Source organism: Anabrus simplex, chromosome 3 (genome assembly GCF_040414725.1).
Source record: "Anabrus simplex isolate iqAnaSimp1 chromosome 3, ASM4041472v1, whole genome shotgun sequence".
In the NCBI taxonomy this organism is placed as follows: Eukaryota; Metazoa; Arthropoda; class Insecta; order Orthoptera; family Tettigoniidae; genus Anabrus; species Anabrus simplex.
The window spans coordinates 243,363,136-243,636,276 of NC_090267.1; the positions used below are offsets into that span (position 1 = coordinate 243,363,136).

A 273,141-nucleotide genomic window follows, 5' to 3' on the forward strand; every position below is an offset into this window, starting at 1 on the left:
GGAATTAGAAGGAAGTGGCCGTGGCCTTAATTAAGGTACAGCCCCGGCATTTGCCTGGTGTGAAAATGGGAAACTACGGAAAACCATCTTCAGGGCTGCCGACAGTGGGGTTCGAACCCACTATCTCCCGAATACTGGATACTGGCCGCACTTAAGCGACTGCAGCTATCGAGCTCGGTATTTTCGACTTTCGTATACGGTACTGTGCCTAATTCGAGATATAAACTAAGTATGAGACAAAAAGCTGAAGTGTACATTAACATCTTCTTTATGCAGCTCAGCGATCGGCAGTCACCACAGTTGTGACGCATGAGTACAGTATGTCTATACCAACGAGCAATGTAGAGCGAGCTGCGGAGTCGAGTAACAGCAAACGCGTTGCGCAGTGAGGCCAGTGCTGTGCAAAGGGACTGAATAAGTTTTGAAATGGCAATGAGTGTATTGAAGTGTATAATGGAGACATTTAGTCTGTGCTCAAGTTTCAACGCACAAAATATTATGATAATGCTGCTTAAAGTACAATTAGTAGTAATAGTTGAGACTCTTTACGTGAGAGAACTATTGTACAGTTATGAACATTATGATATACTCCATAATAGTCCCAGAAAATTAAGCTTAATTATAGAACGAAATGTTTTAATGCATTGATTAACGGAAATAGTATTTTAATTTTCTGTTCGGAGAAATCATCAAATGAAATGTACGTACCCCACGTACAACATATGCGGCAGTGATCGTCAAATGAAGGGGGAGCATGGTGGAAGACCTGGAACTGGAACAACTCGACGGATAACAGTGTGAGAGGATCGATGAATATTTCCGACATCCCAAACAGACCCCCGAGCAATAACACTGAAAGTTCAGGCTGCAGTCGTGCCACACGTAACACGACGAACAACTGATAATTATCGATTCAAATTTCTAGCCATGTTGAAATTAATTCAGAATACTACCAGTACTACCGTGGAAGTATGAACCGCACCTGATTCGATGTATAGGCGCCGTGCTGCCACTGTTCAGTGGAAGCTGACCAGCCCTTCACTGTCTATGTTCTCAGTATTACATTCTCTTCCAGCACTCAGATTTCTCTGAAGCCTCGTCACATCGTCGTCCTGCCACTAACTACGGTGCATAAAGTAGTCAAATTTCGCTCTACATTGTGGTAATTCATAGTCGGATAAGATTTTTCATTACGTAATTTGGTGTCATACTTTAGCGAATCACATACTATCACCTACTGTATTCCTAAAACACAATGTATTAATCTTTTCACCGATACGATCATTGCCATTTAAGATTTAGCAAAGGAGAGCACTCACCTTACATCAGTCTATTAAGAAAATCACCCTACAGTCTGTGGAAAATGGACATTGGTACTCCACGAAGAGATGTGCCTAAAACGCTCCAAGTGTACATAGTGAACGGATGTGAGACAGTGATACGATGATAGCACGTTCAGGTTCCTCTGTGCACATGTAAGTACAAGTCATTAAGAGGGAGGGTCATATAGGTATACAATCTGACTGGCCTAAAACCGGCATCCATACTTCATTAATAACACTGAGACCCATTCGTTCGTGGTGCTGCAATTTTAATTTTCTCTTGCGTATTTCTAATTATTTCATGAGTTTTATCGATAGACTCTTGTCTATTCTCTGTTATGATTAGCGAGGAAGTTATTATTCCCTAGAGCAAGCAACGATAGCCAGTGTGTGACCAGTGCAGATGGGTTATTAGGTTATAAATATTTTGCTATTTTCTTTACGTCGCACCGACACAGATATGTCTTATGGCGACGATCTGATAGGAAAGGCCTGGGAAGTGGAAGGAAGCGGCCGTGGCCTTAATTAAGGTACAGCCCCGGCATTTGCCTGGTGTGAAAATGGGAAACCACGGAAAAACATCTTCAGGCTGTCGACAGTGGGGCTCAAACCCACTATCTCCCGATTACTGGATACTGGCCGCACTTAAGCGACTGCAGCTATCGAGCTCGGTGGTTATTAGGTTCGAGCGTGCCCGTTCAGTCCTAATGAGTTAATACACTTAGGTGCGTTTAGATGACGTCTTAGGACGGTATTAAATATTTTAGTAGAACATCAGCTGGTGAATTACTTTACTGTTATCTGTCTATATCAAATAACTGGTAGGCCTATATGGTCCGGCTCCATGGCTAGATGGTTAGCATGCTGGCCTTTGGTCACAGGGGTCCCGGGTTCGATTCCCGGCAGGGTCGGGAATTTTAACCATCATTGGTTAATTTCTCTGGCATGGGGGGCTGGGCGTATGTGTTATGTGTCGTCTTCATCATAATTTCATCCTCATCATGACGCGCAGGTCGCCTAAGGCAGTCAAATCGAAAGACCTACACCTGGCGAGCCGAACATGTCCTCGGACAGTCCCGCCACTAAAAGCCATACGCCATTTCATTTCAACTGGTATATGATTGCGATAGTCATCGAAGTTATTACTATACCTTGATTCCATCCGTTAGAATGAATTAACCACCTGCAAAGCGTAGCTGGTTAGATGGTCACCTTATATGCTTATGGTTACGGGATCGACCCCCAACACAGACATTCAAGAGTGCTTAAGTGATAGTTCCTCGTCAACAGATTTATTCACACGTTAAAGAATTCCTTTCCAGAGCCAAATTTTTGACCTCTGGTGTCTCTTCAAGTTTATAGTTGTTTAGAGGACGTTAAAAGCACCGCATTATTATTATTATTATTATTATTATTATTATTATTATTATTATTATTATTATTATTTTAATGGTGTGTGAAGAAGATCGTATGGCCTAAAATACTGAGAATCCACTTCGATGACGGACAAGTGCGCTGTCTTAGCTTATGTAAGAAACTGAAACACTTTCCGTAGTCAGGGTTTGAAACAAATAGCAGCTTGTACTCAGGAGACGGCCAACTCTTGTGCCTTTAAGTTTATGTGTGACGTTTTTGTCTGTCAGTTGCACAGCGCACAGTTGCCCCTAATTGCCATTTATACATCGATAAGGTAAAGTGATATTTTCCACTTAAGAGGCTGAACTATGGCAGGGCAGATTACAAAAATACGAATGTTGCAATAACTACTGTACTTATGTAAGAAGTACTGAAAAGTGTATTACCCAATTAACGTGCTGCCTGTCTCGCCTTCGGTTTGATGGACAGTCATCATGTCGCGTAAAACACTCCCAGTTTTGGGCGCGTTCCATACAAGATATATTTTTAGACAGTCGAATTATAATCGTTGTATCAGCAATGATCAAGTATATCTCGTTTTGTTCAGACGTTACTACAAGAGTAACCTCTTTAACGAGAATTGCTTACTATGGACTTTTATTGAGTCGACTGTTGTTTTCGACGCCGATGCTGTTAAACATATTATTTAAACTTAAGTTTGTAACAAAAAAAAAAAGTATCCAGATTCTGTCGAAAAGTGAGTCGATCCGAATATCCCGATGTACAAGAAGATGCTACATAAGCTGCAATGTAGAGATGGGCACTATCGACTGATAACTATCGAACTAGTCGATAGTTTAAACTATCGTAACAGTCGACTACTTTAAAAAACAAGTCGACTGAATTCAGTCACATTCCCGCCACGCATCTCTCCACGTTTCACTGTCCAGTCAGCACAAAACAAGTCGACTGAATTCAGTCGCACTCAAGTCACAGCGACATGGAAGCGAATGGAACTATCGGTTTGTGGTCACTTCGGATATGTAATATATAATTATGCTAACTTCATATGTACCTACGATATATGGCGATTTTCTCTTGTCGTTTATATGCTCTTTATTTCGTTGCATATTTGTTTATGTTAATTACGTTAAGTCCTATTCATACATAAGGTATAACCATAGCGTATCGCTATGGTATAACAATAATAATAATAATAATAATAATAATAATAATAATAATAATAATAATAATAATCTGAATAACTATAATAATCTAGAAAGTACGGTAGCATTGTGTTTGGCTGTTCTCATCTACAGTATATCTTGATTGTGTACTACAGCAACGCGTTTTACATATTATTGTTAACATTGTTCGGGAATAGAGCCTCATTGTCGTCTTTCTACGTTTCACTGTCCATTTAGCACCAAGAAAGGCCATTCGTATGATGTTGGTTCGTATCAAGGGCATCTCTCAATCTATTAGCCCCGTGTACGAACGAGTGCGTAAATCGGATTTTAATGCGTGTCTACACAAGTGATTTCTAATTATTGGTAAATTGCGTTAAAATGAGCCGAATTCGTAAAAGTACGACACTCCACTTTTGATACGGAGAGTTTCGACTGGAAACATTCGAATGTTTTTCATGGACTGACTAGTTGTAGTTGCGTTATATGAATACTTTCATACGACTGAAATCATTCGACTGTTCAGTCTTCTCGACAGGAAGTAATGAATACTTTTGTTCGACTGAAAACATTCGACTATTTAGTCGATAGTTCGAAGGGACTAACGCCCGACTAGTCGATAGCGGTTTTCAGTCGATAGTGCCCATCTCTACTGCAATGTCTTCCGCCATACCACAGAAGTATTAAATGTACGAGAAATCGCACTGGAGGTTTGTAAGTTGGTATGAGAAGAAGGTACAATAATTGTTCTGATATATTTCTCCGAGATCTTGCATGTTTACGCCTTCACCTTAATAGAGTACCTGTCGGAAACAAACATGGTTCTGGAGAAGAAAGAAAATACGACCGAGAAATTTAAACAGTCAACAAGGAACCATGAAATTCAGGTGCAGGGAAGTTCATCGAGAGGTGAAAAGTGGTATGTTACATTTACAAATGTTCTGCTTTGTAGTTTGAATTGTGCTGTGAATATTTATAATAAATGAAGAGATAATTTTGATTATTTTCACTTCTAAACAAACACATCTTTCACTCAGTAGTGCATAAATGTAGGTAATATCGAAACTAAAATGAACATTGAAAAGCCACTATTAAACGTTTATAGACCTACTATTTGCTTTGCGTCGCAGCGACACAAATAGTAACGATTGGACAGGAAAGAGCTAGGAGTGGGAAGGAATTTACCATGGCCTTGTTTAAGGTAACTCTAGCTACAAAGATTCATTATAACATTGTATGTAGAGTTGAAAATAGGATAAATCAACGTAATATGTAGACTGCTGTAAATACTAACTTCTCATCACTCTTGGCTTGGTCTACACAATGCACGTGAACATGTATTCTCCGAAATGTCTGAAGATAGAATGGAATGATTACCTCGATAGGAATTATTATTTTGGTGTTTCAGTAACTGTTGACAATTTCTTAATAATATTTTCCTGGTGTGAAAATAGAAAACCACAGAAAACTATCTTCAGGGCTGCCAGCAGTGGGGTTCGAACCCACTACCTTCAGAACGCAAGCTGACAGCTACGTCAGCAGCCATTCGTTGGTAGTCACGATTATAATTCGGCTGTCGAAAAATATCTCTATACTCTAGTTAGAGAGAAATTATAATATTGTATTTAGAGCTGAAAATAAGATAAATCAACGTTATATGTACTGTAAATACTAACTTCTCATCACCCTTGCCTTGGTCTGTACAATGTACGTGAATATGTACTCTCCGAAATGTCTGAAGATAGAATGGAATGATTACCTCGATAGGAATTATTCTTTTGGTGTTTCAGTAACTGTTGGCAATTTCTTAATTATATTGTGTGAGAACGTTAACGTGTTTCAGAAAATTCTTCCAAAATACTGTAAGTCTATCATAAAACATTTTAAGATTTTTCACCAAAACGTTCAGGGTTTAAATATATTCATATGAATCGAATATTTGATGGGTAATACAACCAGATTAAGCTAGTATTATATGCATCAACATAGTTAAATAATGTTATCATAGAGGCCTTCTGCAGCCAATTTTATGTACGCATTTCTGCATGTTAAATTATGATAAATGATTTACTTCATTTTGATTTATATATCATCCTAAAATATACTGATATCATTTCATTTGTATGTAGAAACTGACTTAGTACTATGGAACTATTCATAGCCTTTTTTCACATAATTTATGTTATTTGGAACTCAATAAAAAGAAATGTTTCCTATGTACATTCATAAAAATAGCTACAGAGAAAGTCCATATCTTCTTGACAGGAACAACGTTCATTTTCACCAGAGATTACGTCGTCTTTTGCGGGTAAGTTACCTTCTGGATGCATGAATAAATTATCATTGCTTCATCTTCCTCCGAGTTCTATCCCCCGACATTCTCAGGCAATTTGATTTTTTCCTTTCGAGATAGAGCAATTGAAAGCCGTTACACTGTACTCTCAATATTTCTCCTTTCTTCAACAATACTGAGTTGTCTGAATGATCTACAGTAGTCTACATTATTTCTGCAGCATTTATAACATTGCACTGTGACCTTAGAGTGACAAATCAAAACAGCTTTCAAGATCTGTATTTTAGTGGTGCAAAATAATTTCAATTAGCTTAATGCACTCTGAGTATCATTACACTCACACAAAGGACTTAACTCCCTTCGTATGAAAGCCGGCGCATTCTGGACAGAAAACATGTGTTGGGCTCCAGGACACTGCCCTTGAGGCGGTAGAGGTGGGATCCCTCGCTAAGTCCGAAGGAAAAACCGAACCTGGAGGGTAAACAGATGATGATGATGATGAAACATGTGTTGGAATTACTACTATTTGAAATGTAACCTTGTTTCGGAATCATCATCATCATCATCTGTTTACCCTCCAGGGTCGGCTTTTCCCTCGGACACAGCGAGGGATCCCACCTCTACCGCATCAAGGGCAGTGTCCTGGAGCTTCAGACTCTTGGTCGGGGATACAACTGGTGAGAATGACCAGTACCTCGCCCAGGCGGCCTCACCTGCTATGCTGAACAGGGGCCTTGTGGAGGGATGGGAAGATTGGAAGGGATAGGCAAGGAAGAGGGAAGGAAGCGGCCGTGGCCTTATGTTAGGTACCATCCCGGCATTCGCCTGGAGAAGAAGTGGAAAACCACGGAAAACCACTTCCAGGATGGCTGAGGTGGGAATCGAACCCACCTCTACTCAGTTGACCTCCCGAGGCTGAGTGGACCCCGTTCCAGCCCTCATACCACTTTTCAAATTTCGTGGCAGAGCCGGGAATCGAACCCGGGCCTCCGGGGGTGGCAGCTAATCACGCTAACCACTACACCACAGAGGCGGACTTGTTTCGGAATCGCTGTATGAAATAAACTTTCTTTTAATGATCAAATATTACCTGGTATTACGAAATATGTGCTGCCATCTTTAACTCCTCCTCCGAAGTCGATGAACATATGACGTTTTGAAAGAAAACTCCTTAATTACATTCGATTGGTTTATGGAGTACAAATCAATGGACAAAGTTTGTTGTTAGTTCTGAGGTAAATTCACAATTGTCATATTATACTCTAGTCTGTGTATATTTACATAATTTAAGCGTGTGAAATCGCCTTTTAGTAATAAGTGTAGTCCGACTCGTTGGCTGAACGGTCAGCGTACTGGCGTTCGGTGCAGAGGGTCCCGGGTTCGATTCCCTGTCGGGTCGGGGATTTTAACCTTAATTGGTTAATTCCAATGGCACGCGGGCTGGGTGTACGTGTTGTCTTCATCATCATTTCATCCTCATTACGACGCGCAGGTCACCAACAGGCGTCAAATAGAAAGACCTGTACCTGGCGAGCCGAACCCGTCCTGGGATATCCCGGCACTAAAAAAGCCATACGACATTTCATTTCAGTAGTTTTTTTTTTGCTAGGGGCTTTACGTCGCACCGACACAGATAGGTCTTATGGCGACGATGGGATAGGAAAGGCCTAGGAGTTGGAAGGAAGCGGCCGTGGCCTTAATTAAGGTACAGCCCCAGCATTTGCCTGGTGTAAAAATGGGAAACCACGGAAAACCATCTTCAGGGCTGCCGATAGTGGGATTCGAACCTACTATCTCACGGATGCAAGCTCACAGCCGCGTTCCTCTACGTGCACGGCCAACTCGCGCGGTCATTTCAGTAGTAAGTGAAGTACTGCATTGTTTTTACTAAAATAAATGTCGCATATGACTTACCTTTTTCCCCACGAGAGCAACAATAATGTAATGATGTATCAATGAGCTGCCTCTGTGGATCCGTGGTAGAGTGTCGGCCTCCGGATCCCAAGATAGCGGGTTCAAACCCGGCAAAGGTAGTCGGATTTTTGAAGGGCGGAAAAAAGTCCATTCGACACACGATGTCGGCGTGTAAAAAATCTCTGGTGATACATTCGGTATTTACCCGACAAAATTAATTGAATCTCAGACATAGACACCCAAGAGAGATCCGGTTTACTCTGTCTGCCATCTAGTGGGCCTAGAGTAAAACGGAACGTCGAAATTGACGAGCAGACAGCCAGATGGCGTCAAATTGAAGTGTCTGCACACGGTAGCTGAGGCCATACGATTATTATTATTATTATTATTATTATTATTATTATGTATCAATGTATAAATATAAAAATAATTTGGAAGCTTCTGTTGCTGTGCGGAAAAAATTATTTCCCGAAAGCTCTTATACAGTATTAATTTTAAATGCTCCCTTGAATTAAAGGCTGCCTCTCGACAAAGCTTATCAATACAAAACTAATGGCACGTACAATGAGCCGGATACATTAGTATAAAATCGGCAATGGATATAAACAAAAGATGGTAAGGAATGGTAAAGACCCGCTATATTAAAACGGAAAAGTATAAGAGACTAAGAAGGAGGTGCAGGTTGGAAAGAAATAGAAATGACTGTGGAATTGAGGGAAAATTGAAGAAACATACTAGAAAATGGAATCTGACAAAGAAGTGAGCTAAGGATACCATGATGACAAGCATAACTGGCTGTCATACAAATTTTAATGAAAAATGAAAGGGTATGTAGAGGTACTTTAAGGCAGAAACAGGTTTTAAGAAGAAAATTCCAAGGAATCTTAAACAAGGGGACTGTGTAAGCGAGGAACTTCAGAAGGCAGAAGTATTCAGTCAGCAGTATGTAAAGATTGTTGGTATAGGGGGTAATAAAGTAATGAAATTTACCTATGATAACAATGATACTTACAATAAGATACAAAAGTTGAAAACTAGAAAAGCAGCTGGAATTGATAAGATTTCCGGGAATATACTATAGACAAAGGGTTGGGATATAGTACCATATCTAAAGTATATTTGACTATTGTTTGCTTGAAAGAGTTATACCAAATGAATGGAGAGTTACCATAGTTCCCTTGTGTATAAATGATAGGGTGATACATATAAAGATGAAAATTACAGGTCAGAACGTTTGACATGCGTTGCATGTAAGCTTCGGGAAAGTGTTATTTCTGCTTATATTAGACATGTTTGCGAAATGAATAACTGGTTCCATAGAAGGCTGTTCGGTATGGGAAAGTTTATCACACAGAAGCTCAACTTGTAGGATTCCAGCAAGATATAGCAGATATCTTGGCTTCACGAGTTCAGATGAACTGTGATTGACCTATGTAAGGCATTCGATAGGGTAGACCATGGGAGACTACTGTCGAAAATGAGGGCTATTAGACTAAACAAAGGAGGAGTATCAGAATAAGGCTTTTTGAGGATGGTGTTATTCTGTATAGAATAATAAATAAGTTAACAAGATTGAGAGAAACTGCAAAATGACTCGATAATGTTGTGAGATGGACAGTAGGCAATGGTATGATGACAAACAGGGTTAAAAGTCAGGTTGTGAGTTTCACAAATAGGGAAAGTCCTCATAGTTTTAATTGCTGTGTTGATGGGGCGAATGGTCCTTATGAGGATCAGTGTAAGTAGCTGGGTGTTAATATATGGAAAGATCTTCATTGGGGTAATCACATAAATGAGATTGTTAATGAAGGATACAGATCTCTGCACAGCATTATGGAGGTATGTAGGGATTGTAGTAAGAATGTAAAGGAGGGGTCATATAAGTCTCTGGTAAGACCCCAACTAGAGTATGGTTCCAGTATATGGGACCCTCGCCAGAATTACTTGATTCGAAAACTGGAAAAAATCCGAAGAAAATCAGCTCGATTTGTTCTGGGTGATTTCCGACAAAAGAGTAGCGTTGCAAAAATGTTGCAAAGTTTGGGCTGGGAAGACTTGGGAGAAAGGAGACGAGCTGCCGGACTAAGTGATATGTTCCGAGCTGTCAGTGGAGAGATGGCATGGAATGACTTAGTAGACGAATATGTTTGAGTGGTGTTTTTAAAAGTAGGAAATATCACAATATGAAGACAAAGTTGGAATTCAAGAGAACAAGTTGGGGCAAATATTCGTAGGGGTCCTTCAAGGGGATCCTCTGAGTCCACTTCTTTTTAATGTATTAACACGTGATGTTACAGAAGTAATTGCTACGATTCGTGCAAAAATTTATCCATACGCTGATGACATGGTAATTGTATCGCCATTTCGAGATGAACTTCAAAAAGCAGTCGCCAATCTGACAAATTGGCCAAAAGAAAACAATTTAGAAATTAATGATCAGAAGACAGTAGTCATGGTTTTAGAAGGGGAGGAAGAAGAATAGCAGCTTCAGACATAATACGCTACGATATCTCTCACTCTTGATTGGACAGACGGAACGGAACAAGCTTGAAGATTTCGAGATGAAGTGGGGAGGAGGAAGTCTACTTACACAGTGGGAAGACGCAAGCCAAGATTACAATTTACGGAGGACCATTACTGTGAACCTTAATGAGTGTACGGTTGATTGTTAACTTGTTAATAAGTTACTTATACAACACTTATGCTGATGTACTGATCTCGTACATGTAGGGCCTACTTGGTTTTCTATATCTCATGGCAACGTTTGGTAGTCTATGGCCCGGTTTTAAGGAATAGACAAACAGCGTGTGTTGGTGCAAACGAAAATGTCCCTGAAACCAAGTTTTAGTATCAGTGCTTAAAGAGGTACATTATCAGAGTGATTGCTTGTGAGAGCCGGCAATTTGTGATGATGCACAGAAACAGTGAAGAGCTATTATCTATGTGCCATGAATTTGATTTCCCCTCTCAATTTATCCTATTTATTATGTGTATTTTAACGTTTACTGATTATTTTATGCATAACTATGGTATTTTGTCCCCTTGTGTAATGCCCTCGGGCAAAATGAAATTATGTTCCTAAACTATGGCCCTAGGGTAAAGGAGCTTTCCGCCCTAGTAGCGATCTGCCCTATGCTTTCTCTCCTTGCTTCCCTCCCTTTCCCTGCGGATGTGCCGTGCTCTCTTCACGCCGCCTGCGCGAGTCGCCTTGCGCGATTGCCTCGCTTGGCGAGGTCCGGCGGACTCGCTGTGAGCAGCTGTTCACTACGTGACTGGCTCTCTTTCTATCTCCGTCGAACCCAGGACCGCTTGGGGTAGGGATGGGCATGAGCGCAGCTCGAGCGGCTCGAGCTGATGACGTCACTGCTCGATCTAGGTCGAACAGTACTCGAGCAGGAGTATGGCCTGCCATCTATGAGTGATTACCTTGTACTAAGATGAGTGGCAATCTTCTTTGCTCTTTTAATACTAATGAAATGAAACCAGTGTGTGTACAGGAATACAACTGAACAAACTATATCCTCACCCGGCAATTTCAGAAATAGCTTGTTACATTTCGTACCATGAAAATAATATTTACAATGATAACGCCTTAACGTTATTAACGGAATACATTGAATCCCTTACACAACATAGGAGTATATGGATTATATGGTTGTTATCCTAGAGTAATATTATCGCCTGAGAAATGATACGGCGTAATATGTAAGTAAGTCCGTCTCTGTGGTGTAGTGGTTAGCGTGATTAGCCGCCACCCGGAGGTCCGGGTTCGATTCCCGGCTCTGCCACGCAATTTGAAAAGTGGTACTAGGGATGGAACGGGGTCCACTCAGCCTCTGGAGGTCAACTGAGTAGAGGAGGGTTCGATTCCCACCTCAGCTATCCTCGAAGTGGTTTTCCGTGGTTTCCCATTTTCACACCAGGCAAATGCTGGAGCTGTAGCTTAATTAAGGCTACGGCCGCTTCCTTCCCACTCCTAACACCTTTCCTATCCCATCGTTGCCATAACACCTATCTGTGTCGGTGCGACGTAAAACCAATAGCGAAAAACCCAGTTATATTATATCGGACGCAGGACTTCAGGTCTGTTCACATTTTTTTATTATGTAGGATAAATATTAAATATAGCATTATAATAAAACTGAACAGAATATATTATTAAAATGATACGTACAATGTTCAGAAGAACCAAAAATGGAAGTAGCGACCAAGTAACGAAAGGAAAACCACACAAATACTATCACCATGCAGAGCTCATCGCCATGTCGAGCAGTCACTTCCATTTGATAAAGAAAAGTAATTCTGGGCATATATGGATTGAATAAACTGATGCGTCCACTATGACTTACGGTACGTATGAATTTCTGTAGAATGGACGCTATCGCTAATGACTCTACTTCTACTCTACGCGTAGTGCCGGAAGGGGAATATCAACGCGAATGAGTGCAGACGGAATTGTGGCTCGAGCCCTATAACACACACTCCTGCTTAGCGCGCATGCAAGCCTACGTCACGAGGGAATTCCGTGTTGCTCGATCTGGCTCGACCACGCTCGACACACCAGTTCGTGACGTCAGCACTCGAGCCTGCTCGAGCAGGCGATCGAGTGGCCCATCCCTAGCTTGGGGTATGGGAGGTAAGTGTCTGACTCTTCATTGAACTTGTGGATGATGGGAGGACATTTCTTTTCTTCTAAGCCCCTTGATGGGCGCTAAAGATTGGTTTGAGGCATATTTAAGGCCAAGTTGTTTAAAACCTAGCAAGTGTATATTAGCAAGTTCTCGGTGAACCATGCGTTCTGATTCCTGCAGTTTAGAGCATGTTTTCGAAAGTTTGTACCTCCTTGGTAGGTGTAATAAATGATGTGGGGCAGAGCATTTGCTCTTTTAAGAAACGTTTGAAACCATTGAATGGTCGCTAGGGGTACCTTGTGCTCTCCCTTCTTGAGTCACTTGAAGTGGCGTATTATTGATGATATATGTAAACAGAGTTATTTATTGTTTTCGAGTCTACTGTATGTTAAATAGTGAACTGGGCTGGACCCCTGTGAATTGTACGAGACACGTGTCAATGTAAACCTCAGGGATGTTAGTTTTTGAAACATTTAACATTTTTCCTATTCTCTTCGATGTTTGTTTTCCTTGCTTAATAAACTTTGTTATACTGTTTTCCTGCCGGAATCACTGTTTTGTCCTCTGGGTAGGTTCCATCCTTACTTAGTCCAGATCCTATGAGGGCCGCACCTTCTTATGGTTAACCAGAGATAAATTACGGAACAATCTACATCTATACTTTGTAACTACTGGTCATCGGGCGCACTATAACTGGTAGTACAGTCGTCGCTGCCATTTCTAACAGTTTTTGTTCCATGATTACTCAATGTATAAAGGGTGTAACAAAAATGTACGGCATAAAATGCAGGACACATTCCTTACACATAGACGAAGAAATTATTTTATAGGGAATATGGTTCGAGAAACTCTTTGTTTCCCTGTTACATCCCATTGTCTCCAAGTCATTAATCATTGGGAACACACAAGAACAGAACGTACCAGCATACCACATAGAACTCTTTCTCATGGCAGATGTTGAATATGCCCTCCGAGCACTGATACATGCTTCAAGCTCCGTCGTAGTGAATCTCGGATGCGCTGATGTATCCCTGGAGTGTAGCGTATGGTTTCGCAACGTTCCATTATACGGATATGGACTCTGGAGGTCTTGTACTGGGGTTCGATACACGAGAGCTTTCAAATGCCCCAGAAATAAAATTCCGGTGTGTTTAGGTCCGGAGAGCATGGAGGCCAGGTAATTGATTCACCTCTACCTATTCATCTGTCACCGAATCTATTATTTAGAAGCCGACGGTGTGGCGTTATAATTAATAAATAAACTTGAATTCTGACGGCGTACGTATTCGTATATCTGCATAATATATTTGGACTTTTCATATGTGTTTTTGGACCATATGCACGGCACATTTTTATACTGCATTCAACTGCCTGAAATGTGTACGTTGACGGCATCTGTGCGTGCGCAGTGGAACTTGTGGTGAGTTTGAACGCTGATAGACAGATAGCGCGTGACTCGCTAAACTGCTGTTGTGTGCTGGGCGCTTTAGGAATGGCAGTCTGCTATGTGAACTCGTTGGAGAATGAGGCTGAGAACGGGCTCTCTGATGCCAGCTTGCGTAATAAACATGTCTAGTTCAGGAATAGGGTGAAAGGTGTTCGGTATCTCTTTCAGGGATTAAGGATTGTAATGATAGAATTGTAGTAATATTAATATTATATTAAATATGTGTATGTATGTTCAGTCTTCAGCCCTAAGGCTGGCTGGATCCTCAACAGCTCCGCCATCAGCTGTCATAGATGGCCTAGGCATTACTGAAGAGGCGTACTAGGGAAATGAGGAGTGAGGTAGTTTCCCGTTGCTTTCCTCACCGAGCCAGAGTTGCTATTACATATCAGTCTGCCAAGCCCACTGAAATGCTTGCACCAACCGACCCTACGAGCAACATTTTCACACCATTCATAGCAGGGACTGGCTGCAGAAGGAATGGCATTACTAGCATCGCTCATACCTTAGTCACTTTCATATTGTCAAAGCCAAGTATAAGACAGAGACAGATCAATGAAAGTAACAAAATTACTCTAGCCCATACCAGAAGACATAGTGCTCTGTAAACACTAGGTCATGTCAGCAAAGGCACTATATATTAAATATATATAATATTAATACAAAAACATTAACTTTAAAAATATTTGTAAATATCTGTAGGTTCGTTGGTATAACACTTACAAAGGCAGATTATCATAAGGAATAGTACCGTAACTTCTACCGCAAATTCTCCGGTATTTCGTATAGATATCCGTTCAAACTATCGCGAAGTTAATAAGTTACTACATTAAAAAACACGATACGCCTGTAAACTTCCATTTAAAAAGAAGTTAAAGAGATTACACGGTAATAGTTAACAGACGTTGTATTGTTATTGATTATTGTCGTTCTTCATATTCAAATATTGCATTGTTGGCTACAGCCGTGAACAAAGGGTGTAGTTTAGTCAAGTAAATATAAATAAAAATCAGATGATCTTGTATTCCAATCATTTGTAGTTCTGAGTAGGTAGTTAAAGTATCCGTAATTTATATTGCGCTCCCTCGATCTTTCAGTATTTATGAGCGGTTAGATAATAATAATAATAATAATAAAGTTCATATATTCCAGTAATTGCAATTCAAGTCCCTGGAGTAGTATGAGTAGTTTTGACAGAAATATTTTTGAGAAATTATTGTAGACAACCTTGTATTTTTCAGTAGGCCTAATTAAGGAAACTTTTATTCTCCGTCCCGTGGAGTAAGGAAAATAATAGTTACCCACCAGCTGTAATAATCACACAACCACGTTTCAATTGTAGTGAAGATAAGGTATATTAGATAGTATCTTGCCTGTTATATTCGTGTTTTTCTTTGTGTACGGCAATCCTTTCGATACTTAAGCATTTAACCAAACGCAAGGTTTCATTTCTATTAGAGCATAGTAGGATAAAGTTATACCCTAAAGAAATAACCTTCTGTCTACGCGTTTAACTTTGTTGGTAATCCTTGAGTATGGTAGTTCTTGCGAATTTCAAACTTTAGGCCTGATTGCAATTTTCATTTCTATTTGTGCTTATTAATAACCTATTGTAATTAGGATACGTCTGAACGTAGTTTAAAAACTGTTGTAGTGTATTGTAGTGACTTATTAGGATTTAGAGTGCTTATTCTACACTGACTGACAGAGCAAATGCAACACCAAGAAGGAGTGGTTCGAAAGGGATGAAAGTTGGGGAAAAAACAGAGACGGCACGGACGAATAATTGATGTTTATTTCAAACCGATATGCAGGTTACACAATGCGCACGGCATCGACTCAGTAGGATGTAGGACCACCGCGAGCGGCGATGCACGCAGAAACACGTCGAGGTACAGAGTCAATAAGAGTGCGGATGGTGTCCTGAGGGATGGTTCTCCATTCTCTGTCAACCATTTGCCACAGTTGGTCCTCCGTACGAGGCTGGGGCAGAGTTTGCAAACGGCGTCCAATGAGATCCCACACGTGTTCGATTGGTGAGAGATCCGGAGAGTACGCTGGCCACGTAAGCATCTGTACACCTCGTAGAGCCTGTTGGGAGATGCGAACAGTGTGTGGGCGGGCATTATCCTGCTGAAACAGAGCATTGGGCAGCCCCTGAAGGTAAGGGAGTGCCACCGGCCGCAGCACATGCTGCACGTAGCGGTGGGCATTTAACGTGCCTTGAATACGCACTAGAGGTGACGTGGAATCATATGCAATAGCGCCCCAAACCATGATGCCGCGTTGTCTAGCGGTAGGGCGCTCCACAGTTACTGCCGGATTTGACCTTTCTCCACGCCGACGCCACACCCGTCTGCGGTGACTATCACTGACAGAACAGAAGCGTGACTCATCGGAGAATACGACGTTCCGCCATTCCCTCATCCAAGTCGCTCTAGCCCGGCACCATTCCAGGCGTGCACGTCTATGCTGTGGAGTCAATGGTAGTCTTCTGAGCGGTCGCCGGGAGTGCAGGCCTCCTTCAACCAATCGACGGGAAATTGTTCTGGTCGATATTGGAACAGCCAGGGTGTCTTGCACATGCTGAAGAATGGCGGTTGACGTGGCGTGCGGGGCTGCCACCGCTTGGCGGCGGATGCGCCGATCCTCGCGTGCTGACGTCACTCGGGCTGCGCCTGGACCCCTCGCACGTGCCACATGTCCCTGCGCCAACCATCTTCGCCACAGGCGCTGCACCGTGGACACATCCCTATGGGTATCGGCTGCGATTTGACGAAGCGACCAACCTGCCCTTCTCAGCCCGATCACCATACCCCTCGTAAAGTCGTCTGTCTGCTGGAAATGCCTCCGTTGACGGCGGCCTGGCATTCTTAGCTATACACGTGTTCTGTGGCACACGACAACACGTTCTACAATGAGTGTCGGCTGAGAAATCACGGTACGAAGTGGGCCATTCGCCAACGCCGTGTCCCATTTATCGTTCGCTACGTGCGCAGCACAGCGGCGCATTTCACATCATGAGCATACCTCAGTGACGTCAGTCTACCCTGCAATTGGCATAAAGTTCTGACCACTCCTTCTTGGTGTTGCATTTGCTCTGTCAGTCAGTGTATTATTTTGAGTAGTCTTGCGAATTTCAAACTTTAATTGTAATTTCCATTTCAGATTGTGCTTAGTAATAACCTGTTGTATTATAATTAGATTACGTCTGAACGTAGTTTAAAATCATTGTAGTGTATTATAGTAGGTATTTTATCATAAATTAGTGAGTTTATTCTATTACTGTGAAATATTTGTGTAGTATAGTATCTGTAGTATCTGTGGTATCTGTATTAACACTCTTACTAGAATTCTGTTACAGTAATTAGGGCAGACTTAACTGCAGTTTAGAATTGTGTAGAACTAATTCTTGTGTATTACTTTCGGTTTTCAGTAATTAACAGCAATTTTCATTCTGTTAGGGTGTTGTAGAAAAAGGTTCGTACAACTAAGTACCGGTAGTATTGTAGTGTAGTAGTAGCATATGTTAATTACCATGTTGTTGTGTGATTTTTGTGAACTATCTTAGACAATATTTCCTTCCTTTCATTCTTATAGGCAATATTTCTTTCCTTTCATTTTATAGGCAATATTTCTTTCCTTTCATATTTATTTGCACAGAATAAGTTATTTTATTTTTTCTTTCCTTTCCATTATTCCGTAAATAATGGCTAAACAGTGCAACTGTAGGAACTGTGGGTGTGGCCAGGCATTAAGGTGTATGGGGGAGGAGTTAGAGAGTTTGAGGGAGATAATTAGGATTCTCTCAGAGGACAGGAAGGAAAGTAGGCCTCCCTCAAATAATGTACAGGAGACAGTAGGTGAAAAGGAGGAAGGAGAAGGAAATGGGGGAATTGTAGAAGACAGGTGGTCTAATGTTTTAAGGGGAAGGTGATTGCAGGCTAAGGGCTCTGTTCAGGATCAGAATTCAGGACAGGTGTCTGTTAGAAATCGGTACGAGTCACTGCAGGTAGAACAACCGAGGGAAGATGAGGAACAGGGAACTGTTGCTGAGACGTGTGGAAGTAGGAGGAAGGGAAAAGGTAGGAAAGGGAAATGTAGTGTAGTGGAAAGGAAAAGACAGGTGGGACAGGGTCATGGGAGGGAGAAAATGGAGGAGGAAGTAGCTTCCGCAGCAGTGAAAAAAGATAGGGCTGACCAGGAGGGGAGGGGATCAAATGAGGAGGGTAGGGTTGAGGCTCTGGTCATGGGGGATTCCATCTTTAGACATATGGGGAAAGTGTGTGGAGGAAAGGGTACCTGGGTAGAGTGTTATCCAGGAATTAGGTTGAGGCAGATGTTGAGGAAAGTAGAGGAGAAAGAAGAGGGAAAGGAGAAGGTGGTAGTGTTTCACGTTGGTACTAACAACGTAAGGCAAGCAGGTATAAGTACCAACATAGTTGGGGAGGTGTGGAATCTGGTAAATGCAGCACGGATGAAATTTAAGGAAGCTATCAGTGCAATGCACTGTAGGAGAGATACTGACTGGAAGGTGATTGGGGATTTAAATGAGACTATGGAGTGGGTATGTGGGAAACTGGGAGTGAGATGTCTAGATCCTAATGGGTGGGTAGGAGACAGTGATCTGCGCCCAGATGGCCTTCACTTAAACCGCAGTAGTACATATAAGTTAGGAAACTTCTTTAGAAGGGTTATAGGCAGGTACATTCAGGGAAACGGGGTGGCATAGGGAGCGGTGTGAAGCGAACAGGGAACTGGAAATCAAGTAGGGATGACATAAAAATGTTAGTGCTCAACTGAAGAAGCATTGTAAACAAAGGAATCGAATTAATTAATTTAATAGATATATATATATACTTATCAGATATTGTAATAGGAGTTGAATCATGGCTGAGAAATGATAGAATGGATGCAGATATATTCTTACGGAACTGGAGTGTGTATCGTAGAGATAGGATAGGAATGGTAGGAGGGGGAGTATTCATTCTGGTGAAAGAAGAATTTGTAAGCTACGAAAAAGTTAAGGATGAAAAATATAAAATTCTGGGTGTAAGGCTCTTCTCTAAAGATAATAGGCAATTTGATGTTTTTGGAGTGTAGAGACCGGGAAAAGGTAGCGCTGACGCTGATTCAGAATTATTTGATAATCAGCTATGTTGGAAATGATATGGAAAGGAATGTGATAGTAACAGGTGATCTCAATTTACCAAATGTCAATTGGGAAGGTAATGCGAACGACAGGAAGCATGACCAACAAATAGAAAATAAGTTAATATGGGAAGGGCATCTGATTCAGAAAGTGATGGAACCAACTAGAGGAAAGTATATTTTGGATGTGGTGCTGATAAAACCAGATGAGCTCTATAGAGAAACCGAAGTAATAGATGGTATTAGTGCTCACGAAGCTGTTTTTGTCGTAGTTAAAAATAAATGTGAAAGAAAGGAAGGTATTAAAATTAGGGCTATTAGGCAGTACCATGTAGCTGATGAAACAGGCATGAGGGAGTTAAAAAAAGTAACTATGATCGATGGAAAATGGTAAATAAAAATATAAACAGACTCTGGGATGGGTTTAAAGCAATTGTTGAGGAATGTGAAAATAGGTTTGTTCCTTAAAGGTGGTAAGGAATGGTAAGGATCCACTATATTATAACAGAGAATAAAGAGACTAAGAAGGAGGTACAGGCTGGAAAGAAATAGAGTTAGAAATGGTTATGGAAGTAAGGAGAAATTAAAGGAACTTACTAGGAAATTGCATCTAGCAAAGAAGTCAGCTAAGGATAACATGATGGCAAGCATAATTGGTGGTCATACAAATTTTTAGTGAAAATTGGAAGAGTATGTATAGGTACTTTAAGCCAGAAACCGGTTCAAAGAAGGACATTCCAGGAATCATTAATGAACAGGGGGAGTGTGTATGCGAGGATCTTCGAAAGGCAGAAGTATTCAGTCAGCAGTATGTAAAGATTGTTGGTTACAAAGATAATGTCCAGATAGGGGATGTGGGTAACACTAAAGAAGTATAAAAATTTACCTATGATAACAATGACATTTACAGTAAGTTACAAAAGTTGAAAACTAGAAAAGCAGCTGGAATTGATAAGATTTCTGGGGATATACTAAAGGCAATGGGTTGGGATATAGTACCATATATGAAATACTTATTTGATTATTGTTTCGTTGAAGGAGCTATACCAAATGAATGGAGAGTTGCTATAGTAGCCCCTGTGTATAAAGGAAAGGTTGATAGACATAAAGCTGAAAATTACAGGCCAGTCAGTTTGACATGCATTTATGTAAGCTTTGGGAAAGCATTCTTTCTGATTATATTAGAAATGTTTGTGAAATTAATAACTGATTTGACGGAAGGCATTTCGGGTTTAGGAACAGTTATTCGACTGAAGCTCAGCGTGTAGGATTTCAGCAAGATACAGCATATATCCTGGATTCAGGAGGCCAAAAGTACTGTATTGCGATTGACCTATCTAAGGCATTTGATAGGGTAAATAATGGAAGACCACTGGCAAAAGTGAGTGCAATTGGACTAGAAAAAAGAGTGACTGAATGGGTGGCTATATTTCTGGAAAATAGAACTCAGAGAATTAGAGTAGGCGAAGCTTTATCTGACCCTGTAATAATTAAGAGGGTAATTCCTCAAGGCAGTATTATTGGACCTTTATGTTCTCTTATATATATATCAATGATACGTGTAAAGAAGTGGAATCAGAGATAAGGCTGTTTGCAGATGATGTTATTCTGTACAGAGTAATAAATAAGTTACAAGATTGTGAGCGGCTGCAGGGTGACCTCGATAGTGTTGTGAGATAGACGGTGGACAATGGTATGATGATAAACGGGGTTAAAAGTCCGGTTTGAGTTTGACAAATAGGAAAAGTCCTCTCAGTATAAATTACTGCGTTGATGGGGTGAAAGTTCCTTTTGGGGATTATTGTAAGTACCTAGGTGTTAATATAAGAAAAGACCTTCATTGGGGTAATCACATAAATATGATTGTTAATAAAGGGTACAGATCTCTGCACATGGTTATGAGGGTATTTAGGGGTTGTAGTAAGGATGTAAAGGAGAGGGCATGTAAGTCTCTGGTAAGACCCCAACTAGAGTATCGTTCCAGTGTATAGGACCCTCACCAGGATTACTTGATTCAAGAAGTGGAAAAAATCCAAGGAAAAGCAGCTCGATTTGTTCTGGGTGATTTACGACAAAAGAGTAGCGTTACAAAAATGTTGCAAAGTTTGGGCTGGAAAGATTTGGGAGAAAGGAGACGAGCTGCTCGATTAAATGGTATGTTCCGAGCTGTCAGAGGAGAGATGGCGTGGGAGGACATCAGTAGACGAATATGTTTGGGTGGTGTCTTTAAAAGTAGGAAAGATCACAATATGAAGATAACGTTGGAATTCAAGGGGACAAATTGGGGCAAATATTCGTTTATACGAAGGGTAGTTAGAGATTGGAATAACTTACCAAGGGAAATCACAGTTCAGCTTAAGCCACGGTCGAGCGCGGACGTATTGCGTGGAGGGTCCCGGGAGTGGGAGTAGGGAGACAGAGTGCTTGTGTGGAGTTTATCGACAATGATTGGTGTGGAACAATACAGAGCAACTATAGGAAGATGACAGGGGAGACAGAAGAAAGAAGAAGTGATATCAGGTGGGTGTAAAGTTGAAATGGAGATTAAAGGAGAATTATTGCTATCAGTGGCAGTGGTTATAATATTGTTATGGGTTGGGGGGGTTGAGCTGAACCCAGGTCCGACATCTAGTGGAGATGAGACCTGGGAAGACATGGAAGAATTCAGAAAAATTATAAAAGAGGTGGTTGGGGAAGTCTGCCCCTTTGAGCAGCTTAAAAATATGATTCAAAAACAAACCAGGGAGTTTGACAAAATGAAGGTATGGTCACGAGAAATGGCTGACGATACAACAGCACAAGTGAGGAAAAAACGCTGAAGAAGTTGCAACATTAAGGGAAAAATAGGACGACTAGAGGAGGAGACGTTGAAACTGAAAGCAGAAGTGGAAGCCAACACTTTAAATCGCAGGAAGAAGTGCCTATTTATATATGGTGTGCCGGAGGAGTTGAGAGAAGATAAAGTGCTTACAACCAACAAAGTATTGGACTTAATACAGGGGAAATTGAAAGTAAATTTTAGTGAAGTGGACATAGATGATGTGCAGAGAGCTGGGAGAATTAGAGGCAACAGGCCTATCAAAGTTCAACTGTTTTCTACGCTGATGGCGGATGCTGTGTTAGGCAATGCGAGAAATGTGCAGAGGGAAAAATATGGATCAAGAGAGAAGTGGGAATGGGGGCGATTAGGAAAAAAAAATACTGAGAAAACACAAGACACGAGGTATAAAGCAGGGGCTGAGAGCAACGATCAAAGGACAGGAACTAGTGGTGACAGGTAGCAACTGGAAGAGAACCTGGTCTGTGAATAGATTGATGGACTTAGAAATGAAGATAGAACAAGACGAAGAAAAAGAGGGAAGAGCAGCGATCAGTAGCGATGATAGGCAAAACACCAAAAGTATCAGTAGTCTATGTGAAGTGAGGCAGGGAGAGGGGCCAAGTGAATTTGGGACCATAATCAGTGAAGAGGATAGGCAGGAAAATGAAAGCAGTGAAGTAAGAGAAGCGAAGGGTAGAAAGGTAAGGTCAGGGGCGACCTGGGAGAGTCTGGATCTGAGTAGGAGCAGAGGGAGGAGCAGAAGTTTAAGGGACCTGAGTGGAGCTGAAGTTGGAGGCAAAGGAAACCAACAGAGTGAAGATAGTGATGAAATGGCGGCCAAGAGAGGTGGTAGAGAAGCAGGAAGGCACAGAAAGTTGACAGACATGTGGGGTACAGGTGGAAATGAGAGGGGTGTTGTTACTCGAAGCAAAAAACATTAGTGTATTGAAGAGCGAAGTTAAAGATGGTTTGACGACAGAATGTAGAGTTGAGAAGTGATGTTCGCTGGTATGGTTCGATGACAGAATAAGTGAAGACGGTTGAGTTTATTGAAATGTGGTGTTGGAGAAGTATTGAGAAGGGGTGGTGTATTTATTGTTGTGGTATGAGTTATTGATGTGTTGGTGTTGAATTAGGAGTAATTTGTTAGTAAGGGATGAAGTCGTAAGTGATAGATGGTAGAGTGATGGTAGATGTGTTGGTATGGAATTTAGGAGTAAGTGGTGGTGTATGTATTGTTGTAGTATGATTTATTGATGAATGAATGTTGAAAGGTGGGGGTTGGAGAAGTAGGGAGAAATGGTGGTGTATTTATTGTTGTAATGTGAAGATGGTAAAAGCTGTGAGTAAGAGATGAAGTGGTAAGTGAAAGTGGCTTGGTATGTGGAAATGTAGTGTTAGAGAAGTATAGGGAAGTGGCGGCGTATCTATTGTTGTAGTATCATATATTGATGAATATGTGTGGTATTGGATTGATGGAGCGAGGAAGTGGTAAGTGAAGTTGGCTTGATGTTGAAATGTGGTGTTGGAGAAGTATAGAGAAGTGGTGGTGTATTTATTGTTGTAAAATTATTTAGGGATGGGTGCATTTATTCTTGTAGTGGGAGGCTGGTAAAGTGATGGTAGTTGCGTTGGTATTGAATTATGAGTAATTTGTGAGTAAGGGTTGAAGGTGTAAGTGATGGCGGTTTGGTATGTTGAAAGGTGGTGTGGGAGACGTAGAGAGAAGTGGTGGTGTATCTACTGCTGCAGTATTATTTATTGAGGTATAATTTATTAAGTCTTGGAGAAGTATGGAGAAGTTGTTAAGTTAAAGAAGGATTGATGGTATATTTTCATTGAAACCTGATGGCAAATTTATGTAATGGTATTGAATTGATGGAGCGAGTAAGTGGTAAGTGATGTTGGCTTGATGTTGAAATGTGGTGCTGGAGAAGTATAGAGAAATGATGGTGTATTTATTGTTGTAGAATTATTTATTGATGGGCTATTTATTCTTGTAGTGGGAAGATGGTAAAGTGATGGTAGTTGTGTTGGTATTGAATTACGAGTAACTTGTGAGTAAGGGATGAAGGTGAAGGGATGGCGGTTTGGTATGATGAAATGTGGTGTTGGAGAAGTATAGAGAAGTGGTGGTGTATTTACTGTTGTAGTATTATTTATGGAAGTATTAGTGATTAAGTCTTGAAGAAGTATGGAGAAGTTGTTAAGTTATAGAAGGACTGATGGTATATTTTCATGGAAACGGGATGGCAAATTTAATGTGGAGTGTGGCTGGGTTTTGGAATTAGATTTGGTAGGGTTAAATATGAAGTGCAGAAACAGAGAAGTAGCACAAGGATAAAGTTGCAACATGAACAGATGAATGTAAACAAAGTCCAGACTGGTGATGTAAGAGAGTGTAGACGCAGCAATCCGGAGTGGATCAAGCAGAAGTACAATAGCGATGAAGGAATGTGCCGTGACGGCAAGGATGAATGTGACGAAAGTGCTGAGTGCATAAGGACACGAGTAGAGTATGCTAGAACCTTGAGGCAGTGACGGTGCTTTTTTCTCACTATCCAAGTATAGTAGGAGATGGTAAGGCAAGAGGGGCAAGGGTGAGCAGGACACACCCTTAAGAAGGCGGGGTGGGACGGGCCCAATACAAATAAGCATAAGAAGGTGAAAGGCGGGATAAGAGAGGAGAGCGGCTCCAGTTTCATGGGGATGGCCGCAATGGATTGGTGAGAGAAATGCATTGTCATCTGGTAAGATTGTTGGGGCCTTCCTTGGGACCCCACGGATAGGGCCGGTCGTGGCATCATCGGGAGGGCGGCCTTCTTCTCACCAGGGGTGATGACACGGCCGGACAGTAGCAGTAGTTATAATTTGTCTTTTATATTTTATTTAAAGAACATAATTTGGAGTGGCAATAGATATATTTAGGGGAGACGATGGACGTGGCAAGAAGGTACGGAGGATGACTACTGTGTTGACCCAAACTTTGTGGGTCAAGTTTCCGGAGTATCCAACGGACTTCATGGCATGTCCAAGGAGTACGTTTGGGGTTTATTACTATTATTATTATTTCCGTTTGTATTATTAATTTTATTAGGAATTTGTGTTGTCAATTTCTGTTGGTGGAATTTGGTGGCTTAGGATGAACATTGTTATTTTTCTCATTCAATGGATCGAATGGGTATTTGGCTACTGTGATCTGGATAATAATAATAATAAGAATAAGAATAAGAATAAGAATAAGAATAATAAAGAACATACCAAGGGAAATTTTCAATAATTTTCCAATTTCTTTGCGATCATTTAAGAAAAGGCTAGGGAAACAACAGATAGGGAATCTGCCACCTGGGCGACTGCCCTAAATGCAGATCAGTAGTGATTGATTGATTGATTGATTGATTGATTGATTGATTGATTGATTGATTGATTGATTGATTGATTGAAAATTCTAAGGATCCATTAAGGTGAACTCTGGCACCCAAATTCTGGACATTTTTGTTATCTATTCAGTAAATAATATTTCAGCTCTTAGTGTACACAAGCCCAAATTAAGAGCCGTTGCTGTCAAATCATGACTTGGAATTTTGCCTTAAATTTATGGATGTAGCCTATATTCGGAAGATTGACCATTTTCCTTTAGACAAATTATGTAGTTGTGGAACACTTTGACATGTCATTATCGCTCCTGCAGTCTTTTATCCTGAAGGCCTACTGTCTAATTGTATTATAACGAAAGATGTTCATTAATATACGTTAATTATCAGTTTTTCAAGGTTGACCTCTCGCGTGCTGTTTCATTTAGGAGGAGTATTGTCCGTTTTTCCCAAATAAACTATGACCGAATACGCGGCAGTGCATTTCAAATTATAATTGACATCATTCTGAACTGAAACTGTCCTAATTATCTGTATATTTCTCGTTGATTTATATCCTGACAACTAGAAACAATTAATTTTCACTTGTAAAGTAATGCTTCTTGTCACTCAGCCTGATGAATGATTATTATTTATGTAACTACGCCGCCAGTGATGAATATATTGTCAAGTTTAATAAGAAAACCTTTAAAATCTACACATTGCAATTTTCTCAACGCTATAACCATTACGTTTATAGTAGTACTTCACTAGTCTGATAGTTTTTCAGTTATATTTGAAAGATTAATACAGGAGAACAATAACAATGATATTTCGATAAGTTGTTCTCAAGATCAGCTACTCTCGAAATGCATTTAGTAGCCTAAACACATCTATGCATGAATGTAAGTATTATGTTTTTAATACTGGCTGTTCTCATAAACAGTTTTTATAGGGTTCCAGTAAACGTTTGAAATTATATATCAAGAATGCAGTGGTGAATAAGGTATTTTCAAGATCAGCTCCTCGAAATGCTTTTAGTACATAGGCTACGTGAATGTAGTATTCGATTTCTATATCTCGCCCTTCTCGTGACTAGTCTGGTAGGGCTTCAGTAACTTTTGAATATCCGCCTGTCACTCGGCGGCCCCGGGTTCGATTCCCGGCCTTGTCAGGATTTTTTAATTGTAATGATTAATGTCCCTTGCCTGGGGACTGGGTGTTTGTGACGTCCTTAATATTCCTTTCCTCACACACAACATTCCACACTACCGCGATTCCAATTACACGCAGGTTCATGCAATATGGTGCCAGTGGAGGCAAAAGATCCACATGGGTCGACGCCCCGAACAAATAGCATTGAAAAAAACCTTTTAAATATTACGAGATGCATGAAAATGATTGCGTTCCAGTTAATACTGAGATCAGTTAACACAAGCATTTTGTAAATATATCTAATAAATCTTCAGTTTTACTAATTCGGTTTACGTTGCAGCGACTTTGACAGGTGTTACAGAATTAATTTAAATGAAAGTGAGAAACCGCGGAAAAACGGTCATCAAGCCTGCCGACAGTCGGGCTCGAAACCTCCATCTCCCAAATGCATCCTCACAGGTACGTGATCCGAATCTTGCTGTACCTTACTTACGGCTACGATCGCGTCCTACCCCATCGTCGCCAGAAGACTTGTCTGAGTCGGTGCGACAATACAGACTGTACCTGCTGCACTGTTATGTTTCATCCCTACTCGCTGAACCTACTGTCATTTCGTCAACTGCAATGAACCTTGCTTGCCATAACTGACGTATAGCTGTTGTGCACGAGCTTTTGTTTTGCATCTTTCTGAGCAATACTCTTCAATATTACAGTCATGTTTAATAAGATTTTTGTATAGAATGTGTAATGTCTAAAAACTCCCTGTGGATATTGCTTCCACTCACTTGTGACAAGTCCTTCTTCGTCATCCTTCCTATATACCTCCCTAAATCATTTCTTGAGGCCGTTCTCTTTTATTTCCCCATCCTTGTTTCTACAACTCAAAACTGTTAACTTAATCCTTTATGAACTATTATTTATCAATATAATTATTACTAGAAAATGCTTCACTACGGTATTCTACATTGTATACGGATTTATACGTCAAATACTGTACACGCAGTGAGTAAAATGTAATTATAGTTTTACAGTCTGATTTACGTCGCTCAGGCACAGGTAGGTCTTACGGCGACGGTGGGATGGGGCAGGGCTAGTAGTAGGAAAGAAGTGAACGTGGCATTAATTAAGGTACAGCTCCAGCATCTGTCTGATGTGAGAATTTAAAATCACGGAAAAACACCATCAGGGCTGCTGACGATGGGTTTTCGAACTCACTATCTCTCGAAAGCATGCCAACTGCTACGTGACCCAAACCACGCGGTACTTTCTCGTTATTTTATTAAATACTATGTCTCATAGCGTTAACCGAGAAACAGCACAGGGAGGTCCCCGAACGTTGTTTACCAAGTAAAATGCGAGTTGGGGAGTTTTGATTATAGTGCTAGGACCCCTTGCCTACTGCCATTCACAATCGAGTTCGGGAGTTTGTACTAAAACGGCAGACTCATTTGCCTACTGCCATTCACAATCGAGTTGGGGAGTTTTCATTATGATAACAGACCTCCTTGCCCATTGCCACTCACAATCAGTTTGAGGAGTTTTCATTACAATGACAAGCCCCCATCCCTACTTCCAGACCCATTCCAGTCGATTATTCATTATAATGGCAGGTATCTTCCCTACTGCTAGTCAAAACAGAGTTGTGGTGTTATCATTATAATGACAGGCACCTTTTCCTAATACCAGTCACAATAGACATAGGGAGTTTTGATTATAATGGCAGGCAAACTTGCCTACTGCCAGTCATAATCGAGATGGGAAGTTCTGATTAAAATGGCAAGTCTCCTTGCCTACTGCCAGTCACAATCGTTGATTTGCTGTCCGCTTTGTGATTAAAATTACCGTTGAAAGATTAATTACCTCTAAACGAAGGTCGGCACCGTCGTTAAAATTGCCTCCATATTTCGATTTTTTGGGGGTAAAACGTACCGTCGGTTACACGCTAAAAGCTGTAATGTTAAATTTCAACGTTTTAGCTCGGCTGACAGATTGTGTCCGCCATCTTGACTTATTGGTGGGGGTGGGGTGTAATTAGGACTTTTAGGAAACTTTTAAGCCCATTAAATCTATAGGCCATTGCTTTGGAAAAATATATTCCACTGGGTCAAAGAAATGTTTGCACTTGCGTTCGTTATGCTGAGCCCCAAATTTGAAACCCCCCAGCCCGAACCCTCGGAGATGCTCTGGAATTATCGATTTTTGTAGGGGATTCTGAGGTCATTAGCTACTCTGGTAGCGAGTTTTTTCTAAGCTTCCTTGAACTGCCACATTAATTCAAGTCTATTTTCATTTTTTTTACATTTATAAATAGCTCCAAACCGATTTTCATTTACATAAATTTAAAATAAGTCCAATTTTAAGATGAAAACTCTTTATGTACTGCACTTATGATATAGCATAAAATATTACATAGTTCTGCCTCGAAACGTTATCATGAATAGTATTCACACTAGTATAAAAGAACAGCAGTGGAAAGATCAAATTTTACAACGTCACCTGTTAGCACAATTCTCAGTTTGTACAATGGTTCAACTTTTACTGATTTGTTACATTATAAACATTGTAGACATGCCATGCACTCTACAGACCTAAATACTCTTAGTCATGGGAAACCACGGAAAACTATCTTCAGGGCTGCCAACAGTGGGGTTCGAACCCACTATATCTCGAATACTGGGTACTGTCCGCGCTTAAGCGACTGCAGCTATTGCCTGCTATTTCTTACACCGAGCTCGATAGGTCCATGTTCACACGAGGCAAATGCTGGGGCTGTACCTTAATTAAGGCCATGGCCGCTTCTTTCCCATACCTAGGTCTTTCCTGTCCCATCGTCGCCATAAGACCTACATGTGTCGGTGCGACGTAATCCAATTCCAAAAATATACATAAATACTTATTTTCCTCTACAGCCTATGTCATTTCGAAACTACTTTGTGATTTTCGTACATTTATTTTTATGTCACCATGCAATGAGGAACAGTATAATAATACAGACGTAACGCAGCAATATTATATTTAAAAATGAATGTTTCTTTGTTTGTCTCGCCGATTTCGTAAAAAATTTCACAATTTGTTCTTATTACTCCTGAAAGGGTTTAAGAAAAGGTTTGAACGAATTCTGTTAGGTAGACTTTTATAATGAGTATTTTTATGTAATTAATTTGAAATTAAAAATCCGCACCAAAATTCGGATCGACCTCGATGGACAGATGTCGCTAGGCCACAGCGACTTACTCTGTATCATGATAGTCCGGTAAGAAATGCTGTGTATAGGAGGAAGGGGACACGCCGCAATGTTTTATAAGGTACGTAAAGTGGTTTACATCGCACTGACACAGATAGGTCTTATGGCGACGATGGGACAGGAAATGCCTAGGTATGGGAACGAAGCGGCCATGGTGTTAATTAAGGTACAGCACCAGAGTTTGCCTCATGTGAAAATGGAGCTATCGAGGATGGAAACACGTCGCCATATTTTTGAAGTACACGTATCATTCCACATCTCCTAAACTACTGGAGCAATTTCAACCAAACTTGGTACCCTTATGACTTACTATCTGGAGACAAACAATATGGGAATAAGCCACTTCTAGCACCCCTAGGGGTGAGTGTGGAAAGGGGGTGGCATGAAAAAAATAATCGAATTTAGTGTTGAGTCCATAGTTTTCGGGGTCGTTGAGATGAACAGTGACACACTGGATGCTGTGTAAGTTAAACTTTAGCCCCCATCAGTATAGTGGGTGAGAAGAAAAATATCCAAAACTTACCTAGATTACGGATGTGTGTGTGTCCTAGCACAACTCTTAACTAAACTTGGTACATGTATGACTTACATGGAAAAATTACTGTGGAGGTAGGCACCCCTAGGGGCGGGGGTGGAAAGGGGTGAAATAAAAATAATAGGAAACGATCAATATTAATGTAGAATTCATAGTTATCAGGATCGCTGAAATGAATAGTGACACTCTGAGTTTCGTTTAAGTCAACGTTCAGCCCCAATCGGCATGGGGATTGAGAAGGGGTGAACAAGACAATGTCTAAAAAGATCGATATTTGTGTTGAGTGCACAGTTTTCGGGGTTCCTAGCCTGATTGGTGACAGACCCAGAGACAGTTGGAATCGTGTACATCATATCTATATCGCGAAGCGTAAATACATAAGCTATTATTATTATTATTTACAAGTTGCTTTACGTCACACCGATACAGATATGCCTTACGGCAACGATGGGACAGGAAAGGGCTAGGAGTGGGAAGGAAGTGGCCTTGGCCTTAATTAAAGTAAAGCCCCAGCATTTGCCTCGTGTAAAAATGGAAAAGCACGGAAAACCATCTTCAGGGCTGCCGACAGTAGGGTTCGAACTCCCTATCTCCCGAATACAGGGTACTGGCCGCACTTTAGCTACTGCAGCTATCGAGCTCGGTACATAACTAACAGTTATAACTTACTTGTGTTATTTATTTGAAAGGATCACTTGCTTACCCGACAATCTGGGCTGCTACAAGGAAATAGTTTAATGCGAAATTGTAATCTCAATCTAAAACTTAAAATTAAACGCATAACAATTACCCTTAAACTTACAAAAGAGTTCGTAAACTACCAAAAAGAAAAAAAATTCAAACAGTTAATACAGAGCCGGCACTACAACTAGTATGGTGTAACAATTTTTAAAATCGTTCCGAAATAAAATTTATCTAGTTAGCTATCAGTCAGAACTCAGGGTGAGGAATGTGGTACAACACTGTTAAAAATGGAGAGGTTGCAAAACCTCGTAGGCCTATTTCTCAGACATGTTCATCTTGACTATTTATTTGATATGTTAAAGTTTAATCACAATTCTAGGTGGGAAATTCATGCACTTTCCTTGATAGACAGTTTAGTATGTACCTCCATCACTAAATACCGTAAAATAGCGAAGCTAACAATGAGACCTAGATTTGAACCCCAGTCTACTGCGTAATGCACGGACCACATTATCAGTTCCTTTGCCTTCGAATAACTCCTGCTTTAGGATAAAGTTTCCTTTAAAATGTCATTAATATTCTCCAATTCTATGTTTCCCAATAAGTGTTTGTTGGTAGCAGGGTGAAATAACTGAAAATAAAAGACAACTAAAATTTTGATTTTGAATCTCGTTTCCAGGTCTTCACTGTTTTAAACGGAAGGAGGAACATCAAAGAACCAAGGTAATGGATATTCTGACAGCGTATTTGCCTTTACGAATGGTCTCGGCCGCAGTAGGTCTTGCTCCATTCAAGTACAGCACTTCCGAAGGATTTCAGAAGTCACACTGGGGTTTGGCCTACTCTGGAATGGTGTTGCTTACAATGCTCATTCTTTTCATCCTTTCACTTTGGCAGAGAGTACTAATATTTTATCCTCTGGTAAACATACACAGCATCTCAGTTGATTTAGCGTACGTGCTTTCGAAGCATTGTTTGGTAACTCTTGCAATAATACTGCATGGAACTGTCAATGTACCTCTATTTTCTCTTCTTTACCAGGAATTGAAGTATGTTGACTTCATCCTGCTACATAACTCGGATGAACTGCACCGAACTAGTAGACGATTTATGATGATACAGTTAGTAGTTGCATCATTTCATTATGCACTAAACTGCGCTGGCACTTATATCATACCACCTGCAGGAACTCCGATGATAATAAGAATCTGTGAATATTTGAACAACTTGATAGCAACTATATTGTTGGTGCAATACATCAGTCTGGTGTATGCTATAAGGCAGCGCTTCCTTATTCTTAATCAACATTTGATGGCAAGGGTACGCATAATGTCTGAGATGTACCGTAATTCTGTTCATAGCCCTTTAACTTTCAACCTGGGAAAAAAACACAATTGCTTAATCTTACGGAAAGTGGACATAAACTCCCTACGTAAAGCCCATTTACTGTTATGTTCTGCAATTGAAAATGTGAATTCCTCCTTCGGTTTGTTGATTCTTGTCCATATGGCTGTGGGATTTATTTCCACTTTGGCCGGTTTGAACATGATGCTACGCGTCTCTTTTCCGACCCCTAAAATGGTCATGTATATCGTCCTCATACTGATGTATGTTGTACATGTCTTGATAATCACAATCTCTTGCCATATTACTGTTTCTCAGACGGAAGTATCTAAAAAGGCAGTGAATCAGCTGTTGGTGACAGAGCCTTTGGGAAGCTACGTATCTAAAGAACTCAAGCTGTTTTCTCTCCAGCTTAGCACTTCCAGAATTAACTTTTCCGCTTGTGGGCTCTATAATATGAACCTTGGATTCCTTTTCAACTTTGTAGGTACGCTCATAGGATATGCAGTCATTATCTCCCAGATACAAGTATAGGAAAAATATCCAATTTTATTGATATTGTCTGCACCAATGGCAGTTCGAGAGAATCTACAGATAATCTAACCCACCGTTCAGGCACCTGTCCCAAACTCCAAGTTTCTTTACAACCTCCGTAATGGAGAACGTAGATTGCTGGTTGAACCACTCTTCCAAGCATTACGAACCACTTCAATGATGATGGAACGCTTTCTCTGTAGGACCTTCTTTCCTCAACGGATGAAATACGTGATAATCGCAAGTAAAGCGATCTGAACTCTATAACGGGTAATGCAAAAGACCTCAGCGAAATCAGCGTCCGACTGCCGGTTGTTGCGTTGGCAGTGTGTTGGCGTCAGTGTTGCCAACTCATGTTTCATAATGTCCCTAAAGACCTCTCAGAATGTCCCTATAGTCAGCATGAAAGTTCGTCTTGAATTGAAATAATAATAATAATAATAATAATAATAATAATAATAATAATAATAATAATAATAATAATAATAATAATAATAATAATAGTCTAATAATAATAATAATAATAATAATAATAATAATAATAATGGAAAAGCATCCATTGAAAGTTGGTATGAAAACAAGAGCCCTTCTCGATGTCGAGGAAAGTCTTGTTGTCGGAAAGTACGATAAAATGCAGGTAAATTTCTTTCTGCGTACGATAAGCCCCGTGGCCCAGTAATACACTGCAAATCCAGCAGTTCTAATTGAAAATGTTCTGGCACGTCTGCTGCTTTTAGAGAAAATGGCTTTGCAAATATATCCAACACGGGACGCAGACTGGCGATGTCCTGGAAGAAGAGTTCTCTGTTTAGAAGTACAAATTAATAAGTTAGACATTCGATAAACAAGGGAAATTAAACGCACTCTCTTCCCCTGCGGCAGCCCCTACCACAATTCTTCTCCTTTCCCACGCCCGGGCTTCGAAGTAAGCATCGCGATTCCAATCTGCAGTGCACTCCGGTACTGCGGACTCCACATGTGCAATGTTTACCATGCAGGCGGCCCTGTTATAACATACTTTAATTCACCTTACATTTGTATTTTTTTAAAAGGACATTACTCTGCACATTTTAAACCACGCATCAGAGGTATTACAAGATCAATAATCAATATGGTAAAAATAGTATTATATAATAAAAATATTATAGCAATATATTTCACTAGTAAACACTTCTGGAATAAAATACTTTCTTCTCTTTCTCACTTCTTGTGCTTCATGCCTGTTTTATCAACTCACGATCCATTTGCATATGCTGCGTACTAAGGTTTGTTAAATTTGTATATGTTATTCTGTATTTTGTAACTTGCCTGTATAATTCAAAGTCCAAATAAATATCACTTGTAAGAGTGGTGGTGGTGGTGGTATTATTTATTGTTTTACGAGGAAGTACAATTAGGCAACTATACTCTAGCCCAGGGCCTCTCAGGGTGCATGCGCGTGGTGCATGCACTGTGCACGGTGCAAAAGACGACTTCGCTTGGTTGACCAGAGTGCAGATCCCCCACTCCTCTCTCCCTACACCTGTCACCCCGTTCGGCCTGTCTCCGCGTTCCTCACCTTCACTGCTGTTTCTCCCCCACTGCGAAATGTTTACGTGTGGTGAGCGGAGACGCACAGTTGTATGGGACAAGGTTACCAGTGTTATTACAAAAATTAAAAAAGTGAATTAGAAATACACATACATGTTTGAGAGGAATGTAAACATAATTTTAAAAAAATGCAAAACCCGTAACCAAAATGAAAATGCTACAGTACTGGAACAAAACTCATTTGTGGATATAGAATGCTCTTCTTCAAGCTGTTTCAACTTCCTTAATTCTTTGTCTCTGACGTCTCCTATGATTTCACAATAATTTTCCGAATGTAGTCTGCTGTAGTGTCTTTCAATAGATTTTCTTACGCACGTAATTATCGTCCCACAGATTAAGCATTTGGCGTTATCGTCACGACAAACAAACAAAAAAAAATACGAAAGTTCCCAGTTCGATTGAAATGGACTTTCGGAAGTCTTTGCTTTCTTCGAAACAGGTTGCTCCATTATTATGTTGTTGTCGTGCGCTTGTCTATTTCACTGATAAACACGTCGTCTACCACCAAACGCTTCGTCGCTCTCAGCACACTACACCATCCGAGTCAAGCCGAGTTGAGGCGAAGCGTACCGATGCACAGTGCACAGAGCCTATGCACCTCGCTCTGCACGCGTGAGAGTTTGGGCGTTTGAGAGGCCCTGCTCTATCCACTAATCCACTAATCAGAGAGAAAAATGGAAGGGACCGGACATTTCGAGAAATGAAGATATCGGCCAAAGAAAGAGAAGGGCCACAAAAGGTGTGAAAATGAAAGACTCCCTAGCTCTCGAGTGCTCTAATAGCGTCGGGGTCGGAAAAGAACCAAAATTGACCGAGGGAGGACAGATAGAATAGATAAAAGTGAGGAGCCTAGCCAGGACTCAGCTAATGGCTCTGTGGACACCAAGTCACACTCCAAAGTTAAGAGCCACTGGAGCCCCTTTTAGTCGCCTCTTACGACAGGCAGGGGATACCGTGGGTTTTATTCTACCACCCCCACCCGCAGGGGATATCAATTGTAAGAAGTTCAGCTTATGTCGATGGTTTGTTGTAATGAAAGAAGGTGTCAAAAGTTGGCAATCTAATATCTTGTAAGTTCAAATAAACATTTTAACATATATTGTGCTTTCCTTCTCATTATATTCCTATATGTTGTCCTAGAGTGTGTGTACATAGCAATATTCAAATAAGTAATCAGTTTTGAGCAATTTTACTCAACTCAATGACTTGGTTGTAATAACCAACGACTTGGATGTAATGACACTTTCTACAATCTCGGATCTGAAAAGTTTTGAGAGTTTGGTAAGAATACTTTATTAGTTTAGAAATGGTTCAAGCTTATCCAACTCCACCGTTGTCTGGTCCCAAGCCCGGAATGACAACGAAGGAGGGTGAGTTGGCTAATGCCGAAAATCGAGCAATGGTTACATAACCCGCTCTCTGCGATACAGATTACAACACTGTCAGCGGATGAAATGTCTGGTATACCGTTCGGAAGAAAATGTCTAATGAAATATCGGCTTGGAGTTTGGCAGTGAAAACTGTAGGTATAGTGACTTCGACCAAATGTTGCTTGGCTGAATTATCAGCGTAGCGGCCTTCGGTTCAGAGGCTCCCGGATTCGATTCCCGGCAGGCCCGGTGATTTCAGCCGGTCTGGTAAATTTTTCTTCTCGGCAACTGCAGGTTTGTGTTTGTCCTAATACGCAGCTCTTTATTCATACCCTGCTTATCCCACTACCAACCACCAAATAAACGTCCTGTTGTGAATATAGCCCTACCGATAAGATTGGTGTCAGGAAGGGCAGCCAGCCGTAAAATTAGGTCAAGTTCCGATGTGCTGCACAGTTTATATTTGAGACCTAAGCAGCGTATGGGAAAAGCGACATAAGAAGACGAAGAAGTGAATTCGACTGAAGATTGTGAGAATAAGTATGGAGACACACTGTGACAACATATAGGAATATAACGAGAAGGAAACGAATGTATATAAAAATTCATTTGAACTTACGAGATATTAGGTTGCCAGCTTTTGATACCGTCTTTCATTTACATACTTATACGCTTAGTTCTCTTTATAAATCTAACAGTTGCAGTACTACATTTCAGAAGGACACAGAAATCCACTGACATATATCCTATGCATACGGTCATAATGACGACAATATTAAAGAACGGAAATTTTCATGATAATATTTACAAATCCGAGGATGAATAGTTGGCGACTGACCATGGTCATATGGAGCCATAGAATAGTCACGTAGCCTAAATTGAACTATTGAGTAAGACGTATTGAAAGGAGGTAAAGATGTACATATCCTGAGTTTCTGCACTCATGTTCTTTAATGTGTAAAAACCTATCATATACTTAGTTTCTGAACTTTTCATTACTAAGGTTACCATCATTGTGTGAAATGCTGATATGCCATATGTCAACATTATGTTAGCATTACCAGGGTCGTTCATTGGGTTAACATAATTGTTTCGGTTGTAGTCGGGTTGAGTGGCTCAGACGGTTAAGGCGATGGCCTTCTGACCCCAAGTTGTAGTCCAGTGTTATTTGAAGGTACTCAAATACGTCAGCTTCGTGTCGGTAGATTTACTAGCACGTAAAAGAACTACTGCAGTACTAAATTCCGGCACTTCGACGACTCCAAAGATCCTTAAAAAAGTAGTTAGTGGGACGTAAGGCCAATAACATTACCGTATTATTTCGGGTGCACTTCCCTTTCATTGGGTGCTGAATATAAGAAATTGTCCACCACTTCAAAACGAAGGCAACAAATTATGTCTCATCGTTCTCATGAGTGTGAATTAGTTGAGGAATTTCGCACCTTAATTTATTTTGAGTCCGCCTCTGTGGTGTAGTGGTTAGCGTGATTAGCTGCCACCCCCTGAGGCCCGGGTTCGATTCCCGGCTCTGCCACGAAATTTGAAAAGTGGTACGAGGGCTGGAACGGGGTCCACTCAGCCTCGGGAGGTCAACTGAGTAGAGGTGGGTTCGATTCCCACCTCAGCTATCCTGGAAGTGGTTTTCTGTGGTTTCCCACTTCTCATCCAGGCAAATGCCGGGATGGTACCTAACTTAAGGCCACGGCCGCTTCCTTCCCTCTTCCTTGCCTGTCCCATCCAATCTTCCCATCCCTTCACAAGGCCCCTGTTCAGCATAGCAGGTGAGGCCGCCTGGGCGAGGTACTGGTCATCCTCCCCAGTTGTATCCCCCGACCCAGAGTCTGAAGCTCCAGGACACTGCCCTTGAGGCGGTAGAGATGGGGTCCCTCGCTGAGTCCGAGGGAAAAACCGACCCTGGAGGGAAAAACAGATTAAAAAGAAGAATAATTTATTTTGAAAGGTTCAAAATAACGTTATAAATATCATTTTAACAATGAATATTGAATTTTCACGACCGCATTGTAATCGAAACCGACTTTCAACCTATTAGGTCGTGTTACGTATATTTAGTACGTGTTGAAGAGATGTTAAGTACAGAACAAAAATGGCCAACTAGATCCTTTCCAACAGAACAAAGATGGCCTAGGCCACCATAGCTCAATTGGTAGAGCAACTGACGCAAAATCGGGAGGTTGTGGGTTCGGATCCCACTGCCGTCTGGATGGCCATTTTCGTTCTGTACTTAACATCTCTTCAACACGTACTAGATGTACGTAACACGACCTGGGGCTATCCCGGGAAGTACGAAATCGATTGCTGGAAATAAAGAATGAAAAATGGGAGGAACTTTGCCGGCAGAAAGCGAATTTTTCTGGATTATATATAAAATGTAAGCATTCAATTATAAATTTCAGTATAATACCGTAGCAAAGCACGGGTATCTTGCCAGTGGAATATACTGTATATACGATATTTCGCTATTTTTCGCTAAGCTTTTGACATTCAAAGACCGATCATTACTGCCTACTGGCCATGGGTACGTATTACAAGGTGCAAGTATACTTGCACGACCGTAGGTCGGTAATGTCTTTGAGGTTGAGTCAGAGGTACTCCTGAAACCTGTGGTAACGTGATGGGGATGGCCCTCGTAAAATAAACGGTGGTTGGTACGTGTGGATGTTGATGGAGCTGGAGCACTGCTCATTGAACCGAATTGTGCCAACCTCGGCTCTAGATTATTATTATTATTATTATTATTATTATTATTTTACGAATTGCTTTACGTCGCACCGACACAGATAGGTCTTATGGCGACGATGGGAGAGGAAAGGCCTAGGAGTGGGAAGGAATCGGCCGTGGCCTTAATTAAGGAACAGCCCCAGCATATGCCTGGTGTCAAAATGGGAAACCGCGCAAACCATCTTCAGGGCTGCCGATAGTGGGGCTCGAACCCACTATCTCCCGGATGCAAGCTCACAGCTGCGCGCCCCTAACCGCACGGCCAACTTGCCCGGTGTTCTAGATCTTGAAAAGCACCGCAACCACAGGCATCATTTCGTGAACAGACCCATTTTTCAGCTGGTCCTAGTCCTTGCCATACAATTCCCTACACTATTAAGTGAAATGAAATGCCGAGTAGGTTTTAGAGCCGTGAGTGTCGGGGGACACCACCAGGTGCAGGTCTTTTGATTTGACTCCCATAGGCGACCTGCGCGTCGTGATGAGGATGAAGACGGCACATATACCCAGCCCCCCGTGCCAGCGAAATTAGCCAATGATGCTTAAAATTCCCGTCCCTGCTGGGAATCGAACCCGGGGCCCCTGTGACCAAAGGCCAGAACGCTAGCCATTTTGCCATTGAACCGGACACCCTATTACATGTTCTGGCCACAGAGTCAGCGATAGTGTCTTTTACCGGAGAGTTTTGATGTTCCTTGTTAATCCCTAGTTCACTGAGGACACTACCGACAAATCGATACAACGTGTTTTATAATATACTGTAGGCTACATAAATGATTTTTGAGTAAAGGACTGGAATCACAGATCAGGCTATTTGGGGATGATGCTATACTGTAGAGCAAGGCCTCTCAGGGTGCATGCGGCTGTGCATGCACTCTGCACGGTGCAAAAGACGATTTCGCTTTGTCTCGCCTGTCTCGCTCGCTCCCCCTGTCTCCCTCTTCCTCACTTGCTCCGTAACGCTCCAAATCCGAGTCGAGTTGAGCCGAGTTGAGCCGAGCTTAGCCGAGTAGCCCAGGGACGAAGCGTTGGTCCGAGCCGAGCGGAGTGGAACCGATGCACAGTGCACGGATCTCTTGAGCCTCGATTTGCACACGTGAGATTTTGGGCGTTTGAGAGACCCTGCTGTAGAGAGTAGTAAATAAGTTACAGGATTATGAGCGATTACAAAAATACCTAGACAATGTTGTGGGATGGACAGCAGATAATATTATGATGGTGAACGGAATGGGAAGTCAGATTGTATGTTTCACCAAGAATAAAAGTCCTCTGAGTTTTAATTAGTGTTGATGGAGTGATAGCACGTCACGGGGATCACTGTAAGTATTTAGGTTTAATATAAGAAATGATCTGCATTGGAGTAATCACATTAATGAGGTTGTAAAGAAAGGTCGCTTCACACTGTTATGAGGGTATTTAGCGTTTGTAACAAGGATGTAAAGGAGAGGGCATATAAATCTCTGGTAGGACCCCAACTAGAGTATGGTTTCAGTGCACGGGGCCCACATCAGGACTACTTGATACGAGGACAGGGAAAGATCGACAGAAAAGTAGCACGATTTGTTCTGAAAGATTTAGACAAAGGAGTGGCGTTACGAAAATGTTGCGATCTTTGGGCTGGAAAGACTAGGGAGTGAGGAAACGAGCTGCTCGACTAAGTAGTATGTTCCAAGCTGTAAGTGGATGTAGATGTAGGTGCTCGCTAAGAGAGGATTTTTGGATATTCCGTCGCTAAGGGGGTGAAAAGGGGGGCGAAATTTTAAAATTAGTGTGTTTATATCTCAAAACTTTAAAAGTTTACAGATGTGAAAATTGGTATTTAGAATCTTCTTTAAAAATAAGGAAACACGTACTTTTTTGTTTTCAGACAATCCCAATAGGAGGGGTGAAAAAGGGTGAAAAAGGGGTTGAATGCCTAATCAGGATACCGGTGCTTATATCTCAGAAACTGAAGATATTACAGACCTGAAAATTGGTACTTTTGATCTCTCTTAAAAATAAAGAAACATGTATTTTTTTGTTTTTGGAAAATCCAATTAATGGGAGGGTGAAAAGGGGGTGAATTTTTAAAATGAGTGAATCTATATCTCCAAACTTTTAAAGTTTGCAGATGAAAAAATTGGTATTTAGAATCTTCATTAAAAATAAAGAAACACACATTTTTTTGTTTTCAGAAAATCACAATAGGAATCGTGAAAAGGGGTGAAAAATTGGTTGAATGCCTTTAATGAGGCTACTTATATCTCAGAACCTGAAGATATTACAGACCTGAAAATTGGCGTTTGGGATCTCTTTTAAAAATAAAGAAACATGTATTTTTTTGTTTTTGGAAAATACAATTAATGGGGGGGTGAAAAGGGGGTGATTTTTTAAAATGAGTGTATCTATATCTCAAAACTTTTAAAGTGTATGGATATAAAAATTGGTATTTAGAATCTCCTTTAAAAATAAAGAAACACGTATTCTTTTGTTTTCGGAAAATCCCAATAGGAAGGGTGTAAAAGGGTGAATAATGGGTTGAATGCCTTTAATGAGGCTACTTATATATCAGAACCTGAAGATATTACAGACCTGAAAATTGGTATTTGGGATCTACTTTAAAAGTAAAGAAACACGTATTCTTTCGTTTTTGGAAAATCCAAATATTGGGGGGTGAAAAGGGGGGTGAATTTTTTAAAATGAGTGTGTCTACATCTTAAAACTTTAAAATTTACAGATGTAAAAATTGGTAGTTAGAATCTCCTCTAAAAATAAAGGAACACGTATTTTTTGTTTCCTGTAAATCCCAATAGGAGGGGTGTAAAAGGGTGAAAAATGGGTTGAATGCTTTTAATGAGGATACTTATATTTCAGAACCTGAAGATATTACAGAACTAAAAATTTGTATATGGGACCTCCTTTAAAAATAAAGAAACACGTATTTTTTAGTTTTTGGAAAATCCAATTAATGGCGGTTAAACAGGAGTGACAAATTGGGGTGAATTTTTTGAAAGACTATATCTACAGAATATCTTGGAAACGTAAAATGTTACAGACGTAAAAAGTGGGTGTTTGGAATCTCCTGTAAATGTAAAGAAACATAGGTGATTTGTTTTTGGAAACTCCACTTAAGGGGAACTCAAAAGGGGTGAAATTTTAAAATGAGAATTTTTACAGTATATCTAAAAAAACTTAACATATTGCAGAAGTGAAAAATGGTTTTTTTTATCTCTATTAAACATAACGAATCGTGTATTTTTAGTTTTCAGAAATACCACTTGGCTGGTGGGGGGTGGGTAAAAGTGACTGAAAATGGTGTTGACTTCTTTGAATTAGGCTACTGATATCTCAAAAATGAAGATGTTACAGACGTGAAATTTGATATTTGCAATCTGCTTTAAAAGTAAAGAAAGACGTTTTCTCGGAAAATCCAATGAAGGGAGGGGGGGTGCAAGAATTGAAAATTTAATTGACTTGATTGTATGAGAATGCATACATCTAATAAAAACTAAAGTTGTTACAGACGTGAAAATTCGTATTTAGATCTCCTTTAAAAACAGAGAAAAACGCGTTTTGGTGGGGAAACCATCTTGGAGGGTGGGAGTGTAAAGGAGTTGAATTGCTTTCATGGGGACACATAAATAAAAACTGAAGAAGTTAGAGTCATGATAATATTGGTATTTAGAAGATCTTTTACTATTAAAGAAACAAGTATTTTTTGCGGGAAAATTCACTTAGGGGGGGGGGGGGGAAGAGTAGTGTGAAATGAAGTGAAAAATGTAAATAATTTTTATGGGGATACTTATATCTCAAAACTGAAGGCAATAGACGTGAACATTGGTGTTTGGAATCTCCTTTAAACATAAAGAAATAAGCCTTCTTTTAATTTTTTTGGGGGGGGAGGTGCGGGGGTGGCGGTAAATAAACTTAACGGCGGTGGGGTGTAGAAGGAGGTGAGACCAATTGATTTTACTGTTCTTAATGTACTTATAAGTATCCTCCGTTGCTCAGGCGGCAGCGCGCCGGCCTCTCACAGCTGGGTTCCGTGGTTCAAATCCCGGTCACTCCATGTGACATTCGTGCTGGAAAAACCGGAGGCGGGACCGGTTTTTCTCCGGATACTCCGGTTTTCCCTGTCATCAGCCACTCCAGCAACACATAATAGTAATAATAATAATAATAATAATAATAATAATAATAATAATAATAATAATGTTCCGGACCGTCGTCAAATGTGCGGACCGCGCTGGCAACGGCTCCTGGACGAGTAATGACTAAGAATGCAGTCCGGCCGCGGGTTCAGTGCCGCCAAAGCACCCAATATGACACCGCGCCGGATCTCCTGAAGGATTTTATTCATATTACAATTATTATAGGAAAAGATGGCAAAGATTTACGGACTCAACTGACCGTCAGGAATACCTGAGCCTAGCCCGGGAAGTACGAAATCGATTGCTGGAAAGGAAGATTGAAAAATGGGAGGAAACGTGACGTAATCTAATAGAAAACGAGTCAGATCGGGAATTTTGGTGGATTCTCGCAAAAACGAGGCAGATCGCGAATTTCGGTGGATTATATATCTAAAACAATAAGCATTCAATTATAAATTTCAGTATAATACCGTAGCGAAGCACGGGTATCTTGCTAGTTTTTTCCATATTTGTCAAATTACTCGTATCGTATCGTAGTCCGCTTACCCCCCAGGGTTGGCTTTTCCCTCGGACTCAGCGAGGGATCCCACCTCTACCGCCTCAAGGGCAGTGTCCTGGAGCTTGAGACTTTTGGTCGGGGGACACAACTGGGGAGGTGGACCAGTACCTCGCCCAGGCGGCCGCACCTGCTATGCTGAACAGGGGCCTTGTGAGGGGATGGGAAGACTGGAAGGGATAGACAAGGAAGAGGGAAGGAAGCGGCCGTGGCCTTACGTTAAGTACCATCCCGGCATTTGCCTGGAGGAGAAGTGGGAAACCACGGAAAACCACTTCCAGGATGGCTGAGGAGGGAATTGAACCCCCCTTTACACAGATGACCTCCCGAGGCTGAGTGGACCCCGTTCCAGCCCTCGTACCACTTTTCAAATTTCGAGGCAGAGCCCCGGGCCTCCGGGGGTGGCAGCTAATCACACTAATCACTACACCACAGAGGCGGACGTCAAATTACTCTTTCTTTCTTTCTTAATCTGTTTATTGTCCAGGGTTGGTTTTTCCCTCGGACTTAGCGAGGGATCCCACCTCTACCGCCTCAAGGGCAGTGTCCTGAAGCTTCAAACATTGGATCGGGGGATACAACTGGGGAGAATGATCAGTACCTCGCCCAGGCGGCCTCACCTGCTATACTGAACAGGGGCCTTGCTGGGGGATGGGAAGATTGGAAGGGATAGACAAGGTAGAGGGAAGGAAGCGGCCGTGGCCTTAAGTTAGGTACCATCCCGGCATTTGCCTGGAGGAGAAGTGGGAAACCACGGAAAACCACTTCCAGGATGGCTGAGGTGGGAATCGAACCCACCTCTACTCAGTTGACCTCCCGAGGCTGAGTGGACCCCGTTCCAGCCCTCGTACCACTTTTCAAATTTCGTGGCAGAGCCGGGAATCGAACCCGGGCCTCCGGGGGTGGCAGCTAATCACACTAACCACTACACCACAGAGGCGGACCGTCAAATTACTCACTCCATGAAAACATGGCTCATTCGAAAGTTGTACCGTTGCCAATATGGTATAGTAGTACAAAACAAAACGTACGGTTTCCCTTTAAAAACACCTAAAAGTGACCATGACAACGACCTGAAAATACAATATAGGCCTACATAATGCTCTTGTGTTTCCTCGCTGTCCAATGACATTACGTTATATTTACAACTGATCAGCATTTAGGATGTCGTTCGGGTTGCAAATTCTGTATCAATTGTTTACTAGTATTTTCTTTATTTGGAAAACATGGACATTTAGACTACCAAATATCTCTATTGGTAAATTATTCCACTCCCTAATTCCTCTTCCTACGAACGAAAACTTTCCCCTTTTGTCGTATTGAATTCCAACTTTATTTTTTCCTACATTTGAAAACTCCACTCAAACTGATTCGTCTGCTAATGTCATTCCACGCCATATCTCCGCTGACAGTCTGGAACATACCGTTTAGCCGAACAGCTCGTCTTCTTGCTCCCAAATATCCCAGTCCAAAGACTGTAACATTTTCGTAACGCTACCGATTCGTCTGAAATCGTCCAAAAGAAATCGTACTGCTTTCTTTCGAAGTTTTCTAGTTCTTGAATCAAGTAATCCTGGTGAGAGTTCCATAAGTTATTTTTTTTTACAATTATTTTACGTCGCAGCGACCACAGGGTCTTATGGCGACAATGGGACAGGAAAGACCTAGGAGTGGGAAAGAAGTGACCGTGGCCTTAATTAAGGTGCAGCCTCAGCATTCGCCTGGTGTGAAAACGGGAAATGGGCGCTTAAGTGCGGCCAGTATCCAGTAATCGGGAGATAGTGGGTTCGAGCCCCACTGTTGGCAGCCCTGAAGATGGTTTTCCGTGGTTTCCCATTTTCCCACCAGACAAATGCCGGGGCTGTACATTAATTAAGGCCACGGCTGCTTCCTTTCACTTCCTAGGCCCTTCCTATCCTATCGTCGCTATAAGACATATCTGTGTCGGTGCGACGTAAAACAAATAGCGTAACGTAAAATGGGAAACCACAGAAAACCATCTTTTTTTTTGCTAGGGGCTTTACGTCGCACCGACACAGGTAGGTCTTATGGTGACGATGGGATAGGAAAGGCATAGGAGTTGGAAGGAAGCGACCGTGGCCTTAATTAAGGTACAGCCCCAGCATTTGCCTGGTTTGAAAATGGGAAACCACGGAAAACCCTCTTCAGGGCTGCCGATAGTGGAATTCGAACCTACTATCTCCCGGATGCAAGCTCACAGCCGCGCGCCTCTACGCGCACGGCCAACTCGCCCGGTGAAAACCATCTTTAGGGCTGTCGAAAGTGGACTTCAAACCCACTATATCCCGGATGCATGCTCACAGTTACGCGCCCCTGACCGCACGGTCATTTCGCCCGGTTTCCATAAGTTACAGTGGAAGTATACTCTGATTGACTTCTGTCGAAACCACTTTTTCCACAAACGCGTCATCTTTGAGATACCGTATTTAGCATGATAAAATAAAATGTTCCCTCCTGTATAGTGTATACGCGCACATATAATGTAATCAGCTGTTAACAATATAAGTTGTCTGCTGGGGCCTTGACTGAAGGATATTTGATGCGGCCTTCTGTTCAGAAGATCCCGTGTTCGATTCTCGGCCATGTTGGGGATGTTAGGTGCGTCTGGTTAATTGCCTTGGCTCGAGGACTAGGTGTTTGTTTTTATACATACACCTTCATATGCACAAAATACACACAATACAAACCAGTACAGAAATGCTCAATAATGAATACATCCTTGTGCATAGAGTTGTCTTCAGGAAGGGCATCTACTAATAAAACAGGGCCAGCCCCTCCAGGATGTGGGAGAAAACGGGCGAAGGAGATGATAAGTAGTCTATAAACCAGGGTAGATGTAAGAAAAATCCATCTGGCCAGGTTAAATAAATAAAATCAGTCATCTGTACCCAGAAAGTTGGCCGTGCTGTTGGGATCGCGCAGCTTTGAGGTTGCATTTCGGGAAATGGTGGGTTCGAACCCCACTGTCGGCAGCCCTGAAGATGGTTTTCCATGGTTTCCCATTTTAACACCAGGCAATTGCTGGGGCTGTACCTTAATTAAGACAATGTCACTTCGTTCCCACTCCTAGCCCTTTTCTATCCCATTGTCGCCATAAAACCTATTTGTGTCGGTGCGACGTAAAGCAAATTGTAAAAACCAGGCGAGTTGGCCGTGAGGTTAGGGCCGCGCAGCTGTGAGCTTGCATCGGAGAGATAGTGGGTTCGAACCCTACTGTCGTCAGCCCTGAAGGGGGTTTTCCGTGGTTTCCCATTTTCACACCAGGCAAATGCTGGGACTGTGCCTTAATTAAGGCCACGGACGCTTCCTTCCCACTCCTAGCTCTTTCCTATCCCATCGTCGCCATAAGACCTATCTGTGTCGGTGCGACGTAAAACAAATTGTTCAAATTGTAAAATCAATCAATCTATATTCAAGGGGTCGGAGATTTTGTTCTTTCTCCTACGATTATTGATAAACGTAGTGGAGAGTCCTTTCAAACGATAATCACCTATATGATATATGAATGAAATACTGCACAGGTAAGAATTTAAATCTGAAACATTTCGAGGAGAGAATAAAATGCTATACCTTCTCGAATATAAGATGACAATGTCACTCCAGCGATTCTCCATGTCACTCAGATTCTATTCGCATGTGCCGTGGTGACATACAGTTTCTTAACAACACTCTCTCGCTTTTCACGGAACATTTTCGGTGACAACACAAGGGAGTCATAAATTTGTAACGATAATATTCTAACGCAGCATGAATCACAAAGCAAGACACATTTGTCTTCACAGGTGTTACCTAGTGATTAATGACAATGTATTATGTGACATTTAGCAGTTCAGAAAACTATATAACCACTGCTTGCTCAACAGAAGATGCACCTTGCACCATGATGAAGTCGGCCATCCTAGTGCTTCTCGTTGCAGTTTTTGTTGCAGTGGACAGCGCCGGTAAGTTTATCTTTTATTACTAGAAGTAGCGGCGATTGCACAAAGAAAAAAAATGCATTTTAGAAGAGTAGTCTCTTGAAAGCGGTAGACTAATACCAATTATCATTGTTGTGCCGCCATACTGGATTCATATATTTGTGTTCCGACAAATATGTCCAACTTGGTGTTAGATGTTCTAAATTATTGCATACACCATCCTAATTTATCTCCTTCCCCATCCCAGTAATATGTTTCTGCTAAAAGAAGCTTATATACAATATTTCCAGTGTATTTCACCTAACCCTATTCTGTGTATGCATGCCACTATCAGCTTGTACATTGATAGAGAACTGAAGTGAAGTAGTGGTAATTGCTTACCGTTGTAGAGCTATTCCAGGAATTCTTGAAGGATTTAAAAAGTATTATTTGGTTTAACTTGGAAATTCGTCCTCTCTGTGATACTATTCTATATCTTGGGGCATGTATCATTTCCAATGTGGTTATGTTGTTATTCTCCTTGCCCTAAGACAAGGAATCTGTCGTAAGTGTTTCTCGTTCTGAAATTGCCACATGCCCCTAGTTCTAGTTCGACGTTTCTTCACCAGATGTTCTAGAAATACCCTTACATAACCATGCCATTCGCTCTACGTTAGAAATATGCTGGCAACATGACCTAATCTCAGTTTGAATTAATCCGTATTACAGAATATTTAACTAAATATTATATTTCAATTCATCTAATCCTCTTCCAGGTTTCATCTGCGAGTACTTGTTTGTAGAGTGCGTACAGTCGATTTTTCCTTTTCATTACAAGCCGTTTATATGTCATGATGGATTTTATACGAAACCAAACCAAACGCCATGGAGCTACATCCCTGAAGGGCCATGGCCTACCAAGCGACCGCTGCTGACCCCGAGGGCCTGCACATTACGAGGTGTCTTGTGGTCAGCACGATGAATCCTCTCAGGCGTTTTTCTTGGTTTTCTAGAGCGGGACCGTTATCTCACCGTCAGTTGTAACCATGGAGGCTGAGTGGACCTCGAACTAGCCCTCAGATCCAGACCTGGTCAGGAATCGAACCCGGGGCCTCCAGGTAAGAGGCAGGCACGCTATCCATACACCGCGGGTCTGTCTGGATTTTGTAGAACGTATATTAATATATAACACCGATACTGTACACAATGGGACAATGAGGAAGGTTATATGTGGCACGGATTTTAAGGCGCTGAACATCGAAATTCATAGAAGAAAGATAAAATTTTTGTCATGCCAAAAATATTTCCTTGTAGGATGGTCAAGGTCGAACGCGAATCCATTTCTCTTCTCAGTGGATGTCTTAAGAGTGATAAGGAAAGTGTATGACGTTCCCGATTACGAACGTGGTGAAACGTTCACATGCGAAAGAAATAGGCAAGATGAGCATTTTTGAGAAATACTACATTTCACAACCTCTTCAAACGTAAACAAGGTTGTACGAAACTCCTGAACCTGAGGCCCGACTGATACACAGATCTTGTTTCTGAATAGCTAACTAGGTAAAATTTGTTTCGGAAGACAAATTCGATTGAAGTTTATACCATACTAGCAGTTACCCACGGCTTCGCTCGCGAGGATTGGTAAAAGTAATCGTTCCTTGGTACTGTACTAAGACTACTTCTTTTCTGAAAATCCCTGAAGTATAAAAACTAACCGAAAAATTAAGTTTCATTTGCTCCAGAAACTCTTTTTAAACCACGTCCGTGGTATTGCCTTTTGGGGCTAAGATAACGGCGTGTGGCCTCCGAAGAGGCCGAGTGCAGGTCTTTCGAGTTGACGCCGCATAGGCGACCTGCGCGTCTATGAGAATGGGGCCCTACCTATGATGAATTCTAATGCTGAAGACGACACACACACACCCAGCCCCCGAGCCATTGGAATTAATCAATGAAGGTTAAAATCCCCGACCCGGCCGGGAATTGAACCCGGGACCCTCTGGACCAAAGGCCAGCACGCTAACCATTTAGCCATGGAGCCGGACGGGGCTAAGATGACAATGTGACATAGAACTGTACATGGGAGAAACTGTCTACTCTCAAGTCGAAAAAAAAAAAGAAAGTATATTTTAATTTTAAAGGAGATTTCAAATACCTGTTTCCATGTCTGTAACATCTTCAGTTTTTAGATATAAGTATCACCGTAAAACGAATTTAACCCCTTTATCAGTCATTCACCCAGCCCCACCCCACCTCATTGGATTTACCGAAAAAAATATATGCATATTTCCTTTAATTTTAAAAGAGACTCCAAATACAAATGTTCACGTCTGTAACATCTTCAGTTTTGAGATATAAGTATCCTCATAAAACATAATTCAACTCTTTTTTTCACTTCATTTCATCCAACCCCCCGATAAGTGCCTTTTACGAAAGAAAAAAACATGTTCCTGTATTTTTAAAGGACTTTCCAAATACCAAGTTTCTTGTATGTAACATGTTTAAGTTTTCTGCATATAGGCTACTGTAGATATACCGGTACGCATTTTAAACATTCATCCGCATTTTCAATTCAATTCTAATACTACTATTTCAACAAAATACAATTGTACTTTCAAGAAACAGACTTTCATTTCTGCTGATGTGTTCTACAAAAGAAGACTTTTTTTTGGTCTTTCGTAAAACGTGTGCTATTAGCACACACTCAAATAAAACATTTCACAACAAATTATTGTACATGTAATCGGTCAAAGAGTCCCTTTGTTGGACTGGTGGCCCGCTCCCCTCACGGGGAGAATGAAATAACTATTTGAATAAAAAATAACAATTGTATTAAATAGACAACCTTAACTAAGGTTAAGCAGTGATGTAAACAAAAATAGTAATTCTAAGAGTTTCATAATATTTAGCAGCAGTATGAAATGTTATTCTTCTTCTTCCTTTTCTATCACTTTTCCCACACCTGTGAGATCGCGGGTGCGAACTGTATCGAACATGTGGATTTGGCCCAGTTGCTACACGCAGTGTCGAAATGTGTAATTTGATTTTCAGACTACCAGGTTAAATTGTTATTTCATTATTGAAATGGAAAAATGAAAACCTACAACTTGTTTTCCAGTCATTGACCGGGTCAGGGATGTAATGAATGAATCAGATATAGGCTGTTAGTACGATGGGGTTGCCACTCCCAAAGTGATTTATTAATGACTGATAGATGCTATGAAATGAGAATGGAGAGTATTGCTGGAATGAAAGATGACAGAGAAAACCGGAGTACCCGGAGAAAAACCTGTCTCGCCTCCGCTTTGTCCAGCACAAATCTCACATGGAGTGACCGGGATCTGAACCATGGTATCCGGCGGTGAGAGGCCCACGCGCTGCCGTCTGAGCCACGGAGGCTTATTTCATTATTATGTGGCATAATTCATTCATGGCAACCATTAAGGTCCACCTCTGTGGTGTAGTGGTTAGTGTGATTAGATGCCACCCCCGGAGGCTCGGGTTCGATTCCCGGCTCTGCCACGAAATTTGAAAAGTGATACGAGGGTTGAACGGGGTCCACTCAGCCTCGGGAGGTCAACAGAGTAGAGGTGGGTTCAATTCCCACCTCAGCCATCCTGGAAGTGGTTTTCCGTGGTTTCCCACTTCTCCTCCCGGCAAATACCGGGATGGCACCTAACTTAAGGCCACGGCCGCTTCCTCCCTCTTCCTTGTCTATCCCATCCAATCTTTCCATCCCCCCGTAAGGCCCCTGTTCAGCATAGCAGGTGATGCCGCCGTACTGGTCATCCTCCTCAGTTGTATCCCCGACCCAGAGTCTGAAGCTCCAGAACATTGCCCTTGAGGCGGAAAAGGTGGAAACCCTCGCTGAGTCCGAGGGAGAAACGGACCCTGGAGAGTAAACATATGAAGAAGAAGACAACCATTAAGATGTGTAATTAAAATGGGTGTTATACTGTACTGTATACAAAAGAAATAGTACATATTGCACGTTCGAATTTGCCCCACTTATATATGGACGACTCGCTCTAGTGAGTGCGCCCAGCACTCTGGTGACGTCATCGGGCGATTCCTCGCATGCGACCTCGGAGTCGTAGGAACCGATTCTCGCGATTCCAGGCGACATTCGCGCACAGCATTAATGACCACAGTCCTGAAATAGTGCTTGGTGACAACGGTCTTAGCATCGGCAGTCTAGATAAGTACAGAAGTTTTTTCATTATGTTGAAAAAATTAAATGGTGTATGGCTTTTAATGCCGGGGGGGGGGGGGTCCGAGGATATGTTCGGCTCGTCAGGTGCAGGTCTTTTGAATTGACTCCCGTGGGCGACCTGTGTGTCGTGATGAGGGTGAAATGATGATCAAGATGACACCCACACAAATCCCCCGTCCCAGCGAAATTAAGCAGTGATGGTTAAAATTCCCGAGCCGGGAATCGAACCCGAGACCCCTGTGACCAAAGGCCAGCACGCGAACCATTTATCCATGGAGCCGGACTTCATTATGTTAATACATGTAAATTCATTATTCGTCCGGTTCCCATCTGTAGTTGCCCGCAAAGGTATATGATAGACAGTTGATAAAATGACAATGGCGCAAGGTATCTAATTATTATATTTTTCCATCAGTATCAGTATGACCCACCCTCTAACGTTCATATACCCAGTTCATGTTGTTCCCGGTCACTCTATATATTGCAACAAGCACGAGTCTCGTCTAGCCGGCACCACAAGCCGCGCCGAGACCCTTTGAGATTCCTTGGAAAAGCATCTCCGGAGCGATGCAGAGTGACTGATTGCCCGGAGTACGATAATCTTTCGGTGAAAGATTTTAGGGTGGTGTATATAACGTACAATACATTTATGTTCCAAATAGCACAAGTATAATATTTCAAGGTTCTAAGAGCAAAGCAAAGCAAAGTCATCCCCGTACAGGCCATGAAGGGCCTTGGAGGAGTGGAAGGTAAAGGCTTCCACCATTGTTACCCTCGGTACGTGATGGGGTAGAATGGTTAGCTCTACGCCCGGCCACCTTTGCCTCCAGGAATTAACCTGGTACTCATTTTTGGTGTAGACTGAGTGAACCTCAGGGCCATATGCACCTCCGGAAGTGGAAATCTCGTTTCTTAAATTTTACGACTACCTGACGGGGATTCGAACCCACGTCCTTCCGGGCGAACCGAGTACGCCTTTACCGCCTCGGCCAGGCAGCCCCTTTGGAAAGTAGGAACTTGCCCTAATACACATAAACAGTGGAGTGGAGACGGTAGGAAATGCTGTTCGTATTTCACATTTGCGTATACCTCACAGTATTTCTTGTAATGACTATAAATAAAACAGACACACTTTTTAAAATTTCTTAGTGAGAATTTCGTATTGCCAGATAACAAAGAAAGCATACTGCTACGAAAAGTTTAGAACTTGTATTTTATACTAACGATTATAACCTATTATTATTGTTTAGTGAATGAACACGTGTCCGCCTCTGTGGTGTAGTGGTTAGCGTGATTAGCTGCCACCCCCGGAGGCCCGGGTTCGATTCCCGGCTCTGCCACGAAATTTGAAAAGTGGTATGAGGGCTGAAACGGGGTCCACTCAGCCTCGGGAGGTCAAATGAGTGGAGGTGGGTTCGATTCCCACCTCAGCCATCCTGGAAGTGGTTTTCCGTGGTTTCCCACTTCTCCTCCAGGCGAATGCCGGGATGGTACCTAACATATGGCCACGGCCGCTTCCTTCCCTCTTCCTTGCCTATCCCTTCCAATCTTCCCATCCCTCCACAAGGCCCCTGTTCAGCATAGCAGGTGAGGCCGCCTGGACGAGGTACTGGTCATTCTCCCCAGTTGTATCCCCGACCAAGAGTCTGAAGCTCCAGGACACTGCCCTTGAGGCGGTAGAGGTGGGATCCCTCGCTGTGTCCGAGGGAAAAGCCAACCCTGGAGGGTAAACAGATGATGATGATGATGATGATGATGATGATGATGAATGAACACGTGATAACGATAACTGCCAACATTATTATGAAGTTCTATTAAAAATTCTCAGTTCTAGTCCTTCAGGAAAGCAACTAAATTTTGTAAACATCCTAGGGATATGAGCTACAAATTTTAGGTAAATGAAATATAATAAATTACGGGAATATATTCTTTATGTATTCCTAAAATTAACATTCCTTTTCTTAATCATCATTATCCGGTCGATTAGATTCGCAGTTTGTGTCCGGGAGATAGTGGGTTCGAACCCCACTGTCGGCAGCCCTGAAGATGGTTTTCTGTGGTTTCCCATTTTCACATCAGGCAAATGCTGGGACTGTACCTTAATTAAGGACCTAGGCCTTTCCTGTCCCAACGTCGCCATAAGACCTATCTGTACCGGTGCGACGTAAAAGCAACTAGCACAAAAAAAAAAAAAATGTTTGTCTTTTTTCTACCACTACGAGCGCTAATGTCAGTCAATCCATTGTTTGACTTAAGCACCCCTACGAACGTTAATATAAGCCAATGCGGAGTTTTACTTAAGTCCTTATAACTACATTCATTGTGGATATTTTTCTAAAAATCAAAACATTGCTGAAGGTATTGAACAAAGGAACACATTACAGAAAGAATTATGTACATGTGTTAATTTAGCTAGGATTTGAATAAAAAAGAAAACGAATAAAGAAACAAGCAATTTTAGGCTGTTTTTCTAGAACTGCATTCAGGTCTGAAGTGATTTCAGAAATTTGTTTATTAGTTTGATAGAACTATCCAAGACTCATAATTTGAAACCTTTTCGGGTGCTTTAGAACTTCAACTTTGGGTACAATTGAGGAAATTGCTTAATTTTTCGTAGTATGGGGACCTACTTTGTCTGCTAAGACGTGTTTTCAACATTAAAAGCATACTGCTACGAAAAGGTTAGAACTTATATTTTAAACTAACAATTACAACTTATTTTTATTGATTGATGAATGAACACGCGATAGCGATGACTGCCGAAATTATTATGAAGTTCTATTGAAAAGTAGAAAGAAAACTTAATCGTCCGTTTTTGATAAGCAATTTACTTTGGTCACTGTCGAAATGGAAGTTTCGTCCATATGAAGTTCTGTTCAGAAATATAAAAAGGAGTAATGATTGACAGAAAAGTTACACAACCCATGGAGATACTGGAAATAATGTTGAAAATGAGTTCCATCTACTGCTTCACACTTGTGCATCCTTCTGATCATGTTCGTGAACACGTCCCGTAGTGTTTCACGTGAAATGTTGTCCACAGTGCGTATAGTGTTGGTATTTAGGTCTTTCAAATTCTGAGAATAGGTTATGTACTCTGTTGACTTGAGATACCCCTATTAAAAAACGTCTGCCGGCCTGAGTGGCACAGGCGGGTGAGACCCTGGCCTTTTGGTCCCAACTTGGCAGGTTCGATCCTCGCTCAGTCCGGTGGTATTTAAAGGTTCTCACATACGTCAGCCTCGTGTCGGTAGATTTACTGGCACGTAAAAGAACTCCTGCGTGACAAAATTCCGGCACCTCGGCGTCTCTGAAAACCGTGAAAGTAGTTAGTGGGACGTAAAGCAAATAACATTATTGTTAGAAAAGTCTGGGAGGGAGAGAACTGGAGATCGAGCTGGCCACAGTGACAAAGATATGATGCGTTATGGTAACACCGATTCCAAGTACTGCATGGTAACATGAGCAGTATGGGAGGTTGCATTGTCCTATTGAAACCATGTCCTTACCGTTTCCTCCTCAATCAGGATAGCAAAATATTACCTGACCTGCGCACTGTTAGGTTGACTGCTGATAATCGTGTCGAAGAAGAGAATGCAAATTCTATATCGCGACAAGGCACATGATGAGCCGATCTTTCAAGAATGAAGGGAGACTCATGCAGCACATGAGGATTTTCAGTCGACCACCTAACTCTATACTTTGCATTTAACATACCTGCCGAGGTGAAACCAAGCCTCGCCTGGCACATCTTTCATTTTGTACGGAAACATGTGTAACGATCTCCTCACAGCGATGCCCACTGTACCATTTGTAATATCTGAAGCCATGCTGAAACTAACTTTGAGCATAATTTATGAACCATCTGAAGGAGAAAACATATGGAAACAGAATCACACCTGGAAAAGAAACAACTTAAATGGTGGAGTAGAGACAAAGGAGGACGTCATTATGATAAGTTCCAGATTTCAAGTTCCTAAGTATTTAAACAGAAATAAACATAAATATTTGAGCGTGATGTGGTAGAATCTGATCAACATGGGGGTGAAGGTGAGATACGACAAAAGTACAACAGGCCGTATTTCAGCTCCAGACCACTTGGAAGCGCTGCAGGGTGTAGAGTCGCGTCTTGATTGGCTGACTTGCCTCGTGGCCTATGCTCGTAAAATGAAAAATGGCGATTCAGTTCTGTACTGTTTAATACTGTTTAATTGTGTATGGTTATGAGAAGTTGCGACGAAGAAGGAACAAGTTTTTAGATACGGTACGCTTAATGTCCAAGTGTTGCTGTATGTTTGCGTTCTGTAGTTTTGCAATTTCATTGTAAGCTACATGTAACCAGAACAAAAACATTGTTATTTTCTGCCCGAAGATGCTAAGTACAGCGAAGGTAAGCTATGGAAATATAATTGTAAATAGTGTATTAAAGTACCGGTATACTTTTTCATTCCTTCCATTTCTTTGTTTTCGGTAGTGAAACTTTGTTTATAAACGTCATGTTCTTTATTTCAGGGAGGTAACACCTTGAGGTTAAAGTACTCCTGCAAGTTTTCAGCATGTACAAGTGGCTATTATGTCGATATGACTGGCAATCTCAACATCAAGAATAAGCATTTTTATAAATAAGGATTATCTGAAGCAGTGGAAGCATGTGTGTCGTCGTGTGAGTGATGGTGCAAATTGTTCTAGTTTTTATGTTTGTGAAGTTCATTTTCTTGAGAGGGACCTTATTAACTACGGCACACTAGGCACCAATTAAATTATAATGTTATTCAATCAATCAATCAATGATCTGCATTTAGGGTGGTTGCCCAGGTGGCAGATTACCTATGAATTGTTTACCTGGCTTTTTCTTTGATATTTTCAGGACATTTATTTAACATTTCCCTTGATAATTTATTCCAATCCCTTACTCCTTGTGCTATAAATTAATATTTTCCCCAATCTGTCCTCTTGAATTCCAACTTTATCTTCATATTAAACATCTGGAAAGTATCCCCTATAATCCCTGTAACTTGGACATGCCTGTGTCAAGTATTAGCATGGCATAAAATAGAAAAGTAGGCCTAAATGAAATTTCAGTAATTTCACAAACAGGATTTGTAATCTAGATCTGTCAGTATTAAGTGATGTTGAAGTGGTTGAGATTGGAGAAAACACACAAACTATTATGGATGAAGGTGAGTAGGCCTATCATTTTTTGTCAGTAAATCATTTATATCTGTGCTCAGTTACAGAATGCTAACAAAGCTCTGTCTGGTATGTGGTGGAATGAGGATAAGGTTATGGCACTTTCTATTTATAAATGTGGGCCTTGCATATATCAATATTTGGTTACTCGATAATCTTCCCTCTGTCAGGCCTTTGAACTCTTTACCATCTCAAATACCTTATGACACTGGTCTGAATCCATCCATAGTTGAAGTGCTGAAAGTAGAGGTTCCAAAATGTCTGATATTGATAAATAATGTGCCCTCCTATTTGATGAAATGTCATTAGAAAAGGGGTTATATTATGGGGCTAATAAACAAGGTATATGTGGGTATGAAGATCTTGGTCCTTTAGGAAGGCCATCTGCTCTAGCAAATCATGCATTAGTTTTCATGTTAAGAGGTATTCACAGAACTTGGAAACACATACCGGTAGTGTAACTGCCTATTATTTTACCACAAATTCAGTACCAGCATGTAATGTAGCCTTACAACAGCTGATTGAATTTGTTATAAGTAAGGGTTGAAAGTTGTTTGCACAATTTGTGACCATGGCTCGAGAAATCAGAAAGCATTGTCAAGGTAATTTAGATAGACCCAGTCCATTCCATTTTCTTGTGAATAGTGAACCAATTGTTATCATGTATCATGTTCCCCTTCTGAAGAATACCACAAGTGCCTTAATTGAAAATAAGATTCAGGTTAATGATCACAGGGTGGTAACATTTAAATACATTCAATATTCAATATAGACCAAGGGAAAAGATTTAAATCAATCAATCAATCAATACTGATCTGCATTTAGGGCAGTCGCCCATGTGGCAGATTCCCTATCTGTTGTTTTCCTAGCCTTTTCCTAAATGATTTCAAAGAAATTGGAAATTTATTGAACATTTCCCTTGGTAAGTTATTGCAATCCCTAACACCCCTTCCTATAAATGTGTCCTTTTTGCCCAAACTGAGAAAACAACATTTCAACTTCCAGGATAGCTATGTGAATGACAGTTAAAGTTGCTGCTGCACAGTTAAGCCATACTGTGGCAGCTGTAATTGAAACATTTGTAGCTACTCAAAGTGTTGCCCTCAGAAGCTACATATACACAACAGAATTTGTAGAAGCAAGTGACAACCTTCTGGATTCTTTGAACAGTTGTAACCAGAATGCCCATGAAAGTAAGATGTATAGATGTGCCCTTTCAGGAAATTCTCCACACATTGAGTTTTGGAACACTATTCTAAAAGGGATAGGTACCTGGAAAATAAGAGACCTTAAAACTGGTAGAAATAAGACATGCACATTCAGTTTCATTGATGGGTGGCAGATTACTATAAGATCTATTAATTTTTTTTGGAATAGGTAGAAGAAAGTAGGATTCAGGTATTTTAGGTAATATGAAAGCTCTCAATCAGGAGCCCTTAGAGAATGCATTATATTGCATATGACAGCATGGCATTTCCAACACAAATCCACATGTTTTCAGTTTGTAATGCTTTTAAAAACTTGTATTGGAAATAATATGGCTTTGCCCTTCAAGAATATGGGTAAGTGTGAGAGTGATAATTGTTTTCCCCTTAGCAATTTATATCAGTTTTTAAAAGTGTTGATGATGACAATCCAGGAGTATGTAAGTGGCACTGGCTCTGTTGATTGTGAAGGTATAAATTACTGTCTCAAGTCAGACCAGTGAATCCCAGTCTGAACTATTAGAAGACAATCAAGCTGTGACATATGTAGAAGGATATATTTTGAAAGTTTTAGGTATAAATAATGAGTGTGATGTGTGCAAGGGAAATCTATATTTACCTAACTTGACTGAAGGCCATTTATTTACATATTTCAAAGAAAACAGTTCACATCACCTAACTTGCAGTATGCCAGTAAACAACTGAAAGATTTTCTGCTTCATATTCATGAACCATTGTATATATTTTTGGACAAATATGGTCATACAGAAGCATTAGATAATAGCTTTAAAGGTTTATTCTCCAGGCAGCTTACTCCTTTTGTAGGAAACATTGTCTTGAAAATGTAAATTTGCAGGCAACTCTTCCATTTCTCATTTAAAAGAGTGTAAACATTTGGTTGAAGAAAAGTATTCAGCTGGACATGACAAAAACGTCTAAAAAATTTCAAATGCCAGTAACAATTGTGTATGTAAACAGTGTTAATTTTGCTAGAATTTATTATCAGGTTAGCTATACGCAGGCTTAGGTAGTTTTAAGACTTGTGCAGTTGTATAGACTGTATGATTGCTTGTCGTATTTGCTGGCACCAATATATTTTCTTCATTGGTTGATTGTATGCCATGTGTTGGCCTAAGTATTTTGGTTTGAAGACTTGTGTGGTTGTAAGCATTACAGTATATATGTATAGCCTATTGTATACTGCTTCTCCTTCATTGATTAGGTTACACATTGTCATATGTAGGCTGAGGAATTTTAAGACTTGTGTGGTTGTAAATATTATCTGTATATACTGTATGGTTCATGGTGTGGGTTTCTGTAGTCACATCCTAGTTCGTGAACCACGGGCAAAGGTTGAGTGGCCTAGCAATTGGTCCTGGGATCCGACACTTCGAAAAATGAAGGAACCTGTCAAAGAAAGAAAAGGGTCATAAGGGGCAGGAAAATGAAATACTCCCTAGACCTCCATATGTAATACCATCTGAGTTAGAAAAGAACAAGAGTTGACCAAGGGAAGTTGGATAGGATAGACTGTGAGGAGCCTGGCACAAGTAAGTGGAAGCAATGCTAGGACTCAGCTAAGGGCCTCGTGGTCGACAACCCACGCTCCCAATTCCAGGGCCCCTTTTAGTCGCCTCTTATGACAGGGGATATTGTGGGTTTTGTTCTATTGCTCCCACCCACAGGAGGAACTAATGGATGAAGATGATTCCTAGGAGAATAATGGACTTAGTTATGGAGGGTAAGAGAGGTAGGATGAGATCAGAACAATGATTAGACAGAGTTCTCGGGGATTTTAGGTCAGGTTCACCTTTGGAGGGGGGTAGAATAACACCCACAGTATCTCCTGCCTGTCATAAGAGGCGACTAAAAGTGGCTCTAGTGGCTCCAAGCGTGGGTTGGTGACCACGGGGCCTTTAGCTGAGTACTGGCATTGCGTCCAATTACTTGTCAGGCACCTTGCTTTCATCTATTTTATCAGACCTCCCTTGGTCAGCTTTTGTTCTTTTCGACCCTGACGGTACTTGGTTGCGAATCCTAGGAAGTCTTTCATTTTCATGGCCTTTATCTTCCTTTGGCCGATATCTTCACTTTTCAAAGTGTTGCGTCCCTTCCATTTCTTCCCTCTGATCAGTGTTATATAGAGGATGGTTGCCTAGTTGTACTTCCTCTTAAAACAATAATCACCACCACCAACACTTAAAATTCAGAGGTGTAGAACTAAAGGAAACCACAGAGCTAGTTGCAAAAAGAGGGCTTTGAAGAGACATGGTTAATTCACAGAGGATTGTAGGGTGAACGGTGAAGGGCATAACCGTCTATAGTGAAGATATATGTATTTTACTGATGCTTGTACTTTTGCTGAAACCATGGTACTGCAGTCTTCATTAACTGATGATGGCCTAGGCAATTTGAAGACTTGTATTGGTGGTAAACATTGTAATGGAGCTACCACCTCAGCGACAACTCTAAACGCAGATCGCTGATGACTGATTGTCTTCTTTCATGTACCTATCATTTCTCTGCTTTTCCTCTTGTCATTTAAAATGTTTGTAGTGTTTTCATTGTATTAATGAAGTTGTAATTCAATAAACTTCAAATGTCATCATGATTTTGTTTTTATTGTTTGATAAGGTTATGTTAGTGTTTCTCCCACAGAATTCAATCCACTCAAAGTTCCTCATTCCAAACTGAACACACAATGTCATTGTATGCGACGTTGTGGTCCTGTTCCCAATGACAAAGTTTATTTTTCAGCTTGTGGTTTCCGAATTTAGTGAGCTGGCCAAGGTGATAAGTATGAGAATCTTAGCTTGCAGAGTACTTCCTGGCATGAAAACTTTCGTTTTGTTATTTAGAATATCCTGCGTCCCCATACGTTTCTCAGTATTTTAACATACTGAATTTCGTTTCATTATGTATACGAAAGTCTGAAAATACAAAGTAATTTATGAACCAGTAGTAAAACATATTGCTCAGTCACGCCATATTCATTATGAGATAAAAAATGTAGACTATTACGTGTTATTCAACATGTTAAGATATTGAGAAACGTGTGGGGAGGCGGAATATCCTGTATTAAAAAAAAACGAAAGTTCTCATACCAGGAGGTACTATGCAAGCTAAGATTCTCATACCTATAACCACGGCCAACTTGATGCGTAGCTCTCGCTAGCGCAGCAAGGGATCCATCCGGCCGTGCTATCACTTAGGTTCCAGACCACTAGGAGCGCTTCGGTCATCTTTGTTTCCAAGCTCTAACATGGACTGTGCACTTCTGTTTTATATTGGTGTTCTGTGCTGATCAAGACCAACTACAATATCTCAGACCTTAACCGACCTATCGAAACTGTCCACAATGGCGGCAGCTGGAGTGCTAGCATGCGTTTGTTTTGATTTGTGTATGCCGTGTTGTTACCAAATATTTACGGAAATTTGAATATTATTAATCGTAAATTACATTATATTCATTTATAGTCTTAAGAAGGTTACAGATCATCTTTCAGTGCCGTAAGAAGCTATTTGTTCTCAAAGAGCTTATTTATTCCAACAATATCGGTGGTGATAAGGTTAATGTTGATTCTCGTGTTCTTCTCTGAAAGTTTTTTCTTTGTTTTTAGTTACCTATGCAATATGTTTATAGTTTAATGTGCTGTGTGCCTGGATGAGTAAGAGCATCAGTGTTCCCATTTCCAAAAGACCTAGTATTAAGACAAAATTGGGTTGAGAGCATTCATAAGGAAAACTTCGAACCGAATCATAGGACTAATAATGTTGTGTGGATTGATCATTTTATCATTTTTGAAATCAAATGTATTGTCAGGGAAGACATTATATACCCATAGAAGTGGTGATCTAATTCGAGTGCCGCGCAAACTTCCGAAGTTTAAACTAATGATGCCTATTCTAGCATTTGCCTTATCAGTCAACGTACCTTACTACAAAGAACATTAAATCAGTCCCAGAAATCATGACTAAAATTTATGATTTAGAGACTAAATTATTCTTAAACGGTGGTGCAAGAATGATGTAATTAATTTTCAACGTTATACAATGAACATGCGTAAACTAAACCTAACCTCATTTCCCGTGGAGTGAACATGAGAATTATACAATTATAAAATACAATTATACCATCAATTCTGGTGAGTACTAAGCTGACGAGTGCTTTAGATGATCAAGTGTATCATACAAATATCGCTTGTACCTACTCAACAATACAGGTGGATTTTGGAGGGTTGAAATTTTGTTGGAGAAATTTGTTTGCGTGTTTTACATAATGGGCTGTGGTTAATGGTGGTGTTATATAGTATTTCATGTAAGGTTAATAATGTTCTTTGTTGACATCTATATGTCGTATTTGCTGACCGGAAATAATTTTATACTCTGTGTCTGTTTCAACCTGACGTTGATACAATAATTCTCCCTTCGTTATTTTCCCCTCTGAAATTTCATTTAGACGTACAATACGCTATAACGCTACTTTTTGTCTTTAATTATTTATATTTTGAGTTAGTGAGTTGCATTTCATGACGTTCGACTTGTGATATTTTCTTTAGGTGACTCGAAATGAACATGCATAACCTTTCATAACCTTTCCCTCAACCTCTCAACCTCAACCTCAACCGATGTCCGCCATGTTTATTCTGGATTAGGTCTGATGTAATTGTAGTTCGTCTTAATCTGATGATGTTGTAGGCACGGTACGGGGTTTTGGGCTAATGCTTCTTCTACCACATTCACCCCTGATTCGTCTGGTGGCCTCTCTGTTACTCCTCACGCACACACGGTGTGATTAGGGTTGCCATAAGGTTCAGGATGAAATTCAGGACACCAACATCGACAAGTTACAAACATAGGCGCCGACTCCACGCGAGCACTTTCCCCCATGCATATAATGGTACGGGAATGCAATCGTGTTCTTGCTCCCGTAAAAATATTTGATAGATTCATCCTTGCAACCATGCTCAAGACCAAAAGTTGGCGCCTGTGGTTCCAACGAGTGTATTTGGGTAATTCCATGTGAACTGTACCAACCATTACAAAACGACACACACTTGTTGTATGATGTTAATGTTAAAAATAAAATAAGAAAGAATAAGGAATCATACTTTAGGTAAAATACCTACTTTACAGACTACTCCAAAATTATACAATATTCAATGTTATTTGCATAGATTTTTACGTAACAGATAAGACATTCCCTTTCAAAAGCATTTGAGCAACATTTTTAATAATTTGGTCTTATTTTTAAAATTCAGAACATTTAGGGATTTTTAAAAACTCAGTCAGGACGTCGGGAAACATGCTCAAATTCAGGACAGCCCCGCTTTTTCAAGACGTTTGGCAACCCTAGGTGTGATGAACATCAAACATAAAGTTTCACCTCGTTTTCTGTCCGACTCGTTGGCTGAATGGTCAGCGTACTGGCCTTCGGTTCAGAGTGTCCCGGGTTCGATTCCCGGCCGGGTCGGGGATTTTAACCTTAATTGGTTAATTCCAGTGGCTCGGGGGCTGGGTGTTTGTGCTGTCCCCAACATCCCTGCAAGTCTCACACCACACATAATACTATCCTCCACTACAATAACACGCAGTTACCTACACATGGCAGATTGCCGCCCACCCTCATCGGAGGGTCTGCCTTACAAGGGCTGCACTCGGCTAGAAATAGCCACACGAAATTAAAAAATTAACCTCGTTTTCTTGACACGGCATAAGCCCAAAAGCCCATATATCATGTCTACAAACACGGACCGTGAAAGCATCAATGTTAACATCTGATGATATTCATTCAAGAACGAAACAAGCCATTCTATTTTAATCAAGTTGTTTCTTTTCCAGGTGTAATTATGTTGCCATATGGTTCCTCTTTCAGGCAGTTTATAAGTTTTACTCAAAGTTAGTTTCGTCAGGCTGAAGAGCATAATGCCTGTTGCTCACGGTAAAATGTTTCGTAAAATTTGTTGTACAATTAATTTTATAAAAATTTGGTGAAAGCAAGTTGTGTTGCTCACGGTGAAATTATTTTATAAAATCCGTGGAAGTGGTGGAAGCATCAGGATGGCAATCTATGAACTCACTTGTAAATTGAGACGTGTATGTGTTGCCATCTATCGATAAACTTTCAAACCAAGAATCAGCTGTTCAACTTACAGTGTGTTTGAGAGTATGGCTCCAACAAACAAAGCAAAACTCGCTGCTTTACCTGCAATTATATGTTGTAGGCCTACAGTGGTAAAAAGGAAGAAAAGAAATGCCAGGAAATGCTGTACTCGGGATTGAATCAAAAGAAGAGAAGAAGGTAGAGGATTGCTGTCCTTGGTTGAAAATTAGTTGAGGTTAGATGACCAGCATTCATATAAAAATTAGGCGATTGTTTTTCTGCCTCTCTTCTTGCATTTCTGTTGTGGCAAAGTGACGTTTTAACTTCGTACAAACAAGGATATTTCTGGTATTCGTCCAGTGAAACACTAACAGCTTCCTTAGTCCACCCGGATCCTACCATTCTGTTTGTTTACAATCGAGCTTCACAATCTTCTCACAATCTTCTCATCATCGTGATGTCAGCTTCGCTGATTGGTTCGTTTCGTACAATTAATTTTACGGAATAGAACATGTCCTATTTTATAAAAATTTGATCAAAGGTTTTATAAAACTTGAATTTGACCGTTAGCAACAGAAATTTTATACAATTAAATTATTGTACAATAAATTTGACAGAAAATTTTAGCGTGAGCAACAGGCATAACATTTATAAAATGAGATACACCAGTCTGACTAGACAAGCTGCGCAAAGATTTCTTTGGACTCTTCAGTAATGCGGCTTGGATATCCGTCAATTTGTCCTCGGTGAGAACCGTTAGTCTGCCACTTCGAAGAACAACTTCCATGTTCTGCAGTTTTCTTGGATTTATCGTAAGGACGTGTAATGATTTATTTATTTAATTTATTTATTCATTCGGTGGTGCATTTACGGGATGAGCATCTGCAAAGCGTTCGCGGGTGGTTGCGTAACTCAAACTCCGTGTGTACACCGTGCTTCTGTTGTACTCAACACTCAATTATGAACGATCATCGACAAGAAATAGCATAAGCTTGACTTTGCCATGGGTTGTGTAACTTTTCCATCACCCTGTATAATACTTCTCTTTTATTTGGTGGATTACGGTGATCATTGCCAAAGTAAATAAGGAGTTATATTCCAAGAAACGAAAAGAGTTTCTATATAGGTAAAAAAATGTAAAAGTTAGCTTTCCGAGCAAGTGGTTATGTGGGTTGGGTCATGTGGCTATTAGCTTGCATTCGGGAGATAGCGGGTTCGAACCCCACTGTTGGCAGCGCTGAAGAAGATTTTCTGTAGTTTTCCATTTTCATACCAGGCAAATGCTGGGGATATATCTTAACTGAGGCCACGGTCGCTTCCTTTCTACTACTAGCCCATTCCTATCCCATCGTCGCCTAAGAACTGTCTGTGTCGGTGCGACATAGAGCAGATTAAAAAAAATAATCAGAAAAGTTAACTTTTAGACAGTAATAGAGGTATGATTTAAATCCAAGTAATGGTATGTTCCTCAGCTCAGACGTACGCTCGCCGAGGCAGAGAGGGGAGGGAGAAGAGGATCGATAATTTCATGTTCAACGACCAGAAGTGAGTTTTACTTCGTCCATGATTGTACATTGCATATTTTTACATGCCTTTTTCGAGTTTCATTTGTAACAGGAACCGTCGAAGTTACTGCGTATCCAATTTAGGTAACTGCATCATTTTATGACGCCACGCGCGTACAAGCCAGTGCACACGTCTATACAATTAACTGCAATGTGTGATAATATTTCTTTTCAGGTTTGGATAAGAACTGCTGGTTCTCCAAATGGAGTACTACACCAAACACCAATGGACCTACAAGAAGCCAAAAAAAGAGTCCCCTTCGGATGGCCCGTGAGATTAACCCTAACTCCAATCTCCAGTTAACCCATGGTACGTAACCCAGCGGTCATGCATTCGTTAGTACTTACTTGGTACAGGATGCTCTGGAGAAAATGTTCCAACATTTAGAGGGGAAGTAGGGTGAATCAAAATAAGAAATAAAAGCGTTACAAACATTACTCATGCAAAACCGAAAGATCGTCAGTTCGCATATCTCTAGCATATTTTAAGCTTTAATTTACGTCAAGGTGTAGGCTTCTAAATATCCCCGTGTACCTCGGGGAAAGAATTCCTTTACCTTACTACGATCGTTGTATCTTATTCTCACTTGCATTGAACATACTGGAAGAGAAATACAATGGGTAAAATGTGCAATAATGATAAATTTACATTGAACAATGTGTCTAAAATACCCATGCACACCAGATTTTGGCCGGCCTTGGACTCTTGCTGGAATTTTTAAAACGTGCCCGCGTATTAGAAAGGCAGAATTTAAGTCATACTCTGCTTCCAGTTTTATTTTTCCTAACAGAAATCGTAAAATAAAAAGCCAGATCCACATAAGAAGGTAGTTAAGAACGGAAACAATTTCTTTAATAAGTTTATCTTTCTTGAAAATCGCCTGAAAGTCGTTTCACATCACTCAGTGTTCGTAAAGAAAGACAGCCTCGACGTATTGTGGTATTCCGATAATACCAGAAAGCACTATAGTCACGTTCTTTAACAACCAAGACATGAAATTCTCATCATGACATTTTTCAACATACCACAACATGCTGAGGTACGGTTGACTCTAGTAAAAGGTCGGAAGCCTGAGACTTGGCAACATGTTCATCAGTCATACGCTTGCCACTGTACCAGACGAGAACACGAAGTGAATTTTCAGCCTCCAAGTGTTCGCTTTTATTTCACAGAATTATTCACCTTCTGTTGTGCTTTTTATGCTTGGCACGTTTAAACATAGTCAATTGTAGCGTTTATATTACCCTTACAAGGGGGTGAGTTGAAATTGTAAAAGACTAAAAATAGGAACGTATTCCATATACTAGGACACATATCGACGAATGTTCTTTAGTGTAGGTTAAATATGATTTTTTCCATGGAATCTTCACATGTCGTTTTACTTTTATTATATATGCATTCTATGAGTGATGATTTCGAGTGTTTTTAGGCCTACACTGTAACGATGTAACGGAAATATGGCCTACAATTCTGCATCACATAGACCTCGATGATTGGACATTGTCACATCATGTTATTAATATATTAATATACTGCCTATGTTTATTACTCAACGGTACTAATATATAAAACAGAAACAATACAGGTTACTTACTGCGGTATGTTAAATATATATATATATATATATATATGTGTGTGTGTGTGTGAAATATTAATTCCTCGATATCACCGTTCCTTGTTCATTTTACATTTTATATTTATTTAACCACCAATCTTTATTTCTTGAGAGTAGGAAAGTGTGAAAAATCACAAATTTTTCGTTATTTTGCTTAACCCTTTTATGTTGGCCAAATATTAATTGAGAGTTCCACATTCCTTATCACATGATCTTCTCACGATCATATGCGCTTTGTTTTCACAGACTGCGGATTGTGATAACTTGACATACTGTATGCACGAATTGAGACAGAAACGACGATTTTCCCCATATTTTGTGACGGATGTATATAACTTATTCCATTATTCATTCCGCAGTATTATTATTTGTCCCTTTTCTTGCAAACACTTGTTCAGCTCTCGCGGTGAAATATGACGGACAGAAGCAAAAGCTACAGTGTTGTCAAGTCTAACTTTCGGAACTTCTTCTAGAGCCGACCGCTGTCGAGGTTATTTAAAAGCAGCTGGTATCGGCCATTTTGTGTTGTGGCTGTTTCTCAAGAGTCTAGCATGTAGTCCTATTCCAATGTCATTGTAGTGACCAAAATGGTTTCTCCTTTGAAAATTACTGTAATATGTTTCTCCGTTCAATTATGTGTTGATGCTTATTGCTAGGTTTTATAAAGCAACGCTGGGGCTGTAAATGGTGTCCTACATCGCAGCCCACGTCTACTACACCGCCGTCCATTGACGAGGGAAGAAGATCTCAAAGAAAGTCTCCACTGAGAATGACACGTGAAATTCACCACGAAGCCGTAAATGGTACGTAATATAGCACACGCAGGTACAATAACTGAATATTTATTATTTGTGTATACACAGTGGTTTAGTTGGACCGGAACGCCGTTCCGAAAAATATTTTCCCGCTTTAGAATGACGTAAAGTTTTTACATTCAGTAAGATAATCTTAGTCCGCCTCTGTGGTGTAGTGGTTAGCGTGATTAGCTGCCATCCCTGGAGGTCCGGGTTCGATTCCCGGCTCTGCCACGAAATTTGAAAAGTGGTACGAGGGCTGGAACGGGGTCCACTCAGCCTCGGGAGGTCAACTGAGTAGAGGTGGGTTCGATTCCCACCTCAGCCATCCTGGAAGTGGTTTTCCGTGGTTTCCCACTTCTCCTCCAGGCGAATGCCGGGATGGTACCTAACTTAAGGCCACGGCCACTTCCTTCCCTCTTCCTTGCCTATCCCTTCCAATCTTCCCATCCTTCCACAAGGCCCCTGTTCAGCATAGCAGGTGAGGCCGCCTGGGCGAGGTACTGGTCATACTCCCCAGTTGTATCCCCCGACCAAGTGTCTGAAGCTCCAGGACACTGCCCTTGAGGCGGTAGAGGTGGGATCCCTCGCTAAGTCCGAGGGAAAAACCGAACCTGGAGGGTGAACAGATGATGATGATGATGATAATCTTATAATCTATACATAGCGCTGAAACGTCATGGGTGTACACTAGCGGACTAATATCGAAACTTACGGCTTTATGTTCATAATAAGTTAGGTCCCTTTTACACTCCTGGGCGGTTTTCTGGTTCTCTAAGGTTGGCTACACTGCTATTGGATTTAGAGAGCGGGAAGTGAGCACAACAACATTCTTCCACTCGTTATGTTTGTGTGAATCCAAGTTTTATTTTACGTTTTTCTCAATGTGTTGTTGTAAAGCAGATATTATGGAATCTCTCAGCAGTTAATAAACATCAGTAGCCCCGTAGTACCTTCCAAGTTTTCCAGTGGCTGTGAAAGTGAATTGTGAGTGTGACCATGAGTTTACTGAAGTGGCTGGGTTCAAGAAAACGCGCTGGGGATGAAGATGAAGAATCAAAAGGTGTGTGATGGCTAAGTAAAAACGAAAATGAATGGAGTTCCGAGAACATTAGTTTCATTAAAGACGTCAGTATAAAGACAGAGCCTGGGTTAAATGTTGCTGAAACGTGTGATGTAGATTCAAGGGAGAATCTAGGTTATGCTTCTACACCTTCTACCATCGACTGTGAAATTCAAGGACTCAGCTACCGAAAACAAGATTTTCCAGACTGTTGGAACGAGTCTCAGTACTGTTATTTTCTTTTTTCAGAGAACAAGTGGTTATTTTCAGAAAATAAAAATTTAGGCTGCAATATATGTAAAGAGGAAAGTAAATTAGGATTAGGAGTTTCTAAAGGGGCAGAACTTAAGCTAATGAAAGTATGGGTAGAATGCAAGGTTCATCCCAACGGAAATAATATTAATCAACAACAAACAAGCCTTCGGAAAAAATATTTGAGCACAAAAATTCAGAATCTCACAAAAGAAGCTATGTTACAAAAATCAGAATCTAATCAAAAGATATTTGAAAGTTGCTTGGACACTATAAATGTCAATCACCTAGAAACCACCGTTCGAGTATTTCGAACAGCATACTCAATTGCGAAAAGAAATAGACTCTTCGTAGTCCTACAGGCTTATGTTGAACTTCAACAATTAAATGGTTTAGATATGGGACGAGTTCTTAATACAAATTTTAGTTGTACTAATATTATTGAATACATTTCACAGGAAATGAGAAATAAAATAGCAAAATATATAACAGAAAATCAGAGGAGAATCAGTATTATGATTGACGAATCAACAACAGTTTGTGTAAAATCTGTTTTAGTATTATGTTTGAGATGTGCTCTTTCAGATACTTCTGAAGTTGTTTCTTTTTCTGGGACTTGATAGAACTTGAATCAACTACAGCAGATGTTATTACTCGAGAGATACGGTATTGAAAAATCTTTCTTCATATGGGATGAATGAAAACTTTCTGGCAGAACATTTAGTTGGTCTAGCATTTGATGGGGCCCCTGTAATGTTAGGTAGAAAAAATTGAATTGGAGCACAGTTTTTAAAGTTATTTCCAGATATAGTAATCTGGCACTGTTTAAACCATCGCTTGGAATTGGCCGTTTCCGATACAAGAAATGAAGTTACAGGTGTTAACCATTTCCATTCTTTCTTTGACAAATTGTATTCTTTATACAGCATTTCCCCCCAAAACCAAAGGGAACTCAACGTTTGTGCTGCTTCACTGGAACAAAGAGTTAAGAAATTTGGTAAAATATTTACAGTAAGATGGGAGCATCAAGCCAGAGAACTGTAAACGCTGTCTGGGAAAACTATAGTGCACTATTAGAACATTTTAGTGAGGCCAAAAATGACCACCAGAGAGACTCCAAACAAAGGGCAAAATTCCAAGGGCTAGAAAATTTGTTAACATGTGTAGAATTTCTAGAAAATGTTGCAATTAATTATGATACTCTTGTTTAGTTAGCTGATTTGTCATTAGAGTTGCAGAAAAGAGAGACAAGTCTGACAGAGGCTCAAAATGCAATCAAGCGCACTATAAAATTGTTAGAATCTATGTGTAACTCAGCTTCTGGAGAATACTACAGAACAGTCCTTAAAGCAGCAGAAAACAAAAAGTTTAGAAACATAGAGTTGCATGATTCTAAAAAAGTTGTAAAAATTGACATAAAGCAGTTTTTCAAAATTCTTGTGAACAGTTTAAATAACAGGCTTATGGAAAACGTGTCCACATCATCTCATCTTGGTTCCAGCTCTAGTCAGCAGAGACATGAGAGAATGACAAAAGTTATCAGTGATTCAAAGGTACTATACAAAAATAATTGGCCCTCCACTTACTTTGGATATCTGCTATGGTGATGAGAGTGATGGCAACCTTTGTGACTTTTTCCACATGTCAGACAAGAGGAGGTACATTAATGCTTTTAGAAAGTATGTCGAGGCCAAGGAAATTCCAGTGGAGCTGATGCCTTTAATCAAGACAGTACAGACCATTCCCATCTCTTCAGCAGAAGCTGAAAGAGCTTTCAGTACCATGAATGAGATCCACACCGAAAAGAGAAGTAGGCTGTTGGTTGCAAGATCAAGCGGACTTATTTTCATAAGCAGCGTTGGACCTCCTGTGCATATTTTTAACCCACAACCATATGTCAAGTCATGGCTACGAAAGTGGAGACGTTCAGCTGATGAAACAACTTGTTGGAAACATTGAGGCCGCTGATTTTGACACTCAGTATGAGTCCATTTGGAAATTGCTGAATTAATAAGGTGAGTTCCTGTAAATATTTTGTTCCAACTAAATCACTGTGTATACAACATATTCAAAGATAGTCTACACAAAACCTGGAACTGTCGGCGTACCATACTTGTTTAAGTAGCCTATGCTACTGTACTCTAGGGGTAAATACATATGACCATCCGTACGTACTGTAAAATAAACAAACAAAAGAACATAATTTCCTCTTAACTAAGCGTTTGAATGGAGCAGACAACTGTCGGTATTTACAATTTTCAAACTACGATAGCTTGTGAACTACATGTACTGGAAACCTGGAGAAAACACCATTGATATTCCAATTTAGGCACTATAGTTACATTCTGTTAATGTAAATATTGATTGTTCCATTTGAAAAATACAACTTTCTAAAATAAATATTCATTTAAATAATAATTGAAGTCTGTGTATGGGAAACAATATTATCAGCACTTGGTTATACTGTATTTCAATAGCACATCAATAGCAACTTCCATTTCAGAAATATTTGGGGCGCAAATTTTATGTGATTCACCATACATATAAGAGACATAAAAGTCCAATAATACTGCCTTGAGGGATTCCCTCTTTATCATTATAGAATCAGATAATGCTTCACCTACTCTAATTTTCTGAGTTCTAGTTTCTGCAAAGTTATTCACCAATTCAGCCACCTTGTCTAGCCCAATAGCTGTCACTTTTATCATCCATGATCTACCCCGTAAAAGGTCTTGGATAAGTCAGTAGCGATGCAGGCCATTTAACCTCCTGAATCTAAAACATCTACCATATCTCCTGGAATCCTACAAGTTGAGCCTCACTCGAATAACCTTTCCTAAACCCGAACTACCTTCTATCAAACCAGTTGGTAATTTCGTAAACGTGTCTAATATAATCAGGTTTGCTTTCCCAGAGCTTACATGCAACACATGGCAAGCTGACTGGTCTTTAATTATCCGCTTTCATTTTAGCACCCTTTCCTTTGTACACATGGACTACTGAAGCATTTCTCCATTCATTTGGTATATCTCCTTCATGCAAACAATGATCTGATAAGTATTTTAGGTATGGTGCAATATCCGGGGGATAGTGGGTTTGAACCTCACTGTTGGCAGCCCTGAAGATGGTTTTCCGTGTAATCCCATTTTCACCCCTGGCGGATGCTGGGGCTGTACCTTAATCAAGTCCACAGCCGCTTCCTTCCCATTCCTAGGTCTTTCCTATACCATCGTTGCCATAAGACCTATCTGTGTCGGTGCGACGTAAAGCAAATGGCGTACCAATATGTAAAACAGAAACAATACAGGTTACTTACTGCGGTATGTTAAACATGTGTGTGTGTGTGTGTGTGTGTGTGTGTGTGTATGTGTGCGTGTGCGTGTGTAAAATATTAATTCCTTGATATCAAAGTTCCTTTTCACTTTATATTCGGGTGTGTATATATGATTACGTGGATCGGCATATTATTTATTTAGCCACCAATCTCTATTTCTTGAGAGTAGGAAAGTGTGAATAACCGACGAATTTAGTGTTATTTTCCTTAACCCTTTTATGTTGGTCAAATATTATTTGCGAGTCCACATTCATTATCAGATGATCTTCTCACGATCATGAAAATGAAAACCTACAACCTGTTTTCCAGCCTTTGACCGGGTCAGGGATGTAATGAATGAACCATATATAGGCTATTATTACAATGGGGTCGCCACTCCCAAGGTGATTTATTAATGACTGATAACTGGTTTGAAGTGATAATGGAGTGTTGCTGGAATAAAGGATGACAGGGAAAACCGGAGTACCCGGAGGAAAACCTGTCCCGCCTCCGCCTTGTCCATCACAAATCCCACTTGGAGTGACCGGGATTTGAACTACGGTATCCAGTGGTGAGAGGCCAGCGCGCTGCTGCCTGAGCCACAGAGGATCCTCTCACGATCATATAAGATTTTTTTCACAGATTGCCGATTGTGACAGCTTGACATACACTGTGTGATCAAAAGTATCCGAACACCTGGTTGAACGTGACGTGCAAGTTCATGGCGCCCTCCATCGGTAATGCTGGAATTCAATATGTGTTGGCCAACTCTTAGCCTTGATGACAGCTTCCACTCTCGAAGGCATACGTTCAATTAGGTGCTGGAAGGTTCCTTGGGGAATGGCAGCCCATTCTTCATGGAGCGCTACACTAAGGAGACGTAGCAATGTCGGTCGGTGAGGCCCGGCACGAAGTCGGCGTTCCAAAACATCAGGATTCAGGTCAGGACTCTGTGCAGGCCAGTCCATGACAGGAATATTATTGTAGTGTAACTACTCCGCCACAGACCGTGCATTATGAACAAGTGCTCGATTGTGTTGAAAGATGCAATCGCCATCCCCGGAGTGCTCTTCATCAGTGGGAAGCTAGAAGGTGCTTAAAACATCAATTTAGGCCTGTGCTGTGATAGTGCCACGCAAAACAACAAGGGGCACAAGCCACCACCATGAAAAGCACGACCACACCATGCACCACCGCCTCCGAATTTTACTGTTGGCACTACACACGCTGGCAGATGACGTTCACCTAGCATTCGCCATACCCACACCTTGCCATCGGATCGCCACATTGTGTACCGTGATTCGTCACTCCATACAACATTTTTCCACTGTTCAATCGTCCAATGTTTAAGCTCTTTACACCAAGCGAGGCGTCGTTTGGCATTGACCTGCGTGATGTGTGGCTTATGGGCAGCCGCTCGACCATGAAATCCAAGTTTTCTCACCTCCCGCCGAACTGTCATAGTACTTGGAGTGGATCCTGATGCAGTCTGGAATTCCTGTGTGTTGGTCTGGATAGATGCCTGCTTATTACACTTGACGACCCTCTTCAACTGTCGGCGGTCTCTGTCAGTCAACAGACGAGCCTGTACGCTTTCGTGCTGTACGTGTCCCTTCATGTTTCCACTTCACTCTCACATCAGAAACAGTGGACCTAGGGATATTTAGGAGTGTGAAAATCTCGCGTACAGATTTCTGACACGAGTGACACCCAATCACCTGACCACGTTCGAGGACCGCGAGTTCCGCGGAGCGCCCCATTCTGCTCTCTCACGATGTCTAATGACTACTGAGGTCGCTGCTATGGTGCACCTGGCAGTAGGTGGCAGCACAATGTACCTAAGATGGAAAACGTATGTTTTGGGGGTGTCAGATACTTTTGATCACATAGTGTACAGTATGTACGAATTGAGACAGAAACGACGATTTTCTCCCTATTTTGTTACGCATGTATATAACTTTGTCCATTATTCATTCCGTAGTATTATTATTTGTCCCTTTTCTTGCAAACACTTGTTCAGATCTCGCGGTGAAGTATGACGGACAGAAGCAAAAACTACAGTGCTGTCAAGTCTAACCTTCGGACCCTCTTCTAGAGCGGACGTGGTCGAGGCTAGTTAAAAGCAGCTGGTATCGGCCATTTTGTGTTGTGGCTGTTTCTCAAGAGTCTAGCCTGTAGTCCTATTCCAGTGTCATTGTAGTGACCAAAATGGTTTCTCCTTTGAAAATTACTGTAATATGTTTCTCCGTTCAATTATGTGTTGATTATTATTGCTAGGTTTTATAAAGCAACGCTGGGGCTGCAAAAGGTGTCCTACATCGCAGCCCACGTCTACTACACCGCCGTCCATTGACGAGGGAAGAAGATCTCAAAGAAAGTCTCCACTGAGAATTACACGTGAAATTCACCACGAAGGCGTAAATGGTACGTAATATAGCACACGCAGGTACAATAACTGAATAATTATTTGTGTATACAACATTTTCAAAGCTAGTCTACAAAAAACCTGGAACTGTCTTCGTACCATACTTGTTTAGGTAGTCTATGCTACTGTACTCTAGGAGTAAATACATATGACCATCCGTATTTACTATAAAATAAACAAGCAAAAGAACATACTTTCTTCTTAACTAAGCATTTGAATGGAGCAGACAACTGTCAGTATTCACAATTTTCAAACTTCGATAGCTCGTGAACTATTTGTACTGGAAACCTGGAAAAACATCACTGATATTCTAATTTGGGCACTCTAGTTATATTCTGTTAATGGCAATATTCAATGTTCCATTTGAAATATGGAACTTTTAAAAATAAATACTCATTTAAATAATAATCGAAGTTTGTGTATTGGAAACAATATTATGAGTCCTTGGTTATACTGCATTTCAATAGCACATCAATAGCATCTTCCATTCAAGAAATATTTGGAGCGCAAAATTTTATTTTATCATATGCGCTTTTTTGTTTTACAAATTGACGACTTTGACAGATTGTCATACACTATGTGGTCAAAAGTATCCGGACACCTGGCTGAATGTGACGGGCAAGTTCGTGGTGCCCTCCATCGGTAATGCTGGAATTCAATATGTGTTGGCCAACTCTTAGCCTTGATGACAGCTTCCACTCTCGAAGGCATACGTTCAATCAGGTGCTGGAAGGATGCTTGGGGAATGGCAACCCGTTCTTCACGGAACGCTGATGTCGGTCGGTGGGGCCTGGCACGAAGTCGGTATTCCAAAACAACAGAATTCTGGTCGGGACTCTGTGCAGGCCAGTCCATGACAGGGATGTTATTGTCATGTAACCACTCCGCCACAGACCGTGCATTATGATCAGGTGCTCGATCTTGAAAGATGCAATCGCCATCCCCGTAGTGCTCTTCATCAGTGGGAAGCTAGAAGGTGCTTAAAACATCAATTTAGGCCTGTGCTGTGATAGTGCCACGCAAAACAACAAGGGGCACAAGCCACCACCATGAAAAGCACGACCACAACATGCACCACCGCCTCCGAATATTACTGTTGGCACTACATACGCTGGCAGATGATGTTCATCTAGCATTCGCCATACCCACACCTTGCCATCGGATCGCCACATTGTGTACCGTGATTCGTCACTCCATACAACTTTTTTCCACTGTTCAATCGTCCAATGTTTAAGCTCTTTACACCAAGCGAGGCGTCGTTTGGCATTGACCTGCGTGATGTGTGGCTTATGGGCAGCCGCTCGACCATGAAATCCAAGTTTTCTCACCTCCCGCCGAACTGTCATAGTACTTGGAGTGGATCCTGATGCAGTCTGGAATTCCTGTGTGATGGTCGGGATAGATGCCTGCCTATTACACTTGATGACCGTCTTCAACAGTCGGCGCTCTCTGTCAGTCAACATACGAGGTCGGTCTGTACACTTTTGTGCTGTACGTGTCCCCCGATGTTTCCACTTCACTCTCACATCAGAAACAGTGGACCTAGGGATATTTAGGAGTGTGAAAATCTCGCGTACAGATTTCTGACACGAGTGACACCCAATCACCTGACCACGTTCGAGGACCGCGAGTTCCGCGGAGCGCCCCATTCTGGTCTCTCACGATGTCTAATGACTACTGAGGTCGCTGCTATGGTGTACCTGGCAGTAGGTGGCAGCACAATGTACCTAAGATGGAAAACGTATGTCTTGGGGGTGTCCAGATACTTTTGATCACATAGTGTACAGTATGTACGAATTGAGACAGAAACGACGATTTTCTCCCTATTTTGTTACCTATGTATATAACTTTGTCCATTATTCATTCCGCAGTATTATTATTTGTCCCTTTTCTTGCAAACACTTGTTCAGCTCTCGCGGTGAAATATGACGGACAGAAGCAAAAACTACAGTGCTGGCAAGTCTAACCTTCGGACCTTCTTTTAGAGCCGACGCGGTCGAGGCTACTTAAAAGCAGCTGGTATCGGCCATTTTGTGTTGTGGCTGTTTCTCAAGAGTCTAGCATGTAGTCCTATTCCAATGTCATTGTAGTGACCAAAATGGTTTCTCCTTTGAAAATTACTGTAACATGTTTCTCCGTTCAATTATGTGTTGATGCTTATTGCTAGGTTTTATAAAGCAACGCTGGGGCTGCAAAAGGTGTCCTACATCGCAGCCCACGTCTACTACACCGCCGTCCATTGACGAGGGAAGAAGATCTCAAAGAAAGTCTCCACTGAGAATGACACGTGAAATTCACCACGGAGGCGTAAATGGTACGTAATATAGTACACGCAGGTACAATAACTGAATATTTAACTAATATTTAAGTAATATTTAACTAAGCATTTGAATGGAGCAGACAACTGTCGGTATTTACAATTTTCAAACTTCGATAGCTCGTGAACTACTTGTACTGGAAACCTGGAGAAAATACCATTGATATTTTAATTTACTGTAGTTATTTTCTGATAATGTCAATATTCATTGCTGCGTTTGAAAAATGCAACTTTCTACAATAAATACTCATTTTAACAATAATTGAAGTTTGTGTATGGGAAACAATATTATGAGCCCCTGGTTACACTGCATTTCAATAGCACATCAATAGCAACTTCCATTTCAGAAATATTTGGAGTGCACACTTTTATGTAATTCACCATACATATAAGATCACCTAGTCTAATTTTACGAGTTCTAGTTTCAGCAAAGTTAGTCACCAATTCAGCCACCTTTTGTCCAGCCCAGTAGCTGTCATTTTTATCATCCATGATCTACCCCGTAGAAGGTCTTGGATAAGTCAGTAGCGATGCAGGCCATTCAACCTCCTGAATCTAAAACATCTACCATATCTCCTGGAATCCTACAAGTTGAGCCTCACTCGAATAACATTTCCTAAACCCGAACTACCTTCTATCAAACCAGTCGGTAATTTCGCAAACGTGTCTAATATAATCATAAAGATTGCTTTCCCATAGCTTACATGCAACACATGGCAAGCTGACTGGTCTTTAATTATCCGCTTTAATTTTACCACCCTTTCCTTTCTACACGTGGACTACTAAAGCATTTCTCCATTCATTTGGTATATCTCCGTCATACAAACAGTGATCTGGCAAGTATTTTAGGTATTGTGATATATCCAACCCACACGGTCGGTAGATGCAGAATGGGTCGCGGCCCTTAAGTACCACTGCCGGTCCGTGGTCCAGCATCTCTGCAATCTGACGGGCCAACCGAGCAGAGGAAGGGTGGTCACGGCACTAAAGTTGCTCTATGCCTCTGCATTCGGGAGACGGGACAGGGCTGGACCACCTGGCTGGCCCCAACCGTCGGCTGTGCTGAGCAGTAGCGGCGACTAAAGGGGGCGAGGCGGGGTGGTCGCCCCCCCCCACTTTGTAGAGAAAACATTACATTTTAATTCCATTTTACCGGCTGACACTAGGAATTATAGAAATTATTAAAAACAATAAGTGCAAATTTTTAATTATTAACAAAATTATTATCGAAAATACGAACTAAATGTCGTTCGTCGAGGCTAATCGATTTGTACAGCGCCACAGCAAGTAGTGGAGACTTCACAAATGCTATGATGAGGCGAAACTGGGGTATATTTTTCGCCAATATCGTAGACACTATGGTATGATTCACCTGCTTGCCGCGTCCATTCGTCAATCTGGTAGTCTCTTTAATATTGTCTGTTAGTTTCTCAGTGAGTAGTCAAACACTAAATGGTTTTTTAATTGTATAATCACGCCGTAGTTCTATTTAATTGTAGTACGTGTATAATATTGTTTCTTTGGTGAACGTTTTATTGTATAGTATTGATTCAAAATTTCAAAAAAAAAAAAAAAAAAGAGAGAGAGAAAAAGAAAAAACTATTACTGCCGCACTTAAGTTACTAAACTGTCAACCTTTACCTTTTTGTCGAAATTCGCTCAAAGAGCATCAAATACTTACCTTTTTGTAGCTTTTTTGTTCAGTTTTGATGTTTATACCCCCCTCCCCGTCCGCTATATCATATCCCTCAAGCAGGCTACTTTCTGTTGTCTGTTGCTTTAGTGCAGGCTAAATATGTTTTTTTTTTTTTTAATGGAACCTTCACATGTCGTTATACTTTTACTTTTATTATATATGTAACCTCTATGTGATGCTTTTGAGTTTTTTTAGGCCTACACTGTAACGATGTTATGTAAATATGGCATACAATTCTGCATCACATAAACTTCGATAATTGCATATCGTCACATCACGTTATTGATATATTTTCCGACTCCATGGATAAATGGTTAACGTGCTGGCCTTTGGTCACAGGGATCTCGGGTTCGATTCTCGGCAGGTTCGGGAATTTTAACCATCATTGGTTAATTTAGCAAGCACGGGGGCTGGGTGTATGTGTCGTCTTCATCATCATGTCATCCTCATCATGACGCGCAGGTCGCCTACGGGAGTCAAATAAAAAGACCTGCACCTGGCGAGCCGAACTCGTCCTCGGACACTCTCGCCACTAAAAGCCATACGCCATTTCATTTCATTAATGTATTAACTGTCTATGTTTATTACTCAACAGTACTAATATATAAAACAGAAACTATATAGGTTACTTATTGCGGCATGTTAAACATGTGTTTGTGTGCGTAAAATATTAATACCTTGATATCACCGTTCCATGTTCACTTTATATTCGGATGTGTATATATGATTACGTGTATCGGCATATTATTTATTTAACCACCAATCTCTATTTCTCCAGTGTAGAGAAGTATGAAAAGAAACCTACGAATTTTTCGTTATTTCATCAAATATTGTTTCCGAGTTCCACATTCCTTCTCACATGATCTTCTCGCGATAAAATGCGCTTTTTTTCACAGATTGTGACAGTCGGACATATGTACGATATGAAACAGTTACGACGATTTTCTATTTATTTTGCTACGCATGTATATAACATAGTCCATTATTCACTCCATAGTATTATTTGTCCCTTTCCTTGCAAACACCTGTTCTGCTCTCGCGGTGAAGTATGACGGACAGGAGCAATAGCTACAGTGTTATCAAGTCTAACTTTCGGACATTCTTCTAGAGCCAACCGTAGTCGAGGCTATTTAAAAGCAGCTGGTACCAGCCATTATGTGTTGTGTCTGTTTCTTAAGAGTCTAGTATGTTCTCCTATTCCAAAGTCACTGTATGTCCCCAAAATGGTTTCTCCTTTGAAAATTACTGTAATATGTTTCTCCGTTCAATTATGTGTTAATGCTTATTGGTAGGTTTTATAAAGCCACCCTGGGGCTGTAAATGGTGTGCTACCTCGCAGCCCACGTCTACTACACCGCAGCCCAGTTCTGATGCAACGCAGCCCATTGATGAGGGAAGAAGATGTCAAAGAAAGTCTCCACCGAGGATGACACGTGAAATTTACCACGAAGCCGTAAATGGTACGTAATATAGCACACGCAGGTACAATAACTGAATATTTATTATTTGTGTATACAACATATTCAAAGATAGTCTACACAAAACCTGGAATTGCCTGCGTACCATACTTGTTTAGGTAGCTTATGTTGCTGTACTCTAGGAGTAAATGCATATGACCATCCGTACGTACTGTAAAAGAAACAAACAAAAGAACATCATTTCCTCTTAACTAAGCGTTTGAATGGAGCAGACAACTGTCGGTATCTACAATTTTCAAACTACGATAGCTCGTGAACTACTTGTACTGGAAACCTGGAAAAAACACAATTGATATTCTAATATACTATAGTTATACTTTGTTTATGTCAATATTTATTGTTCCATTTGAAAAATGCAACTATCTAAAATAAATAGTCATTTTAAGAACAATTGAAGTCTGTGTATGGGGAACAATATTATGAGCCATTATGAGCACATCAATAGCAACTTCCATTTCAGAAATACTTGGGGTGCAAATATTATGTGATTCACCATACATATAAGAAAATATAAGTCCAATAATACTGCCTTGAGGGACTCCCTCTTTATCATTATAGGGTCACCTAGTCTAATTTTCCGAGTTCTAGTTTCTGAAAAGCTAGTCACCAATTCAGCCACCTTTTGTCTAGCCCAATAGCTGTCATTTTCATCATCCATGATCTACCCCGTAAAAGGTCTTGAATAAGTCAGTAGCGATGCAGGCCGTTTGACCTCCTGAATCAAAATCATCTGCCATTACTGCTGGAATCCTACAAGCTGAGCCTTACTCGAATAACCTTTCCTAAACCCGAACTACTTTCTATCAAACCAGTTAGTAATTTCGCAAACGTGTCTAATATAGTCAGAAAGATAGCTTTGGCAGAGCTTACATGCAACACGTGGCAAGCTGACTGGCCTTTAATTATCCGCTTTAATTTTACCACCGTTTCCTTTGTACATATGAATACGAAAGCATTTTTCCATTAATTTGGTATATCACCTTCAAACAAACAGTGAACTGACATGTATTTTAGGTATTGTGATATATCCAACCCATACGGTCAGTAGATGCAGAGTGGGTCTCAGCCCATAAGTGACCCCGGCTGGTCCGTGGTCCAACAGCTCTGCACTCTGACCGGCCAACCGAGCAGAGAAGGGATGGCCATGGCTCTACCGTGGTTCTACGCCTCTGCATTCGGGAGACGGGACAGGGCTGGACCTCCTGACTGCCTCCAACCGTCGGCTGTCCTGATAATGGTTTTCCGTGGTTTCCCATTCTCCTGCACAAAGGTGAATGCCGGGACAGTTTCTACTAAGGACCACGGCAGCCAACCCCCTCACCTTTTCCGAGCATCTCCTTTATCATAACAAATCTCCCGGCCTGAGAGACGGCGTCGCCGTCTAAGAGCCCCCCACTTCAGGTGAGGAATGAAAACATTTTTAGTAGTAGTAGTCCAGCCTATAGTCCCAAGTATATCACCAGAAGTCTTATAAATTCCAACATCTTTCCTAACTTTAACTTTTGTATCTTTTCTTGGTAAATATCTTTATCATAGGTAAATTTGAGTACTTCGCCATTAATAGTTACTTCCTGTACCTGAATTATATTTTACTATATTGTTATAACATTGCTGGCAAAATACTTCGCTCTTCTGCAAAAGCTCCCATATACACTCCCCTTGTTCATTTACGATTCCTGGAATGTTCTCTTGAAGTACCCTTCCATTTGTGCTAACACTCGTACGACTGCCAATTATGCCATCCACCGTGTTATCCTGAGCTGATTTCTTCGCTCTGGGAAATCCCTTCAATTTTTCCTAACTTTTAAAATTTTTCCCAACTCTATTTCTTTCCAACCTGTACCTTCTCTCTAACCTATTTCTCTGTTATACTATACTGGATCTTCGCTATTCCTCGTCACCTTTAAAGGTAGGCCTTCATACACGTTTCCAAACGCCTCAACGCCTTAAACCCACCGAATATTCTGTTTATATTTTTCCTAACCATTTTCCACCGATCAAATTTACTTTTTCAAACCTTCCTCATATATGTCTTATCAACCATATGATATTGCCTAATAGTCTTACTTTTAAAACCTTTATTTTTATCATATCTTTAACTGCGACGAAAACTACGACAAAATAGCTTCACAATTACTTATACCACCTGTCACTTCAATTTCCGTATAGAGCTCCTCTGGTTTTCATCACCAGCACGTCTAGAATATTCTTCTCTTCACTAGGTTCAATCACTTTCTGATTCAGCTGTCCTCCTCAGGTAGACTTATTTACCATTTATTGGTCTAATTTCTGTCGTTCACACTACCACGCCATTTACCATCTGGTAAATTTAGATCACGCGCTACAGTCACATTCTTTCTGTGTCGTTTCTCACGCAGCTCATTATCGTAGGAAATAATTCTGCGTCAGCATCACACTTTCGTATTTATGTAGGTGTTAATAATTATAATTTGTTTCTTTCAGATATGGACAAGGTGAATAGGCACCACTCCAAATTGACCACTATGCCTCCCAGTAGCAATAGCAGAATAGCCCAGGGATTTGATCCTAACTCTACATTCGAGACCGCTGGATGTAAGTGTTTGCATAGTTAAATTTTGAAACAACAAACATTTTTAACATAGCATCAAATTTTACATATTAAAAAAACTACCACATGCAAACTCAAAGGGGAATCGTTGTAAATCGATTGCACATCGTTGACGGCAAAACGCTCGAGTTCTGTGTTCACGGTTGAAATACCCGCAGTCATTTGACATTCAAGAGTGCCTATATGTGAGATAACCCAAGTAAGGAGATCTATTTGAACGCCGAAGAACTCCTTTCTAGGGCATATATACGACCACGATGATTCTTTACAAATGTAGAGCAATTGGCAACGCTTTAGATATAGTGACATCCGCTGGGAGTGGAGGCGGCAAACAACGGAATCGAGTAGAATCGAGTAATGTGCTCTTAGAATCGGTATACTCGACTCCAGACTCGAGTCCAAGCATACTAGTGTCGCTATTTGTGGACATGTCTTAGAACTATAATCTATTGTACTGGAGTGCTCGGCATTCACGATCACCCACAGAATATTTTTGTGGTGTGGATTGCAATTTGTTTGCATCTGATGATTGATTTTGTTGAGGCATCGTCCGTCAATAATTTGATTGTTATGATAATTTTTATCATCATATACAGTACATTTGTGACTTACTAACAAACAGTCAACTTGAAAGACAGGCGCGTAGGACCGAAGATGAGCGTGGGATGGGGACAGTTACCCCACTGTGTCCCCCGTCTTTTCTGACGCCGATAATGGCAGCTTTCTATTATTATTGTCCGACTCGTTGGCTGAACAGTCAGCGTACTGGCCTTCGGTTCAGAGGGTCCCGGGTTCGATTCCCGGCCGGGTCGGGGATTTTAACCTTAATTGGTTGATTCCTACGGCACGGGGGCTGGGTGTATTTGTTGTCTTCATCATCATCTCATCATCATCATCACCACCACCACGACGCGCAGGTCGCCTACGGGAGTCAACTAGAAAGACCTGCACCTAGCGAGCCGAACCCGTCCTGGGATATCCCGACACTAAAAGCCATACGACATTTCTATTATTATTATTATTATAATAATAATTATTATTATTATTATTATTATTATTATTATTATTATTATTATTATTATTACTATTATTTCTTGTATTACTGTACAGCTGGAAGTAGCCACCAGGGAATTGTTGTTAGCTGTGAAATATTATTCCCGCGACGTCCATGTAGGAAAACGTGGAATAATTGTGCGAAATAATGACAGTGTTACTGCCAGATATTTTTTTTTTGCAAAGATACTTGTGTAGGGTGTTCAGAAACATGTATGTGCTGTAGTATCATTTATTGGTATTGTATGCACGCAGTCTGCATAAATAACATGCAAATTTCATCTAATCCTTATTGGATTAAATCACATTAAAATTCACTTGCCAGTGGCTAAGTGGGATGCTCTCCTTAATACCTATAATTGTATATTTCATTAGACAACTAACACAAAGGATTGGGTTCATATCGACCCTTAAATTACAACATGCCCGACTCGTTAGCTCAACGGTCAGCGTACTGGCCTTCGGTTCAGAGGGTCCCTGGTTCGATTCCCGGCCGGGTCGAGGATTTTAACCTTAATTGGTTAATTCCAATGGCACGGGGGCTGTCGTCATCATCATTTCATCCTCATCACGAAGCGCAGGTCGCCTACGGGAGTCAACTCAAAAGACCTGCAACAGGCGAGCCGAACATGTCTTCGGACACTCCCGGCACTAAAAGCCATACGCCATTTCATTTCATTTCATTACAACATTAGGGTTGTAGGTGTCGAGCATCCTTGCTCTACGTCATGTTTCCTGTGTGTGAGAGAACTGCTGTATTTACAGAACCCTGTTACAAATGTGAGTGCTTCGATCAACCTTGGCCAGCAACGGAACTACAGTATATACAGGGTCTTTCGTAAAGAATGAACCGATTTCAGCAAGCTGTATTTTGACAACAGTCAGTAGTACAAGATTAAACCTAAGATACATGTGTTTGACTGATTTTCAAGTTTAGTCCTACAAGTGTTCAATATGACCACCACCAGCAGCACGGACAACATCAAAGCGACAGGATAATTCCTCCCAAACGCGATGCTGCGTATCACGATCCACTGAGTTGATCACACGTGTTATCCGCTCTTGAAGTTCATCCAATGTAGTGGGTAGTAGCGGAACATAAACTTTGTCCTTGACGTATCCTCACAGGAGGAAGTCGCAAGGAGTGAGGTATGGGGATCTGGGAGGCCATGCGAGTAGAGCACGATCCGTAGCAATGCGTCGACCAATCCACCGTTGAGGCACATTTTATTCAGAAATGCTCGCAAGGGTAAGCTCTAACGAGGCGGGGCTCCATCTTGTTGGAAAATGAAGTCGCATGAGTGTGTTTGCAGCAAAGGGAAGAACAAGGTCCGTAACATTGCGAGATAGCTTTGTCCTGTGGCAGTGTTGGTCTTGAAGAAGAAGGGGCCATAAAACCTGATATTACTGACCGCACAGAAAACATTTACCTTGGGGAATTCTGTTCGTGCTCGATTGTAGCATGTGGGTGATCAGTTCCCCAAATCCGAACATTGTGACGATTACACAGCCATTGATATGGAAGGTTGCTTCATCACTAAAATGAGGCGCAAAAAAGGTGTCTTCATCATCATTTTTCATATTCAGCATCGCAGCACAGAATTCCATCTGTTGTCGCTTGTCAGCATGTCTCAGTGTCTGAACCAGCTGAAGTCTGTACGTTTTCATGTGTAGGCGTCTTTTCAGGACACGCCAGATACTTGTACTGCTCGCGTGAAGCTGACGGTGACCTTGAGATTTGGATTTCCGGGGGCTCCGAGTAAACGCCCCTTGGATTCTCCTCACATTTCCTTCTGACCGTGCAGTTCGTAGTCGACCAGGGATTTTTCCTTTACAGAATCATCCTAGGAAGGGGAGTTAGGGATTGGAATAAATTACCAAGGGAGACGTTCAATAAATTCCCAATTTCTTTGAAATCATTTAGGAAAAGGCTAGGAAAACAACAGATAGGGAATCTGCCACCTGGGCGACTGCCCTAAATGCAGATCAGTATTGATTGATTGAGCCTGCGATAATTTCTTTTTCACCATTACAACTTCCCCGTATATTATCTTCAATCATCTGTCGCAGTCGCTTCCGGGTCGGAAGAGAGTATCGTGGATCTAGGGCATATCCCATTGTCCTGAAACCGTATTCTCCACAACTGAAAGAGGTTGGAGATCTTTGGTGATCATTTTCACGAGCTTGATCTACAGTTTTCTGTCGTGCACTACTCTCTGAAACATGAATGCGTTTATGATCTGCATTAGTACATAAAAGTAGCTACCACCGAGTTATATGTACATAGTGTATCTATTGTGTGCGTGTGTGTGTTTACTAAAACGCCACAGTCTGACAATAAATATTTAGATTTATACAGCTTTATTTACCCAAGACGCCCACCTGAAATAATTCGTGGGCCGTTAAAGATATCGACACCCCGTCTCACTTTCAGTACCGCTAATGGTAACATGAGGCTGAAAATGGGACGTCCAATACTATTCCAGATTTTCAATATCCGCTGAGATAACGGTACTAACTTTGTTTCTCAAACGCAACTATGCTACCTCCTATACTATACTGCTAGTGCCAAGTAACCTTGAATTTACGGCAATTAACAATTCAGCGCTGTAATTATTTTGAAAATCGGACAAGAACTTCTCGAACAAATAGAATACATTCAGACATGCTTCATTTGCCAGTCGGGGACGATCCTGTTCAAACAGTTGAACGCCCTCGAACTCCTTTAACATTTTCACTGATTGTGAAAGCTCTCGAAGAAAACTCTCAAGCGGTAAGAGAGGAAGGTAGGCTACAAATCACGTCCGTGAAAACAAGAACATCTCTATTAGTTAATTTCACACATTTCCGGGACGTGGCAGGATCACAGAAGAAAAGGAACTAATGTCACTTTGTAAAACAAGTGATGAGTTCCAATATTTCCGACGACGACATTCTTCGTCACATCCAGTGTTTTTCCGTGATCCGTGCCGTCAGAACGATACGATTTCTCTCTTCCCGCTTCTCTGCTTTCTTCGAGTGTTGTGATTATCTGTTTACGTTTGAATTACCCCTTGCCTCCCGAAATGAAGGATGAACTGATGACTGAGTTATTGAAAACACTTTTTCTTGTTTGCCTGTTTGTTTGTATCATTATCTGAGCCAGAGCACAAGGATAGAGGTTTGGAAATGCATGCGTATAACAAGAAGATTGATGATGTGGCTGAAGGTAATCATAGGTTTTTATTTCTTTTAACAGTAGTGTGTCAGTATGCATATCAGTTATATCTAATCCAAATTTAGTGAAGTAAGTAAGATGATATTATAAATGATTAACTGGCATTCGGAGAACGTGATATAATTTTAGCAACGTAATGTTATCGACAGGTTGCGTATGTTTCTTGCCACGGTATTGAAATAGCTTCTGAGCAGGAATGCTCATTGAAGTGTTTATTATGATAAATGCTCCTATGTTGGAATTAGAGATGGGGAGGTTTTGAACGAGTGATTCATAATGAACTAATCATTGCACTGAACGATTGAATCATGATTCAGTGAACGAAATGAATCGACTCGTTTGTGAATCGAAAGCTGAATCGAGAGATGACAGCCGCAACTCGTTCCTTAGTTCCTTGTTCCTCGTTCGTTCTGATTCATATCGCCAAATCGGGTATCCACCATTTTTGAATCAATTACAACTTGTGAAGAACGACTCTGTTATTTTTTACTTAACCTGAACTAAAAGTCCGGTTGACAAGTCAAACCTTACAGGTAAAAATATTTTATTTTTTAAATAAGAAATTATCACGTCGTTTCAAGTCACATACTTCACGGAACTGTAATATACACTCAACTTCCAGCTCATTGCGAAATGTTAGGTTAAGTTTGTAACTGTTCCCTCTCGTCCAAAACACTTGGGGAGATGAAAGTTATTATCTTGGGACACATGAATATTAAATAAACTATTTGTGGCTTGCCCGCAAATTGCCACGCAAATAGAAACAATTAACATTCCATGGTTCCCCATTTCTCTATGTAATGTTTGGGCGCCATGGTTACAGTTTTAAATAAAACAGTTTTAAATAAAACTGTAAACCAAAATTTATATTTACTAGCATAGAGACTTATACTTAAATCACAGGGGTAGGATTTTAAATAATTAACCATTAAGTATCGCTTAAGAAAGAAAATTAACGCAATATAAAATACAAATGAATTTATTATACAAAAAAAATGAGATGAATCGGAAAAGTTTCCTTAAAGCGTGGAGGGATTTAGAATTTAGTGAATTTACTTTTGCTTGCTTTATCTAATTGAAGCTCACCAATTTCAGCTTCCGTTGAAGTCATCTGGTTTCCGTGATTACTCGTTCTCTCCTTCTCGATGTAGACTTTGTTCCATGGACATCCTTCCTTCCTTCCTTCCTTCCTTCCTTCCTTCCTTCCTTCCTTCCTTCCTTCCTTCTCTGATGTGGTACGGGCTATCTGGACTAACACTCCCTACTTGCCTAGTCTTTAAATTAGACATTGGCCTTGTACTTGTAAAAACTGATCAGCGTTGATCGTATGAGGAGAAAATTCAGAGATATGAATTTTTCCATATTAGTAGAAATCTCAATCCAACTGAGCTATACTATTTATACGGTACAGACTTGTACCAAAATTCCATGGACTTGAACTAAACATAGTTCTTCGTCCAGAATATTTACTGAAAATAATACAAGCCGTAAGCTTGTTTCGTCTCACGCAGATCCGATAACATAACCGAAGCGACAACACATTGTACAAAAGTAACTATGTCGCGGAGCGACCACACACTGTTTCAAAAATCAAATCACGTCGTTCAAAGTAGATGTTCACAGAAGAAGTAGTAGTGATGGAGTACACGTAGTTAGGTTGTAAGGTTGTTATGTCGTAAGGTCCCGTTCTCGTGTTGAGAATCAGTATATATCCGGGCTCACCCCCACTCTTGGTAACAGTTCAATCTCAAAACTCATATACAACGAAGTATCTGATTCGACAGATCGAAGCATCAACTCCCCTTCCCTTCTTCCTCGACAAGTCCAGAAGGCGTGGCGATGATATAGCTGACCAGCTTGCAAGCCTCGCGCACGGGTCGCTGTTTACTAGCCTTGGTCATAAAATAAACCCATGACTCACGCAAAATCCCAAGCTTCAAGAATAACCCTCCGTATACACAAATATGAGATGAAATGAAAACAACTATGTCTCAACATATTGACCGTATTTACAACATAATGAATTCTTATCCTACATAATATAATAATTTAAATAATAAAACAATGTTATCATATATACAATATGATTCCAAAAAGCCTTGATTACAAATGATTGACGTTGAATAAATATGTTATTACAAATAATTGCCGATGGCGGATAAACTTGATATCAAATGATATCGCGTAAAATGATATTATATTAAATTAGTAGGGCTGGAGAAGCCTGGACGGTTACAAGTTTGCTTCAAGGTTCCCGTTCCCGTTCTCGTTCTCATGAACTACTGTGAACTAATAGTGTGGAACGTGGCCACAAAAATGTTCATATCTACTATAAATTTCAAATTCGATTGTCGTATTTAAAATGGTAGCTACTTAAGTTTGGAAAGGATTAGTCGGACAGCTGTGTAGCATTTTTCGACTGTAACCTCTAAAAAAGGATATTACTCTTGTTAAAATGCTAGCAATTACCTTGAACATTTCACTTCTCGTAACTTGTAAACTTGTAAAGCAGTAGCAATTATAAAGAACATAACGGAATGGTTCATCTGAGTCCATGGTTTCGCTTTCGGCTCTCCGTCACGTGGTAATCGAATGAACGAATCAGTTGAACGAATCAAATGAACGAATCATTTTGGTGAATCGTTTCAAATGAATCGGTTCTTTTGAATGAATCAGATTCCCCATCTCTAGTTGGAATTCCCTCCACGAGTGGTAAAGTCTTGGATTTACAAACTCTTGGTTTGTGGAATCGCTTTTCTAGAACGAAGGCCTTGTCATCATATTTTCTAATAAATCAACGTTTTTCGGCTTTCATTGGATTCGGCTGTTGTAAATTAGGAATTTCTCGCTTAGAATACCAAAAGCATTAACTTAAATGCTTATCAAATTTATAACTAACTCCGTGCATGGCTGAGTCCATAGCTGAATATGAGCTTTGTCCTGTTGAATTTTTTATCGAGATACGGTCTCGCAATACATGAATGCATCATTGTTCACCTGCAATAATGGTAGTTGAATAGACAAATCTGGCAGTGGTGCATGCATATCCAGGAACTGACAAAACAGATTGTTCACAAGCTGTGGCAATGTGCAAATGAGCCTGAACATCTCCATTTCTGTTCTTATCGTAAGACCAACGTCTAAAGCAGAGAAGATACAGTTAGCACCTACAAGTGTTAATATAACAAGTGATTGTTCAAATAATTGAAGTACTGGTAGCCACTGTTCGATGGAGCTTGAATAACAATGGGCCGATTACAGAGACGGTATGTAGGTGATGTGAACGATTAAAAAGTGCCTAAGTATGGCTGCCGCATTAGCGAAGACATTATAATTATATCACTTAGATGGTACAAAGCCGATGTTTAACAAACGATGTTTAAATACTGGCGAGATCACTGCTCAGTCTGTTTTCTAGAAATATAGACATACATTCAATCACTCTTTTGTCTAGTCTAATAACCCTCATTTACGTCACTAGTCGTCCGTGATCTGTCCTAGGTCAATCGTGATATGGTCCAATCGCTTCTTGAATCTAAAATGTCTGTTTCTCGCTAGAATTCCGCTAGTTACCTCACTGGAATGACTTTTCTGACCTTTCCTAAATGCGTATTGCCTTCTGTCAACCAGTTAGAAATTGTGCAAATGTGTCTAATACAATGGGAAAGAATGCTTTCCCAGAGCTTACATGCAGCACATGTGTTGATTGGTCAGTTATCCGCTTTATGTTATCCCCCTTTCATTTGCACATTGGGGCTTCTACGGCCACTCTCCATTCATTTGGTGAAGCTTATGGATGCGATTAGTAATCAAATACTTCAGAAATGGTAATGCTATATAAAAACAAACCCTGCCTACCTACCTGTCTTTGGTATATCCAACCGGGCGAGTTGGCCGTGCGCTTAGGAGTTCACAACCCTAAGCTCGCATCCAGGAGATAGTGGGTTCGAACCCCACTGTCGGCAGCCCTGAATATAGTTTTCTGTGGTTTCCCATTTTCACATCAGGCAAATGCTGGGGCTGTACCTTAATTAAGGCCACGGCCACTTCCTTCCCATTCCTAGGCCTTTCCTGTCCCATCGTCGCCCTAAGACCTATCTGTGTCGGTGCGACGTAAAGCAAATAGAAAAAAAGTGTTCCCAGGAATCATATCAATTCCAGCTGCTTTCAACAATTGCATCTTTTTGTAAATATATTTTTATTATTTATAAATTCAGTATTTCACTAGTATTAACATTTTTTCTTATGTCCAACTGTCTTGACATAATGCTGACTAAATACTTCTGCCATCTATAAATCCTTCCGTGGTTATTTATGGTTGCTGGAATATCCTTTCAGGAATCTGTTTCTGCCTTAAAGTGCCTTTACATACTTTTCCATTTTTCACTAGAATTCACATTACTGCCGATAATGGTTGCCATCATGTTATTCTTAACTGACTTGTTAGCTAAATTCAATTTTCTAATTAATTCCTTCAATCCAAACTCTCTTTACTTCCAAGACTATTTCTTTCTTACTTGTGTCTCCTTTTTAATCTTTTTATTTTTAGTGAGTCTCTACCATATTACACAGGCCCGCCTGTTTTCACACTTACCAACACATACTTTGAACCTATTCTATAGGTTTAAAAACATTACTCACTATTTACCACCGATCATCATTACTTTTTAAAACGCCCTCATATGCCCATTATCAGCCATGTAGTATTGCTTAATTGCTTAACACTCTTAAGTTTACAACGTTCTTTTTATCGCATCTACAGAAATAAAATAAGAGTTTTGTCTGTATATTGCTCAGAATTTAAAAAAATGGTATTTCTGTATCGGTCGTGTCCACAACAAGAAGGAAATGCCTTTTTTAATTTTCCGTCATGTCTGTCTGTCTCTCTGTATATCTGTCTGTCTGTCTGTTCGTCTGTATGCATGTATGTATATATGTACGCGCATCGCGAGAAAATGTCTGAAGAGAATTTAATGCAAATCGGTATGTAACGTCGGGAATTGAGGCAGTACAGTCTAGACTATAGATGATTGTATTCACGCTGAGTGAAATGGTAGTTGAGGTGAAGGCCTACAATTGAATTCAAAAATACTTATGTTATTAGTGATCCTATCAATAAATACTACATAACTTAAGTTGTATATAATTCAATTTCCGACCATTTATATCTTATACATTTTACTGTACCGGCTATGATAACAGAGATATTCGTGAATTTCGAATTTTTTGTTGCCAAGTCCATATCAACACCGAACCACGAGAAAATGGATGAACAAAATTTAATGAAAATCAGTACGTAAAGTCTGGGAATAAGGTACTACAGTCTAAGCTATAAATAATTGTATTCGCGCTAGAGGAAATTGCTAGTGTAGGGAAAGGTGCCCAAAGTGTATTTTAAAGAAAATACCAATCTTATTGGTCCTATCGAAAAGCATTACATAACAAAAGTTATAGAGAATAAAATTTTCGTTCATTTATGTTTTATACAGTTTTACCATACCGACTATGATAATATAATTCATGAATTTAGACTTGTTTTGTTAATTCCATATCGAGGCCGAGCAGAACTAATATGGAAACAGTGTTTAATATTGTTGACTTGCGGTGATTTTTGTCGTGATTGTCTTAATGTGTAAAACCGCGTGGTCATCGGTCCATACAGAGAAGGAAAAATGTGAATATGATTAAACAAATGAGAAAAAATTGTAAGGGAACAACTGCTTGAAAAATGAGACATGAGGGAGACATGAAATAAGGAAGGAATCCCTTCACATTAGATGCCCTTATATCACAAAGTGTCCGGCTCTATGGCTTTAGCATGCTGTCCTTTGGTCACAGGGGTCTCGGGTCCGGTTCCCGGCAGAGTCGGAAATTTTAACCATAACTGGTTAATTTCGCTGGCACGAGGGCTGGGTGTATGTGTCGTATTCATCATCATTTCATCCTCATCACAACGCGCAGGTCGCCTACGGGAGTCAAATCAAAAGACTTGCATCTGGCGAGCCGAACTTATCCTCAGACACTCCCGGCACGCCATTTCATTTTTTATCACAGAGTCGGAATAAAACTAAATGTGAAGGCCTACCATATCTAAATCACATGAAACTGATCAGCAATAACATTACATCCATCATTGTTGATTTTTCTCTTCTGCCAATAGATGGGACTACTGCTGCGTCCCGAGTAAAACAGCCTGCCTTAATATTGGCGGAAAGTGGCTGGGGAGTTAGATAACTTTGCACATTATATGTAGCTGTCCCATCAACAGCCAGTTTTTTATATATTTAATTACGACAAGAAAAGCTTCGTGATTACTTAAGAAATTTGCAAGGTAAAAATCAGGGAAGGAATGCGGCAGGGATATTCCTTAACACAATTTCTGTTAAAGATTTTAATGACAGCTCAATGAACAGAAGTCACAAATTCCCTAGAATATAACTAAATGGAGAAACTATACATTGTATTAGATTTGATGATGATATTGTACTTTTGCTTGAGAGCCAAATGAATATGCAGATTATGCTGAATAAACTAAAACCCACCGGGCGAGTTGGCCGTGCGGTTAGGGTCTCTCAGCTGTGAGCTTGCATCCGGTAGAGAGTGGGTTCGAACCCCACTGTCGGCAGCCCTGAAGATGGTTTTCCGTGCTTTCCCATGTTCACACCAGGCAAATGCTGGGGCTGTACCTTAATTAAGGCCACGGCCGCTTCCTTCCCACTCCGTAAAAAAATAGCAAAAGAAACAGAAAGACTAAAACCCAGCTTAAAAATTTAAACTGATTATTCTGAAAAAACTTTTGGTAGTAAGCAAATCAAGACAACGCATCTCAAATTGGAAAAATGGATAACAACAGACGTACTGCACAAATAAAAAAGATCAGCATTGTGTAAAAGGGCCTTTCAAGACAAGAAACGTGCTTAGAGAATAATTCATTGAGCACTGAACAAAATAAAAATATCAATCAGACATTCATTAGGAGTGTGCTATTCCACGGCTGTGAAAGTTACACTTTCTTGAAGGAGGGTGAGAAACGGCAATAGGCGGCGGAAATTTGACTGTGGAGGAGGATTGATGGTAACCAGCTGGACTGATAGGAAAATCAACTAAATGAACACTCCGAGGCGTCTTCTGGTAATCAGTAAAGAAGAGGGAAACATCGGTATTTGATCATCTTCGGCACAACAATTTCCTGCAGAATATATTGCAGGAAAAGTATTGGGTAAGAAGGGCAAATAAAAAGAATGCAAGAAAATCATAGAAGAGTTAGTAGAGATCATGACCTGTCACGGTTACGCACATATGAAACGAATTGCAGAGATAAAAGATCGGCGGTTGCAGAGACAAGGGGTAGCCTTTAGGAAATGATGATGATCCATTACTTTGAGTGTTTTGAAAATGATTATAACTTGAAGGACTTAACAGATCAGGTTAAGATTGCCCAGCTTCTATGTGTGTTTATTATGTCAGTACATTGAAACAATCTACCAGAATTTATTGATTCAGAAAAAGTAGTCAAAAACTCATCCTATAACCAGAAAAGTATTTGCAACACTTAACTCACTTGGACGAATCTCGAGTACCAAGGAACACCCCATTTGCAGTCTGGTATTACAACATTTCGACTACTATGACTCTGTGTATGACGACTTGACTGCTACACTTAATTAAAAACTATAACACCTGCAGAACGCATGTGTTCACTATTATGTGACCTATGTTAATGTGACCTGCGTACGATGAACTCGGTTGGCTAAAACTCAAAAAGCGCCGAATATTTACATTTTGTGCCTTCTTAATAGAATATTCACACCATGATCACCTCCCTGTTTGTACTGTCAATTTAAGCACCTCTCATCCAAACACAATTTCGGAACACGGTCAAAAACTGATAGTCTTATCGATACAACCTCATCGCACCACAAAATACATAAACGCATTTGTTATTTATTCAGCACGACAGTAGAATACACTACCTGTATCTTTCAGAGTGGCCTCACCTGCTAGATTCAGGAAACGTTGTCACGAATATCTACCAGGTAATAGATTAAGTCCTGGATTGTTGTTCTCAATAATGTAGATTAGCCCTTTTCAAAACTATATGATGCATATAAACGAACTGTTATTATTATGGATAATCAAAATTATCTAATTTTGTGAATACTATAATCATGTTGTAATTGTCATCATCATCATCATCATCATCATCATCATCATCATCATTATCATGATCATCATTTATTTATTTATTTATTATTCTTATTTATTTGTTTAATAGTTGTAAGATGTTATTTTGGAGTCTGTATTCATTCTGCACATGTATAATCGCGATCACAAGAATTCCGGGTGGAAGGAAACAGGTAACGTTTGGGCGAAGATTCTGGCCAACCCTGAGGATGAAGGAGAATTAACCGAGACAGCGTCACATGTGTTTGTCTTCCAGGTGGCGTGGCTTGCGACGCTGCCCACTCAGAGGCCACTCCCAATTCATTATTTTTGGGGGGTGGTGGTGGTGGTGGGGGGACTGATTAAGATGTTTCTATGGTTAAAAATTCTGGCTATACTAGCTTTTCCTAATCAAGGAAAACAATTAATTAACTGTAATTTAATTGCGAAGAAGTGTGCACAATGTAATCCCACCCCAATGTATGGCATTTAATTGTTTGATCAGCGCTGACAATAACTTCATAGGAACGGTTTTCCAAACGTTCTTGCGTCCCTAATAATCATAATTATTTAATGCAAGGTTATTTTTACTTTGTTTCTCGAGGAAAATTATTATTATTATTATTATTATTATTATTATTATTATTATTATTATTATTATTAATAATATTAGTAGTAGTAATAGTAGTAGGATGAGGAGGAGGAGTAGGAGTATTTAACAGGGCCTATATTGACGAAAGCCGGCGCTGTGGTGTAGGGGTAGCATGCCTGCCTCTTACCTCGAGGCCCCGGGTTCGATTCCTGGCCAGGTCAGGGGTTTTTACCTGGACCTGAGGGCTGGTTCGAGGTCTACTCAGCCTACGTGATTAGAATTGAAGAGCTATCTGACGGTGAGTTAGCGGCCCCGGTCTAGAAAGCCAAGAATAATGGCTGAGAGTATTCGTCGTGATGACCACACGACACCTCGTAATCTGTAGGCCTTAGGACTGAGCAGCGGTCGCTTTGTAGGCTTAGGCCCTTCAAGGACTGTAGCGCCATGGGGTTTCGGTTTCGGTTTCACAATTTTCCTTGTCGATATGGGTGACGACTACGCGATTTTACAACTTAAGACAATCTCGACGACAAAAAAAAAAAAAAAAAAAAAAAAAAAAACACACACCACCACCATCGCCAGTTAATACGATTGGACAATATTTCCATGTTAGCGATATGGATGGACTAAGCAACAACAGTCTAAGTTCATGAATTCTATTATCATAGCCTGTACGGTAACAGTGTATAAGACCTATATGATCGGAAATTGTATTTTATATTACATTTGTTACATATTTATTATTATCGATAGGACCAGTAATAACATAGATATTTAAGAATTACATTTTAGGCCTTCCCCTAAACTATCTTTCACTCAGCCGGAATAAAATTGTTTATAGCCTAATGTGTAGCACTTTATTACTCTGACCGTACATACCGATTTTCATTGAATTCTGTTCAGCCATTTCCTCGTAATGCGCGTGCATACATAAATATATGGGCCTACAGACAGACAAGAAGAAAAAATTTAAAAGTGCATTTCCTTGTTACTGTGGACACGACCGATACAGAAATATAATTCTATTCTTAATTCTGTATCTTATTCACGCCTTAATTGATGTTGTTTCCTATTGTTAATACAACTAGTGGTCCTTTTTCTAACACGTGTGAGTGCTTATTTTCAATGTGATTATGAGTCCTGAAAATGAATAACACTAATGCAAATATTTCTCATACATTTTCTAGCCAAAGGAACCAAAAGTCCAGTACCGATACAACGTATACTTGGTGGTAGAAAAGCTTCACTCAAAGAATTTCCTAGCATGGTAAGATGAAAACAATGCTTCACATGTGCATTGTTTAGTAGTAGAATGGCTAGTCATTCTAAGTATTGGATATTAATTATATTTCTAACTGTAGCTGGACCAGTACTCTTTGCTCTAAACTTAATAGTCATAATCAGGGTTAACATTTATAATTATGTACATACGTATTGGTTAAACATTTTCAAAATATGGAGTAACTTATGAACTACATTTTTAAATGGTGCGAAATAATGTAAAGAATATCAGTATTGTATCAAATGTACATATTTTTAAAGAGAGTAAAGTTAAATATGTACTGCCTATAAAACAGAGTTTCACATTTTTCATAGAATATTAAAATAAAACTACATACTGATTAATCTTTATTTGGCAATTGCCCATTTGAGAAGCAGTGAGTTACAAATGCTCAATGTGAAACCGAGACTATTATATCTTAATATTGTTTTGTACTCACTGAAATTCCACTCGAAGTAGTTTGGACCATGATTTTCTTACACGAATAATTAGAAACCATACAATATGGAGCATGTTTAAAATAACAGGTTAAATAATCTAAATATACGTGAGTTTACCTCAATTATGTAAAAATATGTGCTATTCCTGAGAATATGAACAACTATGGAAAATAAATGTGTTTTTAAGCTCTTCAAATACCTGTCTTAATTCGTAAACATATGACACTGCTTATTACCATTCCATTCCATTCCATTCCATTCCATTCCATTCCATTCCATTCCATTCCATTATTATTATTATTATTATTATTATTATTATTACTTGTTTTACGTCACGCTGACACAGACAGGCCTTATGGCGACGATGGGATAGGAAAGGGCTGAAACTGGGAAGGAACTGACCATGGTCTAAATTGAGGTACATCTCCAGCCAGCATTTGCGGGTTTGAAAATGGGAAACCACTGAAAACTATCTTCAGAGCTGTCGCCTGTGGAGATCGAACACACTATCTCCCGAATTTAAGCTGGCAGCTACGTGACCCAAACTATTATTATTATTATTATTATTATTATTATTATTATTATTATTATTATTATTGCCGTCCCATGGGCTCGGTGTAGCGTGCATACCTCTGACCTGGATATCCGGGCTTAATTCCCGGCTACACTAGAGATTTTCATCTGGATCTGATGGCTGATTCGATTTCCGCTCAGCCTACGTGAGAACATTGAGGAGCGATTTGACGGTGTGATAGCGGCACCGGTCTAGAAAGTCGAGAATAAAGGCCGACAGGATTCCTTACGCTGACCATGCATCACCTCATAATCTGCAGGACTTCGGGCTGAGCAGCAATCACTTGATAGACCAAGGCCCATCAGTGCTGTAGCACCATGCATTCGTTTATTATTATTATTATTATTATTATTATTATTATTATTATTATTATTATTATTATTATTATTATTATTATTATTACTGTATTATAGTTCACAGAAGATTCAACAGGGAAGCATAACGAATTTGTGGGTGTTGGTGTGTGTAATGGCCTAGATACAACTTTTCTTTGGGGGCGATATGAGTAATAATAATAGTAACAAAATACACACTTTCATAATAAAATATAACAAACATAACAAAATATAACAAGATCAGGTACACAGCCTACTAATAATAACTGTCCAAATCGAAAACCATGAGAATATCCGTGTTCATAGCCAAGTCGTCGTGGGTCAAGATGACGGTATACTCCCTTCACATCAACTTATCTTTAAGAGACTATTTACGCCCCTCTCGAATATGCTTTTATTTGATGCTATATCAAGCTCTTGTCTCCTATTAATATTGTTAAAGAGTGTTGGGAGGCGGATTAGGAAAGATCGTTGAAGTACTGATTGCTGAGTGTGGGGAATATGGAGAAGGTCTTTGGTTCTGGTGGAGCGGGAGGGAACACGGATAGAGAAGAGTGAGACAAGATGTTCCAAGCGGTAATGCCCATTTAAGATCCCGTGGAGGAAACTCAGGTCAGCTACCTGTCGCCTGATGTGCAGCGGTGACATATTAATTGCCATTAATACCTGCTGCGTAGACAGATTTCTGAGCACGAGGTTTCTGTTCCTTACAATTGCAGCAAAGAAGGGCACTGCTCTGTCTAACTGCTTAGTATTGGAGGGGGAGGCTGTTGTCCAAATCGGAGAGCAGTAGTTTAAGACAGGTTAAATGATCGTGAGGAAGAAGTGGCGAAGAGCAATGGGGTCAGAAATTTCTGTGAAGCGATAGAGAATGCCTAGCAATTTCATAGCCTTGGTTGTATATGTTTCTATGTGGGTCTTAAATTGTAATTTTGTATCGAATATTACACCTAGGTCACATCGAGTAGGTAATATGATGTCGGTAGAGGAGATTTACGTAGTGTTATGGTCATGTGGCTGCATTTTTGTGGATTGGGGATAAGTTTCCAAGTACGGCACCAGTTCGAGAGGGCACTAAATGATGCAAGCTCACAGCTGCGCACCCTTAACCGCACGGCCAACTCACCCGGTTTGAGTAAAGTTATTACCAGAAATCTATATTAGCGAATGAATTAGGCCACAAACCACAACAATGTAGCGTAACGCAAGTGAAAAATTCTATCATTTACTACAATAATAAATAAGAAAAGCCTAAGATTCAATCACTAAGCATGGGTTAGTAAAACACTTTCTTTCAAAGTGTAAGAAGTAACAAAATCAACTCGATTCGTCTTCTTTTCTGAGCATGTTCATCTATCATTTCGGCAGCTGACAGAGGAACGTCCTTGGCAAGTCGATTTAATCTTGTCTGTGGTGGTGAATTTCGCAAATAGGTCTTTATCCTTCTTAAAGAGAAAAGGGTCTTTCTGTTGTAAATGTTGAAACTGGCAATATGTACAATATTTACAGTGGTTTCGAAATGTTGGGATACATTTCAGGATTACAGTGCTGAAAGGTCTCAATTGCAGTTCTGGGAACTAGTTTATTCTTGGTCAGTCTAGATTTCTATGAACACAACTCTGCAAGTGAATGTTTACTGACACTGGGGGAGAGTGAGTAAAACTCTGCAAGCTTCTGTTTTCTCAGTCATCTTCAGTATCAGTTCTAAGTAGGCACAAAAATACACGCAACAGTATTTTGTGCCTTAGAAATCGTTCCATTACTTTGTTGATAACGTAATCCATGTAGGAAATGAAAATGCTGTGTTATAAAATTCTTCGACAGAATCCGTAGGTATGTTTGTTCCGTATTTCTGCATCTATGATATCCACTTCATAGATACCTCAGTGTCTAATGTCTCGGCGATGACTTTAGAATTTCTATTGGCCTGCATTATTTCAAATTTAACACCCGATCGCCTTCTTAATTACTGTAGCTCAAATATGGTATCTTCAGTTTAAAAAAACACTGATACTATTAGATCTACGAGTATATTTACTTTCTGTAAGATCCTAGAAAGGGCCTAGCCGTAACTAAAAATTTTTTCTGCAGTAAACAAAGTGGCAATGATTTCAAAATCCATGCCATTCAGCAATAATTTGGCATTTGTTCCTGCGGCATCTCCTCGTCATTATTTCTTCAAAACCATCACGAACGTATTCCAGTAAATAAAAAAGTCGTCCAATGCTTCATATAAGTTTCCACCCACCTCAGAGTACACACTCGCTTTAGTGATTTAGTGCTGCGTACTCGTGTGCGTGCGAAAAGTTTTCATTCCCCACCCGGAAGGGGTGGGGCGGGCTACCTGAAGGGTTACGCCCTCCTTCTGGCCATCTGCGTACTCCTTGTGCATTTTCAATTGCACTTAGTAAAGTTGTCTTCCGTTTGGGAGTGTTAAAAATGCATACAAGTATTCTGCTATTCCCATACAGTTTCTGAAAGGCTAAATTCCGCTGGCTTTGAAAGTTGCAAGATTTAATTAATGTGTTGCAAAGTGTACGTACAATGCTGCTGGATAGGTTACCTTAGCTACTGCTTGGACATCATTGAATTACCCGACATATTTCCGGCACCATCGAACTCTTGAACAAAACGGTACTGCAGTCTACGCCGTACTTTTTTTTAGACCTGTCAGAATAGTCGCGGCTAAATCATACCCTAACAACGATTCGACCTCAAAACGTAGTAAAATATCTTCTTGTACCCTTCCATCACTATCAACATATCTCACGCAAACGGCTACCAGTTCCGTATTGCATATGTTCGTTCTTTCGTTTGCCAATACGAAAAACCATCTGGCTTTATTTACCCTGGCAACAACATTCTTAAGAAGTATTTTATCACAGCAGTCGATTTTATTTTGAATTCAATGGCTATTGTACATATTTCTTTCTCCTGATCGCTCGAAAACAGTACGTACTCGTAGTTCATTTTCTCCTAACGCCCTGTAACGAAAAATAGCACGGAAATTCCCTTCGTTTGAAGCACAGCCGATATCACTTGACTACAAGAATCCTGCCACTAACGTGGGGACCTCTGAGGGCGATTTGCTGTGGACCACATGTGATAACACCTTCAACTAAAGGTTCCAGGTTTTTATTCTGTTATCAGAGGGTTGAGGCGTTGGTCTTCTGTACCCAACTTGGCAGGTTCGATCCTGACTCAGTCCGGTGGTATTTGAAGGTGCTGAAATGCGTCAGCCTTGTGTCGGTAGATTTACTGGCACGTGAAAGAACACCTAAGAGGCAAATTTCCGGCACCTTAGCGTTTCCGAGAACCTTCGAAAATAGTTAGTGGGACGTAAAAACAATAACATCATTATTTTTTCTGTTACTTTCTACTCTCTTTGCCCCTGTCTTTATCTAATGTCTCGTTTTCCATCACCTTGAGAAAATGACCTGAAGATGCTAAGCTGATATTTTGTTTCAGAACGTTGTCGATAGTCTTCTTTCGCGGTTTCTTCCGAGTGTCAGTTTTATTAAATGATCCATGGGCTGATTTTTTATTCCACCAGAATTTATAAAAACAACGCAAAATTTGCAATAACTTCGGAATATGCTAACCATTCAAATTCTTCCAGCCATTCTTTTCGGAATCTGAGTTTCCTGTCTCTAAATTTATTCATAATTTCCTAGAGGGACCCAAAAATTTTCTAATACTTGGATTTGTGCTTCCGCGGTTATTTTCCGGTTCACAAATGACGATGTCAAGCGTTGTAATTAGAGCTTGTCGGTCATCATTGGTAGCTGAATTCCTATTTTCACGGTCAGTACTTTTTACAATTACGTCCTCTGCTCCTATGCTCGTGCAAGGTTACTGTATATTACATCGAACTGTTTCTTCATTGCCATTGTTATTTGAACCCTTTGGATTTTAAAATCCAGTCAGCTTGCTTTGAGACATAAACTTAGGTTTGAAAGAAATACTAAGCCAGCACGTTATTTACAGACGTGCAGTCGCTCAAATTATTCATATTATTATAAAACTACGGTCTTAAAAATGACACGCACTCACTGAGTAACATCAGTTACACATATTTACACGATATACGTCGTATGTAAGTAGAAAGGAAATAAACACACGGGAACATAGACCTGCACATGGCTCACGGAAGATAACACTTTCAGCAAGAAAGTACAGCAGTACCGCAAACACTGAATCAAATAATGTAAACCTACTCAGTGGCCTTTACTAAGGTTCAGCCTCAGCATTTGTCTGCTGGGAAAATTTAAAACAACGGAAAACAATATTCAGGGTTGCCGACAGTGGGGTTCGAAGCAACTATCTCCCGAATGTAAGGTGATAGTTACGTGACCCAAACAGCGCAGCCACTTGCTTTGTTCTGACAGCTGAGATGGGGTGACAGTGGTGCTACCATCTCTCTATATATAAATGTTATTGTATGTATGTATGTATGTATGTATGCATGTATGTATGTATGTATGTATGTATGTATGTATGTATGTATGTATGTATGTATGTATGTATGTATGTATGTATGTATGTATTCTATTACAATCTTCTCCTAAACCACTGCAGCGATTTCAACCAAACTTGGTACACTTACGATCGGGCGAGTTGGCCGTGCGCGTAGAGGCGTGCGACTGTGAGCTTGCATCCGGGAGATAGTAGGTTCGAATCCCACTATCGGCAGCCCTGAAAATGGTTTTCCGTGGTTTCCCGTTTTCACACCAGGCAAATGCTGGGTCTGTACCTCAATTAAGGCCACGGCCGCTTCCTTCCAACTCCTAGGCCTTTCCTATCCCATCGTCGCCGTAAGACCTATCTGTGTCGGTGCGATGTAAAGCCCCTAGCAAAAAAAAAATGGTACACTTACGACTTAGTACAGGAGACAAACCGTGTGGGAGTAAGACACCCCAAGTACCCTTAGGGGCGGGCTAGGGGAGTGTCATATAAAAATATTAGAAAATAATGTCGAATCCATACTTTTCGGATTCGCTGAGATGAATAGTGATACTCAGGAATTTTCTAATGTCCAAATTCAGCCCCCTTGGGTGGGGGACAAGGTGAGAGTGATATAGCATAATATTAGAAAATAGTGTCGAATCCATCCTTTTCGGGGTCGCTGAGATGAATAGTGACACTCCGGATTTATTTTGACAAACCGCGTTGGGGTAAGACACTCCCTCTACCCACAGGGGCGGGGGGCGAAGGGATGAATTATAAAATATTCTAGCGTCGAATCCATACTTTTTATGGTCGCTGAGATGAATAGTGACACTCCGGAATTTTTTAAAGTTCAAGTTCAATCCCCTTTGGGGTGGCGGCGAGGGGGGAATGATATATCAAAATAATCGAAGCCATCCTTTTCGAGGTCATTGAGATGAATAGTGACACTCCAGATTTCTTTTGACAAACCGCGTCTGGTAAGACACCTCATGTACCCATGGGGAGGTGAGGGGGGAAGGGGTGACATAAAATATTCGAAAATAGTGTCGAATCCATACCTTTAAAATATCAATCAATATTTCAAAGGAATGCTATAAAAATTCACTTCATACATAACTAATTGGTAATACAAATCTAAGGTAAACATTCAAAAAAATATCCGAGCAACGCCAGGTACTACAGCTAGTATTAAAATAACCATTTAAAATAAACTTTTGTTGCCGGAACACGCATATACACATTATACATGTTTGTATTCAGGAAAGCTTACCCTACTCACTGACGTGAAAAGAAATGAATGTCTGATTATTTCTGAGTCCAGGTGTCCTTAAGAGGTAATGCTTATTATTCTGTGTACCTTCTTGAAACAAAAATCACAACATATAGCATGTAGGATTCTTCACTCTCAAGAGAACTATTATATCAGACTGAAGGTTGTCTCTTGTTTTACAGTTGTCACTCTGGGTACGCAAGGACAACGTGTCATCTTTGACATACTTATGTGGAGCTACACTCCTTAACGCTCAATGGGCTCTCACTGCAGCTCACTGTCTTATGGAGTAAGTATTTAGAACAATATCTATGTGGTTTTTTAAGCAACAGCCCCACTTTATTGAGAATTTTAATGTAATGACATGTGACCTCTGGAGAGGCCTGGTGCACGTCCTTCTGTTTGACACCCACGGCAAGCTACGCGTCTGGCTCTGTGGTAATGACGATGGTAATGAGATAGGGAGAGTATGAAACCAGGTGTCGGCACATAGCCTAGTCCTGTCGAATAACATCAAAGTGTCTGTTGAAGGTTTTAGTCCTCATCCGACGGACGAATCACCATCAATAGCATCATGCCCTCACTATATATAAACATAGCGGAGAGTTTTAGATTTGAACTCAGGCTTTAGCAGGTAGTCGAACATTAGAAACTGTATACCACCCCCTGCCGGTCAACAATCTCCCAGTGAAAATTTTCTCCACAAACGAGACTCCACCCAGCTAACAGGTGGGCAACGTATTTCAAAGCAGTGAGAAATCAATTAATTTAAAGCTGTTCTTAAGAAAACCGAGCTCGATAGCTGCAGTCGCTTAAGTGCGGCCAGTATCCAGTATTCGGGAGATAGTAGGTTCGAACCCCACTGTCGGCAGCCCTGAAAATGTTTTTCCGTGGTTTCCTATTTTCACACCAGGCAAATGCTGGGGCTGTACCTTAATTAAGGCCACGGCCGCTTCCTTCCCACTCCTAGCCCTTTCCTGTTCCATCGTCGCCGTAAGACCTATCTGTGTCGGTGCGACGTAAAGCAACTAGCAAAAAAAAAGTTCTTAAGAAACGTCAGCAAAGCAGCCTAGGTAGTTGCGCCCTTCCTACATCCATGTCTCTGGTCTAGGATATCCTTCAGCATGTATGTGCACTAATTTCTCTACTCGTATTCATTACAAGAAACACGTGCACATTTTACTAGTCTTCCTCATGTAACGATACTCTGCACAGATTGTAGACGTAAGCCAGTTTCCTTTCAATGCGCTGACAGTCCAAAAGAACTGAGTGGAGTACTGCCTAGCTGATTCGAACCTGCCAACCGTCTCGATGGTCACGAATTTTCCACGTAGCCGGTGAGTTGAAAATTAGAAGAAGAAGGAGAATTAGCTCAGTATATGTATTTTTGAAAAGAATGTTCTTGAATTGATAATGCAATTCAAGGTCTTCATTTAAAGCATCAACAATGGAAATCCGTTAATTGGTTATCGTGCTATTTATCAGTGGCGAGTGGCTGGTGAGACTTTGAGATTGAGTTAGCCTACCTACCTGGGTACCTACCTACCTACCTACCTAACTAAATTAAAAAATAAACAAATGAATAATCTACCTTAGTGTCCACCAACTTACTGATGAACCATATTGTATTATGTGACCGGGCCAATTCTGAATTCATATTATTGACACCGAGGCATGAAAGCTTAAAAGCCGGTGAACGCACAGGCTAGCAGTATAGTTGGCCACCTACTACGCGCACGGGTACTGTTTTTGTATGAGAGAGAAACGAGGCTTGTGGCAGAGACAGAAGTTAGGAGAATTACCTACAGTAAATCCCGCGAATTGTCCGCCTCTGTGGTGTAGTGGTTAGCGTGATTAGCTGCCACCCCCGGAGGCCCGGGTTCGATTCCCCGCTCTGCCACGAAATTTGAAAAGTGGTACGAGGGCTGGAACGGGGTCCACTCAGCCTCGGGAGGTCAACTGAGTAGAGGTGGGTTCGATTCCCACCTCAGCCATCCTGGAAGTGGTTTTCCGTGGTTTCCCACTTCTCCTCCAGGCAAATGCCGGGATGGTACCTAACTTAAGGCCACGGCCGCTTCCTTCCCTCTTCCTTGTCTATCCCTTCCAATCTTCCCATGCCCCACCAAGGCCCCTGTTCAGTATAGTAGGTGAGGCCGCCTGGGCGAGGTACTGGTCATTCTCCCCAGCTGTATCCCCCGACCCGATGTCTGAAGCTCCAGGACACTGCCCTTGAGGCGGTAGAGGTGGGATCTCTCGCTAAGTCCGAGAGAAAAGCCAACCCTGGACGATAAATAGATTAAGAAGAAGAAGAAATCCCGCGAATAGAAGAGCGGGAGATCTTATGACTGTTTGGATTTGCAAATTACGCCAGTCAGCTATTGGGTGTGAATGCAAAACAGAGAAGAGTTGTTATGCAATTTTCCAAGTGTCCTTAGTTGAAAACATCTCGTATTGGTGCTCTAATTAATATTCATATTTTTAAGGAGCGTGGGAACTGAAACTTGCTTGATACAAAGGAGAAGGCAATGTTTGTTGGGGATCTCCCTCGCGCCGCGTCTCTCCTGGGAACTTATAAAAAAGAATATGATCCTTGAGACGGCATCGCTGTTTAACTCTGAACGTGTTGCTGTGCGTAGCGTCAGAACCTAGCATCTGAACAAAGACAGTATAGGGGAAGAGCCCGTAGAGAAATCATTAAGCACAGCAACACGTTCAGAGTTAAACAGCGATGACGTCTCAAGGATCATATTCTTTTTATAAGTTCCCAGGAGAGACGCGGCGCGGGGGAGATCCCCAACAAACATTGCCTTCTCCTCTGTGTCAAGTAAGTTTCAGTTCCCACGTTTCTTAAAAATATGAATTAAGCTCGTCTTGCTTGAAACTGTGAGGCAAATTAATGTAATAATGTTAGGTAGACTATTTTGATCGAATAATCAATAACAAGTGCGTGAACGAAATCGATCAGCGAGCTGCAGGATACATACAGTAACTCGTGATCAGGTGTAGGAGCGGCGAATAGGGACGGACTGAGCTTCAGTCAGCAGAAACTGATAAAAAAGTTTCCCACTCATTAACTGAAGTATGAAAATCGCAAGTGAGATAATCGGAAGCCATATTCATTAATATTATAATCTGCGTTAATTGCAGTAGGCAGCAATTTGAACTTCAAGCGCATAGATATTTATGCAAAAATTGATCTTCAAACGGTAACAGAGCTTCCTACAAAACATGTTAAACAGATTGCACCAATCATGGACCACCTCACGGAGCCGAACCAGGGACCTGCAACTATGGATTTTAGTAGTGCAATCATGCATTAAGTCATGCAGCGCGGACCCAATGGATGCGTGAAAGTCATACAAACAAATGTCCGGCTCCATGGATAAATGGTTAGCGTGCTGGCCTTTGGCCACAGGGGTTCCGGCATCGATTCCCGGTAGAGTCGGGAATTTTAACCATCATTGGTTAATTTCGCTGGCACGAGGGCTGGGTGTATATGTCGTCTTCATCATAATTTCATCTTCATCACGACGCGCAGGTCGCCTACGGAAGTCAAATGAAAAACCTGCACCTGGCGAGCCGAACATGTCCTCGTACACTCCCGGCACTAAAAGCCATACGCCATTTCATTTCATTTCATTCCATTTCATTTCATTTCATAGGAACAGATAAATATGAATAAATTCTGAGCATTCGCATTTTTTGTAAATAATCATGTATTCATGCCTTTAGGCTAGTCTTTGTATAAATGTAAATAGATTTAGGAGTTTTAGGACCATACATGCGTTAGTTCAGGTTTATTACTTTTGTCTTCAACGTTAGGAACACTAGGGTAACTGCTTAGTGAGTTTGAGGTATTGTCAGATAAAGTTTTTATTTTTAATTTCATTTCAAGATAGGCATCTGAGCCATGGCTCTTCTTTGTACAATACAGATAAGTTACAATGGCGGCTATATTCAAAATGAAATTACAAATTAATATGCAGTGAATATTTATTATACAGGGTGTTTCAAAAATGGGGGGCATAATTTCAGGTATGTATTTGTTATATGTAGACAATCAAAATAGTTCATTACAACATTTGTCCGGAAATGCTTCATTTCCGAGTTATGGCGTTCACAACACTGAACTTCACCGGAACGTTTTTCTTTCGCAGGTCATTGTCATTACAGATGTTCTAAATGTCCACCTCCTGCTTGAATACAGACCTCACATCGATGTCTCATTGACTTGGTTCGAATGTTTCCTGATCTATGGATAGGTAGAGGTGGCCCTATTGCCTGGTCTCCACGCTCACCTGATCTGAACCCTCTCGTTTTCTACTTGTGGGGCCATTTAAAATCATCGGTGTATTCGTCTCCGGTGCCTGATGTGAAAACTCATCGGAATCGAATTGTGGCATCGTGTGAGGACATACGCAATACTCCTGGAGTTTGGGATCGTGTTCGCAGGTCAATGAGACATCGATGTGAGGTCTGTATTCAAGCAGGAGGTGGATTATTTTTAACTTCTTCTGTAATGACAATGACCTGCGGAAGAAAAACGTTCCGGTGAAGTACAGTGTTGTGAACTCCATAACTCGGAAATGAAGCATTTCCGGACACATGTTGTAATGCACTATTTTGATTGTCTACATGTAACAAATACATACCTGAAATTATGCCCCCTATTTTTGAAACAACCTGTATAATGTAACATGGTGTAATAGATAAGATAGGACAAAGCTTCCTAGATGTAATTACCATACTACTTTAAGTATTTCGTTACATTACTTTTGAAAATAGGTAAAGTTGGTAAATTTTTATATTTTTAGGAAGTGGTTTACCGCACACGTAGTTACAGAAAAATGCCAAAGAGAATTTTGAGCATAACTAGTAGAATAAATCTGACTGTAGTGAATATTATAAATAATTCTTGTTTCATAATTATGAATCTGTGAATTGGTAATCATGGATGTGTTTGAGCGGACTAATTTGTTTTGAATTTTATAGATCATAATTACAGAAGCCTTAATGCAGAAGTCTGGAAGTGATAATATATTACAATAGTTATACAGATCGTTAGTCGGTATCAGAATGGGAAGTTTGAAAATTAGTTTTAGTGCTTTCTTCCTAAGGACATCTACATTTCCAAATAATTATTTATCACAGCATGCCCAGACATGTATAATATAAGAGATGTGGCTTTCAATAAGATCATAGTAAATACCTCTCAATAACGCACGAGAGAATTTACCGTATACCTCAATCTACTTAGGATACCAATCACAGGGATAATTTTATTACAAATAGTCTCCACCTGATTACATCATGACATATTTTCATCCCTAATTAGTCCTAAGAATTTAGTACTCTGCACTTTCATTACTCTATGATTGAAGAAAATCAGATTTGTATCCAAATTTAATACATATAATCTTTTGTGAGAAATTATGTAGTTTGTTTTTGTTAGATTTATAGTTAATCGGTCAGAATTAAGCCATGTTGCAAGTAATAGAATATCCTGCTGCATATTTTGTTCAAATTCATGATTGCTAGAGCCTGCATAAAAAATATTAGTGTAATCAGCAAAAATGGACAGTCTTCCAATTGACTTACGGTGACCAATACCATTAACGAAGATAAGAAACAAGATAAGCAAGCAAATGGGCGTGGACGTGCTGTGTTGAGGGTGCCGGTGGAACGGGAATGGAATATTGATTGGGAGTCAAGAGAGAAGCGGAGAATGACGTAGGTGACTGGTGTGAATCAATATTGGGTAGTTATCGGAAGATGACAGGGGAAAAGGAAGAAAGAAGCAGCCAAAAGAGAAGGAAGTAAAGTGGAAATGGGAATGAAGGGGGAGATGATGTTGGTGGCAGCTGTAATTATGGTATTGCTAGTTATAGGGAGCGTGGAAGTAAACCCCGGGCCGATTTCCAGTGGCAACATGAGCTTGGAAGAGTTGGAAGTCATAAGGAAGGTGGTAAAAGAGGTTGTGGAAGAAGTTTGCCCGTTTGAGCAGATCAAAAATATGATGCAGGAGCAAGCGAAGGAGTTAAAAAATATGAAGCGATGGTTCCAGAAAAAAATGGACGAAACAACAACCAAAGTGGGAACCAACGAGAGAGAAATTGTCACTCAAAGAGAAAATAAGAAATTTGGAAGAGGAAGTGTCGAAGCTGAAGATAGAAGTAGAAGTCAGTAGTAAAAATCGAAGGAAGAAATGCTTATTTGTATATGGCGTTCCGGAGAAAAAGAGAGAGGACAAAGTGAGTACAATTTACAAAATGGTGGAGCTCATCCAGAACAAAAATGAAAATTAATTTCAGCGAAGTTGATATAGATGATGAGGAAAGGATGGGTAAAGTGCATGGTCACAGGCTTATAAAAGTGAAGTTGTTATCTACATTGATAGCTGAAATAATGATAAGAAATGCGGGTAACCTTCAGAGTGAAAAAACTGGATTAAGAGAGACATGGGAAAAGAAGGGAATAAGAATTTAAAAATCGTTAAGAAACATTTAGTGAGGGCCAGACACCAAGGATTAACGCTAGGATTACCAAACATTCTTTCGACCTGTTTTTACTGAAGCGGTCATTTTCACCAATAGTGGCACGTATCCGTTTCTTGAGGATATCGGTACCAGAAAAAAGTTCGAATTGAGTATAAAAACATCATAGACCATCATTTAATTTTTATCATGCATGACTTGTAAACACTAATATAAATAAATAAATAAATAAATAAATAAATAAATAAATAAATAAATAAATAAATAAATAAATAAATAAATAAATAAATAAATAAATAAATAAATACACTAGTAAGGCAGAATGTTCTTCTTACACACTTTAGCTTACATTAGATACATATCTGCATGAATGTCACTTTCTGCTTTTCAACGTATTTGTTGCACTGCACACACATACTTTGCTTGGTCACCTTTGAAGTGAACTTAACCACAGACGAGTTTTCTACAGATTGCACACCTTTCAATTGTCTTGTTCCCTTTGCACACTACTTCCCTGATTGATGTAAAACTCATCAAGACGCAATACTACGTGTTCACCTAGGGTCTGATCGGTGGGTCGCGTGTCATCTTTTCCAAGATAGGGAAAACCGTTTACAACATACCCTGCTTCCACATCGACAGCCAACCAAAATTTCATACTAAACTTTTCTGGTTTATTGGCCATATACTGCATAAATGGGCAGCTTTCGATGGAAAGAGCTGTTCATCCACGGTAATGTTCTCACTTGGTCTGAGACAAATAGTTAAATTAGGTATAAACTTGTTCAGCACAACAGATACAAGCGCCAATCTATCAATTTTCAGGTGATCCCTACTGGTAGATTTTTAATCGAATCGAAGAAAGCTCATGATATCCGGGAAACGGTTTCGTGCCATAGTTTGGGAGAAACTTCTGTGACCACAGATCGAGAACGTCCGTGTCAGCTTCATAAGTTCCGCGTGCGTATAAAATACCAATGACAGCGTCCAATTCTTCCAAACAAAGTGTCCGTTCAGGATTGTTCAGAACATCGCGGGCTCCAACCTCAGCATTTCATTCGATGCGGCGCAGTTTGGATTCTTCAATAAAAAGATGACAAGCTGTAGCGGCACAAGTTCCTTCAATGTGGCGTTTTGCATGTCCAGTGGGACCTCGGACTTCCCTCAGTATATTTTACTATCCCCAGCGGCCTGGCAGGCTTTGTAGATCAACAAGAGTCCACACTGTTCCATCCAAAGAGACTTCTTCCTCGCCGACCGTCATGTGCTGACCACGCCCATATGTTGAATTACCACAGCGTATGCCCGGCCTTCTGTAGTTGATATCGTGCCACTTGCTAGTAATTTATTTATCTTCCTTAGTGTTTCTTTCACCTGCAAAATATAATACCAAACTTACTTATACTGAACACAGAATTACATAAATACAAAATGACTAACTTCATATAGGCTTACCTTTATCATCAGCTGCTTTGCTAGTGTGCGTGCGTCGCCATTTGGCGAGTAGTTTCCTAAGATTTGAGGTCGAAGGCTGCTGTGCACATAGAAATTCTGCAGGCTCGACGCAAATAGAATCACTATCCGAACTATTTCCGTTCGTCAAGCTATATACTTCATAGAAATTATCGAGGTCTAAATCAGTCCCAGCTTCATCGCTTGATTGTGATGGGGAACTCATATGCTTATGCTTCAGAATTTCGGCATCCATTTGCAGACTACGCGAGAACATGTTTCTTCTGGGTAATCACAAACAATCGGGAAATCGAGTTTGAATTTTGTAATGAGTGAACACGGCAATTGACTGCTCGTAACGATTGCACACCTTTCATTACTGAACAAATACTGACTATATTTTCCTGTCAGTGTACTTGTATCATTGTTTGAAAAGAGACAACAGCTGTCCCATTGCAGCACAACAATAAGTTCTATTCGATACTACGGTAATAAGGTACACTGCAATAGCTTGTTAGAATGATATCCCGTTCTAAATGAAAGCCACAAAAATCTGACGGGGTAGCTACTGCAATACCGGTCAAAATGACCGTCTGGTAAAAGTAGGTATATGACCTCATAGCGCTAACTAGAAAGGAGTTACTGGTTTTTGAAGCTATATGCCGAAAAGTACACTTAATATCAATAAAAGCTACCAAAGAGTTTGTACGTTCTAACCGTATAACGAGAGTGATAGAGAAAACAAAACTGAAAACGATTATTTTTACCGCTGCAGTAAACCTAGTGTTAAAAGCACACATTAGGGCTCAGCAATTAGTAGTGACCAATGGCAGGTGCATAAGAAACTGAACAGTGACGAAATTATGGGTATTAGAAGAGAGACTGAAGAAGGAAGAAGTGATGGGGGCGAGAGTGGAAGAAAGGCAGGCATTGGAAAACAGAGCCGGATAAGACGGACATAGTGAACCAGTGAGGAAATAGAAGCTGTTTTGGAAGCGTCGAGCTCGGAGGAAAGGCAGAGAGGTGAACACAGTGATGGAGTGGACGTACATAGCGAAAAGAAAAGGGCATTGGTTAAAGGGGAGAGAACAGAATCGTCTAGGGAAGCAGACAGGGACTTAGGCAGATAAAAGAGATTAGTTGAGAGGACTGTATAAGACACATGCAAAGGAATTGCGAAGATCTGAAAGGTTTTAAGAAGGAACATACTTAAAGTGTTGCTTTGAGCAAAGGGAGAAATTTGAGTCTAAAGGGTTTGTGGGGAAAGAAAGCTAAAAATAATGAGGCCATAGTAACGAGAAGTAAAAAGTTGTAAGTAAAGTTAGTAAGTTAGGGGATAGTGTGTAAATATAATATGTGCTAAAGAGATGATATGAAGACAGGGTGGTAAGTGTGATTAAAGTTACGTATATGTGAATAGTAGGTTAAGGTGAAGAGTGATGTTATATGTGGAGTGTGATTAAGCCAATAATAGAGTGGAAATAATGATGTTAATTAGTTAAATTTGGTAGATGGTAGAGTTTGTTTGTTAATTTTATTTGAAATGAATAGTGAATAGTGAAGGTTAGAAAGATAATGAATAAGAGGTTGAGTAGATGGTATATGGTAGAGTGTGTTTGTTATATGCATTTGAAGTGAATATTGACGGTAAGAGAGATTATGTATAAGAGGTTGAGTTGGTGGTATGAGATTGATGAGGATGGTGGGTTGGTTGCTAGGTGTTTATATGCTAAGAGTGATTATTGTACTTAAGTATATTGAATTAAAAATTATTGTAAATTTGAAATGAATAGTGACAAAGTGTGGAATTTGATTAAGAACGGAGTGGTGGTTGTTAAGTGTGATTATGCTGAGAGTGAATTTAGTTAAGTAGATTTGAAATATAAGTGAATGTAAGAGTGATGGTAATTTTAAATGAGTTGGGAGTAGTGGTGACGATGAGTGATTGTGTTTGTTAATTGTATATGAAGGGAAAGTATGATGGTATTTTTGAGTGAAGTTTGATATGATTGATTATGTTTAAGAGATGGGTATGGTCATTTAAGTGAATATGGCCTGACATTTAAATTTGCAGTGGTGGTGGCTAAGATTGATTAAAATAAAAAGATTGAAAGATTGATGAAAAGGGAGGGAGCAAAGTATGGTTGGTAAATTTTGGCATGGTAAGAAGTGATGGTATAATTGAAGGTGGAGACTAATTTGAAATATAAATGAGATTAAATAATGTTAAATATATGTGAAAGAGATTGGGATTATGATGGCTGGTAACAAGGAAGTAGTTCAAGTAGAAAGTTGCAACGTGAGGAGAATGTGGCACACAAACGCGGCAGGTGTTGTAATGTTAAGACTGGATCAGCAAACCTTAGTAGGTCAATAGAGAGTATGGTATAAGGTGTGGAATGTGCAAAGGTTCGCGAATCCAGTCAGGAGAGATATGAAGGTCCTTAAATTTCATGTGCCGTTTCATGATTGCCGTTTGTTTTATTTCACCTTATTTTTATGTTATTTTCTTTGTTCATCCAGTTAGCCTATTCCCATGGCTATCGGATCTCCGGAAGGGAGTCGATCGTGGGCCATTTGACCCTAGTTATTAAATTGATTTGTTGTTTGTTTACTTATTTGTTTATTTGTCCAGTAAGTGGAGTTGAGGGAGCTTGTTTACTTTATCCATTAGTCGCTCAAGGATACAATCAAATAACGTAAAGGTACTCAGTAATTCACGAATAGATGTTCGTTTCGTCCACTTCACGACACTTTAACTGACCCTGGGTATCCATCATGCTGCTGTTGTTGCTCTTATTTTTATTCTTTTGCTTATTTAGTGACATAACCTACAATTAACACTACCACAGAGCGAGAATACGAAATTATATAATTACACAGCACTTTAAAGGTTATCCAGCAGTACCTGATTTTTCCTTTTAATCGTCACTCGGAAATGTACACTACTGTAATGTAGGGAACCTTCAAATTCCTTTAATTGTCCGTCAAAAACCCTATTTTAAGAGACAACTATACATCACATAATGTAAGAGCCATGCTTTCTTTATCCCTGTATGTTTTATTTGAGAGAGTCTGAGGTGATATTGTCATCCTAAAAGTAAGGTCAGCAGTGCCCGACGTGGTATCAAACTGGGTGATTAGTGCTGTGAGAGATAAACGACCTAAGAATAGGAGGGGAAGTCGTAATAGTATACATGTAATTTTTCAGTGGTGCAGAGTAAGCTGTGGACGTTCAGTCTCCACCATTGAGCCAGAAAGGTTTCTCTATGAAAATCTCGGCAGGTAACGCATGGAAAAGCACCTGAATCGAACTTGGGTCTGCAAAATAACAAATGTGATTTATTTAGTAATAGTTTCGGATAGTCCGAAGTGTAAGTGAGGCAGATAGGTCTACCTGATATTGAATTATGAATTTGGAAAAACAATTGTACCAGAACAATAGATCTTCCTGCACAAACTGATCTTCCCACAATAACAGAGCTTCCTACAGAACGTGTTAATCAAGGAGATGGCACCAATCATGAACCACCGCACGGAGCCGAACGGGGAACCTGCAACTATGGACGTTAGTAGTGCAATCATGCAGTAAGTCACACAGTGTGGCCCACATGGATGAGTAAATGTCACAGGAACAGATAAATCTGAACAAATTCTCAGTATTGTTTAGGACAAAACAGGATTCGCATTTTTTGTAAATATTCATGTAATCATGCCTGCAGGCAAGTCTTTGTATAAGTGTAAACAGGTTTAGGAGGTTTAGGAGTTTTAGGACCATACAGGCGTTATTTCTGGGTTATGACCTTTGTATTCGATGTTTGAAACATTACGGTAACTGTTCTGTGAGTTTGAGTTCTTGTCAGATAAAGTTATTCCTGTCTGTTTTATTTGAGAGGCTCTGAGGTGATATGGTCATCCAGAAAGTAAGGTCAGTAGTGCTGACGTGGCATCGAACTGGGAGATTAGTGCTGTGAGATATAAACAGTCTAAGATTAGGACAGGAGGTCGTAATAATATAAAACATGTAGTTCTTCAGTGGTGCAGAGTAAGCTGTGGACGTTCAGTCCCCATCGTTGAGTTAGAAAGTTTTCTGGGAAAATCTCGGCAGGTAACGCACGGCAAAGTACGTGAATCAAAGTGGGATCTGCAAGATAAGACATGTGGTTTATTGAGTAATCGTTTCGGATAGCCCGAAGCGAAGATGATGGAGATAGGCCTACCCGATGTTGAATTACGGATTTGGTAAAACAATTGCACCAGACCAATAAGAAATTTTGTTGCGAGATATATGAGGGACATAGGCACCCATAATATTGAGGTGTTACTCGTGAGATTACAGATAAATATGCTGCACAGCTGAGAGGCGTGCCCGTGACTCATAGGCTGGGAGAAGACCCTTTTAAACCACATGTTGAGTTACAGCCATGCGGCGACCTTTCCCGAGTAAATAAGATTTTGCAGCGAAAAGGAATGATTTGCATTGGGCGTCGAAAGATAGGTGACCTGTTAACCGCCTATCACGGTAGCAGGTTAATGAATATTAGGTAAGCAGTCGGCTGGGAATACGAGCATGTATTTATCTGGGCAAGACAAATGTTTAGTTAACTTTTTATTTCAGATATTTGTGTAATATTTTGTTGCCCATGTGTCTTGCAATGCTATTTATCTTTTGTTATCATTTGTGTAAGGGGAGAGCTCGTATGATTTTTCTGGAATGAGAATATTCGGTTCTCATTTTGAATTATGAGAGTGGGATCATATTTAGCTTCAGTTACATTTTGGGGGTATTATAGCGGTCCGAAGCCAGTGTGTGATTTATGTTTCTGTTTCCCTAACCATTGGGAGTCATATTAGTGAATATAATGTGCGAATCTTACATTCCTAATCCCTTGTAGATGAACGTTTTAACTGACCAAATCTACGTCTACAGTGTTCAGACCCGCAAATATCAGGGATATTTGTTATATAAAATTTTGTATTTCTTCCTTGTTTAATGTTTTGAATTTTTGTGGTGGTTCTAATCATTTTATGTTTCGTGGGTTAAAGTTGTTCATCCCTCATCTTAGGATTCTCACTCACATACAGAATTTAGTACCCAGTACTACTTCAATTCTAGACTTTTGTTAGACCATCTTCCGGACAGACCACCGCTCCATCGACTGACCGGCCAGGCGAAAGAATAGGACATAAGGTAATATACATTAAGAACCCATGAATTACTACTGCTACTACTATCATGCGTTCCTTGAGCTTAGGAAGCCTTGAATTTAAGAGGAATCTGCAGTGTTCTGTCAAGTTGAGACTGGAATGGCCGCAGTCTCTCTTGCACACGTGGCCCAAGTCTAAGCATCTGAGATTGGAGTGTGTTTTTGAAATTGAGTTTCGTATACAGTTCTGTACCTGTTTAATCGAAGAGAGTCGGGTGGAGGGTGGGCAGCAGTGCAGGCTAATATTTCTGTCCCGCACTTGTCGCGCAATTGTTTCGTTTTCCCTCTGAACGCTTTTCGTGTTACTGTCATCGGTACGAATTTTCACAATATGAAACTGTCCTTGCCATCAATCTTCAACTAAACATGGCGTAACCGTTGCCAACAGCGACAGTGCCAACAGTGCAAAATGCAGGTTGTAGTGTCTTTGGACAAGCGTCCAGGATCTACTGAATGATAAAGTAATTTTAGTTCGTGCGAGAAGTGTCGATAAATACAGTTTCAAACAAGATAAATTTTGTAGTAGATATACTTATGTTGAGGTTTTCAGTATTACTATGCTTAGTAGTTATAAGTAGAGGTTAAAATTTAGAATAAGTGCTGATGCTTGTTTGCCTGCTGTTTCTTGTTTTTTGCTGGTGGCTTTAGGTCATACCAACACAGATAGCCTTTATGGCGACGATGGGATAGGTAAGGGCTAGGAGTTGGAAGGAAGTGTCCGTGGCCTTAATAAAGGTACAGACCCAGCATTTGCCTGGTGTGAAAATGGGAAACCACGGACAACCATCTTCAGAGCTGCCGACAGTAGGATTCGAACCCACTATCCCCCGAATTCAGGCTCACACCTGCGCGCCCCTAACCGCACAGCCTACTCGACCGATGTTTGTTGCTTAAATTGGCCGATCATCTACGTCATCGGCCCAAAAAGTACTGTTAAAATGTATTTCATGTAAATGATAAAACTAAGACTTGCCACGGATATGTATTTTTCCGCTATCTCCAATTCTCTTAAATTTGTAATAACCATTAGACTGTAAAATGTTCGATATTAATTTTATTCAGAATTTGTTAACTTTTAAATGTTTACATTTAGATGAATGCTTTAAAGGTATGGTGAACGGTCTTAAACCCACCGACTGGAAAATAAATTCCACAATATCAATGAGTAAAATGTATTTTTCTATATTATTACTTCAGTAAGAGTACTCTTGGTGGAAAAAATAAGAAATGTTGTCGTTTTAAAATTAGAGCTAAAATATAGATGTCCCCCCAGATTCTGGAATGTGCCTCTTTTTTGTACATCGTGTCCCTCACTTCTTCCTTCAACAATTGGTCACCTTAATCGAACTGCAATGGTCTCGCCCGAGGCGCGTTAAGTTCTACCAGTTACTTCTTTTCCTCTTCTTCTTCTTCTTCTCCTCCTTCTCCTCCTTCTCCTTCTCCTTCTCCTTCTCCTTCTCCTACGTGTCCTGACAGGAGATTGGCGACCAGATGGAGTAATGTTTCCTGTACCTTCTATACCGTATGGAATTTTCCGCACCAACCAGCCATTCAAGCATTAAATATAATTTGATTGCTACTTCAGAGAAACATCTTGATATCGATTGTTTTGAAACACACTGAATTTTTTATTCTTATGTAATGCTTAATATATTTAAGAAAATGTTATCAGCGGTAAAATGTTTTTAAAAGTCTTCTTTAGCTGATAATAAAGCAACCGTACATAAGGTATGTGTTCACCCAGATTTTTCTAAAATTACGTAGTTCCCTATTTGCATTAGGACATGTCTTATAGGTTACGGGAATGAGCAAGAAAAAGTAGAACGATCATTATGTATATAAACTTAAAATATTTCATTATTCGTTCATAAATTATTTTTAAAAATGTATAATATTGTTTTAAACATCATAGCTCACAAATTAATTGACATTCTTCAAATCTTCAAATTTGTTTGTTTGCATTTGTTCACAACATTTTTAGATAGAGTATGAACCTAAAATATCTGAACCTAGAGTGAAATTGTGCCGTTAGTGACCTATTACTTTAGTGCATACAAATATTTTGGTGTTTATAAAGTTATAAACAAATCGCATAATCAATTATATTTTGCAACAATTGTTGCACATCTCAGGTTTGTGCCCTGGAATGCTTTAGGCTTTCATTGAAAATGATATTCAGTGAAATAGGATAATTGGGTCTAATGTTATGGTTTCTTGAAATACTGAGATCTTTAAAAATTATTTTCCAAACAAATCCATCTCAAAGTTTTAAAACTATTTCAGAAAATCCCTGCCCCCTCCTCGTGGTTATCTGCTCTGGGGTGTTTCGTAGGTGATACTTTATTCTGTTTTATAGCTTTAGGCAAGTCCAGACAGGCTGCAGTATGTTTACCAATAGTAACACCCACCTGCTTTAGAATTTGCAATTATATATCTGGGCCGGAATTATAATAGCAAATAACATCCATAACACAAACATTCAATGTTTTCTGTCCTACTGAGCCCTTATTGAAGTGCTCATTTAATTACTCATTCGTTGATTTGAGAGTACAGAGAATATTTTATTTTATTGAGTCTCAGTAACTTGCATGGACCATCTACATTCACAGTACATTTTGCAATTTGAACAGGAAGCTTGGAACCGAGGTCTATTTTTTCGCCAGCTATTTTTAGAAGGAGGAATTTCTACCTGACGACCCAAATTAGAACAAAGAAATAATGTAATCCTAACAGCCCGGACCAACGGAAGAAATTTCGGAAGCCCGGCGAGAGGCTAGGAAAATCATACGATAGACGTTTGAAGTAAGCATCATGTACGTGATGTTTTGAGCCAATGATATGGTAGCGTCAATGTCAATATGGCTACGCATTGGTTAAAGTAAGAGATGGCCCTGAACGAGCATACGACGGCGTCTATGAGGACGAATTAATAAAAGCGACTAGCGCGTGGGCTAGCTACCCTTATTATTCGGCAGGAGTATGTGAAGGTAACATCGTGAAAAGAAGTATATTTACGTGAGTAGCGAAAGGGGATAGGTTAGTTTTGTTATTTAATTTCAGCAGGTTTAGCCGTTGTTTTCAAGGAATACGTCCTATTATAATTATTAAATGTTTGGAAGTTTGTAAATACATATAAATAATTGTAATGTTCCTGTTGACCGGTTGCATGAGGTCACAACTTGCTTTTCATTTTTATTCAGATTTTACAGCTGAGTGATTAGCGTCATATTTTTTATTATGTCAGTTGCTTGCTTTAGCCTTGTATATTTTTGATTTATATTCCATTGATGCTTGAGACGTAGTGAACGTCTCGGGGCTTATATGTAAATGTAAAAAGGATTTAAATTAAAGTTAAAAGGGACTATAATAAATTTTTAATGGGAGTTCAATGTGTAATAAAATATGCAGTCACGTTTTCTTGGATTTATTGCATCAAGTGTGAATGGGAATATGTGAGATTTTGGAGTTTGGATCCACGAGTTTTTTGTAGAGTCATCTTAATGATTATTTAAATATAAATATGAGTATAAATTAGTAATTGATTCACTAGTTCCTCGAACGCAGTTCCGTATTCCAATTTACGAATATTAGAATCAGTTTCCTTTAATTATTATTATTATTATTATTATTATTATTATTATTATTAATGCAGTTTTCTCGACGTGTATGAATGAGATATTTTAGTAATTTTCTGATTTTCAGACATGATCTATTGTCTATGTAGTAATTTCTAAGTTTCAAGTTATTGTGTTATTACAGAGTTGGCCACTTTATTATTCAACTTTAAGTGTACGAGCGCGAGTGCTTTGTTTGTTACCATCGCGGTGTTATTTCTTTTCATGCGCGAATATAAGCGGACGTCATTTATATTTGTATTCAGTTTTGGCAACTTTAGGTCATGTGATTATTTTGTGTGATAATTGAGTAAGGGGACTCGTCCCTCATTTGAAAAGCCTGTTTCCTTTCACATGTTTGAGTAACTTGCCTCGGATAGGCTTGTGAGCAGCGTGTGTTAAGTGTTGGACCCTGTATGTTTTTGATATTTGCTGCATTATTTTGGGTGACTGAATCTCCGTTTTGAGACATTCCGCTGTGTGGTTGGCAATGATGATGTCTGTACCCACCGAGGAGAGTTTTATTTTAGCAGCCTATTTTATTGGTTTTTGCCCATGTCACTACGGTTGTTGCGGTAGACGACATTTTTATATCGTGACGTTCTGTTTTCATTTTCTTTTGTGGTATAACCACGCTGAGGGATATTTGTGTCATGTAATCTTTTTCAGAGACCAACGTTGAGTTGTGTGTTGAATGTTAAAGCCTACTCTGTTATTTTCATGAATTTGTGTCATGTAATTTCAGGAATCCACGTTGATTTATGTGTGCCGTTGTAAAGTCCACCAGTAAATTGGTCTTGTGTCATTGATTTATTTCAGGAATCTACATTGAATAGGAAGTGATTGCTCAAAGTGTAAATTTAATTCCTTATACTTTGCACTGCGACTTTGAGTGAGTGAGAGTCGCGTAAATGCAGCATGCTTTTGCTTGGTGAGGCCTGGAAAACATGACATCATATTTTTTCCATTTGATTGTGTATATTTGCCATTTTTGTGATTTTGTTGTCTGTGGTTTCGATTCACAATGTTTGATTGTGCTCATGTCACTCATGATTGAGATGTATATATTAGTAGGATGTTTTACTACTCAGTGTCGTTTTATATTGTACAGTTAGATTAGTCATTGTCTCCCCTACGTGCATTAAGACACGTTTTACTTAACGTTAGAGACCCGCACTGCAATGCCAAGTGTGCAAAAAGGGGGTTATATACTCAATTACCGTCGGAAGAATTAACAAAAAAGAAGCCAAGAGAGTGGTGCGAGCACGCTAGCCAAAGTGGTAAAGTAATAACATTTAAGAATATTCTTCCTTGCAATGTTAAGTATGTGTATCGACATAAGCTTGCAAATTTGTATTATAATTTGAGTCTCAAGGTGGACTCTATTAAGCTTAGAGAATGATCTGAGTCATGTAATTTTGATCAATTTGGTATTTTGCTGCTTTTTTCTTAGTTTCTTGTTCATTTATTAATAAACATATTTTTCCTCTAAGCTGGCGTCATGCTTCGCCTTGCAACATCTAGTAAATACAGCAGCAAAGATTAGGAGTCGTAACAACTTTCTGCAGAAATTGTGTAGTACAACCTGGGGTGCTTCTGCAATTACCTTGAGAAGTTCTGCCCTTGGTTTTGTTTTCTCTGCGGCAGAATATAGTGCTCCTATGTCGATCAACAGCTGCCATGTGAAAATGGTGGACACTCAACTCAACAACACAATGAGGATTATTTCAGGTATAATAAGATCAACTCCTATCCACTGGCTTCCTGTCTTGAGCAACATCATGCCTCCTTCATTCCGTAGAGCACAAGCACTGTTGAGAGAATACTCCCAAGATAAATGAGAACCCTGACTTGCCCATCCACTCCAATATTCCTGACCTTCAGAGGAACCGGGTGAAATCTAGACATCCGCCAGTTGAGTTCGCTCAGAAGCTCACAGAAGACAATTTCAACCCATATGCCCAATGAAGGAAGATTGGATCTAAAAAACAGGTGAACATCTCTGGCCTTTCTTCCCACCTAATTCGTGGTCTGATCTCCCAAGAAGAACTTAGACCATCCTTAATAGGATTCGATTTGGTCATGTGTCTGTACTGCGTCCCTGTATAAATGGGGAAAGATACAATCCCCCGAGTGTGACTGTGGTGCTCCTTTTCAAATCATCGCACATTGTAAAGGAGTGTAGCAGAAGAGCCTACCCTGGAGATTGGTTTGATTTTCTAGAGGCCAATACAGAGGCTCTAGAATGGATAACATCTTTGGACATTAAAATATAATGTACTTGATTTCTTGTTTCTGTATATATATATATATATATATATATATGCCATACGATAAATAAATATAGTTGAAATCACCGTGACCATGTTAGTTATATGTTCCCAATCAAAATCCAGGGTGTATATATTTTTAAGGTATTATTTTTCATAGTTCGAAGTGAGCACGACTAGGTGTGGCTGACTAGTCTGGGGCAAATTACCTTGATAGTAGAAACGGGGACACTACATAACCTTCTTTTGGGCATCTTCTCCATATCATGCCATTAAAACTTTCATTTTGATTTTGCGTTTTGCAATCGAGACAACGCCTTAGCATGGCAGGAACAGCAACTTGGAGTACATTGGCTTTTCACCTTCAAGTACATTGTCAGTTAGTCCATTTTTAAGCTCATATTATCCAGTGTGCCAGTTGCAACAGCTTTTTGAAAGTAACACCAACTGCCTGAAACTTTGGTGCTTTTACCATGGACTTCCTCATTCCTGCCTGCTGCTAAATGATACAGGGAAGTCCATATGGCTTCACTCATATCTTCCACATTATTTGGACAACTCCGCAGTACAAATCCAAAAAAGGTTTTCTTATTTTATCTATTGTGTGCGATGTTAGTTTGCCTTTAACACCTAGAAATCAAAGGGCTTTTCTGACTTCGCTTCTGGTAATGACCAACACACTCCAGTTTTTCAGTATTTTTACCATTCCATGGGTCCACATCAACTACAGCTTTGTAGCTCTTCTATCTCCATCACCAAGGTACTGAGTGTATTCCAAGCCCCTACTTTCCTTTGATCGCATAAAAATTTTGCTTGCTCTCAAGGGATCTATGTTAGGTGAAGAGCGAGTGTTGTTTTGACAATACACAGGGCTGTGCTCTGACTTCCATGTCAAGTATATTGAGATTCTTTGTCATCAACCAAGTGCTTTTTGCATGGCATGCATTGTTTTGACATCAATTCCGTGTCCAGTATTTTACCATTCTTCACTGATATTACAGTAACAACTCCAACAAGTGAAGTAAATCCTCTCTCCATCCACGTTCAATCAACAAACACTGCACACTCTGCTGAATTCTTAGCCAAATCACTTACAGCACATTGCATTGTCTCTTTAGCTAACTGTGTTGTCACTTCATTGAAAGCATGTATGTGTCCGTGGTACGGTAAGAATTTTTCTGAGGAGGAGAAGGCAAGTCCATAAGGTAACAAAATGGCACAAGTTCACTGTGGCCACTGAATGCATAAACTGCTCTTCTGTTCACTTCAAATGTCTTGTCTTTTCTCACATTTGTATACATATCTGGAGTAGTATAAACACAATTTGAGCATAATAAATGGAAACACTTCTTAGATCCAATGAACTGAACTGACATGGCACCCTCAGAAAAGCATTGACTACAAGCCATCATAGATAACATATTATTTACATAATGTCAGTCAAATAAGCTATATCCTTCATTGATTTGATCATAGCTTTCATTAGAAGTAACATATTCTGGTGGGCTAGTTGTTCTCAGATCACTACCGTACTCAGAATTCCATTGTTCTGCTATAACCTATCAATTTTCTCCATGTGTGTAAACTGGTTTGCATGGAACTTCCTTACAGGCCTCCTTTTAGTTTTACTGTTATCCATGATTATAACAACAATGTACAGCAATATTCAGAATAAATACATTACAATTGCTCGAAACTTTCTGAAAGTATATCAATATAAATGGTAGGCCTACAAAATGCAAGGGTGCACAAAACATCGAAACATTCACAGTTGTTGATTGAAATAATTAAAAGCGATTCTCATATATAGCAGCATAGGGTTAGTATGGAGTGAACACTATATTGTACACGAGTAATTAGAAAGAAAACAAAAGTCGCAGATGTTCAGCATGAGCAGAAGGCAAATAATAAACACTTGTGTCCAGTAACGAGGGTCGTGGCTATGTGTGGGTGCTGCATTTTACATAAATGTTAATATCTTTAAAATGAGTGAAGTGACTGTTATGTAATTTACACCAAATTAAAGCTAATATCCTAATGAACACAAGTAACGTAAAATTAAAAATTTAAAAAATTCGAATTTTTGGCAATTTCTGGGTGTACACATACCATAAGTTTTCACGACGTGAATATTACAGTAATAGAGATAAGTATGGTGCAAAATACAATATCGCTTAGTCGAACCCATTAAAAATACTATGATGAATTCTACTCCTCGTTAGTGTATTTTAGGCTTGAAAATAAAACAAAGGAAACTAGTAGTTGCTTTTAGCCATAGGTGATTTCTTTACATCTGTTTCCATTAAGTAGAAGGGATTATAACAATCCTTCCATTAATAAGAAACAATGTATTGTGATTGGGAGAACGGTTTCTTTGCAATCTAACCTAGCATTTATTTTACTTCCAGTTTCGATACAAGCAATGTGATCGTTAGAGCAGGTAGTTACAATAAAGGCAGCAAGAGCTCGGACCATCCGGCAGAAACATTCATCTTGCATGAACAGTTTACATTGAGTGAGGGAAAGAACTTCTTCCTTAAGGATGATATTGCCCTGATAAAGGTACGTGAAAAAACGGTACTATTTCCCCGGTCTTTCTTGATATTGTTGAAGTGAATAATTACAGTTTAGGGCATTCCATGTGAAATCCAATAGCAAAATGAATGAGTAACTTACTTTAAATTATGAAGTAATATCTTAAGAAAAATAACAAGTTTGGAAATATTAACTTCTGCACAATAGCTTTCTCTGTCCAACAGTTTTCATTATATTAAATGTTGAATATAGCATAATTTTCCGATACTCAACTATTTTCAGAAATATTATGAACAAACAAGATAGGAACTTCATTTCTTTACAGTTACAAAGACAATACTTTACATTGGTGATAGGCCGGGATCTTGCCGACCCGATACGCAGCGAGGTTCGAGCCTGTTCTGAGCAAGCTCGAGCTGTCACGTGACTGAAGGCGGAGTCTGACTCGGGCTACAGCGCGAACGTATAGATAGAGCTGGAAACGGTAGGAGCGGAGCAGTTGTTTTTGCTCGTCCTCTGGAGACCTCCGGGAGTCCTCCGATTGAATTCAGTGGCGGAAAATTCAAATGCTTTAATGTGGAAAATGTTGTATCGGTGATCTTAGGAGGAATTACAATTTAGATTTCAGTACTAATCCCACAGATGCATCTGTTCCCCTACGTTTATCATTCAAATGCTGAGGTCGTTTCAAGATCAACGCATTATTTGTTACGCTATGAATAACAGATTTTGATCTGCTGACATTCGGTTTGCAATATGTGCAGGTTGATAGAATACTGTAGATTGAATATTGGCATATATTATACCGTTGCAAATGCATTAACAATATTATTAATAGTAAAATATTGTAATAATTATATTCCATTACATGTGAACATGTATTATATACGATGTTCGTAGCTCATTTATTACTGAAGAGAAAGAACTGATTGGAATTAATTATATGCTGTACCGGGCTCAGTAGTCCAGACGGTAGAGCGCTGGCTATTGGTTGGGAAGGAGCGGTGCGGAGCGGAGCAGTTGTTGTGACGTCATCACCCGGTTGTACCGTGTAAACTACCGAGTGAGTGTACTGTACCGCCTCTGTGGTTTAGTGGTTGGTGTGATTAGCTGCCACCCCCGGAGGCTCGGGTTCGATTCCCGGCTCTGCCACTAAGTTTGAAAAGTGGTACAAAGGCTGGAACGGGGACCCCTCAGCCTCGGGAGGTCAACTGAGTAGAGGTGGGTTCGACTCCCACCTCAGCCATCCTGGAAGTGGTTTAAAGCCACGGCCGCTTCCTTCCCTCTTCCTTGTCTATCCCTTACAATCTTCCCAATTTGTATTTTGCTGATGTTTATCATCAGTAATTTCAAAGAAATGCATGCATCAGACGGTGTTCGTGTCATTTGTGATCCAAATTTCTGTAAAAGTTTATTAAATTCCCTTAAATATTCTAAAACATAAATACCATCTAAAAATGGTATTAACTATCTTCTTCTTCTTAATCTGTTTACCCTCCAGAGTTGGCTTTTCCCTCGGACTCAGCGAGGGATCACACCTCTACCGCCTCAAGGGCAGTGTCCTGGAGCGTGAGACATTGGGTCGGGGATACAACTGAGTAGAATGGCCAGTACCTCGCCCAGGCGGCCTAACCTGCTATGCTGAATAGGGGCCATGCGGGGGATGGGAGGATTGGAAGGGATAGACATGGAAGACGGAAGGAAGCGGCTGTGGTCTTCAGTTAGGTACCATCCCGGCATTTGCCTGGAGGAGAATTGGGAAACCACGGAAAACCACTTCCAGGATGGCTGAGGTGGGATTCGAAATCCCTCTACTCAGTTGACATCTCGAGGCTGAGTGGACCCCGTTCCAGCCCTCGTACCACTTTTCAAATTTCGTGGCAGAGCCGGGAATCGAACCCGGGTCTCTGGGGGTGGCAGCTAATCACACTGACCACTACACTACAGAGGCGGACCTTTGCATTATCTACAAAACACAACAAGCAGAGGAAATACAGACGCAAATTTAATAAACACAGCCTGAATACAGGTACAATACACTTACAAGGGGAGGCCACGACGTTCGGATCACGGACTACCTTCAAACTTTGTACACATTTAGTAGTCCATTAGAACAACATAAGATGCAACTAGTAAGGCGTACTACTGAGGCGTTCTCGAGAAAATCGCAAGAGACATTTTTGCGTCGAAAATGTACCTTTGCGTTCGGGGCACAAACACGAAACGGCGGTTGTCGACTGGTGAGCGTTCAAGCGCCGTAATCGCTGGTGCGCTGGATCGAGTCCCGCTTTTTGCTCTGTTTTTCAACACTGGTCATTTTCATTAAAATGCAATTTGTTCGGGGCGTCGACCCACGTGAATGTTTCGCCCCTACTGGCACCATAGTGTATGAATCTGTGTGTAATTGGAATGACGGTAGTGTGGAATGTTGTGTGTGAGGAAAGGAAGTTTAAGGACGTCACAAACACCCAGTTCCCAGACGAGGGATATTAATCATTACAATTAAAAGAACCCTTACCCGGCTGCGAATTGAGCCCGGGACCGCCGGGTGACATACTGTCGCGTTGCCACCTACACCGCGAGGCCAGACGGCACTCGTCATAGTCTATCATATATATTACACTTCAAAGGTAATATAATGAAAAAGGTGTATTCTATTTGCGTGGACTTTTATCGGATTTCCAATGTTATTTGGCTCTACTCATTTTTATCGTCTTCTTCTTTAACTGTTTACCCTCCAGGGTCGGTTTTTCACTCGGACTTAGCGAGGGATCCCACCTCTACCGCCTCAAGGGCATGGTCCTGGAGCTGAAGACTTTGGGTCGGGGATGAAACGGGGAAGGATGACTCGTTGGCTGAATGGTTAGTGTACTGGCCTTCGGTTCAGAAGGTCCCGGGTTCGATTCCCGGCTGGGTCGGGGTTTTAACCTTAAATGGTTAATTCCAATGGCCCGGGAGCTGGGTGTTTGTGCTGTTCCAAACATTCCTGCAACTCACACACCACACACAATACTGTCCTCCACCACAATAGCACGCAGTTACCTACATATGGCAGATGCCGCCCAGCCTCATCGGAGGGTCTGCCTTACAAGGGCTGCACCCGGTTAGAAAAAGTCACACGAAATTAAAAAAAGGAAAAACTCTACGTGCAGATAAGCAAACAGAATATGAAGTGCAGCACCATTCATGCAGGTGCGTGTATGATACATCCTCTTTCGTACGTCGCATGTCCACGATTTTTTCGGCTGGGTAGCCCTGTTCTCATCAGCTACTCAGTCGGCCCAAGAACAACCAAACGGCAACGCCTAGTTGGCTGTCGCCTCCTTGCTCCAACATGTATACCTGTCTCATCATTGGCGTGGACATCACCTACAACGACCATTTCATTCTCACGGACCTTCACAAGTCTGGCTCCTCCATCCACAATGTTATCCGGGTCCAGGATCGTTCCACCAAGCGTCCTTCACCATACGTCCTGGCTTATCTACATCATCCAGATGACCGCGCAGCCCTTGTAAACACTGGCGTGACCATCAACGGCCGACTCCTTGCAGTGGTGAATACTCTGGATTTCATCTTACAGCAACTGCATTATAATCCTTCTGCCAATCCCAGTATTTACTCCCATTGCTTAGCCTTCCCCTACCGCCAGTACCGCCCCTACCGCCCTCCACCACCATCTCGTCCACATCCGCCACTACTCCTACTACAACTACCACTACTACCGTTGCCCAGACGCCCCCATCCAATTCTCCCCGCACTACCACGACTAGTCACCCTTCTCTAATCATTGTCCACATCTATCACCTCCCTCACTGCTACACTACCTAGTTCCCAACCAACCCCTACTACCCATCCTGCCACTACAACAACCACACAGCCTGACTCTCACGGGACGACAGCCGCTGCTACACCAGCTCCTCAGCTTCAATCCCCGAGCTGTGTTCTTCGAGGCGTTGATCCTACCATCACGGAAAACGACATATTGGAGGAACTCAATCTGACAGGCGTCCCGGCACTTCGTGTGTTCCGTATATACAATCATACTGGCCCAACGTTCATGGTATCCCTCCAAATCCCGTCAGATGAAGACGTCCACCAACTTATCACTCAGGCGTCTGCCTCCGTCGTCGGCACCATCGTGTGGAACATTCTCGTTCCCCACCCCGTACTATGTGCTCTCCTCCTATCAATTCTACCAACAATTCTCCTCGTCGCCCTCACCCAGACTCGCCACCCGCCCCACCCCCGCAAACGGTTTATGTTCCTGCTCCTCAACCAGCACCTTTTCCGCCGTCCCTTCCACTATTAGACCTTCTTCGCCTTCTTGCTACTTCCATTACCAACATCACAACCACCCTCTACTATTTTATGTTGCAACACTTCCCTTGTTCCCCTTTCTCCAACTTCTCCAACTTCACTTCGAACCCACACCCTGTCCCAACACAATATCTGTAAAACTTTAAGTTGTAATCCTATGTAATTCTTTTCTTTTCCACTATGCGCGCCCGAGATACGCAAATCAATGTGCATTCTTTTTGACAAGGGGACCAGTGGGGGTTTGCTGCTTGGGGGGTGCTGTTGGGGGCTCTCTCCTGGGGTCCTCTTGTGGTCGTTTGACTCCTGCGCCGCCTACTGATCACGTCCTCCTCCTACGTATGTACGACACATACTTTTCACTGTGCATTTTGTCTTCATTAATCTATTCCCTTTCTTCGGCCTATGAGCTCCTTCTTGAGCTGATGGCCCGCCCCTCCTCGAGTGAGGAGAGGGAATGAAATAACTTGCTTTGCGTTGCGTTGCTTGTATGATACTGATAGCGAAGGTGCATGCTGTCATATATTACTACATTCAGCCTTGTGGGGAATAAAGACTGCTCACAAAATTACAAGGCTCAGATGCAAAATGCAAACTCGTGTCCTCATCCTGAGGTGGTGCATCTTTTTCAGGCACACCCCCATTGGAGGTGAGCTGCATTTACTATTTCAACCACATACCAGCCCTCCTGCTATTCTTAAATTTCTGACCGTACTGGACCGACTTAGATTAAAGGTTAGATTAGTTAGTTAGGTTAGATGTTAATACGAGCAAGTCGGTAGGTTGCGCGCGCACAAAAGCTCGATCGACGTCATCTGTTCGAGCGGCTCAAGCCGGGCTCAAGCGCATCACTACTATACAGGATACAATAAATTATAACTGTCTTTGGAGTTTAGTTATTTATTAACATGTTCTGAAAACATATTAATTCGGCGGGCTTGAAAGTCACCACGGTTTTCTCTTCAAAACAGGAGACGGACTGCGTTCATAAAACTTCGCGGTCTTGCTGTATTTGTCTGGAAACGAGTTTCTTTGCTCAGTTTACGAAACACGCGCGTGGACTTATGCACCCCTACACGATTGCAATCTCTGCGTAGTTAAGTTGAACAATCTCTGCATTGCTCCCCTCTCATTGAGTAGCTGCGTTCTTCTTGTGAGTGCTGAACTTCATTATAATAATTCTGAAGTATCGTTGGAATATTACGTACGCAAGTATCAATGCCAATGAGGAGCATTTTAAATATATCATGCAAGAAAGTTTTATGTGGCATGCTGATACGTTCTTTTCCTGTGTTTCCCATTATTAAATGCACTATGTAGAGTTGTAGAAAATGAGTTCTAACATACAAATAAAGCGTTTTCGGTTCCATCTCCACACAACATATTTTCTTCTACTACGTGTGAGGAATTTGTCTTGAAAGCTTGACCTACCGTATTGTTAAAGAAAAACTAGAGTTAGCCTTTATTAATTTCTAAGAATTTTATTTTTTATATTTTACAATCTGCTTTACGTCGTACGGACTCAGATAGGACAATGGGGTAGAAAACGGACAGGAGTGGGAAGGAAGCTACAGTGACCTTTATTAAGGTACAGCTTGGTGTGAAAATGGGAAACCACGGAAAACCATCTTCACGGCTGTCGACATTGGGGTTCGAACCCACTATCCTCCGAATGCAAGCTGATAGCTACTGGCCCAAACCGCAAAACCACTTGTTCGGTTCTAAGTTTCTCTTGTAGCATTTATACGCTAAGTATTTTTCATACCAACCTTTCTCCCAAGGTAGTTAGAGAAAGAGGTAGGGATCACGCGCAGGTCTCCCCACCACTCTTGGCCGTCGATGACGTCAACATGAACCCTCAGCGCCTTGTCTTCTGTATGAGGTAGGCTAATACACTGCTGTAAGCTATTCTGTTTTAGCCACAAGTTAGAGGTAACAGAACTTCATTGATATTTTAACATCACCTCAGAAAAGGCATTCCACTTCACTATTACAGTAGAGTAATAATAGGAGATCAAATACAGTGTGAATCCAGCAGCGTTTCTGAAATATTTCGATCTGTATATACGTAAAAGGTTGTAACAATGTTAAGACTGTGATTGCAGTTGAATGGTCATTCCATATGTTCATGTTCTTAACACCTATGATAACAATAACAAGGGGCTCTAATTGTTAAAGACTCGAACATTAAAGCTTGATGACTGCAAGAAATATGTCCGTTGTTACAAGCAATATTGGGAAACTGTATACACTGTCAACAACACAAACAGCAAATGTTAGGAAACTGTCCACAACATAACAGCACAGTAAATGTTCTCCAAGTGCTAGGATGACAAATTCCACGTTAACATTAGATAGGCCATATAAATTAATGAACCTGTACATTAACATTCTTAGCACTGGTTTCATATACAACATAGTAAATTGCCTTTCATAAAAAAATAACAGGCATGTTATAAACAAAGAATAATGCTGATAAAAAATCAAACACACTTATCCATAGCATTAGTGGAATTTCTTTGCTTTTCTTCTTTCTTTATCGGTATTGTATTAACTGAAACCCGGTCTCTTGAATGTCTTACTTTTGTTTAAAGCGTCCATTTGAATAATAGAACGGCTTCTCACGAAGCAGCTTGCAAGCCCATAAATTTCGGGGAATGTCTTCTTCAGGATATCCGTAAGGTGTATGACGGTGTGATGATGTTAGAACCCTCCTTCAGTTCTTTCCCGTGGTAAAATTGAAACTACCGAGCTCGATAGCTGCAGTCGCTAAGTGCTGCCAGTATCCAGTATTCGGGAGATAGTGGGTTCGAACCCCACTGTCGGCAGCCCTGAAGAGGGTTTTTCGTGGTTTCCCATTTTCACACCAAGCAAATGCTGGGGCTATACCTTAATTAAGGCCAAGGACACTTCCTTCCCACTCCTAGCCCTTTCCTATCCCATCGTCGGCATAAGACCTATCTTTGTCGGTGCGACGTACAACTGGCAAAAAAAAAAAAAAAAAAATTGAAACAAACAAAGGAACTCTTTTTGAAATCAATTTCCACCCATTGTAGTTTGACCTGTTTTCTCTCCGTAATTGCTTTCTATATCAAGGTACTTCTTCTTTACACTAAAAGCTATACAGCCAGTGAAGTTTTCAAGCAGCTCATCACGATCCTTCGTTTCGCGACTGTCCTCGTGCTGCTCCACTAGCGCTTGAAGAGATTTAACGAACCCTTGCTCATCCTCCGGTAAAGAATAGGATGTAGTGGGCTCAACGCTGGCCTTTAGGCCTCTACACACGACCCACCCAATCTGCTGGGCCCGATCTGCAGGCTAGTTGGCGCGGTAAATCGGGTGCTGCTCAGCTGCTCTACACACGACCCAATCTGCTGGGCCCGATCTGCAGGCAGTTGGCGTGGTAAAAATCGGGTGCTGCTCTCCACACGGCCCAATCTGCTGGGCCCGATCTGCAGTAGGCTGGCTCGCTCTGGCCTGGAAACGCGTGATCATGGCTCCTTCATTTTCTAAATTTCAAAAAATAGGAAATGCATTGACTTTGTTGTCATTGAAGTCGTTACGAAGGAGAAAATATTGGGCTAAATGGTGGTTATTACAGAGAAAGAAATTTAGTCATAGAAATATTATGAAAGAACTAGAAACATTCGAGTTTAGAAATGTTCTGTGAATGGATATCGACACTTTCAATGACCTGCTCTACCTGGTGGCGCCTTTAATAAAGAAACAAGATACTATAATGGGGGAAAGGGTGAGTGTTCAAGAGCGATTAATCGTGACTAAGATTTTTAGCTACTTGAGCGAGTTACAGAGATTTGCAATTTAGTGCAGCCGTGTCACCACAGCTTTTGCCCGGCTCCATGGCTAAATGGTTAGCGTGCTGGCCTATCGTCACACGAGTTCGATTCCCGGCAGGGTCTAGAATTTTAACCATCATTGGTTAATTTCCCTGGAACGGGGGCTGGGTGTATGTGTTGTGTTCATCATCATTTCATCCTCATCACGACGCGCAGGTCGCCTACGGGAGTCAAATCAAAAGACCTACACCTGGCGAGCCAAACCCTTCCTAGGATCTCCCGGCACTAAAAACCATACGCCATTTCATTTGATTTTACCACAGCTTTTGTCTAAAATCATTCCACAAACATGTTGCGCTATTTTCAATAGTCTGAAGGAATACATAAAAGTAAGTGATTAAAATGTATATTTCTTTATTGTAAGAGTATTTATTTCTGAAATTACGTATGAGTACAAAATACGAGAAGAAACTAACCTAAAATTATAAACTAAATTAATCTAAGCTATATTATTGTCTATAGTGAACTACTAATCTAACTGAATCTGATCACTGCCCTCTGAAACACGTCACACGTGCTAGGTGGCGACGAGGCAACTGATAGCTTATCGGCCGACTTCCGGAGTGCAAAAGTTGGGAGATTGTGTGGTCGGCCCGACCAACCACCCGACAAGAGTTTTGTCGGCCAATCTGGTCCGAGCAAACCTACACACCACCCAATCTGCAGATTGGGTCGTGTGTAGCGCCCTTTATAGACTGGCATACGATATCAGAGTTTTGATCGAGATCATCAATAGCATGTAACATATTTGGGCGTAATGTTTCATAATCCTCCGGAGAACATTTGCAATTTCTTATCGCATCGGAAGCACAGAGGCTGAGAAGTAATGATTTCACGTTTCGCGTCACAACTGTCGGAAGAGGTTGGTCATAAAGCCTTCCGAACCCTCCGAAGCTGAAAAAGATAGCTTTCGATAATGTCTTGATTACTTCTGTCACCATTTATTTAGGCCAGTGGCTTTAAAGTGTATGTTTCGTTCCTTCGTATGCCTGCTATGATTTGTGCAGACTGGAATGGCATTACAAAGCATACTGAAAAGTGTACACTACTACTGCTTTTTACGTTTTATCACATAAAATAAACACACACGGTTTCTTATACACCACAGATATGTTACTATCGTGTATTATTAGCACCTAACTTCTGCGTGCACAGCGATTCTTATTCGAACTACCTCTCCCTCATTCATGCAGATTCAACGCGAGGGTCCAGCGTGACGTCACAGCTCTGCTTTGCTACTGCGCACCTCTCTCGTGATTCCTACCTTGAATTCTACGCACCTTGCCTTTCACCGTGAACATTTAGTGCAGTTATGCGTTTTGTAGTTTATACACGGCATTTTTACGGTCCCTAACTGGGAATTCGTTCGTACGTTATCTTCTTTGCTTGTTTTTTGATGTGGTGCAAGAAGTGTTCTTAAGAATTTTTAGCCATCATCGTAAGTGAAGTAGTGATTAACCTGAGCGACATTTTGTTTTCAAATAGCTCCTCCTTTAAGGCGATCGCGCTGCTACGTGGAATAAAAGGCTGAAATTTGGAGGGATAGAAGGAAATACGTCAAGGAAAATGTTTCATTAGCTAATCAGAGGTCGGGAATTGATATTTTAGGTACTTTTAGTTATGATCGAGAATGAAACTATCTTCTTAATCTGTTTGCCCTCCAGGGTTGGCTTTTCCCTCGGACTCAGCGAGGGATCCTACCTCTACCGCCTCAAGAGCAGTGTCCTGGAGCGTGAGACATTGGGTCGGGGATACAACTGGGGACAATGACCAGTACCTCGCCCAGGGGGATAGGAAGATTGGAAGGGATAGACAAGGAAGAGGGAAGGAATCGGCCGTGTCCTTAAGTTAGGTACCATCCCGGCATTTGCCTGGAGGAGAAGTGGGAAACCACGGAAAACCACTTACAGGATGGCTGAGGTGGGAATCGAACCCACCGCTACTCAGTTGACCTCCAGAGGCTGAGTGGACCCCGTTCCAACCCTCGAACCACTTTTAAAATTTCGTGGCAAAGCCGGGAATCGAACCCGGGCCTACGGGGGTGGCAGCTAATCACACTAACCACTACACCACAGGGGCGGACATGAAACTATCTACTTTAGTTTATTTATAATATTTTCTTCTTCTTATTTCGCTACGGCCTCTGTAGGACCACGGTCAGCTTTGTCATGGTTCGGGGTTTTCTTTCTTTCCTCCCAGAAGCTCTTCATCTTCTCTCTCCTTCCCTTCCTTTCTTCAGTCGATATTTTCAGTATCCTCTTCTCTTGTCTCCCGCACTGTTGTTTCTCTATCCCATTCCTGTACATTTCTCTGTCGTTGAGCTCCGGTTGGTGTATATTTATTTCTTCATTTCTTTATTTTTCCACCTTGATCCCCATGTCAGTCCAGTCCTTCTAGAGTTCGACAACCAGTTGGTTCTCGTATTTCCTCTCGTCCTACCCGTTGTCTCCCATACTTTCTAGTCAATTTCTCCATGTCCATCCTGATACATGCCCAGCAGATCTTGCTCTAAAGAGTCTTATTTCTTTAGGAGATAGTCTTTATGATTCGGTGCAGTTCTCCCTTGATTTTTGTACGTTCATTTCCAGTACCCTTTTCAGAATTCTTCTTTCTCCAGTTGTTCTGCCCCATGCCTTCCTAGTGTCACCGTCTCGGCCGTGTACAGTACCGTGTTCCTCACTGTTGCCTTGCAATGCCTGAGCTTTGAGTCTGTTGATGTCCTTCTTTTATTGCACCCTTCTCAGGTCGCAAGATAGGTACTCCTCATCTTTTTCACCCTTTCTTTTATCCCATCGTTGCTCCTGCTCTTTTCTGTTACATATTCTTCAAGGTACTTAAACTTTTCTACTTTTAGTATGGTGCCTTCTGGTGATTTCCAATCTCCGGTGATGGTCTTCAGAGTCTTTGTCTTTTCGAAGGCGATCCATAACCCTACTTTTATGGCTATCTTGCTCATGTTATAGAGTTGTTTCTTTGCATCTTCTTCCGTCTTGCATCTTCTTCCGTCTCGCTTACGACTGTTCAAAAGTGCGATCTCTTGCTGATATACAAGCTCATTCTTCTAACCCCGCCGCACTTAACTATTTTGGATGGGGGAACTTGACGAACATGGTGTATTACTCCAATTGAGGTACAGCCTGGTGTGAAATTGGGAAACCACGGAAAAACCATCTTCAGGGCTGCCGACACTGGGGTTCGAACCCGCTATCTCCCGAACGCAAGCTGATAGCTACTGGCCCAAACCGCACAACCACTTGCTCGGTTCTAAGTTACATTTGTTGCATTTATACGCTAAATATTTTTCATACCAACCTTTCTCCATTAACATTTAGCGCAGTTATGCGTTTTGTAATTTATAACTTACCAAAATGAGATGTTCAACAAATTTCCAATTTCTTTGCTATCATTTAAGAAAAGGCTAGGAAAACATCAGATAGGGAATCTGCCACATGGGCGACTGCCCTAAATGCAGATCAGTAATGATTGATTGATTGATTGATTGAATCGGAGGGAAATCTTGTCGCTCGAGTGCTTGCAGCTGCTTACTCCTTACAATACATCCCTGGAGTATTTGAATTTAGCCTGTATGACAGGGAATAGCACGCCGTTGCGGAGCTTGTATTGCAGAAGAAAGCCGCACTTTATAAACAGTTGTTTTGAAGGATAACATGAGCAAATATCGAGCAGTGGCTGCGTGGTTTGGGTCACGTAGTTATCAGCTCGTATTCAGGAGATAGTGGTAGCTCTGAAGATGTTTTCTGTGGATTCTTAATTTCCTATTTTCATTCCAGGAAAATTCTGGGGCTGTACCTTAATTAAGGCCGCGTTAGATTCCTTTCCGCTCCTAGTCATTTCTTAACCCATCGTCATCTATCTGTTTGTGTGCGACGAAAAACAAATAAATGCATACGTTTAAAAATCTGCCAACGGACGTAGCCGTGTTAAAACACCGGATCCCGTGAGATTTCCGAAGTTAAGCAGCATTGGGCGTGGTCAAGATTTGGATGGATTACCGCGCGCTGTTGGTGGTGGGTAAGGGAATGCAGGAGCGGAAAGGAACTGGCCACTCTACCGTACGTAAACTCTGGCTCAGGAACACCTCTGCCGAGGTTCGGACCTGCCTTCGGGCAGAATACACCCTTACCTTGCCTTTTGAAAATATTTCCAACACAGAGAGACGAAAGTTCATATCGACAAATCTGTGCTTTTTCTTGTAGTTTAGGTATCTGTATTAGATTACAGGAACGAAAAAACCTACAACCTGTTTTCCAGTCAATGACCCGGTCAGGGATGCGATGAATGAAGCCCCTAACTTGCGGCGAGGATAGGAATTGTGCCGACTGACGAGGCCTGTCGCACTCCTCTGAGGCAATGATTAATGAGTGAGAGATGAAATGAAATGTTAGTGGAGAGTGTTGTTGGAATGAAATATGACAGGGAAAACTGGAGTATCCGGAGAAAAACCTGCCCCGCCTCCGCTTTGTCCACACAAATCTGACATAGAGTGAACGGGATTTGAACCACGGTATCCAGCGGTGAGAGGCCGGCGCGCTGCCGCCTGAGCCACGAAGTCTCCATTACAGGAGTGCAGAGGTTCAGTTATTTTACGGGAAGAATAATGTGCTTGCACTTTTATAGCACTGTACAGTATATAATATTATGCTACTGACTAATATACATACTGTACAGTAGATAAAGTGTGATAGAGCATATATCACACCCTCGCACTGTATATAGAAGTTAGAGATATTTTTGTCAGTATTTGATTTATTACTATTATTATTATTATTATAATGATTATTATTATCATCAGTATTTCATTGGTATACTTTGTCATTAATCTTTGTAAGCTGGAAGGTATCCATATAGGTAGTATGAGTAATTGGTTTTGCACAAGTGGGAAAACATTGCTATATTGGACTCTGGTAATTTGTATGACTCATGCGGGCATCCCAGTCTGATGAGTTGAGCTTGTTGTTGTACTAGGTAAGTTCTATGACTCATGTGATATACCCCAAAGTTTGTTTATGTCTTGGGAGCAAGAAGAAGTTCAGGGCATGGTCTTGACTAGAGGATCACACATGATTGGCTGGCAAGGACCAATCCAGACGTATCATCTGAGAGGAAGGGAGAATTGGATGTTGATATAAACTTTGACATCACTACCACAACTGACACACTGTACGAGAAGGAAGTAGTGCGGACAGACTGTACGGGAAGGAAGTAGTGCTGATACACGGTACTGGAGTGACACGGCTACAATGGACTGGACTTCAAACGTTCGTGGAGTCTTGTTATGTTCGTGGAAAGTGGATGATCGATGGATTGGGGAGTGTTTACGCATTAAGTATTGTAGCACTTGTGGCGGCTTGGCATTATATGTTGGTGAAAGCTATCTCAGACTTTCCATAATTTATGTTCAGGATCGACAAGCGCTACTCAAATGTATATATCTTCACAACAAGTGTTTAAGTCTGTGATCACAGTATTACGTGGTACAGTATCTGTGTGATGATATAACTGCCGATTAGGAGAATCGACAAGTAGTATTGATACAGAGACAGTGAAGGGTATTTATCTACATATATGTACATTGTTCATCAGACTATCTACAAATGGTAGCTTAGTTCTCGCTTTCGTTTTCCCACTGTTTTCATTGATGTTGTTGTAAATATGGAGTCTTCCAGCAATATTTTGTTTGTGTATTGTAAGTGTATTTTGGTGTGTTGATAAGGTGCTCATGCGCGGATTTTATTGAGAATATAGTTAGTTAGTTAGATATTTTATAATCAGTGGAGTTATTGATAAACCTAGGTGCAGTTCCTACCTATTTAGTCGTTTTCAGAAGGTTAGGTAAGGCCTGTAGCAGATGTACCAGTCACCCAGCATTATGTACACGCCCTGGGATATAAAGAATTATCATGCTCTATCAAAATTCGAGGGATCCATTCTGGGGAACTCTGGCGTCCATACTACGGACATTTCGGTTAATTACGTTTATTAATTTAATTTATTTCAAGTATTTTAAGTTTTATTTTATTGTTATATATTTATATATTTTTATTCATGATTATATTTATTGGTAGTCATCAAATAGTTACACAAGAGACTGATTGCTGTAATTGACGTTAGCGTTTGTAAGGGGCTTTGCTGTGACGTAGACGAAACGCCAGTCAAATATAATGGAAAGTGGTTTAAAACACGGTGCCATTTGTATCTACTGTATAGGGCTAATAGAAGGCAGTGTTTTCGCACTCGGCATTCAGGACAGGACAATATTCATCAGTTGCACAACACAAGACAAGGCAATGTTTACAGTATACTTCAGCAAAAAAGATCCAAGGAAACTGAAAAATAATCTATGATTACATATTTTGTATGCAGATTTATTCAATAAAGTAGGAGATAAATTAACCAAAAATAATAAAAGATCGTGGATACGGAAATGGATGGCATTCAGTTCTTCATTAGGATAATCTATGTTATTATTAAAGGATTTTCTTTTTGCAAGTTGCTTTACGTCGCACCGATACAGATAGGTCTTATGACGATGATGGGACAGAAAAGGCCTAAGAGTGAGAAGGAAATGACCGTAGCCTTAATTAGGTACAGTCGCAGCATTTGTCTGGTATTTATTTATTTATTTCGTGTCAGATTGTTGAGAAACTTAAAAATATAAATAAGGTATTATATACAAATAAAACAGAATACATTTTATGTCACAAAACATGTTTCACACAATGTCTGCCCAGAAATGGGCAACAGAATTTCCCTCTTCAGTGGCTTGAATCAAGTCTTGAAGTGTACAACGAACAGGGCAGGACTGACAGTCATACAGGTGTTGGGTAGTTTGTTGCTCCCCACAATCGCAGAAGTCTGACTGATCTTTCAGATAACCCCTTTTTGTTAAGGTTATCCTTGGATTTACCTACTCCTCTCCTCAAACGATTAAGTGCCTTCCAGGTTGTCCATTCCAAATGATGACCAGGGGGTGGAGATAAAGAAGGCACCATCCAGTCAGAAAGATGCTCCATTTTTGCTCGCCACATATCACAACGTGCTGTTCTTGCTGGTTTATCTAGAGCCTTGGAGACATTGAGGAAACTTTTCCTGGACTTCAGTCTTCTGGGTGGAGGTCGATGTCCAAATAACGGGTGGTTGCTTGTGAGATCCACCTTCGACCTCTCTTGCCTTGCAAACACTTCTCGCCGAATGTCTGGAGGAGAAATACCAGCCAAGCAGTAGAGTTTGTCAGTGGGAGTAGGTTTCAGGCACCCAGTTACTATTCTACATGTTTCATTAAGGGCTGCATCCACCCGCTTCGTATGGGCTGACCTAAACCATACAGGACACGCATACTCAGCTGCAGAAAAACTCAGAGCAAGAGCTGAGGTTCTTAACAAAGTTGGATGGGCTACCCATTTGCTTGAGCCAAGTTTACGGAGGATGTTATTTCGGGCTGAGACTTTCTCTCCAGAGTTAACACAGTGTTTCTTGTATGTTAAGCTCCGGTCTAAAGTGACACCCAGGTACTTACGTGTAAAACAATGCTCCAGTTGCTTACCCTCCCACGTCACGAACAGCTGTCTAGTAGCTTCTCGATTTCGAAGATGAAATGCACACACCTGGGTCTTAGTCGGGTTTTGCAGTAGCCGGTTCTTCTGATAGTACACTGAAAGTTCCTTAAGCGCATTTGAGAGCTGCATTTCAGTGGTTTGAAAGTCATCGCACTGGACAGCTAAAGCCAGGTCATCGGCGTAAATGAAGCTTCTTGTATAGGAAGGCCTTGGCTGGTCATTTGTGTAGATGTTAAAGAGGATTGGCGAGAGGACACTGCCCTGAGGAAGTCCGTTCCGTTGGTCCCTCCACCTACTGCAATTTCCTTGAAACTCAACAAAGAACCGGCAATTCTGCTGGAGAGTTTCAACAATCTTCGTGGAACCATAGTCTCTGGTGAAGTTATAGAGCTTGGTGATCAAAGTTCTATGGTGCACTGTGTCGTATGCTGCTGTAAGGTCCACAAATACCACACCTGTGATTTTACGTCTTTCAAACCCATCCTCTATGTGCTGGGTTAAATTGAGCACCTGTGAAGTGCAATTCCTTCCAGATCTAAAGCCCGCCTGTTCTGGAATGAGAAGTTGATCTACATTAGATGTGAGGCGCTCAAGTAGGATCCTCTCAAATATCTTATATAGGTGACAAAGTAATGATATTTGCCTATAGCTCTTAGGATCCAATGGATCCTTACCTGGCTTCAAAATAGCTATCACTCTAGACTTCCTCCATACCTTAGGTATCTGTTTACTCTGCAGGCAATTGTTTAGAAAATCAACAACCCACTTCCTTGTTCTGGAACCAAAATGTTTTATTTGTTCCACTCTCATATCATCCAGACCTGTAGCCTTGCCATTTTTGGATTTATTTGTTTGGTCTCCTTTCAAATCGCATAAACCTTATTTGTCTGGTGTGAACATCGGAAATCACGGAAAACCATATTCAGGGCTGTCAACAGTGGTGTTCGAACCCAAATCTCCCGGATGCAAGCTCACAGCTGCACGATCCTAAACGCGCGGCCAACTCGTCCGGTATTAAAGGAATTAGAAGATCTTCAATAATGCAAAACATGTATGAGGATGTCAACAGAAATTTTTTAAAACTTTCGAACCACGGTATTTTTGACTTAGAGGCTACACGCTGTCTGCACCAGCGCCTGATCGCATAGAATCTTTTATTCTTGTTTACTTCTACCAAGTACGTTGATCTGAGGCTTTTGATCCTTTTTTTTCGTTTCTTTCAATCTAAATCTAATAGCCATGTTTTCTATATGTTTACCGATCATGTTGTTGAGACATTGTTATTCCTATTTTCCTCACAAGCATTCATGCTCTCTACAAACACTAACCAACTTGGAATTTAAGTCGTAATCTTACTTTGGTGGCATTATGATGAACACTTTTTCTCATATCCAACCTTCATTTTCTTATTGTTCTGTCCGGAGCGCGTTCACACCAGAACAGCAACAGCGATGGTGTGGGGGAAGACATTTTCCCGACAGATAAGAAGCGAGGCTAACTCGTAAGACATTAGCGTAGTCGTTGTCCTCGTGCACATGAGCAAAATATTGTTTTTTCCTGTTGTCCCCGTGTAAACTCTGTTTAACGCGAGGAAGACGACGAAGACTTAGTATAGATGGATGACAAACACTGTTTGCCATGGTTACCACTGTGTCGGTTTTCTGTCCACGCTAATTACAGATAGACCCCCCAGCCCGAAAGATAATTATTTTATTCTCATGTCAAAAAGTACCTCAATTATCAATTTTCGACCTATATTTACGTAATGAAACGTATCTGCTTTGGTTCCGTCTATCATCCCAGGAAGTTTGAATATTGATTTTTTTACATCCGGTGCAAAAACCTTGGTCTCAAACTGCGAAATTTCTTCGCCTACACGTTATCGTTTTCTTGTGCTTTTGACTACATTTGACAGATACTCCTAACTAGTACAGTCAAGACTCTAATTGAACGGGGCAGTGAACTTGCGAGACCTATTTGTCAATTTTGATTTTGAAGTCGCCTCCTCCTTTGAGGTGACCGCGCTTCTGCGCAGATTATACGGAAGCGATGATCATTCTGGGTGTTGTTTCAGTGAATCTTTATATCTCATTGATAGGGACCTTTTGTTTCCTGGGAAATAAATTATGGCAACCCATAATAAATTAATCATTATCTCCGGTGTGAGTTGTGGTGGTTGCGCTGATTATTGTTTTCGGAAATAGTAAAACTGGGAAACCGCCCTTTTTTAAAAATTAATCAGAAATGAAATTGGAAGGGGGTATGGACCTTCGAAAAATGAAAGTGTCCGCAAAAGAGAGGAAGGGGCTACAATAGATGTGAAGGAAGAAAGAAAGAAAGAAAGAAAGAAAGAAAGAAAGAAACAACAGTAGACCTTGAACAGCTAATACTGCTCCACGTCGGAGAAGAGCAAGAGTTGACTGAGGGAGGTCGGACAGGAAAGATGAAAGTGAGGAACCTAACATTAGTAGGATTCAGCTAGTTGAGCCGTAACCACCAAACCATGATCCGAAGTTGAGCGCCCCTGGTACCTCTTTCAGTCACCTCATAAGACGGACATAGGACACCGTGGATGTATTCTACTGTAATGCTCCCATTCACATGTGATATGACTGTACAATGACATGAAAAGCACCTGTTCCTAGCTTCATACTGTGATTTCTCTTTATTTTATGTAAAACGCAGCGACGACGACGGCGATGCTGTTGTGTTGTTGTTGTTGTTGTTGATGATGATACCTGCTGTTTTAGGAAGGCAAAAATCAAGGTCATCGTTCCATCCAAAGTGGTTAGACTTGTCGATATAAGACGACGCAAAAGTCACGCATACCTTTATATTTACAGTACAATAATTCTCTCTTCGTTTTGCGGTTTTCTGTTGTATACCCGGGGAATTAACTATGGGGAAGTTTAACACCGAACAGCGGACGAAACTTTTTAAACTTCTCTATGGAAATGAGCAGTACATTATTCTAACTCATCCCCAGATTTGGCAGCTCAGGATTATTTATTTGAATATATTGCAAATAATACATCTATGACAACGAACCAGCAACCAATGAGGTGCATAGGAACAATATTCTACCGGAAATGGATGAATTACACTCAGACTCTCTTGGTAAAGTTATGAAAAGTAATCCGGAAAGAGACTCCCTTTGTGAAGATGGGAAGTCATTTGAAAGACGTACATTAAGTTTTATCAAGTATTGTAAATATATTTCAAAGCAGGTATATGTAGTTTGTAGCAGAAACACGGACATTTCTTTCAAAGTAAAAATGTTACAAACGGTCCAAATCCATGCGTGAATTCTGCACCATCCTGTAAGAGCCATGTAAAACCAGGCGAGCTCACATTGCCCTTAACAGAACGAAACAAAGCAGCATTATTTGTTTCTTCCATGCAACTTTACAAATCCTCTGACCGAGTGAGTTGACCGCACGGTTAGGGTCGCGCAGCTGTGAGCTTGCATTCGGGAGACAGTGGGTTCGGACTCCACTGTCGGCAGCCTTGACAGATAGGGACTTGATTGCTATGGAACATCGTGCCACACAATTCGTACGCTAATTCCGAGACGCAGCCATTTGGGTGACCCCCAACCAAAACGCATAGGATATTTATATCAAAAGCGGTTTCCCATTTTCACATCAGGCAAATGCTGGAGCTTTACCTTAATTAAGGTCACGGCCGTTTCCTTGCCACTCCTATCCCATGTCAGTGCTACGTAAAGCAAACTGTAAAAAAAAAAAAGAAGAAACCAATCCTCCGTGATGTATGAATATAATTATGTTACCTTATAATTATTTTTTCCTTTTTCCACACACAGGTGTCTGAACGTTTTAAGTTGAACAATCGTACAGTGAAAAGTGCCCGGCTTCCACGCGCAGAGTTGACTATTCCTGAAGGGACCAGTGCAACTGCTGTAGGATGGGAAGAATTAGGGGTAAGAAAATGAATTTTTACACATTCTTTTATCTTCATTTAATGCTGTGTTCATGCTGCTGTATTGTAAGGAGATGAAACCAGGAAAATGCAAGGTACTGTCCCCGTTCTTTACCATGAAGGTAATTTGCCCCAGACTAGTCAGCCGATCCCAGGTGTGCTCAGTCCGAAATATGATAAAAATAATGCCCTAAAAATACATAAAACCTGGATCTTGATGGGGAACATATAACTAAATACGGACACGGCGAGATTAGTTAAAACTACAAAAAGCAAGGCGAAGCATGACGTCAGTTTTGGAGGAAAATTTGTTTATTAAAAATAAACAAGATAAATAAAAAAATAGCAAAGTATCAAATAATCAGACTTACATGACCCAGATTGTTCTTTTTTTCCAGCTGGATAAAGTCCATCTTAAGAATCAGAATATAACCAATTTACAGTGTATGCCGACACACATATTGAACATACCAAATACAATTTTTAAGTTTTTTTCTCATTCGTTTTAACACACGGGCTTGCGTACGCGCACCACGCTCCTGGCTTTTACCTTTATGTTAACACTTTTAACTGTAGATGAGTACGTTCCCCATTTCTGCACACTTAACATTGCAGTGGGATCCCTAACCTTAAGAAAAGACGTGATCTAATGCGAAAAAGGGGTGGGGGGAACTAATCTAATTGTACAATATATAACACGCTGAGTGGTAAAACATCCTAGGCACAAAATATACCTCTCGAGCCACGAACAATCTCATGAGCATAACGAACAATGTGGATAGGAGCCACACAAACAAAAACATGTAAATGGCAATATATACATTCAAAGAAACAAAAACATGATATCATATTTTCCAGCTTTCACCAAGGAAAGCATGCGGCATTCACGCAACTCGCATCCTCTTAAAACCTCAACGAAAATGAAAGGAAACATAATTAGACGTTAAGCAACACTTCCTATTAAACACAGGTTCCGGAAAAATAACTATCTGACACAAAATAAATAAAAAAAAGACAGAGTAGGCTTTACCTATCAACACCTATTTCAACGTTGTAACCTGGAAGAGATAACATGACACAGAATATTTCTCAGCGCGGTTATATCGTAAAAGAAAATCCGAAACAAACGTCACGACATAAAACTCTCGTCAACTACAACAACCGTAGAGACATGGACAGAAACAATAAAATCACGAAGTATAGGCCGCTCAAATAAAACTCTTCTTGGTAGACAAACATATCACCCTCGCCAACACACGGCGGAATGACCCAAAGTGGAGGTCGACGTCTCCCAAAATAAAGCAGCAATACCAAAACCACAGGGTCCAACCCTTTACACACGCTGCTCAACAGTCTATCCGAGGCAAGTCACACAATCAAGAAAATGCAGGCCTTTCAGATGAGGAACGCGTCCTCCTACTCAAAATCACACAAATAATATCTCATGTCCTAAAGTAGCGTAAAACTGAAGAAATATGAAGGACGTCGTCTAACATGCGCTCGCATGAAAAGAAACAAGACCGCGCTGGTCACAACTAAAGCACTCGCGCACAAAGAAAACAACAATAATAAAGTGGCCAACTCTGTAATAATTATGATGAACTGAAACTAAGAAATTTCCACATTGACAATCGATCATGTCTGAACATCGGAAAGTTACTGAAATATCTCAATCCAACATCGCGCGAAACTCATATAGAAAATAATAATAATAATAATAATAATAATAATAATAATAATAATAACAATAATACATCTTACAGACATTTCATTCTAATATTCGGAACTCGAAATACGAAACAGCGTTCGTAGAACACGTGAACCAATTACTAATTTACGACCTAGATATACAAAAAAGTCGTGAAGATGACGCTAACAACTTCGTGGATCCACACTCCACCGTCTTGCACACTCTCATTCACCCATCATGCAATAAATCCCAGAAAACGTGACGGCATATTTCCGTACACTTTGAGCTCCCACTAATAATACTTTAATCTAGTCCTCTCTGACTCTAATTTGAATCCTTATTTACAATTACAATTAAGTCCCGAGACGTACACTGTGTCTCAAACATCAAAGCAAACACATTAAAATATTATATCAGACTAAAATAAGAAACTGACTCGTAAAGAAATGACGCTAGCCACTCAGCTAAATAAATCAGAATAAAATGTAAGAAGCAAGCTGCGACCTCATGCAAACGGTCCACATTTATGTTACAATTTATATTTACATAAACAAGCTTCCTATCATTTTCTTTAAATGGGACGTAGTCCTTCCAAACAAAGCTACATCTACAAAAATTAAATATCAAACTAACCTATCCCCTTTTGCAACATTAAACACGTTCAGACTCACATAATTACATTAAAACTCTGTACTCATCTGTTATGTTGACTTGTGGCCGCTTGTCCTGAGGAGACAGCCGACCCCATTTTTCTTTTAGCCCGCCATAGCGATGATAATGCTGCCTTCAGAAAAGACTTGGATCAGTCCTTTTGTCTCCATCAAGGAGTAGAAAGGTGATGTCGTATTTCCGTTGCTGCTTCTGCTTCTGGATGTCGTCTAAAACATCTCCTCGTTCACGATGTAGAAATTAGGTCAAGATCAACCGGCCGGTTACGAGAATACTACGGCCGTGGTAAATTCCAACGACCGTGAAACCAGTTCCCATTCGTCGCGGAACCGCTTCTCTTATCTACTCCCGTAACTAGGTCAAATATTTCCCATTTTATAAACGGCTGGACTGAAAATTGTTAAGTTTATGCCCTCGGAAAACTATTTACACAGGCAGGCTACTATGCATTTTGAAATGATTAAATGGAACTTTTCTCTCCCTTTGGTAATCGCAAGTTAAATACCATCCTCCCAGTATTAGAAAACTTGAGTATATCAAATGTAGACTGAGCGTCTTCCAACAATATCTTACGAGTCCCCACACGATCACTCGCGTAAATAACAACTTCTTCTTACGATGTTACCAGCACAAAATCTCGCCGAATAATAAGGTAACTGACGCGGTCATCGTTTTTATTAGCTCGTCCTCGAAGACGCCGTCGTATCCTCGATTGGGGCCATCTTTTCCCTAGACCAATGCCTAGCCATATCGGCGGTGGCTCTATCGTTTCATTGACTCGACGCATCGTGTACCTGACGCTTACTTCATACATTCCTTATAAGCGACCCTAGCCTCTCGCCCGGCCATCCGAAATGATATCCGTTGGAATTCTACTGTTCCCTTGTTCGGCTTTGTGTGCGTCATGTCGAAATTCCACCTTCCAAACTTAGCTGGTGAGCAAACAAATCCGAGCTCCAAGCTCCTGCAGAAATTGCGACATGCGAAATTGCGAGATGTTTCCTGCCAGTTACTAGCACTTAATAAAATGAAATATTCTCTGTACAATTGAGTAAATGACTGATTAATTAAATGAGCATTCAATAAGGGCTCAGTTTGTACTTCAATCAATCAATACTGATCTGCATTTAGGGCAGTCGCCCAGGTGGCAGATTCCCAATCTGTTGCTTTCCTAGCCTTTTCCGAAACGATTTCAAAGAAATTGGAAATTTATTGAACATCTCCCTTGGTAAGTTATTCCAATCCCTAACTCCCCTTCCTATAAATGAATATTTGCCCCAGTTTGTCCTCTTGAATTCCAACTTTATCTTCATATCGTGATCTTTCCTACTTTTATAAACGCCATTCAAACCTATTCGTCTACTAATGTCATTCCACGCCATCTCTCCGCTGACAGCTCGGAACATACCACTTAGTCGAGCAGCTCTTCTTCTTTCTCTCAATTCTTCCCAACCCAAACATTGCAACATTTTTGTAACGCTACTCTTTTGTTGGAAATCACCCACAACAAATCGAGCTGCTTTTCTTTGGATTTTTTCCAGTTCTTGAATCAGGTAATCCTGGTGAGGGTCCCATACACTGGAACCATACTCTAGTTGGGGTCTTACCAGAGACTTATATGCACTCACCTTTACATCCTTACTACAACCCCTAAATACCCTCATAACCATGTGCAGAGATCTGTACCTTTTTTTACAATCCCATTTATGTGATTACCTCAATGAAGATCTTTCCTTATATTAACACCTAGATACTTACAATGATCCCCAAAAGGAACTTTCACTCCATCAACGCAGTAATTAAAACTGAGAGGACTTTTCCTATTTGTGAAACTCACAACCTGACTTTTAGCCCCGTTTATCAACATACCACTGCCTGCTGTCCATCTCACAACATTTTCGAGGTCACGTTGCAGTTGCTCACAATCTTGTAACTTATTTATCACGCTATAGAGAATAACATCATCCGCAAAAAGCCTTACCTCCGATTCCACTCCTTTACTCATATCATTTATATATATAAGAAAACATAAAGGTCCGATAACACTGCCCTGAGGAACTCCGCTCTCAACTATTACAGGGTCAGACAAAGCTTCACCTACTCTCTCTCTCTGAGATCTATTTTCTAGAAATATAGCAACCCATTCAGTCACTCTTTTGTCTAGTCCAATTGCACTCATTTTTGCCAGTAGTCTCCCATGATCCACCCTATCAAATGCTTTAGACATGTCAATCGCGATACAGTCCATTTGACCTCCAGAATCCAAGATATCCGCTATATCTTGCTGGAATCCTACAAGTTGAGCTTCAGTGGAATAACCTTTCCTAAAACCGAATTGCCTTCTATCGAACCAGTTATTAATTTCACAAACATGTCTAATATAATCAGAAAGAATGCCTTCCAAAAGCTTACATACAATGCATGTCAAACTTACTGGCCTGTAATTTTCAGCTTTATGTCTATCACCCTTCCCTTTATACACAGGGGCTACTATAGCAACTCTCCATTCATCTGGTATAGCTCCTTCAGCCAAACAATAATCAAATAAGTACTTCAGATATGGTACTATATCCCAACCCATTGTCTTTAGTATATCCCGAGAAATCTCATCAATTCCAGCCGCTTTTCTAGTTTTCAACTTTTGTTTCTTATTGTAAACGTCATTGTTATCATACGTAAATTTTATTACTTCTTTGGCCTTAGTCTCTTCCTCTATCTCGACATTATCCTTGTAACCAACAATCTTTACATACTGCTGACTGAATACTTCTGCCTTTTGAAGATCCTCACATACACACTCCCCTTGTTCATTAATTATTCCTGGAATGTCCTTCTTGGAACCTGTTTCTGCCTTAAAATACCTATACATACCCTTCCATTTTTCACTAAAATTTGTATGACTGCCAATTATGCTTGCCATCATGTTATCCTTAGCTGCCTTCTTTGCTAGATTCAATTTTCTAGTAAGTTCCTTCAATTTCTCCTTACTTCCACAGCCATTTCTAATTCTATTTCTTTCCAGTCTGCACCTCCTTCTTAGTCTCTTTATTTCTCTATTATAATAAGGTGGGTCTTTACCATTCCTTACCACCCTTAAAGGTACAAACCTGTTTTCGCATTCCTCAACAATTTCTTTAAACCCATCCCAGAGTCTGTTTACATTTTTATTTACCGTTTTCCACCGATCATAGTTACTTTTTAGAAACTGCCTCATACCTGCTTTATCAGCCATATGGTACTGCCTAACAGTCCTACTTTTAAGACCTTCCTTTCTATCGCATTTATTTTTAACTACCACAAAAACAGCTTCATGATCACTAATACCATCTATTACTTCAGTTAGCTGCCTCTGTGGATCCGTGGTAGAGTGTCGGCCTCCGGATCCCAAGATAGCGGGTTCAAACCCGGCAGAGGTAGTCGGATTTTTGAAGGGCGGAAAAAAGTCAATTCGACACTCCATGTCGTACGATGTCGGCATGTAAAAGATCTCTGGTGATACATTTGGTATTTACCCGACAAAATTAATTAAATCTCAGCCATAGACGCCCAAGAGAGATCCGGTTTACTCTAGGTCCGCTAGATGGCAGACAGAGTAAACCGGAACGTCGAAATTGACGAGCAGACAGCCAGATGGCGTCAATTCGAAATGTCTGCAAACGGTAGCTGAGGCCATACGATTATTATTATTATTATTATTATTATTATTATTATTATTATTATTATTATTTCAGTTTCCCTATAGAGCTCATCTGGTTTTATCAGCACCACATCCAGGATATTTTTCCCTCTGGTTGGTTCCATCACTTTCTGAATCAGTTGTCCTTCCCATATTAACTTATTTGCCATTTGTTGGTCATGCTTCCTGTCGTTCGCATTTCCTTCCCAATTTACATCTGGCAAATTCAGATCTCCCGCTACAATCACATTTCTTTCCATGTCGTTTCCCACATAGCTGACTATCCTATCAAATAATTCCGAATCCGCATCAGTGCTACCCTTTCCCGATCTGTACACTCCAAATATATCAAGTTGCCTATTACCTTTATGCCTATTATCTTCATAAACTGGAGGAAACTGTGACAAAGATAACTATTGGTGGAACTCAAATTGATAACGATCAGTCCTCTAGAGACGAGATAATACCCTGTAGGTGGGGGACGCAGACGAAGAATACATTCACGGTATCCCCTGCCAGTCGTAAGAGGCGACTAAAAGGGGCGACCAACGGATGACTGAATTAGAACCATTAAACTATTTGTGATTAGTACCATCACGCGGGGAACACTATGGGTCACCTTTACTTGTGAGTAGTACCACTATGTTTGGTACACTATAGGTTTGTGGTTAGTAGCAGAAGAGAGTGGTTCACTGTAGGTTTACAGTAGGCTACCCGTGATTAATACCGTTATATGCGGAACACCACGGGCTTACGTTGCCTGTGATTAGTATCCACAATATGAGGAGCACTACAGGAATAGCGGCGCCCGTGATTAGTACACCTAGGTGAGGAACACCATTACTTTACGTCGCCTATGAGTGGTGCCATTATGTGAGAAACATCATAGGTCTGCGTTACCTGTGCGACGTAGAACACTTGTGAGTAGTACCAAATTGTTTGGTACACCGTGAGTCTACGCTACTTTTGATTATTACCGCAACATGAATAATATCATGGTTCTACTTTACTAGCGGTAAGTACATTATTAGGGGCCAGTGACATGGATTTTGGACCTCTTTAGACAACAAGCATCATCGATTCAGAATTGTGCTTTGGAAGCAGTCCCTTGTTCAGTAATACTATTGTTTTAAGATACAGTAGTTTCTGCGGGTCATATCCACTGATTGCTTCAAGTTCATAATAAATTTTATCGTTGTATTTTGGAATTTTAGTCAGTGGATCGATTTTGGAATTATTTTTAACTTTTAGTATTGTGAGTTGGGTCCGTTGATTATTTTAAATTCATATTCATCCATTCATTCTTCATCATCGCGTTTTGAATTCTGGTCAGCGGATGAATTTTGGACGTAAAAATTGTCATTACATTTCGTACCATCAGGGGCCGATGACCTAGTTGTTAGGCTCCTTTAAACAACAAGCATCATCATCATCATCATCATCATCATCATCAGATACGAGATAAGGCCTCTTCGATTAAAGAGTCTTCTGTATGTCTCTCAGCTCCCTGCTATTGTATTTGGTGGAGAGGAGAAAATGAAGTACTGGACATCTTTGGGGAATGCCGAAGCTCCTCCACCTCCTGCTGTGGCGCGACTGAGCTAACTGTTCTTTATACACGCTATCACCCGTTGGCTATATACAAGCCCGGTTGATCCCGTCGACAACGGGAGCGGGAGGAGGAGACAACGACATATTTCACAACACTTCACATCACAGCCTGCAAGATCACATCGACCATTTGTACTCTTATGACCCTCTTCGCCATGACCATCCATCAGCGCCACTGGCCTTCAGTACATACTACGTCATGCACTTCCCCTACTTCTTCCCCTACTTGCTCGCTAGGCTGCTCTCGTTCCTCAAGAGCGGGGAGCAAACCGGGAACGAAGGCATTTCGCTCTCAATTGACGATGCCCGATCTATACTAATATATAAAGAGGTAAACTTCGTTTGTATGTAATGGCTAATCTCGGGAACCACTGGACCGATTCTAAAAATTATTTTACTTAAGTAAATATACATTATCCCTGAGGGACATGGGCTGTACGGTATTTTATTTTCAAAACAAGTCAAGGGAGAAAGTGGCGGGCGGGGGGGGGGAGGTAGGCTAATATAGGCGAAATATCTAATTTTTCGTACTCTACCGTATCCTGTCCTAATTTCGGCCTAGCTCAGGGGCAGAAGCGCGTGGTACGTCCGGATATGGTCAATAATATGTATCTAACTAATAAAGTACACCAAGGTATATGGACAGGTAATACGTACATATAAATCTAGTGAATGAGAACTCGGGTAATCGGGTAAAATGGATTTATTAAACTAAAAGCATAAGAAGAAATCACATTAAACAAAAGGTAATCAAAATAACAACCGACCACTGGTTGTGTCAATCAAAGAAATATAAATAAATTGAAGCATATGTGATATGGTTCAGTACAATAATGAGAAAAAGCTCATTTTAAGCCCCTTGACGCAAAGAACAAAACTCGGTAAGGCCTATGGGACCGGAAACCACTTTCGAAGGCCCTAAAACCAACCTTTATGAAGATATTGGCACCACACTACCCCTGCTCTAGGAATCAGAGATACTTGGCGAGTTGGCCGAGCGGTTGGGGGCATCCAGAGATAGTGGGTTCGAACCCCACTCTCGGCAGCCCTCAAGATGGTTTTCCGTGGTTTCCCATTTTCACACCAGGCAAATGCTGGGGCTGTACCATAATTAAGGTCACGGCCTCTTCCTTCCCACTCCTAGGCCTTTCCTATTCCATCGTCGCCATGAGATCTATCTGTGTCGGCGCGACGTAAAGCAAAAAAAAAAAAAATCGGACAAAGAAATGAAGAAATGAACTGCCGTAACCATGGCAACGTCAGCTCCAGGATTCGACTGCAGCGATATTATGCATGTACGTTTGGGCATAGCTGCCAACCAGAAGTGGTACAAATACGACTTCTTTTTTTTGCTTTTTGCTTCACGTCGCACCGACACAGATAGGTCTTATGGCGACGATGGGACGGGAAAGGGCTACGAGTGGGAAGGAAGCGGCCGTGGCCTTAATTATGGTACAGCCCCAGCATTTGCCTGGTGTGAAAATGGGAAACCACGGTAAACCATTTTCAGGTCTGCCGACAGTGGGGTTCGAACCTACTATCTCCCGATTACTGGATACTGCCAGCACTTAAGCGACTGCACACACATGACTTACTATCGGGAAAAATATATTGTTGTGTAAGACAATCAGAGGACTCCTTTGGGCGGGGATGGAAAGGGGGTGAAGTATAAGAGTTATTATATATAAATGTCATTGTTTGTATGTATGTATGTATTACATCTCCTCCTAAACCACTGGAGCGATTTCAACCAAATTTGGCACACTTATGACTTAGTATCAGAAGACAAACCGCGTGGGGAGCAGAACACCCCTAGTACTCTTATGGACGCGGGGCGAGGGGGGACACGGTATAAAAATAATCTAAAATAGTATCAGATCCATAGTTTTCGGGGTCGCTGAGATGAATAGTGACACTCCGAATTTTTTAAAGTCCATGTTCAGCCCCTTTGGGGTGAGTGGTGAAGGGGTGTGAGATATAAAGAAAAATCGAAAATAGTGTCGAATTCACAGTTTTAGGAGTCACTGAGATGAATGATGACAATCCAGATTTTTTTGTATCTCTTAGGGGTGGGGGCGAGAGGTGGACAGTCTCACTTGACAGTTGAAATCCTGTGCATCGTATCTATAGTACGACGGCTAAACACATATAGTTATCATTTATTCATTTTTGACAGGATCAAATACTTCCCAGACAAAGTGTTACTCGAAAATTAAATAATCTAAAACTTGAAATCAAACACATCTAAATAAGTCTAAAAGTACATAATATATCGTAAAATATAAATCTACAAGTCAAAAAGAAATTCTATAAATTTCACTGCACACATAACTAACTGGTAGTACAAAACTTAAAGGTAAACATTCAGAAACTATCCGGGCAACGCTGGGTACTACAGATAGTTTTCTATACAGTTGAAGTGTTGATTGCCTGATTCCTTTCTCGTAAAATGGAAATACTGGAAATTTCATTTTAATGCCGTCTCATATAACACTTTTTATATAGAATAGAGCACTCTAATCCCCTAGTTCTGGATCGCCTGAAACTGGGGAGAGAGCAAGCATCTATTGCAATTCTTTTATTAGATACATGCATTAAATTAACCTTCCTACAATTATTTGACTATTATTACATTCAGTATTATACTTAAAACTAATAATGTTTCTATTCATTCTGTAATTATCACACCATTTTCTTTTCTTTTATTCTTTTTTGTCCTAGATGTAATACAATTCTACATATTCTAGGACAAACATGTATTGAACCCTTCCTTTTTAGTTAGTGCTTTTCTTTTTCATTTCTCTTTGTCACATATTAAAAAAATACAAAATCATTGTGCTATCCTCCTCGGTGTAATTAATTCTTTGTATAATAATTAAAAGTTGTTTAGATTTATTTCCCTCTTTCTATTTTCGATTTATATTCACTACCCAAATATTTAACTCTACGTACGACAGTTCCCCTACATACAAAGTGCTCTTAATAGATGAGCCTCTTCCATTATTTATCTACAAAATGAACAGTGATTTTCGTTATGTTTCTCTCTCAGACACTTAAGTTTATTTGAATAATTTCACAGAATTAGTTCTTTTAGTTTTACATTCTGCCATAATCATCTACTTCTCAGTATCCGTCTCTCCTCTCTTGCTGAATTTCTTGTCTTTATTCTGAATCTCTTTGGAAGACGCATTTTTATTTTACAGAGTTTATTACTTGTTACAACTAATTATTTTCTGTCTACAATATCCTGTTCAATTTCTGTTCCGTAAAATGCTCTTGATTTCACTAGTGCATTCAAAATATGTTTATGAAATTTGTATTCAATATTTGTCATCTTCCTCAGTTAAGACCTTGTGCTTGATAAAGCGGCCAACCTTTTCATTTTAGCACGCCTTAGTTGCTCATAATGTTATTATAATTCCAAAATATTTTATTTTATTAAGAACTTCTAGTTCTACACCTAACAACCAGCGTTTTTCTTTTTTTCCTCTTTTACATACCATTAAGTTACTTTTGTTTCCTTGATATTAATTTTCAAATTCCATAATCTGCAATATTCAGCCGTTTTCCCGAGATTGATTTGCACACTGGCTGATGTTAGAGAGAACAGAAGGATATTGTCTGCGTAAACCAGGCCAGGAATTTCCTTATTGTTCAAGCATGGGCTTGTCCTATCCTTCTTCACTTGACAATCCATTACATCATTGATGAACATTATTGGGGATAATTTACACCCCCTGCTTAAGTACAATATTTGAATGTATCTTTGCTACCATTAAGTCTTCCTGTACTTTAATCGAGCATATCACTTCTGCATATATTTCTTCTATGGCCTTAATCATTTTATGACATCCCTATTCTAGCTAGCTTCGCAACGACAGCCCACCTTCTCACCGGAAAGCTTTTTTGAAGGTGTATAGCTGCAATGTATAACTTTTTATCTATTATTGTTTTAATTATAAAAAAAATATCTGTGGTTCTTACTCCTTTCCTAAGTCCTGACTGGTTCACTGAAAGTATAAAGTAATCTTCCGCCCATTTTGTAATGACTTTTGACAAAATCCTGATTTAAATCTTACTGAGTGTATCTGACAAGGTAATATCCATATAATTATTTGTATTTGATCTTTCCCCCTTCCTTTTGTATATCGGACACATTATTCCTTCTTGCCAACAACTGGGGATTTTCCTACTATCAGAAATTTCGTTCAATATTTTAGTTATTATTTCTAACATCTGACTGTTATTTCCTAGCTCTTTCCAGAATTAACACGTAATTCCACTGACAGTACCTCTATTTCTCCCTTTTCCTTTTTAAATGTATCTAAAACTTCATCCGTAGTTATAGTATCGTCTAGTACAGGCAGAGTGAACTTTACATGTTTCAGTATGCCAGTCACGGTTTCATTCATTTCCTATGTATCTTTACCCTCTAACAACCCCTTTAAATACACTAGCCACTCCTCATCGCTACTACTTGACTGTTTACTTATATTTTATGCTTTACGATTTATGCTTATTCTATTCCATACTTAGTTTCGTTTTTCATTACAGTACCTATTTAATAATTGTACCTCTTAGGCCTGCCAATTCTTTTTATTTTCACTCAATACATCTTTGTACTCCTCCCTCTTACTGCAGAAACCTATCCTTAAATCCCTCATTTCTGTACACCTTTATCACTTCACTTCATTTTTTTCTTACACTCATCTTCTTCTTCTTCTTCTTCGTTTAGGCCTACGATGGACCACGTGGTTCTTAACTCTGGTGAGCTCTTTTCTTCCTCTTAGCCCAGTATTCTTTCATTCTAGCGCTATGGATGTTTTTTCTTTCTTGAGTCCATTTCACTCCTACTCCTGGACGCAGTGATTTAGTTGTTAGTGACTGGAGAGAGTCAGATGTCTTGACTAACTTTCTGAATTTATCTCGGTTGTAAATGTCAATGTGATCAATGTTTAGGTATTGTAGGTCTTTCCGTACTAAATTCGTCCATTTGGCATTTGTTGCTTTCCCTCTAGATACAGTGTTGAAGATTCTTGAAGTGAGCCTCTGGCTGTCCATCCTGACTACATGACCATAGAAGATTAGTCTTCTCTTCCTCATAGCTGTTGTAATGCTCTCTATTTTACTGTACAGTTCCTTGTTGTGCCTGATTCTGTAGCCATCTCCTTCTTTAATGGGACCCATAATCCTTCTGAGGATCTTTCGCTCTTTCAGTTCTAGTTTTCTGAGTTGTCCTTTCCGGGTCATGTTTAGGCATTCTGAGGCGTACAGTACAGATGGTCTTACTACGGTGTTGTAGTGTCTAAGATTCAAGGAGAGGGATTTAGACTTGTATATGTTCTTACAAAGATGATAAGCTGTTTCTAATTTAGTGCATCTACTCTTCATTGCAAGATCCTCATTAACATTTGGGGTTATCCACTCTCCAAGATATTTGAATGAGTTGGCCTTGTGTATTATTTTGTCCCCCCAAAGAAATGAAGTTGGGTGCTTCTCTGATGTTTGTCAGAAATTCTGTTTTATTGACAGCGATCTTTAGCCCTGCTTTAGCTGCTATGCGTTCTAGGGAGGATAGCTGGAACGTAGCTTCTTCCATACTTGAAGCTAAGAGTGTGAGGTCATCTGCGAAGGCTAAGCAAGTAACTGTTAACTTGTCTTTTTTGTAGCCGATTTTTAATCCAGAGTTGTCAGCTAGTGTTTTCGTCCATTCCCGAATGACCTTCTCCAGCAGACAGTTAAACAGGATAGGGGACAAACCATCTCCCTGTCTAACACCTGTTTTGATCTCGAAGCATTCTGATAATACCCCTCTGAATTTGACTTTGGAGATGGTGTTTGTCAGAGTAGCCTTCACAAGATTCAAAGTCTTCTTATCCAGTCCCATTTCAGTCAAAGAGGGACTGTCTGTCTACCGAGTCGTACGCCTTCTGGAAGTCAACGAAAATTGCTACATAGGGTGAGGTGCTGAGGTTTTTGTAGGTAAAGATAGTTTTGAGGTTCAGAATCTGCTCTGTGCATGATCTTGACTTCCTAAATCCAGCTTGGTACTCTCCTATGCAGGAATCTAATTGTGCCTCCACTCTTTTAAGCAATGCTTTGGAGAAGATTTTGTACGTCACTGATAGGAGAGAGACCCCTCTATAGTTGTTAGGGTCTAACTTGTCTCCTTTCTTGTGCAACGGGTGGATGATAGCTGAAGTCCAATCCCTTGGTAGTGTTTCTGTTGTCCAGATGTCAGTTATGATTATATGGATACTGTCAATTGACTCTTCATCTGCATGTTTCCATAATTCTGCAATGATGCCATCTTCGCCTGCTGCTCTGTTAGATTTCAGTTCAGAAATGATCTGTTTGATTTCTTCTTTGGTAGGAGGAAGGGAGTCAGGGTTAATAACATTCTTCGGTTGAAATTGTAGTTTTTCCTGTGGTTCTTCTGCATTGAGGAGGCCATCAAAATATTTTGCAAGGGCTGTAGTACAATCTTCATTGTTCATTTTCAGTTCTCCGTCTGGTCCTCGCAGGTGGAGTGTGGGGGCTGAGTAAGCGTTTGTCTGAGGTTTTAGAGTTTTGTACAAGTTACTGGTGTTGTTCCTTTGAAAGTCTTTCTCTGCCTGATCTATGATGTCGTTGTTATATTGCCTCTTAGCATTTCTAATGGTCTTGGCCGTGTTCTTTCTGACTGTTAGGAAGGCTGTATGATTTTCCGTGTTTTTGTTGCAGTTCCATTTCATCCATGCCTGTCTTCTCTCCTCTATTGCCTTATCACATGTTGGTGTCCACCATGGGTGTTTAATCCTTCTGGTTGCACGGATGGTTTCTCTTGCTGCATCTATCAGTGCCTTCTGTAGGTTAGGCCAATCTGTTTTATTCTGATTATTGCTTAGTACCTTAGTAAAGTTGTTGTTCTCTTTCAGCTGGGCTGGATTAAATTTTGGGATTCTGGACCTGGTGTAATTGTTACCTCTGTACTTCGTGAGTGGAATGAAATTTGCTTTGACCAAGGATAGGTAGTGGTCTGAATCAATATTGGCACCTCTCAATACCTTGACGTTCATTATTTCCTTGCTATTCCTTCTACTGATGGCAACGTGATCTAACTGGTACTCTCCTAGCAAGGGATTGGGACATCTCCAGGTCTTGGCTTTTCTGGGGAGGTGTCTAAATGCTGTAGATTTAAGAACAAGGTTGTGATTTTTACACAGGTTGATCAGCCTCTCACCATTACAATTGGTTCTCTTGTGGGCCGGGTATTCTCCGACTCTGTTCTTAAACCTCCGCTCCTTACCAATCTGGGCATTAAAGTCCCCCATTAAGATGATCACGTGATGTTCAGGAATTTTATCGATTGTCTCTTCCAGTTCTTCCCAAAAGTATTCAACACTTTCAATATTACTCTTATTAGTATCATTGGTAGGTGCATAGAAGTTAACGATCGTGTAGGTTTTGTTGAGACTTCTGAAGGCTATAGTGGACGTTCTCCCATTTGGTGATGAGAAGGAGATAATAGAGTTGATCATTTTGTTGTTGACTATGAAGCCTGTACCCAGGTGAGGCATATTCTTCATCACTCTCTGACCTGGCTGTCCCTTGTAGATCCTGAAGCCTTGTGACTCAAAAGGTTCTTCGTCCGTAAATCTTGTCTCCTGTAAAGCCATTATAAGGATGTTGTGTTTTGTTAGGACGTCCAATGTATGTTTCAGTTTTCCCCTTTGTAGGAGGGAATTAATGTTTATTGTTGCCAGATAGTTGATGTGTTTCTTCCTCTTACATGAAGATGCAGGCTCCCCAGAATCCGATGGCCTGCTTGCCCCACTGTGAGTGGGGGTGGATTTGTTACCACCTGGGGTAGATTTCCAATTAGTCGTTTGCTCCATGTTTCCAGAGTTACGAAAAAGTTTAGAGGGGTTACCCGAAGGTAACGTGGTGTTTAACTATCAAGGTTGTAAGCCTTGAAGCCCCCAGCACTGATCGGTTCACTGACCCAGCTTCCCGCTGGGATTGGTTACCCAACCTTCCACTGGGTTGCTCAGCTTAACAGGGGGCACCTCGTGTAGGTTACGTGCTGGAGTTGTAGTGAAAGAGGCTAGTTGGGTTCTCTTGCTAAACCCCATATATTATTGTTGCAGGAGTTTGGCAACGACGCATTTCACTACCATTTGCCCAGAGTCATAAGGACTCTTCCCAGGTTGATTCCTGGGACCCTCTTACACTCATCATTATACCGTAAGGTTTGTTAACTTCCCCGTCTCCTTCTTTTTTTTTTTTTTGCCTCCTCTTGCTATTGATCTTTCAGTCATTCTTATTGCTTCTACTATGTCATAACGAGTGGAAGAGAAAGTGTGAGCTCTTAAGTTGTTCCGTATTGGCTAGTATAGGGACTGTGATGAGTCGTCCGCTAGGGGCAGCACCGTTACTATCTGAGGGTTGGTATCTGTGGTTGTAATACGGTTGTGTTCGGTAATGTTGTTCTGTGAAGCCAAAAAATTTAGTGTTGTGTTAAGTGGAAGTGAAGAGGTGTGATTTGGTGATGATGTTCATTTATTTAGTGTAAATATAGTGCTGAGCTTATAAAACAGACATACCGAGGAGGAAAAAATGCCTACTTGCTTCGTTCCAGGCTGTAAGTCTGGCTATAGAACGACGAAAGATAAACACTTATTCAAACCACCTAAACATGAAGCAGAATTTTCAAAATGGGAAAAGGCGATTCCAGGAAAAGTCAAAAAGTATTCTGATAAGTGTTATGTGTGAGATTCACATTTTTCTGATGAATTTATAGTTAAACCAGATTCATTTGTAATACATGAGATATATGGAAACTGAAAACTGGTGCTGTCCCTCATATACCTTACGAAGCAATTAAGCGAACAAAAAATACCCCGTAAAAGACAGCCTCCGAAGACGGAGGAGAGTTCAAGAACCACAGGTCTCACCGCGAATTAAATTTCGGTGCTTTTTCTGAGTGATAAAAGAAATGAAATAGGCTCAGTCAGTAAGTTCACTTACAAACAAACTAAAGATACAGGGACGTAATATAATGAATAACCGTAATAAATTGAAAATAGCTAATGCTAAAATTTTGTTGCTAGTAAAACAACTAAGAGATTGCAAATTACAGTCAAATTATTTAAATGAGCCGACAGTAAGCAGAAAGAAAAAGGTGATTATTGACACCATGCTAAAAGAAGTGTCAACTAAGAAATAAGAACGGGGTGACATATGACAATGAATTCCTTTTAGACAGTCTCTTTATTTAAAATCAAATCACCTAAGGGCAATAGACACTGTTTAAGTCATGACATTCTTCCCCTTCCTTCGGAGGCTTATCTGCGAAAATTAGATAAGACCTTAAGTGCCCTTACGGGGTGAACACCCATGCCATTAGTACTATTGTGAACTATTTCTGCGATGAGAAGTGTGAGTACAATCGCACGGGAATTCTCATAATTGACAAAGTAAAACTAAGAAAAACTCTCAAATAAACACTCAAATCATGCGTTAATGTTCATGTTTTTGCTCCTATTGCATAATTGGGTTCAACCGGTTGCTGTGTATACAAGCCAAAATTGCACACTTAGTGATATTTTGTCACAAATTTTAATCCGGGTGGTCTTTGAACTGGAGCAAAATTGGCGCAAGAATTATTGGTCATCTCAGACGGAAGTCAGTCTAATAAAATGGTGTGGAAATCTTTAGGAATAAATGGAAAAGAAGGGAAGGTCATGTGCTCTATTTCTAATCCTCTTGATTCTAGTAGGAGAGTGTGGGCTTTCACATGCTGTACATATAATTAAGTGCATCAGAAGTAATTTGTACGACAAAAGGCAAGTCTATAACAATAATGTTGTGGACTTTAATAAATTATATCGACAGGTTTTTGAAATGGATAACTGCCATGAATTTGCAACTATGAAAGTTTGCCACAAGCTAACGTCTGCGCATATGCGTCCCACTTCATTTCAGCGCATTAACGTGAGACTTGCTTTTCAATTATTTTGTAATTATGTTGCAAAAGAATAACGTTTTTTAGACAGATAAACTCAGAGCGATTTGAAGACAGTGAGCAGAGGGAAACGTTCACTAGGGAATTAAATATCCGAATAGATGTATTAAATACTTCTAAACCAGCAGAGGCTCTTTATAAAGATTAAATAGGACATTAAACCTTAATAAAATGGAGAGCTAACCTCAGTGGGAAGAATCATACTTTTGATTCAGAAAGAACTCTTGAATCCCTAAAAGGTTTTTTTTTTGCTAGGGGCTTTACGTCGCACCGACACAGATAGGTCATACGGCGACGATGGGATAGGAAAGGCCTATGAGTTGGAAGGAAGCGGCCGTGGCCTTAATTAAGGTACAGCCCCAGCATTTGCCTGGTGTGAAAATGGGAAACCACGGAAAACCATCTTCAGGGCTGCCGATATCTCCCGGATGCAAGCTCACAGCCGCGCGCCTCTACGCGCACGGCCAACTCGCCCGGTAATCCCTAAAAGTAACAATTGAGAGCACCATATAGGAGTCCGAGTATGTATGGAATAATGGGTTCCGGTATGTGCCAACAGCCGAATTTAATCAAGATCCACTAGAACGGCACTTTGGTATACTACGCTAATAATAATAATAATAATAATAATCGTATGGCCTCAGCTACCATGTGGAGACATTTCGATTTGACGCCATCTGGCTGTCTGCTCGTCAATTTCGACGTTCCGTTTTATTCTAGGCCCACTAAATGGCAGACAGAGTAAACCGGATCTCTCTTGGGCGTCTATGGCTGAGATTTAATGAATTTTGTCGGGTAAACACCAAATGTGTCACCAGAGACCTTTTACATGCCGACATCGTACGACATGGAGTATCGAATGGACTTTTTCCACCATTCAAAAATCCGACTACCTCTGCCGGGTTTGAACCCGCTATCTTGGGATCCGGAGGCCGACACTCTACCACGGATCCACAGAGGCTTATTCAGTTGTGACGTCCACCTTTCAACAATAGATTTTTAAATTTACACATGTTGCAGTCTATTTGTATCCCAACTAAACTTGCCTTGTCATTGAGTAGTAATTGTGAGCCCAAATTTGAACTGACATTGGCATCATTCGTCAATCAAATGAAAGCACTGGCTAAGAAGGCATAAGCGACAAATAAAGCTGCAGTAGAAAAAGCGCAAAATAAAATTATGCATGCGCTAGACTTCACCGAGAACATGGATGACCTCTTACCGGACCTGGAGAACTGTTTAGGCCTACTTAATAGTGATAATCACAGTCTTGCTAAGGGGTGTTTAATTTATTATCTAGGATATGTAGTACGCAACGTATCCAAGGTCACATGTCATAAATGTGTCAGCCTACTTCACGGAAAGCCGACAGTAGAAATACTTGCCGCAGCCCTCACGTTTATTAGGGACTATAGCAATAAATACAGCATTGACAGCATTTTCCTCACCCATCCTTGAAGAGCAGTTTACAATGTGTTCGTGCAAGTTGAAAGTGCAGTGGAACAAAACATCTCCTGTGAAGATAGTCTATGGGGCGATATATTTTACGAGTGTTTGAACAGTTTTCACAGTTTCACTATTAGTTCGAAAGAATTAGGATGCTGCGATGACCATGTTGCGGACATTATCCCTAATTGTGTGTTTCGTTATAATGAAGTGGTGAATTTATTTTGTAACAAGACAGATGAGAAAGGAACTGCTATCTTCTAAGACCACAAAATCTACCCGGGAGCTATCTAAACTATCTGATATATGGCTTCCGGAATGGTAAGCAAAAGCATAATATTTTGCTTGCAATAATTGTCTTTTGTTGGTATGCTGACTTGTAAGCTCAAGCTCACTTATTGCTGGAAGAGCGGCCTAGCGGAGGAACCGATGAACTAGGGGAGAGATCACTATGTTATTATTCTCTATCATATTCTCAAGACCAAACTTCAAAATTTCAAAAGTTTTCCGCCTATAATAATCCTAAATTCCTTTCCATTTATACTGAACTAATTTTTTGTACATAGTTAATATGTTTTTATTTCGATTTTCCTTCGCCTCTGAGTAATCGAATAGCAACTGGGAAATGAAGAGAAGCTGTCCAATTCTTTAAGTGAATGTCTTTGATAGCAGTGAAAGCCTCCTGAGAAGCTAACACTAAATCTATAGCACTAATTCCTGAATCGACTATGTACGTTAAGTTTCCTGTTTTATCCCCCAACCACCCACCATTCAAAATATGTAATTCCTCTGTTGCACGGATTTCCAATAATTTCTCTCCATTCTTGTTGCATTCTTCATCTTTACTTCTCCTTCTTTCTATTAATATGTTACCAATTTCGCTATCGTACATTGGATGCTTTTCGCCCACCCTTGCATTTAATTCTCCATTATAATTATTTCTGCTTCTTCATTCTTTATTTTAATCTGATTTACTACTTCAATAAAATCATCAAAAATTATTTTCTCAAAAGGGGACCCTGATGGATGGTTGTAGCAGAAACCTATGAAAATGTTTCTCTCTCTCTCTCTCTCTCTCTCTATGACTTCCTTTATCTATCTACTTGCTCAAATCCTGGTTCCTAAATCTCTTCCTCATTACATATTTAATCTTTTATAATCACTGATATCCCACCCAGATAGCGCCCTTTCGGGCTCTTTTTATGTTTCGTTGTACTCCAAACCTTATAACCCGGTATTTGTAATTCATATCCTGCCGTAAGCCATGTTTCAACCATCCCTGTAATATCATTACCCCGCATTAAATCCCTCACTTCATCATTTCCCAGTTTACTCAATATACTCTCGATATTTATTAATTTTACAAACCACTCTATTTATTTTTTCGTGGCTATATCTGCCGAAACCATAACCTTTCTCCACGTAATTCGTGATTTTCATAATTTTATGATAGATCCTCTTGGGGAAATAATCATTTCCTCTTCTAAACCCCTGGCTTCATCAGTCTTTGTCAAAGCTTTATATTTTTACCCCAAGTGCAGTTCAAATTTAACGCTGGGTTACGTTTTCCTTCTTATTTTCCCTGGAAATCACCTCTTATTGAGCTGCTTGACTGGAGTGGGGATGACTCGAATTCATTGCCGATTTATCGTGGCCTCTAGTTCCCCTTGTTCAGTTACACACACTGCCGCTGACTCAGCTCTAACGCGGTCACTTGCCGTGTTGCTGACCTTCCGCATAATTGATACATCAGGGCGTTGTTCCTTCTCCCGTAACTGGTTGCCTGTTCCACGAATCGCTTACTACTACGACCCTGTTTCCACGGATAAATGCTTTTAATCCTGAATGACACACTCTTCCTTGATCATTAAAATTATCTTTGTCTGACTCCACCAATCCATAGATTATTATGTTTCACCTCCTATCTTCTTTCTCTCGTGTTCTTTCCTTTAGCTCGAGTTTCCTTAGCCTTTCTTTCAAATCCAGGATTTTAGCCTTCATGTTATCCATCTCGAGTTTGTTCTGCAACAGGCTCTCCTTGACATCATTGTCTGTGCGTAAGAAGGTCTTCAAATCCTTGAATTCGGTTTTCAGTCCATTAATATTTCTCTAGACTTCTCCACTTGACATACTTCTTGCATAATCTCCTTGAAATTCTCCATATCTTCTCAAAACAGTCCAGGGCCGAGTTTAACTCAACACCACCAATCACCAATAGCACCATCACAACTGATGTTAACACCATTTGTATAACTTAGTATTAAAGTTATGTTCAGTTTGTATGAACTTCACTTTCAACCTGCACTTCCACCTGCCTACAGCACACCTGTATTGGTCAATTGAGACTGTCATGTTCAGCTAACGCATTCGCGTTCGTATTTCGCACGCTTATAACTCATTCAATACTCTACATCCTTTTACCTCGCTGGCTGAATTGCGACTGATATATGTTTAACACGCTAGCCGCGTTATACACCCTGTTGAGGCTAATTGGGAATATGTGTCATGTATTCGGAGAAGGAAGGTATTTATGAGACGGTTACGTTTCACACTTCAACTCCACCTCAGTGACCTCTCTGCGGCTCTAGTAATTTTACGAACGTGTGAAAATAGATTTAGGTGTATTTCCAAATTGGAACATATTCTACTGAATGAATCCGAATCGAACTAAAAGAATCTGCTTCCATCCTACATATTATCAGACGTGCCAACTCTTCCGATTTAAGCGGGTGACTCCCGATTTTTCATCGTTCTTCCTGATCTGCCGATCGCCGGGACCAATCCCCCGATTTTCAGAGCTGTTTCAGTAATTTTCGTATTATTTTAAACACCCGCGTGTTTCCTCGTTCTATCGATATACGTTCTAATAATCACAATCGGGTGGCAGTACGGGGCACGGCGGCCAGCCATGTACTCCTCTACATAGGAAGTAGAAGTCGCAAGCGAGTAACCTAACCTCAGAAGTAGAACGCCATAGACCAGGGGCAGGACTTGTGAAAGTGCTCGTGTTAAGTCACGTAGTTGTGCTTCTTGGTTGTATGGATTAATATTTGTTTTGGCCAGAATATCAAAAAAGAAATATGACGCAGTGTTTAAAAGCGCTTATAGGGATGGATTTCCTAGTTTCAGTGAATCCAGGAAGGGACCAACGTTCACATTCTATACTATATATAGGTATGATTTTTCGGTTGCGCATGGCGGGAAGTGCAATATACTCCAATATGTGCAAACGAAAAAACATAAGGAGAGTGTCCACTGTGTAGAAAGAAACCAGAAACTGAACTTTTCATGCAAAAACAAAGATGGAAATCCTCGTACGAATGCCGAGGCTTTATTTACGTTATCTATCGTAGAACATAACCTGCCTGTAAATTGTGCCGACCAAGCGGAGCCTTTGTTTTGCAAAAAAAATCCTGATTCTGGAATCGCTAAATTATATGGGTGTGTTAGAACGAAAACAGCGGCTAACATTACAGAAATGTGCATGAAAGAAAGGGTGAAAATGTTATCACATATGCAGGTGAATGCATTTTCTGTTGCTACTGATAGTGGCAATAAAAGCGACTTGAAAAATACTCTATTGTTGTAACATTCTTAGGTCTGAACTCAATGAAATTCAGAGTTGTCTACTGTGCCTAATTTAGAAGGTAATGCTACTGGGGCTGACATTGCCAATCTCTAGCTCTCAACTTTTCAGGAATTCCGCATTAAATTAAAAAACTGCCTAGCTCTTGGTGCTGATAATGCTCCAGTAATGGGAGGATTAAAGAATGTTGTGGCAGGATGTTTGAAGCGATAAAATAGTAACATAATCATTCTAAGCTGCTCTAGTCATCTTATTAATCTTGCTGCAGAGAAGGGTGCAGCGTGCTTGCCTGCAAACGTAGATGAAATTATAATCGATTTATTTTATTATTTGTAAAACATTGCAAAGAGGAAAGGAAAGGTCAGAGAATTCCAGATTTTACACAACACAGAGATCAGAAACATTCTGAAGCATGTGCCTACTCGATGGTTATCATTAAGAAGGTGTTTAGATAGGATTTTTCTGCAGTGGGACCTTTTAGTTACTTTATTCAGGGGCGGAATTGTGAGTAAGGATTCTCAGACGGGAACATTAAAGGCTTACAAAATTCCTTAGCACAGTCTAAGTGCAAATGTGTCTTGTTTGTCTGGAAAAGTGAAGCATTGTCATAATATTTCACCACACTTCTCAGTTAAAAGGAAAACCCAGTCATCAGTTTCACCCAAAAAAGTAATGAAACTCATGATGACAATAAGAGCCATGGTTTGTCACGTGGAGAGTGATTGTTCATGTTCCTTTCATTAAATTTCCATAAGTCTTTTTGCATTTTTCATGGATATCTTTGAGAATCCAAACATAGCTCTTCAGTCAAGCATGGCGCACATCCACATGTTGAAGTTAATTTTGGGGGAACTATTGAAGAATGTGATGGCAAGGTTTGTGAAACCATACGTTCTTATAAGCTACTCCTCTCTCCTTGATGTAGATTATCATACTCCAGCAAATCAAAACGATTATTGTGATCTGATGACAAGGAACTCGGTGGTTGTTTGGATGAACACATTGAAGTCTGAGGAAAAGTGCATATTTTTTAAGTCTGTTGGAAAGAGTTTATCTTCATCACGTGACTATACGGTACACAAATTTCCGTTCAAAGATGAAGTTTTAATTAATACACAAGTTGCAAATATTTCTGCTATAAGTAAGATATTTTTCTAGCCTTAGATTTTTCAATAACAGGTTTCCGAACATTCTGATTAGTGAAATGGAACATTTAGATATAGAAACTGAAATTCTGCACTCCCAGTCCTGTAACTTTCAGCTCTAAGAAACAGACCTGGAAAAAGGAAGAAGTGATGTTCAGTCGGCATTGGAAGGTCAGACGAAATCAGCTGATGGTATACTCAAATATGACAGACTCTTTAAGGTGCTGCTTGCTATTTTATTAATTCCACAAAGCAGTGCAGAACGTGAAAGGATTTTTCAGAGAGTCACAAAGACAAAAATACAGTTCAGATCCTTGCTGTCTGAACAAAGTTTGGAGAAACGTTTAACCCTGAAATCAGTTGAACAAGGCAAGTGCTTTGAAAAAAAAATTAGTCACGAGTTTCTGAAGAGGGCTAAGTCAGGTACGGGTGTGTTGAACTACAATTAGTCGTAATGTGTTCAGCATGTTGAAGGATGAGAAGTCACATGTTCCTATAATTCAGATGTGTCCAGTATTAACTATTCATAGATAAATAAATAAATAAATAAATAAATAAATAAATAAATAAATAAATAAATAAATAAATAAATAAATAAATAAATAAATAAATAAATAAATAAATAAATAAATAAATAAATAAATAAATAAATTAAAAATAAATAAATAAATAAATAAATAAATAAATAAATAAATAAATAAATAAATAAATAAATAAATAAATAAATAAATAAATAAATAAATAAATAAATTAAAAATAAATAAATAAATAAATAAATAAATAAATAAATAAATAAATAAATAAATAAATAAATAAATGAGGAAAGCAACGGGAAACTACCTCACTCCTCATTTCCATAGTACGCCTCGTCAGGATCCCACCTCTACATGTTATTAAAACAGGGATAAAAATACTCGCTATTAAACAAAGAATGGTTTGTTTCGTTCTTAAAAGAACATCATCAGGTTCTATCAAGTCATACTCAAATATTTTGGAAATAATATTTATGTTTATCTCTGTTTCATACATAGGAACATAAATTCGGGAACTTATCTTAATGATGTCCTGCTTTGTCTCCACTCCAGCATTTACCGCGAGATGCTTGGATAACTGAAAAGTATGGCTTCCTTCTTAACAATTAAGGGTTTTTAGGCATATCAAAGAGGAACAGCTCATAAAATGATGTTCAGAAATACGCCAAGTTCACATGGATTTTTCCTTTCAGAGTACCACTTCAGAACTACTTCAGGCCGCTGAACTGAAGATTATAAGTAAGGACTCGTGTGCAGACCTATGGGATAAACAAAGTGCGAAATTAGTCAGGAGATCAATAGTCTGCACTCAAGATTCATCAAAACGTTTCTGTGGTGTAAGTATAAATTTGATATAAATCACTTCGTCACACTCAGTTATAACTTTGTTGTTTATTGACAGAACTTCGAATTTTGTATACCTAATACGAGATAAAAGCGAGGTAAGACACAAAAATATGAAGTGTACAGACAAACTTACGTACATAGATGATCAAGGTTTCATTCTGTATAATATTTTAGCTTCCACAAACAGCTACACAGAAGTGTTTTGAAGCATTCATATATTGCATCTGTAATAAAATAAGTTTTTATAGCACCGAGAGCAAAGAATGCAAAAACACTGACGGATGAAATATCCAAACACTGTGAAATAAGTAATGTAGAATACGGAAATTTGGCAATATATTTCTGGAGATAACATATTTAATTGATTAAAGGTACAATCCGCGCGAGAAAAGCCATCGCAAATGTACCATACTAGTTCATTAATAACCGGTGTAATCGCCTTACTGTTGTATACAGGCATGCAAACGTGCATGCATTGTGTCATACAGATGCCGGATGTCAGCTAGTGAGATGAAGTTCCATGCTTGTTGCACTTGGTCGGTCAATACAGGGACGGTTAATGCCGGTTGTGGATAACGCTGGAGTTGTCGTCCAATGATGTCCTATACGTGCTCGTTTGGTTACAGATCGGGTGATCGAGCAGGCCAAGGCAACATATCGATACTCAGTAGAGCACGTTGGGTTACGACAGTGGCACGGGGCGTGCATTATCCTGTTAGAAAACACCCGCGCGAATGCTGTTCATGAATGGCAGCTCAACAGGTCGAATCACCAGACGGGCGTACACATCTGCAGTCAGGGTGCGTGGGATAACCACGAGAGTGCTCCTGTTGTCATAGGAAATTGCTTCCCAGACCAGAACTTCCGGTGTAGGTCCAGTATGTCGACGCCGCCGACAGGTGGCATGCAGGCACTCACCTGGCCTCCTTCTAACCAACGCACGGCCATCACTGGCAGCAAGGCAGAAACGGCTTTCATCGGAAAACACAACGGACCTCGACTCCATCCTTTAATGAGTTCTCGCTTGACACCACTGAAGTAGCAGACTGCGGTGGTTTGGGGTAAGTGGAATGCACGCCGCAGGGCGTCTGGCTCGGAGCTGTCCTTCAAGTAACCAATTTCGAACAGTTCATTGCGTCACTGTGGTGCCAACTGCCGCTCGAATTGCTGCTGCAGACACAGTCCGCAGCGCCACAGCCATGTGCTGAATAGGGATTTACTTCCTCTCGGTGGTGCCATGGGGACGTCCGGAGCCCGACCTTCTTGCGAGTGTACCTTCTCGGGACCACTGCTGCCAGCACGCATGCACAGTGGAGGCATTCCTGCCTAGTCGTTCTGCAATAGCGTGGAAGGAAAATCCACCTTCACGCAGCCCTATTATACGGCCTCGTTCAACCACAGTGAGCTGTTGATACTGATCTCTTCGTCGTCGTGAAGATATTATTGACCCAGTCACAGTCACTCCATCCAATCTCACATGCAACGAACGCTCTCGCACAGTAGAGCCCGTATGTATGTTCAACGTCATGGGGTCGCTACTAGCGCCACGCTAATGCAATTTGCTAGAAATTTCAATCAACGTCACCTTTCAGATGTATAAACACGCCTACCAACGTTAGTTAAACTAGCACAAGCCCTTCTTGTTGTTTGGATTTTTTTTTCCGCCAGTGTATTATTGATCCCACCATGCGTTTCGAGACCCATACCGAGCAGACAACGGAAGTCGACTGCTTGAAGGGACAGATCTACTCTCCTACAGTTCTTTATTTTAATAAGGAGAATTGCCATCTGAGGCTAGAGGAACCATTCCTTTTCCGTGTTTGAAGTTCTTCAAAGACATTGGTTTCAAGAAAGAGCTCGTACGCAAGTTCGCCTTAACGGCCTTAATAGGCTCAATATCCGGTTTTGGGAACCATCTTTATGGAGCCCTGTCGTAGCCCCTTTTAGTACTTCTTTGAGGGACTAGTGAGCCAGGCGATCGGGAAGTTCCCAGCCGGCGTGGAGGGCATTTCCGTGTATTGTTCTCGCCGTCAGGCTTACCTGTGAGTTTCTTGGAGTTCCAACGAGAATGTTCCACCTCTAGCCACCTCACAATATTCTGGTTCCCATCGCCCGAGCTATAAAAAGAGAGGCTAGCCGCAGACAGTCGTTAAGGTTGATGCTGGACTCGGAGTCAGTGTTGGAACGAGGAGCTGTTGTTGTGTTGAAGTGTTCAAGCGAGTAGCTGGACTACAGACGACGTACGGGTCAGAAGTGTGTACTGGCTTACAGTGCTGTGTGTGTGTACTTCTGTGGATTGAAGGCCACCGTGAGTCAGCAAATTAAGCATTTATCGTGAGTGTGAGGGTATTGGACCAGTGTTAATCTTCGATGTTGGGTGAGTATGGTCCTACTGTTGAATACTCTTGAGATGTCCGTGTTTAGTTGTTCACTGCATATGATTCTGTGAATTACTGGACTGTCTCTTGAGTCGAACTAAAGAATAGTCATCGTGTGTTGTGAAGCCCGTACTCCAGTGTTCAAATTCAGCGGTCTACACACAGCTGCTCTATGAGGTGACCGGGACTTGGGGAAATGAAATTAAGGTTTAGCAGTCCCGTGGTAATAGCAACGGGCCGGATCACCTGCTGTACCATAACGAACAGAAACTTGCAAATAGACAGCAGTTCGTACGTGTGGCCATTCATGAATGGTTAGAATTGTGTGTGTATATATGTGTGTGTTTGCATTAGTTGGGTCCTTACTGAAATAAATGAGAGTAATGAAACAGATGGAGTTTTATTTGTAAAATATTGACAAAATTGTTTGGCATACTTTGTCTTGTGGCAACCCATGACTAACGGAAGTTGTTCTAAATGAAGAAATATTGTCAAAAATCTTATATTCGGTGTGAATTGTTTTATGTAAATTTAAACTAGAACTATCGGTGTGTTTCTACAATGCCTTTTTCAAGGTCATTCTAAATCATCAATTAACTGCTCCGAACTGCCTACCCTGTTTCCAGCAATTAATTATAATGCTAAAATTGATTTCATGGCAAAATCGTATTCATCACTATTTAAAAAACAAACCACATGGCGCAATAGCTCCAAAGGACCATGGCCTACCAAGCGAGCACTGCTCAGCCCGAAGGCCTACAGATTACGAAGTGTCGAGTGGTCAACACGACAATTTCTCTCGGCCGTTATTCTTGACTTTCTGGACTCAGGACGATATTTCAGAGTCAACAGCTCCTCAACTCTAATCGCCTAGGTTGAGTGGACGTCGAACCAGCCCTCAGATCCAGGTAAAAATCCCCGACCTGGCCGGGGCCTCCGGATGAGAGGCAGACACGCTACCCCTACACCACGGGGCCGGCAGTTCTGTTTCCTACGCATAACCTAATGGAAAATATATAATTAAGTGTACTTACGTAGCACGTGGCGTTTGTATGCCCAAAATATTTTTTTTTGTTTTCTCGCTATAATTTAATGCACTGAATAGAACGAGACATTAGGCACAAAACAAAAAAAAAATACCGGGCTGAGTGGCTCAGACGGTTGAGGCACTGTCGTTCTGACTGTCACTTGTAAGAATCGATCCTGGCTCAGTCCGGTGGTATTTGAAGCTTTCAAAATACGTCAGCCTCGTGTCGGTAGATTTACTGGCACGTAGAAGACCTCCTGCGGGACAAACTTCCTCATCTCAGAGTCTCCGAAACCCGTCAAAAGTAGTTAGTGAGACGTAAAAACGATAGCATTATTCTTGTTAAATGAAAGTGTTAAAAGTTTAAATATGCTTAGATACGCGCCCTTCACTAACTGTAACTGCCACCTTACGCAGGCAGCTGTCCTGCCTAAGCTGGACCGTTGCTCATTGGGCCGAATCGTGCTCGTCTTTGCCCTCGGTAAAACTTGAAGATAATACTGTTATTGGTTTTACGTCCCAGTATCTATTTTGACGGTTTCCGGAGACGCCTACGTTCCGGAATTTAGTCCCGCAGGAGTTCTTTTACGTGCCAGTGAATCTACCCGACACGGGGCTGACATATTTGAGCACCTTCAAATACAACCGAACTGAGCCAAGATCGAACCTGCCAAGTTGGGGTCACGAGGCTAATGCCTCAACCGTCTGAGCCACCCAGCTCGAAAATTCTTGAAGAAACGCAACCTAGCAATGCTTGTCCTTATGATCGAAATTGCTCTGTTGGCAACGTACGGCGGGCAACCTTCAATAGGGAAACTACGTCATGCAATCTTCTCACCAAGGTGAAAATACTATTTCACAAACATACCTTTTATTGCGCATTATCCGACCTGAAGTCGGAAAATTTGTCATCATTAGAGTGTTGGCCGCTCAGGTAGGAAAGTTTGTATAATGCAATTCGTGATCACTAGACTGCGTGCCAAAAACCGGGATTCTTTTCCAAACTTCTCCGCAATGTTCATATGGAGTGAGGGCACACGGAACTGTTGATGGTGATTGGCCCGTTGGATGAGGATATTAAGGTCTTGAGCAGACCACTTGCTGCTATACGACAGGAGTAGGCTATGTGCTGGTACGTGGTTTTAACCTCTCCCTTCCCACTATCGTGAATTTTCTTCTTCTCCTTCTTCTTTATCTGTTTACGCTCCAGGTTTTTCCGTCGGACTCACCTCTACCGCCTCAAGGGGAGTGTCCTGGAGTTTTAGACTCTGCGTCGGGGGATACAACATGGGGAGGATGACCGTACCTTGCCCAGGCGGCCTCACCTCCTATGCTGAACAGGGACCTTACGGGGGGATGGGAAGATTGGAAGGGATAGACAAAGAAGAGGGAAGGAAGTGACCGTGGCCTTAAGTTAGGTACCATGCCGGCATTTGCCTGGAGGAGAAGTAGGAAACCACGGAAAACCACTTCCAGGATGGCTGAGGTGGGAATCGTACCCACGTCTACTCAGTTGACCTCCCGAGGCTGAGTGGACCCCGGTCCAGCCCTCACACCACTTTTCAAATTTCGTGGCAGAGCCGGGAATCGAACCCGGGCCTCCGCGGGTGGCAGCTAATCACACTAACCACTACACCACAAAGGCGCACTACTATCGTACATCACGTCATTCAGTTCATCTCATTAACTCCTCTAATGAAGTTGACGTCAGGAAGGGCATCCGCTCGTATACACTCGCTACAAAGATTCATCTCAATTTATACCAGACTCCGTGGTGAAACGAGACACAGCCAGCAAGAGGCTGTGTGGTTTGGATCTCGTACCTATCAGCTTGAATTTGGGAGATAGTGGGTTCGAAGCCACTGCCGGCAACCCTGAAGATGGTTTTCCGTTGTGTCCCATTTTCACATGAGGCAAATGCTGATTCTGTACTTAAGTAAGGCCACAGTCGCTTCCTTTACACTTCTAGCTCTTCCAATACCATCGTCGCCGTAAGACCTATTTGTGTCGCTGCGATGTAAAGCAAAGTTGAAAAAAGATATATATAAGGGACAAGGGTTGGGCTCTCTCTTTAATTTGTACAGTACATTGTTGTAATATAGGTGCCCCTAGCATGATCAAGCTAGTAGGTCGTGCAAAGTTCTTTATATTGCTAGAACCTACTTGAATGCTGACAAATATGAATCAGAGGTATGCTAGGTCACACTGCCGTACAGCGCGCGGCTGGCTCATCACTAGATTTAGTTTATGTCAAGAGATCGTACACCTGATTTTCAGCAATTAATTACAACGCTAAAATTGATTTCAATGCAAAATAGTTTTCACCGCTATATTTGAAAAGCGAACCCCATAACGCAACGCCTCGAATGACCAGGACCTGGATTCCTAACCATACAGATGCGTGGTTTTGCTGCATTGGCTAGGGTGAGACTTAGCAGTCAGCAGTAATTTCGTAGTCTGTATGGTATGTCTTCATATGCTTTATGTAGACCTATGCTTCATATTGTATCGTTTTATTCGCAGATGTGACCTTTTCATGCGTTCATTACAGTTTCTGTAAATGAATGACATTGGTGCTAACGATTCCGTAGTATGCCGAGCTTAAACCCTAACATATCATTGTACTAATTCTGTGTAGGCATAGGGATGGGAGATTTTAGGTTTTCAATAAACTGCGAGTTGCATAACACTACATTTTAAGATCTAGTGACCCACTGTATATAGTTATATACACTGATGTGACATTACGTTATGACCATCGCGTAACAGGAATGCCTATTGCTCCTTCAGCATTAAACCGGGTCCACACTTGTATCAGATCAACGTATGTGTATCATGATCGGCCTTGTGAAAACAGAGTTATATATCAAGATCGTGTATCATATATGATGCAATGATCGGATCGGGGATATTCCCACCGGGAGTCGGCCTTTTGCATTCGTATCAAAGGGAAGAAACGTGAAACAGATACGGACAGTGTGGACGAAGTGTTTCCCCGATCAGCAATCCCTATCATCACCTCGTATGCTGCGCATGCTCAGAGCCCCCGTCACTCTTCCCTATTCACCGTCCTTCCTCTTTATTTAGTCTTGCATCAATCTGTGTTTCGGGAAATTCCTCTTTTAAGAAAAATGGATTCGGAGTGTTCCATGGAAAAAGTTCAACAGTTCATATGATTTCATCAATAGAAGACCATTTTGTGGGACCCAAGGGATGCGCTCCGTTGTAATCGGTTGAAGAAGAATGACGCATGGGAGATAATCGCGAATGATGTTGGTAGCCCTATCGAATTGTGCAAAAAGAAAATGGAGAATCTGCTCGCGGCCCTTAGAAGAGCTGGCAGCAGCCAACTGTAACTGGTGAGCTAGTGTCACTATAACAGAGCCAACACTCAACTGATGATGCATTAACGATGGGTGGAAAACTAAACAGATATGCATAGATGATTCAGATCGGGCAGCCTTTTCAAAAGACGGCTGTATCATGACTACGTACCATTACTTGATGCAGATACGCTGATCTGATACAAGTGTTGACCCAGCTTTAGAGGTACATGTGCTACGCTGGCAGCATGGTATATATAGGGCAGATCTACAAGCTTGCCGTTAGCGTGAGATTTGTAAAAGAGAGCGATATCTCTCAATTTGATACAGGTCGCATTGTAATAGTACGGCGCCTTGATACCACGATCTCTGAAACGGTGCAGCTTGCTACCTGCTCTCATGTCGCTGTTGTGAGGAACGGTAGGCAAATAACGACATGCTGTTCAGCCGTTTGTCGACAAATCTCATTTATGTCAGGCTCTCGCTCATTGCTCGGATTGACTGCAGGCCACAGATCGAGAAATCTCCGGAAAGTACCACAGTAAAGGCCAGGACAATATTTCACAGCACACGGTGCAACGAACATTGTTGCGCATTTGACTGCAGAGTCAAAGACGCACTTTTGCTCCAATTATGGCTGCACTTAACCGATGGCAATGCATAAGGTGGGCACAAAACCAACAACATTGGGCTGGGATGATTTGAGAAAGGTCCCCTACTCCAATAAATCAGAATTCCTGGTTCATCACACCGACAGTCAAGCGCGTGTACGTTTACTGCCATCGGAGGCCATGAAGTTTTGTAGCATACGGAGAACCAACAAAAACAAACTGGCAGTGGCTCGTACGTCGTGGTACAGAGTAGAGGTCTGCAAATGACCCAGTTCGATCGCTCACCCGCATTCGAACCTCGTACGGTCGACCGTATCTGTGTCAACCTCGAGCGGCATGGTTAGCAGCATGTAGTCTGAGGTAACGAGGCCTGTGCGCGTACAGAGAGAATCAACAAAGGAGGGAGGAAAGGAGAGTGGCTGTTTATAACATGTTGGACACCATGAAATATTTGAACGAAATATGCACTGAAGTAATGTAATAACAGACTTACTATAAACACTGTGAGATCAGTTTGTCATGTTAGTAGACACAGAACATTAACTAGTACTGTATTTCACATCGTCACAAACATTCATCATTATTGTGCCCGGTTCCATGGCTAAATGGTTAGCGTGCTGGCCTTTGGTCACAGGGATCCCGGGTTCGATTCCCGGCAGGGTCGGGAATTTTAACCTTAATTGGTTAATTTCGCTGGCATGGGGGACTGTCGTCTTTACCATCATTTCATCCTTATCACGACGCCTACGGGCGTCGTATCAAAAGACCTGCATCTGGCGAGCCGAACTTGTCCTTGGACACTCCCGGCACTAAAAACCATACGCCATTTCACCATTATTGTGTTGTTTGTTTTAGTACATAATGAATGAAGGGAGCATCACTTACTATATCTATCTATATATATAAAACTAGCAAGATACCCGTGCTTCGCTACGGTATTATACTGAAATTTACTATAGAATGCTTATTGTTTTATATATAATCCGCCGAAATTCGCGATCTGACTGCTTATCTGAGAGAATCCGCCAAAATTCGCGATCTGACTCGTTTTCTAATAGATTACGGCAAGTTTTCTCCCATTTTCAATCTTTTTTTCCAGCAATCGATTTCGTACATCTCGGGCTAGGTCCAGGTATTTCACCCGCTCAGTTGGGTCCCTAAATCTTTGTCATCTTTTCCTATAAGAATTTTTAATATTGATCAAATCCTTGAGGAGATCCTGCGTGGTGTCTTCTTGGGTGCCTTGGCGGTACTGAACCCGCGGCTGGACTGCATTCTTAGTCATTACCCACCCAGGACCAGTTTCCAGCGCGGTCTGCACATTTGACGACGGTCCAGAACATTATTATTATTATTATTATTATTATTATTATTATTATTATTATTATTATTATTATTATTATTATTATTATTATTATTATTGATGTTTTGGACCCCACAGCAAGATGCAAGACCGCTACTTGGCGGTAAATTACATCTGCTGCCACTGTCATTGTCAACAATGTGACCAGCGCCATTGTCGCGCGTAGCCATGTGTGCGGGATTTCTGGTGATACGAATGACATATTCCGTGCATTGTTGACCTTATTATAGAGGTGAACAATTCGACGGTCAATATCATTCCCATCGTTTATTTCAAAGGTGTTTAAATTTTTATTTATATGCCAGGAGAATGAACTGTATTCTAGGAACGTTCTCCGAAGAAAAAGATGGCTCTTGAAAACGAACCCAGGAAAGATAAAAAATGATCGGTTTATGATCAGAGTAAGTACATCGGAAATCTACAGCCTGTTTCCAGTCATTCGACAGGGTCAAGAATAGAATGAATAAAGCCCCCATCTTTCGGTAGCAATAGGAATTGTGCCGGCTGCCGAAGCCTGTCGCACTCGTCTGGGGCAATGGATAATGAATGACAAATGAAATGAAATGAAATGATATTGGACAGTGTTGCTGGAATGAATGACGACAGGGAAAACCGGAGTATCCGGAGAAAACCCTGTCCCGCCTCCGTTTTGTCCAGCGCGAATGCCTCATGGAGTGACCGGGATTTGAACCACATAACCCAGCTGTGAGAGGCAGGCGCGCTGCAACCTGAGCAAGGGAGGCTCCTTATAAGTACATTATGAACAGTAAAATCAACTATTCTCACCTCCTTTTACACCCCACCGCCGTTAAGTTTATTTACCCCCGCCCCCAGAAAAATAACAGAAAGGAATGTTTCTTTATGTTTAATGGAGATTCCAAACACCAATTTTCACGTCTATTACCTTCAGTTTTGAGATATAAGTATCCCCATAAAAATAATTTTCTTTTTTCACTTCCTTTCACACTCCCCCCCCCCCCCCGAATTGAATTTTCCGGCAAAAACCTTGTTTCTTTAATAGTAAACGATCTTCTAAATACCAATTATCACGACTCTAACTTCCTCAGTTTTTGATTTGTGTGACCTCATGAAAGGAATTCAACTCCTTTTCAATCCCGCCCACCAAGATAATACACCTCGCCCCAAAAACGAGTTTTCTTTCTTTCTAAAGGAGATCCAAATACCAATTTTCACGTCTGTAACAACTTTAGTATTTATTAGGCGTAAGTATTCTCATACAATTAAGTCAATTAATTTTTCAATTCTTTAACCCCCCCCCCCTCTTTCATTGGATTTTTCTAGAATACGTGTTTCTTTACTTTAAAGCACAATCCAAATATCAAATTTCACGTCTGTAACATCTTCATTTTTGAGATATCCGTAGCTTAATTAAAATAATGGTATTCAACCCATTATTCACCCTTTTCCACCCTTCCTATTGGGATTTTCCGAAAACAAAAATATACGTGATCCTTTATTTTTAAAGGAGATTCTAAATACTAATTTTTTACATCTATAAACTTTAAAAGTTTTGCGATATAGATACACTCATTTTAAATATTCACCCCCTCTCACCCCCCATTAATTGGATTTTCCAAAAACAAAAAAATACGTGTTTCTTTACTTTTAAAGGAGATCCAAAACACCAATTTTCAGGTCTGTAATATATTCAGTTTCTGAGATATAAGTATCCTCATTAAAAGCATTCAACCCATTTTCACCCCTTTCCACCTTTCCTATTGGGATTTTCAGAAAACAAAAAAATACGTGTTTCTTTATATTTAATGAAGATTCTTAATGCCAATTTTTACATCTGTAAACTTTCAAAGTTTTGAGATATAGATACACTCATTTTAAAAATTCACCCCCCTTTTCACACTCCCATTAATTGGATTTTCCAAAAACAAAAAATACGTGTTTCTTTATTTTTAAAAGAGATCAAAAGTACCAATTTTCAGGTCTTTAATACCTTCAGTTTCTCAGATATAAGTACCGGTATCCTGATTAAGGGCATTCAACCCATTTTCCCATATTTTCACCCTTTTTCACCCCTCCTATTGGGATTTTCTGAAAACAAAAAGATACGTATTTGCTTATTTCTAAAGAAGATTCTAAATACCAATTTTTACATTTGTAAACTTTTAAAGTTTTGAGATATAGATTCACTCATTTTCAAATTTCACCTCCCTTTTCACCCCCTTAGCGACGGAATATCCAAAAATCCTCTCTTAGCGAGCACCTACATCTTAATATGAATGTATCCCCAAAATTTCATTTCATTATGTCCAGTAGTTTTGCCTCGGCGATGATGAATCAGTCAGTCAGTCAGGACAAGCTATTTTATATATACAGGGTGTTAGGTGTATACGTGCAGATATTTATTGTAGCAATAGAGAACGATGTGACGAACCACTATATATCAAACTTTTAGTAATCCTCGGAAGTTATTTTCGAGAGCAAAGGGGTACGATGTTTTTAGAATAGGTAGTATGCCTTGTTCTTGTGAATGAATAGCTTTCCTTTGATAACAGGCAAGTCACGCGCCATCCCTGCCAAACTGGTTTCTGTTCTGTTTATGTTAAGAGCAGCTACTGTGACAGCTGAGCGCTCCCTAATCAATGCCACGAGATGTTACGTAATATACTTGCCAAACTGGTTTTATGTTTACGAGCAACTGACCTACGGTAACAGCTGAAGGCTACCAGTCTACAACATGTTACGTTACATTATCGCCAGACTGGTTTGTTGTTGTTAGTATTTAGTTTCCGTCTTAGGGGTTTCAGACAACACTAGTTATCGGTTTCGGACCCTGGAGATGGATTGAATTCTCAGCGTTAATACTGGTTCATTTTCTGTTACGTCCTTTAGGGGATAGGGATATCTGTGGTCGTCAGCCCTGTGGTCTAGTGAGTATGGAAATGACCTGAAAACCTGTGTCGGTGCGCGACCTGTACGAGCGTATGATATAATTATTGGTTGGGATACGCACGCCGGGACGTGAAATGCGGTACGATCCCCGTTGTGCATTGCGTAAAGGTAGAAGAAGGAAGACAGTTCCTTGCGCCAACGAACAAATGCATGGCATAGGATATCCATATGAGTAGAATCAGAATTGAATTATCGAAGCACATCGAACGTTTTGTTTCAAACGAAAAATGGACATATTATACAACTAAGTAAATTAAACGTACCTACATTTCGTGCTTCCTGCCTGGTTGAGTGGCTAAAACGGTTGAGGTGCCAGCCTTTTGACTCCAACTTCGCATGTTCGAACCTGGCCCCGTGCAGTGGTATTTGAAGGTGCTCAAATACGCCAGCCTCGTGTCGGTATATTTACTGGTACACCGAGCTCGATAGCTGCAGTCGCTTAAGTGCTACCAGTATCCAGTATTCGGGAGATAGTGGGTTCGTATCCCACTGTCGGTAGCCCTGAAGATGGTTTTCCGTGGTTTCCCATTTTCACACGAGGCAAATGCTGGGGCTGTACCTTAATTAAGGCCATGGTTGCTTCCTTCCCACTCCTAACCCTTACCTGCCCCGTCATCGCTATAATACCTATCTGTGTCGGTGCGACGTAAAGCAACTTGTCATTCGAGCCAAGACACCACTGTGGTTCAGAATATCCTCTGGTGCTTAAACATACGTTCACGGAGGTCATCCGGAGTGGTTACCTCAGTTCGGTATACTTTGTTTCTCATGTCCCCCTAGGCATAACAATCCACTGGAATAAGGGCTGGCCAATTGATAGTTCCACATCGTCCTGTCTACCGTTGAGGAAATGTCTGCACCATCGTGTAAAATCCACGTGGTTCGGCGTAGTCGAAGCGACACATCCTCTGAAAGCTCCAGTAACGTACTGTATCTACTGTACAGGAGCAAGATAACATTACTAAAAAGATGTAACCGACCTCCAACTACACCCATCCTGATATTAATTAGAACCGGTGCTGGAAACTATTGAATGGGGATATTCCACAGCTCATGAGTGGGATATAGTGGGTTCCAACCCCTCTGTCAGCAGCCCTAAAGGTGGTTTACCGTGGTTTTCCATGTTCACACCAGGCTAATGCTGGGGCTGTAACGTCATGAATGCCACGATCGCTTCCTTTCCGATACTAGCCCCTTCCCGTCCCATCGTCACCATAAGGAAAGCTACACCGATCAAATTTATGCAAGTAAGGTGATTGGTACCGGTCTGAGTGTCTGAGACCGTTGAGGTCCTTATCTTCCGACCTCCAACTTGGCAGGTTCAATCTTGGTTCAGTCTGATGATATTTGATGGGGCACACATACGTCAGTCTCGTGTCGTAGAAATACTGGCACGTAAATGAACTCCTGCGATATGACATTTCGTCACCTCAGCGTCTCAGAAAACGGTATAAATAGTATGTGGGACGTAAAGCAAAATAACGCTAATAAAAAGACGATTGGTCAAAGAGACAGACTTCCCACTGCATCCATCCAGATATTAATTGAGAGCCGGTGCTAGAGGTTGCCTTGGTATACTAAATATTAAACACTCCTTCTATAAAAATTGCCTCATGTGTCACTAATACACTTGACAGAAATTCTGGATTGAGTGCTTGATCAATTAACCAGCGGCAGAAATCCACTCTTAAATCATCACCGAGCTTGATAGTAGCAGTCGCTAAAGTTCGAACAGTATCCAATAATCGGGATGTACTGGGTTCGAATCCCTCTGTCGGCAGCTTTAAAGATGATTTTCCGTGGTTTTTCATGTTCACACCAGGCAAATGCTAGGGCTGTACCTTAATTAAGACCACGGTTGCTTCCTTCCCGATCCTAGTCCTTATATCTGTCGCCATAAAACCTATCTGTGTCGGTGCAACGCACCGATACAGATAGGTCTTATAGGACGATGGGATAGCAAAGGCCTAGGAGTTGGAAGGAGGCGGCCGTGGCCTTTATTAAGGTACAGCCCTAGCATTTGCCTGGTGTGAAAATGGGAAACCACGGAAAACCATCTTCTGGGCTGCCGACAGTGGGACTCGAACCCATTATCTCCGGTATGCAAGCTCTCAGCCATGCGTCTCTAACCGCACGGCCAACTCGCCCGGTAATAATAATAATAATAATAATAATAATAATAATAATAATAATAATAATAATAATAATAATAATTTTTGCTGCCGGGCAGAGTGGCTCAGACGGTTGAGGTGCTGGCCTTCTGACCCCAACTTGGCAGGCTCGATCTTGGCTCAGTCCGATGGTATTGGAAGATGCTCAAATAAGTCAGCCTCGTGTCGGTAGATTTACTGGCGCGTAAAAAGAACTCCTGCGAGACTAAATTACAGCACCTCAGCGCCTCCAAAAACAGTAAGAGTAGTTAGTGGGACGTAAAGCAAATAACATTACCGGTATTATTATCAACAAGTCATTAGGAGCTGAAAGGCAGGGAAGAAAATAGTAAAATATGCGTGGTGTAGGAGGAAACAAGATGAAATGTACTTCACCCGTGCCTACATCGCTCGCAGTAGTTTACTACAGGATAGTATGCGTAAGTCCAGAACCAGGTCTCTTTGCGATGAGTCAGGTGTATCTTCGTATTGTGGTTAGCACTAGAGGACAAAGTGTGACAAACAGGTTTTGTGTATAAACATCAAACATACACACGCAATGTACCCAAACCAGTACAGTGTAGAATGAAGGACTGCCATGCTGTGTTCAAGGTCAATATCTAGCGTTTTAACAAGCACGTCTTCCGTGTGTTGTGTTCAGCTTGCGCCACGTACAAGGCAATCGCGAACTAAAACTCTAGATTTATAATTTTTGTTACCGGTACTTCAATTTTTCTGCTCGGATTTATGAGAATATCGAACTATCGAGACTCAAAATACTACATCGATTGAGAACTGAACTCCCAACTCAATACGCTGCAGAAATGGTGTAACATCTGACATACCAATGTGAAACACGTAGCAATTGTTCAAGTGACCTCCCTGGACTACTCTGCAGGCTATACTTCTCCGTACCCGGCGAGTTGGCCATGCGGTTAGGAGCGCACAGCTGTGAGCTCGCATCCGGGAGATTGGGGCTTCGAACCCCAATGTCGGCAGCCCTGAATATGGTTTTCCGTGGTTTCCCAAGTTCACACCAGGCATTGCGGGGGTTGAACCTTAATTAAGGCCACGACCACTTTCTTACCATTCCTAGGCCTTCCTTGTCCGATTGTCGCCATCAGACCTCTCTGTGTTGGTGCGACGTAAAGCAACTAACAAAAGAAAATCACTTCTCCGAATGCAGTCTTCCGTAATATCCATTGGAGATCTGGCGGGCCAATTGATGGGTCCATGTCGTCCTATTCGCCATAGACCAAAGGACTGATCCAAATGATCACGCAGTAAGCGGCTTATATCAGGTGGTGGACCATCGTGTAAAAACCACATGTTTCGGCGTAGTCGAAACGGAGCGTCCTCTGAAAGCTCTAATAACGTACCTATGAGGAACTCCAGGTAAGATACCCCTATGAACTGTGCAGGTAAGATGATGATAATAATGTCATTGGCTTTACGTCCCACTAACTACTTTTCACGGTTTTCGGAGACGCGGATTTGCAGGAATTTAGTACCATAGGAGTTCTTCACGTACCAGTAAATCTACTGACACAAGGCTGACGTATTTGAGCACCTTGTCAAGACTGGACTCAGAAGGCCAGTGCCTCAACCGTCTGAGCCACTCAGCCCGGCAAGATGATTGGTGCAGCACTGCGTAAAGTGCTGGCCTTCTGAACCCAACTTGGGAGGCTTGGTCTTGGCTCAGTCCGGTGGTATTTGAAGGTGCTCAAATACGTCAGTCTCGTGTCTGTAGATTTATTTGCATTAAAAAATACTGCAATAAAAAAATTCTGGCATTTCAGCGTCTCCGACAACCGTGCAAATTAGTTAGTGGAACGTAAAGATATTATTATTATTATTAGTAGTAGTAGTAGTAGTAGTAGCAGTAGTAGTAGTAATATTATTTTTACGGAAGTTCTAATTAAACGGGTCCATTACAGTCATCATTTTACCTATCGGTACTTACTGTTCAGTAATAAGCTTTCCGTCCGCCTCTGTGGTGCAGTGGTTAGTGTGATTAGCTGCCACCCCCGAAGCTCGGGTTCGATTTCCAGCTCTGACAAGAAATTTGAAAAGTGGTACGAGGGCTGGAACGGGGTCCACTTAGCCTCGGGAGGTCAAATGAGTAGAGGTGGTCCGATTCGCAACTCAGCCATCCTGAAAGTTGTTTCCCGTAGTTCCCCCTTCTCCAGGCAAATGCCGGGATGGTACCTAACTTAAGGCCACGGCCGCTTCCTTCCCTCTTCCTTGTCTATCCTTTCCAATCTTCCCATACCCCCGCAAGGCCCCTGTTCAGCATAGCAGGTGAGGCCGCCTGGGTGAGGTACTGGTCATTCTCCCCAGTTGTATCCCCGATCCAATGTCTTACGCTCCAGGACACTACCCTTGAGGCGGTAGAGGTGGGATCCCTTGCTGAGTCCCATGAAAAACCAACCCTGGAGGGTAAACAGATTAGGAAAAAGAAGAATAAGCCTTCTATTAGAAATGCCCGGCGGCAATTCCACAGTAGGTCTTTTTCCTTCGAGCAATGTTCACGATGGATGCAACTACGGTTTTTGAAATTTGTCTCATTAATAACAATTTCACTGAATACTTATAGCCTTTTCTTTCAGTGTCCACCGTCCTTTCAATGACCTAAAAAGTTTGTGAATAATCATAGACAACCCGCATTGTCTATTGTCAGAAATTCATCGTAGACTGTCGCAATAACAGCACAGAAATGTTGCGCCCATATTTCATTTACTTATTAACCATTTCCTTTCATTTTGTCAGCTTGGATCACTGAGTAATGCCATTGACGTCTTAAAAATCGTACACAAATACACAACACTTGATTCGCACGTATGTGCTTGTACGGATCTTCGACGTCACTGTAAGGATTCTGTGTACTTTTCACACAGAGTACACTACACCCGTTTTCGAGTACAGCAAGTGACCTGGCACGTGAGTCATCCTCTTCTACTTGCCAAGCCTTTAGGGGAAGTGCACAACAACATGTGTTGGCCTGCGATAAGAAACAGGTTCAACAAGCCCTATACTCGGCTACTGTACTTCCGCTACGCGTGGACAGAATGACATCACCGGCGTATCCTGCTACGGCCGTTCAAAACACATTAGGTCCTGAAATATTTGGCTCAGTTATGGGCAAACTAATAGGACAAGGTAAAAAGTACATAGCATATATTATGAGATGTATTTTTCTTAGCCGACTAACTTAATATCTGCACGTATACACCTAACACCCTGTATATCAAACTTTTAGTAATCCTCGGAAGTTATTTTCGAGAGCAAAAAGATACGATGTTTTTAGAATAGGTAGTATGACTTGTTCTTGTGAATGAATAGCTTCGCATTGAGAACAGGCGAGTCACGCGCCATTCGTGCCAAACTGGTTTCTGTTTATGTTTACAAGCAAGTGTGCTACTGTAACAGCTGAACGCTGCCAATGTATTGCACGAGATGTTACGTAACATACTTGTCAAACTGGTTTTATGTTTAAGAGCCACTGAGCTATGATAACAGCTGAAGGTGACTACTACAGTAGTGTATGCCATATTACGTTACATTCTCGCCAGACTGGGTTCGTTGTTGTCAGTATTTAGTTTCCGTCTTAGGGGCTTCAGACAACCCTGGTCATCGGTTTCGGACCCTGAAGATGTACCGAATTCTCAGCGTTAATACTGGTTCATTTGCTGTTTTGTCATTTAGGGGGTTGGGATATCTGTGGTCATCAGCCCCGTGGTCTAGTGAGTATGGAAATGACCTGAAAACCTGTATCGGTGCGGGACCAGTACGACTGATATAATTATTGGTTGGGATAAGCGCGCCAGGACGTGAAATACGGTACGATCCCCGTTGTGCATTGCGTAAAGGTAGAAGAAAGATGGCAGTTCCTTACGCCAACGAAAACAGTCATGGGATGCCCAAATGAGTAGCATCGGAATTGAATTATCGAAACACATCGAACGTTTAGTTTCAAATGAATAATGGACATGTTATACAACTAAATAAATTAAACGTACCTATATTTCGTACCTCCTTCCGGGCTGAGTGGCTCAGACGGTTGAGGTGCAGGCCTTTTGACTCCAACTTCTGGCCCAGTCCGGTGGTATTTGAAGGTGCTCAAATACACGTCAGCCTCGTGTCGGCAGAATATCTGGTACATAAAAAGAACTCGTGCGGGACTAAATTCGGGCACCTCAGCGTCTCAGAAAACCGTAGAAGTAGTTTTTTGCTATTTTGCTTTACGTCGCACCGACACAGATAGGTCTTTTTGCTAGGGGCTTTACGTCGCACCGACACAGATAGGTCTTATGGCGACGATCGGATGGGAAAGGCCTAGGAGTTGGAAGGAAGCGGCCGTGGCCTTAATTAAAGTACAGCCCCAGCATTTGCCTGGTATGAAAATGGGAAACCACGGAAAACCATCTTCAGGGCTGCCGACAGTGGGGCTCGAACCCACTATCTCCCGATTACTGGATACTGGCAACACTTAAGCGACTGCAGCTATCGAGCTCGGTGTAGTTAGTGGGACGTAAAGCAATTATTATTATTATTATTATTATTATTATTATTATTATTATTATTATTATTATTATTATTATTATCAGGTACCGTAATTAAAAGCTGAAATACGTGGAAGAAAATAGTAAAATACGCGTGGTTTAAGAGGAAACAAGATGAAATGTATGTCACGTTAGTTAGCATCGGACGCAGTAGTTACCTACAGATTACTATGCTTAAGACGAGAACCAGGTCAAGCTCGTGGGGATGAGTCAGCTGTAATATCGTACTGGGTATAAACATCAAACATACACATCAACAAATCTAAGAAACATAATCAAGGTTACGCGTTAGAGAGATGTAGCTATTAACCTGAACGCCAGGCCGACGGTCGCTTTCATGAGTACAGATGAGTTATCAAATTATACACAATCCACAGATATCGAAGGTATCTAAGAAGATTCCGCCGCAACTATATTACATTTTACTATGATGGTGCTAATAACAAATCGCAGCAGCTATTGGCTTTACGTCGCACCTACACAGATAGGCCTTATGGCGACGATGGGACTGGAAAGGCTAGGGCAGGGAAGGAAGCGGCCGTGGCCTTAATTAAGGTATAGCCCCAGCATTTTCCTGGTGTAAAAATGGGAAACCACGGAAAACCGTCTTCTGGGCTGCCGAGAGAGGGGTTCGAGCCCACTATCTCACGAATAATGGACACTGGCCACGCTGAAATGAAATGTCGTATGGCTTTTAGTGCCGGGAGTGTCCGAGGACAAGTTCGGCTCGCCAGAAGCAGGTCTTTCGATTTGACACTCGTAGGCGACCTGCGTGTCGTAATGAGAATGAATTGATGATGAGACAACACACACACCCAGCCCCCGTGCCGGCAAAATTAACCTATGATGGTTAGAATTCGCGACCCCGCTGCGTATCGAACCCGGGACCCCTGTGATCAAGGACCAGCACGCTAACCATTTAGCCAAGGAGCCGGCCTGAAAGCCGGTGATGTTGTGGTACATAAGCACCTGTATCCACGACCTGCGCGTCGTGATGAGAATGAAATGATGATGAAGATGGCATATACACCCAGTTCCCGTGCCAGCAAAATTAACCAATTAAGGTTAAATTCCCGACCCTGCCGGGAATCGAACCCGGGACCCCTGTGACCAAAGGCCAGCACGCTAACCATTTAGCCATGGAGCCGGACTTAAGCGATTGCAGCTATCGAGCTCGGTAAATCGCAACAGATTACGCTACTGCGTGTTAAGATGATGTCGGTAGAATAAGACATAAGGCTGCAGTAGAAGAAGTGGCAGAAGAAGGTAACGAGAGCCACATGGTCAAGCAGTACAGAGCCGAACAAAGCGCACATTAGTGACACAGACATAAGAGTGGCGTGGTCGTAGGAACTACAGTCGCATGAGTAACACACTGTTGTAGAAAAATAACTACCATACAGTACGGGCTCCGTAATTCCAGGTGGACGGTAACAAGACTATCTCGAATAGAAAAGTACGGATTTACGAACGTACACGAAAACGCCTGTGAACAACAAAATGTACCTATGTTAAACATTACAGTACAACAGTTTAGAAAACAAAAACATACAGATTGCCTTACACTAAAAGAAATTTTAATTTTTCTTTTGTAAATTAACAAAACACTCTAGGCAACCTTCTTAAGTTAAATGTTAACTTATACTTCCTATTTCAGTAATGATGAATATAAAACAATTACTTTATTGAATATTTATACGTGATGATGATGATGATGATGATGACGACGACGACGATGATGATGATGATGATGATTGCTGTCTTAATGTCATCGGCCCTTAAAATCAAAGTGTCCTCTGTTTTAACTCGTAGTGAATAAAAAACAAAATATAAATTGCTCGAAGCCTTTCCCGATAGATTCATGAAGGGCGACCCGTGTTCTGTTCTGCCACACGATACACTAGCAGCATATCATGGTATTCGTGGTATTCATACACTGGCATTATTCAAGTAATACTACTGATTCTACTACTACGAAGTAACTCGCGTACTAGTACAGACGATAATTCGCATCTCTGACAGCTGTTATTCAGGTCAAGGTCAGACAGACCGGTTTCATGTAGGGGCGGGGAACCCGTCCAGCCACATCCCCTTCCCTAGGTACAGCAGACAACGGAATCGGCACGAGACACGTTTAGTGCTTTTGTCGAACTGCATACGTGCAATATTTTCCCACAGTGCGATTTCAATATCATGGTCTTTTGGGAGTGCAACTCGCCGTATGCAGAAACATCCCGCGTTGACGTCTATGTAAATAAAGTTTATTACGTCAACGAAAGAATGCATGGGATATGATTTCCAAGTGAGTAGTATCGGAACTGAAATGTCAAAACACATCGAACGTTTTACTTCATACAAGTAAGGGACATGTTATGAACATAAATGAATTAGACGTACCTTCCTTTCGTGCTTCCAACCGAAGAGAACTTTAAATGTAAATGAAAGCCTTCTAGCTTACTGCTGATTTTGCAGTGCCTATTAAACGTATCAAAATAAACGTTGCCGGGCTAAGTGGCTCAGACTGTTCAAGCACTGGTTTCATGAACTTAGCAGGCTCGATCCTGGCTCAGTCCGCTGGTATTTCAAGGTGCTCAAATACGACCGCTTCTGATCGGTAGTTTACAGGCACGTTAAAGAATACCTGTGGGCAAACTTCCGACACCGCGCGTCTCCATTGGCACGTAAAGATGTATTATTATTATTATTATTATTATTATTATTATTATTATTATTATTATTATTATTATTATTATTATTACTGGGCGAGTTGGCCGTGCGATTAGGAGCGCGCAGCTGTCAGCTTGCATCCGTCGAAAAGCCAGTAACAATATTATTATAAAAACTGTGTTAGTCTATTATTACTAACTATTATGAAAATAAAAGTTAATCGCCCCACTCAAACATCGTAGCTCGTAATCTGTCAGAAAACACTAAAGAAAATAGTGAACTTTTAACAGGTCCGAATTATTATTAATATTATAATTGCAGACATGTCTCCGAAATTACCGAAACATGTACTTACAAATTGTTTTACGTCGCACCGACACAAATAGGTCTTACGGCAACGATGGGAGAGAAAAGGGATACAAGTGGGAAGGAAGCGTTCGAAGTCTAATAAAGGTACAGTCCCAGCATTTCCCTGATGTGAAAATGGGAAACTACGAAAAACCATCTTCCTGGCTGCCGACAGTGGAGTTCGAACCCACTATCACTAGAATACAAGCTCACAGCTGCGCGCCCCTAACCGCACGATCAACTTACTCTAAGCTCCAATGGCGGTCTGAGTAGCTCGGACGATAGAGCGCTGGTCTTCTGATCCCACCTTGGCAGGTTCGATGGCGGCTCAGTTCGGTGGTATTTGAAGGTGCTGAAATACGCCTGTCTCGTGTCTGTAGATTTACTTGCATTTAAAAAAGTACTGCGGTACAAAATTCTGGCACTTCAGCGTCTCCGAAAACCGTGAAAATTAGTTAGTGAAACGTTAAGATATTAGTAGTAGTAGTAGTAGTAGTAACATTATTATTACGGAAGTTTTAATTAAACGGGTCCGTTACATTACCTATCGGCACTTACTGTCCAGTAATTAGCCTTCTGTCCACCTCTGTGGTATAGTGGTTAGTGTGATTAGTTGCCACCCCCCAGAGGCCCGTGTTCCATTCCCAGCTCCGCCACGAAATTTGAAAAGTGATACGAGGGCTGGAACGGGGTCCATTAAGCCTCGGGAGGTCAAATGAGTAGAGGTGGTTCGATTCCCACCTCAGCCATCCTGAAAGTGGTTTCCCGTAGTTTTCCACTTCTCCAGGCAAATGCCGGGATGGTACCTAACTTAAGGCCACGGCCGCTTCCTTCCCTCTTCCTTGTCTATCCCTTCCAATCTCCCCATTCCCCCGCAAGGCCCCTGATCAGCATAGAAGGTGAGGCCGCCTGGACGGGGTACTGGTCATTCTCCCCAGTTGTATCCCCCGACCCAATGTCTCACGCTCAAGGGCACTGCCCTTGAGGCGGTAGAGGTGAGTCCGGAAACCAACCCTGGAGGGTAAACAGATTAGGAAAATGTCTCACGCTCCAGGACACTGCCCTTGAGGCGGTAGTGGTGAGTCCGGAAACCAACCCTGGAGGGTAAACAGATTAGGAAAAAGAAGAATAAGCCTTCTATTAGAAATGCCCGGCGGCAATTCCACAGTAGACCGAGCTCGATAGCTGCAGTCGCTTACGTGCGGCCAGTATCCAGTATTCGGTAGATAGCAGGTTCGAACACCACTGTCGGCGGCCCTGAAGATGGTTTTCCGTGGTTTTCCATTTTCACACCAGGCAAATGCTGGGGCTGTACCTTAATTAAGGCCACGGCCGCTTCCTTCCCACTCCTAGCCCTTTCCTGTCCCATCGTCGCCATAAGACCTATCTGTCTCGGTGCGACGTAAAGTAACTAGCAAAGCAAATCCACAGTAGCTATTTTTCCTTCGAGCAATGTTCACGCATATTTGCAGCTACGGTTTTTGAAATCTGTCTCATTAATAACAGTATGACTGAATACTTACAACCTTTTCTTTCAGTGTCCACCGTCCTTTCACTGACCTGAAAAGTTTATGAATAAGCATAGAAAACTCGCATTGTCTATTGTCAGAAATTCATCGTGGACTGTCGCAATAAGAGCACAGAAATGTTGCGCTCATTTTTAATTTACTTATTAACTATTTCCTTTCATTTTGTCAGCTGGGATCACTGAGTAATGCCATTGACGTCTTAAAAATCACACACAACTACACAATACTTGATTCGCATGTATGTGCTGGTACGTATCTTCGAGGTCACTGTAAGAATTCTGTGTACATTTCACACAGAGTACCCTAGACCGCTTTTCGAGTACAGCAAGTGGCTTGGCACGTGAGTCATCCTCTCCTACTTGCCAAGGCTTTAGGGGAAGTGCACAACAACACGCGTTGGCCTGCGATAAGAAACAGGTTCAACAAGCCCTATACTCTGCTACTGTGCTTCCACTACGCGTGGACAGAATGACGTAACCGGCATATCCTGCTACGGCCGTTCAAAACACATTAGGTCCTGAAATATTTGGCTCAGTTATGGGCAAACTAATAGGACAAGGTAAAAAGTACATAGCATATATTGTGAGATGTATTTTTCTTTGCCGTCTAGCTTAATATCTGCACGTATACCCCTAACACCCTGTATAGATAACTTGTCCTGACTGACTGACTGCCTGATTCATCATCGCCGAGCCAAACCTACTGGACATAATAAAATGAAATTTTGGGGATACATTCATATTAAGATCTAGGTGCTCGCTAAGAGAGGATTTTTGGATATTCCGTCGCTAAGGGGTGAAAAAGGGGGGTGAAATTTTAAAATGAGTGTATCTAAATCTCAAAACTTTTGAAGTTTACAAATGTAAAAATTGGTATTTAGAATCTTCTTTAAAAATAAGGAAGCACGTATTTTTTTTGTTTTCAGAATATCCCAATAGGACGGGTGAAAAAGAGCTAATAAGGGGTTGAATGCCTTTAATCAGGATACCGGTACTTATATCTCAGAAACTGAAGGTATTACAGACCTGAAAATTGGTCCGTTTGATCTCTTTTAAAAATGAAGAAACACGTATTTTTTTGTTTTTGGAAAATACAATTAATGGGAGGGTGAAAAGGGGGAGAATTTTTAAAATGGGTGTATTTATATCTCAAAACTTTGAAAGTTTATAGATGTAAAAACTGGTACTTAGAATCTTCATTAAAAATTAATCAACATGTATTTTTTTATTTTCGGAAAATCCCAATAGGAAGGGTGGAAAAGGGTGAAAATGTGTTGAATGCCTTTAATGAGGATACATATATCTCAGAAACGGAAGATATTACAGAACTGAAAATTTGTATATGGGATCTCCTTTAAAAATAAAGAAACACGTATTTTTTTCGTTTTTGGAAAATCCTAATAATGGGGGTGAAAAAGGGGGTGAATTTTTAAAATGAGTGTATCTACATCTTAAAATTTTAAAAGTTTACAGATGTGAAAATTGGTATTATGAATCTCCTTCAAAAATAAAGAAACATGTATTTTTTTTTTTCGGAAAATCCCAATAGGAGGGGTGGAAAGGCTGAATAATGGGTTGAATGCCTTTAATGAGGATACATATATCTCAGAAACTGAAGATATTACAGAACTGAAAATTTGTATAAGGGATCTCCTTTAAAAATAAAGAAACACGTACTTTTTGTTTTTGGAAAAACCAATTAATGGCGGTTAAGCAGGAGTGACATATTGGGGTGAATTTTTTGAAAGACTATATCTACAGAATATCTGAGAAACGTGGAATGTTACAGACGTAAAAAGTGATTATTTGGAATCTCCTGTAAATGTAAAGAAACATAGGCGATTTGTTTTTGCAAACTCCTCTTAAGGGGACCTAAAAAGGGGGTGAAATTTTAAAATGAGAATGTATACAATATATCTCAAGAAACTTAGCATATCACAGAAGTGAAAAATGATATTTTTATCTCTATTAAAAATAAGGAAACGTGTATGTTTAGTTTTCAAAAATACCACTTGGGTGGAGGGGGGCGGGTTAAATTGACTGAAAATGGTGTTGAATTCTTTTAATTAGGCTACTGTTATCTCAAAAATGAAGATGTTACAGACGGGAAATTTGATATTTGGAATCTGCTTTAAAAGTAAAGAAACACGAATTCTCGGAAAATCCAATGAATGGAGGAGGGGGTGAAAGAATTGAAAAATTAATTGACTTAATTGTATGAGAATACTTACATCTAATAAAAACTAAAATTGTTAGGGCCTACAGACGTGAAAAAAGGTATTTGGATCTCCTTTAAAAACAAAGAAAAGACCGTTTTGGGGGGATCATCTTTGTGGGCGGGAGTAAAAAGGAGTGAATTACTTTCATGAGGACACAGAAATAAAAAACTGAAGAAGCTACAGTCGTGATAATTGGTATTTAGAAGATCCTTTACTATTAAAAAACAAGTATTTTTCCCCGGAAATTTCACTTGAGGGGGGGGAGGAGTGTGAAAGTGAAAAAAATTAATTTTAATCTCAAAACTGAAGGTAATAGACGTAAACAATGGTGTTTGGAATCTCCTTTAAACATAAAGAAACGTCTTCTTTTTGTTTTCTTGGGTGGGGAGTAAATAAATTTAACGTCGGTGGGGTGTAAATGGAGGTGAGACCAATAGATTTTACTGTTCAAATGTATTTATAAGGAGCCTTCGTTACTCAGGAGGCAGCGCGCCGGTCTCTCACATCTGGGTTCCGTGGTTCAAATCCCAGTCACTCCATGTGACATTCGTGCTGGACAAAACGGAGGCGGGACAGGTTTTTCTCCGGATACTCCGGTTTTCCCTGCCATCATTCATTCCAGCAACACTGTTCAATATAATTTCATTTCATTTGTAATCCATTAATCATTGCCCCAGAGGAGTGTGACAGGTTTCGGCTGCCAGCACAATTCCTATTGTCGCCGCTAGATGGGGGCTTTATTTATTCCATTCCTGACCCTGTCGAATGACTGGAAACAGGCTGTAGATTTTCGATGTACTTATTGTGATCATAAACCGATCATTTTTAATCTTTCCTGTGTTCGTTTTCAAGAGCCATCTTTTCCTTCAGAGAACGTTCTTAGATTACAGTAGATTCTCCTGGCATACAAATAAAAATTTAAACACATTTGAAATAAACGATAGGAATGAGATTGACCGTCCAATTTTTACCTCTATAATAAGGTCAATAATGCACGGAAGTATGTCATTCGTATGGCCAGAATTCCCCCACACTTGCCTACGAGCGGCAATGGTGCTGGTCACATTCTCAACAATGACAATGGCAGCAGATGTAATTTACCGCCAAGTAGCGGTCTTGCATCTTGCTGTTGGGTCCAGAACATCTATAATAATAATAATAATATTAATAATAATAATAATAATAATAATAATAATAATAATAATAATAATAATAATAATATTAATAATAATAATAATGTTCTGGACCGTCATCAAATGTGCGGACCGCGTTGGAAACGGGTCCTGGGTGGGTAGGCCCTAATGACTAAGAATGCAGTCCGGTCGCGTGTTCAGTACCGCCAAGGAACCCAAGACGACACCACGCCTGATCTCCTGAAAGATTTGTTCCATATTGAAAATGCTTATAGGAAAAGATGGCAAAGATTTAGGGACCCAAGTGACCGGGTGGAATACCTGGAACTAGCCCGGGGAGTACGAAATCGATTGCTGGAAATAAAGATTGAAAAATGTTAGGAAACTTGCCGTAATCTATTAGAAAACGAGTCAGATCGAGAATTTTGGCGGATTCTCTCAGAAAAAGTCAGATCGCGAATTTCGGCGGATTATACTGTATATATAAAACAATAAGCATTAAAATATAAATTTCAGTATAATACCGTAGCGAAGCACGGATATCTTGCTAGTATATATATAAAATAACTTGTCCTGGCTGACTGACTGACTGATTCATCATCACAGAGCCAAAACTACTGGACGCAACAAAATGAAATTTTGGGGATATATTCATATTAAGATGTAGGTGCTCGCTAAGAGAGGATTTTTGGATATTCCTTCGCTAAGGGTCTGAAAAGAGGGGTGAAATTTTAAAATGAGTGTGTCTATATCTCGAAAGTTTAAAAGTTTACAGATGTAAAAATTGGTATTTAGAATCTTCTTTAAAAATAAGGAAACACGTATTTTTTTGTTTTCAGAAAAACCCAATAGGAGGGGTGAAAAGGGGTGAAAATGGGGAAAATGGGTTGAATGCCCTTAATCAGTATACCAGTACTTATATCTCAGAAACTGAAGGTATTACAGACCTGAAAATTGGTACTTTTGATCTCTTTTAAAAATAAAGAAACACGTATTTTTTTGTTTTAGGAAAATCCAATTAATGGGGGTGAAAAGGGGGTGATTTTTTAAAATGAGTGTGTCTATATCTCAAAACTGTTACAGTTTATAGACGTAAAAATTGGTATTTAGAATTTCCTTTAAAAATAAAGAAACACGTATTTTTTGTTTTCGGAAAATCGCAATAGGAGTGGTGAAAAGGGGTGAAAAAGGGGTTGAATGCCTTTGATGAGGCTACATATATTTCAGAAACTGAAGATATTACAGACCTGAAAATTGGTGTTAGGGATATCCTTTAAAAATAAAGAAACACGTATTTTTTTGTTTTTGGAAAATCCAATTAATGGGGGGGTGAAAAGGGGGTGATTTTTTAAAATGAGTGTATCTATATCTCAAAACTGTTACAGTTTATAGATGTAAAAATTAGTATTTAGAATCTCCTTCAAGAATAAAGAAACACGTTTTCTTTTGTTTCCGGAAAATCCCAATAGAAAGGGTGTAAAAGGGTGAATAATGGGTTGAATGCCTTTAATGAGGCTACTTATATTTCAGAACCTGAAGATATTACAGACCTGAAAATTGGTATTTGGGATCTACTTTAAATGTAAAGAAACACGTATTTTTTCGTTTTTGGAAAATCCAAATATTGAGGGGTGAAAAGGGGGGTGAATTTTTTAAAATGAATGTGTCTACATCTTAAAACTTTAAAATGTACAGATGTAAAAATTGGTAGTTAGAATCTCCTCTAAAAATAAAGGAACACGTATTTTTTTGTTTTTGGAAAATCCAATTAATGGGGGGTGAAAAGGGGGTGATTTTTTAAAATGAGTGTATCTATATCTAAAAACTGTTACAGTTTATAGATGTAAAAATTGGTATTTAGAATCTCCTTTAAAAATAAAGTAACACGTATTTTTTTGTTTCCTGAAAATCCCAATAGGAGGGGTGTAAAAGGGTAAAAAATGGGTTGAATGCCTTTAATGAGGATACATATATCTCAGAAACGGAAGATATTACAGAACTGAAAATTTGTATATGGGATCTCCTTTAAAAATAAAGAAACACGTATTTTTTTGTTTTTGGAAAATCCTATTAATGGCGGTTAAACAGAAGTGACAAATTGGGGTGAATTTTTTTGAAAGATTATCTTGGAAACGTAAAACGTTACAGACGTAAAAAGTGGGTGTTTGAAATCTCCTGTAAATGTAAAGAAACATAGGTGATTTGTTTTTGGAAACTCCACTTAAGGGGAACCCAAAAGGGGTAAAATTTTAAAATGAGAATTTTTACAGTATATCTAAAAAACTTAACATGTTACAGAAGTGAAAAATGGTATTTTTATCTCTATTAAACATAAAGAAACGTGTATTTTTAATTTTCGGAAATACCACTTGGGTGGAGGGGGGGTGAAAGTGACTGAAAATGGTGTTGAATTCTTTTAATTAGGCTACTGATATCTTAAAAATGAAGATGTTACAGACGTGAAATTTGATATTTGCAATCTGCTTTAAAAGTAAAGAAACACGTATTCTCGGAAAATCCAACGAAGCGGGTGGAGGGGGGTGAAAAATTGAAAAATTAATTGACTTTAATTGTATGAGAATATATACATCTAATAAAAACTAAAGTTGTTACAGACGTGAAAATTCGTATTTGGATCTCCTTTAAAAACAAAGAAAAACGCGTTTTGGGGGGGAAAGCATCTTGGGGGGCGGGAGTGTAAAGGAGTTGAATTACTTTCATGAGGACACATAAATCTAAAAGTGAAGAAGTTAGAGTCGTGATAATTAGTATTTGGAAGATCCTTCACTATTAAAGAAACAAGTATTTTTTGCGGGAAAATTCACTTAGGGGGGGGGGGGAGTAGTTTGAAATGAAGTGACAAAAGTAAATTATATTTATGGGGATACTTATATCTCAAAACTGAAGGTAATAGACGTGAACATTGGTGTTTGGAATCTCCCTTAAACATAAAGAAACACGCCTTCTTTTAATTTTTTTGGGGGGGGGGGGCGTTGGCAGTAAAAACTAACGGCGGTGGGGTGTAAAAGGAGGTGAGGCCTATTGATTTTACTGTTCTTAATGTACTTATACGGATCCTCCGTTGCTCAGGCGGCAGCGCGCCGGCTTCTCACAGCTGGGTTCCGTGGTTCAAATCCCGGTCACTCCATGTGACATTCGTGCTGGACAAAACGGAGGCGGGACAGGTTTTTCTCCGGATACTCCGGTTTTCCCTGTCATCATTCATCCCAGCAACACATAATAGTAATAATAATAAGAAGAAGAATAACATTAATAATAATAATAATAAGAATATTCCGGACCGTCGTCAAATATGCGGACAGCGCTGGAAACGGCTCCTGGACGAGTAATGACTAAGAATGCAGTCCGGCCGCGGGTTCATTGCCGCCAAGGCGCCCAATATGACACTACGCCGGATCTCCTGAAGGATTTTATCCAGATTAAAAATGATTATAGGAAAATACGGTATGGCAAAGATTTACCGACCCAGCTGACCGGGAAGAATGCCTGAGCCTAGCCCGGGAAGTACGAAATCGATTGCTGGAAAGGAAGATTGAAAAATGGGAGGAAACCAGCCGTAATCTAATAGAAAACGAGTCAGATCGGGAATTTTGGTGGATTCTCGCTGAAAACGTGTCAAATCGCGAATTTCGGCGGATTATATATCTAAAACAATAAGCATTCAATTATAAATTTCAGTATAATACCGTAGCGAAGCACGAGTACCTTGCTAGTCATGGATAAGAGAGCTCCTTTTGTCCCTAACAAAGTTACCAGCTGAACCGAAATTTCTTTCACTTGCACCGACCGAGTTGGCCGTGCGGTTCGGGGTGCGCAGCTGTTAAGCTTGCAATCGAGAGATAGTGGGTTCGAGTCCCACTATCAGAAGCCCTGAGGATGGTTTTTCCGGGATTTCCTATTTTCACACCAGGCTAGTGCTCAATTCAGGCCACGACCGCTTCCTTCCCACTCCTAGCACTTTCCTTTCCCACAGCATAGTAAGACCTACCAGTGTCGATGCGATGTAGAGCCAATTGTAAATTAAAAAGAAATCGCTTGCCTGTTTGGAGGCTGGAATAGACAATATTTTCTTCGCTAGCCGAGAAATGTTTGGATATTCTGTGCTGTTATTCCTCCACTATGCAACTGATCGTAATCAGAAATGTAATATTTTAATAAATAAATTGTTGTAATAAGAATATCTGCAACGTTTCTTTGTCCATAGTCTACGCCAACATTAACTCGCTTTTGACATAGATCTAGGAACCTATTTCCGAAACAATTGTACAGGGGGAGAGATATGTTGCACACTTTTTGACGCACTTTTTTACTATATAATGTTTTGTTTATTATCACTTTACATGCGTGTGTTTTCATATGTGAGGTATCACATGAAAACGTCAATCAGGAGGCACCTCATTTACATGGCAAAAGTCCTACATGTTTACCATTCGCAGTTGATACTAGTTGAAGTATTCCCACACTTCGCTCTTCATCCTTTATTAATTTGGTAATTCATATTGCTTCCTCTCAGGGTTTGCTTTCACTCTGTCGTTGGACTCCCGTTCCAAGTTAGCAACGAATATTGTTGTGAATGCGTATGTGAATCAGTCGGACGAAATCCGGTGCGTTCGCTCCACCGCCGTCTCGTCCCTCCTGTCAAAAGCGAAATGGTTGGACTAGTCATGCTCAGTAGCGGAGCAGGACCTAATTACACAACTACCTTCGTTCAACCGACTTTAAGCGGGGAATGCAGACCTTTAAAGAGTGCGCTCGAAGTACCCATGAGTTCGTAGTTTGGAAGATGTCTCCACTGACAATATGTCGTAACCATTGGCACATGCAACATCTCGCTGGTGTGCACCAGTGATTTTCACACCTGCTGTATATACTTGTGCTTTTTTCCTTTTACCCTCAACCTTAATGAATTTTCTAGCATAGAACGTTTACTTTCTGGAACATTTCGCCATATTTTGGCAACGGATCAACGAATTCAGTTTATGTTCTCAACAAATCGCGTAACTAACGAGTATATTTTTCCTATTGCAGGGAACTTCTGGAAGTCCCTTGTTTGTCAAGGGTGAAGTAGTGGGCATAGCTTCTGCACATCTAGATGTGTGTGTTAAGACCGACCTACCTGGCGTGCATATGGATGTCATATACTACAGAGACTGGATTAGAAAGAATACTGGGATCTAGGAACACCGAAATTAAACTACACATAATATACCGTATTGAAACGAAACTACGTGCTTTAAATGAAGTATCCCAAAAGCATCTATCGCATATTATGTGTGAATATGTAAAACATTTCCCTGAATATCTGTGCTGAAATGACGAAGTGCTTACTGTTTTTAAACAATGAGTTGCAAATTAGTAAGTAAAGAGCAATTATTTAGTAGATAACTAACCTAATCGAATATATAACTGAGATCCTTATTCGTCCCAGAAACCCTACATTTCGAATATAGTAAATACTACAGTAGTTGATGTACCCATGCTTCGCTACGGAATTCTACTTCTATGTTAGGTAGTGTACAGCTGTACACGTTGTGAATAATAATGCATTAAATTGCATTGCTCTTAATGTTACGTCAGAAACGCGACGGGGAAGTCACCTTACGTCTTTTCTTATGTGAAGACTGGGTTAGGGAATTTTCATTGTAACGGTAGGCTTTCTTGTCTACCATCAGTCGTAATCAGGTTGGGGAGTTTTCAATATTATGGCAGACACTCACACTCCACCTGCCTTTTTACATCCTCAGAAAGACTGTCTTAGTGGTCTTCCCAACTGAAATCAACATAGGTCATTACTATGACGTCAGTAGGAATGTCCTGAATAAAAGCAATGCTATCATATGAAATACTCGATCAAATGAAGAACGACAGGTTTTCTCACTTTAACAAACAGTACTGTGCTGACAACATGCCACACTACCAACCACCACAGAAACACACAATAGTGATTACATCCCAGCGTATAGGGTTGGCATCAGGAAGGGCACCCGGCCGTAAAACAGGGCCAAATCCACATGTGCTACGCAGTTAGCACCCGCGACGCAACTGGTGAGGGGAAAGAGGTAGCAAAAGAAGAATAAGAACAAACAGTACTGTGCTGCAGATGTAACAGTCTAAAATTCCAGAGCTGGAATGACCAGGCCGCGGACAGCCGTGAACACTCCTCTGCCATTATTCCTTAAAGTGTGCACACTGCTCATTCGAATCAGTGCCTCAGAGTAGGGATCGAATAGCTGGAATACTATGAAGAAGCAACGTGTTACGCACCAATAATCAGCAAATTTATGAACCAGAGGAATGGCTTGTTAATGGCGGCAGTGGGATTGGACAGGGCTAGAACTGGGAAGGAAGCGACCATGGCTTTAATCAAGTTATTAAAGTTATCTAAAGCCCGAGGTATTTCCCGCCATTATTCAGGTATGATGCTGTACTCGGTACGCAGCAGTAATCCCATCTATCGAAAATGAGTGACAGCATAAGAGACAAAGAACATAACAACAAACAATGGTCAATGTTACGTTATTGTTGATCAATTTTATGAGCTTTCGATATTGTAGACCTTCACATTTAGTTTTCTTCCAACTCTGAAATACCACTCTTATCATAGTCGGTACGGTAAAATTGAATAAAACATAAATTACTGGAAATTTTATTCTCATTAACTTTTGTGATGTAGTACTTTTTGATAGGAACAATAACATCGTATTTTTAAATTATCTTTTGGGCGCCTATCATTTCATCCAGTGCGAATAAAATTATGTATTGCCTAGACTGTAGTTTACTATTCCCCGAATCTGCATACCGATTTTCATTAAATACTGTTTACCCATTTTCTCGTGGCTCGGCGTTGATATGGAATTATAGCAGCAACATGTATACATATTCATGAGCATCTCTGTTATCATAGCCGGTACGGTAGAAATGTATAAACCAGGCGAGTTGGCTGTGCGGTTAGGAGCGAGCAGCTTTGAGCTCGCATCTGGGAGATAGTGGGTTCGAACCCCATTGTCGGCAGCCCTGAAGATTGTTTTCCATGGTTTCCCATTTTCACATCAGGAAAATGCTGCGGCTGTACCTTAATTAAGGCCACGACCGTTCCTTCCCACTCCTAGACCTTTCCTGTCCCATCGTCGCCATAAGACCTATCTTTGTCGGTGCAAAGTAAAGCAACAAAAAACTGTAAGACATAGATAATTGGAAATTTAATTCCATACAACTTTAGTTATGTAGTTTTTATCGGAAGGACCACTAATAACATGAATATTTGAGAATAATATTTTAGCCCTCCCGTAAATTACCATTTCTATCAGCGTGAATAAACTGATTTATAGCCTAGATTACAATGGCTCATTCCCCGATTTTACAAACCGATTTTGATTAAATCCTCCTCAGCCATTTTCTCGTGATGCGCGTTCAGACAGACAGACAGACAGACAGACAGACAGACAGACAGACAGACAGACAGACAGACAGACAGACAGACAGACAGACAGACAGACAGACAGACAGACGGAAAATTAAAAAGTGCATTTCCTTGTTACTGTGGACACGTCTGATACAGAAATACCATTCTTTTTTAAATTCTGACCAATGTACAGACAAAACTCTTATTTTATATATATATAGACTAGCGGATGTACCCGTGCTTCACTACGGAATTCTATATTTTATACAGAATTCTATAATAGGTAGTGTACACGTTGTGAGTAAGATTGTATTAAATTGAATAGATCTTACCGTTACCCCAGAAACGCGACGGGGAAGTCACCATATGTCTTTCCTCATATGAAGACTTGGTTAGGGAATTTGCATTGTAATGGTAGGCCTACTTGCATACCATCAGTCATAATCAAGTTCGGGAGTATTCATTATAATGGCAGACATTCACTCTCCACCTGCCTTTTCTACTCACTCCCTCCCTCCACTGTATTCATCAGTGTGAACAGAGGACTTTTACAATTATATCGCTATTGATATTGATACGCTGTGAAATTCTTACATGTCAACACTTTCAGATTCTACAGTATAGTTGTGATGCTCCTGTTCAGTAGAAAGAAATCTCACATAACGTAAATACAGAAGAAATACGCGATGAAAGAGGATGACTGTTCATATTAAGTCATCAAACAACGTACTTTAAGATTGGGGAAATTTATATTTCTCTATCTTTTGTGTAAATGGCCAGGACTGAAGCATAATTCTATCCAACGATCGAAAACATTCTCTCTCGTACGAAGCGAATGAGCTAGTTCTTAGGCCTAGAAGTAATTATGAAAATGTTTCTCCGTAATGGTAGTGAATTCTTCCGAGTTAGGTAGTCATAAAAATGAAAACGGGAACATTAGTACCCTCAGATGATGTTCCCCCTCCATTAAGAAAGCCGACTCGCAAAGATGTATTGTGACCGTAAACAGCATCACCAAGAGCATGCCATGATACCCAGAAGATGAAATATGGCGTTTTCCGCGCGATTCTACGACAATAGTGTCCAAACTAGCACCTTTCACCCGTTCCTGGACACGAATGGCTCTCTGCTGGCTCGCGCGACTGGAGGATCATTGCGCGTAATTAGAGGGGCGAGCGAGTAAAAGCGCCTGCAATTGAAAAACTTATCTCTCTGGTGCGACAAAGATCACACGATGCGCGCGTCACGTGACTGTGAATCTAGTTCACCACGCAGGACTCAAGTAGTCGTTCCAGCGTACGAGATACAATAATCCCATGAATTCCCCTGCATATGCACCAGTACCAACTTACAGTTTTCAACTGTTAATAATAATAATCATCATCACTGAAGTCGCGAAGTAACTAATGGATATTCATGAGTAAACATTCCTCTGAATCAGTGAATTTTTCGCCAAATTATGGGACCAAGAAATGCTCTATATAATTGAATTATCAATAAATACACAGTAAAAAAGAGGGTGAATTAATAAGTAACAGATGTTGGTCTCTGACAACGCGAGCAAGCTCAAGAAATCGCACGAGCTTAGCACTGCCTGCTGGAAAATACCAGATGACGCTTTCAATTTTACGCGAAAACTCACGATGCGATCGTAATGAAATTCGATCAGTGAACGTGGGAGCGCATAAACTTTAATTCGATACCTCAATCAATATCGAGGGCCCGGGATTAGTGGAGCAAAGTTTCGCAAAGAGGCGTATTTTACCCTCACTCTTGGTACAGGGCTCCTTCTCTCTATATATATAAGATCCTCGAGACGGACATCACTCTGCTTTCTATTCTCTGTGACTACGTCCAGTTGCTACTGGTTGGGCGCGTTGACCGAGTTCTTTGTTAAAGTTGAAATTCTAACTGTGAATAGTGTAGGGCAGTGATATAATGATTATTAATTTTTTCCTGTGAAATCGATCATAGTATAAGGAAGTGATATACATATACAGTGCATCTAAAGTTTTCCGCTAAAGAATTCATAAAACGGCACGAAATTGTGCGGATAGTTGTCTGTGTGATAGGAGGTTGTATGTTAGACCTCCTAAATAAATGAAAATGAGTGCGGCTTAATTACCATAAATTATGCATATCGTCTGAGTGCGCAGACAAAGACGGCGAGGGAGTGATTTATGAAATTATTAACTGTGTATCAATATTAGTCAGGAGACAGGCCTGGTGACATAAAGGACGGCTTATTGTCGGTATTGTAAATGGTCAGCGTCTGCCAAGTGATCCCAAAACACAGTGAATAGCTCGTCTTACCTATGACTAAAACAGTGAGATAGGCCAAGTTACTGTTATTAACACGTGAAGTGCTGAAAGAATCGACAGTGTATATCCTGTGACGTTAACTAGACGAACAAGTGTAGCTTCAGGGCCTAAATCTGATGTGAATAAAGCAGATAGGTAAATGAAATAGAATTGTAACGGGCGACTGGACAATACCATTTTTAGATTAGAATACTCGAACAGATGAGTCGTTCTAATCCAAGTGATGTATAATGTGTATCATACACTAACATATTTTACCTAAAGTAATTCTTCTCATTCGCACAAATTGAACCAGCCAGGACGTCGTGTTGTACGAGACATCGAGCCGTTTGCCTGATATTCATCGTATACGGCGGAGAACTTCCAGATCGCCGAACGTCGAACGTCGAACGAAGATCCACCCACCATGCAGGCAACTCACCAGCAACTGAACCGGGGACTCCACGCCGCTGCAGCCATCATGATGTCTGTGTAAATCCATGCTTGTGGCCGCCTGAGGAGCTGATGCAGAAGCATTGAGTACACTTTAATATTTTCTTGGCATTAAGCTAGTATCACTTTAATAATTATGCATCTAAATATTTCACAACATAGATTGTTAAAACGGTGTTTCAGAGGCATGATAGTATTTTATTAATGGTTTTTATAGGATATTTTGTTCATGGTTTGTAATAACCACTTTTATTTCCATTTAAATACGATTTTGTAGTGCATGACGTAATTTTAAAGGCCTTAGAGTTAATTAAGTGTGAAGTGCTCTTGTTTAGTTGTGCACTTCATGCATGGGATAGGGAAGTCCTCCTACCTATAATTTAAGACTGCTGGACCAACGGATGAAGATATGGCATTGGGGTATGTTCGTGTGTAATTTAGCTCGTGAGTGAATGGCATAATTTTGTCCCGAGTGGCAGGGTTTCATCTTTGGGAACCACGTGTTCGTGGTACCGAGGGGGAAGGTGAAGCTTATTATGCAGGCTGTAGTCGTGAGGTTGTACTGAGAGATGAAAAGTGAATGTTTCCCAGTATGTAATTGATAAACGCGAAGTGGCATACCGTGTTATAAATGTGATGGTTAAGCCGATATGCGATATTGTTATTGATAGTAGCCGGGGAAACAGAGAGATGAAATTATTTGCTGCGAGAATATGAATACCAAGAAGAACCGAGGTGTTCAGTTATGCTCAGAGAGAGAGAGATTGAAAGGAAGGATGGCCGACAGCTGATCCGTGATTTAGTGATTTATGGCCTCCGACAAGGCAGGGCCTGGGCAAAATTTACTCCCCCGTACTGGGAACAGATTTCAGGCAGCCAGCCTCTTTTCTTTTCGATACAACGATCACATGCCACAATTTAGATACTACCGCCCGTCGCATAGATTCCAGTATTCACTAGAGGAAGAATCCCAACATTTTCCTTTTCAAAATTATTTAAATCGTGTAGGGAATTTTGGTAAAATATACCCCATGTGCCAGAAGACCTTGGATTCATTCCCAGGATACAGTGAGAGCCTAATGCTCATTGTTGCCAACTGCAGATGGATTGTGCCATCTGTGTTTCATCTTGTGAATGTAAAGTGCATCTTTCTTTGTCTTTTTTATTTCAGAGTGTGCTAAAATGTTATGTTACTTGATGTATTGGATACTCGTATTTGGGTCGCTATATGTGTTGTTCATAGGAAACAACGTTGTATAAATCATGCTGTGTTGTTTGTGTTAGTAAAATCCCGATGAAACAAGCGACTCGCATGACAAATTAGAAATTAGCTTGCTAGGTTACTGACGTGATACGACCTTCATGCGTTTGAAAGCATATTCAACATAACTTAAATGTTTACCTTATTTCACATGATATTAGGATATCGTAACTTATTTGGAATGTGTTAATTAAAGTCATAATAGAGTGAACCGCCACGGGATGTGTCCATTTATTTAATAATACCTGTGTATTATTGTGCGTTGTGTGACAAGTGTTTATTCAATAATTAAATGATCAGAGAGGGGACGCCTTCTCGAAATTTAAAGGTTACCGTGATAAAATTAAGTTGAGAAATGGACTCATGAACATTTAAAACACTCGAGATAAATTTGAATGTATGTGTATTTTTGTAATTCATAGTGAAATGGCATATCCGTGCAGCGATTAATATGTGTTTCCTTAGTCTATTAAACTTGTGTTCACAAAATTAGAATAATTCTTCTCATTTATTAGTTTTTTTTTTGCTATTTGTTTTACGTCGCATCGACACGGATGGGTCTTATGGTGGCGATGGTATAGGAAAGGCCTAGGAAGTGGAAGGAAGCGGCCGTGGCCTTAATTAAGGTACAGCTCCGGTATTTGCCTGGTGTGAAAATGGGAAACACGGAAAACCATCTTGAGGGCTGCCGACAGTGGGGCTCGAACACACTATCTCCCAATTACTGGATACTGGCCGCACTTAAGCGACTGCAGCTATCGAGCTCGGTATTTCTTAGTCTAGACGTATTCCTCTCACAATTAAGGCTCCCCTACTATAGAGGTAATTAGTATTTGCCCAACGAACGCACCTTTGACCCGTATGCTCTACGACTCAGCTAGGATGTTACTCAAGTAGGAGAGATGGGACTTCGACGTCGGGCTGAGTTCAATTTATTTATGTACTGAAGCCTTGGACAGGTCTCTGAATGTCTGTAAATATGAGTCTGTCGATACTAGATCAAACTTTTTTGATAAGCGAAAGAAAGTCTTTAGTTTTTGTAATTTTTTTTTTTTTTTTTTTTTGGTACAAGTCAGTTATTTACATCGACGATGTCCCTCGAAATCGGGATCTCAAAAATTGAGATGTAAATCTCCCTGTATTTTTTCTGTACTCTTTCAGGAACTTCGAACGGACAGGGCATGGAGCAAAGCGTTTCCGCGGAGTTGGAGGACGGATGCACACGAGCTCAGTTGCAACCTTCCATATGCAATACGAATTTAGACCTTTCTTTTACACTTACTGCAATGACTGGGAGTCACAAAGCAGAACCACCATCATAATTCAGCACGAGCCACCAGTGCCTCCAACATTCTGGCGATACGGTGTCTTGGGTATTGTATAGCCATGCATGACTAAGAATTGTGGCCCCATATAATGCAACCCCAAAACATCGGGAACCACTTTTAATGGACAGTGTGTCTGAGTCGTGAAGCCTGACCAGATTGCCTCCAAACATATTGTCGGCGATCGTCAGGAACAAGACATGCGACACTGGTGGTGGTGTCGGTGATAACCGTTTTAAAAGGAAGTACAACTGGGCAACCATCCTCTATTAACGCTGATCAGAGGGAATAAAATGCAAGAAGTCCGACACTTCGAAAACAGAAAGTATGGGCGAAAGAAAGGGAAGGGGTTTGAAGGACTTGAAAATGAAAGGATAGCTAGGCCTCGGAAATCTAATACTGTCAGGGTAGGAAAATAACAAGTGTTGACTAAGGGAGGTAGGGTAGGGGAGATGAAGGTCAGGAGCCTGGCTCACGAAAGTGGAAGAAATGCCAGACTCATCAAGAGGAAACGAGGTCGTCAACCCCACACTCTCGCAAGCTGAGGGCCCCTCTTCCCCCCTTTTGGTCGTCTCTTGCGACAGTAAGGGGATACCTGAATATTATTATACTGCCCCCACTCACAGGGGCATGTTATGCGACACTGATCGCTGTAAAGGAATGCATGTATGCGCCCCGTGTTGTCTAGGTTTGAGAGCTGGGTCCCCCCATGGGCGTTAAAAGTGAAGTTGCGCCTCGTGCAACCTGTTTCTCACATTTTGAGTTTAAACGTGGCTGTGGCTGCCCGAATATCATTATTCAGAATGGTAACATTTCGTGCAGGGTTCCTCTTAGTTGAAATTCGAAGGTAACGGTCATTGATCGAAGTCGTAACCTCGGACGACTTGTGCGAGGCAGGGCATCAACAGTTTCCGTTTACCGCTCCCGTGTTCGAACCACACCATTCGATTACGGCTCACACGTCCAGCAACTGCCATTGTTGAGAATCCTTCTTGACATAATATGATTGTGTGCACGTTCACATGTCGACATTGCACGTCATGTCATCCTAGACGCTCACTTTACTGCTTAAAACACACGTCAAATACTTCCACATTAATGCTTCAACTGCAACTGAAATACTGCATTCCAATTGAGCGTGGCGTTCTGCTTGTGGGTTGGGGTACGTTCAAGAGTGAGTAGGCCATGTTTACAAACAAACTAAGGGTCGTATTTACGATCTGGATAGGACAGGCTAAGATGATAATCTATATCATTCTCATGGGACCTGAAACATTTCAGGTTTCCATGGGAATTAACATCTATATCATCTGATGGCCAGGCAGGCATCGATTTTTGGTAATGAGACAAAGTCTCTCATAGTGCATTGGCACTGTCGGTGGCTCCAGGTAGCCTACGCAGTGGCTTCCACGGTATGCATTAGCCATGCGACTTGGTGGGTGTGCTATTTACCAACTGATGAGCCCAACTTAGCACACAGGGGCGAAACGCTAGCAGCTAGGAATGAGTTAGCTGGAAAATTTATAATGTCCAATAACGGACCATTTATACAGTCTAAGATACAACAAAGTTAACTGCACACAGGTTTCAAAATATTTTTGATGTGTATTATTGGCCACAACTTTGACAGGCAAACAAGACGTTCTTCGACGGGCAGAAGCCTGCTTCGTTGTTTAGTTTTAATGTTAAGGATTCCTTGGACAGCTCATCGCACGAACACATCAATCCTGAACCAACTTCAGATAAAAGTTCGTCTATCGTGTAAGGTCTCTCAGCGGATTGTACGCTACTTTGGACATATAATGCGTCGAGTTGGTGGTCTTCAAAAGCTGATTGTTGAGGGTAAAGTCGAGGGAATCAGACAACGAGGACGAGTACCAACGCGATGGATTGACATGGTGAACGGCTCCCTACAGAGTTCTCTCAGAGCAACCACATTGAAAGCCTTAGATAGGGAAGAATGGCGGAGTATGGTTCATCGGCTAGAGGGCTGGATATTATGATAGTCAGGACGACTCAGTCATGAGGCAAAACGAAGAAGAAGAAGAAGAAACATGAACACACTTTTTCACATAGGCTTAAATTAGATGTAGGTAATAGGAGTGTCACGTGTAAGCATTTTGAAACTGCAGGAAACCTTTTTTTTTCACTAATAGCAGCAAGATCAAATGTCGAATCATCAATGAAGTTTATCTTCAGTGCCCACTGCAAACTGCCAACGGTTAAATTTTAAGACTTTTCTTAAAATATTTCATATAATTTCGTGGAATCCTAATATGGCGGCGTAGAACCCAAGGATTGCACGAAATCCGGTTGGGTATCATTGGAATTCACATTCGAAGTCAAAGAGTTCGTTGAATATTAATACTAAGGTGAATGACAAGCAAAATTGCATACCTCCTCAATGTCGGAACAAACTACCACTGAATCATCTTTTCCCAAACTTTGAACACAAAATATTCCACGAACTTTCGCAGAGTATTTTTCCAAAATGACATTTTTCAATTAAAAATTAAATAAATTAACATTGAAATATAGAACAGCAATAAAAAAAACTACTCCGTTCTTAGGGCTCCCGAAAATTTGGCCCCCATGGCTTAGGTCCAATGGCCCCGTTTATAAATCCGGCACTGAGTCTTCTTAGGAATTCCTTAAAGCAAGATTATTTAGAGTATTTATCAGACGTATTGTTCGAAATTCTCTTCAGTGTTACCTTCAGATTATGATTGTTCTTGTAATGGTGGGAAGGGAAATTACAACGACATGGCCTGAGACTTTTTGAATATACTACAAGATTTCTAATGGATGCGTTTAGATAGTAAGATTCGATGTACAAAATATATAAGCGCACCCTCAGACACTAGTACAAAGTAAGTGTGATTTATTGAAGTAATAAAGGGAGATTTGTCAAATTTGTAAATTTTTGTGGGATTGCACCTAGATAAAGATTTGGCGATAGGCCTACTACAGTTCCTTCTTTTTATAGTTAATTTTAGATGAAATAAATCTTGCACGGTTGACAAAATGTACCAGGAAAGTATTTTAACTAATATTTTTGAGGAAATTTACAAGTTATTTCATTGACCAGAAAAGAGGCTGTGGTCCGAATCCCGGGCAATACAAGTGGGATTTTTCAAATCAATAATTTCGTTCCTCAGATTCTGAAATGACGTAGAATTGGAAATCCTTTGGCTAAGATCAGGATATTGACAGTAACGTAAAATGATAATCTTGCATACTTAATCAGAAAGCTGAAAATATTAATTTCTGATGGCTAATCGAGGCAAGTAGCAAGAAATATTTGAATATAACACCTTTTCATAAACTAGAGCGATTAATTTCGTCCCTCTTATATTCATTAACATTTCACAAAATGTGTTTTTTTTCTGGAGAGTAGAAAAACATGAATATTCAACAATATTACGATTTTATTTGCTTTACGGGCCACTAACTACTTTTTTGGTTTTGGAGAAGCCGAGGTGCCGGAATGTTGTACCGCAAGCATTCTTCTACGTGCTGATAAATCTCCCGATACAAAACTGAGATGAGCTAGGATCGAATCCGCCAATGTAGGGCCAGAAAGCCTGCGTGCTACCACCCGAATCACTCAGTCCGGCCAATGATCAGTCTGTGAGTCTACTAGTATGTGCGTCACGTACTAAATATATTTAGTTAGGGATTACTAAGTTAATTGTTCGTCGCTGGCAAAAATGTTAGGCTTGTTTACATGAACATCAATTTATTTTATTTGAATTACATTATGTTTAATATGGGTCATGTGTATCTGATTTCATTTATTTAGTTGTAGATTATTATAGCTCTAATTATGTAATTTAATGTTTACTTGTCATTAATGTCATTGTATTACAATTAATTTATAAATGAATCCACAGGATTGCTTAATTTTTGTTCGACTCCATGACTAAATTGTTTGCTCGCTGGCCTTTGGCACAGAGGATTCCGGGTTCCATTCGTGGCTGGGTCGGGGTTTGGATGTTCGTGATATCCTCAGCATTAGAAATCATCTTAGTTAAAGTCCCATTTTCACAGACATGCAGTTTGTGTAATAAGCCTACCGAGCTCGATAGCTGCCGTCGCTTAAGTGCGACCAGTATCCAGTAATCGGGAGATAGTAGGTTCGAACCCCACTGTTGGCAGCCCTGAGGATGGTTTTCCGTGGTTTCCCATTTTCACACCAGGCAAATGCTGGGGCTGTACCTTAATTAAGGCCACGGCCGCTTCCTTCCCACTCCGAGCCCCTCCCTGTCCCATCGTCGCCATAGACCTATCTATGTCGGTGCGACGAAAAAACAAATAACAAATAGTGTAATAAGCCTCTACTAGAAAAGAACCTGCACCAGGCCTCTCCGGAGGCTAAACGCCATTAATATGTAATTCTTAATCAAATGTACTGATACTCTGTAAATAAGTACGGTACGTATTTTAAATTCATTTTATATAATTTACTTTAATATCCCACTTACCTCCGCTACTAGGAGACACCACGGAAATCCTAGTGCCAGACCAAGCCTGGAAGAAGGAGAAGGGCTGGCGTCAGATTTCGGCGTCTTATTATGCACATCGTTCATATAGTAACTAAGAATCAGCTAGAGAATTCCCCGAAAGTGACCTATTTCGATATCACTCGACCTGGAAGACATATCGAGGAGAGCTCTTTGTCCAAGACGGTATCTTAGATCGCCTTATGAGCATCTAAGTCATTATTGGAAGAGTAAGTATATGCGTTTTGTGGCACGTTGTGCACCTCGGTTAGTTTGTTCGGACGAAAAACATAGCGCCTTCGGACAGGCTTAGGGGCTCGAATCCAATCCATCAATGACGGCGAGCTTCTATTCATTCGTGGCGATCTCAACTGCCACGTTGATGAATGAAATGATCGTTTCGTTAGAGTGCAATAAGGTACAGTGTACGCGCTGAAGATATGGAGTGGGCTTTGGATGCTAAGACGGCCTCTGGTAGTCACTCGGGTGACCATCTAAGGAAACGCCACAGCCGTCTCGATCCTCTCGAGACGGCGGTGGGAAACGCCGACGTGCAGTTTATGAATTGTCTTCACTTTGGTTCACCATGGTCTCTCAGAGCCTCCATTAAGAATCGTAAAATAAGAGTATATTACCTTCATTTTTATTAAGTTACGCTTAACCTATAATTTACTTTAGAAATGGGAAATAATATCATTTAACACTGTCTGAAAAAATACACAAAACCAAAAATGATAGTGTTTGAACAAGACCAATTCTTATCATTAAATTAGCTAGTATTAATATACACTTAAGAAAATGGAAATTGCAACACCATGAAGGCATTCGTCGTTTGTGTTGATTTTCAAGATATGGAACGATACCATGCAGGTATGTAAACGATCAAAGTTTCAGACCCATTGGATTGTTGCTACAGGTCTCCCCACGTGATTGGTCGCGGAGGAATCAACTCCAGTATACGGACTCTGGTGTAGCGTAGTTGACTTGCAGTCTGTGCACTGAAGTGTTCCCCGTCAAACATGCCTCGACGACAGAGAAGGGCACGCTATGAACAACTGTCGCCTTTTGAGAGGGCTCGGATAATTGGTCTGTGTGAGGCTGGATTATCGCTAAGGACTGTCGCTGCACGTGTTGGCCCACAGGCATCTACGGTACAACGTGTATGGCAGCAGTGGTCAAATGAAGGTACCCACACTCGTAGACCTGGCACAGGCCCAGCGCGACAGACAACTGTGAGAGAGGATCGCCGCATCATTCGAATGGCCCGGATGGAACCCCATGCAACAGCAGAGCAAATTCGAGCAGCTGTGGCACCCCACGTTACGCAACAAACAGTTGGTAATCGCTTGCGTGCAGCTGGCTTACGAGCCCATGTCCCTGTAGAAAGTGTTCCATTGACCCCACAACAGCGACGTGTAAGGCTGGCTTGGTGTCGAGAAAGATCGGCGTGGGTTGACGAATGACATAGGGTCGTCTTTAGTGATGAATCGCGCTTCTGTCTTGCCCGCAGTGATCACCGGAATCGTGTGCGCCGACGTACCGGGGAGAGGAGCCGCCCAGATCTTATTGTCGAGAGGCACACAGGGGCAACACCAAACATTATGGTCTGGGGAGCTATTGGATTTAATGTGAAATCACAATTAGTGCTTGTTGAGGGCACTATGACTGCTCGACAATACGTTGATTGGGTACTCAATCCAGTGGTTGTCCCTATGATGGCGAACATTGCTAATGGGATGTTTCAGCAGGATAATGCCCGGGTTCACACTGCACGCATCTCCAGAGAAGCTCTCCACGACATCACAACCTTAGAATGGCCCGCCAGATCCCAGGACCACAGTCCTATTGAGCATGTGTGGGACATGAAGGGTCGACAACTGGCCAACCGTTTTCAGCCACCCACAACTCTGCAACAACTGACCCGTGCAGTGCAGCAAGCATGGGCCACAATTCCTCAGGAAGCGATCCAGGGCCTTATTGACTCCATGCCTCGACGAATTCATCAATGTATTGCAGCTCGTGGTGGGCACATCCTGTATTGATTGTTGTAAAAATTTGCAGTCAGAGGGACCTGAAAGTGTAATCATCGAATCACAACCGAACACTCGTCTTGCTTGTTCAATTGCAGCAATGTAGCACCACTCCTTCTGGGTATTGCAATTTCCATTTTCTTCAGTGTAGAAACGAAATATCGTCTTGACGAACATATTAAGAAGTCAAAAGAATAAAATCTGGCAATGTTATGTTATAGCAAAGCAAAGTCACCTCCGTACAGCCCATGAAGGCTCTTGGAGGAGTGGAAGGTAAAGGCTTCCACCATTGTTAACCTCGGCACGTAATGGGGTAGAGTGGTTAGCTATACGCCCGGCCGCCTTTTCCCCCAGGAATTAACCTGGTACTCATTTTTGGTGAAGGCTGAGTGAACCTCAGGGCCATATGCACCTCCGGAAGTGGAAATCTAATTTCTTAAATTTTACGTCTTTCTGACTGGGATTCGAACCCACGTCCTTCCGGGCGAACCGAGCATGCCTTTACTGCCTCGGTCAGGCAGCCCCTGTTATGCTATAGCAGCTTTACAAAATATCCGGATGCAAGTCAGCAGAATTACAGTAAAATTTTAGTAATAGATACTGCTGCTAGAAAGAGGATTTCGGAGTGCCGAGTCTGCAACAAGATATATTTATCGTACAGATAAAATACGAAAATAACAAAACAGGTATGGCTCTGAAATAACGGCCCCTTCATAGGAATTAGCTGACATTGATCGTCTAGCCATCATGCAACGAGCGCAAAACTTGCCTCTAGCGAGCGAACTCATTGCAACACGTCTCACCATCTTGTTATCCTGTGTTCCTAATACACCAAAGCATGAGATACCATTGGACTCTCGCAGCTTGGTGTTTCCGTTATTAGCACCTTGTTACTCAGACCAACGGTTGACGATTTGCTTCTTAGCGACACCATTGGTCTAGAGAGACCTTCCTGGTAGAGGTAGTCCGTTGGCCTAAATCGCTGCGAGTGTACCATAAAGATCCTACACGACACGGCAATGCAGAAATGGCCCTTCTTTTTTGATTTCATATTACACATTTTACGGGTCATTCGTTCGTTCATCTCGCCTAGGATTGTTTATTGTGTCGGAATTTTCAGCAGGGTGGCCCCAGAAGGTTTGCTGCCCAGTGGAATATTGTAAGTACCACTACCATTACCACTTCCACCCGTCCCCCACTATTCCTTTAAATCATCTATTTGTTATTCACAGTGTCCATCCTCCATGACTACCCTCTCTCCTATTGTTTAATCACGACTTAATGTTCTTCTTTTAAAAATTCAAGCCCTTTTGAACGAATTAGAGGGTTTTCTGCAGCAGCAACTGCGACGACGATTATGAAGATGATGACGATTTGAACTCATTGTTATCAATCCATAGTTATATAGACCCTACAGAGACTACAACAAAAAGAGACAAGTAATATTAATTATGTGAATATTATTTAATTTTATGTCCTACTAAGTACTTTTACGGTTTACGGAGACGCCGAGATGCCAGAGGTTTGTCCCGCAGGAGTTCTTTTACGTGCCAGTATCTACCGACACGTCGCAGACGTATTTGAGTACTTTCAAATACCACCGGGCTGAGATAATAATAATAATAATAATAATAATAATAATAATAATAATAATAAATATAATAATATATTATGTATTATTATTATTATCATCATCATCAAGTATATTGTAATTAGGATATATCCCGATGGCACAGTTTACTTACAGTAAACATGACAACGAAGTAAATTGTAAACGTAAATTGCATAACAACAGTAAAAACACAATTATACGAAAAGCCAATATTACAAGAAATTATTTCGTAACAAGAAATTCACGATAACAAAAGAAGAAAAAATGAGGTCCATTGAAACAAGAAAGACAAATCTGACAAATAAAAATGGCTTGCGAGCAGTGTAACACAATAACTGAAAGCAATCGCAAAGAAAATAATGTGACATTTGCGGAATTTGACATAAATAACGTTCCCTTGCGTGTAGCGCCCCACTCAAAAGTTTATATCTAAAATCCGCTTTTGCATTCTTTTCATATCATAAGCATTATCATATCTCTGCCCCCTCAAATTCTCTAAACGCATTTTCATTGCCTGTAACTGCATTAAAACCAATTTCTGTAAGTCCGGAACCAGATGTACCCCTCACATGCCAAGAAAATGTTAACATTTGCACGTCATGAGTTCTAACAACAGTAGTATATACATGTACAAAACGCTCAATAATTTTAATTTGGTCAACAACAAAAATATCTGGTGTACAGTCCAACATTATCCTGTAATATTTAGCAGCCTTCGGTAAAGACAACATCTTGTTCTTGATTTGTTGATGGGAAATGTGAATGATGTCATTTTTGCATTTTTTCTCCAGATAATGATGACAGTTATTTTCACAACGAGTCGTTCTTCCTAGTCTATATTATGTTCTGTGCCGATGACCTAGATGTTAGGTCCCTTTGAACAATAAGTTTATATTCTCCTATCACTGAATCGAAGTTTTCCAAGTAACTGGACGAACTTTAATACATTCTAAATATGTATGTATGTATGTATGTATGTATGTATGTATGTATGTATGTATGTATGTATGTATGTATGTACGTATGTATGTTTAGTCCTCAGCCCGAAGGCTGGTTGGATCTTCAACAGCTCCACCGTCAGCTGTCATAGATGGCCTAGGCATCACTGAAGAGGCGTACTAGGGAAATGAGGAGTGAGGTAGTTTCCCGTTGCTTTCCTCACCGAGCCAGAGGTTGCTATTACATATCAGTCTGTCAAGCCCACTGAAATGCATGCACCAACCAACCCTATGAGCAATATTTTCATGCCATTCATAGCAGGGACTGGCTGCAGAAGGAATGGCATTACTAGTATCACTCATACCTCAGTCACTTTCATTTTGTCAAAGCCAAGGATAAAGCTGAGACAGATCAATGAAAGTAACAAAATTGCTCTAGCCCATACCAGAAGACATAGTGCACTGTAAATAGGTCCGCCAACAAAGGCACAATTCTAAATATTGTGGATAAATTTCCTGTTAACTGGAGACACTAGTGAGCCAAAAACTGACTAACTTCTATACGCCGTTCTCCAATGCCGGGTTTGTTGTTGTTTCTACATGGAGGGTGTCGCCCAATTTTAATCTGATGGTTTGCTCTTCTCATTTCTGATGGATTCTTGTTGGGCCAGGGATCTGCCATGACTAGTCTCGGAAATGTGCCGCTAGTTGCTATAACCACCTAAAGTAGAAAATATTTTTATGTTTGAAGAAATTTCGCATCAGAAATTTAAAAATAACCCCCAATTTTACTTTGTGAATAAGCGATTCTCTCTTAACACTTTCATTATTGCACAAAGTGTTAATGTTATAGGTAAAGTGATGATTAGAATCTTCCTTAGAATAGCTGTCAAATTTAGTTATTTCTTTCGGGAGACCTGGTTTGATTAGGGTCGTTCCAACAAAATCGTCTATCCTTTCGAGCAATGCCATGCGATCTGAACCAACTAACAGGTAACGTAACAGGTGACAGTAGCCTATTAGAAGAAAAGTTGCTAGCTACAGTCAGCTGTGATAGTGTGGTACTCAACGGATGTATACAATGCTCAATGAACCCTGTGACGTTGACGGTACAGTGTCACCAATCAAAGATTTACACTGATTTATGTCTATCTTTGAAACACAGCGAAGTGGTGCTACAGCTATGCAGCCATGCTTCGTATTCGGGAGACGAGTGGGTTCAAACCCCGTCGTCGGCTGTCCTGAGAATGATTTTCGGTGGTTTCCTATTTTCACTTTCAGGCAAATGCCAGGACAGTGTATAAGCCACATCTGAATCCCTCCACCTCGTTACCCCGTTCCATTCACCTTCATTCAGTTCATCTTCATTAAGTCCTCAACTGAGGTTGACGTTAGGGAGAGCATCCGGTCGTAAAACATGCCATATCATTTCATCTCACTTCACCCCAACCCGTAAACAGAACTAAGGGGACTTATGTCTACCTTCGAATTCGTTCAAGGTTTATCTTTATCAGGTATTCCTTTAGGCTGAACAAATGTACCTAAATAATTTTCCAAAATCTTCATTTGCTCTATCTAGCCCTCTTATGTCTACTGGCTCCCCATTTTCTATTTTTTCTGGTCCTTATACCGACTGCCTGAGAGGCGTTTCCTACCGTCAGACATCGCAAAAGTTTAAATTATTTGCATTCTCAACATAGTTAGCAGCAGTTAATGAGTAGTTTGAGTAGCTCATTAACTGTTGTTGCTGATCCCAAGCACGGATAAAGGAAGAGGGTTGACATCGGGAAGGGCATCTGGTTATAAAATTACTTCCAAAAAGCAAATAATAGTCAGAATACATCTTGAGGCAACCTTAAGGCTCAAACCCTTCGTTGTCATTTTGAGATCGACTACGGTTGATCTCCCCATAACCTTCGAGTGATTAGCACGATGGAATAAGGCTTTTATCCCAGGCCCTAGTAGATATACTACGTTTTCTCGGTCATCGGATTCTGGGGGACCTAGAACATCTTGCGGAATGTTTTGGAACTTCCCAAATCTCTCAAACCAAAATGCAAGTATTTCATAGAAACAGAACATTACTCAAAATTAGAAAACTGAAGTAATTAACAGACGTTATGGACAAATTTGACATTCAAATTCTAGTACAAGAAACTTGATATAGAGATCAAGATTACTTTGAATCAGGAAATTATAGATTCTACGAAGGAGTGCCGGCAATGAACCTCCACAATTTGGCACAGCATTTGCAGTCAGAAAAAATATCACCGATTCCGTGCTAAATTTTACATCTCCTTCCGAGAGAATTTCACTTCTTTCGATCAAATCGGGAATCAATGCACATACTCCCACAAACAACTATAGTAGAAAAGATCCGCGAATGTTATGTGAATTCTGGGAACTACTAGAGAAAGTAACTAACAAAATTCCAGGACACCACGTCAAAGTGCTGATGGGAGACTTTAATGCACAATTTGGTACAGACAAGAAATTTAGGAGAACATTGGCATTGTATCCAGCACATAATAGGGAAAACCGAAATAGTGAAGGATTAATTGACTTTCAGCAAACGTCTGATTTACAAGCAATGTCAACATACTTTCTGGCACTACCCAGCAAGAAGAAAGCTCCGACATCCCCCAAACATCACCAAGGCCAATTTCAAATCGATCATGTAGCAGTCACCAGCCATAATCAGAGATAAATAATAAATGTTAAAGTAAAAAAATATTATAAGTTCAGACCATCACTTATCACTACTAAAAATATAGCTTCAACCAAATAAAGCCAAAATGAGAACTTTTAGAACACCAGGAATTGATCTTTAAATTCTTAAAATCACATATCATGTTTAAAATTTTACACTTACATATACCATCTTATTACCAGCTGATAGGAATTACTTCAAATATTCAATACACCAGGCATCGAAAATGATGCCGTCACCAAGAAGAAGAAAACAGAGATTGTGGAATGGCATCTGTGACAAAGCAATTGATCAAAGACTCAAGACATGGCAACGATAGAGCTCTCACAAATCAGAAATGGTAGGAATTCCTTAAAATTCAAAAACAAACGTCCAAAACCATTAGAAAAGGAAAGCGTAAATACAAACTTGCCAGACTGGTGGAAATTGATCAAGACTTCAAGAAAAAAATACCAGAAGCTACTATAAGAAATTTGAAGAACAACTTCACGTCCACATGGGACAATAGAAACATATAACAAGGAAAACTGCAAACTTCTTTCAGAAGTTGCTGAACTGTGATGAAGGTCCCAATGACCAACTTGCTTTTGAGAAACTCACACCAAATTCTGACTCAGCAACCTCCACATTGTAAGAGGTTAAACTAATAATTCGGAACTTAAAAGACAACAAAGAAAAGGCGAAGATGGAATAAGTGCAGAAATGTTGGAATTAGGTGGCGACAAATTGGCCCTGACCCTCCATGAATTATTACGGGACATCTGGCACACTGATAATATCCCTAAAGAATGGAAGTGCGCATTTACTTACCCACTTTATAAGAAAGGGGCAAATCAGTTATGGACAACAGCAGAGGAATATCTCTACTGTCGATCATTTATAAAATCTTCTCTAAAGCCCTGCTAATTGGTTGTAAGAACAAACTCAGCACTTAATTGGTGAATATCAGGCAGGATTTGGAAAAGGGAGATCGCGAAAATGCATCAAGTTTGCGTGTGTGACCTCTTGGATAACATCAGCCTGAAGATGAGATATTAATTCAACATGACGGGGTCCGGAGGATGATCTGACCTGCCTCCAGCACAAACAAGGTAAATGAGCATAATGTAATCTGTAAACAAGTAAGACTATGAACAGTCGATGATCAAAATGTAGTTTAGAATTTTAGATAGGACTGTAAATAATTCACGGATCGGATAGTAATTATAAAATTAGGATAATAATAATAATAATAATAATAATAATAATAATAATAATAATAATAATTATTATTATTATTATTATTATAAATAAGTGTTAGCGTGTGTTACTTGCGCAGTTTTCTTTTAATGCAAGTCATTTTGACATGTGAGAATCCTAATTTTACTAAGAAATTTACATACGGTAGTGCAGATTTTAAAGTGATGATAATAATAATAGTTGTGATAATGAGCGGTATTTTTGCTGACATTTTGATTTTGTGGATGCTGCCATGTTAGTTTAAATGTTTATTGTTGCTATTAGCGCATTAGGTTTATTATTTCATGTTCTGTAATCATTATTCAGATGACCGTTTCCGGTAGCTCTCATAATTTGTATTTCGCGACGATGGTTGATACGCGAAGATTTAATTTCTTTATGTAATGTGGTTACACAGTTCGATAGCCGTGTTTTTTGAGTAGCAATCTCGTTATTTAAGTTATTTAATTAGTGACAGGAAGCCATTGATAAGTTAGCTCTGATATTTCATAAGATGTGAAACGGTGGATAATCAAAATAACGAGCAAAGTAATAGTAATATCCCTGATGTTCTGTGGTGAGAAATGGAAAATGTGATATTTGGACCATGTCATTAATTAAGAGTGTCGTATAAATGGATGCGTGAACGACACAGTTATTCGCCCGCCGGATACGAGTGAGGCCGTATTATGAGTTACTACGTCGAGAATATTGATGAATAAATAGAGTTGAGAGATGAATAATTTAACCGAGAGTGTTAAATACATGACGACATGTGTTATGGTTGTAGGCGGAAAGCCTGTAGTGTTTCAAATAGTTTCCAGGGAAAATAAATGCTCGGAAAATATGCAATCGAGAACCCGAGATAAGTTGTGTACAGAGCGACTGATCAATGCGCGTTTTGATAGTCAAGTCTAATCATTGATGACATGTAATGCGAATAATTATTGTCCGTAAAGATTGAATAAGGTCATGTCCAGATATTTTGGTCTGAGGTTAGAAGATTGCCATCAAATTCACATAATTTTGCTACATGGATCAGGGTAACATTTTATGCTTCTTCATTGCGCATATTTTTTTAAAAATTTTATTTGGCAGCGATTTTTGGGATCCAGATTTTTGTTATGATATCACTTCTTTGTATATATTTTGTCACCGTATTATTTTAAATCTGATACGTGAATTGTGTTTGATTTAATCTCTGTAAATAGAATAGAATAGGCCTAGTCAGGTTATTTTAAGTTCAGTATTTCTTAGGAGCAATGTTTCTCCATTGACATGTTCATTTATGTAAATAAGATTTCATGTGTTAGGGTAAGAGATCATCGATTAGTTCATAGTAAAAAATATAGTAGTGGGATGCTCATATAAAAGGCAGTCAGTAGTCACCAAGTCTTTAAAATCCACTACATTTCAGTTAGGTAAATGAAGCAATCTTTAATAAGCAGTTGTATCACAAATGCCGTAAATGAATGACATAAATTAGATGGGATCTGCCTCCATCTAGAGTTGGTACCACACAAATATGCGTGCACAATGAAAATGCAAACAGTGGCAAACTAGGTAAAATTAATGATGTAAAGGGATCGCTTTCATTTGAGATGTAAACTTGAGGCACTTGGCCTAATTCAATTGAGTAATTTTAAGAGTCCAGGCTATCACAGCCAGTAAATAAGGTTTAACAAATTAAATGAGTGGTGGTAACACTCGAGCGTTCAGTTCAGTAAAAAAAAATTCATGTTTTCAGCCACAAGCAGTTTGAACAGGTGGCAAAGATTATGTAACAGAAAAGTACAATGTTCATGGTTGTTTTCCTTTTCTCTCTTTTCGTCATTATTACACATGGTCAGTGTATTTTGTGATTATTTTAGAGTGGGGTGCTTCCCAAATGAATTTAAACATGAGTTAAATATTTGACAGACACCTTAACGTCAATGTCAATTGGATGGATTATTAAATTAATTAATTAATTACTGAATTTTTTGTGAGATGACATTTTCAAGGTATTATAAATCATTCATTCAAATGAGACTATATTTCTGACCAGTGTTTAAATGTGGTCACGTCATCGTCATGGAGACAATGGTTAGATGTAATTCAGAACACAAATTTAATCGACATTGAGTCGAGAATTCATTAATTCATTCATTAATTCATTTATTGTAATGCAGATCTTTCAATTGTTTTAAATTTTAGTTTCATTTCACACTATTTCATTTTACACCAGTTTACTTTCATTTACATTTTAAAATTTTGTTAAATAAACCATTTTATTTATTTAAATTTTAATTCAGTCTTTGGGCACCGTTATTTAATAGTTTAGTTTACCCCATCTTTCATTTCCTCACCCCCGATCGACGTGTGGCCCAGTAACCCGAGGGATCGAAGGACGCACCACTCTTGAGGAAGAAGAGTCTACATGCGGTGGTGGGTATACTTTTAAATGTCATTATTTTTCAGGAGCAGCCAGCGCACATACCAAGAAAGAAGACCACTGCATTTGGGTGCCTCTAGAAGGGCACAATACATATACCGTATATATATTTATATATATATATATAAATTACATTTGCCAATCAATTCACAGGATTTCAGTTCGCTTTGCCTGCATTTATCTGTAAATATTTCATTATCGCAATCATCTCGCTTGTTAACCATCATAAAAAGATAAACACATCTTCTCATTCATGTAAATCAAGCATTTCAGAATAATTCCCCATAACATTCACATTTCAGGAAGAAAAGTTAAGACACCTCATTAAATCATCATTTTTGCTCTAAAAATAACTAAAGTTACCATCACTGATTAATTAAATTATTCTTCAAAAATAAATAATAATTTCAAAAATTAAGTGCCAATGTATTTATCATATGATAGCTCTCATTATGTTATCATTTACACCCATGGGCGCCCATATGGCAGTTTGTAGGGGGGCAGACCTGGGGGTACGAAGTAGAATTTTTCATATTTTGGAGGATAAATGGCAACTTGTATTCTGCGGCAGAATAACCCACAGTATCCCCTGCCTGTTGGTGGGGACGGTACTACCTCTTCTACGTAATACTGACATTTAAATCATTTCCTTGGAAGGAAAACACCTGACTACACTAGATTTTTCCTTTCCCTGAGAGCTAGGGGGTGGGGGTGGGGGGTGAGGCGGTTCCACCTTGCCCCGGGTATGGGCGCCCTTGTTTACACCTGACATCTATTTAATGTTATTCTTCTGGAAATTCTGTAGTCCGAAATCTAAGAACACTTCACTAATCAATGTCAACATCCTTTAATTACAGAGAACCTCTCCAGTGATATAATTTAATATGATCAAACAAGCCTCCTAACTCTATTTGAGTAAAAATATTTGTGGTTAAAAATTCAGAAAAATATGGGCTAAGTTCACAATAACTTCCATATGTGGATTCGTTTTGATGATCTACAGGTATTTAGCCGACATGTGTACGTTTTATGGATCGTGTTTTTGTTATATATGGAGTACTGAAGGATGCGTTATGGAATCAAATATACCTATCCTCAGCCTTAAATTGCGTCAACTAAACACCGTCAGTAAAATATCCATCTCTTCAATCTCGACGAAAAAGTAATCTTCACCATCATTATTCTACTTATTATTCGACCATTCATCACATATCATATCTTCCTCTTCATTACAATATCCCGCAATAATCTTAATTTGACGCATACGACTTCGTAATTACTATTCATTCACTTAAATATTACATGTTGTTCTCAATTTTCTTCAGACTCCTCTCATTTTCTTCATATGTCTTCCTATGACCTCGATATAACCTGTCTATGGCATCACATTAACTCCACTTCGTAGTGTAATATCCTAATATAATCCTAATATTAACCACAGTGTCATATCATGTCAACAGCTGAAGCAAGTTAACCTCATTATTCAATATTGGTAGCATTACGAACGCACGGTTTGGTTAGCACTGATTAAATATATCCTAACTCAAAGAAATTATCATTCTTGTCAGATGACTACCTAATAACCTTTTATGTTATTAAATCGATTGCCTTTCCACGTAACATCACTTCTTCTGAATACAATTCACGACAGCACTGCACATATATACACATTCCACAAAAATAGTAAACGGCACTTCTTAAAAACATGATATTAAAATTACTTACAGTATCAATACTATAATGAACTTATCTTTTCTTCCTGTTTTCCCTCGTTGCTGTGTGTATGTCCAAATGCTTAAGACATGCCGTCAGTACGTCTTTGACATCGTATCTGCCTGCGGGAAACGTCTGGGTAGGTTTTCGTCCTTCACCATCATCAGGGAATAGGTTTGTCGGCTTCAAGTCCCCATCTACAGACAGCCTTTGCCTCGGTCTTCTTAGCACATGACGTTGGCAATTTCTTACGCAATTGGAACAGAAATATATATTAAGATGGTTACTTTCACCATCTTAGAGTAAAAGGCCTTCTATGATTTAGAAATATATTATACTAATGCTTCCTTCAATCGAATCGTACTAAAGTCTTGCAGATTACTAATGTGGTTATCAAAGTTTCAGTTATAATGAGAATTTCCTATACTTTCTTTCTAAACGCTGTCGTATTTCTTTTCTTGTTGAAAGCAAATTATGATGCTGGGTATTTCTTTTATCTTGGTGTCTCGTGACGTAACTGATTACGTAACGAGTGCTGTCCACTTGTTCTCTTTCAATTTATTAATTTGCAATTGTGCGGTATTCTTGTTGTGTGACACGATTTCTCCGCTGTAAATTTCTATTTATTTTAATTAAAAATCTTCCTTCGTGAATATAATCTTCAGTTGCAGTAGCGATCTCGTTGGTAGGCTCCTTCTCGAATGAATTTTTTAATGATAAATTTTTAACAATATTCCATCTTTCATTCTTTTTCACCGGTTTGTACATGATAAAAGTATGATCTTCTTGTCATTTATGAATATACTAGCGTGTTATTTTTAATGTTTCCGCGGCATATCGTCTTTTTTTTCAGACTATTCACTGCTAACAGTGAAAATGGCACAATATCATGGCATCTCTGTAGCTGTAATGATGGTTGTCACCATGGTACCTCTACAGCTGTCGTGATGGTTGATACCCTGGTACCTTTGTTCAAAATCCATAAGCAACTTCACTTTACCAAAACTCTACCTACAAAATTCACCCATTGATTTCAGTGAATCTGTCAAAGGTCTCGGCGTTATGATAGACGAACATCTTTCATGGAAGCAGTAGGTTACCAGCATCTCCATTAAAGCATTTGCGACACTTAACTCAGATTCCGCAACGTATTTTCTCGAGTATTAGAAGAACGCCTCATTTGCACTCTGGTATTGCCTCATTTCGACTACTGTGACGCCGTGTACAACGACCTGACTGCTGCTATTAACGACAAACTACAACGCGTGCAAAACGCCTGTGTTCGCTATATATGTAACCTACGTTACTTTGACCATGTTACACCTGCCTACGATGAACTCGGTTGGCTAAAACTCAAACAGCGCCATAATCTTCATGCTTTATGCCTTCTTCGTCGAATACTCTCCTCATGCTCACCTCCCTACTTGTACAGTCAATTTCATCACCTCTCATCCAACCATAGTTTTGGAACACGGTCAAAATCTGATACACACTTACCTATTCCACCTCACCGCACCACACGATACACAAACTCATTTGTTATTTCTTCAGCACGACAATGGAATGCACTATCCGTTTCTGCCAGAGGAGCCTCACATGATAGTTTTAGGCACCTTTGTCACCGCTACCTACTAACGAGGGAACTCATACATGTGATACACTCGGATTCGATTGAAATTTGGTAGGAATATTCGTGGGAGGCAGTAGAATGCTAAGGTGAAAACTGCATGTGCCCGGCGCAAGTTTAAACCCCAAAATTGAACAAATAAATAGTCGTAAATTTAGAAGTGCCTCGGGAGTATCGGGGTGTGGCGGAGAGGTAGGGAGGAGCGAAGCAGCGGACGCGAGCCAACCGGGCTGTGTCGAGCTGCGCCAGCAGCCAGGCAGCGTGTAGTTAGCGCGTTCACCGTAACTTCCCGATCAGATGTGCAAAACGTAAATATGAAAACAGCAAATTAAACAAGTGTACAAAGGACGATGTTTGAACAAAGAAGCCAATAAGCTTTGAAAAATTCACGCCCGACTTCTTGTTACTCGTTGTAATTAGTGCAATAGTGATTGTTTACAAAAAAGTGGACAAGGCACAGATACTGTGTGCACCATGCACATCTTACAGCGCTGTCGCTTTCACAAGTATTATATTGTTTATAGGAAGGCTCTTCCTTGAAACAATAATCGACTGGATAAACAAATTGTGAAGGTTTCTTCTTAACATAGCTACATGTGTACCAACTGTACTGCCACATGCTACAAAAAACGCGGAGAGGAGTACTGGTTGTGCGTCAAAGATTGCACTTTTAAAAGGTTGTTCCTTAAATGTACCTTGATGTCTAACGAGTTTAACAAACTTTAATCGTATAAAATACGTGTAAATTGCTTCCAAATGCGGAAGCCCAAAACGGCTGGATAAGTCCAGTGGCTCCTTTCGGAATTGTTTGAACATTAATTATTTTCTTACTCCCAATTTTAATATTTAAACTATTTTCTTCTGTCTGTCTGGTCCAGGAATCGAGAACTAAAACACTGTACTCTGGTACTAGCTCACAATAAACATCCCGTAACCATTTCTGTACAAGTTCTTTGGTCAGTTTTCCAGACTTTAAAGGCAAAGTGTACACATTTGGTGCGGTAAAGAGTTTTTTCTATATTAGGTCCAAATTTGCCATTTTTGTTTCAACACCACTAGCAACTTCGGCAGGAGTTGTCCATCTGCCGAAATTATTGGCTGTAATGTGCAACTATAAGTTAGCGAATTCATAGATCGTGCTTCCGCTAATAGGACGTATTCTCCTCGTTCATTATGGATCTTGCCAGAATGGAACTCTTCAAGAAAACCAGACTGATCAGTATTAAACACGCACTCTGGGCCGTAAATTTCTATTAATTGCGACACTTCTTCCACAAACAGTGTCGCGTTACAATTAGTATCTTCTTGTTCAAATTGGTACTTTTAGATACGAATTTGCAAATCTTTCTTGATCCAATTTTGAATTTCTTTTGAAAACTCATTATCCAGGAATGAGACGCTCGAAACGTGTCGTAGGTAACTAGACGAGCGTACTTTAAGGCCCATTTTTTAATATTTAAAGCGTGAACAATTTTGTTTCGTTGTCTACTTTCTTTGAACTTTTGATCAGTCTTCTTCGTAACAAATTTTTTTTTCTCCCATTGCGCCACCGTTTTCCAATTGTTGCTCCCAACCTGTAAAGCTCTTCCCGGTACTTTAATTTACTAAACCTGTGTTTCACTGATGCGAATCTCCTCTGTTTCCCACCTTTGTTTCGCCAATATTCGATGACCTCCTTCTGATAAGTTATTGGGATTAGGCATCGTTCAGCCGTTGTTGTGGATGCAGGGTTAGGAGCAACATTTTTGGAGACGAGGTCAAATAACTGTGTTTCAATATTGTCTTCCTCGAAAACAAAGTCATCATCTGACATATCCTATCCAATGTGCCATCCAGTTCGACTGTCACATCGGTATCCAAAACCCTGTCGGTAATTAGATCTGTAAAACGGGGACAAGAACGCAATTCCTGTGAACGCTTGTTTTCTCGTAAAAGTATATATATATAAATAGATTGATCTACTTAAGATATAATTCCAATCCCAAATTCCTTTCATCTTTAGAAAATGGGGTGTCTTTTTTGTCACATTCTACAAAACAATTCTGAAGGCACACTACTACATTCCACGGAATGAATGACTTCTGTAGTTGGCGTTTTGTTGTTTCTAGGTGTAAAAAATCAATTATTACCATACATGGTTAATGTAAATATACTGTCACCATTCATAAAAATGACTGTAAGAACGTCAGATTTTACCTGTCATTATAAGAACGTTGTCTCATCGGACGACTAATCAATGTGCACCTCTTGATCTGTTTTGACGTTTCTAATCGGGAGGATACGAGGTATGTGTGAACTGCGGTGTAGTAAAAAAGAGTGGCCGGGAGGGGGTAGGAGGTGGGTGGTCATTCATTCCACTCGAGCGAGCAGCCCGACTATAAGCTGCTCACGTCCGCGGCTTCGCTCCTCCCTACCTCTCCGCCACACCCCGAAACTTCCGCGGCACTTTTAAATTTACGACTATTCATTTGTTCAATGTTGGCGTTCAAACTTGCGCTAGGCACATGCTGGTTTCACCTTAGCATTCTACAGCCTCCCACGAATATGCCTAACCAATTACAACCGGATCCGAGTGTAACACATGTATGTGTTTCCTCGTAAGTAATGCTACGGAAATATTGTAGATTTAGCCTTCCTCAAACTATAGACCTTATATAATCCCACTGTTATTACCAATGTTAATAGAAATTAGCTAATCATGTCATAATTATGTAAATAATAATAATAATAATAATCATCATCATCATCATTGTACCGGAGGTACACCTCTACTCCGCTCGTTGAAAATCAGTGCCTTAATGAACTCCTATATCGACTAAAAGTGTTATTGTTATTGTGTTATTGTGAAGTTTCCTAAACTGATTGAATTTCTCCTAGTTTTGTTTTGCTATACATCAAGAAGTTTGGACATTTTTCCACAGATGACACTACCAAAGGTCCCAATCTTTAATTATGTAACAAACTTTTCTAAAATATAAATCTTCTTTCGGCTAATGTAAACAATTTCATAAAGTTTTAACTGTAAATCGGGGATAGAGAGTGAGTTACCCTCTCGAGCTCCCCTTCATCTTGGTTTGAGGTGCCTACGTTTTCGTAACTGTTTCCTTCCTGAAAGGTGTTAAAGTGATTTCCATGCGAGCCACCTCAGTAGTTTTCGAATAGCCCCTGTTTCATCGGCCGAGAGCCCTGTAGGATTTTATATTTTATTATCTGGAGCGCAGTGTTCTCCTCCATTCAGTTTGTGTTCGGGCCGTTTATTTAACCTGTTCTTTTCTTTTGCAAAGGCCCAGTAGGTTGGGTACTATATACCCCTGTGTAAAATATTTGAATTTGTAAATAGTGCCTTGAGAGGCCACAGAGTGTCAGATCTTCATGTAATGTTGCCTTGAGTAGGCCGGAAGAAACTGAGAGCCTGTAAGCTCTTTTCAAGGTTTCGTAATAGTGAAGGGTGCCTTTAGAAGGCTTGACATTGTAATTTAGGGAGCAAGTGGTCTTGCATTAGGAGATTTCTGCCCTTGACTAAATTATTCCTCATTTTGAATTGTAAACTTGAGCCGGTAGCTCAGAAATTGTAAAACTAGGGGTTTCAAGCCCAAAATTGTTAAAGTTCTGAATCTTCGATTTCTCCAAGTTTTGTTTCAAGATTGCTAATTGTACCTGTCATGTTGTTATTTGTTAATTTTTGAAATTCTAAAGAAATATAACCTTTATAAAAGTTTTACTTCAATTCTTGATGTTCTAGTTAGACCCATTCAAGCCCGCACCTTCTTTTACCTCTCTCTGCGTTCCACAAATACCCCGGAACAATCATCATCATCATTCCCCTATTTTTCCCATTTATATTATTTTTTATCATATTATTTTATTGTCAGTAGTTGCAAGATGTTTCAATTGTAAGTGTATTTATTTCACTTTTGAACATGTACATACTGTATTTTCTGGTTAGATGGAAGAGAGGGCCTAATGGCCTTAGACTTGCCGGACAAAATAAATCCATTGTATTGTATTGCATTGTATTGTACCTTTATAACTGTCGTGATTGTTGACACCCTGGTACATCTATAAATCTCGTAATGATTGATACCCTTGTAACTCTATAACTGTCGTGAAGGTTGATACACTGGTACCTCTATAACTGTCGTGATAGTTGATATCGTGATATCTCTACAGCTGTCGTGATGGTTGGTACCATGGTACCTCTGCAGCTGTCGTGATGGTTGATATCGTGATACCTCTACAGCTGTCGTGATGGTTGGTACCATGGTACCTCTACAGCTGTCGTGATGGTTGATATCGTGATACCTCTACAGCTGTCGTGATGGTTGGTACCATGGTACCTCTGGTTCATATCATGGTGGCCACCGGATAGTAACCGCGGCCGTTATATCTCCAGCCAACAGGATGGTTTTATTCACTCTCAATCAATCAATCAATCAATCAATCAATCAATCAATCAATCAATCAATCAATCAATCAATCAATCAATCAATCAATCAATCAATCAATCAATCAATCAATCAATCAATCAATCAATCAATCAATCAATCAATCAATCAATCAATCAATCAATCAATCAATCAATCAATCAATCAATCAATCAATCAATCAATCAATCAATCAATCAATCAATCAATCAATCAATCAATCAATCAATCAATCAATCAATCAATCAATCAATCAATCAATCAATCAATCAATCAATCAATCAATCAATCAATCAATCAATCAATCAATCAATCATCTGTATTTAAGGCTGTTACCCAGAAGGCAGCTTACCTAAAATTATTTACCTAGTCTTTTCTTAAACTGACTTCAAAGAACTTTTGAAATTTATCGAACATTTCCGTTGATAAATTATTCCAACCCCTAATTCCCCTTTCTCTCAATGAATATTTACCCCAATTTGCCCTCCTGAATTCCAACTTTATCTGTCTCTTCCTGTGTTTAAAAACTTCATTCAAGCTTATTCTTGTACTTACGTCTTTACACGCCCTCTCTCCACAGTCAGCCCACAACATAACGCTTAATCGAGCAGTTTGTCTCCTTACTTACAAGTCTTCCTAGATCGAAGTTTGCAATATTTTTGTATCGCTACTCCTTTGTCGGAAACCACCTACAAAAAATCGTGCTGATTTTCTTTGGGTCATTTCCAGTTCTCGGATCAATGTGAAGTTCCCATATAATGGAACTATACTGTAACTGGTGTCCTACTAGTGAATTATACGCCCTATCCTTTACATCCTTCACTACAATCCCTAAATACCCTAGTGATAACACCAAGAGATCTGTAACTTTTATTTACAGCTTCGTTAACGTGATTACCCCAATAAAGATAGTTTCTTGTGTTAACACGTAAGTACTTAGAGTGACCCAGTGGGGTACTATCACCCCATCAATACAATAGTTAAAACTAAGTGAAATACACAACCTGACTTTTCACCCCATTTGCTATTGTACCATTGTCTGTTGTCCAAGTCGCAACATGGTCGAGGTTTCTTTGCAGTCACTCTTATTCCTGTAATTTTTTATTATTACTGCGTACAGTAAGTATAGTATCCACAAAAGGCCTTATCTGTGATTCCAGTCATTTGCTCACATTTATATGAACGAGAAAATATTTGAAAGCCACCCTCAAAGTACCGTAGGTGCGGTTCCTCAAAACAAGCACTGCTGCCAAATATCTTTACTCCTCCACGACTTCAGTGCATCCTAGTTGAGTATCTAACGTTTTAAGCGCGTGTTTTAAATGAAAATCATCTGTTCAAAAGGTGCTATTTCCACTTCAAAAAATGTTTTAGTATTTCGTCCACATACATTGTGGTAGGTGAATAATATCAAATACCGAATAGCAATCCGAACGAAAACTGAAAAGTAGTACCATACCCGATCATAGGTGCGTTCCATGATCCTTTTATTATACGTTTCCTTGTGTTTTCCACAACGTTCTCAGGGTGGAAATAGCAGCTTTGGCCAGATACCCCTCAATTCTTTAGGGCTTTTGGGATTTTACTTGTATGTGTTTAAGTTTATTGTTGTAGCCTGATTCTTTAACATGCATCTATAAACAGATGCCTTTCTAAGATAGTGAGCAGCCAAGGGTTAGCATGACAACAAGCTACCACTAGAAACCCAGGTATGTCCTGTTAATTGCTTTCAAGGCTGGCAAGGGACTAAAGCAAGTATTCCGCTAGAACTCCAAGGCTGCCGACTGGGAATCGAATGGCCGTGGATTCAATAACACGAGCTGCTGTCACCTGCTCAAATTAAAAAGCCAATTCTGACGCATCGAAACAGTAAGAAACTTTTTATCTGATATAAATGGATTTACGATACTTCAAAATTCACGTACTGGTCTTCTTATACGGCAGTTTTCGTACACCCAGTATTTCATTGTATTTTGTATTGTCAATAGTACACTCTGCCCCAGCATAGGAACGTACTAGTACTCTTGTGACGTGGCATAGTCAAGCTCTACCACTGTCGTTTCGTACTAAGGCATGAAAGTGACATAGAGACAGGTACCCCGCACACTATCTGACGGTCACTTCACAACATAGTTTCAAGATGATGAATCCAACCTGCTCATCCCCGCTCTACAGAATACTTAGAGTGTTCCCTGCCTCGTATATATCACACTCCTTTTCACCCAATACGATTCTTGCTATTGCTTCTCTTGAGGTTAGAATTTCATCCCCTCTTTCCACCTTTGGTCTAAATCAATACATAATTATTCTCAGCATATACTGAAGGAAGCTATACTTTTCAGGTTGACCCAATTAATGTAGCTATAAAGCTTTTCAGTTTGTCTAATACTAGTTATAACATCTACAATACTATGACATACCTGTAAAAAGCACTGTTAAACAAAGAGTGACATCTTTCGTTCTAACACAGCACTGAATGTCACTGGTAAACGTCTATGTCTGCCTTGTCAATACTATAAGTCAATACTGACCAAAATCATACCATAATGGTTAAAAAATAAAATGTTTCGTTCTTGAAAGAGCATCATCAGATACTATCAAATCATACTATTTCTTAAGTTGATGACAACTGTTTAGAAATGTAGAAACACATATGTTTAATTTCTGTTTATACCCCTTTAATACTTGAAAGTTAGAACTTATCTTAATGAATTGCATGAATGAGCCTGATATAACAGAAAGTTACCGACAAAAGTAATCAGCTGGACTCACGCCAATGACACAGCATTACATCACCTTGCACTCTTTGTTGGACTAGCAAAGGAGAGAGGAAGCACTACTGGAGCATTACATTAAGATAAGTCCGAACTTTCATCTCAGTGGTGCTGAGTTATACGTTGTGAAAGGCACTACTCAGAGGATCAGTCGTGCTACCTTAGCTCTTTCTGCCCCTATTAAGAAGGCAATGGAAAACCACCACACTTCTCAACATGCCCTGTTATAGCGCCACCATAAGTCTATGAGGATTCCATGTGATTTTTGGGTTCAATCAGCCTTCAGAATGAAAACTTAATGGGCTAAATATTTTTTTTATGACGATATCCTCCCGTACAGTATACTTAAATTTTCACACGTCAGTCGTGTTCCACGATTTTTGCGGTGATTTTACTTAGTGTTATCCAAAGTTTCATTTCATTCATCTGTGTCTATTTAGACGCCACATAATGCTTTTTACTTTACTAAAATATCAAATACGAAGCTGGGTCTTGTCAAATTAGCAGATGATTGATGTCACATTATTGTTCCATGTAATTACACCATTAAAGTCAGTAGTTAATGCATGCTGTACAATGCATATTTCACTGTCCTGCTGTATTATTTACTCTTCCATTAATGTCAAGCTACAAATAATAAGGCTTCATTTATAAAACTACATAACTTGTGAACATAATTTCACTTATGTTCACAAGAAGAATTTAGTCTTGAAGCGAGGATGGAGGAATTCAGAATCTTGAGACCAGTCTATTTTGTCTACAAAATGCTGGGGCTGCTCCCTATCGAGCGCATCATGCAAGATGGAGAATTGATTTGGAGACGTTCGAAGACTGGAAGAATAATGACAGTAGTTGTACTGTTGTCATTGTGCGTGGGATTCTTCTACTCTGTGTCGTGGTACATACAATATGAGTATCCGTATTGCTCCTTCAGTGAAACAATACCATACTTGTTAAATATATCGTCTTCAGTGATTCCCACTTCTCTATCACTAGCTCTTGCCACAACTTCGAACATGCAGAATAAATTGATAAGAATATTCTCCAATATTACAGAATTAGATAAAGTACCGACCGATAAACCTTCCCTGAAAATAAAGAAACGGAAGATAGTGGTGAAACTGAACCTTATGATAGCTTTCGCTTTACTGTTTCATCTATATGACATAATGTATAGACAGTCCAGTAATAATGAAGAAACAAGAGACATTTTATTCAACATGATCGACATCCTGAACTACATATTGGTGGTAGAATACATCAGTATGATTCTATTCATAAGAGGTCATTTAGAAATTTCAAATGTGCTATTATCACACCTGATAAAAAATAATGATAAAAATCAATATATGCTCTCTTCAAATGGTGACATCTTTCCAACACAAAATGCATCGAATCATCGCAAGATCATGGAGGAAAATTTTAGAAAGGGTGGAAATCAAGACAACGCAAAACTTCGTCTAAACAGCGGTATCATATACTTTCTCAGGTGTTATCATCTGAAGATTTACCAAACTTGTCAGATAATAAATTCTTGTTTTGGATCCATAATTCTGATTCAAATCGCTACAATATTTTTGAGTATCGCAGCAAATGACATATTCCCCCTGGTAGAACTTATGAGAAATAGCTTTGTCTTTGATGGGGCCAAACTGATTAATGTTTTATTTCAAGAATTATTACGCATAACTAAACTGTTGAGCATAATTGTGGCGTGCCACAGAACTACTGAGGAAGCTAAAATTACGGGGACATTTGTTCAACAACTATTGCTGCAACAGCCTCTGGACAGTGCTGTGGAGGAGCAATTGCAACACTTTTCATTGCAACTTATGCATTCGAAGATTTACTTCACGGCAGGGGGCTTCTTTGACATTGACTTCTCATTTTTATACGCAGTAATTGGATCTTATTCTAGCTTTCTTCTGGTAATGATACAATTAATCTTGTCACAGAGGGACTAATGTAACAGTTCATGAAGAAGATAATATCAACACCAGGCGTTTTAAAATCAATGGAATTAGAATGTTTGACTTTCTGAGACTCGATCGAGTGAAAATGCTTGACTCCCTGAGCCTTGAAACTTAAACTGTTACGTTATCATTCCAGTGTTCTACAAGTTGTTTTACTGCCTACAGCACTCTCAGCGGACGAATGAGCCACTTAGTGGTACGGTATTTATCATAAATACATTTGTTTACTTATCTGACCATAAGCGTGTGTTGAAAGCAAGGAGGTGGCATTAGGGAGCCCTGAGTGAATCTAGTTGTTTAAGTTCGATTTATTTGCTAGGTAATATTTGGCAAGTAATTCTATTTTATTTAATCCTATCGTTTTGAATATTAATTCATTCATTCATGTCCGTGTCCGATCAGCACTTCCAAAAAAAAAAAAACTGCAGCTCTGGTGGCCTTGTTTTTTCCTGTTTTCTCTGAAAATATCTTGCGATGTGCATGGGTTGCGCAGGAGGGAACAGATAAGGAGGTGACTTGGGTCTTGTTCAGCACCACATTAACACGAGGTATCTGCGTTTGCTGGAAGGATACACCCTTTCTTCAGGTGGGTCGTGCAGCGAGGGACGCCCACTCTTAAGCGGTTGAGGGACCTCCATACAGGATAAGGTAGGTGGGTGCCAGGAGCCGGTTCTTCTTTTGGTGACATGTCTGTGGGAAGTGAACTCCTTCCTCTGTTAAGAATTGTCTTTGGTGCTCCCTCCAACGGCAGAATCCTAAGAGGAAGCTCTTGCGGGATTTTTTCATTTTTCTATGCTTCTCTAGCTTCTACCCCTGCTTCTCCTTTAACCTCCTTACACACATGTTTCTAATTACATCTAAAAATCTACTTATATTACTAGCATTTTTCCATTCTTTTATCATACAACGTATGATTTTATGTTCGTTTTTTTCGATTTAATGCAGCTAACACACTCTCACTTATGAATTTGTTCTAGTATCTACAGTTCCCTTACACACTTTTAACAGATGAAAACCTTCTCTTTTTTCACCACACAACAGACATAGCGTATTGCCCTTTTCCATTGACCAACACTTATTCACATAAATTCTCATCAACCACTATATCAGTCATTCGCTTTCAGTTCTATTAGTACTATCTACATATTAATCATCATAAGGGATTCTCTGCTCCTGCATTCAACCTCCAGAGCTTGTTTCTGTATATCTTTCACCCTTCTTACAATATTCTTCCAATTATCTCCTTTCCTCCGTTCCCAAACTCTTTCCCAGCAATCTCCTAAACATAACCTCCCCAAATTACTTTTAACTTTATCTAGATGGAATAGAAGGCCTGAAGGTATACATCTTACCAGGCAAAATAAAACGTTACTAAACTGATCTAAACTACCGAATATTCTCCTTACTCGTTATTAATTTGATGCAGGATGATATCTGCAAAATTTGACCTCACTCTACTCATTTCAATCTTAGCCAATAAATCAATCTCTTTAAGATTTCTACCTTCACGCATTCGTTGCACATTAATCTTCCTCTCGCATTAGCCGTAAAATATGGGAGTCCCATCATAATAATTTTGATAAATTTACTAACTATCTGTTTCGGTAATTCGCTCTCCTACCCTAACCCCACCCCCTATTCCAGCTCCATATAACACTCTTATTTTTACCATCGTTTGAAAAACATTTTAAAAATATTATACTCTATGTTCGGAAATTTATTTTCCAGTATAATTGTTTCTGAGAGTGATTTTTTTTAAATTGGTCGGTCCATCTCCCATTCCTACCTTTAAGTATATCTAGATACTCTTAAGTTTTCAGTTACCTCAGCTATCTCATCATTTATCGCAAATTTTCTCTTTACCTTTCTTATGCTGCCTTTCGTATACACCATCACTTTTGTCTTACTACTATTGATTTTTTGCGACCATTTTCTGGCATACTCTACCACCTCGATAACACTTTCTTGTAGGCCTCCGGCTGAAGCGTCATCAAGAGGACGTCATACACAAAAGCCAGACACGGAATTTCTTGCTCACCTAGCACAGGACATGACCATTTTCCCCTCTCCGTGTCCTCTTTCACTATCGTATATAAATAACATAAATATGAAGGGAGATCCTAGTTTCAACCCTATTTTTGACACAGTGATTCTACTTACTACCCATTCATATATTCTAATATTACAGTACACCTGCTGATATATGGCCTCAATCGCGTCTCTCATCTTCTTAGAAACCTCTAACCCGCCCACTCTCTCGAACAATGTCCCCTTACTCACTGTGTCCTTTTCAAAATTCACCGCTGCCATATACAATTGACCTCCTTTCAACTTTACATATTTATCTATTACTAGCAAATGTACCCGTGATACGCTACGGTATTGTATCTAGAATTTGTAGCTCTTCGTAAGTTACTGTACACGCAGTCAGATTATATTAAATTCCATGTCACTTAGCGCTATCCGGGAAACAAAACGGCGAGGATCCCATACGTTGTTTCCGATGTAAAGTGCACGTTGGGGAAAGTTTGGTGATAATGGCAGGCCACACTTCCTAATGCCGTTCGCAATCGAGTGCGGGAGTTTCTGCAATAACGGCAGACTCACTTGCCAACTGTCATTCGCATTACAAATGGATGACAGCCTTCCTTTCCTAATGCCAGTCAAAATCTAGTTGGAGAGATATGATTATAATCGAGATATGCTACGCTATTTAAATTATAAAGAATCGAGATACTACAATAAGGCATAGGACCAAACTTGAAGATCCCTCCAAATTCAGTAGCGATTGTGCGATCTACTTTGTGAAATGACTTACTGTTTAGAAAGCAGTTACCACGAAACGAAGGTCTGCATCGTCATTAAAATTGCCTCCATATTTCGATATTTTCCGGGACCTAAAAGTAATACATTTGAAAAGTCTGGAACTTTCTCTCTAAGGAAACAGTGTCCAGTGACCAAGTGAAATTATGTAGGTGACAAAAGTTGTTTAATATGAAGCGACATTTCACATAGTTCACGGATTTTACAGAAAATCAACAATGTAAGAGAAAAGGAAGAAACTGTTGTGGTTTCCCTATAAACCTCCATTCTCTTCAGTGATTTTTATATCACATGAATGTCTGAACCTTACCCTGGATGCGTATACTCTATATACGAAGTTTGGTCGAGATCTGTCCAGCCGTTTTGCCGTGATGGTGAACAGACGGACAAAGAGACAAACGGAGACGGAAGCAAGAAACCAATGATACGACCTGAGTTGACCTAAATCGGAAAAATTTCTGAAAAATTGGCAAAGAAAGGAAATTAACAGACAGAGGACCCCCTATAGATAACCATGGGCACGTTTATAAGTGCAGACCTTCATTTCGACATTTACTGCTTTTAAACGGTACGTCTTATCAACAAATGGATTCCGCCATCAGACGCCTCCTGTAGTGTTCTACATAGTTGGTCTATGCCACTTTATCATATCTCCTATATTTATGGATAGACTGAGTTAGAAATATTAAATAGGGTAACATTTGAGTACAGGTCTCGCACGTTACTTTATTTTTCGGATACTCATGTGACAGCTGGAATAATAAAATTTGGGTAACACATGACCACTGGTTGTGTCAATGTGCGTACCAAATTTGATGATTCTATCTTCCTTATTAGTGTGCCAAACAATAAGATATACGTTTAAGAAGTACAAAGTTAACTTAAAATTGAGAAATGCAGCTGTATCTAATGTACAAAGGATCGAGATACGACAATATGTCATAGGACCAAAGTTGTAGGGATTGTGCTATATGTTTCGTGCTACAACTAACCATTTAGCCACCAATTACTCCAAAACGAAGTTCTGCACTGTCATTGTAATAGCCTCCATATTTCGATATGTTCCGGTGCCTAAACGTTAAACATTTGAACATCTTGAAATTATACCTCGAAGGCAAGAGTGTCCTGGTTTCTGGATAAGCACTCGCATACATACGGAGCCATTAAGGAAGAAATTATTACAGTTAAGAAACTTGAAATTAGTAGAAAATGGGATTATAACTGAGGACAGCCAGATAGGACAAATATGTAAGTACCAAGTGGATGTATTGTAAAATGAAATGTCCCTCACTAAATTGTGATGATATGAGTTACACATATAAGAAGGCAGTTACAGAGGAGAAATTTAGGCCCAGGGTTTCTTAGGAGAACAGATAAGATTATTATTGCTTAAGCGTAAAGAGGAAAGACAGACGCAAGAAATTAAAGCGGAAAACAGAAGTAGAAGAGACATCAGTAGAATTTATAGCCAATGCCGGAAAACACGGCGGGAAATCACGGGCTACTCTCAGCGGTACTGTTCAAATATTAACAGTCCCTTTAGGGCTATTCGAAGACGATTGTAACATCCAACGGTATTCCTCAAATATCCCGCAGAATGGCAGCATGACGTCTCTGTCGCCTTCTACGCAAGGATCAACTACGAGTTTTTTTACAGGAATGTTGACGTAAATGATATATGTTACTCCTCTGCTGTAAAGCAGCCAGAGATGTTGCCATGGTAACCGGTGTGTTCGTTGCCGGTCTGTCGGCCACTCAATGTAGTTAAAAGAAATAAGTTTCATAATGATAGATCCGTATTGAACTGTGATTACAATAGAGTAAAATAATATATTATTATTGGTCCACCTTTTCAATACAAAATGAAAATTACATAGGGACTAGTTTCGACCTAGTAATAGGTCATCATCAGCCTGAAGTAAATTAAAGCGTAAATATCGAAGAAAAACATTACCAATGTAAACACAAGTACAGTCTTTTTAAAGGTACATACCATGTGGGAATTTGAGTAGAGATATATTAAAAATAATAACTCTTCCAATTGACGAAGCACTGAGCGGAAGTTATGTAAAGTTCGGTGCGCTGTATATTATAAAAGACCACTGTGCACTAAATGATGTAATAAAGAAGAAGAGTAGGTTGAATGCTGGCTTCTTCTTAGCTGTTGTATATTCGAAGAAGATTACGTCGTATTTTATAAGGTATTGAAAGACGTCAAAATACATGGATGTTGGAAAGGCTCTTCATTTTTTGGAACAAAGCAATTGTTGCGCGAGGAGGCTTAGGAAACCAGAGAAGCGCTATATTATGTTAAAAAATAGAGATCCTTAAAAAAGTTCCGTGCGTCGTATAAATTGTGGAAATGGAAATCGAAAAAACTTGGTTCTTAAGCGATAATGTTGTTCATTCAGAGATCAATTGAAAATAAAGAATCGTAACATTGTCTTCTCAAGATGTTTATAAAGTAGAATTAATAGACGATGCGAAGTATGATACTAGGAGAAAGCTCTTCTGCTTCTGGAATCTTGAAGGACGATGGATGTTTCACGATGTGGAATAACATATATGGAGTTAAATAAAGGTGGATATAAATTCGCAGTTCAATGCGGACCATAAATTTGATTCTGAATAAAAGACAGTAAGATTTTTTTTATAGCTGAAGAGAGAAACGGAGGTAGGTAAGGATCAAAGGAAAATTTTAGAGGAGGTGAAGGAAGGAAAATAAAGGTATGAGGTTTTTTTTAGCTGAAGAGAGAAACGGAGGTAGGTAAGGATCAAAGGAAAATTTTAGAGGAGGTGAAGGAAGGAAAATAAAGGTATGAGGTTTTTTTTAACTGAAGAGAGAAACGGAGGTAGGTAAGGATCAAAGGAAAATTTTAGAGGAGGTGAAAGAAGGAAAATAAAGTTTTTTTTTTAAGGTGGTGCTGAGGGATGTGGGAATATGGAAGAATGATTAAGAAAAGTAGTAAAAATAGAATGAACAATCGGACCTTTAATATTAGGTTTTGATTGTCTGAAAAGTTGAATTAGCAGGTCAAAAAGAATGTTTGATTTATCGGAAATGTCATTGAGATTGAAATTGGGATTGAAATATTGGTCTAAATTTATAAAGCAATTCTCTGTTATGTTAAGGAGGGGTCCTTTATTCATAATTTTGAGAATTGTCATATCTTGTTTAATGTCGGTAAATTTATGATTATAATCATTCATGTGTTGACCAACTGCAGAAAATTTATTGTGTTTTTGGGCATTGACATGTTCAAGGTATCGTATTTTAAAGCTTCTTCCTGTTTGTCCGATATAAGAAGAATTGCAGCTGTTGCATTTGAATCTATATACACCAGATTTTGAAAAAGGATCAGTTCTATTAATAGATGATGAGTTGTGTAAGACATTAGCGTTATTATTGTTGGTTCTGAAGGAGATTTTAACATCATGTTTTTTAAAAACGTTAGTGACCTTGTAAATATCTTTATTGAACGTGAAGGTAGAAAATGAAGAAATTTTTGGTTTATCTTTCTTCAGAGTGGTTATAGGACGATGTTTGTATTTATTGATAATACTTTCAATGAAAGAACTATTGTAACCATTGAGTTTAGCGATCATACGGATATTGTTTAATTCTTTTTTAAGATCACATTCAGACATTGGGACTGTATAGGCTCGATGAACCATACTATTATAAGCCGCTCTTTTATGGATTTGTGGATGAGAAGAAACTTGATGAATAGTGGAAGAAGTTTGGGTAGGCTTTCTGAAGATGTTGAATTTTAAGGAATATAGTTGCCTAATGATGGTTAAGTCTAAAAAATTTATTCTTTGTTCAGATTCAGATTCGAGCGTAAATTTTATGTGTGGGTCGATATTATTAAGGTTGATAAGAGTAGAAGCTGCGTCTGTTGTGCTTTCATCTAGAATTACCAAAGTATCATCAACATATCTAGCCCAAAAAAGAATATTAATGAAGTTATTATTGTTATCAATTTTGTATGTTCTAAAAATCTAAGTAGATTTCAGCTAAGATACCCGAAGCCGGCGATCCCATGGCCAAACCTTCCTGCTGGTAGATAATACCGTCGAAAATGAAATAGTTATTGTTTAAAACCAATTTCAGGATAGACATAAAGTCTTGTATTTCTAAAGCACTTAGGTGACTGTATTTGCCTAAATTGTTTTCAATTATAGGGTATAATTTAGAGGTTTGAATACTAGGATACATATTAACAACGTCAAAAGAGTGAAGGGAATGGTTAGGTTGGATATGAAAGTTATTAAGATTCTCGATCAACTCTGTAGTATTTTTAATAGATTTTTTAGACAAAAAATGATAATATCTTCTTAGAAACTTTTGAATGAATTGAGAAGCATTATAAAGAGGACTTGGTCTGTAATTGATGATCGGGCGGATAGGGATGCCGGGTTTGTGAATCTTAGGAAGGGCTTTAGCGGTTGGAAGACTTGGATTCATGCTAATAAATTTAGTTTTTTCTTGTTCAGTTAAAAGGAATGAAGTGTTTTTAAGAGTTTGTTTAAGAAGGCGTTGGATTTTTTGAGTAGGGTCTTTTTTAACAACAGTGAACGAACTATCAGAAAAGAATTCTTTAGTCTTATTAATATAATTGTTTCTTTCCATTATAACAGTGGTATTGCCTTTATCGGCCTTAGTGACAATAAGATTATTATCAGAAATCTTCTTTTTGAGAGCGCGTAATCGCTTTTGATCAATGAATGATTCTTTAATGTCGATAGGGATGTTGCGGTTCATACTTGAGTTAAGAATATCGTTAATTTTACGTTTAACTTCGAACCTAACTTCATCCTGTTTTTCGAGAGGTAATTTACTGATGGCTAGTTCAGATTCTAAGATCATAGTAGTAGAGCTGTCAAGTTTATTAAGATTAGGCCAATTGTGATTAGGACCTTTGGCTAAAATTGAATTATCATCATCATTCAGAGGAACATTGGATAAATTGATAATTGGTGGATGAAATTGAATCGTTGTGCTAGAGGAATTTCTATTATTAGTAGTAAGGGTGTTATTAGGTTTAGAACCTTTTAGTATACTAAGTTTCTTATCCAAGGTTTTCTGTTTCTTAGCTAATATGTTGAAAAGTCTATTATCAATTAGAGATTGAAATAAATTCCATTGAACACTTGAAAGCGAATTTGCAGCTACGAGGTGAGATTCATATAATCTATGATTTAAGGAAGATTTTTTCTTGTATAGGAATTTAATTTCTTCTTTTAGCCAAATTTTGTTCGTTTTAATTTGGGTCTTAGCAATGTGAGGTGAAGGTCGAAATCTTTTTAAACCGGGCGAGTTGGCCGTGCGCGTAGAGGCGCGCGGCTGTGAGCTTGCATCCGGGAGATAGTAGGTTCGAATCCCACTATCGGCAGCCCTGAAGATGGTTTTCCGTGATTTCCCATTTTCACACCAGGCAAATGCTGGGGCTGTACCTTAATTAAGGCCACGGCCGCTTCCTTCCAACTCCTAGGCCTTTCCTATCCCATCGTCGCCATAAGACCTATCTGTGTCGGTGCGACGTAAAGCCCCTAGCAAAAAAAATCTTTTTAAGTTGCCTTTGAGAAAATTAGGTGTCAAATTATACGTAATACATTGTTCAAGAAACTCGATATCCTTGCCTAATTTGGCTATTTTAACTTTTAAACCTAAGTATAAGTATAAGTATAAGTATAAGTATAAGTATATTGCACTCAATGTAGACCATGAAACCTGCAGAGAGTAGTAATTTTCTTCGTCACTTGAAGAGTAAGCGAAGTTATGCTAATGACAAAAGTTGTTTGACATGAAAGGACATTTCATATGTAGTCCAAGGATTTTACAGAAAATGAATAGTATAAGAGAAAATGGAATAAAACTGTTTTGGTTTCCATATAAACCCCCATTTTTTAATTTTTTTTTGCTACGGGCTTTACGTCGCACCGACACAGATAGGTCTTATGGCGACGATCCCATTTTATTCAGCGATCTGTAAACCATATGCATATATAAACCTTCCCCTGGGCGAGTGTACTCTATGTACTGAATGAAGTTTGGTCGAGATCTATCCAGCCATTTCGCAGTGGTGGTGAAACAGACGGATAAACTGACAGCCGGACAAACGGACACGAAATCTAAAAACCACTGATACGGAAGTGGTTTAAATATCTGAAAAATTCGCAAAACAAGGGAAATTACAGACCGTGGACCAGTACAACTTTATTTATTTAGATTTTACTCCCTATCATGATGTTACCTTCTTTCCTTCCTAAATCCACTCTGATAAATTTAGTGAATGGAAAACGCCTCCGCCCATTTCCTCAGCCTATTCGCTAGTTTGGCCATTCCTTATTCCGTTTCTTTGCGGGATTGAGTATGAGGTGAGATGATAGGCAGGTGCATTCAGGGAAACGGGGTGGCCTAGGCAGCGGTGTTAAGCGAACAGGGAACTGGAAATCAAATAGAGAGTAGTGCTCAATGATAAAATGGATGAAGAAATATTCTCACGGAACTGGAGTGTGTATGGTAGAGATAAGATAGGAATGGTAGGAGGGGGGGAGTATTCAGTCTGCTCAAAGAAGAATTTGTAAGCTATGTAAAGGTTAAGGATGAAAAACATGAAATTCTGGGTGTACGGCTCATCTCTAAAGATAATAGGCAACTAGATGTCTTTGGAGTGTACAGACCGGGAAAGGTTAGCGCTGACGCTGATTCAGAATTATTTGATAAGATAATCACCTATGTTGGAAATGATATAGAAAGGAATGTAAATAGTAGCAGGTGATCTCAATTTACCAAATGTCAATTGGGAAGGTAATGCGAACGACAGGAAGCATGAACATCAAATGGCAAATAAGTTAATATGGGAAGGGCAGCTGATTCAGAAAGTGATGGAACCAACTAGAGGGAAGAATATTTTGTATGTGGTGCTGATAAAACCAGATGAGCTCTATAGAGAAACCGAAGTAATAGTTGGTATTAGTGCTCACGAAGCTGTTTCTGTCGTAGTTAAAAATAAATATGAAAGAAAGGAAGGTATTAAAATTAGGACTATTTGGCAGTACCATATGGCTGATAAAACAGGCATGAGGGAGTTTAAAAAAAGTAACTGTGGCGGTTTCGAGTATTGATATATGTATAAAAGTCATATATGTATATAACTCCTTTGGCAGTACCATATGGCTGATAAAACAGGCATGAGGGAGTTTAAAAAAAGTAACTGTGGCGGTTTCGAGTATTGATATATGTATAAAAGTCATATATGTATATAACTCCTTGAACTTTGTTTATGTTTTGATGACTTCTATATATTGATGTTCTGTGCTTCTAATGTTATCTATATTATTTCTCTGATAATTATTCATGTTTTACGTTCGTCCCCACGATGCTTTGAGTGTTCATTAAACACATAATACATCACCCCTTTCTAATTGCTGTATTTGTTTTCTATAAACATCATTAATAACTACATTGGTGATTGCCGACGTGTTAATAAAATACGCCGCGGAACACATTTTGTGGTTAGTCAAGTGTGAAAATGACCGATGCCTGCAACGAAACAAATCCACCGCCAACAACAGTATGGAACGAAGCGGGTATTGCTCGCATTTCAGTAAAGATTCCGCCCATCTGGAAGAAAAACATAAAAGTATGGTTTCTTCAAGTTGAAACACAGTTTACTACGTTGGGTATCACTAACGAAACCACGAAATTTAATCATGTTATTGCGTCATTAGAAGCGGATATTGTAGAATTAATTTCCGACTTTTTATCTCGACCACTATCTACCACACTGTTCACAGAGCTTAAAGCAAGACTAATTCAGGAATTTCAAGAGTCAGAGAAGAGGAAAGTGACGAAATTATTAACAGAATTAGAATTAGGTGAAAAGAAGCCAACTCAGCTCTTGCGTGAGATGCGAACTTTAGCAGGTATGCAAGTCAAGGACAATTTTTTGAAAACCATATTTATGCAGCGGCTTCCTGTTACCACACATTCTATATTAGCTACGAGTAAAAATGATCTCGACACCATAGCTACTATGGCTGACAAAATTGTTGAAATTTCACAACCGGGGTTAAATGTTTGTGCACAAACCGCACAGGCACCATCCACCATTGCAGTCAATAAAATAAATGATGTCAGTAACGATCGTATCTCAAGACTAGAAATGCAAATCGCTGAATTAACACTGACAATCAATGAACTGAAAACGTTGTCACGTTCTTCAAGAAGTAGCTCACGATCATCTCGTCCCTCACCGAGAAGATCACGAGACAGGTTCTGATCAGCCCAGTCTTTTAATCCTAATGGAGCACTATGTTGGTATCACTTTAAATATCGCAGCAGGGCAAAGAAATACCAGAGCCCATGCTCATATCAACCACCTTCCGCTCAGAATTCCAACAAGCAGTCAAACTAAAACGCTCCACACTAGCGGCGGCAGGTGATCGGAGTCATATTTCACGCCGCCTATTTCTCACAGACAGAAGTAGCGGAAGTCGTTCCCTAGTCGATACCGGAGCCGACATTTCTGTGATTCCGCCTTCGGATAGTGATCGCCCCAAAGAAAAGCAGATCGTAAACTTTATGCAGCAAACGGCACTGGTGTTAATATTTACGGAGAGCGTCTACTAGTACTCAGTTTGGGCTTACGGCGCAATTTCACATGGAATTTCGTAATTGCAGATGTGCAATCACCGATTATCGGAGCAGACTTCATTCACCATTACAACCTTATAGTAGATCTAAAGAACAGGCGTATCATTGACCCATTAACGTCAGCAGAGACACCTGGCACATTGATTAAAGTCTCGGGCATAGAAACAGTTTATGTAATGCCACCAGATCAAAAACATGCGGACATTCTAAAGAAATTTCCCAACTTTCTCCATGAAAACGTCCATTTTGGCATCCCAGATACCTCTGTTTTTCATACCATTGTCACAGAAGGACATCCTGTAGCAGCAAAGGCACAACGACTACCACCAGACAAACTCAAAACAGCTGAAGCAGAGTTTCAACAAATGATCGATATGAAAATCTGCCAGCCGTCAAAGAGCGCCTGGGCAAGTCCCCTTCACTTAGTTCCCAAGGAAGACGGATCCTGGAGACCTTGCGGAGATTACCGTGCTCTCAACAACATCACCAAGCCTGACAGATATCATATTCCTAACCTTCAAGATTTTAACAGTCAACTACATGGAAAACGAATATTTTCAAAAATAGATCTGATCAGAGCTTATCATCACATCCCTGTACATCTGAACGATGTACCTAAGACAGCAGTGATAACTCCATTTGGTTTTGCGACTCCCGTTTGGACTCCGTAATGCGGCTCAAACTTGACAGTATACTCAAAGACCTCGATTTCGTGTAGTGTTATATAGATGACATCCTAGTGGCATCACAAGATGAAGAAGAGCACAAGAAGCATATTCAAATGCTTTTCGAACGCCTCAGTAAGTTCAACATCAGAATCAATCTGAACAAATGCATTTTCAGTTCAACAGAAGTACCTTTCCTGGGATATGCGATATCTGCAGAAGGAATCAAACCACTACCAGAGCGAGTAAAAACCATTGTTGACTATCCGCTACCCACAACAGTAAAAGAACTACGCCGGTTTCTTGGCCTCATTAACTTTTACCGAAGAGCACTGCCAAATTCAGCCAGTAAACAAGCAGAGCTTTTGAACCTTCTCCACGGGACTAAGAAAAATGACAACAGAAAAATTAATTGGGCAGAAAACCTTCGAAAAGCCTTTAATGACCTAAAAATAGCTTGGCCGATTCAGCTCTTCTAGCTCATCCACCTTTAAATTTACCGCTAATTTTAATGGTAGATGCCTCAGATTATGCTATTGGTGCATCCTTGCAACAAATCAAGGACAATAATCTGCAACCATTAGCATTCTTCTCTAAGAAACTGACAAATGCAGAGAGGAATTACTCTACCTACGACAGAGATCTCCTCGCTGCCTACTCAGCGGTGAAGCACTTTCAGTACATGCTTGAAGGACGTGATTTTCCGATTTACACCGACCACAAGCCACTCACTTTCATGTTCAAGCAACGTTCAGACAAAGCTTCTCCACGTCAGATCCGACACATTAGTTTCATCGGACAGTTCACCACAGACATACGTTACACTACTGGGAAGGAGAACATCGCAGCTGATGCTTGTGTACGAATTACTTCAATCACTATACCTCCAACTGTTACGATGGAAGAAATAGCAGAAAGCCAACAATGTGACGAAGAACTTCTACACATTAAGAATACGTCACTTGCACTTCGAAAACTAATGTTGCCCAATGGTAAAGAACTCGTTTGCGACATGACTGCAGATATGATTCGCCCGTATGTATCTCAACAACTACGACAAGCAATTTTCAACTCGCTACACAATCTAGCTCACCCTGGGATTCAAGCAACAATTAATTTAGTAGAAAAGCACTTCATTTGGCCTACACTAAGAAAGGACGTAAAGACCTGGACAACAGCATGTATTCCTTGCCAACGGAGTAAAGTCTGGAGACACACCAACAGTGCAGTAGGACATTATCCTCCATAGGCAGCAAGATTCGGTCACATTAACGTGGACGTAGTTGGACCACTACCTCCATCACAAGGATATCGCTATTTACTAACAATTATTGATCGTTTCTCCCGATGGCCAGAAGCAGTCCCATTAGCAGACATCACAGCAGAAGGAGTTTCATTTGTCATAGTCTCAACATGGATATCTCGTTTTAGCGTGCCTCATATCATAACTACTGATCGCGGAAGGCAGTTTGAATGTCAACTTTTCAAATGCCTCACAAGCACACTGGGCACCGTCCACATAAAGAGACAGCATATCATCCGTCAGCAAATGGAAAAATTGAACGCTGGCACTTTCAATTAAAATCTGCTTTGAAGGCACAGATGTCTGATGATTGGGTTTCGAAGCTTCCTCTGGTCTTGTTAGGACTTCGTTCCTACATAATTCCGCAAGTCAATACCTCGCCAGTGGAAATGACTTACGGCTCAACAATTAGGTTACCAGGAGCATTTCTCAACGAACAGAAATTAGTAACTGACATCCCAACTTTCGTTTTTAAATTGAAGGAACAATTGAAGAACCTAAGACCAGTCCCAACAGAACATCACGACCGCAAAAATATCTTTATTTACCCATGGCTGATGACGAGCAAGTTCGTTTTCGTTCGACATGATGCGGTCAGAACACCTCTTCAATCACTATATGATGGGCCATATCCAGTCCTGTTTCGCAGTGACAAACACTTCGAGGTGGAGATGCCAACAGGGAAACAAACTATTAGCATTGACAGATTGAAACCTGCCTTCCTTCTGACAGACCAATCATCGGACAACATGGAAGACACATCTGAAAATAACACTTTTGACATTCCATCAAACATTCCAAAGACTGCCAACCTTCAGAAGACGACAGGCAGCAATCAACCTAATACACCCGCAACACGGACCGCCAGATCAGGTCGGAGGGTCACCTTCCCTCGAAAATACATGGACGCTGTCACTGCGGAGGGAGTGTGTGGCGGTCTCGAGTGTTAATATATGTATATAAACTCATATATGTATATAACTCCTTGAACTTTGTTTATGATCTGAAGACTTCTATATATTGATGTTCTGTGCTTTTAATGTTATCTATATTACCTCTCTGATAATGTTTTACGTTCGTCCCCACGATGCTTTGAGTGTTCATTAAATACATAATACATCACCCCTTTCTAATTACTGTATTATTTTGTTTTCTATAAACATCATTAATAACAATATAGAGAAACCGAAGTAATAGATGGTATTAGTGCTCACGAAGCTGTTTTTGTCGTAGTTAAAAATAAATGTAAAAGAAAGGAAGGTATTAAAATTAGGACTATTAGGCAGTACCATATGGCTGATAAAAGAGGAATGTGGGAGTTTTTAAAAAGTAATTATGATAGGTGGAAAATGGTAAATAAAAACCTAAAACCGACTCTACGATGGGTTTAAAGCAATTCTTGATAATGTGAAAATAGGTTTGTACCTTTAAAGATGGTAAGGAATGGTAAAGATCCACTATATTATAACAGAGAATTAAAGAGAGTAAGAAGGAGGTGCAGGTTTGAAAGGAATAGAGTTAGAAATGGTTACGGAAGTAAGGAGAAATTGAAGGAACTTAACTAGGAAATTGAATCTAGCGAAGAAGTCAGCCAAGGATAACACGATGGCAAGCATAATTGGTGGTCATATATATTTTAGTGAAAAATGGAAGGGTATCTATAGGTACTTTAAGGCAGAAAGAGGTTCCAAGAAGGACATTCCAGGAATAATTAATGAAAAGGGGGAGTGTGTATATGAGGAACTTCAAAAGGCAGGAGTATTCAGTCAGCAGTATGTAAAGATTGTTGGTTACAAGGATAACGTCCACATAGAGGAGGAGACTAAGGCCAAAGAAGTAATAAAATTTACATATGATAACAATGACATTTACAGTAACGTACAAAATGTGAAAACTAGAAAAGCGGCTGGAATTGATCAGATTTCTGGGGATACACTAAAGACAATGGGTTGGGATATAGTACCATATATGAAGTACGTATTTGATTATTTTTTGGTTGGAGGAGCTATACCAGATAAATGGAGAGTTGCTATAGTAGCCCCTGTGTATAAAGGAAAGGGTGATAGACACAAAGCTGAAAATTACAGGCCAGTCAGTTTGACATGCATTGCATGCAAGCTTTGGGAAAGCATTATTTCTGAATGTATTAGACATGTTTGCAAAATTAATAACTGGTTTGACAGAAGGCAGTTTGTGGTTAGGAAAGGTTATTCCAATGAAGCTCAGCTTGTAGGATTTCAGCAAGATATAGCAGATATCCTGGTTTCAGGAGGCTAAATGGACTGTATTGCGATTGACTTACCTAAGGCATTTGATAGGGTAGATCATGGAAGACTACTGGCAAAAATGAGTGCTATTGGACTAGAAAAAAGAGTGACTGAACTGATGGATATACTTCTAGAAAGTAGAACTCAAGGGAATTAGAGTAGGCGAAGCTTTATCTGACCCTGTAATAATTAAGAGGGGATTTCTTCACGGCAGTATTATTGGACCTTTATGTTTTCTTATATATATCAATGATGTGTGTAAAGAAGTGGAATCAGAGATAAGGCTGTTTGCAGATGATGTTATTCTGTACAAAGTAATAACTAAGTTACAAGGTTGTGAGTGGCTGCAGGGTGACCTCGATAATGTTGTGAGATGGACGGTGCGCAATGGTATGATGATAAACGGGTTTAAAAGTCAGGTTATGAGGTGCAGACTGGAAAGAAATAGAGTTAGAAATGGCTGTGGAAGTAAGGAGAAATTGAAGGAACTTATTAGAAAATTGAAGCTAGCAAAGAAGGCACCTAAGGATAACATGATGGCAAGCATAATTGGCAGTCATACGAATTTTAGTGAAAAATGCAAGGGTATGTATAGACAGGTTCCAAGAAGGACATTCCGGGAATAATTAATGAACAAGGGGAGTGTGTGTGTGTGTGTGTGTGTGTGTGTGTGTGTGTGTGTGTGTGTGTGTGTGTGTGTGTGTGTGTGATTTTCAAAAGGCAGAAGTATTCAGTCAGTAGTATGTAAAGATTGTTGGTTACAAGGATAAGGTCCACATAGAGGAGAAGACTAAGGCTAAAGAAGTATTAAAATTTACATATGATAATAATGACATTTGCAATAAGATACAAAATTTGAAAACTAGAAAAGCGGCTGGAACTGATAAGATTTTTGGGGATATACTAAAGACAATGGGTTGGGATGTAGTAACCATATCTGAAGTACTTATTTGATTATTGTTTGGTCGGAGGAGCTACACCAGATGAATGGAGAGTTGCTATAGTAGCCCCTGTGTATAAAGGAAAGGGTGGTAGACATAAAGCTGAAAATTACAGGCCAGTAGGTTTGACATGCATTGTATGTAAGCTTTGGGAAGGCAATCTTTCTGATTATATTAGATATGTTTGTGAAATTAATAACTGGTTCGATAGAAGGCAGTTCGGTTTTAGGAAAGGTTATTCCACTGAAGCTCAACTTGTAGGATTCCACCAAGATATAGCAGATATCTTCGATTCAGGAGGTCAAATGGACTGTATCGCGAATGCCCTGTCTAAAGCATTTGATAGGGTGGATCATGGGAGACTACTGGCAAAAATGAGTGCAATTGGACTAGACAAAAGAGTGACTGAATGGGTTGCTATATTTCTAGAAAATAGATCTCAGAGAATTAGGGTAGGTGAAGCTTTATCTGACCCTGTAATAATTAAGAGGTGAATTCCTCATTGCGGTATTATCGGACCTTTATGTTTTCTTATGAGTAAAGGAGTGGAATCAGAGGTAAGGCTTTTTGCGGATGATGTTATTCTCTGTAGAGTAATAAGCAAGTTACAAACTGTGAGCAACTGCAACGTGACCTCGAAAATGTTGTGAGATGGACAGAAGGCAATGGTATGTTGATAAACGAGGTTAAAAGTCAGGTTGTGAGTTTCAAAAATAGGAAAAGTCCTCTCAGTTTTAATTACTGCATTGATGGGGTGAAAGTTCCTTTTGGGGATCATTGTAAGTATCTAGGAAAGATCTTCATTGGGGTAATCACATAAATATGATTGTTAATAAAGGGTACAGATCTCTGCACATTGTTATGAGGGTATTTAGGGGTTGTAGTGAGGATGTAGTAAGGATGAATTGAGAGAAAGAAGAAGAGCTGCTCGACTAGGTGGTATGTTCCGAGCTGTCAGCGGAGAGATTGCGTGGAATGACATTAGTAGACGAATAAGTCTGAGTGGCGTTTATAAAAGTAGGAAAGATCGCAATATGAAGATAAAGTTGGAGTTCAAGAGGACAAACTGGGGCAAATATTAATTTATAGGAAGAGGAGTTAGGGATTGGTATAAACCAAGGGAGTTGCTTAATAAATTTCCAATTTCTTTGAAATCATTTAAGAAAAGTCTAGGAAAACAACAGATAGGGAATCTGCCACCTGGGCGACTGGCCTAAATGAAGATCAGTATTGATTGATTAATTGATTCACAAATATGAAAAGTCCTTTCATTTTTAATTACTGCGTTGATGGGGTGAAGGTTCCTTTAGGGAATCATTGTAGGTACCTAGGTGTTAATATAAGAATAGACCTTCATTGGGGTAATCACATAAATATGATTGTTAATAAAGGGTACAGATCTCTGCACATGGTTATGAGGGTATTTAGCGGTTGTAGTAAGGATGTAAAGGAGAGAGCATTTAAGTCTCTTGTAAGACCCCAACTGGAGTATGGTTCCACTGTATGGGACCCTCACCAGGATTACTTGATTCAAAAACTCGAAAAAAATCCAAAGAAAAGCAGCTCGATTTGTTCTGTGTGATTTCCGAAGAAAGAGTAGCGTTGCAAAAATGTTGCAAAGCTTGGACTGGGAAGACTTTGGAGAAAGGAGACGAGCTGCTCGATTAAGTGGTATGTTCCGAGCTGTCAATGGAATGATGGCGTGGGAGGACATAGTGGACGGAGAAGTTTGAGCTGTGTCTTTAAAAGTAGGAAAGATCACAATATGAAGATAAAGTTGGAATTCAAGAGGACAACCTGAAGCAAATATTCGTTTGTAGGAAGGGGAGTTAGGGATTGGAATGACTGACCAAGGAAAGTGTTCAATAATGTTCCAATTTCTTTGCGATCATTTAAGAAAAGTGTAGGAATACAACAGATAGGAAATCTGCCACCTGGGCGACTGCCCTAAATGCAGATCAGTAATGATTGAGGAATGTGTCGTAATGGGTTTTTAATGACCGAATGCCCTTCCTGACGTAACTTTATTAGAGGAGTTAATGAGATGAAATGAATCACGTAGTATATTATAGTAGGAAGGGAGAGGGTGAAACCAGGTGCTGGCACATAACCTACTCCTGTCGAATAGCACCAAGATATCAGCTCGGAGCTTAACATCTCCATCCGACGGACGAGTCACCTTCAACAGCATCATATGCCCATATGCCCTTACTCCATATGAGAATTATGGAGAGGTTTCTAATTTAATCCAGGCTTTTAGCACCCAATCTAGTGACTAGAAATTGTATACCACTTGCCGGCCAACATTCTGATGGTGAAATTTTTTTCGACCAACGGAACTCGAACCGGTTAACTACGGTGTCAGACCGTTTAGACTTCAACCCCTTAACGATCATGGCCACCATGCGGGCTTCTATTCACTAGAATGCCTGTATATACCTTACTCAAAGTGTCTAATCATGTAATACCCCTGTAATTGCTTGGTTTATTCCTATGTCCTTTCTTTAAAAAAATGACCATTCCTGCGGGAACTTTGTACACTCAAATACCTTATTACATAACAAATCTCTCCATATATTTTAATATTTTTACTGTCTCTTTAGAAAACACATTTTTTATACCATTTACTCCTCCCGCTGGCCTGTACTTGGCCTTCACCAACACTTCTAATACCTCGTATTCCGATATCTTTTTACCCTAGTACAGGTTACCAATGTCTGACACTCCCGATCTCCAGAGTCCTTCCCTCTCTTTTCCACATATCTCTCCCCTCTAATAATCTCCGGAAATATTCACCCCAACTTTCATTTTTAAGTTTATCCTTAACATGCCTCCTCTCTTCTCTATTTATTCTGTTTATTTTCTCCCACATCTTATGCCCTTGGTTATTTTACAGTAGCTATTCGTGGAGAGGAATTGGGAAACGATATAAGTGCCATAAAATGCAAAATACAATTTTTTCTGTAAAAGTGATCTACGTGCCTTCGCCAATAATATGGGAAAGGTGTGAGACCGTTTGGACTTCAACGACTTAACGATCAAGGCCACCATGCGGGCTTTGCCTGAACCAGCCTATCTTTGTAGTTCGAACCCTCTCCGATTAATGGAGCCCAATACACTTCCAACAGCGTTTTTGTAGGGAGTGATACAAGTGCCAGCGCGCTCTGTGGAACTGTTTGCGCGCCAACGAGTTGTTCACTTGCAGAAAAAAGTTAGCACAATGCAAACTGCGATTGGTGCGACAAAATCAAAACAACGGATTGTTAACAGAGAACGTCACATTCTCGGACGTCCTTATGTTAATGGCAAAGTTGAAATGGAACGAGGGAAACTTCCGTCTCCATGGTATGATACTTTTATCCGTCTGCAGCCATGCATGTAGGTTATGTGTGCATTCAAGAGTGCTAACAAAATTAAATTACAATAAAACTCTGTCCAATTTAAATTCGATTAGCGTGATCACTTTAACTAAATTAAGTTTTCATTGTTATAATCCTCATTTGCTTGTTACAGGCAAGCTGCAAGTGTAAATACAAGTGCCGAGACCTGTCGCAGGAGCAGAAAAATTTCTCTTCTTAGAATTTAACGAGCTTTATAATGAGCAACAGGGAACATACCTCATGAATCGCATTGACATTCCAAACACTGCTAGAAGGCGACATGGAACTTATTCGGGTCCCATCGAAAGCAAGCGTCAAGCGACTATGTGTTATTCAGTTCCGAGTGAAAACGGTCTTGTCCAGGTATGTGCGAAAACATTTTTAAAAATTGGTGTGTCCAGCAGAAGGCTACAAACATTGAATATGAAGAAGAAATTTGACAACAGTGCCTACAATGATCAAAGAAACCCGTTGTTACATATCCATAAGGTAAAGTATACAGAGGAATACCATAACCTCGTTCGTGAGCACATACCGTCATTTCCGAAAGAAGCGAGCCATTATGGAAGGAATACTAGTAGGAAGCTGTATCTGAGTGCTGATTTAAATATCAATTGCATGCATCATGCATTCTAGCTCAAATATCCTGAATCCCATGTGCAGTGCAATTATTATCAAGGAGTTTTATAGAACGATTTTCCAAATGTGTCATTTGGTAAGCCTAAAACTGACACGTGCCCTCCCTGTGATCATATGCATATTAAACTTAAAGCTTCTCCACCTACAAAGACTGCAACAGAAAAGCAACTTGAATTACTTCAACGTAAGGCTGAGAAAGCAATTCCATTACTAAGCCAAGATAGACATGCATCACAAATGCCTTGAAGTGACATATCATGTGTATCCATGAGTAGTAGAGCAGTGGTGGTACTTAAACAACGGGAGCTGCGTCAGGATTTTCCCACGAGATCATGGATCCCGCCGAGGTCATTGACCCCATGACGTTATGACAACGTACCATGACGTCACGCCGACGTGCTACTGTTTGTAAACAAAGCACGTGCTTTTGACAGCAGTCATCTTGACGGACCCTAACCTCACTTTCTGGTAAGAGAACATCAATTACCTCACTGCTGCCACCTTGACAGGGCCTAACCTCACTGTTGTCACCTTAAGCACGTAGGGGGGCGCGAAATTTAAAATCCACGTGCTTTGGACAGCTGTCAAGATGACACATCCTAACCATGTGGGCGCGCAATTTAATCAAGTGAACGTCGCTAACCTCACTGCTGCCATCTTGACAGATCCAAACCTCACTGCTGCCACCTTAAGCACATGGGGGCGCGGAATTAAAAATCCACGTGCTTTTGACAGTTGTCTAGATGGCAGGTCCTAACCAGGTGGGCACGGAATTGAATCAAGTGAACGTCGCTAATCTCACTACTGCCACCTTAACCATATAGGGGGAGCGAAATTTGAATAAGTGACAGATGATAGCTGCCGTCTTGACAAGTCCTAACCACGTGCACTTGTTTTGACGGGGAATTTTGAAAACGTGAACGATCCCTATAACCACTCTTGTATTATCCTCACATGGCCACGTTCAGACGCGGAATTTTTGAAAATGGGAACGATTCTAACCTTACTGACCGAATATTGCCAGGGGGCTAACTTCAGAGGATTAAGGCTAGTTGCCCTTCTCGACACTATCTTGCTAGAAATCATAATTTTGTTATTAATACAATTAAAGAGTTAACTGATGTCGATCTCCTAGTCTAGTTTGCAAGGAATAACGGATAAGAGGATCAGTCAAATATTTGTCGTTAATATCACCTTAGTGCAGATATACTTACGTTATTAAACTGGAAAGCATGGTGTAGACTTGTCCTCTTGTTCTTTTCACTCCTAATGTGATGTGTAGCATAAGCTTTTACTTACCCTTTTTCTTTTTACTCTTTTGTTTGATAAAGAAGAGGAGGGAGTTGTAGGAGGAGGATGCGGTAAGGAGAAGGTAATACTGTTTTACCCTCTTCAATTATTAATATACATAACAGGTTTTGTTCCAAAAATCATAAATAAATGGAGAAAGGAAGAGGAATAGATGTGTGTGATGATAATCTATTTTAGTAAAAATAAACAATATACCATTTCTTTTCCTTTTCGATTGATAAAAGAAGAGGAGGGATGCGGTAAGGAGAAGGTAATATATTTTACCTTCTTCTATTTGTTTATATATTCATACTTTTCCCTTTCGATTAATAAAAGAAGAGGAGGGAGCGGTAGGAGGAAGATGCGGTAAGGATAAGGTAATACTTTATATATATCCATAAGAGGTTTTTGTTCTAAAAATCATAAATAGATGGACAAAGGAAGAGAAATAGATATGTGATGATTATCTATTTTAGTAAAATAAAACAATATGCCATTTTTGTATTATTTATCATCATCATTATTGAATTATTATTTGTGATTTTCGAATATTTTAAGTTAAACTATTATAGTAAAAATAAACATTGTAGCATTCTTGTATTATTATCATTATTAGTGATTTTCAACATTTCTGAAAATGTTTTACATATTTATTACTTTTTTAAAATAAACATAATCTTACATTTTGAATATGTGATCTATATTTTACATCTTGAATATAGAAAAATAAAATTTTAAATATATTATGATGTAATCATATTTTGTAGGTAATCTTTCCCCTTCTTATAGATAATTATTATATGTACATTAATGAAAGTTTGATGAATATTATTTCATAAAAACATGGCATAACAAACAGATATATATATTGTTGTACCACCATGGTACACTCGTAAGAGAATCACTATTCCACACACGTTTATTATCAAATGGAATTAATGAAATTTATTCTGCTCAATTGTAAAAGCATGATGTCTGCGTGATTGTATTCTTTTCTGCGTACAAAAAGCAGCATTTTAAGATGCTAGTACATTGCGATAGCGTTGAACATGTAAATGGGTAAATACGCTTGAACGTACGCCTTTTGCCTTTTTCACAAATTGTGAATTTTCAGTCTCATATGCATATACTTTTGGTGCTAAACCAATGAACTATGTCATAATATTCGTCTTTCTTATTTAGTCAAACTGATTACACGATGGAAAGAAAGAAGTGTCGAAGTATTCAGAATGGTTTCGCATTACATTGTAGACGTCTGTATTCCGAATATGATATACAAAACTATCTGTATCCATACGCAAAACTGAAAGATCTGAAAACTGCTGCTTTGCAAATCCATAATGGAAATCATACATTCTTAGATTTTAAAAATCTAGTATGGCCATTCCCAAATAAATTGGCTTCGCATAAACTATCTCAGTTTCTAATTTCAACAGTAATGACGTTACGATAAATGACGGGATAGGATTTATAATTTGGTTTGGGATGTATTTGCGTGTCCCAAACCGTCCATCCCATAGCTTAATTAAATGAATGTCGCGATGTTGGCGTACATTTTCCTACTTTTTCCGTAGATAGAGTTATTCATGTGTTTGAAATACGTACTCTCAAATGTTGATGTAGCACGTTGACGATGCTTTGTATTTAAATCCATACACACTCTAACTGTAAGCCGTATTCTAGACATTGAACAAGACATTGAATGTGAATAACATACCACTTTTTTGGAAAAATAGTAGCTAGTAATTTAAAATGCTTTGATGTGTTATCACGCGGAATCATTTTTTTAACGCAAAAAAGATCAGAATGCGAATTATGCAGATTAGATTAGAAGGGTATGCAAGTGTAACCTCTAACACGAATCCGCGGTTAGGGTCTTTAGCAGCTAGAAACAGCATTATACATGTTCAATTTCAGTTTCTGTTAGCCATACAAAATCTTTGTATGTTAAAGCCTGTGACGCAAAAGGAAAGATCAGAATGCGAATTATGCAGATTACAAGGGTATGCAAGTGTAATTCTAACACGTTCCCGCGATTAGGATCTTTAGCAGCTAGAAGAAACATATACATGTTCAATTTCAGTTTCTATTAGCCATACAAAATATTTATATGGTAAAGCCTGTGACACTGCATGTCCATACAGATTATTAACATCAAAATATATAATATATGAATCTTCTTTCCCTGAATCATAATTCTTGAGATATGGATTATTTGCAATGGCATGATAAAGAGAACCATGAAGAAGAAAAGCATGAAGAAGAAGAGAAGCAGGATGAGGAAGGGGAGATGCAGGATAGGGACGAAGAAGAGAATGAGGAAGAAGAGGATGAGGAAGAATAACTTAACGATACTTCACGATCTAAGCGTTTTAAGTTTTCAACTACAGATGTTATTGCTGAAACACCTACTACATCAACACAAGATCTACCTTCTTTTTCCTGAGGTTATGATCACGCCTGAGCATCGTAATCACTGTAGGACTATTATGCAAAATACCTATGGTTATCTCTTTGCTCCTTATATAGAAAAACTATTTACAGGTCAAACTGACACGACCTACGGTATTCGCTATGAAGACGACTGTTTCTGGATAAGTAATGCAAATGTTAAGATTAATAGCAACAGACTTACCGTAAAATGTGTTACCTATAAACCTACGAAAGGACTCTTAGAACTTCTTTTCTCACGAATACCTGACAAGGATATAATTTTACAAGATGATCTTAAAAAATATAAAGCAACACTTTTCCTACTGACGTAACACGACGTAATTACACGAGGACAGAAGCTACAAATGCATATAAGAGTCACAAGTATTGTGAGTTTATTTCTAAGCTGTTTCCGTCACATCATTCAACTGCACGTGGTCCTAATGTTATCTACAAGCCTTTGCTGCTATATGTAGACGTAAGATACTGGAATGACCATAACATACTCGTTGAACGCTTACAACATCTAAGAGCATCATACGATGCTTGTCATACAGGTCACGTATCAGAAATTCTAGAAATAGAGAGAGAATGAACATGCGGGTATTATTCATTAATGGCTCGTCAAGATGAAACCTCACCTGTGAAGATAAGCATTGCAGACGAGTTACATAAACCCATCTCGTTGCTCCTACTGTCACAGACGCGTTATTACACGTGAAAAAGATGATCTTTGGCAAGCTGACTTAGTACAAATGATTCCATATGGCTCTATCAATAAGAGGTATAAGTATATACTTACTGTCATCGATGTGTACTCTAAGTTTGCTTTTGCACAACCTGTGCCTTCTAATACAGCAGCTCAAGTCAAAGACTCATTAAATATATTGTTGAACAATCGAAACGCTGCTCAAGGCTCCTTCAAACCGATCTAGGTAAAGAATTTTAAAACAAAGGTTTTTCTTCTTACCTAAAGTTGCTTGGCATTCATCACTACTCTACGTTCCGCAATCTAACGACAAGTGTAGTAGAACGCTGTAATCGTACACTCCAAACAATGATGTGGCGAGAATTTACAGCACAAGTTTCATATAGTTGGACTGATCTGCTACTTAGTATCGTGTCTGCCTACGATACACCACACCGAACTATCGGGACAAAGCCACGTCTTGTTACAAGGAATACACCACGCCTAGATGCTATTCATTTCGTAATCAAAACGGCTGATCCGCACCACCATCGCTTTATAAAAAGTGATTTCGTTCGCATCAGCAAACACAAGTCTATCCTTGCTAAAGGATACACCCCTAAGTGGAACACTGATATTTTTCAAAACAAAAGTGTTAAGCTTACTAATCCAGCTAAGTATTTACTTCGGGGTCACAGAGGACAGCGTATTGAAGGAGGATTCTACATCGAAGAACTGCAGAAAACAAAAATATTCATCACCATTTAATTGAACGTGATATTCTACGTTGTGGAAATAAACCGTATGTCAAATGGCTTGTTTTTAATAACAACTTCAATTCATGGATTAATAAAGAGGATGTATTCAAAATCTTGTGATTTTTATTCTCGAGCCTCTACATCTCCTTTCTTCTACGTCATATAGACAAGATTAGACTTGCAAGTGAACATTATTACTACTAGATTATTTGGACCATGCTGTAGGGTAGGATTAATATTAAAAATTAAACAAAACCTGCTATATGTTTCACAATTCCTATTTATTTAAGAATATATATATATACATTTTCTTTCATCAAGAAAATCTGTTTTGTCCTTTCTTTCATAGATTATTATACTCTCTTCGCGGTTTAATGCCTCTAACTAGTAACAGTTTTCCTTTCATTGCACCGGCAACGACAAGTGCTGCTATCTTCTCAACAACTGAAGCATTAGGGTACGACACACGCTGCATAGCTTTACGAAGCATATTTTAATCAGCTACACGTCTTAGTTCAGGTTTGTTTTGACGATAAGCAATGTCATGCTCTTTGCAGTCAGCATCTAACATATTAATACCAGGATCACCACGTGCCAAGCGGATGTCAAGTCGTGTTCCAGGCCAGCAGTACTGGTAGATATGAAGATGAAGCTCAAAGGGAAGAAGATCAGTCACCTTACTGATGAGTCCATGCCCAGCATGCTTCCTCACATTTCCCTCAGCAAGTTTCTTCACCTTTTTTCTGAGACGACTTGTTTACTTTTTTCGCAGCCATGATAAGTGTTTATAAGCGATGACAACTCGTTAGTTTTAGGTCCGTGATACAGTTTAATGAGTTGACATGCACGACGCCGTCTCACGGAAAGTCTCCTAGCTAAACTCACTTGTTCATGATGCAAACGACACGTTTGAAGCTCTGACAAGGTAGGATATAGAGTCCACTTACGAGGCAGCTTATCACAGATCTTCTTTACAGCATCGCAGATACATTAACTAAAAATGCCTTTGATAACGCATTCAAATCTTCTTCAGTTAAAGTGTTTAGTTTGCAAGTGTTTGCATGCACCCAATTTTATGATTGCCTTTTCAATTGCGTTACACCTAGCATCATATATAAATGACATGATGTCTTTACTCTACAAATGTTTCTTCCGCACTGATGTCATTTCGACACTACAATTACATATGTTGTTCACCTCCCGACATGCACTGCAACACCACCGAAGAGCATTAACACTTGTCGTAAATACTGTTCAATTGTTTATGCACTATGCTCCTTGTTTTAAACGATGGGCACCCTAATTCATGCATGTCGATAATTTCACATGTTGATGGTAGATACTCACGCAACCAATCCTTCTTTGCACAGCACTTAAAAAACAAGATCTGCTCTTGACAAATGAGCGTTCATGATCAAAGATAGAAAGCGGTAAGGTATTCCTTTTTCTTCCCACTGCAGACCAAAATTTTCAATCCATTGAGTCTGCTTTTTGTCTTCATCTGTTTGCAAGCAGTAAGGGAAAGGTGGGCTAAATACAAAACTGACGAGTTTTGGCGCCCATGACACACTGCAATCCAACACAGCCACCTCTTTGAACACAAATTTGTTGCCGTTTACTTTGAAGCCTTGTACACGAACTATTAATGTTCTTGTCATGACGGAATAAAGCCCTCTGCTCTCTATAACATTATCTCGGAAACTAAAGAAAAATTCTCACTCGTATCATCTATAAAAGGCTCGAGTTTACTAGAGTGTGACCTTGATAACGAACAAGTCTAAACATGTATAACAATGTCGAAGTCATCGCTGCATGTTAAAAACAGAATAATCTTATTATGGCACGTGCTCAGTCCAGTCGGAGATAATCAGTTGGATGGAGGCGTAAAGCCTTAAGCATAAGATCACGTCATCATAGTTATGCATGTTTATACTTGTTCGTCACTGTCGGATGGAGACATAAAGCCATGAGTTGACCCATTTTAAAATCACTCACGCTGTGAAGTCTCGTTACTTGTCTGTCGGATGGCGACGTAAAGCTGTAAGCAGACCATACCTCAACACAAGTGCACCAAGTGCACCTGAGCTGACTTCTTTCCCCCTCTGGTGGGAGGATCAACATGCGACGGGAAAGTCATCTGACCGTAAAACTGTGCCCTGTGTAGTTAGGTCCCTCCAATATTTAATCTGGAGGAGCATATGTCCGTAAAACTGCGCCCTGTGTGGTTAGACCCCTCCAAGATGACGCTGGGAAGGGCATCTGGCCATAAAACTAGGTTAGGTCACATGTGCGCCCTCTGATGTGAGGATCAAAATGGCGATAGGAAGGTCATCTGATCGTAAAACTGTGCCGTTTGTAGTTAGGCCCCTCCAAGATGCCGTCGGGAGGGGCATACATCCGTAAGACTGGGCCCTGTATATTTGGGCTCCTCCATGTGGTTATGTGTGCTCTCTTATGCGAATCCCCATTGCCCTACTACTCAATATGACGTCGGAAAAATCCGCGAATCTCCATACCCTACTACACAAGATGGTGTCGGGAAGGGCATCTAGCCGTAAAAGTGAGGATCGCCCCTCCATCTAGTTAAGCTTGCTCCCTTATGCGAATCTACATTGCCCAACTGCTTAAGTTGGCGTCGGAAGAATCCATATTGCCCTACTACTCAGGATGGCGCCGGGAATGGCATCTGACCGTTAAAGTAAGGTTAGACTCCTCCATGTGGTTAGGTGTGCACGCTAATGCGAATCTCTATTGCCCTAGTGCTCAAAATGGCGTCGCAAGAATCCCTATTACCCTACTACTCAAGATGGTGTCGAGAAGGGCATCTAGTCGTTAAAATGAGGTTAGGCCCCCAAGATGGCGACTGTCCACGTCGGGACGGGCATTTGGCTGTAAAACTGAAGTTAGGCTCCTCAAAGATGGCGACTGTCCACGTCGGGAAGGGCATCTGGCTGTGAAACTGAGGTTAGGTCCTCCAAGATGGCGACTGTGAGGTTAGGCTTGCGCTCTTAAGCAAAATCCGCGTCGGAAAGGCAACTGGAAATAAAACTGAAATTAGGCCCCTCCAAGATGGCGTCTGTGAGGTTAGGCTCGCTCTCTAATGCAAATTCGGGAATCGGCATAGTCATACTACTAGGGGTCAATGATCTCGCGGTCAGAACCCGCATAGGTATTGAACCGTTCTGTTCATGGCACGTATGATATGATTTGAGTGTAATTACAGTATGAAAATGAGACCAAATAAGTATGATAAATAGGATTAATATCATTGTGAAATATCACGCAACATTGGGCGCCTTTGAATGCATTATAGGCTAAGTATTAGGCTGTAGTTTCCAGCCAGGAAAGGGTGAGATGAAGCCCTCCCAACTACTTCACTTAATGGCTTATGATGACAGTATCTCTGCAAGAAAAGCGGGAGAATTCAGGCTGGAGGGAAATATATTTTGCCTGATATCTCTGCCCACCGAAGGAATATAGAGATTATAAAACGATACAATGAGCGAGGGCAATTTTCTGAGCAATTTGATATGCCGCATGAAGGTATTAATAATCTTGGTGAATTAATGGGTATTTGTCTCGGGTACCGTGAGAAAAATTCCATTCCGTGAGAGGAGCTTAAGTGGCCCGCGCCTAGAGAATCACCCGTGGCGTGGGTGTCACTTCAATAAATACTGCGCAACGCCGCCTGCGAAGTGTAATTCGTGTATCAGAAGCTCATCGACAGAAGACAGCATTCATCTTAATGCTTTGCAGTTAGAGAGACTTTGCCCGAGTGACAAGTAAGTAGCAATGTTGTAAAAGTAGATATGAATTTTGAACAGTGAACTGATTTAAATAATTTTAGTAAGAAACATTTTCTTTGCCACTATTACTCTACGCAGAGTTGAATGTACTGTAGTTCGGCGCTAACTGGTTATAAGTCAGTGTAGGCTCGGAGTGATGGTACTACTTCAATTGTTTTAGAATAATCTATGTCAAACTACAAGTTTATTTTTACATGAAGGTCGTGTGTACTGCTTCACGAACATGAGTTCAAATGATAGGCAAGGTAGCTACAGGGAGTGCGTTAGAATGCAAGAGAGGGACATATGCATCCCACTAATGATATATAATAACATGGCATTTCCTTACAGTTGTCTAACATCAAGAATTCGCCCACCAGTGCTAATTCATCACACCGGGTGCCGGCGGCACGTGCAGCTCTACGGGGACATCCTTCCCCACAGAGTGATAATGATCCAGGATCCGCTGGCGGTGGGTATCACGTCCAGTCAAGACACCATAAGCAGCTAGGAGACGGCAATCCAGTCATCGGTACGAGGTTCCAGTCGAGGAATGAAGACCATCGTGATGTCGCTGAGCACGAACCCAGGACCGCTGCCTTCTACCACCAGCACTAACAAGGGTCAAGAAACTCATGTCCGTCACGGAGAGCCGCTAAGTGTAACCACAGATGAAGGTAAGACAAATTGTAACTTATAGGCATGAATCAGGGATAGGGCAGCTTCGCCAATCAATCAATGGAATGTAATGCCCTCAGGCTAATTTGTAAATAGTATTTTGTGCCCTGAGGCAGATGTACATAAGTTATGCTCTGGACAAGTCCTGCATGATTACGTAGTTTAGTTTTGCGTGTTATATTCTTTGGTTACGGCTTCGTTTGTGTCTTATTTTTGATGTACATAAGGTTATTATTCATTGGAAGAAAGGGTTGTTATTATCTCATCAATTAAAAGACTTGCGTAGAAGGTTTATAGGTAGACCTTATGTCTTAGGGCCTAGGTGGAAATGCAGGAGGCATGTTTAGATATAAATGTCTTTGTTGTTAGTTATAAAGCTATAAGATCCTCGCAATATTTCCTTTAATGCATCTCCGGGCCAGGCACGAGAGTCGAGCCAGCATGCTTTCAGGTAGAAATTGAATAACAGGCGAGAAGTATTTGTTTAATAAGCCCAGCGATAATATGATGGAACAGAGACAAGTTGGTGCGAGTAAAGCAAGAATAAGCGGTAATATGATATATAATTGCTGGTAATCAGCCATGTTAATGAGTATATGTGAGTGCAGGAAAATGTAATGGTCATAAGGGTACGTAGGCTCTGAGCCGAGCTCTGTTTATGAATCAGTTGGGGTGCTGGCATTCGCACGATTTGTAGTAAGGATAAGTGTGATAGTTTCACGTCAGTTTATGGTAATGTGAGGGCGTAAGTATTCAGTCCCTTCACCAGGGCTGGTATTTTTATGAATGGAATCTCGCCGTTCGCCTGTTACAACTCACGAGCTGGTTGTAAAACACTTGAGGAATTCATGATGGAGCTGGGTGACTCTTGTCTGCGGCTCGGTCTTGCAGAAAAATATAAGAAAGTAGTATAACGTCACTTTGGCTGGGGGAGACTCATCCCTTTTACTGAGTTGAAGACAAGGAGGTTATTGATCTCGGGTGCAGACACAGCAGAAAAAATGCTGACGAGTTGGTTTTGAACCCGCCTAGCCCTACTACTTCCATGGACCTGCAGCAAGTATTTTTCACACTAACCTTAACACATAGTGCTAATGTTCTATTCAGGGCAGCTCTCAAATTTTAATGTGTGTTTTTATATTGGCGATACTGGTGATAGCTACATGTGCATGTGGCACGAGGTATAGCCGGTCGCGGAGGCAACGAAATTGCTTCATGTCTCTTCCGTGTTCTCACATCCCCTAACACTACTAAGATGAGACTGACACTGTGGTGTGATAACTGCGCCGGACAAAACAAAAATCGAATAATTTTAATGATGCTAGTGTAGCTAGCAACAAAAAAGCAGTTTGAGCTCATAGATATGGGATCGGGATTTCGGTGTGATCGGGAAACGTATGGAAGTGTGTAAATCTGTGGTGCCAGAGGATCACCATAACATTGGTTCGACTCGTTGGCTGGAAGGTCAGCGTACTGGCCTTCGGTTCAGAGGATCCCGGCTTCGATTCCCGGCCGAGTCTGAGATTTTAACCTTAATTGGTTAATTCCTACGGCACGGGGGTTGGGTGTATGTGTTGTCTTCATCATCATTTCATCCTCATCACGACGCGCAGGTCGCATACGGGCGTCAAATAGAAAGACCTGCACCTGGCGAGCCGAACCCGTCCTGGGATATCCCGCCACTAAAAGCCATACGACATTTCATTTCACCACAACATTATTAGGTCGGCCAGGATTACGAAACCTTTCAAGGTAATAGCTAGACTATGCAAAGTAGAGACTTCCTCGATTTTGCTTCTAAAGCCGATGAGTTCCTGAATACAACGAAGGTACAAATAACTTTCATGGATTCAGGTTTCCTCTACTACTCCCATGGCTATCAGAACTAGGCACACATTCAGTGCCATGGAAGAGTGGAAAACACACGAAGTTCTATAAAAAAAGGGGAAGAAAGTGCAAGACTTTTTGACTTTGAAGTTCACCCCTTCCAATTCTGCCAACAAAATTACAGCAGAAAAAAAAGATCTTCTGGCAATGCTGGAATATATGGATCGAAAGTATCATGACTTTTATAAAGAATTTTATAAGTGAGGAATCCTGGGATCCTTTGTTACGAAATGTTTTGAATGAACGATATTAGATCGAATTTGCTATCTCATATTTTTGTCATCAGCTGCATATTGTAGTATGTTCTTTAATAACTACCGAAGATACAGTTCAGTCAAAGATGTAAAATCACCGTGTGAGGAACTCTGCTGCTTTTTACTATTGAATTGTCTTATACAGTAAGCTGGGACCATTTTCACGTCACTTCAACTGAGTGTGGAAATGGCTCCATGTAAGTCTCGATTAGTTTCGTGCAGTGAATATTTGACAGTACGGCGGAAGTCACGGGGGGGGGGGGAGAGTGGCTATGACGTCATAGTCGGGCGATTTGAAAAGTTAGCTATGTTAACCGAACCTAACCTAACCTAACTTAACGGCAGCTAAGAGTGAGACCTTAACCTCACGCTAACCTTACCGGATCTCCTTCCTTACAGCAGGCTGCCCTTCCCTTCACCAGCTAGGGCATAAGTCTGAGTGACCATAGAGTTGAGCTAAGAGTGTGAGCTTAACTTCACGCTAAGCTAACCGGCTGCCTTTCCTTACACCCGGCTGCCCTTCCTTTCATCCGATTGCCATTCGTTACACCAGGATGCTCTTCCCGGCAAAAGTCTGGAGGAGCGGAGATAGAGCGTAGGCTTAAACTTACGCTATGAAAGAGCGTGGGCTTAACCTCACGCTAAACTAACTGGCTGCCCTTACAACAAGCTGCCTTACCCGGGCTTTAAAGCTGAACTAGGGTGTAGCCTTAAGGTAAGAGTATAAATTTAATCTTACGCTATGTAAGAGTGCAGGCTTAACCTCAAGTTCACATAACCGTCTGACCTTTCTTACACCAGGCTGCCCTTCCCTACACTTAAGGTTTTAGAACTGAGCTAGAGTGTAGATTTAAGCTCACCAGGACCATGCGTTAACCTAATCGGTTGCACTTCCCTGAAAAAATAGATCGGGTGTGAAAATAACCTTTTACTTAAAAATATAAGTCCTAAACAGTTTGTCATAGAAAATTGATTTTTATTTTAAAATTTATAAAAGAAAATATCCTCTAACCAGTGATATAGATCAACTTACTACTACCTACTATTTCATTCTAACGTTTTAGGGTACAAATGACTTTTGACGTTTAAAAAGTGTCGGATAATACTTAAATTACGTTTATAGAAAAAAAGTAGGTTGCCTTTGAAAACAACCCTTAACTTAAAATTCAATATCTCCTCAGCCGTTAGATGTATTAAATTAATTTTTAGCTTAAAATTTACCAAAATTATCCTCTAAACGGCGATCTACAACAATTCACCCCGAAATGTTTCTTTTCAAAGTTCTGTGGTAAGAAAGGACGTTTAACGGTAACAGTTTAGAGTTAAAAATAAAGGTTGTTATCAACCCTTAATTTAAAAATTCATTCTCTCTTTAACTGGTTGTTTTACAAAGCTATTCGTGAGCTTAATGTGTTTTGTTTTACCTTCACATAACGTTTCTACCATTTATCCGTATATTTGTAAAACGTATAGGGCACGGGTGCTTAGTTCTATAAGAGATAACATTAGTTATTTTCTAACTGAAGATAGATGCTTATATGCTTTCGCTTATATAAAACAGTGATGTCTAGGAAAATAGGTGGGAGAAGTAGGATTAAGTAGAACGTTTTAACAATTTAATGAATTATTTATTGCTTTAATTATTTACAAAGTTACTACAATTCCTGTAATGTTTTTGCCATACTTCCTGACATCTTACTGCAAAGGTGTAGCATACCCGTGAAGCTCTCTGAAATTTATCGAAATAATTATAATTTAAAAATTTTATACTAGTAAAGATGTTGTTGTTCTTACCTTGGTGAGATCAATGTGTCTAGTTTTCAGGTGCAGGTTCATGCATTAACAGTCCACAGTGTATAATCATCGGATTCGATCCATCGTAATCATCACTACCATTTACATCTCGGTGGTTGTGATGTCGTTGATATTGTTTTTGCAATCAATAGTTGACTCCGTGCTACCAAATACTCACTACATTCAGCTGCGCGCGGAATGACTGTCGTTTGTTTATTTCTCTCGCGGCCTTCTCGCTGAGGCTGCGAGTACGTGGTCTAGTGGTCAACTATGCTGCCAACCATTTTAGGTGGGAACTAAGACTAGTGACAAAACCATTCTTCTGCGACAAAGCAAAGAGTTTCTGGAGGCGTTAACCCACAGGTTAGGACCGCAAAACGGCTTTTAGTTCTCTAGCATTCTGTAGGGGGGCAGGAGCGCCTTGTATGTTGAACCGTGACGAAAAGCTGATGAACTAATTTGTAATTCGGGGTCAGTGACAAAGAGATTGGTCTGGATTGATTAGGTCCGCCTAGTGACCAAACTATTGGTTTGGGTTGGTTAGGTCAAGTTAGTGACGAAACCATTGGACTGTGAACAAGCAAAGAGGCTCTGGGGGCTTAAACCCCCAGGTTAGTGCCGCGAAGCGGCTTTTAGATCTCTAACATTCTGTAGGGTGCATTCTATTTCACCTAAGGTGACAGGCGATTCCCTATTTAAGAGCTCTTCCCCCTAGACCCGAGAGTGCACAAATTTCTTAAGGCTGCCGCAGCTCTGTATCCGTCACTACATTAAGGTAAGTTTCATATAAAATTATTGCTGTTGTTTATTTCACATTGTTTCCTTTACGTGGTGTTTTTATTTGTGTTCGTATTCAGTCGGGGTTGGTAACGCAATTTATCATCGTTGATGGCAATGACGTCACATTCTCTTAACGTTTACCTTAGGATTGCAACTAGCTACTTTAGCAATGGGCAAAGGCGGGTTGTGCTCTTTATTATGTTAAAGAAGTAAATATAGATAGA

At 40.3% G+C, this 273,141-nt stretch overlaps 1 protein-coding gene across 2 annotated transcripts; it reads left to right on the forward strand.

Moving 5' to 3' along the window:
- The first annotated feature begins 47,244 nt into the window (after positions 1-47,244).
- LOC136867192 (serine protease 42) lies at positions 47,245-202,557 on the forward strand. Of its 2 annotated transcripts, XM_067144312.2 has the most exons (13): positions 47,245-47,318; positions 65,722-65,856; positions 67,819-67,965; positions 74,862-75,008; positions 77,177-77,323; positions 80,315-80,482; positions 82,964-83,074; positions 97,303-97,382; positions 104,648-104,754; positions 125,911-126,064; positions 145,612-145,728; positions 170,782-170,925; positions 202,222-202,557. In XM_067144312.2, the coding sequence occupies exons 1-13, from the start codon at positions 47,258-47,260 to the stop codon at positions 202,369-202,371; spliced, it is 1,668 nt and encodes a 555-aa protein (XP_067000413.2). In that variant the 5' UTR covers positions 47,245-47,257; the 3' UTR covers positions 202,372-202,557. The 2 variants fall into 2 exon arrangements, with proteins under 2 accessions (XP_067000413.2, XP_068083148.1); XM_068227047.1 differs by lacking the exon at positions 67,819-67,965.
- The last annotated feature ends 70,584 nt before the right edge of the window (positions 202,558-273,141 follow it).

Bases quoted from the DNA above. Each gene is read 5' to 3' on its own strand.
- LOC136867192 (XM_067144312.2), top strand. From the start codon at position 47,258: ATGATGAAGTCGGCCATCCTAGTGCTTCTCGTTGCAGTTTTTGTTGCA. The intron at 80,483-82,963 runs GTACGTAATATA...TGTTTCTTTCAG, and splicing joins TTACCACGAAGCCGTAAATG to ATATGGACAAGGTGAATAGG. The intron at 104,755-125,910 runs GTAAGTATTTAG...TTTTACTTCCAG, and splicing joins GCAGCTCACTGTCTTATGGA to TTTCGATACAAGCAATGTGA.